This window comes from Nycticebus coucang, chromosome 9, assembly GCF_027406575.1.
Source record: "Nycticebus coucang isolate mNycCou1 chromosome 9, mNycCou1.pri, whole genome shotgun sequence".
In the NCBI taxonomy this organism is placed as follows: domain Eukaryota; kingdom Metazoa; phylum Chordata; class Mammalia; order Primates; family Lorisidae; genus Nycticebus; species Nycticebus coucang.
The window spans coordinates 123,980,342-124,235,490 of record NC_069788.1 but is presented as its reverse complement, the minus strand read 5'-3'; the positions used below and the strand labels follow the sequence as shown (position 1 = coordinate 124,235,490).

At 39.1% G+C, this 255,149-nt stretch overlaps 2 protein-coding genes, 2 non-coding genes and 2 pseudogenes across 19 annotated transcripts; 3 read left to right on the top strand and 3 right to left on the bottom strand.

Annotated features, from left to right (window-relative positions):
* Positions 1-1,887: 1,887 nt before the first annotated feature.
* LOC128594159 (glutathione S-transferase Mu 1-like) lies at positions 1,888-2,400 on the top strand (annotated as a pseudogene).
* Positions 2,401-12,172: 9,772 nt separating this feature from the next.
* LOC128594983 (U5 spliceosomal RNA) lies at positions 12,173-12,289 on the top strand. Its single transcript, XR_008382679.1, has one exon. It is a non-coding gene; the product is annotated as a U5 spliceosomal RNA (small nuclear RNA).
* Positions 12,290-34,539: 22,250 nt separating this feature from the next.
* Positions 34,540-163,436, bottom strand: KTN1 (kinectin 1). 14 transcript variants are annotated; one of them, XM_053603847.1, is made up of 46 exons: positions 163,316-163,436; positions 148,271-148,325; positions 146,442-146,542; positions 117,029-117,587; positions 113,613-113,750; positions 111,593-111,763; positions 108,795-108,925; positions 97,689-97,805; positions 95,804-95,944; positions 92,011-92,117; positions 90,733-90,865; positions 89,055-89,142; positions 88,297-88,463; positions 87,560-87,628; positions 86,043-86,080; positions 85,301-85,391; positions 84,873-84,941; positions 84,353-84,390; positions 84,141-84,222; positions 83,631-83,699; positions 78,655-78,689; positions 78,149-78,239; positions 77,381-77,449; positions 76,843-76,880; positions 76,012-76,102; positions 75,795-75,863; positions 74,624-74,661; positions 73,967-74,057; positions 73,819-73,908; positions 73,326-73,363; positions 70,247-70,337; positions 68,183-68,251; positions 66,936-66,973; positions 65,103-65,193; positions 62,502-62,588; positions 58,932-59,021; positions 53,896-53,976; positions 53,062-53,151; positions 52,842-52,934; positions 51,680-51,751; positions 51,005-51,088; positions 50,761-50,844; positions 48,118-48,201; positions 46,115-46,207; positions 45,190-45,310; positions 34,540-35,027 (listed from the first exon to the last, which is right to left on the bottom strand). In XM_053603847.1, exons 4-46 carry the CDS (start codon positions 117,549-117,551, stop codon positions 35,023-35,025), a joined length of 4,095 nt encoding a protein of 1,364 aa, XP_053459822.1. In that variant the 5' UTR covers positions 117,552-117,587; positions 146,442-146,542; positions 148,271-148,325; positions 163,316-163,436; the 3' UTR covers positions 34,540-35,022. The 14 variants fall into 14 exon arrangements, with proteins under 14 accessions (XP_053459822.1, XP_053459824.1, XP_053459826.1 ...); XM_053603849.1 differs by having other exon boundaries at positions 73,819-73,887; XM_053603851.1 differs by lacking the exon at positions 50,761-50,844.
* Positions 94,702-94,808, bottom strand: LOC128595023 (U6 spliceosomal RNA). Its single transcript, XR_008382718.1, has one exon. It is a non-coding gene; the product is annotated as a U6 spliceosomal RNA (small nuclear RNA).
* Positions 124,421-126,221, bottom strand: LOC128594936 (small integral membrane protein 15). Of its 2 annotated transcripts, XM_053603862.1 has the most exons (3): positions 126,038-126,221; positions 125,846-125,935; positions 124,421-125,809 (listed from the first exon to the last, which is right to left on the bottom strand). In XM_053603862.1, exon 3 carries the CDS (start codon positions 125,749-125,751, stop codon positions 125,521-125,523), a length of 231 nt encoding a protein of 76 aa, XP_053459837.1. In that variant the 5' UTR covers positions 125,752-125,809; positions 125,846-125,935; positions 126,038-126,221; the 3' UTR covers positions 124,421-125,520. The 2 variants fall into 2 exon arrangements, with proteins under 2 accessions (XP_053459837.1, XP_053459836.1); XM_053603861.1 differs by having other exon boundaries at positions 124,421-125,935.
* On the top strand, positions 127,023-127,685 carry LOC128594935 (ADP-ribosylation factor-like protein 2-binding protein; annotated as a pseudogene). Its single transcript, XR_008382660.1, has one exon. The product of XR_008382660.1 is annotated as an ADP-ribosylation factor-like protein 2-binding protein (transcript).
* Positions 163,437-255,149: the final 91,713 nt, after the last annotated feature.

Below are 255,149 nucleotides of genomic sequence, written 5' to 3'. Positions count from 1 at the left end.
GTCCTACTCTAGTGAATCAGTTACTCTGGGTTGAAGTCTCAGCTATGGAGAAATACCAGCAATTAAGTCACCACCACCACCACCCCCACACACACAGGCAACAACTGGAAAAGGAAAATCAAACTTTCCCAAAACCACACACCCAGGGTACCACTTTGGATAGTCCTCGGGTGATTAGTCCAGGCTAAGAGATCCAAATCAATTGTCCCAGTCAGTACCTGGTCTCAAGTGGGAGAGTTCAAAAGGTCTCCAGTGACTAGATAGCAGGGGTCTGCTGGCAGCTCGAGTATGACCTGTTCTTGTGCTCCGTGGAGTCAGAAGGACCCCCCTCCAGCAAATGAATTAGTCTGGGAAGGTTGATGCTTCCTTCCCCATCTGACACCTCTGTCACACACAGTCACTGGTAACCACTCAGGGCTGGGACCTAGTTCCCTCCAATGAGCAGATGCACCTCCTGGGTGCACCTGCCTGAGTCATAGGGAGATCTATGTCTCCTCAGCCAGGCCGCTGCACTCTGCCACCATCCAGCAGGGGGAGCTGAGGCCTGACAACCTTGGGTGGTTAATGGAAGCTGGAGCTGGGTTAATGGAAGTTCCAGCCCCACCCCTGATTGATGTTGCTGACACTTATATTTTTGCAGAATTTGTGATTCTGTCCTGGCTATATTCCACGGCAGACCAGGTGCTGTTTGAGTTCACAGAAACTGCAACTCAGCCCCGGTCTGTGCCGCTGCCCGGAGCTGGTGTGTCTGTCTCTGCTGCAGTCTGTGTGGGGGCAGTTGTAGTAAGAGCTCACACTTGGCTCTGAGTTCCAGCCTTTCTCTGCCTGCCTTTGTCTCAGCTATGATCTCTTGAGGGCTGTGTGCTTCTTAGGCTCACTAAAGCTGCCCACCCTAGGCTCAGCCCTGCCCTAGGAGTATGCTATCTCTGTGAGCGTGTCTTCTATTCTCCGTCCCCACCATGCCCCACCCAGGCAGGTACCACCTCAGGCATACCCTTTACTCACAGGGCCTGTGTTAGCATCCCAGATCTGTCCCACCAGTGTCTGCCACCAGAGAAGATGCCCGGCTTTCTCTGGTTGCCCAGAGAGGCAGGGAATGTCTCTCCAAAATATCCCCAGGGGTGTGAGCGCTATTGTTCCCACTGCTGCTGCTGCTTTGTGCCACGGGGCACCGCCTCTCTCTCTCCCATATGGTTCTTTCAGTCCACCATGTTCTCCTTACCCCTGTGCCACAGAATCAGCCCAGACCTGCAACAGCCCATGCCCTGTCCACACCTCTCAAGAAAATGCCCAAGAATCTGGACTCCATGGGGGGCTGGCTTCCAGATCTCAGGGTGAGAATAGAGGGGAGTGCTTGGAGTTCAGAATTACAGGTAGAGAATATGTACAGTTTTATATAGTTTTATGCCTGGCAGGAGAGTGCCAGGGCACTCTAGTAGGGGAAGGAGGTCCGGTTTTTAGAGAGTCTTTCCTGTGGGATAAAATGGGAGGATGTTTGAACTCTGCTCGCTTGTTTGTAGAAAGTATACTGTGAGCCATTCTGTTGGGGGAGGTGACTCCCATCCACTTGGTGATGGATTTTGTACTTATCGTTTGTATCCTTGGGGTTGCAGCTCACCTCAGCAGGGTTGATGTACATTCTTCAACCTTCTCTCTTGACTCAGCTCCAACCATCAACTTACTTGCTAAACTTCTATCTGTTTACTCTGCTTCTGGACAGGAGCCTCTTTGGACAGCTGGCTCCAGTGGGCCATCTTGCTTCTGCCACCACCACCACCCCCACCATGATTACTCTTTATATCTCTCTTTTCTGCGACAAGTAAGGGAAATTAAAAAGACAAAAAAAAAATAACAGTTATAATTATCATAATCATAATAGTTCATCATGAATCTCAAATTCAAAGCTCTGCTCCATGAAGGCCTGTCCACCGAGCCCACGGCACCCTGCTCCATGCTGATGATACTAGGTTACTGGGACATCCGTGGGCTGGCTCACATCATCTGCCTACTCCTGGAATACACAGACTCCAGCTATGAGGAGACAATATACACGATGGGGGACACTCCTGACTATGACAGAAGCCAGTGGCTGAAGGAAAAATTCAAGCTGAACCTGGATTTTCCCAATCTGCCATACTTAATTGACAGTGCTCACAAGATCACCCAGAGCCATGCCATCCTGCACTACATTGCCCTCAAGCACAAGCTGTGTGGAGAGACAGAAGAGGAGAAGATTCATGTGGACATTTTGGAAAACCAGACTATGGAAACTGCAAGCGGCTGGGCATGATCTGCTACAGCCCTGACTTTGGCCTGAAGAAGATCTCTGCCTACACAAAGTCCAGCCACTACTGCCCAAAGCCTCTGTACACAAATATGGCCGTCTGGGGCAACAAGTAGGGCCTTGTCAGACCAGGAATGGCAGTGAGGAGCCTGTCCTCAGCCTGCTGCCTGAGCCCTGGAGAACAGTGGACTCTGCACCCTGTTTCAGCCTTCTCCTTCCTCTGCCCCTCTCTTCATTCCTTTCTTATCTCCAAGGCCTCATTGGTGCTCTTCACTTCCCCCAAGTCCTGTCCCACCCAGGCTATTTCAAGCCACAGCTCCCCACTTTCCTCCAGCAGTGTCCCCTCCCACCTTTACCCTTCCCTGCACTAAAGCCCACCTCGTGTCCTTCCTGTCAGTGTTGTCCCTGTGGGGCATGAGGTCAGCAGTGCCTGGTGTGCAGGCCTTGCTTCCCAGCATGGTCCCAGGACTAAGCCTTCCTGATCCCCAGTAAAGCTTCAACCACCTTAAAAAATAATAATCATCATAATAATGGCTAATATTTACTGAGAATTTACCCTGTGTAAATTCTATCCAATTTTGTAAACTTTTTGATCATTGCCTCATTTAATCCTCAGAGTAACTCTTGGCCAGTTGATAACATTGTTATCCCATTTTGCAGGTGAGAGAACTGAGGCATCACAAGGTGAAGGACCTTGCCTGAAGCCTCCTATACAGTAAGCAGTAAATTCAAGGATTTAAGCCCAGCCTATTGCATTTACAGACTGCATTCTTAGCCTCCTTACTATGGCTCATATATGTAGTTATTATTTTGAAATTTCACCAGAATGAGGGAATAGTGGTTATTACAGTCACTCCATAGGTTAAAGGACTGTACAGGGAAAGGCAGGTCCATTCAGACGTCCTGTTCATCTCTATCCATGATCACACACGTTTCCCTAGCACAAGTCACCCAACAGGAAAGGCCTTGAACGTGTGGAGAAAGACTAAAACAACAGGGAAAACTGGGACACAGGGAACATGACCAGCTGATACTCACTGAGGAGTGAGTGCAAATCCATCATCACTAATTGCAGAGAATGCAAACCGGTAACGGTCAAAAATAGCCCTGTCATAAATGAAGTTCATGATTTCACCTTGGTCAGCACTTTAACACAAGATACACACACCAGATACTGCAGGCTGAACCTCATCATATTGCTGTCATTTTATAAACCAAAAAACATGGTTCATGAAAGAGAGGAGACCCGTGCTGGACACGTCAGGCCTGAGAGGTGCTATCTCAGTGTTATGGGACCAAGAAGTCAGGAAGAGAATTTAGTGCCCATTATTTTAATACCTACCTAAGAAAAAATTTAAAATTCAGGTAGGACCAAGTGGTTTTCACTAACCCAAGATCTCGCAGTTAATGCTCTGTCAAACAAAAAAAGGAAAACTGTCTCCAGATGAAGACAATAACATTTAAAGTAACTTGGTGTGTTTTGAAATGAATACCTAGTTAGCAATCATTCAGCCATGAACTAACAGAACTTACTAGATTCCTCCCTCCTGATTTCTGAGAAATGTTGGGAATTTAATGGGATGTGATTTATTAGACTAAGCCCATAAGCTATTTCCAAGTCCTTGTTCTTTTTTCTTTTATGTGACTAAATTGACACAAGTATCAATCTGTGGGGTGTTCAGAAAGGTCACTGTTGCTGGGTGGAGGCTGCACAGGAAGCAGCTGGCCAGGGCAGGGTCGGTCAGTCAGCACATTCAAACGGTGCCCTTCACCTGTCATCACATCCCCTTAGCTGGGCCCAGCATAGCTGAGTGGTGAGTGTTATCCACTAGCAGCGTGTGCCCAGAGAGCTTGCGGGGGACACGTCCAGTCCAAACTCTTAAGCCCTAGAACAGTCATCTGTCATTTGTCTGTCATCAAAGTTGTCCATTTGTACCCAAGTCCACTTGGACAGACCAGCTTCATTGTACCAACAGAGAATTAATGTAAACCCAAGGGAATCCCTTTAGCTTTTTGACTGTCAAGGAATCTTAACTCAGAAGCAATGGCAGAAACTATCCTATTTGGGCCCTGAGCAGCTTTATAGCTCTCACGAAGTCTTCCTCACCTCTTAGTGTTTTCAGGACTAGGTCATGGTGGTTGTGGTAGAGATGTGTCCCCTATCAGCATCACACGCACATCTATGTTATGGGGCCTAAGTTGTTATTTCCATCCAGGCAGGAATTGACTTGTATGGAGGCCATTGTGCCTGCACCATTGAGACACAAAAATGCTTTTGTCAAACAGTGAGATACATAGTCTTTAACAGTATAATGATTTCGTCGACAAGTGCCAAAATTTGCCAGCTCACACTTTCCACCAGCACAGTCTCTCACTGTTCTGCACCATGTGGGGTCACCAAGGGGCTAGTGGGCAGAGGGGAACAGTGGAGGCAAAATGGGTGGAGTCCTATCCCACTCTCAGCCAGGGCTGCCACCTTCTAATGAACGTGAGGATAGGTTTGATTCTTTAAAAAGTTTGAAGATCACTGTTCTTGGAGGTGGCCAGATTATCAGAAAGATAAAGTTGATTGTCTTTATCAGATAAAGATAAAGCCTGGTGGGGAACCAGGCTATTCAGTGTGCCTTAGCGGGGAGAGAAAGCTGTGTGTAGATGTTTCCTGGGTCCCAGAATTGGCTGACACTGAGCATTAGTTACCCCTCAACACTCCAGGAAGAACCAGCAGCCCCAGGTTTCTCAACAGTGAAAGAGAGAACCCTTCCTCTATTAACAAAAACAAAAACAAAAAAATGTAGGGGAGGAGAAGAGAGACAAGCCAAACAAGTGAAAAGCAGCAGATCTGAGCCACTACGGAAATTCTGGCCAGTGACCTTGCATCTTGGGAATTTACTCAACCTTCTGCGGACTAAAAGAAAGTTGAGAGACTAAGTGCGTGGTGCAGAGGCCATGCCTGCATTTGGAGGGCCTGTGCTGATGTCACCTCAGTCCTTCTGGGTCTACTGAGCAAGAAACTCAACCCTGGGCTAAGTGGTCTGTAGTCCCTGGCAGTGCTGGACAAACAGCAGGCAGACTCCCTGGCACAACAGACACAACCGAGAAATGCAGGGAACACACATCTGTTTACAGGACTATGTCCCAAAAGGACCATTTAGCAAAAATTCTTTGACGCCAAATGCATCGGTTTGCTCCCCTCCTGGTTGTTCCTGTAACACACAGCCACTTAGACATCCGAGGGGAGTGGCTCTGATGTTTGCCCAGTAAACAACCAACTGGTGCCTGAGGTGGGGAACGAGGAAACTCTTCCCAGAAGAGCCCATACTCCAGGATCTAAAGGGGACATAGTGATGCCACAAGCGCCTTGTGTGGATCCCTCTGTCCATGAGGCCCCCAAATCTATTCTGTTTTCTGGGGACCAGGCAAGGAGAAGGAGTAATCCAGAGAGGAAGTGGGGATTGGAGTTGACAAGGGATGGAGAAAGAGACGAGACCCAAGGCCCTTCTGTGTAGCAACTAATGCAGCATGTTTGGCCCTCCTGGGCCGGCTCCTGGCCCTACTGCTGCCTAAGTCATCTGCCTTTCATCTCTCCTAAAGCTTGTCCACTGATGAGCTCCTTTCAGAGTGGGGCTGGGGTGGCCACTGATTCTGAGGCCAAAGCCCCAGATAACATGGGCCCCAATGGTCTTTGAAGACCCCAGAGAGTATCCATTGAAGTGGCTTATCTCTACACACTGACTCCAGGGGAAGCTGCCTATCTGCCTTATAGTCTTTTATCAGAGAAACACATGTGATCAGTGGGTCAGTGCTTGTTAACATAAGCCAGCAGTATCAACCACCAACATTTTTTCACTCCTTTGATGAAGCTTGTTTGGGCTGTTAGCCTAACCAACAAACATTTTGGAAAAGAAGACGCCAAGAAAGAGAAAGGAAAGGAAAGAAAATAATTGCGTCCAAGAAAATAAAACGTTTAGAAGACTCAGTAAAAGACTATTAAAGAGTATAATTAGTACCCTCAGAGAGATATGGGATGCTGTTATGTCCCTGAAAGACACCGTGCACTGATATAAAAAGCCAGTTAGAGATCCGTGGGGTGAAAAACAGAGCTGCTGGAATACAAAAGATGCTGGTGGGTTGACTCACAGAAGGGACAGGACTGAGGAGCAAATCAGTGAAGTAGACGTGTGGGCAGAGTGAGCCCCAGAATATGGCAAGAGAGAGATGGACAGTGGGACAGATGGGTCACCTGGTGGAACACAGCTCTACCGAGAGGAGCAAACATTTGGATGAGAGCAAGGCCCAAAGAGAGAACAGCTAATGATTTCCCCGACTCCTGAGCAGAATCAAGCAATAACACATTATCTGGAAGTAGGAAGTAGGGTGAAGAGAAAATTCCAGAAGCTGCCTGAGAGATGAGGCCTAAAAGGAAAGCAGAGTTAGGCTGACAGTAGATGTCAGCAGTCGGCATCGCTGCATGTGGGAACACAATGGCACACATCCCCACGCCTTGGAGGGGAATTACTCTGAAATCTGTGGCCGAAGAAACATACCGGGAGAGGATGAGGCCACATGAAGGGAGGAAGGACCTGGACAGAAAGAGCCCAAAGTCACACAGGAGCAGAAGCACCAGCTCTCCCCACTGATCCTGCGTCGCTTGAACTCCTCGAGTTTTGAACACATTATGGTAGTATTTAAAATGAAAAAAAGAGATTGAGGGAAGTTCAGAGGGAAGTAAAACCATGAAGGATGGTATGAGAGGAGAGTTATGTGACAATGGAATTCTTTTAAACTAAAACGTGATCTTATCTTCAGTGACAGTGTTCCTTCACCCACCGCTGGGGTTCAGACCTGCTCAGGAGTCACAGGGACAGGCCTGACAACAGTCTGCATGCACAGAAGTCTCTGGGGAAGAACTAAGACCTCTGCCCTGAGAAGCTTTGCCCGGCCGACAGCACATTTGCAAAGGGTGTGGGGTTCTTCCTAAGGGAAGGTGCTGAGCACCTGATTGGTCTCTGGTTGTTGATGGGAGCAGAGGTTGTTGAGAGGAAGGCTGGGCTGCCATGAGAATCCACCCTCCACCTCCCGCCAGCCTGCAGGTGGGAGAGAGCTGAGTTCCATTGATGGGGGGGGCTCAGGCAGCACTGCCTTGGGACTCTTCCGGCAAGGGTGATACAAAGGTAAGAGAGCCACCTTTCCCTTTGGCAACAGACCTTGTAATGGGCTAAATGATTGTGTCCCCAAAATTCACGTGTTGAAGTCCCACCCCCCACAGTGATGATCTTAGTGGGTAGGGCCTTTGAGAGGTGATTAGGTCTCAAGGGTGGAGCTCTCACACATGGGGTCACGACTATTACAAAAGGGACCCAGAGAGCCCTGTCACTCTCTTCCCACCAGGTGAGGACCCCAGGAGAGGCCAGCTAACTGCTGCCTGCAGCAGGGCCCTTACCAGCATCCAGAATGTTGAAAATAAATGTATGGTTTAGAAGCCAGGTGGTCTGTAGTACTTTTTTTTACCAGCCCCAACAGACTGGACAGCTCCCCACACAGCTCTGGTTCCCCGGGAAGCCACAGCAGAAGCTGGGGGAGGAGGGTCCCCCTGCACTTGGTGGAATAGAGCAGGCACCACACACAAGGGCTCTTCACAAGAACCTTGGGGATGACACCAAGAATGTACTTAAAGTGTAAGAGACAAGGGGCTATTTGGACAACTGAACAGCCTTGGCAAGAGACGCATTAATTGAGCTACAAATAAATAGTCCTTTACCTGGGAGGCAGGCGAGCCATCATCATTACCCCATAAGCAAAGACTCAGCGGCTCTGTCACATCTCATGGCCAACTAGCTAGGAAGTGGGACACACAACAAATGGGGAATTCTACAAGAATGAAAAGAGCAGAACACAGCAGCAGCACAGGAAGAAGAGTGGGGATGAGAACACCTAGAAATAGTCATTGCTTGGTCTGCATGCAGCAGCTCAACAGCCCACCTAGGGAGCCCCAGGCTGAGGAACGTGCGCCCACAACAGCCCAGAGCTGCACACTCCAGGGTGGCAGGGATGGGGCCTTGTCGGCGGCTCTGCTTCAGACAACGGCAATCACGAGCAGAGAAAACGGCCCTGGAACTGCACCCAGGAAGGCTGAGATGCTCACGGAGAGAAGCACAGGAGGGGAGGCGAGCAGGCATCTTATGTTCTTCTGTTGGGCAAAAGCGACTATTGGAAAGTGGGTGTGACAGAAGAACACCATCACGCACAAAGCCCAGCAAAGTGCCACAGCCACCGTGCTGGGGACAACAGGCAGGCCCCAACGCAAACCTTTCTTATCTAGTTTAATGCCAAGCAGCATTTTAAAGACACAGGCACATTCCTTTGCGCATCGCTTAGTGCCTTGTCTGCTGCCTCCCCCTAGTGACTGGAGAGGTGACAGCCTCGAGATTGTCAGCCACCTCTTTCCACCAGGATCACAGGGCCTCAGGTTCATCGGCACAAGTGACCCCACGTGCCAGGACCACTCCCTGGAAAAAGTGGGACATGCTGTGCACTACAGCACCCACACCTCCCGAGACAGCAGGCAAGGGGTCTGGACTCAGACTGGCATTTAAGTCTGGACCCACCATGCACCCCTTTGTGATTCTGAGCCGGTGGCTTAAGCCACAAGCACCCTTTTCTACACTGACAGAGGGACCAAGGCCACCTGCCCCCACACAGCACAGTCCTGACTCAGTGACTTGCCTGGTACTGGCTCCGAGCACGGAGCCTGGTGTGAAGTCAGTAAGACCTTTCCAGATGCCAGGGTGGCATCGCTACTGCCATCATCAATGGCATCTTTGGGGAGGAGCTTCCGGCGCTTAGAACCTGACCCTGTTAGGAGGTCATTCTTCCTATGTCTAACTGAAAGAGGCTTGCTGCCGCACCCACTTGGGATCTACTTTCTCTTCTTCCATTTTTCTCATTTTCCAGTTATTGTTCCCTCCGTGGCCTGGCTATGGCCTGTCTCGCTGTTCATTTCTGAAGGGAAAGAATCTTTCCTGATGCACGCTCAGATCCTTTAAAAGTCTGTCTGTCTATCTCCAGGAACCCAGACAGCCAAGTACAGTCAGGAGGATATGTTTGGACCAGCTTTGCTTGGAACAATTCTCTTCCTCAGAGATTTTACCTCTGGTGACTAAAGAGCAACTACTGGTCATAATTAAGGGCCGAAACTTTCGGGTTCAAAGCAAAGCTGTTCCAAATGTACCCTCCTCCTGGATAAGCAGATGTCAGGATGAAAAGCACAGAGCTCTGGGTCAGCAGGTTTCAGGATAAAAAAGAACAGAGCTCGGGATCAGCAGGCGTCAGGATAAAGAGCACACAGCTCTGGATCCGCAGGTGTCAGGATGAAGAGAAGACAGCACTGGGTCAGCAGGCGTCAGGATGAAGAGCACACAGCCCGGATCAGCAGGCGTCAGGATGACGAGTACACAGCACTGGGTCCGCAGGCGTCAGGATGAAGAGCACACAGGACTGGGTCAGCAGGCGTCAGGACGAAGAGCACACAGCACTGGGTCCGCAGGCGTCAGGATGAAGAGCACACAGGACTGGGTCAGCAGGCGTCAGGACGAAGAGCACACAGCTCTGGATCAGCAGGCGTCAGGATGAAGAGCACACAGCTCTGGGTCATCAGGCGTCACGATGAAGAGCACACAGCACTGGGTCAGCAGGCGTCAGGATGAAGAGCACACAGCTCTGGGTCCACAGGCGTCAGGATGAAGAGCACACAGCTCTGGGTCATCAGGCGTCACGATGAAGAGCACACAGCACTGGGTCAGCAGGCATCAGGATGAAGAGCACACAGCTCTGGGTCCACAGGCGTCAGGATGAAGAGCACACAGCTCTGGGTCATCAGGTGTCATGATGAAGAGCACACAGCTCTGGGTCAGCAGGCATCAGGATGAAGAGCACACAGCTCTGGGTCCGCAGGCGTCAGGATGAAGAGCACACAGCTCTGGATCAGCAGGCATCAGGATGAAGAGCACACAGCTCTGGATCAGCAGGCATCAGGATGAAGAGCACACAGCTCTGGGTCAGCAGGCATCAGGATGAAGAGCACACAGCTCTGGGTCAGCAGGCATCAGGATGAAGAGCACACAGCTCTGCATCAGCAGGCGTCAGGATGAAGAGCACACAGTTCTGGGTCCGCAGGCGTCAGGATGAAGAGCACACAGCTCTGGATCAGCAGGCGTCAGGATGAAGAGCACACAGCTCTGGGTCATCAGGCGTCACGATGAAGAGCACACAGCACTGGGTCAGCAGGCGTCAGGATGAAGAGCACACAGCTCTGGGTCCACAGGCGTCAGGATGAAGAGCACACAGCTCTGGGTCATCAGGCGTCACGATGAAGAGCACACAGCACTGGGTCAGCAGGCATCAGGATGAAGAGCACACAGCTCTGGGTCCACAGGCGTCAGGATGAAGAGCACACAGCTCTGGGTCATCAGGTGTCATGATGAAGAGCACACAGCTCTGGGTCAGCAGGCATCAGGATGAAGAGCACACAGCTCTGGGTCCGCAGGCGTCAGGATGAAGAGCACACAGCTCTGGATCAGCAGGCATCAGGATGAAGAGCACACAGCTCTGGATCAGCAGGCATCAGGATGAAGAGCACACAGCTCTGGGTCAGCAGGCATCAGGATGAAGAGCACACAGCTCTGGGTCAGCAGGCATCAGGATGAAGAGCACACAGCTCTGCATCAGCAGGCGTCAGGATGAAGAGCACACAGTTCTGGGTCCGCAGGCGTCAGGATGAAGAGCACACAGCTCTGGATCAGCAGGCGTCAGGATGAAAAGCACACAGCTCTGGGTCATCAGGCGTCACGATGAAGAGCACACAGCTCTGGGTCAGCAGGCATCAGGATGAAGAGCACACAGCTCTGGATCAGCAGGCATCAGCATGAAGAGCACACAGCTCTGGATCAGCAGGCATCAGGATGAAGAGCACACAGCTCTGGGTCCACAGGAGTCAGGATGAAGAACACACAGCTCTGGGTCATCAGGCATCACGATGAAGAGCACACAGCACTGGATCAGCAGGCATCATGATGAAGAGCACACAGCTCTGGGTCAGCAGGCGTCAGGATGAAGAGCACACAGCTCTGGGTCTGCAGGCATCAGGATGAAGAGCACACAGATCTGGGTCCACAGGCGTCAGGATGAAGAGCACACAGATCTGGGTCAGCAGGCGTCAGGATGAAGAGCACACAGCTCTGGGTGAGCAGGCGTCAGGATGAAGAGCATACAGCTCTCTCTCAAGCAGACACCATTGATATAACCACAGGTCACAGCCTTTATGATAGGTGTTGGCCTCTGTCTTGCTTCATGGAGGAGTCAAGGGTTCACCATGTCCCTTTGGAGCCTTCTGCAGTAACAGTAGGAGAGAAAGTATAGAGGGCAATCAAGAACCACAGAAGCTCCCTCATCTGAGTGCTCCCACTGCTGGTCCTCACCACCTCCAGGGTATAGAAGTCCACAGCTCTTTCCACCACCTTCTCTGAAGGCCCATTTAAAAATTGGTCCTCTGGGATGTGAGACACCAGCTACAGGAGCTTGCGGGCACCTGCACTTCTGAGGTGGGATTAGAGATTCACACTCCAGGGCCCAAAGGGCACACAGCAGACCCCGGCAGAGTCTCAGCTCCTGCAAATCCTCCAGCCTGTCTTGCAAGCACACATCATGCCGGGCAGGACTGTAACAAATCAGGAACCCACCCTGCACAGCCCCCCAGGGGCTGGGGACACTTGGGGAAGCAGAGACCACCTTTACAGTGCTTGGTGTCCCATCTGCACCATCCTATTTGCACTCAACAAATGTCCATTGGATTGAGCAGAAAGTTCTATTCATGGATATTAAGAACCCCTGCAATACTCCACTTTCTCTGAAGATCAGATAAATCTTTTACCTTTTACTGAAGATTTTTGTGCAGAGGAATGACTCTGCACCCCTAAAGCCAATTTTTTGAGGCCTCGTTTCAGCAAGGCTACATTAGGAAAAAAAATTAAAAAAAAAAAAACATAATTCCTCCAAAACGATAAAAGCCACAGTGGCTGGAGGTGAGATTCACTGGGCACCTTCCACATACCAGGCTGTGCTCTAGGCTTGGCCCACACTTGGCCTGTGTCTGCACAGCGACCCCATGATGCAGGTGCTCTATTCTGGATAGAAACGAACACTGAGGCTTGAAAGTTTAGGTCACTCACCCATAGCTACCCAGCGGAGGGGCAGAACAAGGAGCAAAACCAAAGCCTGGTCACTGAGAGGTCATCTGATTACAGTTCTACTATCCCATGATGCAGCAGGTGTCACTGCTAACAGGAATCATTCCACTAAAGGGTCACACCCGGTGGGGGCAAGCTTGGCTAAAGCAGGTAGCATTTAATGAGCAAATGGGAGCCTGGGCACAAGTCTTTATGGCAAGTGTTAGGTAGGGGCTGCCTCGTTAGAGACCTGAAGATTCTGTGACTTTAGGGAGCCAAACAGAGCCAGCAGAGACTCACCGCCTTCAGGCTCTGAGCAGGTCATGGCCTCAAAGCCTCTCAGAGCCCTAACTGAGCAGCTGTGTGCTCCTGGGCATTTCAGTGAGTCTCACCAAGTCTGCGTGTCCTCATCTGACAGTGGGATAATGATGGAATTGGCTTCATTTAGTGGATGGGTAAAATGAGCTAATGAACTCAAAGTGCTTAGCATAGTGGCTGCAACATAACAATCAGTCAGCTCACATTAACCATTATTATTACTGCCATTGCAGTTATCGGTCATATTCAATGAAAGAGATAAAGTCTGTAGTGGGTAATTCTGACATTAATTTCCAAACTGTCCTTGCTGGGAATGGATGAGCAGTCTTAGCCAGAGGAGGCTAAAGGAAACAACTTCCTTTTCTTTGGTTCTGCACGTTATGCAGGTTCCGTTCTGTGGGATGCATAAACAGAATCTCCCTCCATTCCTCCTCCTTTCTCTCTTCACCCCAGTGCCAGGGGTGGCAGAGCTTCCAGCCTGCTCAGTGGACAGCAGTGTGACGAACAGAGCACTCACAGGGGCTATGACAGTGGTCTGGGGTGGTGACCTGGGGCCCAGGCAAGAGAGCTATCCACTGCCCTGCTCAGCAAAGCCGCACCCCTTTCCTTAGTCAGGTCCAGAGCCCTGAATGCCAAGGATAGCAGTTGCCTGCCTCAGGCCACGCACAGGTGTTGCTACAGACACAGGCTGTATCTACCACACCTTGAAGGGAAAGCACTTCTTGCCGTACGCCCTGTTGGCATGTGTGAACAGGGTAGTTTCATCAGGGTTCTCCAGAGAAATGGAACCAGGAGGTCACATGTGCAGAAAGAGATCTAGTGTAAAGAACTGGCTCACATGATCAGGAATGGCTGGCAGATCCCAAGATCTGCAGAGCGACTCAGCAACCTGGAGACCCAGGAGGAACCGGTGTTCCAGTTCAAGTCTTGAAGGCAGGAAAAAGACACTGCCCAGTTTGAAGGCAGGTGGGCAGGAGGAACTCCTTCTGATCCAGAAAGTCAGCCCATGAGTTACATTCAGGGACCTTACTGGGTGAGGCCGTTCATATTAGGGAAGGCAAGCTGCTTTGCCCAGCCAACCTATTTAAATGATAACCTTATCCCAAACCCTCTCACAGAAATACCCAGGATGTTTAACCAAATATCTAGACACCCACGTCCCAGTCAAGAGGACACATAAAATTAACCATCACATCCCAGGAGAGGCTTTTCCTCTCTGAGCTGTGGCTGTCTCTCTCCCAGCCCCTCCTCAGTCTTCACCTGTGATTCAGCCATGACAAAGGCTTACACTCTGCTCCTTCTGGTGGCAAGTAAACTTCCAGATTGAGCGTGAGCTGAAAAACACTTCCTGTAATACAAAGGCAAAGAATCCCGGGGTAAATCCCCTGGGCAGCACTGCCAGGAGCTGCAACAGCGAAAAGAAAACAGCAAATCTCAGTAGCCAGACCCAGTCTCTACCCCTTCCTGGGTGCATCTGGGACATTCTGCTTAATCTTTCAATCCTCAGTTTTCTCATTCTTAAAATGGGCATAATAATAGCACATTTTTGCAGAGAGTTCAGGAGATTACAGTAACAGGAGTAACACTTGCCTCTCAGCCATGCATTCACTCCCCTGTTACTGTAATGTCTTGATCTCTCCGCAGGAAGCTTTTGTCAGGGCTCCTATGTAGTTTGAGTGGGGTTCCTGCCCTGCCATTTCCTCCTACCTAATCACACAGGCGCCTGGGCAGCCTCAGGGCTAATGGCCCTGCTAATGGCCCTCACATGTCGGTCTTCAGTAACTGCTGCAGAAATTTGTTAGGTACAACTCTCCAGAGACTCCTGCTGTGCTCCAGAAGAGCTTACAATTCTTCCCATTAAAAATGAGCATTCCAGGCAGAGCCTGTGGCTCAAAGGAGTAGGGCGCTGGCCCCATATGCCCGGAGGTGACGGGTTCAAACGCAGCCCCAGCCAAAAACTTCAAAAAAAAAAAAAAAAAAAAAAATGAGCATTCCCAAGCCTCCCGAGAAATGTTTAAAATAATAATCAAACCAGCATAACCAGTTGACTGTGTTAATAATTGCAGGCTGTCCCTAATCCCACTCGTCTTGGGCTCATTAAGTGAGTTTCGGTCCCATATTTTAAAGAATCTTTCTTTTCAAGGGAACAGCCAGAAGGTCTTTAGCAGCCTGAAGCCACTCTGCTGGCAACCTGAACCCTGCTTCCTGTTCATTCTCATCCTCCTCTCTCATCAACCTCCCCACTTTCTTGCTCTCCTGCCCCAGTGATGACAACTGGAAACACATTTTACACTTATTGTGTGCCTGGTACTGTCAGGAGCAGTTCACACATACTGAGTCACTTACTTCCCACAAGAAACCTATGAAGTACGTATGGCCATTATCACCATTTTTCAGATGTGGCAACTAAGGCTCTAGCATGTTTGAATAGCTTACCTGAGATCCCAGAACTAGTGGAAGCCCAAACCCACCGCATGTTAAAAACCTTCCAGCTGTCTTTCCTGTCCTCCACTCTCTCACTGCGTACCTTACCAGGCTGTGTCTCTCTGCCTTCTACCTATCCCTGAGCCCACCTCTCACCTGAGATGGTTCTGCCTGACCATCTGGCTGCCTGTTGCCTAGATTCTCACTGCTGTGACCTCTGTGGCTGTCCCCACACCCTCCTCCAGACAAGCGCATTCAGTCTGCCGTCCACTCACTTATGCAACATCACCAAGTCTAACAAAGTACTAACCAGCTGGTATGTGCCAAACATGCAGGTAGATTTGGGGTCACCAGAATGGCTGAGATCATCCTTAGTTCCATGGAGCTCATAGTATTTGGCTTGGCAAACCAAAAATAATACTCAGTGACAAGGGAATGGAAAACTCCGCAACACGGGATATGGGAACTTAGAGGAAAGACGACCAGATTCTGTCTAGTTTGAGGTAATAGGACTGATTTGGACTGCAAATCACTGTACTGGTTTAAACAAAATTGATGGCATTTGTTTTCAGCTTGGGGATTTTTTTTATATATATATATACCCAGAAGCCTGGGGATCCCTGCTGAGATTTCTGGCACTCTTCCTCTAGAGCTCCTTTTGGGTATCCTGCCCAACAGATTGCAGCTGCTTTGGCTGCCCCAGACCCCGAATTCTCCCCTCCAGCTCAGGGACTTGGGTGGCTGCCCCTCCCTGCCCTCCACCACATCCTGGGAGGTGGGAGTGCCTTATGTCTGCCCCCTCTTCCGATCCACAGCCCAGTTGTGTGCTGTCCAGTGTCTGAAAACAAAGGCTCCTACACTTGGTTCCACCTCCAGTTACTGACTGAGAGAGGGTGGTTCTACTCCCTCGCAGCTGCATGTCTGTGAGTAGGTGTTTTTGTCACTGTTTTACAGTTGATTTATTGTTATCTTCTGATTAACCAAATAGTCTTTAGTATTATATTTTATTCCTTTTTTTATCTGTTAGCTATGCCCTCTATAGGATTATTTTTCGTTGTTGCTCTAGAAATTACAATATGCTTCCTTATCGCATGAATTAACATGGTGCTGCTGGTGTCACTTGCAGGAACATTGTGAGACCATCACTCCACTTGTCCTCACCCTTTGTGTTCCCTTTGCCATATATTTTCTACTTACATATGTCAGGAGTTTACTTTAAAATTTATTTACCTTTTTTGGACGAGAGAGCAAGACGGCAGCTGAGTAACAACTTCCTTGCATCTGGGCACTGTGAGTCAGGGGAGATAAGTCTCCAGGCATCTCTGGCTGGTGGGATCTGCCTATAATCATCCCTTTGAGGATACAGGGAGTCAGTGAGAGACTTCTGGATTCCAAGAGGAGGACAAAAACAGTGGAAAACTGGCAAGTAATCGCAAGTGTTCGATTGGTCGAATCCCGCCGACAGTTGTTAAGTGTAGTAGCAGCGAGAATTCAAACTGGAAAGGCCTTACCTGTGAACTGTTTTGGTGTTTTTGGACTTGGTACTCCATTGAACTGCCTTGGGGAGAGCTTGGGCAGGAGTGCGGAGAATTTTGGGCATTGTCTGGGGCCCCAGACTGAGCCGCTGAGCCAGACAGACAGAGCTAATAGTGTTTGGCTATGGGCCGCAGGGAGCCATTGTGAGAGAACTGCCCCAACAAGGTCTGCCCTCAGGGTTGCAGAGCAAGGACCGGGTGGGAGCTAGTAACCTAGTGACTGAGCAGCCTAAAGGTGAGGACTGAGCCACCTTACAGGCCCAACCCTCAGGGGCAGAGTGAGACCAGTTTTGGCACACTGGGCAAGTGGATAGCCACTTTAACAGTGATTCCAGCAACAAGCACTTTCCTGGGAAAGCTTCTGCTTAGCAAGTTTAGAAGCTTAAAGTGCCTTTTAAGAGGGCTGAAGAGTAACTTAGGGTGTCTACCCTGTGGGGTTTGAGAAATCAGTGGAGGACTCCAGTCGTATCAGCATTGTGATTAACATCTCATACCCCAGAAGACCACCGGTTGCCAAGACAATATTCAACAAGATATATATACTGCTTTGTTTTTGTTTGTTTTATTGTTTATTTTGATGCCGTTATTGTTGTTTTTTTTTTTTTTTTTTGGCCGGGGCTGGGCTTGAACCCGCCACCTCCGGCATATGGGACCGGCGCCCTACCCGTTGAGCCACAGGCGCCACCCTATTGTTGTTTTGTTTTTAATTTCAACCTTTTCCATACAGATTATTTCTTTTCTTTCTCCAGTATTCTAGTTCAAATACAATTTCCCATCGCTGCCTTTTTCAATAACTATAATTTCATTTTTGTTAGTGTTTTTACCCTTATTATTTGGTTTTTCACCCATTTTTATCCCATAAAGTTTCCTGTTTGCTTGTTTTGGTTTGATTTATAGCATTTTTGTCTTTCCTCTCTAGTTGGTAGAGGTGGGGTACTGTGTCTGATCAAGTTAGCAAAGAGCTGCTGACCTCAAGGGAACCACCAAACCGGGCACCCCCAAACATTGGGGGTTTTTAAGGTTGTGTCAAAGTACCCTACTGTACACCTATATTGCTCTGTCTCCCTCTTTCTGTGCCTCTCTTCTTTTTGTCTATATTCCTTTTACCCACCCCCTCTCCTTTCACTATTTTCATTTCGTTCTTTCCTTCATTCTTTCCTCCCTTCGTGCTTTTCAACCTTCTCATCCTTCTGGTCCTATACCAAAAGGACTCATCGAAACCTTAGTCCTCAGGCACGGCACCTTAAAGAGCAAGAGGAAGTGAAAGGAAAATTAGGTCAAGTAAACAGATAAAAGAAATCACACATGAGGAAGAATCAGCAGAAAACTCCAGGCAACATGAAGAACCAGTCCAGAACAAACCCACCAAGGGACCATGACGTAGCTACTGCAGAGGATTCCACGAATAAAGACATGTTAGGAATGACAGAAAGGGAATTTAGAATACATATGATGAAAACAATGAAGGAAATGATGTAAACAATGAAGGAAACTACTAATAAAGTGGAAAATAATAAAAAGGAAATCCAGAAACAGAATCAAATAAGAGATGAACAATATGAAGAATATACAAAGGATATAGAAGAGCTGAAGGAACTGAAGCAATTAGGGAACTTAAAGATGCAATGGAAAGTATCAGCAACAGGTTAGACCATGCAGAAGAAAGAATTTCAGAGGTAGAAGACAAAGTTCTTGAGATAACTCAGATAGTAAAAGAGGCAGAAAAGAAGAGAAAGAAAGCAGAACGTTGACTGTCAAGATTATGGGATCTTATGAACAGTTCCAACATACGAGTTATAGGAATCCCTGAAGGGGAAGAAGAATGCCCCAGAGGAATGAAAGTCATATTAGAGAATATTATAAAAGAAAATTTCCCAAACATCACCAAAGATTCTGACACACTGCTTTCAGAGCCATATCGGACCCCAGATTGCCTCAACTCTAACTGAGCTTCTCCAAGACACATTGTGATGAACCTGTCCAAAGTCAAGACAAAAGAAAAGATTCTGCAAGCTGCCAGGAGGAAGCACCAGTTGACCTACAGGGGCAAATCCATCAGAGTGACCGCAGACTTCTCTAATGAAACTTTCCAAGCAAGAAGACAATGGTCATCTACCTCTAATTTACTTAAACAGAATAATTTCCAGCCCAGAATTTTGTATTCTGCTAAGCTAAGCTTTAAATTTGATGGAGAAATCAAATTATTTACGGATATACAAACATTGAGGAAGTTTGCCACAACAGGACCAGCTCTACAGGAAATGCTTCAGCCTGTTCTACACACTGACCATCACAATGGATCAGCAGCAAAGTAAAACCTCAGAAATTACAGGACAGAACCTAACCTCCACACTGATGCAAAAGATAAAACTAAGCAATGCACTCTCACAAAATAAGATGAATAGAACACTACCACACTTATCAATTATCTCAATAAATGTTAATGGCTTGAATTCTCCACTGAAGAGAGATAGATTGGCTGACTGCATTAAAAAACACAAGCCATCCATTTGCTGGCTGCAAGAAACACACCTGGCTTCAAAAGACAAATTAAAACTCAGAGTCAAGGGTTGGAAGACAATTTTTCAGGCAAATGGAATTCAGAAGAAAAGAGCAGTTGCAATCTTATTTTCAGATACATGTGGATTTAAAGCAACTAAAGTCAAAAAAGACAAAGATGGTCACTTTATATTGGTCAAGGGAAAAATACAACAAGAAGACGTTTCAATTCTAAATATTTATGCACCAAATTTAAATGCTCCCAGATTTTTGAAACAGATCTTACTCAGTCTGAGCAATATGATAGCCAATAGTACCATAATGAAAGGGGACTTTAACACTCCTCTCACAGAGCTGGACAGATCCTCTAAACAAAAATTAAACAAAGATATAAGAAATTTAAATGAGACTCTAGAACAACTGTGCTTGATAGACGCATATAGAACACTCCATCCCAAAGATAAAGAATACACATTCTTCTCATCACCCCATGGAACATTCTCCAAAATTGATCATATCCTGGGACACAAAACAAATATCAACAGAATCAAAAGAATTGAAATTTTACCTTGTATCTTCTCAGACCATAAGGCACTAAGGGTGGAACTCAACTCTAACAAAAACGTTAGACCCCACACAAAGACATGGAAATTAAATAATCTTCTGTTGAATAACAGATGGGTGCAGGAAGCAACAGGAAATCATTAACTTCCTTGAGCATAACAACAATGAAGACACAAGCTACCAAAACCTGTGGGATACTGCAAAAGCAGTTTTGAGAGGAAAATTTCTCGCTTTAGATGCCTACATTTGAAAAACAGAAAGAGAGCACATCAACAAACTCACAAGCCATCTTATGGAGTTGGAAAAAGAAGAACAATCTAAGCCTTAATCCGGTAAAAGAAAAGAAATATCCAAAATCAAATCAGAGATTAAGGAAATCGAAAACAAAAGAATCATTCAGAAAATTAATGAAGCAAGGAGCTGGTTTTTTGAAAAAATAAATAAAATAGATAAACCATTGGCCAGACTAACGAGAAATAGAAAAGTAAAATCTCTAGTAACTTCAATCAGAAATGATAAAGGGGAAATATCAACTGATCCCACAGAGATACAAGAGATCATCTCTGAATACAACCAGAAACTCTATGCCCAGAAATATGACAATGTGAAGGAAATGGATCAATATTTGGAATCACACCCTCTCCCTAGACTTAGCCAGGAAGAAATAGAACTCCTGAACAGGCCAATTTCAAGCACCGACATTAAAGAAACAATAAAAAAATCTTCCAACCAAAAAATGCCCTGGTCCACATGGCTTCACACCAGAATTCTATCAAACCTTCAAGGAAGAGCTTATTCCTATACTGCAGAAACTATTCCAAAAAATTGAGGAAGAAGGAATCTTCCCCAACACATTCTATGAAGCAAACATCAACCTGATACCAAAACCAGGAAAAGACCCAACCAAAAAGAAGAATTTCAGACTAATCTCACTCATGAATATAGATGCAAAAATTCTCAACAAAATCCTAGCCAATAGGTTACAACTTATCGTCAAAAAAGTCAGACATCATGATCAAGTAGGTTTCATCCCAAGGATGCAAGGCTGGTTTAACATACGCAAGTCCATAAACGTTATCCACCATATTATCAGAGGCAAAGATAAAGATCATATGATCCTCTCAATAGATGCAGAAAAAGCATTTGATAAAATCCAGCATCCTTTTCTAATTAGAACACTGAAGAGTATAGGCATAGGTGGCACATTTCTAAAACTGATTGAAGCTATCTATGACAAACCCACAGCCAATATTTTACTGAATGGAGTAAAACTGAAAGCTTTTCCTCTTAGAACTGGAACCAGACAAGCTTGTCCTCTGTCACCTTTACTATTCAACATAGTGCTGGAAGTTCTAGCCAATACAATTAGGCAAGACAAGGAAATAAAGGGAATCCAAATGGGAGCAGAGGAGGTCAAACTCTCCCTCTTTGCTGACGACATGATCTTATACTTAGAGAATCCCAAAGCCTCAACCACAAGACTCCTAGAAGTCATCAGAAAAATACAGTAATGTTTCAGGATATAAAATCAATGTCCACAAGTCAGTAGCCTTTGTGTACACCAATAACAGTCAAGATGAGAAGCTAATTAAGGACACAACTCCCTTCACCATAGTTTCAAAGAAAATGAAATACCTAGGAATATACCTAACGAAGGAGGTGAAGAACCTCTATAAAGAAAATTATGAAATCCTAAAAAAGGAAATAACAGAGGATTTTAACAAATGGAAGAACACACCATGCTCATGGATGGGCAGAATCAACATTGTTAAAATGTCTATACTTCCCAAAGCAATCTACCTATCCAATGCCATTCCTATCAAAATACCAATATCATACTTTCAAGATTTGGAGAAACTGATTCCGCATTTTGTATGGAACCAGAAAGAAATCCATATGGCTAAGGCAGTTCTTAGTAATAAAAATGAGGCTGGGGGCATCAGCAGACCAGATTTTAGTCTGTACTACAAAGCCATAGTGGTCAAGCCAGCATGGTACTGGCACAAAAATAGAGACATAGACACTTGGAATCGAATTGAAAACCAAGAAATGAAACTAACATCTTACAACCACCTAATCTTCGATAAACCAAACAAGTACATACCTTGGGGGAAAGATTCCCTATTCAATAAATGGTGCTGGGAGAACTGCATATCCACATGTAAAAGACTGAAACTGGATCCACACCTTTCTCCACTCATAAAATTGATTCAAGGTGGATAAAGGACTTAAATTTAAGGCACGAAACAATAAAAATCCTTAAAGAAAGCATAGGAAAAACACTAGAAGATATTGGCCTGGGGAAAGACTTCATGAAGAAGACTGCCACGGCAATTGCAACAACAACAAATATAAACAAATGGGACTTCATTAAACTGAAAAGCTTGTGTACAGCTAAGGAGACAACAAAAGCAAAGAGACAACCTAAACAATGGGAAAGGATATTTGCATATTTTGAATCAGACATAAGCTTGATAACTAGGATCTATAGAGAACTCAAATTAATCCACGTGAAAAAAGCCAACAATCCAATATATCACTGGGCAAGAGACATGAATAGAACCCTCTCTAAAGATGACAGATGAATGGCTAACAAGCACATGAAAAAATGTTCATCATCCCTATATATTAGAGAAATGCAAATCAAAACAACCCTGAGATACCATCTAACCCTAGTGAGAATGGCCCACATCACAAAATCTCAAAACTGCAGATGCTGGCGTGGATGTGGAAAGAAGGGAACACTTTTACACTGCTGGTGGGACTGCAAACTAGTACCATCTTTCTGGAAGGAAGTATGGAGAAATCTCAAAGCACTCAAGCTAGACCTCCCACTTAATCCTGCAATCCCATTACTGGGCACCTACGAAGAAGGAAAAAATTCCTTTTATCATAAGGACACTTGTACTAGACTGTTTATTGCAGCTCAATTTACAATCGCCAAAATGTGGAAACAGCCTAAATGCCCACCAACCCGGGAATGGATTAACAAGCTGTGGTGTATGTATACCATGGAATACTATTCACCTATTTAAAAAAATGGAGACTTTACATCCTTTGTATTAACCTGGATGGAAGTGGATCCCAGCCTCCATTAAGCACCCAAGGTTGTCATGCCTCACCTCCCCCTGCCAGTTATTGGCAGAGAGTGTCGGCCTGGCTGAAGAGACATAGATCTCCCTGTGACTCAGGCAGGCACAAATCCCTTGAACATCTTCTCATGGGAGGGAACTGGGTCACAGCTCTGTGGGGTTACCAGTGACTGGGTGTGACACAGGTACAAGGTGGGGAAGCAGGCATCAATATTCCCAGACTAACTTATTTGCTGAGTGGGTCCTTCTGACCTCATGGAGCACCAAAGCTAGTCATACTTAAGCTGCCAGCAGACGCCTGCTATCTAGTTGCCAGATACCTTTTGTACTCTCCCACCTGAGACCAGTGCTGACTGAGACAATTGATTTGGACCTCTTGAACTGGGCCCATCACGCAAGGACTATCCAAGTGTTACCCCAGGTGTGGGAAGGTTTGATTTTCCTTTTCCAATTGTTGCCTGTGGGGGTATGGGGTGCCTTAATTGATGGTATTTCTCTATAGCTGAGACTTCAACCCAGGGTAACTGATTCACTAGGGTCAGACAGAGACCAGCTGAAAATAAGACAGAGCCACTTAGCCCCACCATACACAGCAGGTCCCCAATTTCTCAGGCCGTAACACTGTACGGGTCCTTGGCAAAGCTCTATGAAAAAAGGTAAACAAACCAGTCCCAACTTTTTGGCAAAGGGATGGTTAATCACTACTCCTAGAGCCACCAGCCCAACTACACTTTCCCTGCTCATCTAGCCAAACAGTGTAAAATAATCATGAGGCAGAATCAGCGGAAAAACTCTGGTAATGTGAATAACCAGAGTAGATCAACATCCCCAAGGAAAGATATGGTGGACACAACTGAAGATCCCATTCATAAACAGCTGGCCGAGATGTCACAAATCAAATTCAGAATTTGGATTGCAAACAAGATTAATAGAATAGAGGAAAAGTTTAAATTAGAAATTCAAGGAGCATTTCAAAAGTTGTCTCAAGAATTCAACAAATTTAAAGACCAAATCACCAAAGATTTTGACACTTGAGACAAGAATTTGCAGCCCTCAAAGATCTGAAAAATACAGTAGAATCCCTCAGTAACAGAATAGAGCGAACAGAAGAAAGGATTTCTGACATTGAAGACAAAGCTTTTCAACGCTCCCAAACTCTCAAAGAGGAACAGAAATAAACAGCAAAATGGATCATTCTCTCAGAGAGCTCTGGGATAATTTAAAGAAAACTAATATTCACCTCATAGAAATCCCTGAAGGCAACGAAGTGGTTTCACAAGGCACAGCGGCTCCTCTTCCTGAAATTATGAAAGAGAACTTTGCAGACATGCCAAGAAATTCTGAAAATCAGATAGCAGTTTCAGAACCACACCACAACTCAACCCGAATAAGACATTCCCCAGGCACATTATAATTAACTTCACAAAAGTTAATAGGAAGGAGAAAATTCTGAAAGCAGCCAGTCATAAGAAAACCATAACCTACAAGGGGAAGAATATTAGAAGGCCTGCAGATCTTTCTGCTGAAACCTTTCGAGATAGAAGAGGGTGGTCATTGACTTTTAATATCCTAAAGCAAAATAACTTTCAACCCGGGATCCTGTATCCAGCTAAACTGAGTTTCATTTATGATAGAGAAATTAAATACTTTAATGACATTCACATGTTGAAGAAATTTGCCATAACTAAACCAGCTCTCCAGGATATTCTCAGACCTATCCTCCATAATGACCAGCACAATGCTCCACAACAAAGTAAACTCACTCAGAAACTTTTGATCAAATTCCAACTTCCACAGTGGTGAAAGGATGAAAAATGTCCACTGGACTTTTGAAAAACTCAATACCCCAAATTCTACCAGGTTTATCAATATTCTCAATTAATGTGAATGGCTTAAATTGTCCTCTAAAGAAGCACAGGTTGACTGACCAGATACAAAAATACAGGCCAGATATCTGCTGCATACAGGAATCTCATCTTACCTTAAAAGATAAATATAGACTCAGAGTGAAAGGATGGTCATCCATATTTCAGGCAAATGGAAATCAGAAAAAAAGTAGAGTTGCAATTCTATTTGGAGATACAATAGGCTTTAAACCAACAAAAGTAACGAAGGATAAGGATGGTCTTTTCACATTTGTTAAGGGTAATACTCAATATGATGAAATTTCAATTATTAATATTTATGCACCCAACCAGAATGTGCTGCAATTTATAAGAGAAACTCTAACAGACATGAGCAACTCGATTTCCTCCAGCTCTATAACAGTCAGAGACTTTAACACTCCTTTGGCAGTGTTGGATAGATCCCCCAATAAGAAGCTGAGCAAAGAAATTTTAGATTTAAACTTAACCATTCAACATTTAGATTTAACAGACATCTAAAGAACATTTCATCCTAACAAAACTGAATACACATTCTTCTCATCACCCCATGAAATGTACTGCCAAATTGATCACATCATAGATTACAAGTCTAACCTCAGTAAATTTAAAAGAATAGAAATTATTCCTTGCATCTTCTTGGACCACCAGGGAATAAAAGTTGTACTCAGCAACAATAGGAATCTGCATACTCATAGAAAACCATGGAAGCTGTTATAACCTTACACTGAATGATAGCTGGGTCATAGACGAGATTAAGAAGGAAATTACCAAATTTTTGGAACAAAATGATAACGAAGACACAAATTATCAGAACCTCTGGGATACCACAAAGGCAGCTTAAGACGGAAATTTACAGCACTGCAAGCCTTCCTCAAGAGAACAAAATGAAAGGAAATTAACAACTTAACAGGACATTTCAAGCAACTGCAAAAGGAAGAACATTCCAACCCCAAAACCAGCAGAAAAAAGAAATAACAAAAATTAGAGCAGCGTTAAATAAAATTGAAAACAAAAGGATTATACAACAGATCAATAAACCAAAAAGTTGGTTTTTTCAAAAGGTCAATAAAATAAACCTTTGGCTAACCTAACCAGGAAAAAAAAAGAGTAAAATCTATAATCTCATCAATCAGAAATGACAAAGACGAAATAACAGACTCCTCAGAAATTCAAAAAATCCTTAATGAATATTACAAGAAACTTTATTCTCAGAAATATGAAAATCTGAAGGAAATTGACCAATACTTGGAAGCGTATCACCTTCTAAGACTTAGCCAGAATCAAGTGGAAATGTTGAACAGGCCTGTATCAAGTTCTGAAATAGCATCAACCAAACAAAATCTCCCTAAAAAGAAAAGCCCGGGACCAGATGGCTTCACGTCAGAATTCTATCAAACCTTTAAAGAGGAACTAGTACCTATATTACTCAACCTTTTCCAAAATATAGAAAAAGAAGGAATACTACCCAAAACATTCTATGAAGCAAACATCACCTTGATTCCCAAACCAGGAGAAGATCCAAAAAGAAAATAAAATTATAGACCAATATCACTAATGAATATTGATGCAAAAATATTTGACAAGATCCTAGCAAACAGAATCCAGCAACACATCAAACAAATTATTTACCATGACCAAGTTGGTATTATACCAGGGTCTCAAGGCTGGTTCAATATACATAAATCTATAAATATAATTTACCACATAAACAAATTAACAAAGAAAGACCACATGATTCTCTCAATTGATGCAGAAAAAGCTTTTGATAATATCCAGCATCCCTTCATCATCAGAACATTTAAGAAAATTGGTATAGAAGGGACATTTCTTAAACTGATAGAGGCCATCTACAGCAAACCCATCTATAGCCAATATCGTATTGAAGGGGTTTAAATTGAAATCATTTCCACTCAGATCAGGAACCAGGCAAGTTTGCCCATTGTGTCCACTGCTCTTTAACATTGTAATGGAAGTTTTAGCCACTGCACTTAGGAAAGAAAAGGCAATCAAGGGTATCCGTATAGGGTCAGAAGAGATCAAACTTCCACTCCTCGCAGATAATATGATTGTATATCTGGAAAACACCAGGGATTCTATTACAAAACTCTTATAAGTGATCAAGGAATACAGCAGCGTCTCAGGTTACAAAAAAACATTCATAAATCAGTAGCCTTTATATATACCACAAATAGTCAAGCTGAAAAAACAGTCAAGAACTCTATTCCGTTCACAGTAGTGCCAAAAAAGATGGAAATATTTGGGAGGTTATCTAACAAAGGACGTGAAAGATCTCTATAAAGAGAACTATGAAACTCTAAGAAAAGAAATAGCTGAAGATGTTAATAAGTGGAAAAATATACCACTTATGGCTTATGGCTGGGAAGAATCAACATTGTTAAAATGTCCATACTACCCAAACTAATATACAATTTCAATGCAACCCCTATTAAAGCTCCACTGTCATACTTTAAAGATCTTGTAAAAATAATACTTCATTTTATATGGAATCAGAAAAAACCCTCAAATAGCCAAGACATTACTCAGAAATAAAAACAAATCATGAGGATTTATGCTACCAGACTTCAGACTATATTATAAATCAATAGTGATCAAAACAGCATGGCACAAAAACAGAGAGGTAGATGTATGGAACAGAATAGAGAACCAAGAGATGAACCCAGCTACTTACCATTATTTGGTCTTTGACAAGCCAATTAAAAACATTCAGTGGGGAAAAGATTCCCTATTTAACAAATGGTGCTGGCAGAACTGGCTGGTGACCTATAGAAGACTGAAACTGGACCCACATCTCTCACCATTAACTAAGATAGACTCTCACTAGATTAAAGCTTTAAACTTAAGACATGAAACTATAAAAATACTAGAAGAGAGTTCAGAGAAAACTCTTGAAGGAATCAGCCTGGGTGAATATTTTATGAGGAGGACCCCTCAGGGCAATCAAGGCAGCATCAAAAATATACTACAGGGTCCTGATCAAACTAAAAAGCTTCTGCACAGCCAAGAATACAGTAAATAAAGCAAGCAGACAGTCCTCACAATGGGAGAAGGTATTTGCAGGTTATGTCTCTGACAAAGGTTTAATAACCAGAATCCACAGAGAACTCAAACATATTAGCAAGAAAAGAACAAGTGATCCCATCACAGGGTGGGCAAGGGACTTGAAGAGAAACTTCTCTGAAGACAGGTGCATGGCCTAAGACATATGAAAAAATGCTCATCATCCTTAATCATCAGAGAAATGCAAATCAAAACTACTTTGAGATATCATCTAACTCCAGTAAGATTAGCCCATGTTACAAAATCCCAAGACCAGAGATGTTGGTGTGGATGTGGAGAAAAGGGAACCCTTCTACCCCGCTGGTGGTAATGCAAACTAATACATTCCTTTTGGAAAGATGTTTGGAGAACATTTAGAGATTTAAAATAGACCTGCCATTTGATCCTACAATTCCTGTACTAGGTACACAGCCAGAAGACCAAAAATCAATTATAACAAAGATTTTTGTTCCAGAATGTTTATTGCGGCCCAATTCATAATTGCTAAATCATGGAAGAAGCCCAAGTGCCCATCGACCCATGAATGGATTAATAAATTGTGGTATATGTACACCATGAAATATTATGCAGCCTTAAAGAAGGATGGAGACTTTACCTCTTTCGTGTTTACATGGATGGAGCTGGAACATATTCTTGTAAGCAAAGTATCTCAAGAATGAATGAAAAAGTATCCAATGTACTCTATCTCTACTATGAAACTAATTTATAGCTTTCATATGAAAGCTATAAGCCAATTATAGCCTAAGAATATGGGGAAAGGGTAAATGGAGGGGCGGGGAGGGGGAGACTGGCTGGAGGGAGGGTAATTGGTGGGTCCACACCTACGGTGCATCTTACAAGGGTACATGTGAAGCTTACTAAATGTAGAATATAAATGTTTTAACACAATAACTAAGAAAAAGTTAGAAAGGTTATGTTAACCAGTGTGATGAAAATATTTGCAATTGTATATAAAACCAGTGCATGGTACTCCATAATTGCATTAATGTACACAGCTATAGTTTAATAAAATAATAATTATAAATCTTGGACTAATGCAAATGTTCAGATAAACCATTTGTGGTATGTACATACAATGCAATATACTTGGAAATAAAAAGGGACAGACTATTGATTTTTATTATCCTGAGCAAAAGAAGCTGGACATTTATGAAAAATTCTAGAAAATGCAAACTTACCATATACTGCTAGACTATCAGGAGTTGCCTGGGGACAAGAAGGTGGGGAGAAGATGGATTACCAAGGGACACAAGAACCCTTTTGTGGGCAATGCCTATGTCCATTACCTTGACTGTGGTTAAGGTTTCATAGTAGATACATTTTGAAAAATTTATTCCTATACACACATGTGCAACATCAATTATATCAATATTTTGTAGAAGTAGTTCACTCTTACTATATTGGCAAAAGAAAATAATTTGCAGGCTCAGCACCTGTGGTTCAAACAGCTAAGGCGCCAGCCACATACACTTGAACTGATGGGTTGGAATCCAGCCTGGGACCACCAAACAACAATATCGGCTACAACCAAAAAATAGCCGGGCATTGCGGCGGGCACCTGTAGTCCCAGCTACTTGGGAGGTAGAGGCAGGAGAATCACTTGAGCCCAGGTGTTGGAGGTTGCTGTGAGCTGTGATGCCATAGCACTCTACCTAGGGCGACAGCTTGAGGCTCTATCTCAAAAAAAAAAAAAAAAAAAAAAAAGAGAAAATAATTTGCTGAGTAATACCAAGTGTTGTGAAGTTATAGGACAATGAGAACTCCCACATATTTTTTATGGAATTGTAAATTAAAACTACACTCACAGAAAACAATCAAGTGGTTCCAAATTTCTATAAAACTTAACCATGTGCATACTCTATAAATCAAAAGTTCCATTCCTGAGTTGTACCAGGAAAACTCACATCCATATGCTCAAGGACACAGGAATGGAATGTTCATAGAAGCACTGTCAACTATATACAAACCTCGAAAGACCCTATTAGTTTGTTGAGAATAGTGGAAGATGAAGAATGGGGGAGTAAGAAGAGAGGAGGGGTCTCAGCTACATAGAACCACCCTATGACTCTCATAAAACCAAGTGAAGCAAAAAAGGCATATTATATGAGACATTCATATCATTCCATTTTTAGAAAGATAAAAAAAAAAAAAACATACAAATCTAGGCTCAGTGCCTGTACCACAATGGTTAAGGCACCAGGCACATAGACTGACGGGTTCAAAACCTGCCCGGGCCAGCTAAACAAAAATATGACAACTGCTACAACAACAAAAATAGCCAGGCACTGTGGTGGGCACCTGTAGTCCCAGCTGCTTGGGAGGCTGAGGCAAGAGAATCGCTTAAGCTCGAGAGTTTGAGGTTGCTGTGAGTTATGATGCCACTGCATTCTCCTGAGGGTGACAAAGTGAGACTCTGTCTCAAAAAAAAAAGTACAAATATAAAACAATGTATTATTGGATATGTAATCTATGCAGTAAGACTATGAAAAAAGCAAAGGAATAGTATACACACAATTTAAGATGGTGGCCATGTCTGTGGGCAGCTGGGGTTGGTGGGATTAGGGAAGGCACCCAGGGAAATGGGGTAATAGCAACAATCTTCTCTTGAACAGGTGCCCAGTGCTCTCGGTATTCTTGTTATAATGTTCATACCTCATGTACATTATTCCCAAATCAAATCGGTATTTAATAAAAATGATTAAAAGAATAGCTATTACCAAATATTCAATTTAGACACTGGAAAGCGCTAGGAAGACTGCAGAGGATCACCCAGGGCAACAGAGCTTCGCAGATGACATTCACAGGCAGACTCATTATAAGAATGAAACGTGCTTAAAACACTCGCCAGCATACCTGGATAATAATATGCACTAAATGTTTGCAATTATTATGATTGCCATCCTTTTGTTGCAATTATTATTAATAAAATGTTCTCTAGTAAATAATCACTTTTACTGGAACATTAACCATAGACCAGTTAAAAGTTGGGCAACATATTCTAAGTAAACGTGTTTTGTAACCTGTTGAAATAGTTCTTACCCAACTCCTAAGCCGTTCTGAGAGTGTGCAGAGTGCAGGGTCAGTTATCTATTAAGGCTGCTGCTGATATTAAAACTAGTGCTCAGTACATATAAAAAAGTTTCATATTCTCCATGCAATCATAAACCCTACCCCCGAGTTCCTGAATCACAAACGCAGCTTCGGAACTACAAATCTATGAATTAACAAATTTGCATTTAACAAGTAGAAAATATTTTCAATTGTATAGAACATTGTCATAAATATTGACAATATACTTGGCAACAAAGAAATTGTTAAGGAAATCTTATTCCTGCATGTGGGTTAGAATTTGCTGGATTCACATTTTTATTTTACATGTGCAGCTAGCAGGGGGAAAACGCAGATGCAGAGGTCCAAGAGCCCGTGTGGTTTAGGTGGAGACATGACTCATCAACACCATTCATTAGCCTGAGTCAGCAGTCTACAGGTTAATCCAATAATGCCATATTTCATATATTTTGCAATCAATGCTGCATTTGGCACATAAACAGGAACTTTGTACTTGGCATAGAACAAAATCCCAAGAACTTCATAAAGAACTCAAGATTGACTCATAAATTCACAACTGCTAGATTCTTCACAGCAAAGCAAGAGCCAGTGCAGATGTGGCTGCGACAGGCCACTCCACAAAGCAAGAGCCAGTGCAGAGATGTGGCTGAGACAGACCACTCCACACCTGCTCGCCCTCACGCCTGTGTTGCTGCAGTCCCTGGAGAATCAGTGTTCCCCCCACCTCCTTTCATTTTTCTGACTGAAGAAGGTAATAACTCGTCTGGTTATAGTGATTTGAAAATTCAGGCTAGTTTGGATAATTATATCATATCCAGGCAAAGCTTCACAGTCTTGTTGATACCACCCTTTATTCTAAACGAAGCCAAAGTAAGTTTTTCTTTTTGACCTATAATTTTTCTTCCTTCTGCGTCTCCACAAATTCAGAAAATTGGTGTGAAACAGTTTGTGTTCAGTGACTCAAATTCAATATTAGAAACAATCCTTTAAAATCCCATGCTGTGATACATACCATGGAAAACTATTCAGGCACAAAAAAGATGGTGACATCACACCTTTTGTATTAACTGGATGGAGTTGACACACATTCTTCTCAGTAAAGTGTCACAAGAATGGAAAAGTAAGTATCCAAAGTATTCAATACTAATACGAAGCCAGTAGATGATCTAATTCATTCCCACTTAGCAGAAAACTCATTTCAATTCAAGTTAAGGGGAGAAGAAACCAGGGAGGGGTTGTGCTCCCACCGAATGGGCACAACGCAGGGGTGCACGGCACCTTTTGAGTGAAGTACATAACTACCCCATGGATGAGTTTTCCAAGTTGTGACCTCTTATAAACACACTCAATGAGAGATCTGTGAAATTTTTTCCAAATGAAACACATTTCAGCTTTGATGAATGCAGAAAAGTTGAAGAACAGTATCAGTTTGTATTTGGTCATCACGGGTACAATTTATTAGAGAAAAGCCCATTCAGTGTGGCTGTAAGTTTTGGTGTGATGCAGCACATCTAGGCTACATTAGCTGGTTTCAGCCATATCAGGGTAAAACCCCAAACACTAGACATGAGTAACGTGGTGTCAGTGCATCACTCGACCTTCAGTTTAGTGAGGCACTTACAGAGGCACACCCTGGACAATACCACTTTGTATTCAATAACTTTTTGCCAGTATTGTACTTCTTGATAAGCTTAGTTCAATGGGACACCAGGCAACAGGTAGTGAGAAAAGATCGCACTGACAGAAGTCCACTGGAATCACACGTGGCTCTGAAGAAACAAGAACAAGGCACGTTCAATCACCGAATTGATGGCAAAGGCAAAGTTGCCTGCAGATGGTATTGGATCTCCTGTGTCTTAAAAAGACCAGAGTGTATAACCATTTCATGGGAGGCACAGACAGAACTCAAGACATTGCTAAGTATCAGGCATCAATCTGGAAGAGGAAAGGGAATTCAAGCCCTCTTTTGTTCTGTTTCATGTTGGTCTTACAAAATGTTTGGCAATTGCATAAAATAAATCATGAGAAACCAGTGCATTTTCTGAACTTTTGTTAACATGTGGTATGCCATTATCTGGAGACCCCCAGTCATCTCCCCAGGCTTAGCTGAAGAAGAAGACCTTCTCAGAAGTGTAACATTGACTCACGTTATGGTGCATGAATCACAGGATAGTATAATAGGGAAAGCAAACACTGTGTGCCGTTTTTCACCACTTCTCAATGTGAAAAATGTGACAATGCTTTACATGTGAAGTGTTCTGTTGAATATCACACTGAATAGCAGTTGTCACCACCTCCAGAGACAAGAATCTTAATTTTATACATTATGTACAACATAGCAGTGGTTTTGCCTAGTGTTTCATTTTTTGGACCATCACCTAATTCAACAATGACATGTAATAAAATTTTTTTCTCTTCAAATTCTTGTTGCTTGAATATTTGTGGGTGACATACATGAATTTCATGCAAAAAAAACACATAAATTTCAACCTCCAGCATAAATGGGTTAAGACTAAAACTTCAGTGGTATTCACCATTTAAAGCTAAGTTGGAAAGCTGCACTTCTGAAGGCGCCAACAAGTGACTGGGAGCAAGTGCTAACCCCCAGGAAAGGCCCGACTGGTGGAAACTGTGTGTGGTCCTTGAAGCTATCTGACAGCCATTTAAGAACCACTAAACTGTAACTGATATATTTGTTTAAATTCTTTGTATAATGTGAAAGACTCGTGTTTAATACATGGGTGATTTATACCTTGAAATATTTTTTTAAAGAATTATTTCCAAGCAAAATTTTATTATGGGGGATAGTACCTAATTTGTTCAGTGTTTAACATTCTCGGGCTTTGTAACACTTAAATGATCAGACAGAATAATTATTTTTTACTTACTATGTGTAAGATGAGTTGCTATTTTTCTGATGCCTATTCTGATACTACTTTTCATATCAATTATCTACATGCCCAAATATATTCAATCTAAATTATTACTATGTAACATAATTATTAAAAAAAAAAAAAAAAGTAACAGTAAACACAAAAGAGAGTACTCCTCTGCCTCAGGGGTGGGTGGTTAAGTCTGAAACTCTGAATCAGGCCATACCAAACAGTAGTGTTGCCTCACCTCCCATCTGTGAAAAAATTGTCTTCCCTAAAAGCAGTTCCTGGTGCCAAAAAGTTCTGTCTGTGGCCTATCAGAAACTTGGCAGCACAGCAAGAAGTGAGGGACAGCAAGCAAGTGAAGCTCTGTCTGTGCGTTAACTGCCCCCATCACTCGCATCACCACCCACCCGTCCTGTGCTCCTCCCCCTGCCTCCAGTTCATGGAAAAACTGTCTTCCATGAACCCATTCCATGGGCCCACTGCCCTCGATGTTTGCCCTGCCCTTTGTTTAACCCAGAGCGTTTACATAGCACAGAACCAGAGAAGACCAGGAGCTTCAGCTAGAAAGGTTACACAAGCAATACAACCTATCTTATTACATAGCTGCAATTAAAAACCATGTTCTAAATTATCATCTGTAGTGATAATGAAATCTATGAAAGCTCAATGAAAATTAGGGTAAGTCAAGTTCGAATAATAAGCATCCTTTTATTTGCTGACATCATTACAAAAACGGATTACATTAGCAACAAAAAGTGTTTTCTTGAGTTGAAGTCAGAGCAAATTACTCCCCAAAATGTTAAGTAAAACAGTGTACAACTTCAGTATTAAAATGTTAAATTTTACATTGTTGTTACCACTTTGATCTTCTGAACAATTTTATTGAGCAAAATAAGATAAAAGATTACATGTTTATTTTCAGGAATGTAAAGGTCTAATTATTCAAAGTTTTTATTATAAAACTAAACTCTGAAGATGTCTACAGAGTTGGCTTTTTTTTTTTTTTTTTAGTTTTTATCTCTTTAAATCAGTAGTCTAACAAGGATTAGAAAAGACAAAACTCTGTTCAGTGTTTCTGACAAAGTAGAAAGGGTGAAAACATAAATAAGGCTTTAATTTGGCAAAATATAATACAATGCCTTTTTCATCCTCGAATGAACATTTTCCAATTACTTCACTCTGTAAAAGATCAGAAAGAAAGAAACCCATTTTAAAACAAAGCAATAAAAGGCACCAGAAGACATGTGTCAAATGCTGCAGGTACATATTCCATTTGCTCTTGCGTGATGCTTTCACAACTAGGCTCAGAGCAGGTCATACAAACGGTAATCAAAACAAGAGAAAACACTCAGAATTCAGAAAAAAACAAGATTTTAGGTGGATACTGTAAAATGTGAGCCAAATCTTATTAGAAAACATTTAAGAGAATAACATTAGGTATTCATTTTTTATAAGTCCTACTCAAGAGAATTAAAGCTAAGGTGAGTGAGTAGCACTGGAAAGAGAAATTTATAACTCTCCACCCATGAATAAATGTCAGATACAGATTTTCTAAGGTCATATGAAGTTTTCCAAACCAGGTAAGATCACTAAAGAAATTATACTTCAAAAGTCATTAGACCCAAAGGAGTTAACCAAACATAGCATGTAAATTCTGATGTGGATCCTGCTTTGTCAAAAGTAGCTAAAAGCCTATATGGGTATAGCTATTAAATCTAAAAGTCTATTTTGGGTACTATTGGGGAATCTATGTATAGGTTTAATATTGGATATTGCAGAACCATTGTTTTAATATTTTGGATGTAATGATGGTGGTATGCATACAGTAAGATAACACCTTGTTCTCAAGAGAGGCATACTGACTGGAACTTACTGTTAAAAACCTTTAACATCAAGAAAATATGTAATGACATATAGAAAGCGATGAAGCAGGTGAGTTAAGTGTTATTTCAACTTAACATGTGAAATTTTTCAAAATAAAAAGGTGAGAGGAAAAGAAACAGTTAAAAAAGCAAAGTTATCACTAGCTATGGTTTTCTCTGGTTAAAACAAGATTAACAGTAGATCAGCAAGTCTGGATAGCCCACGGGTATGTTAAACTCAACCCATGACACAAAATGAAAACCTGATCCATATGAAAGTCAAGTGTTAGGTACGGAAATAAAACGATCTGGAACATTAGTGCACATGCATGCGCACACACACACACACACACACACCCTCATCTCAACTTTTTCAGGTAACACTGTCAGTCTCTACAATTCACTTCTGACAAACTAAGATTTAGGAAAAAGTCAGAATTGACTGAAGAAACTTGGAAGAGGCTATGAGCAAGGCATTACACAGAATGAGGAGAAAAGGAAACCATGACAAAGGAAATCAAGGTACAGAAGCCTGAAGTAAGGGAAAGAAAATCCCTGATGAACTTAAGGAAAGCACAAGCCCTGGACCCAGACACCCTCCCCCACTTTTTTTGGCTGCAGTTTGGCTGGGGCCGGGTTTGAGCCCACCACCATCGGTATATGGGGCTGGCACCCTACCCACTGAGGCACAGGCACTGCCCTAACCAGACCACCTTGATTTAAATCCCCACTCACCCAGCTACCACGAGCCACGTGACCTGGGCAAACAAAAGAACCTCTCGTTAAACAGGAGTAGTAACAGCATTAACACCTACCTACCATAATGCCCGGGACTACTGTGAGATTAAATAAGTGCCAGATTAAATGAACTTCAGAGGCACAGGCACACTTGCCTAGTGGCAGCTGATAAAATTGCCCTCCTCCCTCACTGGACTCCTCAAACTGGCTCTGAGGTAGGGAAATGCAGGAGAATGCAGTTTTCTGATAGGGTCAGAAATACACTTAGAAACAAAGCAAATGTGAAACATTAAAGAAAGCAGTTACCTAGGAACAGTGTCCTATAAAACACCAGTATTGCCAATCATGTCAATCAATCCCCCAAAGAAAGAGGAAGGATGGCAGCAGCCCACCCCACTTTCTGTGATGAAGAGGAAGGGGCAAATAAGAAAATGGCAAAGATTTCCAAAAGAATAAGAAAGGTTCAGGTTTCTACAAATTAAAAATATAAAAAGCTAAATAGGTCTACCCAGACAGCACTGAGAAATACTAATACTGCAGAGGAGACACCAGCTGGAGAGGCCCTGCAGGCACTGCCTGTTAGACCCCCTCACAAGAGTGGGAGGGGCGGAAGGAGGAAGTAAGGGGAGTCAGCAGCAGAGCAGGTGCCAGCTGGCCTGGCCAGGGAGGGGCCCTGGGACACCGACAAGCCAGGAGGGGCCTCCCTCTACTGCCGGGCTCACACAGTCTTCCTGAGACCAGTGGCCTGGGCCAGGCTGGGGCACCTCTCTCACAGGGCGAGGTGGTGGGAGGGGACTGGTGTGGGGTGTGTTCCAAAGTCAGGCCAGGGCACAGCTTCCCGCAGGCCCAAAGCCCTGGCCAGGCCACAGTGCAGCCTGGCCTCCGCCCACAGGACACTGCTTTGTAGTAGGCAGAATGGCCCCACCTCCAACCCCCCAGCACCATGGGTCCAGATCCAGTTTAGATCACTGAGCCCATCCCCGCTCCTGTGAAGGCACTAGCACGCCTACCTGCTAATGAAATCCCAACCACCCACAGGACAGGTCTGTAGCCAATGCCCAGCCTCAGCCTCTCCATGGAAGCTCAGGCCTGGGCCTGTCCCCAAACTCTCCATTCCCCACCCCCGAACGTCAAGCTGACAAGGTAATTCTCCTCCTCCACCAAAAAAACAAATTCAGCTTGTTATTTGTAATCCTAGAAGTACCACCTATGGACCCTTTTTATTATTTTATTATTTTTTCCCCTATTTTTCCATTCTATTTCATTCTTAAGACAAAGACAATTTTAATAATTATAGTCAATTTTAACCTTAATTTTTATTTTTAAAAATTTTATTGTTTCTTCTTCCACTTTTTACTTTTTCTTTTTCCTTGACAACAAAGAATTTACTAATTACAGTGGAAAATTTCCCAAGCACTGCCAGAGACTCCGGCACACAGATACTAGATGGCTACAGAACTCTAGAATGACTCAATTCAAACAAAGCAGCTTCTAGACACATTGTAATTAACTTGGTCAAAGACAAAATGAAAGAGAAAATTCTAAAAGCAGGTCAGGCCTTAAACAACAGCTGGGCTACAAGGGCAAAACTGACAGCAGACTTTTCAGCAGAAACTTTCAAACCAGAAGAGAGTGGGCTCCCACATTTGATCCTGTAAGAAAAAAGACAACTAGACAACTTCCAACCTAGGATTCTATACCCTGCTAAACTAAGTTTCATATTTGATGGAGAAATCAAATCTTTTACTGACAAAAAACACTGAGGAAATTTGCCAATACAAAACCAGCTCTGCAGCAAGTATTAAGACCAATACTTTACATGGACCAATACAATGGACTACCAACAAAATAAGACACCTAGCCAAAGCTTAGCTTTCACGATGGCCCAAGGCAACAGTCCACCATGCAACAAAATAAACAGAAATCCACCCTCGTTACCTATTTTCTCAAAAACCACGAATGGCCTGAATTTCACCAGAAGAGGCATAGGCTGGCTGACAGATAAAAAACATGAGCCACACATACGTTGTCTTCAAGAAACACATCTAACCTCCAAGAACAAAACAAGAATCAGAGTGAAGGGTTGGAAAACAATATTTCAGGCAAATGAAAATTAAAAGAAAGTGGGAGTCACAATACTATTTGGTGATACAATTGGCTTTAAAGCAATAAATGTAAAGAAAGACAAAGGAGGACACTATACACTGGTCAAGGGAATGATACAAGAAGACATTTCAATTCTAAATATTTATGCACCCAACTTAAAGCCTCCCAGATTTATAAAATGGAACCTATTTGGTCTAAACCATGTGATATCCTACGACACCATAATACTGGGGACTTCGGCTCGGCACCTATACCTCAAGTGGCTAGGGCACCGGCCACATACACTGGAGCTGGCAGGTTTGAATCCAGCCTAGGCCCGCCAAACAACAATGACAACTACAACCAAAAAATAGCCACGCGCTGTGGCAGGTGCCTATAGTCCCAGATACGTGGAAAGCTGAGGCAAGAGAACTGTTTGAGCCCAGGAGTTTGGAGGTTGCTGTGAGCTGTGACACCATAGCACCCTACTCAGTGCGACAGCTTGATACTCTGTCTCAAAAAAAAAAAAAAAAAAAAAAAACTGGGGACTTCACAACCCACCAACTGAACTGGACAGGCCTTCCAAGCAGAAACTAAACAAAGAAACAACAGACTTAAACATGACTATCGAACAAATGGGCTTAACAGATATATCCATGCAACATTTTACACCAATACTACGGAGTATACATTCTTCTCGACAGCTCATAGATCATTCTCCAAAACTGATCATTTCATACAACACAAACCAAAACTCAACAAATTTAAAAGAACATAAATTACACATTTTATCTTTATGGACCACAAATAAAACTGGAAATCAACCTCAAAGAGAAACCTTTAAAGTCATAGAAACTAAACCTTTTGCTGACAGAAGGAGATATAAGAAAAAATCATTATATTCCTTGAACAAAACAACAAGAAGCTACAAGCTATCAAAACCTTTGTGTGGGATATTGCAAAAGTAGTCTTAAGAGCAAAATATATCACTCCAAATGTCCACATCCAAAAACCAGAGTGCAAATCAGCAATCTAATGAATCATCTCAAGAAACTGGAAAAAGCAGAGCAAGCCAATCCCAAACCTAGAAGAAATAACCAAAAGTAGATCAGAATTAAATGAAATCAAGAACAAAAGAACTATTCAGAAGAAAAAGTTGGTTCTCTAAAAAGATAAATAAAATTGATAAGCCCTGAGCCAGACTAACTAGAAACAGAAAAGATCCCTAATAACCTCAAATCAGAAATGAAAAGGGGGAAATAACAGATAACATAGAGATACAAAAAATCATCAATAAATAATACAAAAAACTCTTATGCCCAGAAATTAGAAACCATGGAGGAAATGAACCAATATCTGAAATCACACAATATCCCTAGACTTAACCAAGAAGAAATAGAACTCTTGAATAGACCAGTATCAAGCACTGAAACTGCCAACAATAAAAAAGCTTCCAGTGAAAAATATCCTGGCCAGACTGTTTCACATCAGCATTCAAGCAAACCTTCAAAGAGACTGTGCCTATAGCGCAGAACCTATTCCAAAACACTGAGAAGGAAAGAAGCTTCCCAATTCCTTTTATGAAGCAAATATCACCCTGAATCCCAAACCAGGAAAAGACTCAACAAAAATAGAAAATTACAGACCAATTTAATTAGTGAATATTGGTACAAAAATATTCAGTAAAATTCCAACAGAATACAGCTACATTATTAAAAAAAAAAAACATCACAACCAGGTGGGATTTATCCCAGGAATTCAAGGCTAGCCCAAATTATGCAAATCCAGAAATGTAATTTACCACATAAACAGAAGCAAAAACAAATTAACATATGATCCTCTCAACAGATGCAGAAAAAGCATTTTACAATTCAGCATCCTTTTCTGATATGAACACTTAAGAAAACAGACATAGAACGTTTCTTGAACTGATTAAAGCTATCTATGACAAACCCATAAGCCAGTATCATACTGACTGGAGTAAAAATGACAGCATTTCTACTTGGAACTAGGACCAGACAAGGATGTCTACTATCACTACTACTAATCAACACAGCGCTGAAAGTCCTAGCCAATGCAATCAGGCAAGAGAAGGACATCAAGGGTATCCAAAAGGAGACAAAATAGGTCAAAGTCTCTCACTCTTCCCTGATGATATGATCTTATACTTAGAAAATCCCAGGACTCAACCACTCCTGGAAGCCATAAAAAAAATACAGTATCGTCTCAATATATAAAATCAATGTCCACAAACCAGTAGCCTTCATATATACCAACAGCAGGCAAGCTGAGAACTACATCAAAGTCACAATACCCTTCTCAATAGGCTTCAAAGAAAACACAATACCTTGGAATATACTTAACAAAAAATGTGAAAGACCTCTACAAAGAGAACTAATGAAATTCTGAGAAAAGAAATAACAGAAGACATTAACACAAGAATATACCATGCTCGTGTCTGGGAAGAATCGAAGTTAAAATGTCTATACTACCTAAGGTGATCTACAGATTTAATGCAATCCCCATGAAAACACAAAGGTCATGCTTTGAGGAACTAGAAAAAACCGTTCTTTGTTTTATATGGAACCAGAAAGACCCCAAATAACCAACGCAATTCTACAAAATAAAAACAAATCTGCAAATATCACATTACCAGACTTCAGGTTATCAGTCCACAGTTATAAAAATAGCATGGTACTAGCACAAAAACAGAGACACAGATCTCTGGAACAAAACAGAGAACCTAGAGATGAAATATCACCATCTGATCTTTGATAAAGCAAACAAAAACATACACTGGGGAAAAGAATCCCTATTCAATAAACAGTGCTGAGAGAACTGGTTGGCCACATGTAGAAGACTGAAACTGGACTCACACCTCTTACCACTAACAAAAATTGATTCATGCTGGATAAAACATTTAAATCTAAGATAAGAAACAATAAGAACCCTAGAGGAAAGTGTGGCAAAAACTCTTAATAGTATTAACCGTGGGCAAGAATTTATGAGGAAGACCCCACTGGCAACTGGAGCAACAACAAAAATAAATAAATGAGACCTGATCAAGTTAAAAAGCTTCTGCACAGCAAAGGATACAGTCAACAAAGTAAACAGACAACCTTCAGAATGGGAGAAGACACTAGAATGTTACAAATCAGACAAAGGGCTAGTGACAGAATATGAAGAGAACTGAAGCAAATCAACAAGAGCAAACAAACATGAATAAAATCTTATCCCAAGAAGACAGACAAATAGCCAACAAGCACATAAAAAATGCTCATTGTCTCTAGTCATCAGAGAAATGCCTAAGAACCACCTCAAGATGTCACCTAACCCCAGTGAGAATAGCCTACATCATAAAGTTTCAAAGCTGCAGATGCTGACACGGGTGAAGAGAGAAGGGGAACAGTTTTCACTGTTGCTGGGAGCACACTCTAGCAATCTTTTTGGAAAGAAAGTATGGAGAATCCTCAAAGAGGTAAAAGTAAACTTCTCATTTGATCCCACGATCCCATTACTAGGTATCTATCCAGAAGGGGAAAAAAATCCTTTTACCATAAGGACAGTGGCACTCAAATGTTTGTAACAACTCCATGCACAATTGCAAGGATGTGGGAACAACCCAAGTGCCCATCGACCCCTGAATGGACTAATAAACGGTGTGATATGTACAGCATGGAGCACCATTCAGCCACACAAAGACAGAGACTTTGCATCATTTATATTAACCTGCACGGAGTTGAAGAACATTCTCCTAAGTCATCTCAAGAATGAAAAAGCACGTACCCAGTACTAAGCTAAAACTAGGAGATCAACAACTACAGGCCCAAATGAGGAAAAACAAAATAGAATTAAAGAAGTGGGGTAGGAGAACAGTTCCCACCTAACGGGTATAATATAGGCGTATCTGGCAACTTTCTGGATGAAGGACTCAAATACAACTCTGACTTTACCTTACAAATGCAAACAGCATAATCCAATCATATGTACCCTCATTTTAATCCGAAATAAAAAATATATATACACACACACATATAAAGCAATATAAGCTCTGTGGCAAAACTTAAAAAGTAAATAAAATCAGCAATTAAAAATAATGTGTAATTTATATTTTCAATAATGCCAACACATGGAAAAGTATGGTTTTAGACATGGCTCACTAGTTCTTCAGTTCAGGCCTTAGCATACAGAGCTATGTATTCCGTGAACAGTTACATATTTACTCATATACATATAAATACATATATATGATACATAATTAGTTGATATTATTATATTCTTTATAAAATGTGGCATTTCCACTCAATATTATATTGTTTTATTAAAATTCTCTATAAATAAGCTGAAGTGCTGAAAATGGTTTAGTTCTAAAATAAAAACTACCTATTCTCCCATCACCCAGAAATAACTATTACCACTAACACTTTGATTTGGAGGCACATTTTTTTGCTGTATATTTGTAAAATTGAGACAAATGGAAGTAATGTTTTGAACTCTTGATACATTTTGCCAAATTGCTTTCAAGAAAGTTTGGTCTCATTTAAATTTACAGCATTAGTGAATGAGAATGTTTACCTTAAAATATCCTCAGCAAGTTTATATATTCTGTTTCTTTTAATTTTTGCTAATTTTATGATGAGAAATGATTGTGAATGTGATTTCAAAAAATATTTATTGTGAAAATTTAAAAATGTTAATACTGTGTATCAGGATTTAGAAAATTTTAGAAAATCCTGATACACAGTATTTAAATTATTTCTTTAATCATTTTTAAAAACAGCTTTCCCCTTATGCACATCCAGCAGTGCCTACATGTAGAAAACACAATGAGCAAAAACAATGCTAATACCAACATTGAGGGGTATAAAAGAACCGCGAGAAATGGATATACACATAAGAAGGCACTGTCAGTGTCAATAAGGACCATAAATGTTGGATGCTGGAGAGAGACAGGTCTAAAAGCAAAGGGTAATAGATAATCTTGTAATTATTTAAGCTCTCTAGAAATGAAGCTCTTTCCTTGTAACACAAAGGCCTATTGACTAACTTTAGTGTATTTATCATATTTCATAGCTACTTTTACTATTGTAGATGCCAAAGAAAAGCATGTATTATTAATAGATCTAGGAATTAGGCAATCATTAATGATTTTAGCAAAAATGATTTCACTAGAATGGCAGGAAGTGAAACCATTCTAGAGTGGATAAAGAAATAACAGCAAGAAAGTAGATACTTTCAAATAGTACACTAAAAAATTACAGTAACAACCTGAAGGACAAGCAAGGTTGAAATAAGACACATTTTCAAGACTGAACAGAAGAACCTCTATAAAGAGAGGAAGGCTGAAGTCATGGGAGGGAGAGATGGAGAAGTTTCCTCATGAAGCAGGAAGCAAGATTATTTCCTAAGTTGGGAAGTGGGAAAATGTGCCGAAGCTTGACACTAGGAAATTGGAAGAGATTAGCTTTCCAAAGGTAAATCATTACGATGACATGTAATTACTTTTGCTGTGCTATGTTTAAAAAAAGAGCTGGGTTTATTATCCCATGACATATAATTACTTTTGCTGTGCTATGTTTAAAAAAAGAGCTGGATTTATTATCCGACAGTCTTTTTAGAGGTTAACTAAGCTGAGTTAGCATTTTAAAGAGCAGAATAGGCAGACCAGAGGACAATTATTTTATGAAAGTGAATAATTCCTTCCACAAAAGGTCCCCGTAACATCAAACTGAAGTCTATCTCAACTTGGCCAGGACACCTACCCTATTCCTGAGGTCTTTGTATAGCCATCAGTCTTACCTGTGGGTTTTAAAAGGGACAATCCAATGATCAGTTGCCCCTTTGGGTCTCCAGGACACCATGATAATTTTAGAGCAAATAGCTCCAAATACATAAATAAATAATAAATCTATTTCCACGTATACCTGAATATTCCAATTACCACAGGCAGTATGACTTGAGTCATTCATATAATAAGCAAAACACAGGTTTAAAAAAAAAAAAATCACATTCACTGCTTGGAATACACATCATTTTAAAATGCTATCAAATCTGAGCTTTCCAAGGTAATACAGGCAATAAAAGCTCAAAATGACTTGGTTAAAGACGGGTTTATTTACCCTCAAGTAAAACTTTCCATTTCAAGAGTTAAAGAAGGAATTTGTTACATTTCCTACGATAAAAGCAAACTCAAATAAAACCCAGCTTCCAATTCAAAGAAATCATGATGATTCGACTTTCAATTCAGCAGTCTTACCTTACTAAAACATTTAGTCACTTTATTTTGGGAGGGAAGGAAGGAGGAAGAAAGGGAAAATTTTCTTTCAACTAAGATCAGAACTAACAGCCCAATTGCAGGGATTATGGCAATAAACAAAACCCGAGTAGCCAATTTACAAGACCGTCTGATTAAAAGATCAAATTAGGCAAAGGTAAAGGTTTTTCCCCCTCTAAGCTACAAGGCTTTTAAAATACACACAACACGGAAATAAAAATCCAAGAAAGCTAAAGTTTGTCATCTGGAAGTTCTGAGAGAGAGAGAAATAGGAAATACCTCCTATAGTGAAATCAAATATAATAAATACACCTTATATTCATATATAGACACACTATGTCAATTGCCCATGACTAGACAGCAATACTTCAGGTGCCCTTACCCAAGCTCTGGTAGTGTTCTTTCTCCTTCGTCAGCTGTTGGTTTACTGCCTGAAGCAACTGCTGTAGCTGTGTTACGGTCTGGTTTAGACTGACAGACATTGTCTCCTTCTCAGAAGACTCCTGCAAAGAAGAGGGAAGTGATGGAAAACTTTGTACGTAAGAAAAGGAATTTGCAACCAAAATCAGAAAATACAAACAAAAATAAATAGGAACAACATGAAAATTAACAATAGCAAAAACCACACAGACATACTGTTGGTTAACAAGCAGTATGAACCAGTTGGCACCAAAGAAAACTGTGTTGTAAATGTTGTCACTTGGCCACAGAGGAAAAAAAAAAAATCTATGAATATCAGAAATAAATTTTTCCTTTCAGATTAAAAAAAAAAAACTTGCCCAGAAAAGGAAAGCACATTCAAAAGTAAAAATAGTCATTAACATATATCAAGCTATTACTAAGTGTCAAGCACCCCTGCTACCCACTACTTTTTAATATAAGTATCTCATATATTAACTAATTTATTCCTTTCAATAGCCCTACAAGATAGACAGGTACAATTACCACCACCTTCTACAGATTATATTCAGGGCAACCAAAGCACAGAATGGCTCAGGAATCTGCCCAGCTGGATGGCTACTAAGCGGCAGGGCCATAGTTCAAACACAGGCAGTCCAGCTGGAAAACCCACACACTTAGCAGTACACCACAACTCTCTCCACACAACCTTAGTATTAGTATGATGCCTCACTAAGCTGAAGTGGAAATAAACATCAACGAAACACTGCCTTTTAGAGACGGGACATTTTGAAGAAAAGATTATCTTTAGTGCAGAGCGCAGCAGAACTGATGGAAGCACCATTTCCTAGTCAGAGGAGGATCTTACACACTGTTCTTCACAGTTTAGGGTTAAAGAAAATACATACTGTTTCTGAGGAAACATCACTATTCTCAATAACAGTCGTGTCTCCAGCAGCTTTTACTATTTTTGACTGGATAAGATCTAGTGACTGTTGGGCCTGGAAGGAAAGCAATATAACTACTAAATAATACAACCAAGAAATAAACACACACAAAAGGAGTGATTTTGTTACATGTTTTGTATAAGGTAAGTTCCTCCCGAAATACAATATAAAGTTATTTTCCAAAAATGATAATAGCTTCATCCCTCTAGATCAGCAGTTCTCAACCTGTGGGTTGCGACCCAATGAAAATACATCGCGGCATTAGGAAGGTTAAGAAGCACTGCTCCAGATGAAGATTATAAAATTACTTGCTGTCTTAAAAGTTCAAAACCATATAGAAGCCATATGAGGAAATTAATAACAGAGATAACAATAGCTGATATTTAGGTTAGTATTAAACTAGATTAGGAGTTAGCCAAATCTGGCCCACAGTCTGTTTTATATAGCTCACAGATAAGAACGGTTTTACTTTTTAAAATGGCAATGTTAAAGAAATAAAGAATAGTTGACAAAGACCACATGTGGCCACAAAGGTATTTTTGAGCCCTAGTTCAGCTCCCTCTCTATGCATAGTATGCACTTGGAAAAACTGGCCGAAAATTTTATGTAAGTGGGTTTTAGTGTACATGCTGTTTCATATCTGCCTGTTTTACAAAGTATTTTGTTAACTTTTTTTAGCCAATAAATATTCGTGTGCCCTTTCAATGGAGTGCTGCACAGTACTTCTGTCACACAGATATGGGGCAGTTATGTCACCTATCACTGCTATTTTAATGACCATAAATATCATGGCATATCTTTGAGCACCTGTTTAACATCTTTAAAATACTTTCTCAGAAACTACATTGCTAGGCTAAAACTGTATGTTTTATATTCTGATAAATATAGAAGTCAAAAATTAAAATCATGTATCAAAGTAAACTGACTGCTCAACCTTAAAGTGCCTTATCTTACTGAAGTTTGGGTTCAACAACAAACTTCCTAAGTTCATATTTTATCTATAAGAAAATATAGCAGTTCTGGATCCCTAGACTTCCATGTAACAATAATAGTAAGTTATAAACATGCAGAATCAATAAAAACATTTCTATTCATTTTTTAGAAAGAACCCTATTTTTAAAATGAGATACCACATACCTTTAAAAATCTATTAGAATGCCAATTATTAAAATGCTCAATAGTACTCAGTATTAGTGAGGGTACAGCAAATAGGTACTCTGATACCATGTTAAGAGAAATATAAATCACTATTGAATTTCTGGGATTCAATTTACAAAAACTATCAAAGTTTAAGATGTGCATATACCCCCAGTTCCCACAATCCCCTAAAAGTTACTGGTTTTGCTAATGGGCATATCTCCTATAAACACTACCACAGCTCTAACGCAGCTCTGATATAAGCATATGTGAATTTTACTAAAAATTTCAAGAGAGGAATTATATTTAATCTGTCAAACTAATGCAAAGAAGTAAGAAATGTAATCCTGAAAACCATCCATTTGCATATGAGATCAGGAAAATGTACTTGTACAAAGAAATAAATGAAGAGAAATGTCTGAAACCCAGAAATTTATACATCTATTAGATTTTAGTTTTATACAAAAGACCAATAAAAATGTACTTTGTAAATGACTACACAGTCAAATCCCAATTTAAAAACTGTATGGATATAACCAAATTTTAATGAGTAACTATGAGTAACTCTACTTAAATTTAAAAATCTTACTTTGTAATTTATAAAACAATAATATAAATGTGATGAAATAATAAAGTGAATTAAGAATCATGGAAAAACAAACCAAAAAATTTAGTTCCAAACTTTGAAACAAACACTTAAATTTATAAACAAGTTACTATAACAATTCAAAAGAATAAATCCAGAAATAGCAGTGCGTTTGCTTAAAAACCAAGGCACAACACAGCCTCTGTGATACTGCAGCTCTAGGGGCAAGCAATGTCGTTACCTTATGCAAATCACCAGCTACCTTCTGTCTTTCACTTTGTTCAGTTCTAAGTTTTGTGCGTGTTTCATTTAACTGTGTCTTCAACTATAAAAATAAAGGAACACCGTTATTAGCTCAATTTGCATTCTTCTTTCATTATGCTGCTACCTCTAGGACTAAAGAATAAACAACACCGCTAACAGTCAATGATGCACAGCAGGTCAGCCAACACACTGGTCCTGATGTACAGAAGAGCTGAGCAGTGGGGCTTCCCAAAAAGCCACAGAAAGGAACTAGAGTTCAGGGTGGAATACTACATGCACAAAAACAAAGCCATCAAATTCCAGTAAAGTGCCATTTAAAAGTATTCCTGTTTATATACAGTAGTTACTGAAATTATTCCAAATTTAAAGGCAAACAGATACTTTATCCACTTGTTTTTAAAGGCTTTCTTCATCTATACACGTCAATTAAAAAGAGTCAACTATGTAATATTTTGAAAGACATTAAATGAAAGATACAAATCCAGTAAAATAAAAACTCCAAAAACTTTATGTTCACCATTATTTAAAATTTCACTAAAGAGAGCAGTGCAAGACTACACTGGCCTAAAATACACCAATAAAAAATGTTTTAAGATATACTTCTCAATAAACAACTTGTTTAGAACAGTTATGAAATTCCATGAAACTCTAGTGCCAAAACACAAAGCCTCTTCTCTTGAAAACTGGTCAGATTAAGTGTGAACAAGGGAAATGAGGTGTATTGCCAAAAAAATAACTCTCTTATTATACATTCAACAAATTAGTTCTGCTTCCCACTCATAGGCATAACTCTCCAAACAGCTCTGCAGACCCAAAAGGGGAAAATATAAGACAGTAACATCTAAAATTGGAGGGAGAATTAATGGGGGACACTCCACTTGCAAAATTTATCAGGAGAATTCCATTTAAATATGCAAATCATTTTTGCTTCTCTTAACTGACTTTTAATACTCTATGTCAGAGAAATTAACCTTTTACTCAAGAACACCAAGTATAGATAAAGCAAACAAAATTATTCTATCTTAAAATGTGGCCAACAAGTTATCTTTCCTGAGCAAAAACTAAAATAAAGATTCCAAATTCAAGATCAAAATAAAAAAAGCAAACGCCATTCAAAATGGTCTCTTGACAGAAGCAGAAGGGCAAGAAATACAAAGAGCATCAGGCCGAATGGAGATGCAATCACAATCCTTAACGTCTGATGTTACTGTGGAGTTGGCGACTGAGCACAAAAGTTAAAAAGAAAAATCCACAACAACTAGTTCAAAATGATTTTTTAAAAACAAAGGGTAAGGGCTTGCAGCCAAGGCTTATAATCATCCTAATCTGTGTAATGTATAGCAACCACATGAATAAAACTAGTCTTACACTGCAGTGGAAATGAGTTCACTTAAAGTAAGACATTAATAAACCTGGTTTTAAAAGAAATAAAGAGAGGTGTAGGGGATGTGTGTGTGAATGTGTCTAGGGTTCTGTGTGCACAGATTAAACATCCCTAATGGGAAAATTGGAAATCCAAAAATCTAAAACTTTTTAAGTGCTGACATGATGCTCAAAGGAAATGTTCATTGGAGCATTTCTGACCTCAAATTTTCAGATAAAGAATGCTGAACCACTGAACATATAATGCAAATATTCCAAAATATAAAAAAATCTAAAACTTTTCTGGTTCTAAGCATTTTGGATGAGGAACACTGAACCTCTATTTCACAGAGCCCTACTCTGACAACGGATTCCCATAAAGCACTGCCATAGCATAGAAGATCAACCACAAAGGAATGAATTAAGAAGTTCTCTTTAGCACATACAGCAGTGCTAATGAGAAAATTCCAAGCTGAGCACAGTTAACTTTGGGTAAGGAGAAAATTTACTGTAATGTTAATCTTTTGAGAGCTTATTCTGGTATTTTTAAAAGATCTAATCCTGTGCTGTAGCAATTTTTAATTCACAGTTAGATATGATTGACACAGAGAAGATAGCATCCCTATCTAATAGCTAAGTTTGTCACACTGTACGTGTCTAAAAAATCTAAGAATTAAAACACAGGGTACTGCAAGTCTTAAGACATTTAGCTAACTTCAGTTATCTCAAAATCTGTGCTCTTAGTAACATGTTGATAATAAGGAATTTTACAAGTTTGATATTTTTAATTTATAGAAATACCCATTAAAAATTAGAAGCTTGATTAGATTATTATCCTTGAATGAAAGGAAGACTGTGTATCTTTAACCTTCAATAACTCCCAAGTTAGATACTAAGAGGCCCAGTTAACCCAGATAGTCTGTGAAGAGAATCGTCGTAACTCAGCCAATCTTTGTGTTGTTTCTTTACTCATTGAAAATAGTGCTGCTTGAGAAATTGGTTTTATAAAACATGAAAAATTTTGAAAAAGATTTGGAAGCCAAACATGCCATTGTTAGAAGCTAAGAAAAGAAGGATCATAGGCATCAGGAAAGAAGATCATCTTTGGAGTCATCAGAATATGAGGATTATCTGAAACTTACAAAAATGCCAAGCTAAAGATGTTAGCAAGGAAAAAAAAGTTTGGATGGTTTCTCCACATGTCAACACAAGTGCTTTCACAGCCTACTTGATACACAGTGGAGGACAAGCTTCTTACCAAATTTAGCTCTTCATTCTGTCTTACTGCTTCAGAATATGAATCATCAAGTTTTTTCTGCAATTCAGTCAACAGATCTTTCAGCTGCAATGAAGTTTAGAGTTTAAGATTGATCTCCTTAAGATATCCCATGTTTTGTATGCTACTTGGAAGCTCTGCCACAAACAACTTAAACTGAAATATCACTGTTATAAACTTAATTTGAATTGAGACGCCAAGTTTTAAAAAATTCTGTTGTAAGTACCTCTCTGACTTCCATAACATAGGTAGATCGTTCGATTTCTGCCTTCTCTAGTTCCATCTCCAAATGTTCTCGTTCTTTTCTTAGCTAGTAATACAAGAAGGAAAAGTTAACACATTTAAGACTTTCTTTTATGATGTTTCCCCACAGCAAGAAGTCATGACATTTAACAATATAAAACAAGACCAACTCAAACACCACTCAAGATATTAAAAGCCTAACTATTTTTGTTTTGTTTTGTCTTGATTCTGGTATTTTTAAAAGATCTAATCCTGTGCTGTAGCAATTTTTAATTGCTGGTATTTAGAGTAGAGTACTTGTGGTATCATAGCTCACAGTAACCTCAAACTCCTGGGTTCGAGTAATCCTCTTGCCCCAGCCTCCCAAAAAACTGGGACTACAGGTACCTGCCAGTTTTTCTATTTTTTCTTTCTTCTTCTTTTTTTTTTTTTTAAGTAGAGACAGGGTCTCACTCTTGCTCAGGCTGATCTTGAACTCCTGAGCTCAAGTGGTCCACCTGCCTTGGCCTCCTAAAGTGATAGGATTACAGGTGTGAGCCACCATGCCCAGCCTAAAAGCACAACTATTATCATTAGAAAAAATCTTAAAGATCTTCAGACAATTATTAAAGCTAAAGATGACTCCACAGGTTGCAAGTCAAATGATCAAATAACATACATTTTCAATATCTTTATTTTCTCTTCTTAATTGCTCTAGCTCTTGTTCTGAAGATATAAATGATGACTGCATCTGAAATGTGAAACAATTATATGACTAAGTAAATCACCAAGAAGATAGGTCTCTACCTTGTAGAATAATCAATTAAAAGACACTTCAGAAATTTTGAAATGCATCTTATTTAAAGCCACACTGAATTTTAAAAAGACCCTAAATAAGAGTCTCATTTAACATCACTTAAATTGTGGTGAAAACCTACTACAGTGGGCCCATCTAAAAGTGCTTAATTTTTTATTAGCAATGAACAGAAAATCTGTTGTATTTAACACCCAAATGCATTAACACAGAGTACCATTAGCATCTCTAAATTCTGCACATGTTGGCTCAAGAAAATAAGAGATGGCACTCTGTACCACACCCAAGAAACGGGAGAAAAATTAAGGTTGCACAGTAGCTCTCATGTGCCATGAACAGAAGAATGACTTAAAACGTTTTCTTAAATTCTATAGCTTGAGTTAAATACCAATATTTTATAACTAATTTTATTAAATTTCAAACTATTAAGGGGGTACAAATGTTTTAAGGTACATGAATCACTTTTGTAATGCTTGAGTCCCAGCTATGGGTGTGCCCGTCACCCAGTGTTCACTGCAACCATTAAGTAGGTTTCTGCCTCTCCTCTGTACACCCTCCCCCGCTGCATGATTTCCACTGAGTTTTACTTCCGTCTCTGCTCACCAGTCAGTTCCAATTTAATAGTCAGTACATGTGGTGTTTTTCTTCAAAGAATGGTCTCTAGTTCTATCCAGATTGTTGCAAAAGGTATTAATTAATTCATCTTTCTTATAGCTGAATAGTAAGTATTCATGGTATACATATTAATCCACTTATGAATTAAGGAGCATATAACTAATTTTGAACCCAGAATTCTTCACCAGATGTTATTACCTAGTAGTTCTATAACTAGCATTTTACATTCTATCTCATTACCCTTTAGTCATACTCTAAAAACCAGTTATTTTTCAAACTTGGGTGGGCGTCACCCAAGTGGGCCCTTAAAGGGCTCATTAAAACAAACATTGCTGCCTCTACACTCCCGCCATACTTCAGATTCCGTAGCTGGATTCTGAACCACTGCTCTAAGGTTTTCCTCAGTAAATACCTGTTTAATAGTCTTTTGTGATTCATCGACCTTAACTTTCCATTTATTTTCTTCTTGTTCCACACTTCTCTGTAGCTTCTGTAAAATTCCTTCCTACAGACAAAAGTATAGCTGCTTTGAAAAATTCACGTTCTAATGAGAATACAAACTATTTAGGCAAAGAAGGAATGTTAATGATTTAAAAATAAAATACAAATGTAGATTAAAAATCATTTCCTACTGTTTCTGCAAGGACAGATTTGTATTTTTCACACTCGAGCTGTAACAACGTGTGCATTTCATCAGCTTCTTTCAACTTGTGCTCTAGAACCTACAAAGAATGAAAGAGAAATTCTGTAATTTTATCAGACAGTTGTATGGTTCAAACTTGTTTCAGCAGTTAGTGCTGTACTATGATAAATGCTTTCTAACTATTTTATAATAAAACACTATCTTTCAACCTTTCTAAGTAGCAATGAAGTTCAGTAACCTTTTTGGTCATTTGTTTTTACTAGTAGAACAAGTCTGCTTACTACAAAACATATTAAACAATTTTATAATAAATGCTTGCTCCTCTTCAGCCAGGTGGTAAAAATCAGAGCAGATCCACATGTGGAGTTAAGGTCACAAGGCCTATGCTAAACACACAGGTATGGGGAATTTTATTCATGCCACATAAGATACAAGAAAACAGTAATAATAATACCCTCCAATTTTAGTGGCTAAGAATAAAAAACCAACCCAGTTTCTGAATACCTCTAAGGATGTATTTGGGGATGCCACAGTAAACCAGTGAGATTCTACCCACCTATCTCAAGTGATCTTTACTTTTTAAACCTAAGCTAAGAAGTAAAGGATAATTAAGTATTCAGTTTAAGAAACAAGTAAGACACACAGTTAAAGAAATGGCATTTTTGTACACAAATCAAATGCAAGAAGACTTACATTATTTCCACCAAAATTTACACAAAACGAAATCCCCTTAACACTTTCTCAAATAATCACTATTCCACTAATAATACATGCTTTGTCTTGCCCAGGTTTAAAATATAAACCATTCACTTCTTGAACTAACCTCAACCTCCTCTGAACCTGAAGTTCCAGCCACACATTCTCTTGCCTTCTTTTCAAATCCATGCAACCATTCACTGTAACTCTGTGGGGGTGAAAAGTCAAAATCAATTTTTAAAAAATATCTAAATGAAAAAAAAAATATCTAAATGAAATAAATTAAACATTTAAAATGACCAAATTAGACAATTATGAAAGAAAGAAACCTACATAAACACCACCCGACTACAAATTTTGAAGACTAACATAACTCTTACAAAAGTTGAATATAGCCCAGACTTGAAAATAAATACTAAAAATATACCTATTTTGTGCTACCATCAAAATAATATCCTGATCAAAAATATCTGCAAATCAATTTTGGAGTTTCAGGTAGAAAACTGGGCTTAAATATGCTTCTACAACTTACTAGCTTTAAGGCCAATGAACTCAATCCTTAAAACACAGAAAATCCAGAATGAGTAATCTTTCAAACATTTTTTTTCAGGCCATGTGCAGTAGCATATCTCTATGGTCCTAGTACTTCCAGAAGCTAATACAGGAGGATCTCCGGAGCCCAGGAACTTGAGACCAGCCTGAGTAATATAGCAAGACTCCCTCCTTACAAGAAACTGGAAAGTTAGTCAGCTATGATGGCAAGCACCTATAGGCCCAGCCACTTGGGATCAGAGGCAGGAGGACTGCTTGACCCAGGAGTTCAAGGTCGCCATAGCTATGATCATGCCACTGCACACACTAGCCCAAGCAAAAGCGCCTGTGTTTAAAAAAAAAAAAAGAAAGAAAGAAACAACTCCCCCCACTTTTCCAGCTAAAATAGTTCTCAAAAATGACATATTTTGAATTTATAAAATGAAATTTCAACTGAAGATGTTATATTTGAAGGATTTCAAGGTCGCTGAACATACTCCAGGGATTCTGAAAATATTTTGTTCAAATTAAGAAATATATATTATGAAGCACTTTTTAAAATCATGAAAAATGGTAAGTATACACAAATACTTGTTTCAATCCAAAAAATTTATGCTGACTAAAAATTTATGCTAGCTGATGTAAATAATGCATGTATTCCAGGTTTAGCAATTACTCAATTTTAGATTAAATATTCTAAATTATACATGTTTATCTAAACTTTAAACTCTGAGAATATTAGGTACTAATTAGTTAAAACCAAATTTCTTCTTATTCTTTGTAAGTCTTTGGTTTAGTACAATTTAGGGGAAAGTCACTTATAAAATTTCTAATAACTGCTATAATATAAAGTTTCATTTAAAGAGTGGAATCAGGGTTATCTATGATAAACTATCAAATAAGAACAAAAAAGTAGATGCTGAAATCACTCCATAGTATAATACCTTTAATACCAAATTAGTTTTTTAAAAAGTCTCCAATTAACATTCTGACATTACAAATCTAAACCAAGACTAAACATATCCTACTAAAATTCTGCGTAATAGCTCCAAATATGGGGACCCAACATAAATTAAAATCAGATAAAACAGTGATTGAGTTGCTTAAAGTTTGTAAGTCTCCCTCTACGTCATACAGTTTAGATCTGCTAAGCAATGGCAAACAGTAAAAAAAAATTCATTTCATGTATAAAACCTTTATATCCATTTGTCATGTTAATTTATCTTAACATTAATGAAGCTTCTTGCATTATTTATTATCCTCCATATCTTTAAAAACCTAAAATACTATACAAAGTTTAATGTATTTCTTAAATATAGACATGCAGAAATACTCAATTTTCAACAGTTACATGAATAAAGGGCAAATATTATCTACATCTTATGGATAATAAGCCATGAGTCACAGAGCATGTAATGTTCGTTACACATACAACAGAACCTGTGTATGGTTCTGTAACAAACTAGTCAATATGTGGAGGTGGCCAAGAAAAAAAAAACTAAGCCTACTGTACTGATACATACATCTGGTGCAAGTCCGGTCTATGAAAATTAAAAATTAGGTCAACTTAAGGAGGTAGTCAACTATGGAGGTTCTATTGTATTTATAGTGTCAGAAAGATTTGGTGAACTATGGAGGTTCGACTGTATTTACTGTGTCAGAAAGATTTGGTGACTGAGGGCAAGTAGTGTTACCACAAAGAATGAGTTTGTTCAATATGCTAACTACTCTGATCTGATCACTACACAGTACACTGAAATATCACAATGCATCTAATGTTTGCATCCCCAACCCTGTGCTGAGAGCCAGTACTGGTCTGTGGACTGTTAGGAAAACAGCCGAACAGCCAGAGGTTAAGGGGCCCAGTGAGTTGAATGAGGAAGCGATTGAAGCTTCTCCTGTACTTACAGCCACTTTCTGTTATTTGCATCACCTCCTGAGCTCAGCCTCCTATCAGATCAGAGGCATTAGATTCTCACAGGAGCAGGAACCCTACTGTATGTAAACTGTGCATGGGATCTAGGCTGTGTGCTAGTGCTAAACTTTAAACTCTGAAAAAAAAAAAAAATCACCCTGACGATACGAGGTAGAGCTGAGGTGGTGATGCCAGTGCTGGGCAGCAGCAGCAGAGAATCTGACTGCACAGAGACCAAAATAAATCAGCCGCTCGCAGGCTCATATCAAATCCACCCTTCCCCAACTGTGTGGAAAGATCGTCTTTCATGAAATCAATACCTGATGCAAAAAAGGTTGGGGATTGCTGCCTTGTATCTTATATATACAATTGTCAATTTGAAAAATAAAACTAAAATTTTTTTAAAGAATAAATTTGTTACATTAAAAAAATTTTACTGCTGGTAATCCCACACAATCTTTGAAGAAGGGAAATTATTAGTCATTAACTCATGGCTCAAAAAGTACTGCTAAATAAAAACATCCCCAAATCTTATTACCATTAATAAAATATAGAGTAGAAACAAAAATAGATTATGGCCACAAAGGAAAAAACATGAAATATTTTAACACAACCCCTTCTCTCAAGTTCAACAAAAGCAGTTTATGTTTACCCAGTGCAAGATATTTCATCAGTTCAACTCAAAGTGATAAAGACCTACTAAACAGATCAAACTTGAATGTATTCTCAATAATTATAATGGAAAACAAAACAACCGTCTCTCCTTCCTTAAATGTAGACTATATGTAGATATATATATATATAATCTAGGAGAGCAAGCCACTCACTACTACACATGGAACCAGCCATTAAGTTTATTCACACCACCCCCAGCACTCAAACCCAGAGGAGCTGGAGTTCCTTGGAGAGAGCTGATCCCAAGCAAGGAGCAGGAATTGTGCCTGATCAATGAGAACCATTCTGTCATACCACAAAACATAGACGCTCTCACAGGTTAGCCACACTGTATCCAAAGGACTTGGTAACCAGCCTGAATAAGCTCCAAGGGGCCAAAGTAAGACAAGCAGACATTACAGATCTCCTGACAAAGTGCACAGTACCTCCTCATGAAGTAAGCTTGCCCTCACTCTACCCCACCCTCAAAGTACCAAACCTGAATCTGATCAGGACTCTACTGACTAGGAATTTATGGGATACTCAAAAGATATAGGAGCATGCTGACACCACAAAGATGCAGTCAACTAAATCCAAATTGTGGTAAAGTGCACAGGAGACCACCAGATTTATTACATAATAAATGAAATAAAAATACCTCAGGGACAGCTTAGGTAAACCAGTCACATATTGACTTTATTTGGGTCCTGATTAAAAGCAACTAGAATAAGTTATTTTTTAATTAAAATATAAGACAAGTTATATTACAACTGGAAAAATGCAAGCAGACCAGATGTACAAAATTAAAGATGTAATATATAGTATTTAATGTAATAATAGTATTTCTTAAAGAGATGCTCATCCTTTAGAAATAAGTACCAACATAGTTACAGATGAAATGCTCAAACATCAGAGTTCCTTCAAAATAATATAGGTAAATGCAGGATAGGAAGTAAAACAAGCTTGTTTATATACTGATGTCAGCCATGTCCTGATATCTGATAAAGTTAAGATAGTGGGTACACTGGGCTTCATTGTGCTAATCTCTCTGCTTTTGAAGTGAAGTTTTTCATTAGAATAAAAAAAGAACTACACTTTATTTTAGGAAATTCACATGCACTCTCATCAACTTTCTCCACCCTTGAATACTTAATGTATTAATTCTCTGATCCAAAGTAAATTCTCTCTCCCACTTAGAACATGTATGACCTAAAGTAAAGCAAGATATTCAACATTAACTGCAAGACTCTGGCTTTAAGAAATGAGGAAATGGGGCGGCGCCTGTGGCTCAGTCAGTAAGGCGCCAGCCCCATATACTGAGGGTGGCGGGTTCAAACCCAGCCCCGGCCAAACTGCAACAAAAAAATAGCCAGGTGTTGTGGCGGGTACCTGTAGTCTCAGCTACTCGGGAGGCTGAGGCAAGAGAATCGCTTAAGCCCAGGAGCTGGAGGTTGCTGTGAGCTGTGTGAGGCCACGGCACTCTACCGAGGGCCATAAAGTGAGACTCTGTCTCTAAAAAAAAAAAAAGAAATGAGGAAATGGGCACACCTCTTGGGTGCGGCACCCAACTACCACAGGGACTTCACCTAACAAAAGCAAAAATTGTAATCTAATCATTTGTGCCCTCATATAAACTTGAAATAAAAACAAAAAAGAAATTAATATACGGTCAACACTGAGTTTTTAAATGTAAAAAGGCTAGTTCATAGCATCAAACACATTTTAAAAAATGTTGGTAAAACTAAGAAGTAATTTCTCAAAATTCAGTTCTATTTTGAAAAAGCCATTAAGAACATTATAGTACTGGTTTTATTAAACTTTAGAAATATTTCTTACACAAATATGATGCTTACAATCCTAAACAGTATATCTCATATGTAACTTTTATAGAATACAACAAAAGTATCAGATAAATAAATAGAAATGAGTCTTGAACTACGTTATTGGTCTTAACGTCTCAAAAGCACGCTAGGTTAATAACGAGAAAGATTATAATTAGCACACTATTAAAACCAAGCACATGGTGCAAATGCTGCTGTTAAAAAATAATAAATTAGTCTTACCAAATTAGAAGGGACAGACACTGTAGGAAATAACTTTTTGAGAACTTCTTTAGCCTCCAACTCAACAGCTTCCACATGTTGTTGTCTTTCCTACAGCAGAAGATGAATCAAATCAAACTTATGCAATTACAGAATTTTTAGAAAAGGATATGATCTTTTAAGTTCAAAGGGAAGAAAAGGTTTTAAAAATTATTTTAGTACTGAAAAATGTTAAAATCTCCCATTTTAAGATACCAAAATGCTTCCAGAAGAAAAAAAATCTGCAAAATCTCTAAAGCATCCTAAATAGCAAATCGTATCTCAGCAGTAACTGACAATGCAGACATTCTCCTTGGCACTGGAGATCAAGTGACTTGCTTCTCCAGGAATAATTCAAAACACACAGACACAAAAAAAACATTGCTCAGATGCATCCAACTGAGGTTTATTGGCTGGTAAATCTCTTAAAAAAAAAAAAAAAAAAACAGCATCATTCATGGACTAGGACTATATTGTCATGAGATTAATGACAATTTTCAATGCAAATTTCAATTCCAGCTTCAAGGTTAAGTGAAGCTATTTACTCTAAATGAAGTAAAAAAGGACAATCAAAATTTGATGAGTGACAGGAATGCAAAAAAAAGGAAAAGCTGATGTCTTATTACATCATTAATGCCAAGTATTAAGAAGACTAATTCTGACACTTGTACATGGACTCTGTAAGCTACAAATTTGAAGACATGTTATAAAAACGTAAGTTAAAATTTGCTAAGTTTTAAGTTCCAGTCTAATGTATCAGTCATAAGCTAAAAACCATGGTTTGTCAAAATTAGGGTAATGACTTGATCACATGCAAAACCCCCCAAATCTAATATTCAAACTATCTTCACAAAATAAAAAATGACACCTATGAAAAATTATATCTAAGCCAGGCCAAGAAAATCATCTGAAAACAACACTCAGAGTTCAACAAATGACAAGAAGGCAAGCAAGCTAGCAACATCTCAACCATATTTCCTCCAGAGTTATAGGTCTGACTTTTAAAATCTATTACTGATTCAAGGCAAATATATTTTAATTTAAGAAAATCTCATCACATGAAAATCTAAAATTTGCACAATTAAAAAACTAGAGATTTCAATGTTCTATGTATTAAAAAAATCTGTTAATTAAGGATTGGTGGCAGCAATTTTAAATTTTCAATAATTCAATAAAGTCTACTAATTTTCAGGAATACATTTCACTGCATAAAATAAGGTATATTCATTCAATGAAAATAATTAGATTTCAGAGACATTAAGAGGTGACTTCTATTGTTTGACCAAGGAAGTGCTAGAGTAATTTTTAAAGAAAATCAATTAGAAAAAGAGATACTATGAAACAAAAGCTTTTAAAAACTTCCCAAGGAAAAAAACAGTAACTAAAGGAAGTGTCTAACTCGTAATCAAGAACCACAAAGATGAAAAGTTACTTTCTTCCTGTACTAATAGTTTAGTTGCAACGTTTTCATTTGTTATAGTAGTTTGGCCACAGATACCAATTTCCATTCCACTTTAATACCTGAAAAAAATCTAACACTGAAAACCACATTACTGTAATTCCCTAACCACCTTTATCTAAGTGAAATGTACACGGTGGACATAAAGTCCATGTACAATTTAAATAGTCAACCATTTTAAACTGTGCACAAACTCTATGCCACCCTATATAAAGTGTCATGAAAGCAAACCTGTTATTTATAGGAGCTTAAAAGGGTATTTACTATTTAAAAAATAAAATAATTAAAAATAAGACTAGGAAGATAGTATATCATCATCCTCTATCACATTTTAGATGAGTTGACTTTTACTTATTTCTAGCATCTAAAGCACTAAGTGTTTTATATTGTTCCTTCTCCTTACAGCACAATTTGTGGCACTGGGTCAATGAGTAATCACTTTACACCTGTGCTATCTAAGGACTGTCTAAATTCCACTGAAATGTAGAAGACTGAATTCTATTCTCAGTAAATCTTTACCTATATGATAAGGCAGCAGACACATAAATTCTAATTTTCTTTAGGAATCATAATATGCAAGAATGAACTTCTTGCAGGAATGTCATGAATAAGCACTTCTTAGATACATGATCTCACTAACAAAAGCAAAAAGGTAGGTCTTAGGGAAAACCATACCAGAACCCTCACTGCCGGCATTAATGACAGCACAATTGCAATCACTAATTACTAAAAAAATAATTTTCTATCTAGCCTAGATTATTTCTCTGACCTAAATTTCTGTGGTCCCAATATCTACCAGCTATCTCAAATTTAATTATAAAGGAAAACATAAATAAATCCATTACACTAAAAGTAAAGCTACTAACATACTTGATAAAAAAAATTTATAGAACTATTTTGTAATTTTAAAGTTCTGCAGGCTTAACGCCTGTGGCTCAAGCGGCTAAGGCACCAGCCACATACACCTGAGCTGGCAGGTTCAAATCCAGCCCGGGCCTACCAAACAATGACAGCTGCAACCAAAAAATAGCTGGGCATTGTGGTGGGCACCTGTAGTCTCAGCTACTTGAGAGGTGGAGGTAGGAGAATCGCTTGAGCCCAGGAGTTGGAGGTTGCGGTGAGCTGTGATGCCATGGCACTCTACCCAGGGCAACAGCAAAGTCCTTCAAATGTCACTAAGATTTGTATTTAAAATTCATTAGATTACCTTGGCACACAAAATACTTTCAGAATGCTGAAATCAATCATATAGGTTCCTTTATTTACCCATCTGCAAAACTCAATGCCTCTGTTCCACATTTATTTATGGTGGTAGGAATTTTCAAATAGTTCACTGAACTGGCTGACATTCTATTCTCTCAATCTTTAAAAACAACATCTCCATTAAAATTCATTAGAAAAAATTCATACCCAACAGAACAACTTGAGCTCAAGGAGAATGTCCTTCATTGTTTTGAAAACAGAGATAGATATTATGTTTTAGGAGTGTTTCACATACTCTGATCAAGAAAATTGTCTTTTGATCCTAATAATTCATACTAAACAAAACACATGCATCATTATTATCCAGTAAGTCCACCACTCCCAAGGAACCATCCCCAGCAACAAACCCAAAATTGATCCCTTTCCTGTATTTCTTAAGACTTTCACCATTTTTCTATCTTATCTGAATCATCTTGGTGTGCCCACAAAAAAAAGCCTAGTTTACTGTGTATCTTAGGTACATCCTACATATTTGTTAATCCAGTTGTACTTTTTTTAGCTCAGGATTTCCATCAAAGTTCTTTTAGTCAACCCAGTCAGTGCACACCGTCTGACAAGTGCTTATCATAGGTCTTCTAAGGCTCTTCAGCTTAAGGTAGTCCTCAACAAGCCCAAACAATGGTGATTATCTAATCACCACAAATTAGTATGCCCAAAATTAAAGCTTCAAGGAGTAGATGAAAAAAGCAGGGATGATAGAGATGATAAATGTGGATGGTAAGGAGATTTTATATTTAAATTGCAGCAAAATTAAATGCTTCAGTCTGATTTTAATACAGGCTGCAGGTTTTCTCTGTTCAGCGGACTGTTCTAGGAGTGAGCATTACAACCTTGGAAGTCTTGTCCACTTTGTCCTGCAGCATTTTTTCAGTTGATGCCAAAGCTTCCATTGCTTCCCAGTTTTTCTCCCGAAGGTCCTAATCATTTTTAGAAAGAATGATTTCAGTTTTTCCATTATTGAAAGATTTTTGCTTTTTACTTCATCAGTATTTTTGCACTGCATTTAAATGCTGGTTACTGCAAAAGTATTTCAATGGGAAAATATGCACATTAGCAAAAAAATGAAAAGCAATGTTTAGAAGTTTGAATGAGAAAATAAAGATGCCCACTTTCCATGTTTTAGTATACACACCAAATATGCCAGCTTTTAAAATAATTAGTGTACACACGACAAAGAAGAAAGCATCAAAAGTAAACAAACTGAGATTACAAACATGATTTCAGATATATCAAACATTAGAGGATTCAAGGCAGAGCAAATACACAAGTTATTGCAAAAAGCTACACACATGACTTTTAAACAAGGCCCAGTATCACTCACAGGACTTTCCATCACAGCGTAAAAACTTATGCTGTACTTATGTTTTAATAAAATTAACGCATTTCAAATCTACCTAAGAATGCCACAGTTCCTCACTGTGTTCTCTACCTTTCATGGCATGGTCAAATGTGTATGCTGTGTAACAACCTGACATGCACTGTTTGAACTAGTTGATCAAGGCAAATAGGGAGGCTGGAAAGCCACAAAACACATTCTCTTGGAGGAGAACCAGAAGTCATTAAAAATGGAGCTCTGAAAGATCTAGATTTTAACATTTCATTAGTAAACAAAGACTGTTATATCTCAATCTTTCTTCCAAATTAGAAATCTAAACAGATAAAAACAAAGAAAAATAAAAAGGCAATAATTACCATTTATTAAATGTTTAATTATTTGCCAAACATGTACTTGATGTTTCACGAATCCTCATCAACCTTCACAACAACCCCATGAGGTATTTGCCCCCATTTTATAAACAGGGAAAGCACACCTAAGTAAGAAATTTTGTCACGTGACACATCAAGAGAAGCGGCAGAACAAATGGCAAAGATGGAATGCAGAGGTGCTGCCGCCTGCAGCCTCCAGCGTCCTGACTCTCTCCCCCAGCGCTTTTGCGGCTGCTGCTTTACTGGACTGGCATTACCATGCCCTCCTTACCTCAGAATCCCGATCATAAAGCAGTTAAGATGTTACCAGTGTTACCAGCAAGTTCACCTCAACTTTTGCATCTAAATAATACTATTAGTAATGTTGCACAAACATAAAAAGGGCAATTTACATACCTAATTTTGACAAACTCAGGAGTGCAAAAAAACGCCAACTTGTTAAATTAGCAATTTAACACAAACTTTGCAATAACTTAACTTACAATAAAAAACATTTATTGTCAGTACCCCCCTTACATTTCATTAGCCTTGCTCGAGTCTTAATATTTCATGTGCAAAAATTTCTTCTCTACTAAGAAAGCTTAGATTCTACTTATAAGTGTCACCTTCTGGTAAGAGAGAATTTAAGAAATTCACCACTTGTCTATTCAGTATAAATATTTATATTTCTGAAATAATAAGATTATATATATATATATATATATTTTTTTTTTTTTTTTGGGAGACAGAGTCTCACTGTGTTGCCCTCGATAGAGTGCTGCAGTGTCACAGCTCCCAGCGACCTCAAAGTCTTGGGCTTAAGCGATTCTCTTGCCTCAGCCTCCCAAGTAGCTGGGACTATAGGTGCCTGCCACAATGCCCAGCTATTTTTTGGTTGCAGTTGTCATTGGTGTTTAGCAGGCCTGGGCTAGGCCTGAACCCACCACCTTCAGTGTATGTGGCTGGCGCCCTACTCACTGACCTATGGGCACTGAGCCAAGATTTATATTTTTGGAAACACTATCTCATTCTGGTTTAGTATAAATGTATTCAAGTTCTAAGGCTTCTGGCACAGTTGTCAAAATTTGAACCACTTCTCAGAAAAGGAAAGTTCCAGAAAGCTTTGAAAAGACTTAATTACTAAGCATGTTGGGTTGGAATATTTGCATTACTTTTACTTTACAAAAAAGCTAAACAAGATTTTAAAATACTAAGCTGGAAGAATTATTTTCCCAAATAAACATCCAACAAAAAGTCAATCATATTTTAGTTATTTCTTAAAGACACAATAATTACCATTTCAACGTTTAAAATGGTATTTTAAGTTTAAGAATTTGGTCTTTTTTGCTTATTAAAAGAAAAATCTGCTCTCCAATAACAACTCCCAAAAGTTATACACAGAAAATAATAGTACTTTCTCAGGAAGATTAAGAACTCTAAAGTCAAAGTGTTTCTAAAGGGGGGAAAAAAATTCCTGAACCATTATTTCTTTTTTTTTTTTTTTATTGTTGGGGATTCATTGAGGGTACAATAAGCCAGGTTACACTGATTGCAATTGTTAGGTAAAGTCCCTCTTGCAATCATGTCTTGCCCCCATAAAGTGTCACACACACCAAGGCCCCACCCACCTCCCTCCGTCCCTCTTTCTGCTTCCCTCCCCCCCATAACCTTAATTGTCATTACAGAACCATTATTTCAAAGTTGAAGTAATAAAAAGGAACGCTTCACTTTAAAGATTTACTTACATTGTTTTTCTTCCTCTGGTGTTCAACTGCATCCTTCAAAGACTCTAACTCATTCCGGAGACCATTTACTTCTTTCTCTCTTTCTGAAATCCTAAACCAGAATATGAACAAATATGAACACATACAACAAGATTTTAGGAAAGTAATAATACAACTTAGATCTTTATCTTTCAACATTTGTCACCATAAAATAGAAATGCCAAGCAGTGATGCTTTGGAAAGTGTATTAACTTAGTATTTTAGCTACCGTTCATCAGAGAAAGCCCATCTTACAAATGATTACTTTCAGAAATGATTTTTAAAATAAGTGTTTGCACACAATATGGCATGCTGAAGTTTGTGCAAAAGAGAAATCTCATCCCCTAAGAGAGAGTTCATGAATATATGAACTGCTATAGTTGAAGTTATTTTTATTTTCACCTGATCCGGTATAGTAGCTATTTTCAGAGAAGTGAAACTAATAGAGCAGTCCATTGTATATATGTAAATATATGTATATTATGTATCTATTTATTTATTCAAAAGTCAATTTTGTCTTTAAGTGGCTAGGCCACAATAAAAGTTACCATATTAAATTAAGCTATGTGTTTTCTTGCCATTTTCATACCATACCAATCTCAGGATTCATGTTTCCTTCTGGTGCTGTCCAATGGACCAGGTTTCTCCAGTTACTTGGAGAAAGCAATGGCAAATATTCACAAATGGATTCTATCATACTTGAGAGTGGCTTAAATCACAAATAGCTTTTCCCAAGAATAAGACTCCACATAACAGGTTGACAAACTAGACTTGGAGCATACCTGACAGTCCATTTGGTATAGCCCTTGAACTAAGAGCTGTTTTTACACTTAGTAAGAGGTTGTTTTTTAAAATGTATACACAATGGACCTATTGTTCCACAAAATCTAAAATATTTACTATCAGGTCTCTTATAGAAATGTCTGCTGATCCTTGCTATATACAGACAAACTCAAAATTCAATTTTAAATAGTAAAAAATTCCAACCTAATAAATAACCTTGTAAGCATGCCAACATGGAGGAACATTTAGATGACCTATTAATGTCTTTAATGTGGTTGAAATGTTAACATGTTGAAACATGCTAACTTATCTGAAATTATCTTAAATGTAGCGTAGCATCTTAGAGAAATTACAGGCTAAAAAAGAAAAATGTCCCAGTAAGAAAAACAAATGATAGATTGTAACTTATCAAAATTCGTTATAAGGAGAGTTAAAAGGACAAGCTACAAGATGAGAGGTGATCATCAGGATATATCAAAAAAATAAGGACCTCACCTTTTATTATACCTGTATACTCAGATAAATATATATAAAACTATACCTATTCATACCTATGATGTAAATAAACTGCAGTTTTCTTTCAAAAAAAAAGAAAAATGTCCCAATAAAAAACGGTTTCCTTAAAAGTGACAACCATAAAGATTATAAGTTTTCTTTAAAAATGTAGACGCTAAATCAAAATTTGCATTATTTGATTCCACAATAATAGCCAGAAGATTTAGTAGGATAACAGAAATAATTAAAGAACATTTAGTAAAGCCTTCAAAATATAGTTTGATTCAATGTTTCCTGAATGCCTAAAAGAAACCAAACATCTCCCTCAACAAAATATTCAAAGAAATCTAAATACTATACAACAAAATATTCAAAGAAATCTAAATACTATAAAAAATGACTTGCAGTTCAAGATATCCAAATAAAACCATAAAAATTAGGTAGCTACTGCAATTGCTATATAGCAAATTGTTTATCTCAGAGCAGTTTAGCACATAAAAATAACTGCCACTTCCCAAACAGTCAATCAATACTTACACTTTTAATAATTCTTCATGAGGAGAAAAAGAAGATGCCTATTAAAAGAGTTAAATGTTATTTCAGAACAAAGCTTTCTGGATGATAAGAATTAAAGTTCTTCTAAGATATAAATTATTACCAAAGGTAAAAGTACCATATATTTCATGTCAGTCAATTTTATTAAAATCAATGAAAAAGTACATGCAATGAATGCTAAACCTAATTTCTATTATTACTACATACAGGTAAGTCCCCAAGTTATAAACATCCAACTTACAGCTCAGACTTATAAATTATGTCTATAATAGTTAAGTCCCTAAGTTATAAACATCTGACTGATACATGACTCACACAAACAGAGGCTATTACACATAATACGGAAATGTACCTACTCCAACTTACATTGTTCTTAATTCAACTTAAGAACAACCTATGTCATCATAACCTGGGGACCACCTGAACTTAAAACTCTTTATTGAACAAGTGTTTGCTAATTTCCTACTATGTGCAAAGCATTGTGATGATACCTTAAATTTTCATACTGCACAATTCATTTGACTACATAAAAACGTTAAGCTTTTGAAAGTAAAAAAAAAAAAAAAACCACAAATGAAATTTAAACTAGGAAATTTCTTCATACATGACAAAAAACTGATTATACATAATATGCAAAGAAACACAGCCTTCCAACATATGGTACTTTTTGCTTGATGATTACACTCTCCTAAACCTAATTACTATATGCTTCCTTTACAGAAAGACTAATTCTTTTGTCCCTCAAAATATATTTACTAGATTATCCACACATGTTGTTGATAAATTAATTTTAAAAAATATTTTGAGTAACCTGGCTTAAGAAAAAAATATCATTTTTATTTTATTTTTACCAAGCAGAATTATACCTTGAAAAGCTATAGTTGTAGACTATCTCTTATGACATTGTTAGCTTCTCTCCAATTATTGTTTACTTGGGGAGAGAAGAGATGGAGTACACATATATCTTTAATATTTTAACTGACTTGCTGAGAAAGGCATTCTAAAGGATCAGAAAACATAAATATAAACATAGCTGGAATTCCGATAGTAATATCATTTGTGTATGCTTTATAAATTGCAGATTATTTTACCTTAGAAAATTTAATGAACTTATAAATAAAACACATATTTTATTCTCAATGAAAATGCAAAAATGACAAAATATTTTCTGTCACTGGTTATATAATTTTTTACCACATAAAGTCAAGATATCTAATAATAGCACCTACCTGTTGGTAGTTCTGTTGCTTAAGTTGCTCAATTTGGGATTTAAACAATTTGTTTTCATCTTGTAGCTCCTATTTAAATAAAAATTAAAGATGAGTACTCAAACTAATTTAACTACTAATTTTAGTAACTAAAATTAAAGGTTCTTACTTTCCATATAAACTTTTTCTTTCTTTCTCACTCTGTCACCCTGGGTCATGGCATCATCATAGCTCATAGCAACATCAAACTCAAGAGGTCAAAAGGTCCTCTTGCCTCAGCCTCCTGAGAAGCTGGGACTACACCTGGCTAATTTTTTTCTATTTTTCAGAGACAGGGTCACACTCTTGCTCAGGCTGGTCTCCAACTCCTCAGCTCAAGCAATCTACCCCTTTAGGCCTCCCAGTGTGCTAGGACTACAGAAGCCACTCACTGCTCCCAGCCTTCCATATAAACTTTTGAAAAAAAAAAAAAAATCACACAAGCTGGAAAATTCTAATAATAATTTTAAAAGGGTGTAATAAGCCCTATATAAAAACCTATTATGAAATTAGGGTAATTATATTTAGTACTAGCCTGACAGTAGCCATGTCTCAATGGAACAAAACAGGAACCAGAACTAGACCCATATACCTGTAAGAATTTAGTGCAGGGAGAAACTTCAGATCAGTAATGCAAGGTTTCTCAACTTTGACTTTAGGGACTAGATAGTTCTTTATTGTGGGTACTGTCTTGTGCACTATAAAATCTTTAGTGGTACCCATGCCTCTATCTACTAAATCCAGCAGTACCTCTCCCCCAGTTGTCACAACCAAAAATATCTCCAGATACTGTTCCCCGGGGAAGGCCAATGCAGTAATGATGGGTTAAGTTTATAATGAGGCTAGCCTTCTCTTTTAAAAAAAGTAGAACGTTATCCTCACAGCTTACTGAAGTAAATTACATATAAATAAAAAATCTAAACAAAAAACATAAATTAGAAGAAAATATTTCTATGATCATAAAGTGAAAGATACTTTTCTTTCTAAGACTTAAAACTCAAGATATTACATATATGTGAGTATATAAAAGTTTTAAATTTTCAAAAAAGGGTAAAAAAGACAAAGTGAAAAAGCAAAACTGGGGAAACTAAATCACTCACATAATGATACAAGCCTAATTTCCCTTACTATATAAAAAAGGATCTTATAAATCAGTAAGAAGTCCATCTAGAGAAAAAAATGAGGAAAATTAAAGAACGATTCATATACAAATGGTTTAAATGTAAGAAAAATGCTTAACCTCTCTCATAATCAAATGCAAATTAAATACAATCCTACCATCTTTCAAGTATAGTATCAAGTCCTTGTCAGAACTGAGAAGGAAGAAGGGGAAAAGGCCCTCAGTTAACAAGAGTCTAAATCAGTACAAACACTTTTGAAGGGCAATTTATCAGCATTATCAAAGATAAAAATGAACCTACTTGGGAGGGGGAGGGAGAGGGACTGTGATGGAACCACGCCTTGAATATGGAATATGAATGAGACTAATCAGAGACAATGTAGGCACCTACAGATCTGCTATCACTTCAAATCAATGAGCTATAAGTACTTTAGATATTAACTGCGTGAGGGTGAAATGATACTGACTTTTCACTTAAACTATTTGTATCTTTGAAACAAACCAAAAAACCTGACATAAGCACTGACCCAGCTAGGTAGTTATAATACAAATATACTAGCAAAAAATATTCAAAATAGATGTGCAAGGATATTCTCTGTAGTATTGTTTGTAAGAGGAAAAACAATCAAATAATCTAGGTATCCAATCCATCAACTGGCATTGGTTATATACATGATGATACAATCATATAATACCATAAAGCGATTAAAAGTTAAAGACAGAAAAGTGCTCTCAAAAAACACTGTTAATTGGTGAGGAACAGGGAAGCAAAACACTAAAGTGTACAGTTAACAATAATATATTCTAAACAAGTATATACACATACATACATTTTATGCATGGGTAGTTTCTCCAAAGATATACCAACAATTTTAAAACATGCCACAACAATAATTCACACAATAATTTCAAGTAATCATATTTACCTGTAACAGCTTTGTTTTGCTAGAAAGATCATTCTCCCTCTCTTTTAGCATAACTTCTACTCTCTTCATTTCATTTTCCTTTTCTTTCAACCTAGAATTTTTAGAAAGACTTTATAATCACTAATGTACATTAAAAAAAGAAAACCAGACTCTAATGTCACTCCTAAGGAAAAAGATGGCAGCAACAATACCTGCCAGCTTTCTTCCCTTGGTACACCAAGTTATGTTTGTTTTAAAAATTATTTCCAGGATCATTTTAACTCAAAGTCAAGTGTACCTTAAAATTGTTATAGTTTATTTCTTTTTTTTTTTTTTTTTTTATTACTTTTTTTTTTTTTTGTAGAGACAGAGTCTCACTTTATGGCCCTCGGTAGAGTGCCGTGGCCTCACACAGCTCACAGCAACCTCCAGCTCTTGGGCTTAAGCGATTCTCCTGCCTCAGCCTCCAGAGCAGCTGGGACTACAGGCGCCCGCCACAACGCCCGGCTATTTTTTGGTTGCGGTTTTGGCCGAGGCCGGGTTTGAACCCTCTACCCTCGGTATATGGGGCTGGCGCCCTACTCACTGAGCCACAGGCGCCACCCTGTTATAGTTTATTTCATACTTAACAGTTCTTAAGCAAATATGGCTTTATCTAGAAACAAACTCTGAAAGGTTGAAAGTAAAAGTATATTTTATCAACTCATTATAGAAATTATCACTTAAAAAGAAATGAGTTTTGCTCCTAAGAAGCATAGCCATAATTTGCTGACCTTGGAAGTTATAATATAACTAACCCTTGCGCTAAAGAGATGCTATGTATAATTTAATCAGTTTCCCTATCCAGTGTAGATATAAATCTTACTTTATCTAGCCCTAGTGAATCCCAATTGCTCCTATCATCCTAAGCAAAAGACTTCTAGCATAACAGTTAACAAAACTAACGTGATCTGGGGTGGTGCCTGTGGCTCAGTGTGTAGGATGCCGGCCCCATATGCCGAGGGTGTCAGGTTCAAACCCAGCCCTGGCCAAACTGCAACAAAAAAATAGGCAGGTGTTGTGGCAGGTGCCTGTAGTCCCAGCTGCTTGCGAGGCTGAGACAAGAGAATCACGTAAGCCCAAGAGTTAGAGCTTGCTGTGAGCCGTGTGAAGTCATGGCACTCTACCAGAGGGCTGTACAGTGGGACTCTCTCTCTACAAAAAAGAAAACAAAACTAAGGTGATCTGTTTAACTGTTTCCTCAGGACAGAAACTCGCATTACCCATTTCAGCAATCCCAGCGCCAGAAGGTACGTAACACAGTTTCAAGTACTTGCTGATTTGAACACTATTTTTATCCACCTTACTACAGGAAGAATTTCCAGATGCTTATAGGTCTAGAAAAGTGACAAAATGGCACACTGCCATATTACTAAGTGAAACAAGCCAATCTAAAAGGGCTATATTCCACTGTGACATTGTAGAAAAAGCAAAACTATGAGGATAGTAAGATCAGTAGTTGCCAGGGATTGGGGCGGGAGTAGGGGTGTGGGGGGAAGAAGGCGGAAAAGAGGAGGGAGAAATGAATAGGTAGAGCACAGGAGATGTTTAGGGCAGTAAAACTATTCTGGATGATATGACACACACATCATATCCATCTGTTAAAACCTACAAGGGGACCACGAACTTTAGTTAGTAACAACATACTGCTATTGGCTCATAAGCTATAGCAAGTGTAACAACCTGATGGAAGATAATAGTAAAGGAGAAATAGGGGAGTGGATGGAACTCCTAGTAGATGGAAATAGGGGAGTAGATGGAAGTAGTATTTTTCTCTCATTTTTTTCTGTAAACCTAAAGCTGCTCCCACAAGCAGTATATTAATTTTAAAAAGAATAGAAAAGTCAAGGGAAACGTAAGGCAGAAACAAACCTAAACTTACATAAATTATCTATATACACCTACTATAAATTGGTCACAAATATGTCTGTAAGCTTTCTGAGCAAAGAGAGGTGAGCACCTGGACATGTGCACAGAATAAATAATTAGTCATGCAAATGAACAATCTTGGAGACAAGACAAAGACAGGAGTCACTGTCTTTTTTCTATGAAGAAAATAATCTCAAAAGTATTTCCCATATCTTAAAGACATTGTTTCCACGGGGCACTTCTTTAAAACAAGTATCAATAAAGATTAATGATATCACATCAAGGAAAAATCCAAAAAGATGAGGTATAGATAGCTTTCCTCCCCACTGTAGACTGAACTTAACAGATTTTATAGAATGAAAAATGTTCCAAGGTGAACATCTACAAAAACTGACATCTCAGGCAGCACGCGTAGCTCAGTGGGGAGGGCACCAGCCACATATACCAGGGTTGGCGGGTTCAAACCCAGCCCGGGCCGGCTAAAACAACAATGACAACTACAACAACAAACAGCCAGGTGTTATGATGGGCGCCTATAGCCCCAGCTACTCGGGAGGCTGAGGCAAGAGAATCACGTAAGCCCAAGAGTCTGAGGTTGCTGTGAGCTGTGACGCCACTGCACTCTACCCAGGGTGACAGCTTGAGACTGTGTCAAAAAAAAAAAAAAAACATACACAAAAAACCTGACATCTCCTATATGCTGATTAGAATGAATACTTTTACTGTTCAGCACAGGATAACTGATGGGACAAATTCTGTTTTCCCTGTAAATTAGTACTATAGAAAGATTGAACACTCATTATCAAAATTATGGCTAAAATTATCTTCTGGTTAATTTAGAGGTATTAATCTTTCAAATATAAAGTGATTTTAATTTGAAATAAATTTAACGTTTTTATAATAATTGCAAATTTAAAAAAAACTGAATTTAAAGCCAGTCTACATTTACAGAGAGAATATTCAAGAAAATAGATTTGAAAAGAATAAGGTCTCTGGCACATGAAAGCACTTTTTGAAGAGGTTCTATTTTATTATATTAAACAGAGACATAGCATATTTGCCTCTAGACTATAATTCCTACTTAACAATAAAGTTAATAATGATTTAGAAGAAACCCATCATAACATTCAACCACATTCTGGAAAAGAATGAGAAGTCCTTCTTCAAAATGCTGACTTAGAATTCTACTTACACGACCTCAAGTTCTTCCAGTCGAGACGCAGAACATGCCTAAGACACAGATTCACATTTTTAATGCTAATATAAAAAAAAACAGGTATTACAGCATGTATATAGAATCAACCACCAATAAGATGAAAACCTAATTATATGTGGTAAATTTGATAACCGGCCATTTATAAAACAAAAACAGAATGAATTTTCTTTATTGATTTTCATAATATTTATTTTCTAAAGGATTATAGATTAATATGTCAAACGGTTATGGGTGAGCTTAAGAGTTCATTGGAAAAAATAAGATAAGGAAATGCTTTTAGATTCAGGTTGACAAATCAAGCAGGTAAATAAAACTTCACAGGAATAAAAGTTAACTTATTTTAACAACAAAATTAAGCACAATGTTTTCTGACAAAAACTCAAACATATTATCCTCTTTAATTCTAGTACATTAAATAAAGACTTCCCATTCTTTCTGTAGTACATTGGTAAATTTGTTAATACTATACCTCATTCAAGTTATGTTGTGTTACCTCCTGAACATGAGCCTTCAAAGATTCATTTTCTTCTTGAAGATCCTTAAAAACAATAGGTGTGAACTGAATTGATATTGGAGCATAAAAAAGGTGTTCCTTACTTTTGTTTTTAACTTCTCACCTGTAACCATTTGCCTGCATTGGTTAACTCTTTTTCTTTCTCTTCTAAAACAGCCTTCATGGTATTCATCTGTTCTTCCTTCCCTTTTAATCTGACAATAAATTAATCAGAAATATAATTTACATGACTATTAAAAAAAAAAGAGTAGAAAAGAGTACTTTAGGCAGTACTCACAGGACAAACTGATCAAAAAGACACAGGAAGTTATTAAAGAAAACCATTCTATCAATGAAGAGTATGGGAAACCTGTGGCATATTCTCATTTTGAGGTTGTTCTTTTTTAAGCACCACAGGAGGCAAGAAAAGCTTTATCTTTCTCTGCTGTGCCCTATAATGACAAGATTTGTTAAGTAAAATTTGAACTCAGTTAAAAGGCTGCACCTAAGCACCAAAAAGACCACAGGTTCCCCAATCCTGATTGGGATTATAAATGATGAAAACTAAGACTTTCTCATTCTTATCTACTTTCCAAAAAAAAAACTTCTGTAGGTTTAAAGCCTAATGAAAAACTTAAGAACTCAAGGGCTTTAGAGATAATGTGCTATTCTCTAAAATATTACTTAACATCAAATAAAAAGAAGCTATGATTTTCATTATAGTTGCATTTAAGTTGTTAAAAAAGAGGTATTAAATGAAAATGAAAGAAATGGTACTTACAAGTTTTGAAGCTCCTGAACTTGAGAAGAAATAGATAACTGAAATACAACGGGCAGAAAAAAAGCAATTCATAACCCTTTCAATTTACCTTAAGCTGTATTATAAAACACTTCAAAATGTGTACACCTCAAATTACAATGACCCTAGCTGAATTCTTCATGCCATGATGAGCTGTGTTTTGATTTCACCTTCTTTTGACTCCAATAAGCAATACACAAAATATAAAGGGGAAGGGAGGAGACAGGGCAGACAGTTATGAGTAAGTCTAAATAATGTGATACTTCTCTAACTGTAAAAATGAGATTAACTAACTCCCCACATACCTCCCTAGGATATCAGTGCTCTTCTCCAACCCAATCTTCCAAGGCCAACCACTCAACGGTATTCCACACTGTCCTTCTTTAATCTCTGTCTCTTTCTTTTTGTAAAATCATACCCAGTAATACCTCTGATCCCCCTCTCTCTTCTCATTGCCCCTTCAGATCTTGGCTTAGATATCAGTTCATCAGGAGGAAACTTTCCTGAACTCTCAATCTATATTCGAAAAGTGTTCTCTTTCCATCATACCCACTCGTTCAACACATTCTCTCTAATCACTACCACGGTATTTTGACAAATGGTGCTTTGAGAATATATGTTATAGAATTAATCTGTTAGATGAATGAATCATCTCTTCCATGCAATCTCACCATTTTTTCAATAAAAACTTATCAAATTAAACTCACCAAAACCCATCTATTTTCAATAATTACTTCTACCTCTGTAATTTCCCAACAAAGCCTGTACTTTGTTCTATAGGCAGAGGCTGAGTGATTTGTGTTCTGTAAGAAGACATTTTAGTCATGCAGTTTTTTTTTTTTAAAGGAGGGAATGGGGGGGACTTAAAAATAATTTACCAAAGTGTTTTGTGTTTTAAGTTGGAAAATTAATACAAAACAATACAAAAAACTTTCTAGAAAGAACCATTAACAGTTAACATTTTTAAAAGATAAAGAGATTAAAATATCAAGAATATTTTCTAAAACTGGCCAAGAAAAAGCACATAACCCATTGATACTTACAGCACACTACTAACTAAAATATTTCTCTAGGTGGCAAGAGAAAAATCAAATAGCTCATAAATAACACATAAACTAATAAATCTGTCATGCTATGGCTCTGGGATTTTTACCTGTTGAGCCTTTTCAAGCTGGACATTTCCTATTTCTTCTTTTAGAGCCTCTATTTCCTGTTTCAAACCCTTGACAATGACAAAACAGACAAGATTGGACAATGGAAACATAGAAATTGACATAAAATGCAATGCACAGACAAACACATGAAATTAAATGATATTAACTAAAGTGGATAAACAAACATAAAATGCACAATTCTTTCTCTCCCAATACCTGAATAGTCTTCTCCTTATTAGCAACTTTGAGAAGTTCAGCTTCCAGAAGCTCTTCTACAGACCTGATCTTCCCATCTTTCTCATGGATCCTTAAGTAAAGAAATGCAGTGTTAACATGAATAGAAATTAGTGGCATCTACCAACTAAGATATAAAGACTGCAACAAATCATGAAAAGTCTGTCCAAATCAACCTCTTCCCATAAAGCTCTTCCTAAAGGAGAATTAACCAGCAATTACCAAATGGGTGAAGCCTATACACACAAGAAATTGCTGATGTGCTTCAAAAGTACACAGGGACTAAGATTTGCACCATGAAGAACACCAGAGATAATCAACAATTGCACTCCCTAAGCTCTGAAAGCTGTGGCAGAACTTATACACAGTTACTGCATCAAACTTTATAGACACCACAAAAGGAGGATACATACAAGGAATTGATCTATCCAATATAGCGTGTTCTTTAAAAGTTCCTACTGCAGGAAAAAAAAAAGTTCCTACTGCAGCAACAGAAAAGGAACAATTTGCTATTATAAGAAAATAAATGCAATCAGTTATGGAAACTGATTTTTTTAATATATACCTCATCTCGTTTACTTAATTACTGTTAAGACATTTATACTCTATACTAATAGATCCAACATGTGCCCTTGCATTATGCACCATAGGTTGGAAATTGATTTTTTTTAAATCACACTGAATTTGAGAAAGCACTGCTAAAGTCCCATATTCCATCAATGAAAAATTAAAGTTAACAATCAACTTGATTTATAAGCACTGAGGAAATGAATCAAAAGAGAAAGATCAGTTTACAGTAATATTATTACTCACACTTTCTTAAGTTCTTCAACTAAAGATGCAAAAGAAACCTGGAAACAATAAAAGTACACTAGTTAGTAATTTGCTCAAAATATAAATGAGTCCAAAATAGGAAAGTACATTATCAATTTTCCATTGCATTAAAATCCAAATGGGAAAAGCAAGCCCAGGAATTCTCTTGAGATTTTTTAAAATGTCGTAATAATGAAAATAAATAGCACTTTGAAAATGAGTGGCTTTAAGGCAACTTATAAAGTATAGGCCAAAGAAAAAATCATTAGATAAGTGTTTAGGTAGCCTCTTTTACTATTTAGAGTCTCACTTTATATTTGTACACTTTATATTTTTATCACTGTATTAAGAAGCAATGACATTCTATCTGCATAGCAACTGGCACAGTCTCTATCACTGATAACGAAGTCATAACTCACTAACTGATTGGAAGTATAACTGACAAATTCTCCACAAACAGGTTTGGCATGCTTTTAGGTAACAGGTTTATTTGTTCACTGTTTAAAAGAATGGTTGTTGGATTTACTATATATATTACCTGATCATTGTGCTTAGCCTTTAATTCTTGAACTTCTTTCGTCAGAGATGAATTTTCTGTTCTTATTGCCTTTTTCAAAGACACATAAGCACAACATGGTTTTTTTTTTTTTGAATATATACTTAGCTTTGAAATACACTGCTTCTCATTTTTCTTTACCTGCTACTTTCTCCCCTCTGGAAGGTCCCCAATCCCATTTTTTACATATCTCTATAATTCTATAACTTTTATAGCTATACAAATGGATTTTTAATTCATTTACACCCACAAATATTTCTGTTTATATTCACACACCCTCAAGACATACAGAGTAGCACTTGTCGATTAAGCAATGACTCTCCAAATTCAAATACATCTTTGAACTTGTTTTAGCAACCCTATCCTAATTAAGTTAGTTAAAGGTAATAACTATAAAACAGAACTTCAATCTCTTCTTTCTCTGGCCTCAAATACCACTTCATGAAATTACAAAGTCTGCTAGTTATCACTTGGATGTAACCGGGAAAGGGATGCAAGTGGGGAAGCATATAATTTAATACAAATGGTAACAACGGTATCTATCTCATGAAGGCAGTGAATACCATAATTATGCATTTTTATATTTAAAAAAAAAATCGTAATTTTAATAAAAATACATTATATAAACATATAAAATGTAAATAATATTAAAGTTAAAAGCTATAGGAAAAATCTTCCACAAATTACAGTGAAAACCCTTCATACTTATTGAATAACCACAAGGAAAACAAAACTATAAAAATGCTTTACATTCAATTCCTCCTCTTTAGTGGCCACCTGAATAAGTCCAGTTTCAAGTAATTCTTCTACAGTCTTTAACTTCTCGTCTTTTTCTTGAATGCTGAAATTACAAACATAACAGTATACATTAAATAATATGAACTATTTTTCAAGGTAAATGATACCATTCCTTAATATTAAACACTAACTCCTTTCGCCAATGTTTCTTACAAACTTTTAATTCTGAAAGTATCTGAGGATTTTTTTCCACAGCCTAAGGATGCTTGCTACCAACGTGAACCGTGTTCCAGTGAGACGTGCGCAGATGCAGCCTGCACAAGTAATGGGCACACTTGAAGCCCACGAACTGCAAATAATGTGACCCAAATACTCAGCAGCATGCCACATTCCTTTCCAGTACGAAGTGCACAAAGAATTTTAAGGAACTACACACATAGTTAATTCTTCTACTTCAAATTTGGTAAAAATGAGACATCAAAATGTAAAACAAAAAAAAAAAAAAAATTAACTCTTACCATTTTTCCATTTGTTCCACAACATCTTTATTAGGCTAAAATAAAAGTCACCAAAAAAAAGTTTAATTTTACCAGGTTTGCATGAAGTACAACTAATTTAGAAATAAAATTTTGTGAAAACTGTCTAGGGTTTTACATAGATACAAAATTTAGGAAAATGACCCTTATTTGACGGTTGCCAATAATAAAGAATTCTTTAATTCAAAAAACACAATACAAAAAGGAAGCATCTACACAAAAGATACAGAAAAAATAATAGTATAAAATAGTCTGGAAAAAAGAATTAATATCTTACAAGTAAATTTTCAATCACTACAAAACCTTAACTTAGGATAAGAGAATTTGTCTCATTTCTTTTGTATTAATTCTGTTCTTCAAGTGTAAGAAAGCTCAGGCTCTTAGCAGGGATGGCTAACCTGTGGCCCATAGGCCACATGCAGATTACACGAGGACTTTTTTGCTTATTTCTGGTGGCAGATATCACTGTTTTCATTCTTTTTTTTTTTTTTTCCTCATTAGCTTTCATTAGCATTTATAGCCCAAGACAAATCTTCTTCCAATGTGGCACAGAGAAGCCACAAGGTTGGACACCCCTGTAAGGCCTTGCAAATCAAGAAAAAAGGCTTTTTCTTTTTAAAAACTAAGTGTTTTTCCTATATTAAAGTATAACATTTACCTAGGCAAGGACACAAATCCTTCTTATGGTGCAATGAATATTTAATATGTAGATATTATGTAACCCTCACCCAGACCAAGATATAGAATGTTTTAAAATTGATTTTAAATACAGAAGCAATATGAACATATTCTCTTTAAAAGCACTGAAACATGACACATAAACTGATCCCCCTTGACCCTTCTCTTAACATCCCCACCCCAAACACACACACAAATCCCCACTGTTATAATTTGTTGTGTGTCTGAACGTGGAGCTTCGTCCTCGGTATCCCCTGACCTTCAGACAGCTTAGCACCCTGACTAGACGGGTTGGGGTCTTTTTCCTTCAACATTTCTTTTTTGTCTACTTCTTTCCCTCATCCTGTCCCCAAGTTTAATTTTTTCTCATTCCTATTATAAACATTTTCCACAATATTTTTTCATTGTCAAATCAAACTATTAATTTTCTACTTCATATATTTTTGTAAAATTAACCACTTCTCTTCAAAGCCTATGTTTCGGCCCCACAATACCTTGTTTTTTGTCCCTGCCTCTAGTTCACAAGGACTGTTTTATGAGGGGCACAGGAAGAATTTCCCAAGAGGAAAAAAACTGTCCAATGATCAGAAAGGAAATAGTTATCAAAAGTACATTAAATCAGATTTACGCTGTGAAAAACGAATCCTGCAGTAAGTTTACAAATCTCTCATGAAGATAGTTTTGTCCATCATCATTTTCAGTAAGGCCATCCCATAAAAATACACTATTAAGTACAAGTTATGTGCACCTTAGTCATTTAATTGTATTATGTCTGTAGTCAGGCCTACGAACTTCACCACCACAAGAAGTGAAACACCCACTATTACCAAAGTTCTTTCTAAAGTATTAGTTGAACACTTGTTCCTTCTTACAACACCCTTTAGTAGCTTAGCCACATACATGCTAGATCGGGTTCATGATCCTTGAACAGCATACAAAGTCCCTCATAATTAGACCCCAGCAAATCTTTCCCAATTCCTCAGACCCTGTACTTTGCACTTCTGCATATGCCATTATGCTGTGACTATGCCGATTTTTCCACAGATTGCCATAACTATGAATGCTGTATTGCCTAAGGCTGGACCGACGCTTAGCTCTTTGGCAAATTCATGGCCATTTTTCAACATTATTGTAAATCTATCCTGAGTTGACTCTCCATCATCTCTTCCTCTGAACCTGTACACATATTTGGGGAATTCTATTCATCACACTTTTTTGTTCTAAACATCTGTCTCCGCACTAAGGAATCAAGCCTCAGTCATCTATGTAGCCTCATCATAGTACCTCGCACATTCAACTAGTGAATATTTGATGGATTTAATTTCCTTTAATGAAATTAAACAAGTACTCTTGGCATTCAGCTTATCAAATATTCAACTGTACAAAACTGAACCAGCCTAGCCTCCATCCAACACTTTATTTCACTTTCTGTTTTACTGGTCTAGTTCCATCTGATCGTCTCCTCCCTAGATAACTTCTAATTACACTCCACACAATAATGAATTCTTCTCAATACATTACAGCCAGGCAGCAGGGCAAAGAGAAGAAACTTCCTACAGCTTTATTTAATAATCTTGACCATTAAATCTTAAAAATCTACTAGAATAAGAAAAGTCATGCTGCTCCTTCCCTAAAAGTCAAGATGCCCCTCCCCCGAAGGTGTATTTTATTCTGAGCAAATAAGATCTTAGTAACTGACTTACTTGCATTATCTGATCATCCGCAAGCCTATAACCAAGGGGACCTTCCCTTCTTTAGTGTATAAACAGGTTACCTTACCTGGTACCTGTTGTCTTTCTGCTTCCTGCACCTGAAGAAACAACAACTTGGCACCATTATTGGTTTCTGTTTTAATAAGCTCAATCTGTTCCTCCAACATAAAAATCCACGTAGTAAAAAGACTGAAATTTTCACAGAACTAAACTGTTCATCTCTCAACTGTCACTTAGAATTCTGACGGCTGGGTAGGAAGGGGTTAAAAAGGATAGAAATTAATTAAATTAAAATTATGCTAATTTTTACCTCTTCTTTCACTAGTACTACCAATAAAAATGACTAGAGAACAATCTGCAAAGATGGCTCTTTGGTCTGCCAAAAGGAAGAGGTTAAGTCACAACTACAGCCAAAGTCGACACATCACAGGCACGTGCTTTCTAGACTTGAAGCTGTCAGAACTGGAATAATTCTAGGAATTGACCAACAGCACATCTTAAAATGAAATACCATGAAATGGGTTTACCCTCTTACCAAATTTTTTTTTTTAAATAAATCCAAAAATATGACTAGAAAATTTTGTTCTAACAAAACAAAGTAGTTAGTGGGCTAACTACTCTTCATAACACAAACCCACTGCATACGAAAAATTGTCATTTTAACAGAATATCTAAAAGAGCACAGATGGAAGTCTGACTCAGTAAGATAACAATGGGGGGAATTTGTTAAAAAAAAAAAAAAAGTTAACTTCCACAAATGTGATTTTATGTAGTGGAACTTCTCAAGGCATCATAGGATCTTAAAGGAAAAGAAAAGTTTAAGGCTGGTTGGTGTTTTTGGTCTCGTCTGTTAATGGAGAACATCATTTCTAGTTAAAAAAAAAGGTTTTTTTTTAAGAATTTTGGGTTTCTGTTTATACTCAGGTGCGAGCTATCTAGCACCTAGATACTATTAGAATACTAGAATTCTAGGACAGTCGGAAGTCTCTAGGCATTTGTTTCACTGCCACAAAGTTAATTTTAGAAGGTTTAAAACTTCGTATACTGAAACAGATGTTTCAAAATTCTCAAGGAAGCTAACACACAAAAACTATGTTCTACTTTTCCAGATAAGCACACAATAAAAAAAAGTCATATTTTATCCAACCCAGATCATCAAAGTTGCATCTCACAAGTGATACTTAACACTGAAAATTAAAAATGCTGCCAACCAAGCAGCAGAGACTACATCATGTGTCCCTGTTTCAGAGATGATGAATGAGGGGAAAGAGAGGGAACATTGATTGATGAAATATCACTTGTTTTATAAGCTATTACAGAAAGGAAAATAAGAATAAGATAAAAGTAACACAAATACTATTTACACTAAATATCATCCCTTCAACATTTTCTGCTCTATTCCTTTCAGTTTACAAGGATAAACCATATGCAAATAAAGATTATACAACAAATGCAAACAGTGTAACCTAATTCTATTGACTCTCATATTAATCCAGGAAGGGGCTATAATATTAAAACAAAAAAAAAAGATTATATAAAACACTTAATATTATATGGGGGAGAGACTAAGTGGATTACTTCTTTTTTTTTTTTTTCAGTTTTTGGCCAGGGTTGGGTTTGAACCTGCCACCTCCGGCATATGGGGCCGGCGCCACAGGTGCCGCCCATAAGTGGATTACTTCTTGACATATTAAGTGTTGTTAACAAAATATTTGCAGAGAAAACTGTGTACACCACTTCCATACCTGCATAAGCATGACTTTTAAAATAAAGAAGAATGCATGCATCTGCTAAAGGAAGTGCTATCCTTTACAACCTACATTTCCAGCTTATAATCAAAGTACACCCCCAAAACTTAACATTAGGAAAACAAGCAAACTTTCTATTCCAATGTATCATCTAATATCAAGAGTTTCTAGAGTATTTTTTTAAAACTATAATTTGTAGAACTGTGTAGGAGAAAAGTATGAAGGTAATAATTATGAACCACCAGATAATAGTACCACTAAGCTCTAGTTTATGGAACCATGCCTCAAAGCTGCTTTTGGTGCCTTGCTATAAATATAGAAAGAAGAGTAATGGTGGTAGGGGTGGAGATGAAATGGAAAAATAAATATGCTACGAGAAAGGAATTAAGGTTTAGACTCCTGGTGTATGCAAAGCACTAGGATAAGCACCACACAAAAGCTTCTCCCTTTAAATACAACAGTATGATATAGGTATGATCTCAACATGAAAGACTTGGAATGAGAGGTATCAGAAATGTCAAGCTACCTGATTAAGTCTAAGACGGGACTTTTATCCTGAGAGGCAAATGCATCAAAATTTTCTTTTATGCATTCATTACACTTTTTATCCCCCAAAAGTGCTTATGAGCAGATTACCATTAGCTTGATCTCAGGAGACAAAAAATTTCCTTAATTAAGATACAAGATGAATAGAAATGCAATTAACAGATATACCTAAGCTTCAATAAAACGTCTCAGTTAGTGACCTGGCTCTTACTAAGAAGAATGACACCTTGTGGTATGTGGGTACTTCTACCTTATGGCCAATAAAAAGCCTTACCTGTTCAGAAACAAGAGTTTGTAGCTTCTGAACTTCTAATTTTAATGCTTTGTTTTGGTCAGTTAGAATCTAAGAAGAAAGAATCTCAATTTACTATTTCATTAAGAAAAGAAGGCAAAAAAATAATCATTTGAATTAATTTGTGAACAGATGCCTATTATTGCTTTAATAGTCATAAAGTGACTGACATAAAAATTCAAATCTCCTTGGACACAGAGATGTACCCTGTCAACTGGCTGGCACTACAGCCAACAACTGAGACAAATATAACAATCATAAATAACAACTACCAGCTGAAAACTGCTGAGAAAAGGCTGGCAAAATGAAATCTCTAAAATCTAATATAAGAACAGATAAGATAATCTAGGCAAAAAGTCTATTATAAAATTGTTTGTATAAGTCCCCAAATAAACGACAGAAACACTGTTTCAGAGTGACTTCATACAAGAATACTTCTAGATTCAAATGAAAATTATACAAGAAAGCTGAGTTTAAAAACTAATTACACACCTTAAATTCTTCCATTTTGTTTGAAATTTCACTTTGCAGCTGCTCTTCAAGCAATCTTATCTTATCATCTTTAACGTGAATACTGAGAAAAAAACACCAATTAAAACACTTGACATAAATCATGAGCACAACTTCTATTTATAAGCAACAATATTTTCTGCAACAACTACACTGCACACAAATCTATAAATGCACAGCAACACTTTAGTCACCTTTTTTGCACCTTCTCCAATTCATGTGCAGCAGCAGCCTGTGTTTGGAATGAGATGAGAATTATATATCATTTCTCAGAAAGTGCTGAAAACCATTCTTTTATTTACTTTTATATATTAAAGTTATATTTTCATATATCCGTACTAAAGTTACAGCAAAATCATACATTTCTGTAATATGTTTTTCTGTCCAGTATTTTTTACTTCTCATTGATCAACTTTTATCTTAATAAAAGATATATCCTTTCTGGATGAAATGGCAGAAGGCAAAATAAGTCAGCACATTAAGATTATTTTAACTGATCCCTCTGATTAAACATTTTAACGCAATAATAGTAACATCTAGGTAGTTTCTGACAGTCATGGTAAAAAAAAAAAAAAAAAGTGGTTTTCCACAACACATCATAAAGCCAAATACATATAAACACAAATAAAATTGGGACCCACAGTATCAACGAAAATCAGAACAGACAAACTAAAATTCCAAGGTAAATGCTCAAAAGCAACAAAGAGCTACTACCTGCTCATTTGCCAGAACCTGTAATTTCTGTATTTCGGCTTTTAATAAGAAATTCATGTTCTGTATGTCCTAGAAGAAAAAGTAAGTATTAGACAGTTGACTTTAAACTTTGTAAAGCATTTGTCTACCTAACAATTAAGCGAAGGTCTCAAACTACAAATTTCCTACATTACAAAGAAAAACAACCCATTCCTTTTCTATTTGGCACATTTCCCATCAAACTATTGTGAATTACATCATGCCAGAAAAGCCCTTTCAAATTTTCCTCTTAGAGAACTAAAGAATTTTCTAGTTTAGAAAAGAGGCATGTTTCAAATGAGTTCTACAGTATTTTCCATTCTTCACATATATTCATACTGACTATAAGAATCAGGGTTATTCAACCTCAAGTTCTATAAAACTGCAGACATTTATACAAATTACTATACCTTAAGTTCCTCCTCTTTGCTTGTTAAATGATCATGTTCATTTGCTAAAGAATCTTCGGTCTGTTTTATCTGCTTATCCTTTTCTGCAATCCTTCAAAAGGAAAGACACTCACTTGTGCATTCAATAAACATTAAGAAGTCACAAATTAAAGGATTAAATAAGGCCATCCTTACTTAAGTTGTTTCTCATAACTATACCTTTTGTTTCTACAGCTGTCAGTTTACTAATATCTGTCATGTGCCTACTCTAACTCCTTAAAATACATAACCCAATCTAAAACTCAATAGCAAAGAAGTTAATTCGTTTAAGCTCACAAGGCTGGCAATGTCAAAACCACATTTCAGATCTTCAATGTTTACACAAAATTATTTAACACAAAAAACATAAAACTTTGTTTTGGGTATACTACCATGTGGCTAGACAGAGTAGTTACAACTACTTATTATATAAAGAAACTAATTTACTTCCCTTACTCTTAAAACACAATTACCTCTTCCACATAATTATTAACACTCAAATGAAAGTTTTCCCAACTCTTTTTATGATAAAGACAAATAAAAACAGAATGTATAATGTTCAGGGACCCAACTCACTATGGAGAAGGGGGAAAAATAGCTGCTCCAAATCTAGTTCACAGAATTTTCTAAACAGGTCAGAGTATGATCGTAAGTGTTGCATCTAACAAGCATCAGTTAGTGGTGACTACACAATTATACAAGAAGTGTGGAAAGGCAGGCTTACACTTTATGTAATTCTTCTGCTAGAACTGAAGCGGAGGTCTAAGAAAGAAAAACAGTGTCATATAAAAGCATTTAATCATTAAAATAGAGCTTTAAAAATTAAGAAATTAATGTATATAAAGCTGTTAAGAAAGTATCTGGCGCATGGCGAGTGTTCAATAAGAATAGCTATGATTCTAAAAGCAAGTTTGATCACCAATAGCCAGTATTAGGGAATTACACATCACAAGATATAGAATAAAACAAGTTGACAGGCCTGGAAACTACATAACTGTCAACAAACACACAGAAAAAATAGCCATGGTGGCCCTGTGTTTCTTTTCCTTAGAAACAATTTAATGATTAAGATAATTAAGTAACTTGGTAGTATCCATATTCATCTTTACTTTTTAAAAGGTACTTTTGTCATTCTCTAAGTATTTAATTCCTGATAAATTTTCCAGAGCTGCTTCTAGGCTGATAAACTTCAATCCAATCTGAGTTTATACACCCATACTAACATCCTTTCCTATATTAAATAATTCTTTCCTAAATTAATTTTGGACCAGAAAGCAATTAAGGAAAAAATGCTTACATGCTCAAACCTTTGGGAGTTTTAACCTTAAAAACAAGTTTTTAATGCTAAAATCACTTTTTACATAGAAAAGTCAAACTAGAAAGCTAGTAGTTTTTGCTACAAATAAATAACTTTCAGAATATTAAAGCTGAAGAACTAAAAGTAAAATACTATGTATATTATGGAAACAAGTACTTGGAAGATTTCACTCTTTTTTCTTAATGTCTTATTATTTATACTCTGAAGGTACACATGTCCATATATACATACATACACATACCTATCCATATGTATATGTCGGCACACACACTGTGCCACAGAATAATGCTGCCAAAGAATAACAAAGAAAACAAGTCTTATAATACCATTGCAAAACTTTGCAAGGTGGCCAGGCTCAGGCCCACGTCTGTAATCCTAGCACTCTGGGAAGCCATGGTGGGTGGACTGCCTGAGCCAGAGCAAGACCCTATCTCTAAAAATAGCTGGGCATTGTGGCAGGTGCCTGTAGTCTCAGCTACTCAGGAGGCTGAGACAATGAGAACTGCCTGAGCCCAAGAGTTGGGCTGTGAGCTGTGACACCAGAGAGCTCTACTAAAGGTGACAAAGTGAGACTCTGTCTCAAAAAAACAAATAACAAAACTTTACAAGGTTTACCACTAACTCCACTGAAGTGTACTATGAAGTTTACTGTGGTAGTCAATATTTACATATACTTTTAACCCACAAGTCACTACACTAGACACCACTTAGCCAATTCCCCATCTCGTGACAGGATTTTTTCCTTTCCAATCACTTGAATTTGGATTTCTTAGTGTTTCCCACAGCACTCAGAATCATCATTTCTTTATTCACTGACAAGTCTTCCAACTATTACCCCAGAGCTTGGCACTCAACAAAAACTCAAGCTATTTAAATGGCTGGGACGTTATTACTAATGATAAGCAATAAGAAAGCACCATTACCTGGGCTGCAATCTGGGAATGGAATTGTTGAATCTGAGCTTTCAAAGCCTCATTCTGCTCCAGAATATCCTTTCATAATCAGCAACCAAAAAGAGAGGGAAAGTGTGCTAATAAATATCTCAATGTAAAGAACACAGTGAGTTACAAATAACACCTATTTATCTTTTTAAAAGCATTCTTAGATTCTGAAAGGCAGCATTTTAAATAATTGGACATTCTGAGTTAATTTATAAGGCAGAAATTAAGGCTATGTTATTCTATTCCTAATATAAGGAGCACAGACATCTAATATAAGGAGACAGCACAACTTCAAACATATCCTATTGTGACAAGCTCTCAGAGATGAAGTTATAAAATATTATTCATCACCACACCTTCATTAGGATAAGGTAAGCTTTGTTCTCTCTTCTAAATACACAGATCTAATCATTTCCCATCTTTCCTTTTTTTTTTTGTAGAGACAGAGTCTCACTTTATCACCCTCGGTAGAGTGCCGAAGCATCACACAGCTCACAGCAACCTCCAGCTCCTGGGCTTAGGCGATTCTCTTGCCTCAGCCTCCTGAGTAGCTGGGACTACAGGTGCCAGCCACAATGCCCAGCTATTTTTTTGTTGCGGTTTGCCTGGGGCCAGGTTTGAACCCGCCACCCTCGGTATATGGGGCTGGTACCCTACCCACTGACCCACAGGCGCAGCCCCCCATTTTTCCTTTTTTTAAAACAAGGAAAAATAGATACCTGAATTTGCATTTGTAAAGACTCTTCTTTGTTCACCCTTTTCTGCTCTGATTCCATTAACTGCATTAGTCTTTGCTCCAACTGTTGTTTTGACACCAAGGTATCTGTAAGCTTACTATGCAGACTCTGTACTTCATTTTCTTTGGCCACAAATTTACTCTGCAAATCTGAAACAAAACTTTACATTTTACAAAAGTCTCTTCCTTTGCCTAGATACTGACACGCATCGTAGGGTAGGCATTCTCCTCTAGAAACCCTCGGACTCTCTCCCACTTCTCCTGCATGCTCCTGCAACAGCCTGTGCTCACCTTCCATGAGAGAAAAGGGAATGGTGAAGACACAGACAATACACACTGTGTGCAGCCAGTATCTCCCAGATGAAGCCATCAAAAAAGAATCAGTGAGTAGTGAAAGACAGCACTGATTAAGTGGGCGGTTTTAAGTAAACTACTTGGGAAGGTAATGTTCTTGTCATTTTTCTCTTCAGAGCATAGGAAGTGAGTCTTTGCCTAGAAAAATAAGACTGAATCAAAGAACCCAAGTAAATAACTACAGAGAAGGACCACATACAGTGAGGTTCCCATTACTCTATTATGTACCATAATTTTGCCTGCAACTTAATGCTTCAAGCAATACTGGTTGCTAGCTTAACCCTGACAAATATCATTATCAATATAATTCTCAAATTATAAAACTATGTTTTTCTTTCCAGAGGGAGGCAAAGTTCACCCATAGCCAAGTTTACCTAGTGCCCCTACCTTGCTGGGCCGCCTCGTGCTCTGCTGCTCTCTTCCTGAGGTAGCTCTGAACTTCCTCCCATCTTCTCTCAGCTTCTTGTAGTTGAACCTTGATATTTGAAAAGGGAGAAAGGATGAATTAGCACAAACAAGGAATTTGGACTTTGAAAAAAAAAATCCTCTGCCTCTTCTACTACATCATAAAAACTACTTATTGCTAGGCCGGTATGCAGAGTCAAAAAGTCATTTGTTTACCAACCACAGCCATCGTACCCTGCAATACTCAAGACTTACAGATTAGAGATTATTTCAGAAACGTATCTGTGCTATGTTTGGATCAAGATAGCTATACAATGTACGTATCTGATACACTTAGCTAAGACCTGTTTCCTACTAATCTTCCTTCACCTGATAAGCTTCTAAAAGACAGGATGGTATCTTTATTGGTTAAATATGAGTACCTAAAATTCATATTTTGAGGTATGAATATTTATAGTGCAAATTCCAATTATGACTATAATCTTCAATGTCACTTATGTATTTACTCACATCCAGAGAGAACAAACTTTCATATCTGTCTGTAATGCCTGCAGTAAATCCACCAGCAAGACAATATTAAATAAAAGACAGGACACTCTATCTCCCACAAGACCCAAGACAGCTTAAAAAAAAAGTTACCAATTGTTCTCAAAGGCTGTTTAACTCAATGGTATCAAGGTATGACTACATCAATGTAGGTAGCAATCTGTCTCATACAGTAACGTTGCATTTAACTTACACAAATTAAACCGTACTTTGAACAAATCTCCTCCTCAATAAAAAGAGACAACACACAATTGTACTCATCACTTCAATGTCAATGCACATAAGAGAAATCAATCTGTTCCTCCCTCGGTCAGCCTAAGCACCCCACGCACCTCTTCACAGAATGAACACTTCATTGCACCAATGTCACTCTGGTGTCTAAACATACAGCATGTGACTTCTATACACCATGGCACAAGTACAAGCCATGGGATCATCAACTTGGCCTTATGCTCAAGCAAAGGAAAACTACCTATTCCAATGCTGGGGGAAAAAAAAAAAAAAACTCCAGGGTGGCGCCTGTGGCTCAGTGAGTAGGGCGCCGGTCCCATATACCGAGGGTGGTGGGTTCAAACCCAGCCCCGGCTAAACACAAAAAAATAGCCAGGCATTGTGGCAGGCGCCTGTAGTCCCAGCTGCTCAGGAGGCTGAGGCAAGAGAATCGCCTAAACCCAGGAGTTGGAGGTTGCTGTGAGCTGTGATGCCACAGTACTCTACTGAAGGCGATAAAGTGAGACTCTGTCTCTAAAAAGAAAAAAGGCTCACTGGACTTACTGAGAAACCCAAGTTATAGATAATATAAGTAACAATAAAGGTCATTTTAATCATATGATTTTTGCCTTCTACATGTAAGACCCAAATGCCTGTAAGACAAAACTCTACTATTTATACTTGTCGATCAGCTAATTCCATTTTTCATACTTTCAGACAATCTTTAACTTCAAATGAAAGCCTATATTCAATTCTTTCATTAGAGAACATGCCTTTTTTCATGAGGGCAAAGCAATTAGACTACAAGTTCCATTAAGCCCAAACTGTATTTCTCAAACCTATATGCACATGAAGGTCATCAGACTCAATCCCTCCCCACAGCATCCATGAAGCGACTGGTCACCTTCAGCTGAGTGGCCGCCTGCTCAGCGCTCTTCTTCTGGACTTCCTCTTGCTGCAGCTTCCCTGTCTTCTCGGTTAGCTCATTCACCAACCTGGCATAATCCTGGCGCAGTTTATTTAGTTCTGCAGACTGCCTGAAAATAGTAACTGGATTAGGATTCCATTATTACAAACATACGTTAAGGAACAGGTTTTTACTGACCCAGCGATTTCATTTACAGCCAACTGAAAAGGAACTCAAGTGACTAGAATACTAGGGTTTAGCTAACTGTAATTACTACATAATTCTAACAGCATTTACATAAATTCTAAAATCACTGTAAAGTACCAACCAAAAGGGACAACCACAAACTGATGAGCAAAAACAATGACATCATCCAAGTGGTCTGACAACCTATTAAAGTCAAGCAGCCAGGCTGCTCACGCTGCATAGTCACACTGCTGGTCTCTCTGTGGGACTAATTCTCAAAGTATGGCTCTGACACCACTACCACAAGGAGTCTGTCTTTTTTTTTTTTGTAAAGACAAAGTCTCACTTTGTCTCCCTGGGTAGAGTGCTGTCGTGTCACAGCTCACAGGAACCTCAAACTCCTAAACTCAATCAATCCTTGTACCTCGGCCTCCAATGTAGTTGAGACTATAGGCACCCACCAGGCTAGTTTTTCTATTTTTAGTAGAGATGGGGCCTCGCTCTTGCCCAGGCTGGTCTTGAACTCCTGAACTCAAGCAATCCACCTGCCTCGGCCTCCCAGTGCTGGGATTATAGATGTTGAGACCCCGCATGCAACAAGGAATATGTCTTAATATGCAGATCCCTAGGACCCACTTCAGAGTCACTAAATCATAATCTTTTAGGAGTAGGATTCAAGAATATGGTTTTAAACTGGTAAACCAATTATTCTTCAGAATAGTAAAGTTTGGGAACTACCATGGAAGGGGACAGATGGTTTAAATCTTACTAGATTCAGCTTCATAAATTTGTCAACTATCCCAGTAGTGACACTAATATTTACTACATAGTTTATATAATATGTGAATAAGTGTATATGCAAGATACATAATACGCACTAATATTATTTATATAAATACAATATATACTTTGATATGTAAATGCATGTATATAAAGTTTTTATATAGCTGAAGTTCATCACACCACAAAAGAGAATTATAAAAAGTAACTCATTTTAGAAACAAAAGTCTAATTACTACCAAATACCATTTTAATTAATCAAGAAAATACTCTGCCATTCAATTAAAAATAAAGCATGTGGAAACATACTTGCTTTCCAGTTGGTTTGTAGTGTTGCTGACAGCATCTCTCAGTATACCATTTTCCTGCTTCAAGTGGGCAATCTCCGCCTCCATCTGCTCACGGACTTGCTGAAACTGAAGTTATTTATACAAGTAAGAAAGATTTAGGAAACAAAGGTTGCCAAAGCTTCTTTTAAAAAAGAATGCCTAGGGGCGACAGCTTGAGGCTCTGTCTCAAAAAAAAAAAAAAGAATGCCCAGGCTCAGCGTCTGTGGCTCAAGCAGCTAAGGCACCAGCCACATACACCTGAGCTGGCACGTTCGAATCCAGCCCAGGCCCACCAAACAACAATCACCGCTGCAACCAAAAAATGGCCGGATGTTGTGGCGGGCACCTGAAGTTCCAGCTACTTGGGAGGCAGAGGCAGGAGAATGCTTGAGCCCAGGAGTTTGAGGTTGCTGTGAGCTGTGATGCCATAGCACTCTATCCAGGGCGATAGCTTAAGGCTTTGTCTCAAAAACAAAAAAAGAATGCCCAGAGCATCAACAAAGTTCAAATCATTCTTCTCAAATAAATATAAACAAACTTAAAGGAAAAATTACATTTTGTTAGTGTTAAATGCAAAGTAAATATAAGTTGCCACCACATTCAAGAGTACAAGTAGATGCCAGCTTACATACAAGATAAGCATGCATAGAAATGCTTCAGAACTAAAAGATAATTTAAGACTTTTTTCCTACCCAACAGATTCATAGAATTAAGCCTGTCTTGGTCCTAAACTATGAAAATTTTATGTTAACAATATTTTTAAATGAAAGTCTTTAATATATAATATATATAATCCAACGTTTAAAAATGTAAAGTATTTTTATATATTTATATTAAGTTATAAATCAAGCCATAATCAAACAGATAGCATGCAATTCTACTTACTAAAATATTCTGACCTACCTTTTTTCCAGTTTTTTACATTGTGGTAAAATACACATTAACATAAAATGTACCACCTTAACCATTCTCTTTTTTTTTTTTTTTTCTGTAGAGACAGAGTCTCACTTTATGGCCCTCGGTAGAGTGCCATGGCATCACACAGCTCACAGCAACCTCCAACTCCTGGGCTTAAGCGATTCTCTTGCCTCAGCCTCCCGAGTAGCTGGGACTACAGGCGCCCGCCACAATGCCCAGCTATTTTTTGGTTGCAGTTCAGCCGGGGCTGAGTTTGAACCTGCCACCCTCGGTATATGGGGCTGGCGCCTTACCGACTGAGCCACAGGCGCCACCCCACCTTAACCATTCTTAAGTATACAGTTAAACGGTGTTAAATATACCCATAATGTTGTACAACCATGACCACCATTCATCTCTGTAACTCTTTTTAATCTTGTAAAACAAAACTCCATACCCATTAACCAATAACTTCCCATTCCCCCTTTTCCCAAGCCCTACCTGGAAACCACCATTCTTACTTTTTTTCCAGGGGTCAGGGGAGAGAAGGTCTCATTCTGTTACGTAGAGTACAGTGGCTTCATCATAGCTCAGCCTCCTGAATAACTGGGACTATAGGCAGGTACAACCACACCTGGCTAACTTTTCTTTTCAGAGAAATTGGCCTCACTCTTGCTCAAGCTGGTCTCAACTCCTGGCCTCAAGTGATATACTCCCAAAGTGCTAGGATTACAGGTGTAAGCGACCTCACTCAGTCCTGACTTTTGATCGCTAATTTTTTAACTTCAGATTACAGTATCAGAAGATAAAATACACTGAATCTTATATTCACATTAACAATATGTATGAAATAATCTTATCAATAATTCTTTCAAAACAAATTTCTATTTGCCACAGAACTTTTCTCTTTTTTTTGAGATAGGGTTTTCTGTTGCCCAGGCTAGAGTGCAGTAGTGTCTTCATAGCTCATTGCAAGCTCAAACTCCTAGGCTTGAGCAATCCTCCCAGTTCAGCTCCCAAAGCAGTAGTATTAGAGGCATTAGCCCTGATACCCAGCCTCATAGAATTTACACAGAATCTACATCCTGGCCTCTATAACCAATCCAGTGCAAAAAAAAAGAAAAAAAAGATGAATCACTTAAATACCTTTCATTTTTAATAAAAGATTACTACAAGAATTAGACTACTTTTCAAATGAACAGTAAGTAGGAATTAAGAAGAAAACATTAGTTGAGATTAGGAAAGTCAGTTCTTCAGTAACCTGACAGACGGAAGGAAAATATTTCAAATGACTAGGGGAATGGCAAGAGAGATAAATAAAAACTAGAGGCAGTGGACAGAGTAACAACACAAAAACAGCATCACTCCTTTCCATCCTTCCATTAGTGGCATTTCAATGGAAAACACTGGGACTTTGATAGCAGTAAAGAATAATTTAAGATTTTTTAGTAGACTAGCAATAGGATCAAAGAAATATTTTACAAAAAATAACCTGGTACAAATTTCAGGTTAAAACAGAAATGAGAAACCTATTAATATAGGTGCTCTGTATACAATTATCCTAGTATATAATAATAAACTAAGGACATTTCTAAGAATTGAATGCAAGAGTAGCTAGGAATAAATATTTTTTAAAAATTTCAGACTAAATTGTAGACTGGGCAAAGGAAACAAAAGTCTAAAGATTCAAGTATAAAGATAATAATGCCTCAAAGAATTGAAAATAAAAACAACCCCGATCAATAAACAAGAGTTTGACTTTAGACATTTTTTTTTAAATATGGAACGCTTCACAAATTTGCGTGTCATCCTTGTGCAAGGGCCATGCTAATCTTCTCTGTATCGTTCCAATTTTAGTATATATGCTGCCAAAGCAAGCACGACTTTAGACATATTTTAAATCTGAGGTAATGACAGACTTTCCAGATTGAAGCATCAGCCAATAGGCGAAAATAACAATTTGAAAAAGTCACAAGTGGGCTGGGTACAGTGGCTCATGCCTACAGTCCTAGCCCTCTGGGAGGCCGAGGCAGGTGGACTGCTTGAGCTCATGAGTTCAAGACCAGCCTGAAGAAGAGCAAGACTCTTTTTCTAAAGTCAGGCATTGTGGCAGGTGCCTGTAGTCCCAGCTACTCAAAAGGCTAAGGCAAGAGGATTGCTTAAGCCCAAGAATGTGAGGTTGCTGTGAGCTATGATGCCAGAGTACTCTACGTAGAATGACAAAGTGAGACTCTGTCTTAAGAAAAAAAAAAGTACACCTTTCACTGGAGTTTAAAACAATACTCTTCAGGTATCCTAGCCCCATGAAGACAGGTCCCCATCTACTTCTCTAAATCTTCTCTTCTTGTGTTGAAGAAAACACTATTTTTCAGTGTTTACAACAGGCAACCAGCACTGGTAACCCTGGTGTGTGCTCAGTAAGAAGCTCAAACGTGGATCCCAAAATAGACCCATGGAGCCACACCTGCAGAGATGGGACTGAGGAATGACAGCAGCCACGCTTGTGCTCAGTGCCCATCTCGTCATTCTCTTACCTGACAATGCCTAATTGTTCCAAATGGTGCAATGTTGTCCGGGTATCACTTCTAAGAAGTCTTCTTATTAATCCTTCTTCTTCCTTTCCCACCTCTCATCTCCACTGCTCCAAAGTACCCAAAACCTACCTCTACTGTCCTGGTGGATTTACTTGCCTGCATCCAGTCTCCTACCTCATCCCCACCTAGAAAAGTTATTTCCTTAAAGGCAGGGCATGAATGAGACTAGCCACTGTATATCAAAGGCCCAGCACAAAGTCTTGCACATACTAAGCACTTCAAAGTTTGCTAATTAAATGAATGTATAACATTTCATTTTGTCTTCAAAGAATGAGAATATACCTTCATTTGCATCTGTTGAGTCTCTTGATAACTGACATGCATTTTGTTTTGAAATACATTATGTTCCTTTTCTAACGTTCCAATCCGATCTTTCATTCTTGCTATAACCACATTGCTTCTTTCTTTTTCTGTCATCATTTCCTAGAAGAGTAAGAAAGGAAATTATAAAAAACTTGGCATTAAAATTTGCCCCAAAACTTGGCATTATAAGCCTGTAATAGTAATAAGAAAATACTTCTAATAGCACATAAAATAATTGTTAATGCTGAAACAATAAGTACACGCTTTAAAAGCAAAGTCACAGGTTAAAAAAAAACAATAGTGCTCTGTGTCTCGCCTGTTCTTCACACAAATTCCTTTCATAAACACTTTGCTAATGTTTGTTTACTCTTTTTTTTTTTTTTTTTTTTTGTAGAGACAGTTTCACTTTATTGCCCTCGGTAGAGTGCCGTGGCGTCACACAGCTCACAGCAACCTCCAACTCCTGGGCTTAAGGCGATTCTCCTGCGTCAGCCTCCCGAGTAGCTGAGACTACAGGTACCCGCCACAACGCCTGGCTACTTTTTTGTTGCAGTTTGGCCGGGGCTGGGTTTGAACCCGCCACCCTCGGTATATGGGGCCGGCACCCTGCTCACTGAGCCACAGGCGCCGTTTACTCTTATTTAAAATGCACCTTCTGGTTTAAAGAGTTAAAAACGATAGTTCATAAACCCACAATTATTTTAACTCAATTATAAAAAAGACTAGCTTAAAGCCAAACAATTAATTCTCTATTATTCCTGGGTGCCAGTTCTTTTTCAGGGAACACAAAAAGGCCTAGAAAAAAGTCTAGAAGGCAAAAAAATAAGTCTCTGTTCTACGGGAGAAGACAGGGTAAGATGCAGAGAGGAAGTTTAGAACAAAGGAAAGAAAAAATCAAAATACAAAATATTATCACCTCCTTAGGTCAAACCTTCAAAGGGTAGTTTCACTTTGTTTTGCAACTATCATAAATTCCTAGAACAAATATTAACTACCAAAGTATGTGAAAGTCAAGCAATTTTAAAATTACCTGAAGGTATTAGTTCACGTCCCTGCTCTCAGAAAGTCACAAAATTTAAGATTTTTACAAAACTTATAATTGCCTTTAAGAGTTAGTTCATTCATATTTATACATTTTTATACTGTCTTAAGTATAGAATGAAATATCACAAAGAAGAATTTATTTTTTTAAATAGTCAAAACTACATTCAACTTTCTAACTAGAAAAGAAGCACACTTATTTTAGTAACAATTTTAATTGACTTTAACTTTTTCTATGGACGACTTTATTCAAGGATTTACACTCTCATGATGTCGTCAGGTAGCTAGGTAGATGACTCAGTATTTCATTTACTGTACTGTATGCAATCTCTGAAGCATGTCGGGAAGAGTGAGACCACATGTTCTATATCGTGTTTTAATTTTGTTCTCTGAGCCTATACAATTTCTCTCAAACTAAAATTTCTGGGGTTTAAAGAACTTGATTAAAAGTTACAAATATTTATCACAAGAACCTCCATAAATTACCAATGTAAGAGCTTCAGTTATTCCACAAACTGAATTTAAATAAAATCACACCAAGTTTTGTGCTTCTACAGAGAACAATCAAAGTTAGATCCAATTAAAACAAATTACTGTACTCCTGAATGGAATGCTTCTGCTACTCTGAAATTAGATTATCTATAAGTACTACTATTTTGAATACATAATTGAACTCTAGGTTATAGTATCATGAAAGCATGAGACAGTTTCCCCTCTCAAAACTCTAAAAGAAAATTACTTTAATTGGGTATTAATTTTTTTAACAAATAACTAAGTCTGGAATTATGAATAATTTTGCTTCTGACTCAGGAAATGCCTTCACCTGGGTTAGCTGCTTACACCGATCCTTTGTAGCAACAGCGTCCTCCTTCATAGCAGCAAGTAACTTCTCCTTTTCTTGAAGCTGATGTATAAGTGCAGTCAATTCTCCTTTACTTGACTACAATTGAGAAATCAATATAGAATTATTAACAGTTAACATGTGCTAAGGAAAATTATAAAAATGAAGTATCTAATATCAAGTTTTCTTGGACCAATGCAGGATTCTATACTATAAAGTAAAATGACTATCAAATACAGGTCAGTAAAATATTATTCAGAGAAGTCCCTGTAACACAGTATATCCTGAAATCGCCAACAGAATATATACCAATCAAGGAACAGATTTTATAAAATATTATAGGGTTTCCAGGTTTAAACCCAGAGTCAAAATAGCAATTTCCCTCTCTTTCTTCTAGAACAGCAGTTCTCAACCTGTGGGTCACGACCCATTTGTAACAATGAAAATACATCCTGCATATCGGATATTTACATTACAATTCAAATAGTAGCAAAATTACAATTATGAAGTGGCAACGAAAATAATTTTATGATTGGGGTCACCACAACATAAGGAACTGTATTAAAGGGTTGTGACATTAGGAACATTGAGAACCACTGTTCTAGAAGCTCAAGAGAATGTAAGACCCAAAAGTCATGTCAACAGAAGCAAAAACAAAGACCATATGATCCTCTCAATAGATGCAGAAAAAGCAATCAATAAACTTCAGCATCATTTTCTAATTAGAATACTTAAGAATTTAGGCACAGGTAGCACATTTCTGAATCTGATCCAAGCCATCTACAACAAACCCACAGCTAATATTATACTGAATGGAATAAAACTGAAAGCTTTTCTACTTAGAACTGGAACCAGACAAGGTTTTCCTCTATCGCCACTACTATTCAACATAGTGCAGGAGTTCTAGCCAATATAATCAGGCAAGAGAAGGAAATAAAGGACATCAAAATGGGGGCAGAGGAGGTCAAACTCTCACTCTTGGCCAACAATATGATCTTAGAGAACCCCAAAGACTCAACCACAAGACTCCTGAAAGTGAACAAAAAATACAGCAATGGTTCAGGATATAAAATCAATGTCCAGAGAGGGGGAGACAAGATGGCGGACTGAAGCCAGCTTTCAACAAAGGCTCCCGTCCAGAAGGAGAGTTAAGGGACAGGAATTTAGTAAGTATCCTGGTGGACTTGAGCCTCACCAAGAGAGAAGGCTGAAGAACGCACATCAACACCGCTGAGGCAAGTTGTGATCACAAGGACGCAAACAAAAGGTACAAAATCCACCACCAAGTGGACGGGAGTCCCCCTCCCCCATGAGACTGGCTCTAGAGCCCCATAATTGAACAAGCGGGCAGAAATTGAACAAGCGGGCAGAAATTAGAGCCCTTTAATTTCCACGGTCTCTCCACGGGAGAGACCTTCTAAAAACTGAACCTACCTCCCCTACTGGGGTGCCGTGGCGTTCTCCTGCCGGACATAGGGCTGAATAAAACTTTGGGAATCCTCCGCCGGCAACCCTGAATCCCCGGCGCTCCCCTCCCGCCCACTGAGGTCTGGAGGCCTGTCCCCCAGGACTTCGGATCCTTAGGTGATTTCTCAAGGGGAGTGGACAGTCCCCTTGAGTGCGACTGGTCAGCATTGACTCTGAGGCGCGCCGAGTGAGGAGAGGGCACCGGGCTGAGGGGGAGTCACGCCTCGCGGCACTTCCCTGCGGTGCAGTGCAGCAACCCTCCCCGGGCATACGGGGCCCAACACTGAATCAGACTCTGGCCTCCCCGCTGAGAGCTGAGAACCCCTACTCTCACTCGGGGTCTGAGGGCCTATCCCCCAGGGGTTCGGATCCTTGGGTGATTTCTCAAGGGGAGTGGACAGTCCCCGAGTTGCGACTGGTCAGCATTGACTCTGAGGCGCGCAAGTGAGGAGAGGGCACCGGGCTCAGTCACGACTCGCGGCACTTCCCTGCGGTGCAGTGCAGCAACCCTCCCCAGGCATACGGGGCCCAAGACTGAATCAGACTCTGGCCTCCCCGCTGAGAGCTGAGAACCCCTACTCTCACTCGGGGTCTGAGGGCCTATCCCCCAGGAGTTCGGCTCCTTGGGTGATTTCTCGAGGGGAGTGCACAGTGCCTGAGCTGCGTCAGGTCAGCGCTGACTCTGGGACACGTGAGCGAGGAGAGGGCACTCTGCTGAGGGGAAATCAAGCCTTGGCGGCACTTCCCTGCGGTGCAGTGCAGGAGCCCTCCCCGGACCGTAGTATTGCGTGAAACTGAATGAAACTCTAGCTTCCCCCCGCCCCACTCCCAATCGGGGTCTGGGGGCCCATCCCCCAAGAGTTCTGATTCTTGGGGGATCTCTTAAGGGGTGTGGACCCAGCACAAACTGCGGCCGCTCAGTGCTGACTCTGGGGCGTGGGACAGAGGAGAAAAGGGTCGCCTGAGTGCCCACACCAGAGCAGCAGTTCCCTGGAGGTAGATCAACAGCCGTTTTTTCTTTAACGGCAGAACGCTCACTTCTGGATATTCTGAGGCCACACCCCCTGTCTCCCTGGGCAACCAGAGGAGGCCACCGGTGACACGGCTCACAAACCCGGAAGCCTCCAGGGCGGGGCCGACCCAGAGAGGTGTTCAGACGCAATTCTCCAGCAGCAAAGACGTTTGAACTCAAAACAGCCCGTCTCCTGTAGGCGACGACAGGAACAGAGACAGAACCTCACAAAGTTGTCTGTTCTGTTCTGTTCTGTTAGCAGCATCCATCAGGGACGGGGCTAAGCCTGAGTGAACACCTCCTTCCCATCACCTGCATCAAACACTCAAAGATGTCAGGCCCCATCTCCTCCTGCTAGATAGCGGCAGTCTGCGGGGGCCTGGCAGACTTCCTTGCGATTCAGGCAGGTGCAAACCCCTGGAGTGTCTGTTCACTGCAGGTAACTGGGTTAGCCATCTGCAGAGATACCAGTGACTGGGTCCGACGGAGGGGCAAAGTGGGGAAGGAGACGTCAACCTTCCCAGACTGCTCTGTTTGCTGGGTGGCTCCTCCTGACTCCACGCTGCACTGGGGTGAGCCGTGTCAGAGGAGTCACCAGGCCCCTGTGATCCAGTTCCCGGAGACCTCTTGAACCCTTCCACCCGAGACAAGTGCCGATTGAGACAGTTGATTCGGACCTTTTGAACTGGGCTTATAGACTGAGGACTCTTCAGGCGGTGCCCTGGGTGTGCGATTGTAGGAAGGTTTGATTCTCCTTTTCCAACTGGGGCCAGAGGTGGGCAGGCGGGGTGACTTAATTGCTGATTTTTCCACACAGCTGAGACTTCAAGCCAGAGTAGAAGTTGCAATAGGATCGAACAGAAACCAGCTGAAAACAAGACAGAACCACTTTGCTCCACCACACCAGACAGGGCCCCAGTTTCTCAGGCCACAACACTGTACGGGCCCTCGATAAAACCCCAGGGGAAAAACCAAAGGGAGTAAACCATGGGGCGGAATCAGCGGAAAAACTCTGGTAACATGAATAACCAGAATAGATCAACCCCCCCAAGAAAAGATACGGCAGATGTGATTGAAGATCCCATTCATAAACAACTGGCTGAGATGTCAGAAGTCGAATTCAGAATTTGGTTTGCAGACAAGATTAATAAAATGGAATTAGGAATTCGAGGAGAAATTCAAAAATTGTCTCAAGAATTTAACGAATTTAAAGACAAAACCACCAAAGACTTAGACACACTGAAACAAGAACTTACAGCCCTCAAAGATATGAAAAATACAGTAGAATCCCTCAGTAACAGAATGGAGCAAGCAGAAGAAAGGATTTCTGACATTGAAGATAAAGTCTTCGAACGCTCCCAATCTCTCAAAGAGGAAGAGAAATGGAGAGCAAAAACGGATCACTCACTCAGAGAACTCTCAGATAATTCGAAAAAAAACAACATAAGGGTTATAGGAATTTCGGAGACTGATGAAGTAGCTGCCAAGGACACAGAGGCCCTTCTACATGAAATTATGAAAGAAAATTTTCCAGACATGCCTAGAGAATCTGAAATTCAGATAGAAGACAGCTTCAGAACCCCAGCACGATTCAACCCCAATAAGCCATCTCCCAGACATATCATAATTAGCTTCACTAAAGTTAACATGAAAGAGAAGATTCTCAAAGCAGCCCGGCAAAAGAAAACTATAACGTACAAAGGTAAGAATATTAGAATAACTGCAGATCTCTCTGCTGAAACTTTTCAAGCAAGAAGAGGCTGGTCATCAACTTTTAATCTCCTAAAGCAAAAAAACTTTCAACCCAGGATCTTGTATCCAGCTAAACTGAGTTTCATCTATGATGGAGAAATTAAATACTTCAATGACATTCATATGTTGAAAAAATTTGCCATAAGTAAACCAGCTCTTCAGGATGTTCTCAGACCTATCCTCCACAATGACCAACCCAATCCTATACCACAAAAGTAAACTCACTCAGAATCTTCGGATCAAACTCCAACTTCCACACTGGCGAAAGGATTAAAAATGTCCACTGGACCTTTGAAAAACTCGATACCCAAAATTCCACCAGACTTATCAATACTCTCCATCAATGTGAATGGCTTAAACTGTCCTCTAAAGAGGCATAGGTTAGCTGACTGGATACAAAAACTCAAGCCAGATATTTGTTGCATACAAGAGTCACATCTCAACTTAAAAGACAAATACAGACTCAGGGTGAAAGGATGGTCATCCATATTTCAGGCAAATGGTAATCAGAAAAAAGCAGGTGTTGCAATTTTATTTGCAGATACAGTAGGCTTTAAACCATCAAAAGTAAGGAAGGACAAGAATGGTCACTTCATATTTGTTAAGGGTAATACTCAATATGACGAGATCTCAATTATTAATATCTATGCACCCAACCAGAATGCACCTCAATTTATAAGAGAAACTCTAACAGACATGAGTAACTTGATTTCCTCCAGCTCCATAATCGTTGGAGATTTCAACACTCCCTTGGCAGTGTTGGATCGATCCTCCAGAAAGAAGCTGAGCAAAGAAATCTTAGATTTAAACCTAACCATCCAATATTTAGATTTAGCAGACATCTACAGAACATTTCATCCCAACAAAACTGAATACACATACTTCTCATCAGCCCACGGAACTTACTCCAAAATTGATCACATTTTAGGTCACAAGTCTAACCTCAGTAAATTTAAAGGAATAGAAATTATTCCATGCATCTTCTCGGACCATCATGGAATAAAACTTGAATTGAGTAACAACAGGAATCTGCATACCCATACAAAAACATGGAAGTTAAATAACCTTATGCTGAATGATAGCTGGGTCAGAGATGAGATTAAGAAAGAAATCACCAATTTTTTGGAACAAAATGACAATGAAGACACAAACTATCAGAACCTCTGGGATACTGCAAAGGCAGTTCTAAGAGGGAAATTTATAGCACTGCAAGCCTTCCTCAAGAGAACGGAAAGAGAGGAAGTTAACAACTTAATGGGACATCTCACGCAACTGGAAAAGGAAGAACATTCCAACCCCAAACCCAGTAGAAGAAAAGAAATAACCAAAATTAGAGCAGAATTAAATGAAATTGAAAACAAAAGAATAATACAACAGATCAATAAATCAAAAAGCTGGTTTTTTGAAAAGGTCAATAAAACAGATAAACCTCTGGCCAACCTAATCAGGAAAAAAAGAGTAAAATCTCTAATATCATCAATCAGAAACAACAAAGACGAAATAACCACAGACTCATCAGAAATCCAAAAAATCCTTAATGAATATTACAAGAAACTTTATTCTCAGAAATATGAAAATGTGAAGGAAATAGACCAATACTTGGAAGCACGCCACCTTCCAAGACTTAACCAGAATCAAGTGGAAATGTTGAACAGACCCATATCAAGTTCAGAAATAGCATCAACTATACAAAACCTCCCTAAAAAGAAAAGCCCGGGACCAGATGGTTTCACGTCAGAATTCTACCAAACCTTTAAAGAGGAATTAGTACCTATATTACTCAACCTGTTCCAAAATGTAGAAAAAGAAGGAAGACTACCCAACACGTTCTATGAAGCAAACATCACCCTGATCCCCAAACCAGGAAAAGACCCAACAAGAAAAGAAAATTATAGACCAATATCACTAATGAATATAGATGCAAAAATATTCAACAAGATCCTAACAAACAGAATCCAGCAACACATCAAACAAATTATACATCATGACCAAGTTGGTTTTATCCCAGGGTCTCAAGGCTGGTTCAATATACGTAAATCTATAAATGTAATTCAGCACATAAACAAATTAAAAAACAAAGACCATATGATTCTCTCAATTGATGCAGAAAAAGCTTTTGATAATATCCAGCATCCCTTCATGATCAGAACACTCAAGAAAATTGGTCTAGAAGGGACTTTTCTTAAACTGATAGAGGCTATCTACAGCAAACCCACAGCCAGTATCATATTGAATGGAGTTAAATTGGAATCATTTCCACTCTGGATCAGGAACCAGACAAGGCTGCCCATTGTCTCCATTGCTTTTCAACATTGTAATGGAAGTTTTAGCCACCGCAATTAGGGAAGAAAAGGCGATCAAGGGTATCCATATAGGGTCAGAAGAGATCAAACTCTCGCTCTTCGCAGATGATATGATTGTGTATCTGGAAAACACTAGGGACTCTACTACAAAACTCCTAGAAGTGATCAAGGAATACAGCAGCGTCTCAGGTTACAAAATCAACATTCATAAATCGGTAGCCTTTATATACACCAACAACAGTCAAATTGAAAAAGCAGTTAAGGACTCTATCCCATTCACAGTAGTGCCAAAGAAGATGAAATATTTGGGAATTTACCTAACAAAGACGTGAAAGATCTCTATAAAGAGAACTATGAAACTCTAAGAAAAGAAATAGCTGAAAATGTTAACAAATGGAAAAACATACCATGCTCATGGCTAGGAAGAATCAACATTATCAAAATGTCCATACTACCCAAAGCAATATATTATTTCAACGCACTCCCTATTAAAGCTCCACTGTCATATTTTAAAGATCTTGAAAAAACATTACTTCGTTTTATATGGAATCAGAAAAAACCTCGAATAGCCAAGACATTACTCAGAAATAAAAACAAAACAGGAGGAATCACACTACCAGACCTCAGACTTTACTACAAATCGATAGTGATCAAAACAGCATGGTATTGGCACAAAAACAGAGAAGTAGATATCTGGAACAGAATAGAGAACCAAGAGATGAATCCAGCTACTTACCGCTATTTGATTTTTGACAAGCCAATTAAAAACATTCAGTGGGGAAAAGATTCCCTATTTAACAAATGGTGCTGGGTGAACTGGCTGGCAACCTGCAGAAGACTGAAATTGGACCCACACCTTTCACCATTAACTAAGATAGACTCTCATTGGATTAAAGATTTAAACTTAAGACATGAAACTATAAAAATACTAGAGGAGAATGCAGGGAAAACCCTTGAAGAAATTGGTCTGGGTGAGTATTTCATGAGGAGAACCCCCCGGGCAATTGAAGCAGCTTCAAAAATACACTACTGGGACTTGATCAAACTAAAAAGCTTCTGCACAGCTAAGAACACAGTAAGCAGAGCAAGCAGACAGCCCTCAGAATGGGAGAAGATATTTGCAGGGTATAACTCTGACAAAGGTTTAATAACCAGAATCCACAGAGAACTCAAACGCATCAGCAAGAAAAAAACAAGGGATCCCATCGCAGGCTGGGCAAGGGATTTGAAGAGAAACTTCTCTGAAGAAGACAGGCGCAAGGCCTTCAGACATATGAAAAAATGCTCATCATCTTTAATCATCAGAGAAATGCAAATCAAAACTACTTTGAGATTATCATCTAACTCCAATGAGACTAGCCTATATCACAAAATCTCAAGACCAGAGATGCTGGCGTGGATGCGGAGAAAAGGGAACACTTCTGCACTGCTGGTGGGAATGCAAATTAATACATTCCTTTTGGAAAGATATATGGAGAACACTCAGAGATCTAAAAATAGATCTGCCATTCAATCCTGTAATTCCTCTGCTGGGCATATACCCAGAAGACCAAAAATCACAACATAACAAAGATATTTGTACCAGAATGTTTATTACAGCCCAATTCATAATAGCTAAGTCATGGAAAAAGCCCAAGTGTCCATCGATCCACGAATGGATTAATAAATTGTGGTATATGTATACCATGGAATACTATGCAGCCTTAAAGAAAGATGGAGACTTTACCTCTTTCATGTTTACATGGATGGAGCTGGAACATATTCTTCTTAGTAAAGTATCCCAAGAATGGAAGAAAAAATACCCAATGTACACAGCCCTACTATGAAACTAATTTGGGACTCTCACATGAAAGCTATAACCCAGCTACAACTTAACAATAAGGGGAAGTGGGAAGGGGGGGGTGGGTAGAGGGAGGGGAATCGGTGGGATCACACCTGTGGTGCATATTATAGGGGTATTTGCGAAACTTGGTAAATGTAGAATGTAAATGTTTTGACACAGTAACTGAGATAACGCCGGAAAGGCTATGTTAACCACTGTGATAAAAATGTGTCAAATGGTTTATGAAGTGAGTGTATGATGCCCCATAATCATATCATTGTATACAGTTATGATTTAATAAAAAAAATTAAAAAAAAAATAAAAAATAAAAAAAAAAATAAAAAATAAAATCAATGTCCACAAATCAGTAGCCTTTGTATATGCCAGTAACAGCCAAGATGAGAAGCTAATCAAGGACACAATTCCCTTCACAGTAGCTTAAAAAAAAAAAGAAAGAAAGAAATACCTAGAACATACATAACAAAAGACGTAAAGGACTTCTATAAAGAAAATTATGAAATCATAAGAAAAGAAATAGTAGAGGATATTAACAAACGGAAGAACATACTATGCTCATGGCTGCAAAGAATCAACACTGTCAAAATGTCTATACTTCCCAAAGCAATCTACAGATTCAATTCAATCCCCAATAAAATACCATCATCATACTTTCACGATTTTGACAAACAATTCTTCATTTTTGTATGTAACCAGAAAAAAAACCCATATAGCCAAGGCAATTCTTAGTAATAAAAACAAAGACGGGGGTATCACCCTACCATACTTTCAACTATACTACAAGGCCAAAGTGATCAAAACAGCATAGCACTGGCACAAAAATAGAGACACTGACATTTGGAAAGGAATAGAAAACCATGAGATGAAACTAACATCTTGTAACCACCCGATCTTTCATAAACCAAACAAGAACATACACTGGGGAAAAGAATCACTATTCAATAAATGGTGCTAAGAGAACTGGATAACCACATGTAAAAGACTGAAACTGGACCCGCATCTCTCATCACTTACAAAAATTGATTCAAAATCTAAGGCAGGGAAAAAAAAAAAATCTAAGGCAGGAAACAATAAAAATCCTCGAGGAAAGTGTGGGGAAATCACTTGAAGATACCAGCTCTGGGAAAGACTTTATGAAGATGACTTCCATGGCAATTGCAACATCAACAAAAATTTGTACTAACTGGCTTTTCAGTTAACAACCAAAGCAAACAGACAACCTTCAGAATGGGAAAAGACGTTTGCAAATTATGAATTGGACAAAAGCTTGACTTATAGGATCTATAGAGAACCCAAATAATTAATCAACAAAAAGACACAACAATCCCATACATCACTGGGCACGAGACATAAATAGAACCTTCTCTAAGGAAGACATACAAATGACTAATAAACATAAGAAAAAATGCTGATCGTCCCTACTCATGAGAGATATGCAAATCAAAACCACTTTTAGTTATCACCTAACCCCAGTGGGAGAATGGCCCACATCACAAAGTCTCAAAACTGTAGATGCTGGCACGGATGTGGCAAGAAGGGAACACTTTTACACTGTTGGTGAGACTGCAAACTAATACGACCTTTTTTGGAAGAATGGAGAATCCTCCAAGAACTCAAACAAGACCTCCCATTTGATCCTGCAATCCCATTACTAGGCATCTACCCAAAAGAAAAAAAATATTTTTAATCATAAGAACATCTGCACTAGACTGTTTATCTCAGCTCAATTTACAATCGTCAAAATGTGGAAACAACCTAAAAGCCCACCAACCCAGGAATGAATTAACAAACTGTGGCATATGTGTACCATAGAATACTATTTAGCCATTAAAGAGAGACTTCACATCTTTTGTATTTAACCTGGATGGAGGTGGAACACATTCTTCTTAGTAAAGCATCACAAGAATGGAACAGCAGGAATCCAGGGTACTCTGTTCTAATATGAAGACAATAGATGATCTAATACAAGATGGGGGGTAAGGGAATGAGCAAGTGGGGAGAGAGGAGGAGGGAGGGGGAACCGAGGGTCACAGCATATGGCACATCTATTGGGAGGGGGACACAATTATAAGACGGACTTTATCTAACAAATGCAATCAGTGTAAACTAAGTCTTTGTACTCCCAATGAATCGCAAACAATAAAAATAATAATTACAGAAAAAAAAAAAAAAGAAAGAAAGAATACAGATGTTAATTCATGGGACTTCTATTGTATTTTCTTTGGGGGGGGGGTTATTTTACAAACTTTTATACTAGCCATAATATTTATTTTGCCATCCAAATAATAATAGGGTATTATTATACACACACACACACACACACACACACACACAGTCTTCAGTCACAAAAACAGTCCATATAAGTAATACAGAAATCACCTGCCCTTGACGTCAACGATTCTAGTCAGAGTAAAGCATAGTACAGCCTAGCCAAGCACCAAATGACATTAAAGTCACATAAACTGTCTTATATTAAACAAGTGGCTTTTGTCAAAGCATTAGATGACAACAGATCAATGACTAAACTAAGTAAACACACTGATTAGTATGAATATATAAAATAATTTCTGAATACATTCCAGAACTTCTGGAATGTGATTATGTGTTTTGGTGTGTTAAGGAGTAGGTAATAATTAATTGCTCTGTCTGAAGTCTTATTTGGTGAACTTCTAATGACTGCTCACAAACCTGTCCGTAATAAGAAATATGCTTACTTTCTTTAAAGCGTCTTGTACCACACCAGACTTCTCCTTTAGCAGGTTTACAACACAAAGAGCTTCATCTTCAGAAAACATCATTGTCTTCAAGGACAGAAGAAAATCTTTAAATTTTACTTCAGCATTTTCTTAATTAGAAAAAAAAAAAAAAGAGATGACATTTAAAAAGACACAAGGAAAGGTAACCATCAAGAATTCCTGGCCCAAAAAGTCAATAGCCAAAATAAAATAGATTTATACTTCAGGTTGAACAATAAATGTTCCAGTTAGGAGGGGGAAAAAGTGTTTATCATCTATAATATGGAATAACTGCATTAACTAAAAGGTTGCTTAAACTGCAGAATACTAAAATACCAGCATACCTTGACGACTTTTTAAAAAATTTATTAATTTATTTAAGTGTCTCATATATGCTAGCACCTGCACTAAATGTGTTCATAATATTCTCATTTAACTTTAATAATCCTTGACAATCCTTTAACAATCAAAACCAACTTTAGGGAGGAGAATTTTATTAATCTTGAATGATATATAAGCCAAATGCCACAGGTGAGAAAACAAGCTCTAAGACAGTTATAAAAATGAAATCTGAAAAAAGAAAAAAATGAAAGCTGATTCTTCAAAGAATAAATACAAGCAATATAAATACAAGCAATCCTGACATTTAAAAACCCACTGGGTGCAGTGGCTCATGCCTATAAATCCCAGCACTTTGGAAGACCACAGTAGGAGGATCACTTGAGACCAAGAGTTTGAGGTCAGCCTGAGCAACACAGCAAGACCCCATCCTTACAAGAAATAGAAAAATCATCCATGTGTAGTGGCAGGTGCCTGCAGTCTCAGCTATTCAGGAAGCTGAGGCAGGAGGATTGTTTGAGTACAGGAGTTGGAGACTTCAGTGAGGTACAATGACACCACAACACACAAGTCTGGGTGACAGGGCAAGACTGTCACAAATAATAATTCATCAGTAAATAAATAAAATCCGTGCATCAAGCCCCTCCTGACCCACCCAACCCAATTTTCCCAAGGCTCTCATATTAGGTATCAATTTTGTCTTCTTAAAATGCCACCCATCAGACCCTAAAAAGCTTAGGGCTTTCAATATTTCAGCTACATTGTACTTTTTTTTTTTTTTTTGAGACAAGAGTCTCACTATGTCACCCTCAGTAGAGTGCCATGGCATCACAGCAACCTCAAATTCTTGGGCTTAAGCGATTCTCTTGCCTCAGCTTCCCAAATAGCTGGGATTACAGGCGACCGCCACAACACCCGGCTATTTTGTTGTTGTTTCAGTTGTCATTGTTGTTTAGCTGGCCCAGGTCGGATTCGAACCCTCCAGCCTCAGTGCATGTGGCCAGTGCCATAACCAGTGTGCTATGGACACCAAGCCTACCTTGTAAATTTTTAAAGGTTCATTTTTAAGCCATCTGTGAATAAGTGAGGGCAAGGGGCACATGGGAATTCTATACTTGCCACTCAATTTTGTTATGAACCTAAAACCACAAAAGAGGAGTCTATTTTTTTATAAGGTAGTCACAAATTAGCCTAGAAACTTCGTTAAGATATAACAGCATCTGGAAAAAGATCACCAGATAGCTGTAAGGGTATGTGGAAGTGTTTAAGGGAAGAGTCATATTTTGATGTGTTTATATTGTAGTAATAATGATTTTATAAGTTTAAAATCAATGATTGTAGAGGATAGGCAAAGGAAAAACAGAAATAGGAAGAGAAGGAGATTTAAAAGAATTTTGAGTCTAGTGTAACGTGTTGTTGGAGGCCTGGCATCTTTAAAACTTAAGTGGCCAGTTGAAATTTCACCCCTCCCCCAGCACAACTCCAGGGCAGTGGAGGTCTCTAAACAGGCAAGAATCGCCTGTCCAGGCAGGGCTTTTTGCCCTGAGAGAGGAAGTGCATTTGTAAAGTTAGACATATAGAATGTTTAAATTTTGTTAAAGAAGACAAGATTTGCTCTGGACCAGACAAGGAGATAAAATATCTCTTTCTTTTGCTTCTGTCACCTTGATATGACCAGAAACGTCTGTCTAAACAAAAAATTCCTTGAGTATGAGTTGTCACTGCTGTGATTTGTGGCTTCCCTGGGGTCCTTTCTGACGCCTGCTCTCAGACTGGTTTTCACTGTCCATAGTCCGTTCGTGTTAAAGATCATAAATACCTTACAGCAATAAAAGTAAAAAGTAAATCCATCCAATTAATGCAGTTAAAGCAACAGTTTAGTTAAAAAAAAAAAATAACGCAAACATAGCAAGAACTGTATCAGAATTGTTTGCCTTTCCCTCATAAGATTTATGATTAAAACAATAGTGTATGAAATAAAAATGGAGCTAGCCTGGGGCAAGACACTACATGTGATGAACCTCACACAGACAGACAGTCTCCTGACCCAGCTTAACTCTTAAAACTTTTCCTTTGTCTCTCATTTCTTCATCCTCTCATTAGATCAAGCCACTAAAAAAAATAAAATAAAATAAAAAAATAAAAAATAAACTCATAATGTTATTGAGACTAATACTGGAGAGATAGCAAAACAGCTGTGGGACCTTTAGTAAGTCAAATTGGAGAGTCCAGACCTAGAAAACTGAGATTAGCCTAGAAGACTACCAATAAGTCTTTTACCACATGGCTCCCACTGGTCTTTCGTGATGCACTGTTTCTAGGAGAAAATATACTTGACTCCACCACAGCTCAAAAATGTGATTATAACATTTACATATAATTTTTTATACACACACATATATATAAACACACACAAGATTATAACAGCTATCCATTACCTTTGTCAGTTTCAGTCTTCAGTTTTTTAGCCCCAGATTTCTGGATCCCTTCTACTTGATCAGGTTTAATCAAATCAATAACCTCTCTCTTATCCACCACAGGATTTGAGTCAGCATTATCCATCAAAGGGATATAAGTGGTTGCATGAATAAGGGGTTCATCCACCAAGACTGCAATTTAAGTTCAACACAATCATAATTACTAGGTGTTTTTAAATCGGACTAACAACATGCAAGGACACTCAAATTTAATGGTAAGTGCAGTTGTTTTCAAATCTCTAATACTAACTCAAATTGGTTTTAATCTTCTCATTTCATCATTTAACAAGTCTAGTCTCTTGAGCAGTTCCAGTTCAATATCATTGTATAATAAATCATTTAGTCATCTAAAAATGTATACCGTATCTCTTTATAACAGTGTGTGAAAACTTCTTACATATCCTTAGTTCTTATTTTTTTATTTTACCATAAGAATCCATTCCTATTTAATTGTGCTCAAGGAAAATAATTTATTTTTATTTATTTATTTATTTATTTATTTTCTTTTTTTTGAGATAGAATCTCACTTTGTCACCCTCGGTAGAGTGCCGTGGCCTCACACAGCTCACAGCAACCTCCAACTCCTGGGCTTAGGCGATTCTCTTGCCTCAGCTTACCAAGTAGCTGGGACTAGAGGTGCCCGCCACAACGCCTGGCTATTTGTTGTTGTCGTTGTTGTTGCGGTTTGGTGGGGGCTGGGTTTCAACCCGCCACCCTCGGTATATGGGGCCAGTGCCCTACCTACTGACCCACAGGTGCCGCCCCAAGGAAAATAATTTTTATATATATATGGGTATTCTACTAAATTCTAATTTAAGTTCCTTGTACTCGCTGAGCCATTGTTCTCATTTCTACTAATTATGCCCCTCATTTCCATCACACATCTACATTTACCAAAACTTCCAGAATAACATTAAAAGTAGAGGAAAGTCTCCCTGCTTTGTTCCTAATTTTAATGGAAAGAACTAAAAGCTTTTGAAGAGTAAGCCTGATGTCTGTTGGTTAGAAATACAAACATCCATGCCCAAATGGAAATTTCTCTAAATTCCTGCCTTTTCAAATAGCTTTATGCCTATATTACTTTTAATTAAAAATGATATTTAATTTTACCAAATATATTCAGATAGCAATTTCTCTTATACTTGATTAATATGGCATAATTTTAATGCCAATAATAGAATTTCCTCTTTTTTTACCATTTTCTATTACCAATTGGTAATTACTGTTGTTTAATTTATACAAATTTCATAGCCACGCTTCCTCTGGAAAACTCTGAACACATGAGACTGCTCCATCACTTTTAATTGGATGCTTGGTTTATACAAACGCAAACTGTTTAGAAAATAATTGGAAATGTAGGATAATGTTAGATCTAGTTAATGTCCTCAAGCATAATCTTTAATATTAAAAAGTACAAACACTTCATGAATATTTTTCTTCTATAGTTTGTATGCTTTTACATTATCTCCTTCAAAACAGAGTTAAGAATGAGAATATTCATATATGCTCTGCACCTGTAGCACAGTGGTTACAGCGCCAGCCACATACACTGAGGGTAGTGGGTTCAATCCCGGTCCGGGCCAGCTAATCAACTGCAACAAAAAAATAGCCGGGCACTGTGGCGGGCACCGATAGTCCCAGCTACTTGGGAGGCTGAGGCAAGAGAATCGCTTAAGCCCAGGAGTTGGAGGTTGCTGTGAGCTCTGATGCCACAGCACTCTACCGAGGGTGACACAGAGAGACTCTGTCTTGAAAAAAATCAATCATTCAATAAATAAAATTTCAGATAGTTTTTTACCTCAAAGTTATCACCAGCTGTCACAGTGCTACAAAGCCGTAAGGCTAAAGACAATGTGAGACTCAGTTATCAAGAGTGCACACTGACACCAGCAATGGAAGAGCACATGAGGTCTCCAGAATCCCTGACCTGCTCTCCTTCTCCAGAAGGAGCATTTATAAAATACATATCTACAGAGCTTACCATTTTCTGTCTTTTGTTTTTTTGATGACGTTTTCTTCTTTCCTGATCCACTTTCTTGTTTAGTCTCTTGATGAAGGGATAATGCTTCTTGCTTTTTTGAAGGTCCTGTGAGAGTTTCCACCTTTTTATCCTGGTCATCTTTAGTAAACATAAACGAAAAAAAAAATTACAACAATTAACACATAAGAAAGGATTCAATTACTAGTGAATAACTCCAGATTGCTTTACCACTAAAATTTTAAAATCTGATATATTACTCTCTCACCAGTAACTCATCCTTCTACGTTTCCTACTCCACTACACCAGCTCTTCAATGTTCTTGCTCCTTCTGGCACACCCCATTCCATTTCCAAATCTACTGAGCCTATAAGGCAAGGTAAAGTCTCTATTACAGTGATTTTCAACTAGTGTGCCACGAGAGGATCTGAGGCATGCCATGAAAATCTTTAAAGATCATTAATTTATTTTTGAAAGAAATTCAAAGCACAGAAACTATATTTTTTCTTCTTTTTTATGAACAACATAAGTGTGTTGCAGAAATTTAACTATTAAGTGTTATCGTGAGATAAAAGAAAGGTTGAAAAGCACTGCTCTATCATTGTAAAAAATAAAACCCTTCTCCACTACTGTAATTCCCAGGATCTCACAGTCATTTCCTTCTACAGTGACAAAGTTCTTTGTAGTTCCTTTTATATCAATCATTCCCCAACCTGACTTTTTTTTTCTTTTCCAGTCCTCGAAAGGATTAACGCAGGTCGCTGATGTTTGTTATCGTGTATATTGTATTTGTATCTCTTATAATTGAAGTCAAACATAACTTGAATATTACAATTTTTGTAGTCTTTTCCTTTCTTAAAATGTATATACATTTTTTTGAGCACCCTCTGTATACTACTGGTCCATCTTTCTTAAAGTTTTCTTTTCTCCATTATACTCAGTGAAATATGCTAGTCACAAAAAGACAAATATTATGATTCCACTCACAGGAGGTTCCTACAATAGCCAAATTCATAAAGACAGAAAGCAGAATAGTGGGTCGCAGGGGCTGGGAGAGGGGAAAATGGGCAATTAGTGTTTAATGGGTAGAGTTTCAGTTGGGGAAGATGAAAGGATTCTGGAGACAGTTGGTGGTGATGACTACAAAGAATGTCAATGTACTTAATACCACAGAACTGTACGCTTAGTGGTTACAATGGTAAATTTCATGCTATATACATTTTACCACAATAAAAGAATAAAATATGTTCTATCAGCTCTGATGATAATTCTCTTCTTACACTTGGACTATTCCTTTGCATTCTGCTTTATGAACTGCTTCTACTAAGTACTCGTACTTCTCAGGGCTATGTCTTCAATTTAAATACTTTCCTTAACCCATGGCTTCAGCTACTACCTTTATACTCAAGGTTTCCAAGTCTGCACTCTGACCCTGCTCCTCTGCACTTACACAATCCACTGCTCTGTAGACAACCCCGTAGGTGCCTGAAATACAGACTTGCAAGTGTTCTCTCCATTAAGGAGAAGAAACCCCAGCTCTCTCCACTATTTCCTACCTTAGGACTACCGCTTAGCTACCAATTAGAGGTTGGCAAACTTTTTCTGTAAAGGGCCAGTCAGTAAAATCCTTAGGTTTTACAGGCCATGTGGACTCCGGCACAATGGTTCAATTCTGCCAATGCAGCATAAAAGCCAATCACATAAGTACATAAATGAACAAACGTGGCTGCATTCAGAAACTCTTAACAGACACTGAGATGTGACATAATTTCCACATTTCTCAAAATACTCTTCTCATTTTTTTCCCCAACCACTTAAAATGTAAAAACTATTTTTGGCTCATGGGCATAAAAAAGTAAGTGGGCAGAATGTGCCCATAGGCTGCAGTGTGCCAACCCTGACCTGAGACCTTAAGAGGTAAGGTTGGATTCTACCCTATCCTTTACCTGTTGCACCCTATATAATGACATCAGTCATGTCGTTCTTACTTTGTAGACCTCTCTACTTTCTATATCTTCTGTCAAGGACCATCATGTAGACCTACATCTTAACTTTGGAAAACTGTAACAGCCTCTTAACTAGTCTGCCTACATCAAACACTGCCCCGTGAGACCCCACTCTCTGCTTGGCGAAGGTACTGCGTCCTCTGTAAAGCCTTTCATCCCCAGGCCCCATAAGTTCTACCCCATTTCCCCGAAAATAAGACATCATCCGAAAATAAGACCTACTTACAGGAAATATAAGGCATCCCCTGAAAATAAGACCTAGTGCACCTTTGGGAACGCACCTTAAAATAAGACACTGTCTTATTTTCGAGAAAACAGGGTAGGTGCTCTGGCCTCTGTGTTTCTTCTATACTCTATACATCTACATAAATTACATTTTGTTACTGGCTTACTTGTCCATGTCCTTCTCCATGAAAACATGCAGTGCTTACTCTTACTTCTCTGGTACCGTGCCTTAATCGTAGCTGGCAGGCTAGTATTTAACACCAATATAACCAACATAACCCTCAGCAAGTTAAGATACACACATGACTTAACAGTACACACAAGTCCCTTCATACATCACCATACCCTTTCTCAGGTCCCTCCTACTGTACTATTAACTCCTCTCCCTTTATTAGCCTACCTCACACCCCTCTCCATCCACTCAAAAGCTCAGCTAGTACCATTCAAACGTTAGAATTAATTTTTCGCATTACATGCTCTAAGTGGCCTACCCTAGAATTCCTAGTTTAGACACAGCTAGATCATTATATGAAACATTTTATAATGACCTATTTATGTTTGTGTCTATAAGATAGCATGTGACTATCCTGAAAATGAACTATTCATCTCAGTAACTCTAGTACCTAATACAATGCCTAGCATAAAAGAGACGTAAGATAAATGTTTGTAAAACAAATCAAGGGTAAGAAATATATCTGACTTTATCTTTTCATCTTTAATTCTTATCACATTGATTAGAAAGTGTCAGTTAAGGGCGGCGCCTGTGGCTCAAAAGAGTAGGGCGCCAGCCCCATATGCCGGAGGTGGCGGGTTCAAGCCCAGCCCCGGCCAGAAACTGCAAAAAAAAAAACAAAAGTGTTAGTTGAAATAAAAGTAAAAGTTCCTACCTGCTGACATTTGTAAGTCCTTAGTCATTTTAATAAAACAGCCAAAGTTAGATTTTATGTCTATCAAAGATCTTTTCCATATTTATAATACGAAGTTTAGTTTTAAAAGTGCTATTTTATGCTCAATACTAATTCCTACCAAAAATTAATGAAAGCAAACATACAGGGAAAAAAGTAATCTTGGTTACAGAATTAGTATTCAGCATTTCGTGTGCACATCTAACAAAACATCTGAATTTCAAAGCTCTAAAGTTATTAAAACAAACGCAGTCAGGCAGTAAAGTTAAATGGATGACAATACCGCTTCCATTTCTAGACTTCTTCTGCCCTGGTTTCTTCTTTGAGGCACCTGCTTCAGAGGGCGGTGTGGGCTGTTTAGTAACTGGGACGGGTTCTACTTTCTTGTTAGGAGCCTTTGATATATCACTTTCTTTGATGACTGGCTCTTCAACCACAGGTTTTTGTTTCTTTTCCTTCTTCTTTCTTTCCCTAACACTACTTGAGGTTTCAACCACATTCAGTGGAACAGGTATAACTTTCTCATCTTCTACAGCCAAAGCATCAGATAATTTGAAGTCTCGAAGTATGCTCTCAGAATCAGATTCAGGGAGGTTCCCATTCTGGATTTCTTTCTTTTTATTCTTTTTCTTCTCTGCCTTCTTTTTATCTGTTTTGGTAGGAATAAGCTTTTGCTCTCTTTTCTGTTTTTCAAGAACTTCATCATATAATGTTTCTTTCATGAAAAGCCAGAAGAAGAGGAAAATTACTGTAATAACTACCGAAGGAATAAGGACAATAAAATACGTTGACTCATAAAACTCCATGGCGTTTGTTTTTGTGTTAATGTGATCCTATGAAACCTAAATGGGGAGGGGGAAACAAAAAAAAATCTGTCAGTTATAAAATAAAAACTCCTACTCTTTCACATGGCATTTTAGATCTAATCTAACGTGATGTATAAATGTGAACAGGTTAGATGTTTAAATCACACATTTCAATACTTTGTGAACTAAAATTCAAATATACTACAAAAGAAAAAGGAATAGTAATCAGAAAGAGCGATTGTGATACATCCTTCTATTCAATCATGTAGACTCCAAAGGGAGGGAAAAACTTAAATGTTCATTCTTTTTTGCCCTACATATGCACTTTTGAAAACTTTGTTAAACTAGAGGTTGTGGCGTCTGCCACTTCAAGGCCTTTGGAGCTCCAGCCAGGATGATGGAGGTTGTCTGCCATGACCGTCTGGGGAAGAAGGTCTAAGTTAAAAACAACACTAATGACATCATTAGGGACCTTACGAAGCTGATTGCAGCTCAAACTAGCACCTGTTGGAACAAGATTGTCCTTAAGAAGTTGTGCACGATTTTTAAGGACCACGTGTATCTAGAGGACTATGAAATCCAATGATGAGATGAACCTGGAGCTTTATTACCAATAGAGCAGAATTCTTTCCCTGGCCCTTGTTCTCCTTTCCTCCCACACTAGGATGGATGCTTGTTCTTAAAAATTCACATTAATTAAAATTTATACATTACAAAAAAAAAATTTCATTAACAGTTAGCTTTTCTACTTTTATTGTATAAATGTAATGATGAATATTAACATATGTGAAAATTAAGATGTATTAACTATCAGCAATTCATTGCTTTACTCGGTATTGATTAAAAGTCCCACACTCTTAATAGTTAAAAAAAAAAAAAAAAAAAGAGAGAAGGCAGTTCATTCCTTCATTGAGAGATGTGAGACCACTCTTAGATTGCTAGCATCTTCACTGCAGTGACCGACAGTCTCATGATGGGGTAGTATACACCAAGGACATGCATTCCTTCATTCAGAGATCTGAGACCACTCCTAGACTGCTACCATCTTCACTGCAGTGACCGACCGTCTCATGATGTGCTAGTATACACCAAGGACATGCATTCCTTCATTCAGAGATCTGAGACCACTCCTAGACTGCTACCATCTTCACTGCAGTGACCGACAGTCTCATGATGTGGTAGTATACATCAAGGACACATCAATCAAAATCAAAACATGAGTGTGTGGCATTAAAATGAGTTTTACATGCTTTTCTCATTTCTTTTCCTAAGACAGTCTATATCAGAGGTTCTCAACCTGTGGGTCGCAACCCCTTTGTAACAATGAAAATACAACCTGCATATCAGATATTTACATTATGATTCATAACAGTAGCAAAATTACAGTTATGAAATAGCAACGAAAATAATAATTTTATGGTTGGAGGTCACCACAACATGAGGAACTGTATTAAAGGGTCGAGGCATTAGGAGGCATTAGAAAGGTTGAGAACCACTGGTCTATATACATTGCATGAAACAAGTTATACTACAAAGCAAGGTTGGCCATCCTTGCCCTAATGCTTAAAAAAAAAAAAAAAAAGAAAAAGTGGCTTGGCACCCGTGGCTCAGTGGTTAAGAGCACCAGCCACATACACAGGGCTGGTGGGTTTAAACCTGGCCCAGGTTTGCTAAAAAACAATGACAACTACAACAAAAAAACAGCTGGGCATTGTGGTGGGCGCCTGTAGTCCCAGGTACTTGGGAGGCTGAGACAAAAGAATCGCTTAAAACCAAGAGTTTGAGGTTGCCGTGAGCTGTGACACCATAGCATTCTACTGAGGGTGACATAGTGACTGTCTGAAAAAAAATAAAAAGTCTTTGTCTCATCAGCAGAAACATCACATCGGCCCTACTTTTAAATTAAACCAGTAAGTACGGGGCACGGGGGGAGGAATCTGTCTCCCAGATCTGCCTAGACAGTGGTTCTCAACCTTCCTAATGCCTCGATCCTATAATACAGTTCCCCATGTTGTGGTGACCCCCAACCATAACATTATTTTCGTTGCTACTTCATAACTCTAATTTTGCTACTGTTATAATTGTAATGTAAATATATGATATGCAGGATGTATTTTCATTGTTACAAAGGGGTTGCGACCCACAGGTTGAGAACCTCCAGCCTAGAATACATGCATTATATCCTTCACCTGAAAGGTAGTTTCCACCAAAATTAAATCTCAAAGTGAAACTCTTACGTCTGATGTTTAGATTCTAAAAATTGATGCTCTTATCAGCGAGCATAAGCCACATAAAAGTAGCTTGTATTTTATGTTATCTCAAATCCGTTGTGGAAAAAGGTAGTGTGTAATGCAGATGTAATTAAACACCAGGACAATCTTTAGCATAAAGCAAATTAAAGTGAACTTTTTTACCTTCAGAATATAAATTTGAGAATTTTTAAGTTTTCAAATTATTGTCTTGAAGAGTCTTAAAGATAGATAATGATTAGATAAAGAAATCAAATTCCACCTATACACCATCATTCTAATGATTTCAGACCTGGAAAAACATCTGATTTTAAGCTGGACAAATCTGAGTTTGTTGAATATAAGACTTCACCAGAATATAACTCACAAATTTTACAAAACAAAATAAACTTATTCACACTTGCCTCTGTCAACTGCCAAGACACAGTATGGGAATCTTATGTTGTTAACATAATCAACTTGAGCTTATTAAATTTAACTCTTTCAATTAATTTATATCCCAGTTTAAAATGCATAGCATACTTGCTTCAAGTTATACCAGCAATGACCCAAGTCCGAAAATAGCCAGAAATGGAACCTGAGAACAAAGTATGTACAACTAACCCTTGAACAACACAAGCATAAACTGCCATGGTCCAGTCACACACAGATTTTTTTCAATCAAACGCTACTGAAAATACAGTAATTGTTGGGTGTGAAACCTGCTTATGTGAGAACCTACACTACATACACTCAAGTACTGCTGGCCAAGGGTGGAGCTTGAGTATATACATGGAGATTTGGGTACACAGGGTCTTAGTATCAATCCCCCCACCTACAAAAGATGACTAGGTCAACAGGCATATCATTTAATATTAATCTTTGTAACTCAACAATTCAGACTTCCACAAGCATATTTTAAAACAGCACTGACACAATTCTGGACTTACAAGGACAGGTTTTAACAAATTGAAGGGGAAAAGGAATCGTGCTAACCAAATACTAGAAAAAAACTTCGTAGAGAACTGTTTCCCTGATAATTCATGTTAACATGAACTATCCAGGTTTTAAATTGATTAAGATATATTTTACTGTAGCATTTGATCTTCAGTAGTGTTGTCAACCTACACTGCTTTTAAAAAGCAGAGAATTGTTTTAAAACAGCATCCCTAAGATAAACATCCTATTCAACCTAACTAGGTAGTTGTGGGAAGAAAAAAGACAAAACAATGATTTGGAATGCTTTAAATTTTTGCTTTGAGGAAAAGCAGCTGAGGTACTTAGCAGCAGCCACAGAAGCTAAAAAAAAAAAAAAAAAAAGGCAAGACAAGGTCAAAAAGGACTGATAACAGCAAGCTGCAGCCCTGTGCAAGGATAGGTCTTGGAAAGCAGAATCTATAATCAAGCAGAGCAGGTTCGTTCACCTGTATAAAAAGGGGGAAAAGGCAAATGTTCAGGAGAACAGAGCAAGGAAACCACAAGAACTCTCAAAAGTGATTCCGAGTGTTCTGATTTTCTAGTCTCGTTTTCCAGGTCCCTTATCAGGCCTCAAGGAATCATGCTGTCTTTGGATTTTCATCCAACTCAATTCCTCTTCATCTGGGCTCATCGAATCTCTCTCTCGTGTTTCATGTATTTTTAGCTAGCTGGTTCTATCAGGGTCTCCAACCTTTTTTCTTTTTGGTAGCACACTGAAAAATTTAAGAGTTGTCTTAAATCACACATTCAATACACAAACACTAAGAAAAGCTGATGAGCAAAACAGAGAAAGTCCATGCATACATTTCACCATATACAACACAGAGATAAGCAAAACAGACCTCAAATAATCAGCCAACACCCCTGAATGTTCCTAACGCAAAGAAATGATAAATGCTTAAGGTTGTGTATACCCCAATTACCCTGATTTGATCATTACATATTGTATGCCTGTATCAAAACATCACATGTATCCCATAAATAGCATATACACCTATTAAGTACCTATAATAATTTTTTTAAAAAAGAAAAAACTGAGCTACATGATTGAGTTAACTTTTGTAAACTTCTCAGAAGGCACAATAACTTGCTCGTATTAATGTAGAAGATATATGATACCTCAAATTTTAAGTGGTTCAAAAATCCAGGGCCAATTACTGGAATTTCAAAAGAACTGCTTAAATATGGAGGTTAAAGTAGAATACAAAGATAGACCACACTACACATACAGTGGTAAAACAGTGCAACTATCTCAGTGTGGGACAACTACAGAAACACTGCACAACCATTTAAAATAATTAAAAAAACTGCAATGCAACAAAATACATAACAAAAGGCTAAAAGTTATTTGTTGAGCACAAAAAATTAGATACACATACAGTCTGAGATCATAGAAAAATAAGAATCATTACATTTTTGAAAAGAACAGGATTATAAATATTTTTAATGTATAGTTAATTGCTCAACTCTTTAAATTTCTTTCATATGAAAATAACAACCAACCTGGATATACAATATTACATTTTTACAAGTTTACATAAAAAAAATTTTAAATTATTTTATGTATTACAAGAAGAAACTGAGGCAGTCTGATAAGTATACATATTATTAAATATCAAGTAAATGTTAAGAATTTGGAATTCTGTATTCTTATTAGTAGGTGTTTCCGTTGCTCATTTCTGCAATCCTTTTTCCCCCAAACTGCAATCCTTTTCCCCCCAAAAGAGCATTTAAAACTAATGACAAAAACTAATTTTGTAAACTTTTTTGTTCTTCAACTGAGGAAACTATATCAGTTGGGGTGACTCAAAAGAACCATTAGGAAAAAACAAATCAAAATTCAAGACTGAAATCTAAACAAATTGAAAATCCTTTTATAAGTGATGTAAATATATCAATAAAACAATATACAAGCAAGCAGACACATTAAAAAAAAATGAAAGAAAGGTAATTTTCAACCTAAGAACATATAATTTCAAAGACATTCCTGCACAAATCAATAATGTCTGTACAACTAAATGAATATGCCTTCAAAAAATATATAAGCTCTCAGAGTAGCCTACAGGAGCCTTATTCAATGTATAACATAGTTAAAATATTTCTAAGATTAGCTGTGAGCGCTAACTTAAAAGGCATTATTAAAGCTTCATTCTAAAATTAATGTTCATGAATTAAGAAAAAAAACTATCTTTAATTTGATCAGTGACTCTAAATACTTTACATTCCAAACTTGCCACTCTTAATACAATGTTTCCATTCCTTTAAACACACAGTAACATCTTAAGTTATTTTTAAACAGATAAGTTGTTCTTTAAAAAAAATAATTTTATTTGTGGTAAGTACTCTACATTGACAAAAAGTTTATCACTGGTGGCCAAGTATCATTATTAAATTAAGAGAGGATACCCCAGAAGGATGAGGTCTAGGAGAACAGGTCTTCTCAAGGACACCACAAGGATACACCTGCAGGGTGTTCTCCATGGTGACCCAGCTCTCGGGAATTTGTAAACTTAACTTCCTGGAACTTGGAAATTTCCACTTCTCTGAAATCCTATAGTTCTGTAGGGGCTGGAATATGAATTTCAATGAATTCCACTTAATTCAAACTGGCCAAGAAAAATGGTACCTATGGGTTGGAACTTTTTGACTGTAGATAAAAGGGGAAAGACCAAGGCAGTTGGTGAGCACAGCCATTTGGAATTCTTCTATGCTGCAAGCTCCCGGCCAGTGAATAAAGCTTCCTCTGATAAACCTGGTGTTTGGGTGCTCTATCTCTCTGTTGGGCCTCGTCTTCCTGCAACAAAATCAGAGTCCATTCCACAAAAGAAATACCTACAATATTTTATGAACTGCAAAATTAAAGATTAGTTGCTAATCTTCGAATAAACTATGCATGTTACATTCCAGACATATCCTGAGCAAAAGTAAATTATCTTTTTTTTTTTTTTTTTTTTTTTTTTTTTTTTTTTTTGCTTCAAATACTTTTATTCTAAAATGTGGCCAGTAAGACATATATATGTAAATTCTTTCCATGAACAGCCTGGTAACAGAAAACCAAAAAATATTTTAGATATATCTTAACCCTTTTTTAACAAGGTTCTATGCTGGTAGTTGTAAAGAAGAATTTCTTTTAAGTTTTAATTTCAATGATAATATAAACATCTCCTAAATCACCTGAATAACCAACTCATAACTAAACACTACATTATTTCATCACCTAAAGTTTTGATATGTCACTCACACTGGCACCAAGTAGGAACTAATAACCTACAATAACAGCATTATGTGTTATTCAAACTGGTCCATAAATATTCTCAGAGCTTCTTAAGTTTTGACAAGCACTTTCCTAACCTTTTACAAATATGCTTACCAATAATCCAAAGAGGCTAACTTGCCTAACATATCTAATTTAAACTGTTACCCTCTCTCCAAACAAACAAACTCAGGACCTCATTACCAAAAAGTATCAAATTTATTTTGAGATATAGTTTCATTTTTAAATTAGAGCTGTTAAAATTTTTTATAACTGAAAATTATCAGAGTTGTAAAGATGTTAATAAGCTATTAGATACTGAGTCAGTGAATACAATTACTGGACCAGGCATTTATAAAAGCCATGTTTAGTAGAGAAATGGTCCAGTTATACTACTTAACAGACAGAAACATACTTTAGCTTTTTATTTCTAATTATAGAACATTCTCACTTTGACATAATTTATCCTTTTCACCAGATTACAATGCCAACAAAATGTTTTCCAAATTTTAAGCCTTTAATAGTTATAAAGTATAACTTAACTGTTAACAGTTTTTTGTTTTTTTTAATGTGAAATTTTAGTTTTTGCTTTGAACCTGTTTGACCAAAAAGTACTGGACAACACTACCATATAAATCAAAATAAAGAGTGGAATAAAAAACAAAAATGGTGTCTGTACACTCAGAAAATTATATGTTAAGACATAATTATACAGATCTACTTTCAAGGTACTGGTTCCAAGGTACTACAGTGTTTGGCATTTTTATTGAAAGCTATAAATCATAGTATTACTCTTCTTAAGTTGTCCATAAAAAAATGGCAGCATTCACTAAGTACAAAAATTGTTATATCCAGTAGGTGGTATTCTACATAGTTAAGACAATTCTTGACAAAAAAAGGTTTAAAAAATGCAGAATGTCTTGCTAAGTACCAGTTTTCTCAAAAAATATCAGAAAAATGCAGAAAATAGAAAGTAATTATTATTTTGCTTTAAGCCAGGAATTATTCTAAGAAATAAGCAATAATGAGAAAAGATGTGATTAAAATACTGTATCTCTCTCTTTAGACAATGCACACCTTTCACCTCATAAAGTTCAATTTTGACTTCCTTTGAATCAAGTTCATTCTTGACTTCCTCTGTCTAGAAAAGGGCCCCATTTTAAATAGCTAATTTGAGAGTTCATAATCTAAAATCATTTTCTCCACAGGATTTTTTTTTCAGTATGTAAACTATTAAAATGGCAAATGATTAAGTCAGTTATAAAGAATTTATACCATAGTAAAAGCTAATTTACAGTAACTGTCAATAGATACCAACATACTTATATACCCAAACCTAAAAGTTACTACAGTATTGAGGTTAGAATTAGCATGATTCTTCCATTTGGTCGAATTTCCTTTGCTAAGTAATACTGTTGAGAAATCCAAAAAAGAAACCTTAGTGGGTCCTTCCAAAGCTGCGTAATTTTCCAAATGATTTTCCCTCTGGTCATGGAGCCTGTTCATTCCTTCAATCCTTCTTTAGTCGTTTAGCTTTTGCAATATTTTCTTGACGTTTTTGTTTCTTCTTTTGCTCCTTCTCCCTGGCCTCAATCATCTTGGCCAACTTCCAAGACAGTACAGCACTTGCTAGGAACAGTGGAGTAAGGGCCAAAATAACTGTTGTAAGGAAGCCATATGGGTCCTTTGCAGCCCATTCCACAACATACTCAGCCCAAGCCTTAATATCAAACATCTTCATAGCAGTCGTATGCTTGAGTTGCGATCTCTTAACTTTGTCCTGGTATTATTAGTGAGCAGATCTCTCAACTTTGTCCTGTTACTATTAGTGAGCACAATTCTAGACTACCTTTAGTTGTTCATCGTCGTCTTTAGTTTTACCACACACTTCAGAGAGAAGGTTTAAATTCTATACTGTGGGTGATCTGCGTGGTGCCTGAAGCCGCAACTGGTGGCGCTTAACGGCCATGGGCGCTTCCCTTTGTCCTCCTCTCCTTCATGTTGCCCCCCTGCTGGCTCACCCTTACCTAACGCGGCCGCTGGCCCTCGGGAAGCATGTTCACTCGTGCCCCCCGGCCTTGGCAAGCGCGGGCCGCTCCGCAAAACCAAAAGTCCCGGGGAACCGGCGTCGGCGCCACCACACCTAGCGCCGCTACCGCCTGCGCTGGGAACTGGGACAAAAACTAAGCAACAGCCGCCCCTATGTAGCGGCGGGGCCGCGGATCCCGCTCCCACTCTAAATTATCTTAAGATTGGTGAACAGCAACATAATGAAGCACTAAAATAAAAGACAATTGGCTTTACTTTTGGTCTTGATTCTGCCTTTACTCACAGTCTTGCCTAAAAATTGTTATCTATGTGTTTCTTCTTAAACAGGCCAAACTGCTTATATGATCTTGCATCTGCCAAAAAAAATACATGTGGTCTCAAATTGGTGGTTCCGAGAGTCCAGATGTCAGAAGTAGATGCATGTCCTTTTGTGGAATTCTCTCCCAAGCCAGTTTATTTAAGATTCTCAAAACTTGTTACCCAGATGTAAGCCCAGAACCCCAAATTAAAGAACATGATAAGTCACCATTAGCAAAAGGCATCAGAAATAAGCAAAAGAATAAAAATCACTGAAGACTAAAGATACTGTATTTAACAGGTATAGATTATAACAAACATTAAAAAGAGGGAATTTGGAAAATGAGCAAAGAACATAAACTATCAAAAGTGGGCAGATTTGAATTAGGATTAGCACAAAGAAAAATAAAAATCTACAACCTAATGGATAGGTTAAAAAAAAGTGCAAGGAGAAAACGTAAAATGACTTTAGTATGTGAGAGTGACCTGAGTCACTGCACACAGAAATACTTAAATGGGGGCTGCGGTGGCGGCGATAGCGGCGCGCGCAGAGCAGCCTGGCGGGGTGTAGAGGCCCGGCCGGCGCGTGGCTGCAGCCGGGCAGCCTGAGGTCGAGCCTCGCGTGCAGGCTTTGACCTGACTGGGCAGTGAGCGGCCCGCGGCCGTGGCGGTGGGGTCCCTCCCAGCGGGCCGTCTGCAGTGCCCTCGATGCGGGCGGGGACCTTGCGGAGCAGAGTGAAGGCTGGGCAGGGCCCCGGGCCCTGGGCTGGGTAGAAGGCCACCTGGCTCGCCCGCCCACACGGGTGGGTGAGGCAGCCGCGACGATGGACGCCTTGGAAGAAGAGAGCTTCGCGCTGTCCTTTTCCTCCACCTCTGATGCCGAATTTGATGCTGTGGTTGGATATTTAGAAGACATCATCATGGATGACGAGTTCCAGTTGTTACAGAGAAATTTCATGGACAAGTATTACCAGGAATTTGAAGACACAGAAGAGAATAAACTCACCTACACACCTATTTTTAATGAATATATTTTTCTGGTAGAAAAGTACATTGAAGAACAGCTGCTAGAGCGGATCCCTGGATTTAACATGGCAGCTTTCACAACGACGTTCCAGCACCATAAAGATGAAGTGGCTGGTGACATATTTGACATGCTGCTCACATTTACAGATTTTCTGGCTTTTAAAGAAATGTTCCTGGACTATAGAGCAGAAAAAGAAGGCCGGGGCCTGGACTTAAGCAGTGGTTTAGTGGTGACTTCATTGTGCAAATCATCTTGTGCCAACTTCCCAGAACAATCTGCGGCATTAGGTCCTACATCCCCCCCCCAATGAATGGGATCATTCTGGATGTCACCAGCCCAAGAGGCCAATAGGCTCAACTAATGATAACAGAATACCTCTGGGAAAGACTGACTCCGTCCCGCGTTCATGTTAAGTATTGATGGGTCAAAAACAAAATGACCTAACTCTCCAGCACCTAGTTCTCTTGTAACACCTTCCCCTTTCTCTTATTCATTAAATTTAGTACTTTGTCTCTTCTTCCCTCCCACCCTCCCCCAGTAAGATCCTTACTCAGGTGCCTCTGAGTCAGTCTCCACTTGGGGGCCCCTTCCCCAACATACGTGTTGGTGTCAACAGTGTGGAATACCCCCCCATCACAAGCCCTATTTGTCCCAGCAGGCTTTGCATGAATTTTTTTGTGCACTCAGTTCTTTTTCACATGGGTCAGTTTCAGAATCAATGGAGTTTTTGAGTATTTGGGTGTTACTCAAGCTAGTTGCCCATTTTGAGATTTCCGAATCTCCTTTGACCACAACTTATCCTGGCTATAAGAATTAACTAAAAGAGGTGTCCTTTACTAAAAGCTATCTGTGAAAATCAACTCCCTAGTCTTGATATTTGCATCCTCGCATCACTATGTCTTCTGCTGATCCTAATGTAGTCCCACTGTTTTTAGAAGTCTCTTCAGCATGATTTTTGAAAAAATATTTTTACAGATAAACTCAGGCTAACCTAGTGGACATGATCTTGGAACTTTCATGATTACCAGCTTAAAGATCAAAGTATTATATGCTGTGTGCTTAGCTGCTTGTGCTATGTAGGCGAAAGTGCTTTCCATTTCGGCATTCTTTCTTATTTTACTGGGCACAGATGAATATATGTGCTAGAAATCTATAAAAGGTATCTTGTTTTTTATCATGTTAAATGTGTTCATGCATGTTTGTTAAAAATCCTTCTGTATAAACCAGTTTGTTAGGTTTCCTGTTGGCTGGGTAGAGACTCAAATTTCTGTCTGTCCAAATCTCTCCTACCAAGCTGGTGTTCCACTGGTCCAGTTCAGCATGGGTAGGGGGTGGTAAACAACTTTTCTGGTCCTCTGTCTGCTCTGGTTTAACACAATGCTTGCTACAATATTACTTATCAGAAAGCATGTGTCACATCTCTAGAAAGAGGAAAAAACATAGTAATTCAATTCCAGTGAGTACCTTGATTTTTTTTTATAAGTAAAAATAAGTCTGTATTCTAGTTTGAAAGGATGCGCTGTGTAAGCTATGTGTTTTTCTGCACTGATGTGTTACTTATTAAATACTTTTGTATCATGAGCAAAATTGAAGTGTTTCATACAAACAAACAAAAAAAAAAAGAAATACTTAAATGGGACCTACAGCAAGGAAAGGTAACTCTGTGAAAGTGACTGAAGAGTGTAAGGGAACTCTTACATGTTTAGCTTGGAAAATTCCATAAATTATCAAATCACTTACCAAGAAAATGTACGAATAGGTTTAGATGTGATTTTGAAAAATATAAAAGACAATCAGCTAGAGAAGACCAGCAGTCAACTAACTAGGCAAAAGTAGCAGTAAGAAACGACTACAGCTTCTAAATCAGGCAAAGGAGCCACTTTATGAAGTTCAATTTAAAGCACTGCCTTCTCACTGTCAAATCTAAAAACCTTTGCCTTGTCCTTCTTCACCTACCATCCAAAATCCAGCTCAAACTATCACTATGTCATTTCAACAACTGTCTTCCACAATAGTCCTTATTATTCATTCATTCAGCACTGTTCTAGCACATTCTCAATAGAGAGCAGTGAAAGGGCCACAAACTCCGCACTTACACAGTTAACATTCTACTAACTCAGGGAAAGCCAGACCAACAATTAATACATAGTATATAAAAGGGTAATAAGAAGGAAGAAGAGTGATGATCAGGAAAGAGAAAGAGAGCATAGGAAGAAGGGAAGTGGACAGTAGTTACAATCTATAATAGAATGGTTGGGAAGATTTCATTGAAAAAAACTAACATTTGAATAAAGACATGAAATAAGCAAGAGATAGAATATGTTGCTGTGTCTAACTGAAGAGCAGAATGGAGTGAATGAGGGAACAGTAAGCACAAAGATCATGAGACAGGTGCGTATCTAATAATTCTGAGCAAAGACAGTAAGGACAACATGGCTGAAGTGGAATAAATATGATGAAAAGTTTTAATAATTGATGTTAAAGAGAATTTCAAAGGACGGGGACAGGAGTGTGGTTAAATAGTTTCTTACAGGCTATGGAAGGACTATGGCTGGTATTCTCAGTAATATGGGAAACCAGTGAAGGGTTCTGAGTAGGGAAGAGTATAGGGAGAAAGAGAAAGCAAGGATAATTGGGAAATAACTGGAATAATCTAGAGATGAGGAGATCAAGTTGGTAGCAGGTGAGGTGGTCAAACTGTGGATACATTATGAAGGTAGAACCAAGATTATTTGCTAAGAGAATGGATGTGGGGTATGAGGGAACAAGTGAAGCCAAAGATAATCCCAAGCCTTCCAGACTAAGCCAAAAAAAAAAAAAAAAAAAAAAAAAAAAAAAAAAGAAGGAAAAAGCAGAAGAAGGGGAAGAAGTCGCCCTTACTGAGATGGGGGAAATGTGGAAAGGACATGGTTGGGTTGAAGATAAGGAGTTTGGCTTTAGCGAGATAGAAGTGTCCAGCAGACAGCTAAATAAAAAGAATGCTTAATCAGCTGTGAAGTGCAGGCTGGAGGTATAAATTTGGAAGTATTTGGCACAAGGACTATATTTAAAGCCATAAGCTCGGATACAATCATCAAAGGATGAATCTAAGGGTAGGGAAGAGTATCAAGGCACAACGAGGAGGATACGGTCAGAAGTGGTGAAAATTCTCTTTCTAATGCTATTTTCTGAACGAAATGGGAAATAAAGTCAGTAGCTCAGAGTAAAAAAAGGTGGTGTTGGAGTTCCAGTAAAAAACATTACAATTATTAAATTTTCCATTCTTTATATATTCTCCACTTAAATTTAAAAATCTGAACACCAAGACGTTTATCAGTGCTCACTTCACAAATAGATTCACTGGGGGTGGCACCTGTAGCTCAGTGAGTAGGGCGCCAGCCCCATATACCGAGGGTGGCGGGTTCAAACCCGGCCCTGGCCAAACTGCAACAAAAAATAGCCGAGCACTGTGGTGGGCACCTGTAGTCCCAGCTACTCGGGAGGCTGAGGCAAGAGAATCGCCTAGGCACGGGAGTTGGAAGTTGCTGTGAGCTGAGACACTACGGCACTCTACCCAGGGCGACAAAGTGAGGCTCTGTCTCTACAAAAAAAATAAATAAAATAAAATAAAATAAAGATTTGCTGACTTTCAATGAATTTATGAACTGAGCAGGGAAAGACAAAGTATTAATAAACCAGAACAAAAACACCTTAGTGAGCCTTAATGTGGCCTTATTCTTTCAGCTCAAGTACCCTGTTTAGTTCTCCTCCTAAAATCCCAGAGCACTCACTCTCTACATACATATGCATAGATTCTATGAGACAGTAGACAGTTTTAACAAACATAGGAAAGCAGCAACATACCACAGTGTGATTTAAAAGTAAAGAACAGAACATAGTGGAGCTCAAAATCTAAAATCCCAACAGGCACAAAGGTTTAATTTAAGTTATTTCAAATGAGAAGAAAGGCTGTTATAAGTCAGATGAAATAAAAATATTTAGATAAAATTTTTTTGTTGTTTTGGTTTTATTGAGACAGAGTCTCACTTTGTTGCCCCCAGTAGAGTGCCCTGGTATCATACTCTTGGGCTCAAGTGACTGTCTTGCCTCAGCCTCCCAAGTAGCTGGGACTACCAGTGCTCACCAGAATGCCCAGATATTTTTAGAGACAGGGTCTTGCTCTTGCTCAAGCTGCTCTAGAACCCAGGAGCTCAGGCAACCCACTTGCCTTAGCCTCCCAGAGTGCTAGGATTACAGGCGTGAGCCACCACGCCCTGTCATAACATAAACTTTTAAACATAAGCAAAAAGTATAACATACTTGAAATCACAAGAAAATAGACTCATTTTATACAGTTCTGAATGGTTAAATGTTTATATTACATCTGCAATAAAAATTTCTAAAAACAAAGTTCATCTTACAAATCAACAGGAAAAAGACAACATAAGAAAAACAGACAAAGCATTTCCTGAAATGGCTGTCAAAATATAAAAACTCACCTATGTCCTAGTCAGTCATTGCACAGAAAGTATAAAGGCCCCAGAGTGCACAATAAAATTATAAAATGATCTTGTAAAATAAGAAAGATTCAAAGTAACCAAAAGACAAAATAATCTAGTAAACATTGAGTTCCCCTACGTGGGAACTCCATTTACAATTTTTCTTTTTTTTGCACTTTCTGGCCAGAGCTGGGTCTGAACCCACCACCTACGGCACACGGGGCAGTGCCCTACTCTTTTGAGCCACATACTCTTTTGAGCCACAGGCGCCACCCCATTTACAATATCTTTTCTAAAATTAACTTTACAGACTACATTGAACTCTCAAAGCTGTTGTGCAATTACTCCTTTTAAACTGTAACACATAGTTATTTCTATGACTCACATCTTAACACACCACTTAAGTTATTTCAGCAATATCCATTCTAAAGTACTGCTACCGCAGTTTGAAATGAATCCAATTATTACCATAAATGAGCAATGAAATTTAATTTCCCCATTAGGTACCATTTACAACAACACAACACTACTATTTCATTTTTTACTCGAACTTTCTACCTTTAATATGAGAAGGAATAAATCAGTTTAAACAGCTTCTCTGAGAAACTGGACAGGAAAGGCACAGCTGGTAGCTGCTGGAAGTTAGTTACATCCATACCATGTGAGCTTCTGCTTACTCAACAAGCCCAAACTAGCCCATTTTCTCAGGAAAAGGCATTGGTCATTTAAAAATACTCCCATAGGAGATAATCTGGTTAAAACAGTATTTCATAAAGAAATCTATCTACGATAATTTGGCAAATTGCAAGTTTTTAATACCAAAGAAATTTATAACTTTTTTAATATTCAGCCTGTCAAATCAAATATACAAAAATCAGTATTTTCTTTTTTGTTTGTTGGAATATCCTTTCCTTTATTTAAAAAAAAAAGAATTACCCCAATTTCTTGGTTATCTCAATTTTTTTTTTTTCCCCAAACAAATGCCTTGAGGGAGTATAGGCCAGGGACAGAAATGGAGGAGGAGACAGAGAGGAATGGAGAGGAGAGGGAGAGCAGAAAGGTATGGAGAGGGCAGAGAGAGGGAAAGAGAAAAATGAAAGAGATTGGGCAAAGCCTACCTACTAGCCCTAGAGTGCCACTTTCTACAACCTGCTTTTAAAACTAGTATTTTCAAAGACAAAAGAACATACATCATCAAAACTGTTCAAAAATTATCAGAACATGAAATTGTACCAATAATATATTTATAAAACAGCTATACCATGTACATGAAGTTTTCACCCCAAAATCTACAATCTTGACCTACCTTTCCTTTTCACAAGATTTCTGGGTTAGAGGGCCGGGGGCGGTCGCTCACACCCATCATCCTAGCACGCTGGGAGGCCGAAGAGGGTGGAATGCCTGAGCTCACAGGTTCGAGACCACCCTGAGCAAGAGCGAGACCCCCATCTCTAAAAATAGCAGGGGTTTGTGGCAGGCGCCTGTAGTCCAAGCTAATCCAGAGGCTGAGACAAGAGAATTGCTTGAGCCCAAGAGCTGCTATGACCTATGATGCCAGGGCACTCTACCAAGGCTGACGAAGTGAAGTCTCCAAAACAAAACAAAACAAAAAATTCTGCTTTAGGAAGGGCCATCCAATCCAACTTAAAGATAAGACCCAGCTAAATGGTTAGTCAGCCTATGCCGGAAAAACAGGGATGAATACCTCCAAAAATCCCCTTTTATTTCCTTAAAAACATGTGAGACAAGTTCTTAGTAGTTTTGACCCAACATCTTATCTCCCTATAACTTTTCCCTGTGGTCCTATCTTTACCCTAACCTTATCAACTAGGTCCAATCCCACTACCACAAGGTAGTCCTAATAACTGATGCTGTTCTCCATTAAATTTACCAGCAAACCAAACACCTATTTCAAAACTTGTCATTTACAAAAAATTATTATCCCTGAGGGAAGCTCAGCTACGGCATTAAAGTTGAATGTATAGGCTAATAAAATAATTCTTAGATGCATCACTTGAGGTCACTCAACAATGGGAGTACTAAAATGATCAAATGTTGTATTTATTCTTACTGATCCTTAGAAAAGACATACTTAAAACATTATTTCACAAACTAAACATGAAATAAAAGTAAAAATATCAAACACTATCCAAAATGACCATAAGAGAACCACTGAAAAAGCTTTGTTTATAAAACAACCATTTTTTTTTTTTTTTTTTTTTTTAGGAGCTAGTGTCTTGCCATGTTGCCCAGGCTGGCCTTGAATTCTGGAGCTCATATGATCCTCCCACCTCAGCCTCATAAGTAGTTGAGACTACAGGTAAGTGTCAATTTTGCTCAAGAGCAGTCAAATAAATGTAAGAAAAATAGCCCAACTGCATACAAAAAAGTTATTATACAATTATCAACCAGATACACATACACAAAATTTTATTATCAAAGTATCATTTCAAATAAGTTAAAAAGTAGATTTAATAAGTAGTATTGGCACAAATAGCCATTTAAAGGATAAATTAAGCCCCTACCTCGACTATCTATGGATCAGTTTTAAAGATTAAAAATTCGGGTGGCACCAACCCCACATACAGAGGGTGGCAGGTTGCACCCGGCCCCAGCCAAACTAACAAAAAACACCCGGGCATTGTGGCAGGCATCTGTAGTCCCAAATACTCAAGAGGCTGAGGCAAGAGAATCGCCTAAGTCCAAGAGTTGGAGGTTGCTGTGAGCACAGCACTCTACAGAGGGTGATAAAGTAAAACTCTGTCTCTAAAATAAATAAATAAATAAATATAAAGATTAAAAATTCAACCATGAAAGAACTAGAGGAAAAACTACTCATGACTATATTTTTTGCATTTTAAAACTTGTTTTGTAAAAGGGTTTTCTTTTCTACGACTCATGTAAACCCACTACCAGAAAGAAATGGTATAAAGATTTTATGGCAAAAATAAGTGGCTAAACTCAAAAAGAAGATAAAATAAAAATAATTTTTAAAAAAATTACATGTAAAAGGGACTTTACCTAACAAATGCAATCAGTGTAACCTGGTTTCTTGTACCCTCAATGAATCCCTAACAATAAAAAGAAAGAAAAGAAAAACAATTACAAAAGCTTGGTAACCTTAACAAGTATCTCTAAAGATCTCAGAGAGATGATCCATAGAGGAATGTTTTGAAGTGGCAGGGATGCAACCTCAGTAACATTAAAGAAATGCAAATTATAACATTAAGTGATCTATTTTTGCTTAGGTTTTTGAGCAAAAGATGTGGGAAGGAGAGATTACCAAGAACAGCAGCAAATTTTGCAGATGAAGGTTAAGTTCAATGCCTTGATGGTGGTTTTTGTTTCACCAGTGTACATAGAATATTTGTCATACTGTACATGTTAAATACACACAGTTCATTATACACAAATGCCAGTTATACCTCAATTAAACTGTCTAAAAAAAGTGTATATATTTTGAATATTGTCTAGCAATATTCAAAAGCATAAACCAAAGAGTATGAAAACCAATACTACTATAGTGTTAGTTTAAGTATAATTAGTGTAAGTCAGTAAGAATTTTGAAAAACCCTTGATCAAAGTACAAAAGTACTGCATATCCTTCAACCAAAATTCCTTTTCTGACAGTTTATTCTACAGATATAATTACACAAATACAAACATATACTTGAAGATTGTTTGTGGTTAGCAATGTAACTTTATAAAACTGTAATAACTGTATGCCCTACAGTAGGAAAGTAAGTAAACAAGCTTGCAACAGACCTTCACATGGGACACAGGAAGACATCCAAAATACATTGTAAGTAAACCAGAACATATATAAAAAGGAGACTGCAGAACTGTGTACAGAGAAAATGTGCTTTTTTATCTGACAGTTATACGCACTTATACATAGAAAACTCCTATGCCACATCAGAAACCATTAGCTCTGTGGTGACTTCTGGGTACTTTTCCTGGTAACTTTTCACCTAATGTCCTTGAGAATGTTAAGATTTTCCTACTATGACTTCACATTACTTTTTTTTTTTTCTTATTGTTGGGAATTCATTGAGGGTACAATAAGCCAGGTTACACTGATTGCAATTGTTAGGTAAAGTCCCGCTTGCAATCATGTCTTGCCCCCATAAAGTGTGACACACACCAAGGCCCCACCCCCCTCCCTCCTTCCCTCTTTCTGTTTCCCCCCCATAACCATAATTGTCATTAATTGTCCTCATATCAAAATTGAGTACATAGGATTCATGCTTCTCCATTCTTGTGATGCTTTACTAAGAATAATGTCTTCCACGTCCATCCAGGTTAATACGAAGGATGTAAAGTCTCCATTTTTTTTAATGGCTGAATAGTATTCCATGGTATACATATACCACAGCTTGTTAATCCATTCCTGGGTTGGTGGGCATTTAGGCTGTTTCCACATTTTGGCGATTGTAAATTCAGCTGCAATAAACAGTCTAGTACAAGTGTCCTTATGATAAAAGGATTTCTTTCCTTCTGGGTAGATGCCCAGTAATGGGATTGCAGGATCAAATGGGAGGTCTAGCTTGAGTGCTTTGAGGTTTCTCCATACTTCCTTCCAGAAACGTTGTACTAGTTTGCAGTCCCACCAGCAGTGTAAAAGTGTTCCCTTCTCTCCACATCCACGCCAGCATCTGCAGTTTTGAGATTTTGTGATGTGGGCCATTCTCGCTGGGGTTAGATGATTATCTCAGGGTTGTTTTGATTTGCATTTCTCTAATATATAGAGATGATGAGCATTTTTTCATGTGTTTGTTAGCCATTCGTCTGTCGTCTTTAGAGAAAGTTCCATTCATGTCTCTTGCCCATTGATACATGGGATTGTTGGCTTTTTTCATGTGGATTAATTTGAGTTCTCTATAGATCCTAGTTATCAAGCTTTTGTCTGATTGAAAATATGCAAATATCCTTTCCCATAGTGTAGGTTGTCTCTTTGCTTTGGTTATCGTCTCCTTAGCTGTACAGAAACTTTTCAGTTTAATGAAGTCCCATTTGTTTATTTTTGTTGTTGTTGCAATTGCCATGGCAGTCTTCTTCATGAAGTCTTTCCCGAGCCCAATATCTTCCAGTGTTTTTCCTATGCTTTCTTGGAGGATTTTTATTCTTTCATGCCTTAAATTTAAGTCCTTTATCCATCTTGAATCAATTTTTGGGTCCAGTTTCAGTCTTTTACATGTAGACATCCAGTTCTCCCAACACCGTTTATTGAATAGGGAGTCTTTTCCCCAAGGTATGTTCTTGTTTGGTTTATCAAAGATTAGGTGGTTGTAAGATGTTAGTTTCATTTCTTGGTTTTCAATTCGATTCCAAGTGTCTATGTCTCTGTTTTTGTGCCAGTACCATGCTGTCTTGAGCACTATGGCTTTGTAGTACAGACTAAAATCTGGTATGCTGATGCCCCCAGCTTTATTTTTGTTACAGAGAACTGCCTTAGCTATACGGGGTTTTTTCCGGTTCCATACAAAATGCAGAATCATGTTTTCCAAATCTTGAAACTACGATGTTGGTATTTTGATAGGAATGGCATTGAATAGGTAGATTACTTTGGGAAGTATAGACATTTTAACAATGTTGATTCTTCCATCCATAAGCATGCTATGTTCTTCCATTTGTTAATATCCTCTGCTATTTCCTTTCTGAGGATTTCATAGTTTTCTTTATAGAGGTCCTTCACCTCCTTCGTTAGGTATACGCCTAGGTATTTCATTTTCTTTGAAACTATGGTGAAGGGAGTTTTGTCCTTAATTAGCCTCTCATCTTCACTGTTATTGGCGTATACAAAGGCTACTGACTTGTGGACATTGATTTTATATCCTGAAACATTACTGTATTTTTTGATGACTTGTAGGAGTCTTGTGGTTGAGTCTTTGGGGTTCTCTAAGTATAAGATCATGTCATCAGCAAAGAGGGAGAGTTTGACCTCCTCTGCTCCCATTTGGATTCCCTTTATTTCCTTGTCTTGCCTAATTGTATTGGCTAGAACTTCCAGCACTACGTTGAATAGTAAAGGTGACAGAGGACAACCTTGTCTGGTTCTAGTTCTAAGAGGAAAAGCTTTCAGTTTTACTCCATTCAGTAAAATATTGGCTGTGGGTTTGTCATAGATAGTTTCAATCAGTTTTAGAAATGTGCCACCTATGCCTATACTACTCTTCACTGTTCTAATTAGAAAAAGATGCTGGATTTTATCAAATGCTTTTTCTGCATCATTGAGAGGATCATGTGATCTTTATTTTTGCCTCTGTTAATATGGTGGATAATGTTTATGGACTTGCGTATGTTAAACCAGCCTTGCATCCCTGGGATGAAGCCTACTTGATCATGATGAATGACATTTTTGATGATAAGCTGCAATCTATGGCTAGGATTTTGTTGAGAATTTTTGCGTCTATATTCATGAGTGAGATTAGTCTGAAATTCTCCTTTTTGTTTGGGTCTTTTCCTGGTTTTGGTATCAGGGTGATGTTTGCTTCATAGAATGTGTTGGGGAAGATCCCTTCTTCCCTCAATTTTTTGGAATAATTTCTGCAATACAGGAATAAGCTCTTCCTTGAAGGTTTGATAGAATTCTGGAGTGAAGCCATCTGGACCAGGGCATTTTTTGGTTGGAAGATTTTTTATTGTTTCTTTGGATCTCAGTGCTTGAAATTGGTCTGTTCAGGAACTCTATTTCTTCCTGGCTGAGTCTAGGGAGAAGGTGTGATTCCAAATATTGATCCATTTCTTTCACATTGTCAAATTTCTGGGCATAGAGTTTCTGGTAGTATTCAGAGATGATCTCTTGTATCTCTGTGGGATCAGTGTTATTTCCCCTTTATCATTTCTGATTGAGGTTACTAGAGATTTTACTTTTCTATTCCTCGTTAGTCTGGCCAATGGTTTATCTATTTTATTTATTTTTTCAAAAAACCAACTCCTTGTTTCATTAATTTTCTGAATGATTCTTTTGTTTTCAATTTCATTGATCTCTGATTTGATTTTGGATATTTCTTTTCTTCTACTGAGTTTAGGCTTAGATTGTTCTTCTTTCTCCAATTCCATAAGATCTCTTGTGAGATTGTTGATGTGCTCTCTTTCTGTTTTTCGAATGTAGGCATCTAAAGCGATGAATTTTCCTCTCAAAACTGCTTTTGCAGTATCCCACAGGTTTTGGTAGCTTGTGTCTTCATTGTTGTTATGCTCAAGGAAGTTAATGATTTCCTGTTTTATTTCTTCCTGCACCCATCTGTTATTCAACAGAAGATTGTTTAATTTCCATGCTTTTGGGTGGGGTGGAGCATTTTTCTTAGAGTTGAGTTCCACCTTTAGTGCCTTATGGTCTGAGAAGATACAAGGTAAAATTTCAATTCTTTTGATTCTGTTGATATTTCTTTTGTGTCCCAGGATATGATCAATTTTGGAGAATGTTCCATGGGGTGATGAGAAGAATGTATATTCTTTATCTTTGGGATGGAGTGTCCTATATACGTCTATCAAGCACAGTTGTTCTAGGGTCTCATTTAAATCTCTTATATCTTTGTTTAATTTCTGTTTAGAGGATCTGTCCAGCTCTGTAAGAGGAGGGTTAGGTCCCCTGTTATTATGGTATTATCAGATATCACATTGCTCAGACTGAGTAAGGTCTGTTTCAAGAATCTGGGAGCATTTAAATTGGGTGCATAGATATTTAGAATTGAAATGTCTTCTTGTTGTATTTTTCCCTTGGTCCAGCTCTGTAAGAGGAGTGTTAGGTCCCCTGTTATTATGGTATTATCAGATATCACATTGCTCAGACTGAGTAAGGTCTGTTTCAAGAATCTGGGAGCATTTAAATTGGGTGCATAGATATTTAGAATTGAAATGTCTTCTTGTTGTATTTTTCCCTTGACCAATATAAAGTGACCATCTTTGTCTTTTCTGAATTTAGTTGCTTTAAATCCACATGTATCTGAAAATAAGATTGCAACTCCTCTTTTCTTCTGTATTCCATTTGCCTGAAAAATTGTCTTCCAACCCTTGACTCAGAGCTTTAATTTGTCTTTTGAAGCCAGGTGTGTTTCTTGCAGACAGAAAATGGATGGCTTGTGTTTTTTAATCCAGTCAACCAATCTATGTCTCTTCAGTGGGGAATTCAAGCCATTAACATTTATTGAGATAATTGCCAAGTGTGGTAGTATTCTATTCATCTTATTTTGTGAGAGTCCATTGCTTAGTTTTATCTTTTGCATCAGCGTGGAGGTTAGGTTCTGTCCTTTAATTTCTGAGTTCTTACTTTGCTGCTGATCCATTGTGGTGGTCAGTGTGCAGAACAGGTTGAAGTGTTTCCTGTAGAGCTGGTCTTGTTGTGGCAAATTTTCTCAATGTTTGTATATCCGTAAATGATTTGATTTCTCCGTCAATTTTGAAGCTTAGCTTTGCAGGGTACAGAATTCTGGGTTAGAAATTGTTCTGTTTAAGTAGATTAAAGGTAGATGACCATTGTCTTCTTGCTTGGAAAGTTTCATTAGAGAAGTCTGCGGTCACTCTGATGGATTTGCCCCTGTAGGTCAACTGGCGCTTACTCCTGGCAGCTTACAGAATCTTTTCTTTTGTCTTGACTTTGGACAGGTTCATCACAATGTGTCTTGGAGAAGCTCAGTTAGAGTTGAGGCGACCCGGGGTCCGATAGCCCTCTGAAAGCAGAGTGTCAGAATCTTTGGTGATATTTGGGAAATTTTCTTTTATAATATTCTCTAGTATGGCTTCCATTCCTCTGGGGCATTCTTCTTCCCCTTCTGGAATTCCTATAACTCGTATGTTGGAACGCTTCATAAAGTCCCATAATTCTGACAGTGAACGTTCTGCTTTCTCTCTCTTCTTTTCTGCCTCTTTTACTATCTGAGTTATCTCAAAAACTTTGTCTTCTACCTCTGAAATTCTTTCTTCTGCATGGTCTAACCTGTTCCTGATACTTTCCATTGCATCTTTAAGTTCCCTGATTGACTGTTTCATTTCCTTCAGCTCTGCTATATCCTTTTTATATTCTTCATATCGTTCATCTCTTACTTGATTCTGTTTTTTAATTTCCTTTTGGTTATTTTCCACTTTATTAGCAGTTTCCTTCATTGTTTCCATCATTTCTTTCATTGTTTTCAACATGTGTATTCTAAATTCCCTTTCTGTCATTCCTAACATTTCTGTATAGGTGGAATCCTCTGCAGTAGCTACCTCATGGTCCCTTGGCGGGGTTGTTCTGGACTGGTTCTTCATGTTGCCTGGAGTTTTCTGCTGATTCTTCCTCATGAGTGATTTCTTTTATCTGTTTCCTTGCCCTAATTTTCCTTTCACTTCCTCTTGCTCTTTAAGTTCTCGTGCCTGTGGAAGTTGCGGGCGGGTTTAGACGGATTGAACACACGCGACCACTTGCTGGTTTTCCACTGTTTTAGTCCTCCTCTTGGGGTCCAGAAGTCTCTCACTGACTCCCTGTATCCTCTCAGGGGTGATGATAGTCAGATCCCACCAGCCAGAGATGCCTGGAGTCCTATCTCCCCAGACTCACGGTGCCCAGATGCAAGGAAGCTGTTACTCGGCTGCCATCTTGCTCCGCCTCCCGACTTCACATTACTTTTATAATACAAAGTTAAATTTATTACACTGTATTTTTTAATTACAAATTGAATCATGCCTTACAAAAAATAATTTGGGGAATCCATCTCTAGTAATAAGAGCTAAAATTTTCAATTTAAAAATAAATCATTTTGCTTTCTGGAAGCAAAATTGGTGAGCTTTTGCTAAACTGCTGAAATAGTGAGCTTTTTGGAAATTAAGGAAAATTCTGTAATGGGGGAAGAAGAAATGAGAACTGAAAGAATAATGCCCATTTAAGATTAAGATAAGAGTTCTTGAGCTGCAGATAACACTCTCAAAGGAGTACCTAATCGGTAAAGTGGAGACTAAGAGAAAACCAGCACCATATTAACACAAGAAAAAGACACAGAAAGAGAAAGCTTTTCTCCATTATGAATTTATAACTATGGATGATGATATTTGCATCTATCGTCTCTGCCACCCTGCACCCTCCCTACCAAAAATATTAATGTCAAAATGGTTCAAAGGCCATGGAAGCTCTTAGGAAGAAAACAAAACCCCTTTGGAAAAAAAAAAAAGCGTTTATATACAATCTAGTCTGCACAGTACAATACTCAACTTTGTAAGTTCGCCTTTGCCAGGAGTGTATCTATAATCAAAAATGGACAAGGCTAGTGGATACAAAAGGTAGTGCCATCACAAAGAACTCCAGATAACACAATGTGAGACCATAAAAAAATTCTGTCAGCCATTAGAGCTATAAATCAGATACACAGAAAATACTCACAGAAAACCAGAAAGACGAGAAAGACTTGAAAAACATTTTGCAAATTGTGTGTATATACAATATGTATGCACAAACACCTAGAAATTAAAAACTCAACAGACTGATAATTATATAAAGTTTAAGAATTATTAAATAAGGCAAGTTGTGGTGGCTCACATCTATAATCCTAGCACTCTGAGAGGCTGAAGCAGGAGGATCACTTGAGCCCAGGAGTCTGAGATTGCTGTGCTGACACCATGGCACTCTAGCTTGGGCAACAGAGTGAGACTGTACCTCAAATAAATAAATATTAAATAAGAAGACAGACCTGATAAAAACAAAAAAGAACTAGGGGAAAATGTGAAAGAAGAACTGACAAGACATGAAAGATACTAGGACTCCAGTTTGTCAAATGAGAATTCAAGGAGAGAAAAGAATAAAGAAAAGTAGTATTTGACGAAGGCCGAGAATTTTCAGAAAGTGCTGAAGATGTGAAAGTTCCAAATCAAGAAAGGCAGCAAAATCTGGACAGAATAAAGATATGGAAACATATTTCTATTAACACTGTACAATCCAAATTATATAAAGTGTAGAAAACACTGAAAAGATTACCTATAAAATAATTTAGACTTACATATTAATGAGTAACAGAAGCTAAAGGATAATGTAAACATACATCCACAGAAACAATAAACAATAACAGAATTCTAGACTCAGCTAAACACAGGAATATTAGCTTTCAGAAGCAGAAAGTCTTATGTAACAAGCGAAACTGATTGCCAATGTTAGCAAACAATTAAAAATATTTTACATGGGATCGGCACCTGTAGCTCAAGCAGCTAAGGTACCAGTCACATACACCAGAGCTGGCGGGTTCGAATCCAGCCCAGGCCTGCCAAACAACGATAACTACAACCAAAAAATGGCCGAGTGTTGTGGCGGGCACCTGTGGTCCCAGCTACTTGGGAGGCTGAGGCAAAAGAATCACGTAAGCCCAGGAGTTGAAGGTTGCTGTGAGCTGTGATGCCACAGCACTCTACCCAAGGAGACAGCTTGAAGCTCTGTTTCAAAAAAAATATAATAATTTTTACATGAAATATGCTAATCCAGAATTTAGGTTTTTTTTAAATGAACAATACTCTTCCAACCAGAATATGATTGAGAATCCAATATTCTCTCATTGAGGATTACCCCCGAAAAAAAATAAATAAATAAATAAATACTTTTCAGGAACACAGAAGAGATGTAGCAAAAAAATTTTTTTCTCTGGTTCCTCAATTACAAGCTTCTAAGTATAAAACCATATAAAATTAGGAAAATACTTTACAGCATTTAATAGTCAAATGCACCAATAGACAAAGTCTGATTTTTTTCCTCAAACCTTTCAATTTATTCCATAGTCTACATTTCAATTCTCATTTTGTCATTCTACAAGCAAATTTCTATCACTGATATTTTTTTTTCTATCACTGATATTTAAGAGAAAGCAGAGATACAAAGTCGACATGAACGGCAAAAGTGGGAGTAACAAAATCTTACACATTTTCTAACTACAAGTACGTATGAATGAATCTAAAATAAGGAAGGTACTTACGTATTTTCATTTGCAGATTATTCTGAAATATTACTTCTGTTAATAAATTGATTAATCTATGATGAAGTTAAATAAAAGGAATCTCAAAAAAAAATTATGACATTTCCCAAGTCTCTCTCACCTCTTCTCATTCGTGAGAGGGACCCGCTTCTAAACTCTCTTGGGAAGACTCTAAGCGTTCTTTTTATTCCTATATAACATTTCTCTTTGTCAGACAGAAACTTGTGCAGGTCACTTTTGCTTCCTATTTTCCCTGCCTGTGCTGCTGCAGTTTTACCGTCGGTTTCCACCCACTTCTGCTTTTGATTCTCACTGTGCCTTAGTTGAACTTTCTAGTTCAGGCGAGTAATTGAACCAGGTCAACTGGGTTCAGGGAACTGGGACCCGCGACTCCGAACATATTTTCTGGTGCCATGAAATCCCACCTGGGAAGAAAAATCTCAACATTTTCCCTGGTGTTGAGGTCTCAGGGAAAAAGAGTCTCAGAAAAACAGAAAAAAGAAGTTCCCCCATTCTGATTCACTGAAATGAAAAGGCATTTGTTTTTACATTCATATATGGTCCTCATTCTCTGAAATTATACCTTACAAACTACGGCTTAAGAAAACATTCACTAAAAGATTTTTACTCAATGATTACACATTTAGTTTATACTACTCAAAGTTCAACATTCCAAATGAGTGATTCCTATTCAAATGTACATTTTCTCTCACCTACTATCTCAGGGTGACAGTACCCAATACATCAACATTGTCAAATATTTGTTGATTCTGGGGAGAATCTGAAAACACATAACTTTATATGTAGTCCTTGTCACTCCAACCCTTTGCATTTTCCTTCAACACAAACCTCATAAACACGCAATACATAGTTTCAATCCTATTTGTGCCCGTTAGTACTCTAAAACAAAATCAAGGCTATTTCATCACAATATGGGCTTTATTATTAATATAATGTTCCTAAAACTACAAAAGGAATATATACTTATTCCTTAATATATTAGTACAAATTAAAATTATCATGAAGTGGAAGTGTAACTTTTACACATTAACAAATGTTTAAGTCAACAACACTTTCCCCCAAAAATTACCAAAAAACGGCTCTATATTTTTGTCACCACCCCCAATACTAAGAGATCTAAGTAAAAACTAAAGAACTGATCTTGATGAGAAGCTAGCTTATTAGGGAACTAACCCCGAGAAAGGTAGTCTTTGTAATTTCACCAACTGAATTTCTATGGTCTTAAAGTTGACTTAAGCACATAAATTATCTCCTTAACATGAATGAACACTGCATACTGGAAATCTTCAACATTTGTGGTTGCAAAGACCACCCCCCCCCAGTCAACCAAAATATGAGGTTAAAATTTGAAAGGTCATCAGTTACTAGAACCTAAAATAGCCACAGTAGAGTCCTGATGCTATGGCTACCCTACCGTGGGGTTTGTTCTGAGAAACCATGTCTATACAACTACCCCAACATCCATGCAAAGACAGATACTGCCTTTGACAGACAGGTCACAGATGCCATGATCCTACTCTTCAAGTTCCACAACAGCTTTCCCCACTGTTAGATGATACCTTAAAACTTAGGGAAAAGAAAAGTAAAAGCTACTAAAATGTAAAAGTAAGCTACTTTTAGCTAAAAGCACTAAAAATAGCAGAAAGTAGTGAAATGAACATTGATGGATTCATTTTAGGTGAATCTAGACCAGTGGTTCTCAACCTTCCTAATGTGGCGATGTATTTTCATTGTTACACATGGGGTGGTGACCCACAGGTTGAGAACAGCTGATCTAGACAATGCTGCTAACCTAAAAAATGTGAGGGCGTAGCCAGGCGAGGTGGCTCACACCTATAATCCCAGCACTCTGGGAGGCCGAGGCAGGTGGATTGCCTGAGCTTACAGGTTCCAGACCAGCCTGAGCAAGAGCGAGACGGAGACCGAGACTCCTCCCGGCCCCCCTTCCCGTCTCTAAAACTAGCTGAGCATTGTGGTGGGTGCCTGTAATCTCAGCTACTTGGGAGACTGAGACCAGAGACCAGGAGTTTGAGGTTGCTATGAGCTATGACGCTATGGCACGCTACCGAGGGCGACAAAGTAAAACTCATTCTCAAAAAAAAGTGAGGCCATCGAAAGCTATCCACTATGAAACAGTCACTATTTTTTAAAGACAGTCCAATGACTCTTTTTTTAACAGAAGGGTTAGTACATCAGGAAAACACAATACATATTGTAGAATGCCTGATTATGGCTGAACACGTGATTAAGTAAACAAGCTATCCTTGAAGATGAGATAGTTAAGTCCCGAACAAACATGACTGAAAAATACCCTCAACTGCGGAATACTTAAAAGGTTAAACAATCATAGCCCAAAGTTGCCAATTAATGACTTAGAAAGTATCCTAATCATATTATCAAAGATTTCTATTCTCAGCCTAACCTTACTATAATTTTAATCAAATACTTACAGACAAGCTTGCCAGTTTCTAAAAGATGGGTTGAATACAAGGATGGAAATAAAAACTAAACCAACTAAACTCTGTTTCACTATTTTATCATTTGTTACTATTTCAGTTACTTGGTTGGAAGAGCAGGAATTTCAATAGTTCAGATAAGCAGAGAGACCATGTTATTAAGTCTACAGACTTACCTCACAAAATGAATTGTTCTGTTAACTGGTGTTCATCAAAATGAATCTTGAAAATTACCGCTTTTCAAGCAATGACTTTTTTGGTATTAGTGACTGTTTACCTAAACGCACACAAAATAAATTATTTTATAAAGAGTGAAATTTTAACAGTGTATGATTTCAGGCAAAGACACATTCAACATCTTATTCAACATAATAGTTTCTAGTCAGAGTACATATGTAACAAATGTATACTATGCATGTTTGAATAAAATGCAGACTGTTTTGCTCTGTGCACACACGCCAGTAAAATGAAGATCTATCACCTCCTACAACTCCATCTCTCCTGCACGTGCTCTGCTTCTCATGGTTTCAAAACTTGTTTAGACTTTATTGCCCTAAAGTTGATTTTCTAAGCCACAGTACGATCTTTAAGTGTAGAGTGACTGCAAGATAACACTGAGCTCCAAAAAGTTTGAAACTAGGAAGTACACAAAGAACAGACTTTCCAAAGAATGATACTCCACTAATCACCACCAGCCACTACCAAGTTTTATCTTCCTCCTTTGGCAAATACAGTAAGTCTTCATTATATTACATTACATTTTGTGCATAAAATGTATTCACTTTCAAATGGTCTATACTTAAACTCATCTTCACTGTTGAATTAATATTTACCTACATGTGGAGAATGGAATGGAACAAAACACAATTTCCCACTAAAATTAATGGAAATTATGTTTTCATTTAATAGCTTTAAGTTAGCAGCAGGGTTTTCGAAAATGAATTCAACTCATTAGATAACTTAAGTTTCAAGTTGAAGACAACAAGCAATAGGATAGCAAGGAATACCAGGAGTGAGGAAAATAGCAAGAGAGACCAGCTCCCGAGTAATGGCAGGGAAGGAGTGAGGAAGATGGCCAGAGAGACCAGCTCCCGAGTAATGGCAGGGAAGGAGTGAGGAAGATGGCCAGAGAGACCAGCTCCTGAGTAATGGCAACAAAACCAAGTTCACGCTTGACACCAAGGGATGGGAGTAGGAAGTATGATTTGCAAAGCTTGTGAAAGGTTTATTTTTATTTTGTTTTGTTTTGTTTTTTAAAAGGAAGGAAGGAGGAGGAGAGGGGAAGGGAAAGAAGAGCCATGAAAACCAATCAGGCTATCAACAGAAGCTTTGTGCTAGAGAGAAAAAGATAACAAAACATCCAGTCTCAATAATTCCTGAACATCCAACATCAAACCAGCATTCACACATCCCCAACTGCTTGTCAATATTTTTGTTATTCCCTGACTGGTTTATTTTTTGTCTCCTCCAATCTACCATATATATATTTTTTTTAGAGATAGAATCTCACTTTGTCACCCTCAGTAGAGTGTCGTGGCATCAGAGCTCACAGCAACCTCCAACTCCTGGGCTTAGGCAATTCTCTTGCCTCAGCATCCCAAGTAGCTGGGACTACAGGCGCCCACCAAAAAACCCAGCTATTTTTTCTTGTTGCCGTTTGGCCAGGGTCAGGTTCAAACCCGCCACCGTCAGTATATGGGGCCAGCATACTACTCACTGAGCCACAGGTGCCGCCCCCAATCTACCATATCTTTATCTCTACTATTCAGTTTCTTGACATTCTTAGAATTTGGGGTTAGAAAAAAAACAAACCAGGTGGCTGGCCCTATAGAGTTTCCTACCTCTGTCTTTTCCATTTTTTATCAATCGGTAGTTAAATTTAAAGACTGGTTGAATTTCAGGGTTTTGATTTTAGTGTAAGTGTAACCCAGTCAATGTGGCACACTTCCATGAGAAATTCAAGCTACAAATCATAAAAGAAAAATGCTTATTTATTTTTACTTACTAGTTCTCAAAATAATGAGTTGATCCAATAGCAACTAATTCAGTCTGGTTTTAATCTGAAACATAGGAAGATATTTCATGAGGAAAAAAATCAATAAAAACATGAATTCACATCAGATAGTATTAGTTTTATGAACGGTTTGACAGATTTTTTAATTTGAACATGTTGAAGAAACAAAGAGATACGGAGAATTTCTAAGTAGCAATAAAGTTATAATACAAAAAAATTGAAACTGATACATATGAATAAATAATCTGAAATTTAAGAAATGAAAATTGTAGAAACTGGCTTAGACTCAACAGATGGGATAAACTCTAGACTGAACAGACTATAGAATTGGTAAAGTGCTGGAGAGTCATGAGTTCACCTTCAACAAGACAGGACAAAAGAGGACAAAGAATAACATGATTAGCAGACACCAAGGGTAAACTAAGAGACTCCGACACAGGTCTACTGAAAATGGAGAAAAGTGAAAGTAACAGAAGCAATGTTTAAAGAGATGAGAATTTCCCAATATTAAAGAAAGATCTGACTGATTCCTCAGAGTTTAAGTGTACTCTTGAATACCAGCCAGATATAGGGAAGTTTGTCCACACTTACGAGAGCACTGTGCTAAAACTGCCAAACACCAAAAACACAGAGCTGCTTCACAAAAAATGTCCCTAACAAATTAAATTAGTAAAACCACCTGCAAATACTGGCATCACTGAAATGTTCACAAAGTTCTTACAATGTCCTATTAGGATTATAGGAGATGAGGGATTTTAAAGTTTACTGAATAACTCTATCCAAACTTTACACATTCCGACGCACAGTAGTCCCTCAGTGTACCTGGACTGCTCCCACCTCACCCCCACCCCAGTACAGTTCACCAGAATCCCCAACGCACTCACGGCCCACAGCCTGCATGTGCATGCTCCCATCTCGCTCAGGGTACAAGTGGGCTGAGTGGCCCAAACCCCACGTTGTTCAAGAGTCACCCTGAATTATTTTCTCTTATGACTCTAAAAGCAAAGTTTAGATGCAACCTTCAAAGCAACTCCATATTCTAGCGAAACATTAACTCATATTATTTCAAAGTATCTAGTAAATAAACACATTTGAGCCCTTAAAAAAGGGAAAATACTAGAAAATTTATTAAGTTTAGCCTAAAGCTGTCTCCTTAAATATTTTAAGAGAGACCTAAAAGTTCCTTTGTACATAGTGAACTGTAAACTAACTACATTTGTAAACAGACTGTAACCTTATCTTGTAACAAACACCCCAGTCTCAGCCAATCAGAAAAGCCATATTTCAACACTTGGCTCCAAGGCAGCAGAAGTGTTCAAGTAATCCAGCTGTTAAATTTGTCTAAAGTCTTTCTTTCAACAAACACAGCTAAATTAAAACTGTAAACGTTTTAATAGAGACACCATTTAAAGTGAAAAGACAAGCCAAAGTGGAAGAAGGCATTTGGGACACATAACTGGCAAAGAATTAATATTCAGAATATATGAAGACCTACTACCAACCAAAAAGACAAATAATAGAAAAATGAACAGCTATTTCAGAGAAAAGGAAATTAAAATGTCCAGCAAATGCTGACAATATGTCAGGAATAAACCCTACGAGGTGACAATCGACACACAATGGGCTCTCTAGCTTTTGCCAACAACAAGCACAGGCAAGAGTGTGGAGCCCTCACACACACACTGCAAACAGCTGAGAGCTGCCTCACTAAGCTGAAAATGTTCATCTCCTATGGTCCAGCATTCCCACTCGTAACTAGCTTCAAGCCTCAATGCGATTTATCAGACTGTCAGTCTGAACTCCTCAGGAGGCAGCAAAAAACGTAGGTCTTGACCAGCGCTTTTATCTCTAATAAAACAAAAATAGAAAAAAAATAGCAAAATACTGCACTGGTTTTCTTTTTAGGAAACTTTTTTGTCATATATGTGCACACCATGTAATGTGTGTCATAAAATGTTTCTAATTGTAAATAGCAACAAAAAAGTTAGAAAAAAACTCTCCTGGAAGCAGTGAAGTGCAACCAACACACCTATGCAAGGTGTTCATAGCAACACTGTTTACAGTAACCAAAAAGAAAAAACCCATGTGAAAACCCACATGTCCCACAACAGAAATAGACGAACTGTAAAACATTCATCTGATGAGTTTCCACGCAGTACAGCGAGCGAGCGTGAGCTGCAGACTACATGGTAAAAGAATTATCAGGACCACAAAGTTGAAGGAAAATGGCAAGTTGCAAATAAACTCATCAGAAGGAACCTGTCTTTAGAATGCAAAAAGGAAACAAGTTTAAGGATACAAGAGACAGTATGAAAGTTTAGAGATACACAAAAATTAAGAAACAGAATCATTTTACTAAATTTTCTCAAAATAAATTACCACTGCATTTTATACCACTTTTGCATTCTTGTAAACCATTTTTGAAAATGCTCTTTCCACTCATTTTCTTCAAGTGCTGTAAGCTCTCTTTTGTAGGCATGAACAGGTTCATGACTATGAAAGGTTCAGGGCTTTAAAGCACCTTGTTTCCTGCATGGGATATTTTACTGTAGAAACAGGAAATGATCACATGGGGCCAGGTCAGGACTGCAGGGTGGATGACTCCTAAGTTAAACTAGCTTCTGTGGGCTATAGGAACTGAACGGGTGGATGCACTGTCACAATACAGGATCATACCTCCCCCCACACACACACACAGTCCTGTCCTTGGTTACCTTTTTTTTTTTTTATTCTGACACAGAGTCTTACGCTGTGCCCTGGGATTGAGTACTGTGGTGCCACAGCTCACAGCAACCTCAAATTCGGGGCTCAAGTGATCCTCTTGCCTCAGCCTCCACCACATCCAACTTATTTTTCTATTTTTAGTAGAGACGGAGTCTTGCTCTTGCTCCAGCAGATTTCAAACTCTTGAGTTCGGGCAATCCTCCTGCCTCAGCCTCCCAGAGTGCTGGGATTATAGGTGTGAACCACCACACCTGGCACTGGCCACCATTCATGAAGCTTCTGGAAAACTTTTGGTAGGCACACATTCTGTACCACTGAGCAGTGACAGTCCTCTGTTCCTCCAGAGGAACAGGTACAACATAACCACTTTGGGAAAAGAAAGTTGCCACCATTTTCTTTTTGACACTTCCAGGCTGCTTCACTTTTGTTGGATTTTCATTGAGGGGGTGGGGGGATCCACTGTTGACTGATGCTTTACTTTTTGGAAAAAACTGGTAAATCCGGGTTTCATTACCAGTAACAATGTCAGAAACATTTGTACAAAAATCATTTCAAAGGAGCTCACAGATGAACAAAAACAAAGGAGAGTCAAAATTTGCTAAGACCTTTTGGACAGGAAAGACAATGTTTGGGGCCATATTATCACCAGGGATGAAACACAGGTTTACCAATATAATCCTGAAACAAAGTGTCAAAGTACACAATGGAAGTCAGCTAATTCGCTAATTCATCAATCTAAATCAACAGTCCAAACGATGTTGCCCACCTTTTTCAATATCACAGGATTGTTCAAGATGAATTTATACCAACTGGGCAAATAGTTAACCAAGTTTACTAGTTGGGGAAGTGCTGAAAAGACTGTGTGAAAAAGACAGAAATGACCTGAACTTTTCACCAACTCATAGCTCTTGCATCACAACAACGTACCAGCTCACATGGCACCGTCTACGAAGGAGTGTTTAGCCAATAAACAAGTAACTGTATTGGAACACCCTTCCTACTCACTTGAACTTGTCCCCAATAACTTTTTTCTTTACCTGGAGATAAAGGAAATACAGGAAGGAAGACATTTTGATGACATTCAGGATATCAAGGGTAATACGATGATGGTTCTAATGGCCATTTCAGAGACAAGAGTTCCAAAATTGCTTTGAAGGGTGGACTAGCATAGCTTCCCCAAGGGAGTACTTTGAAGATGAACATAGTAATATTCAGCAATGAGGTACATAGCATTTTTGCTAGATGGGTCTGCCAACCTATTAATTGTGAGATTTCATACACATTCTGTATTCTTATATGTCTGAATCATTTCATATTTAAACTTTCAACAAAACAAAGGACAAGTGGGAAGAGATAAATGTAAATTAAAACAGACAAGCCAACAAGCATAAACTTCCATGCTTCTTTATTTATGCGATAACAATGACAATGCTGAGTAACTGCAGAAAGTTATTCATACTTTGGAAAAAAATTTTCCCAAAAAAGAAAATACTATAGGATAAGGAATCTAAAAAAATTTTACATACACTACCTAGAGTTTTCTTGACTTAGTACAAAGATGCCTTAAGAAATCAGGTGGACACAATAACTAATAATAACTAAAGCTTCTCATTATACTAACAGTATATTATTTTAAATATTGCTGGAATTTTTTGCTTGAATGAAGACTATGTAACACTGAAAGGGTATGAAATATAAGTACCAAACTTATGCCAAGTAATTAATGCTAGAAGAGTGGATAAAATTTCTACTTTGCTCATTTTACAACTATTTTATATTTATGAAGTTTCTTTTCTTCCCATAACTGCAGACAAGGTGAATGCATGAGCTGCATTTTATACATAATCTCAAAGCTAATCTTAAATGCACAGATGACTGATAAACAATACAAGTTTGACCTGTGCAGGTCTACTTGTGGATTTTTTTAAATAAGCATACTGAAAAATTTTTTAAAGAGCTGTAATAATTTGAAAGAAAAAAAAAAACACAAACCACACAGCCTAGAAATTAAAAAAAAAAATCTAAGAAATATCATTAATGCATAAAATATATGTAGATACTAGTCTATTTTATCAATTACAACCACAAAATATACACAAATTATGAAAAGTATTTAAAATATATTTTTTAAAGAGACAGGACTCACTCTGGGCCAGACTGCAATGAAATGGCAGCATGACAGCTCATTGCAGCCTTGGACCAATCAGGCCCAAGTAACCCTCCCACCTCAGCCTCGCAAGTAGCTAGAAATAAAGGGGCAAAACCTTAACACCCAGCTAATTCTTTCGCATTCTATATAAACAGGGTTTCCCTATGCTTCCCAGGCTGGCCTCAATCCTCCCACCTTGGTCTCCCAAAGTGCTGGGATTGCAGGTGTGAGCTATTGCACCCAGCCAAAAAGTTAAAATTTCTCTAACACCCATGCATTTATAAGATGCCAACTATCCTCAATCCAGTCACAAGAAATGTTAAACAAACGTAAAGATGCAACAGTAAATCAGAACTGCCTAAAATTATTACAATAATACACTATGTATGTAGGTGGCTATGTAATAATTTCATAGCCACCTTCTCTTGCTATTGGAGTAAGTGCAAGTGTTTTGAGTACTTGCTTAAAACACTATGTGAAGCTAATCATCTCCACGTGAGCAGTTTTTCTCCTCAGCAAACTGAGTATCACAAAAAGTAATCTGTCACAGTTTTCTCATATTTTTCATTGTGTTGATAATTCAATACCATAAACCTTCAATAACATCACGGGACCCCTAGGAAGTACGAGTAGTGATGCTAGAAGTGCTCATAAGAAGCAGAGAGAGTCATGACATTACAAGAAAAAGCTGAATTGCTCAGTGTGTACCACAGATGAGGTCTGTAGCTGCAGTTGCTAGCCATTTTGGACAGATGATTCATCTTGTAGATGACAAAGTATGAATACAGTACTGTAAATGTATTTTCCTTATGATTTTCTTAAAAACATTTTCTTTTCCCTAGCTTACTTGACTGTAAGAATACAGTACATTGGGGGTATTATAATTATAAGAGACACTTTACCTGCCAAATGCAATCAGTGTAACCTAATTCTTTGTGCCTTCAATGAATCCCAAACAATGTTAAAAAAAGAATACAGTACATAATACAAAGCAATGCTGAATGTCATGAGTAAGGCTTCCAGTCAACAGTAGGTATGAATAGTTAAGTTTCGGGGAGTCAAAAATTCTCAGATTCAGCACCACTAATCCCATGTTGTTCAAAGGTTTACTGCGTAATTTACTTGAAAAGCACTCCAAAAACTTCAAGCTCAGGAATACTTTCTTCAAGTAAAATCCAATTTTTCAGATCAAAAAAAGAAAAAGAACTAAGTCTTTTTTAGAAAGCATTCAAGTTAAATTTTAGTTACAGTAAACATCTGAGTCAAAGTGGACGTTATTTAAGAAATGATTCCCCACTCATCAGCTATGGAATATCAACCACAAAGATGATATAGCACAGTAGGGGACACTGTACTCAGAAATAAGGGCACTAAATAATGATAAGCTTCAGAAATTAACTTCACAGAAATGATGCCAACCTTAGACATCTAGGTTACGAAAATTATGTAAAATATAAAACACATTTCAAATGAACATGTGTCAGCAGCACACAAATGAAGTCGACCTGTGTGTGGATTCAAAGATTAACTGAATGTTTAGCAACATAGCATTCAGGACAATGGGAGCTTTCCAAAAGCATGGCTTAGCTTGTCCAAATTTATTTCAAAAGATAACTAGACCTAAACACATGCAATCACTAAATTATCTATGTACAGATTCCACTCAGAACACTTACATTACTGACCAACAAGATTAACTGGTACTAAGCACAAGTATTTTGCTGAAATTTGTGTTTTAAGTTTTTCCCATTGCACTTTCCTAAGAGTAAACCTGAAACCCTTATTTCTGGAGTCTCACTTTATGTGACATTCCATGTATCACTCAATTAGCCATGCCAATAACGAAAAAGAATGGCACTTGGCATCTGACAAGTGAAGCAGAAGGCTCAGCGAGCCCCAATCATTTTCACACACCAGACAACCCATTCACACTAACTGAGCACTACACATAAGTGCCATAAACACAGTTCACAGTGAGGAATGAGACAAAGTCCCTGCCTCATTTTGCCTACAGTCTTGCAGGTAAGTCAGAGACCAGGAACATAAACAAATAAGCATATATTACTTTGGGTAACAAATGGTAATGCAACGAAGAAAAATAAGGATGGGACAAAAAATATAAAGTATATGCATTTGGGGTAAGGTGGTTTCAGGTGGCCTTTCAGAGATAACCACTGAGCTAAGGACTTTACCAGATCACATGAGAGTCTCATAATGCATGTACACAAGAATTGGGACGGAAAAAATTGTCTTTGAAACTAAAAGTCTGACTGTCTATCCACTTATGCTTTCCATATAATTGGAACATTTTATAACATTTGGTTTTGAGTAGCCTTTATTATTTTCTCTACTTGAAAAACTTCAAGTCTTCAAATTTAAAATACTAGTTTTAAGAGTTTATCTGCAGGCCAGGTCCCATGGCTCACGCCTATAATCCCAGCACTCTAGAAGGCTGAGAGACAGGTGGATCACTCGAGCTCAGGAGTTTGAGACCAGCATAACCAAGAGTGAAACCCCATCTCTACTAAAAATAGGAAAATTAGCTAGGTGTGGTGGTGGGCGCCTTTAAAAATCCCAGCTACTAGGGAGGCTAAGGCAAGAGGATCAATTGAGCCCGAGTTTGAGGTTCCTGTGAGCTATTACACCATGGCACTCTACCCAGGGTGACACAGTGAGACTTTGTCTCCAAAAAAAAAAAGTTAATCCTCTAATAATTTCAGGGGTAAATAAACCTTTTTTTTTTTTTTTTTTTTTTATTGTTGGGGATTCATTGAGGGTACAATAAGCCAGGAAATAAACCTTTATAACCTTAAATTAGCTTTCAAAGACTTAACAGTAGACAACTGCACGTGGACAGTGTTTATTTCTTTCAGAAAGCATTCTTATAAAACATCTCTATGAGTAAGAATGGGCTGGTCAGTCAGAATTCTTCAGTTAAAAGTCAGGCTGCTGCTCCTCTTATTTGCTGTCTTTGAACAAATTATTTAACCTGTCTTCCTACTTTCTACTACCTATCTCATAAGATCACTGAGAGGATCAAATATGATACTGCACATCAAGTATTTGCAGAGTCCAACAGGAAAGCAGCACTCTGCTGTTAGCTAGCACTTATGTAGCAACTACTAAAATAATAAGTTAATTCCTTAATGAGCCTCAGGCAGGTCAAACTAGATAAGCTCAAGCACCAGCAGTAAGTGGTACTAAATAGCAAAACCAAATTCAAACCCAAGTTCTTCAGACTCCTTCACCCGCCAATCTTTCCACTACACCACACGATGTTATGTGGCTATTAAAGCACTGGGCAATAAAGAACTTGCATAAAACCTTACAGTTAATAAGGTCAAAGACCTGTAGGTCTCCTAATAACTGACCTCCAGCTTATTACACCAGACCAGACTGTTTCCTTGGCAACTCAAATGACTCATGTATAAGAATAATAATTGTCCTACATTTTCCACTGAGAATGTAGCAAACATCAAGCCTGTTTTTAGACAATATACTTAATGAAACTCACCATAAACTCTGATAACTGTAGATATTACTCAAAGACGTCTGGGTAAATGACATTCTCCTCGAGCATGGTAGGCTGCTACAATCCTACGGTCCCTGTGAAATCTGTGCAAAGTGAAAGCTGTCTTTTTTTTTTTTTATGACAGAGTCTCACTCTTGGCCTGGGTAGAGTGCTGTAGCATCATAGCTCACAGCAACCTCATACTCCTGGGCTTAAGCAGTCCTCTTGTCTCGGCCTCCCAACTTGCTGGGACCACAGGTAGTTTTTCTATTTTTAGGAGAGATGGGGTATCACTCTCGCTCAGGCTGGTCTTGAACTCCAGAGCTCAGGCATTCCACCTGCTGTGGCCTCCCAGAGTGCTAGGATTACAGGCAAGAGCCACTGTGCCAGGCCCAAAGCAAAAACTGTCTTAAAGGACTTGTCACCGGATTAGCTGTCATCCCCCCATTTGTAAAAATATGAGGGCTGGTGTTTACAGAAAGTTAAATGCTTCTGGCTAGTAGTGTACTCTCCTACCTGCTTATTTTCATAAACCCATTAAATGAGAATAAAGTCCAAAAGTGTTATTTCCATGAAAACAAAGTTTTTTGGAAGGCATTGATGAAAAACTGGAAAAAGCTAGAAAAGATCCGATACTGGGAGTATGTCCTAGTGCCTACATTTTCATTCCACTTTAAAGAAAATGATACTAGCGGCGCCTGTGGCTCAGTGGGTAGGGCGCCAGCCCCATATACCAAAGATGGTGGGTTCAAACCTGGCCCCGGCCAAATTGCAACAAAAAAATAGCTGGGCATTGTAGTGGGCACCTGTGGTCCCAGCTACTCGGGAGGCTGAGGCAAGAGAATCACCTAAGCCCAGGACTTGGAGGTTGCTGTGAGCTGTGTGACGCCACAACACTCTACCGAGGGTGATAAAGTGAGACTCTGTCTCTACAAAAAAAAAAAAAAAGAGAGAGAGAAGGAGAATGATACTAGAAATCATTTTTTAGAGTACAATTTATGAAAAGATCAAGATACCCTCTACTCTAAGAGATTGGTCCAATTAAAAAGATAGGAAAATAAAGGTAAAATTAAATGTTTTAAGGGAAAACATTTTGTTGTTGTTTTGTTTGGTTGGTTGGTTTTCTGTTATTTTGAGACAGAGTCTCACTCTGTCTCCCCTGGGTAGAATGCCATGGCAACATCATATAGCTCATAGCAACCTCAAACTCCTGGGCTCAAGTGATCCTCCTGCCTCAGCCTCTGTAGCTGGAACTACAGGTGCCCACTACAATACCTGGCTAATTTTTCTATTTTTAGTAGAGCCAGGGTCTCTCTCTTGCTCAGGCTGGTCTCAAACTCCTAAGCTCAAAAGATCTACCCACTTCGGCCTCCCAGAGTGCTAGGATTACAGGCGTGAGCCACCGTGCCTAGCCAAGTGAAAACATTTAAATATACATGTGTATTTTGAGTCCTTGCTTTAACCACCTTTTTAAATTAATTACCCAATGGTCTTAATCACGTGTGGCTGCAGGCCTGTAGTCTTAATACTTTGGGAGGAGGCAGGTAGATTGCTTGAGCTCAGGAGTTGGAGACCTGCCTGAACAAGAGTGAGACGCAGTCTCTAAAAATAGCTGGGCATTGTGATGGGCGCCTATAGTCCAGCTACTTGGGAGGTTGAGGGAAGAGAATCACATGAGCCCAAGAGTTTGAGGTTGCTATGAGCTGTGACATCAGGGCAGGCTACCTGGGGCAACAAAGTGAGATGCTGTCTCAAAAAAAAAAAAAAAAAATCATGTGGGGCAGATAAGACATTCTCACCACATTCTAACATCACTCTCTCCACCAAGGGGCTCCTGATTGCTCCCTGCCAAGTTCTTTTACTCTGATACTTCCCAAAAGAGACAAGGAGTATGCATCCAAGAATGAGATATTCATCAAAGGAAGGATTGCAGGATAAAGATTTAATTCATTTGGGCAGCACCGTGGCTCAGTGGGTAGAGCACCAGCCCCATATACGGAGGGTGGCAGGTTTGAACCCAGCCCTGACTAAACTGCAACAAAAAAAAAAAGTCAGGCGTTGTGACAGGCACCTGTGGTCCCAGCTACTAGAGAGGCTGAGGCAAGAGAATCACCTAAGCCCAGGAGTTGGAGGTTGCCGTGAGCTGTAACGCCACAGCACTCTACCAACGTCAATAAAGTGAGACTCTGTCTCAAAAAAAAAAAAAATTTTTAATTCATTTGTTCAACAACTACTATCATGCAACTGCTACACACCAAAACACTGCCCTACACCTACAGTCTCCAACGTTTTTGGCATCAGGGACTGGTTTCATGAAAGACAATTTTTCCATTTTTCTATGGACTGATGGAGGGTGGAGGAAGGGTGTGCATGGGGAATGATTTAAGTCTGCAAGCAATTTATTACGGTCTATATTTGCAACCACTCCCCAGCATTCACATCACCGCCTCAGATCACCAAGGCACTAGATTCTCATAAGGAGCACACAGCCTAGATCCCAAACATGCACAGTTTACACTTGGATTTGTGCTCCTTTGAGAATCTAATTCCTCCGCTGATGTAACAGGAGACAGCTCTAAGGCCCAGAGAGACTGTAAATAGGGATGAAGCTTCACTGGTTTGCCACTGCTCACCTTCTGCTGTGCAACCCTATTTCTAACAGGCCATGGCCCAGGGGTTGGAGACCCCAGCCCTAAACTCTAAGTATCCATCAATAAACAAAACTGACAAGGAAGTCCTGCCCTCACAGAGGTTATGTTATAGTGTGTGTCTGGGGGGAGGGGAAAGACAATAAACACACTCAACATGGAAATTATATAGCATGACAGAAGGTGACAAGTGCCATGGATTTGGAGCAGGGTACATGGAGCAGAGTGGTGGGGGTGGTGCATATCGCTCTTGGCCTTTTGGCTAAGATCGAGTGTAGAAGTAGACGAGAGTAGTTTTAAAACAGGCAGACTTTTTTGAGAAAGTGACCTTTAAGGAGCAAAGACTTGAAGGAGAGAAGGGAATAAGCCACGCAAGTATCACTTTTAATCCAAGAAGGGGCAACAGCCAGTGTAGTAGTCCTAAAATGGCCAGTGAAACTGGAAAGAAAGAAGCTGGAAGAAGAACAGCAGCTGACCTGAGAGGTAAGGGGGAGTAGGGAGAGTGAAGAGTGGTCAGATTCTATAAGGCCTCATATGCCATAAGAACTTGAGCTTGAACTCTGCCTACAGGAAGTGATCGCAGCATTTTGAACAGACAAGTGATGAGGTCTGGTTGCTATGCTAAAAGACTATAGGGAGCTGGTGTAGAAGCAGGGAGACCAGTTAGGAGGCTAATTGCAGAAATCCAGATAAAAGAGAAAGGGTTGGACCAGGCTGATAAAAGCAGAGGAAGTAGTAAAAAGTGACTGGATTCTGGATATATTTTCAAAATACAGTAGAGCACAGAATATCAAGTGTGAAAAAGGTAAGTTAGAAATGACTTCAACATTTTTTGCCACCAGAAAAGATGGGCCAGGCTGTGCCTTAGGTAGGTTTAAAAAGGAATATGGAAGTTTAGTTTGAGTTGACCACTGCACAGCCAAGTGGATAGGCCCAATGGGTTGTCGGGAGTGCAAGAAGTCAGTCCAGACTCAATATAAATATGAGAGCCATCAGCATATGGGTATTTAAAGCCATGACACAGGCTGAGATCACCGGAGGAATATAAAAAGAAAAGTGAGCCGAAGACTAAGCATGTCAATTTTAAGAGGATGACCCATAAATACTGAATAAGTGAAGCAATTAGTGATGAGATTGCCAGAAGAATATAAAAAGAAAACTGAACCAAAGAATAACCACATCAACTTTAAGAGTACAAGATGACCAATTAAGATGGAATGAGCAAAGCAATTATTCAAGAGAGAAAAGCAAATGGTCCTGTAAGAAGACAAGTATAAACTAAGTTACATTTAGTGTACAAATCATTTTGCTGAAACCAGATGTTAAAAGTTCTTAGCCTGTAGTAGCAAAGATAATATGCAAGATAGTAAGTAACTTTTTTAAAGAGTTGAGCATTTCTTATTTCCTAGGAATATTATATTTCCTATTGGAGTCTCTATTAAACCTTTCTTAGTATTAAAAATATTAACATACTGCCTATTTTCTTTTTACATAAAACCATTTAAAAGCCTATACCATTTTTAAGAGGAAAATAGCCTCAATAGTTTCTGTCACCATTCTCAAAGACCAAAAATACATTTAAGCACAATAGCCTGGCATACACAGTTATAAAGTGTGATTTCTTTTCTTTTTCTAGATCTCAAGTATATAGAAGATTAAGGTAATCAAACTCCTTAGTTCATGACACTTAAGGTTTGTCCCCTTACTCTTTAATTTCCTATGTATAGGAAAAAATAGCTTATATTCATATTTAAACCAATTTTCCCAGTGATCTGCATATAAATTACATTTTTCTCATGGAGACACTCAAAGTCATGTCCACAAGAACTGAAAGAGGAAGCAATGAAATGCATTATTTGCATATGAGTGATCAGCAATTATCACTTCTAGACTTCACTTGTTTCTACCTTCTATACTTGGATTTACCTTCAAAGTATCTATTAATAAAAACACAGAGCAAAACAGTTCATAAGTTAAAACTTCCTCTAATACTGATATATGATTTCTCTGCTTTACATATGCTCTTCTAGTACATATTAAGTCAGATACCCAAGAAACCCAAAACCTTTCTCAAACCGTTAAGTTTATTAACTTCAAATTTTTAGAAAATACTAGAGATCTTTTAGATCAAAATTGTGTTGGCTATAAAAAATAAGCATACAGTTAAAAATACATCTTCCATATATCTCAAGTAAAAGTCAAGTTAAGAATTTACTGAATGACAATCTTCACATCCATTCTTACAAAACCTCAAGTCTTTACTTTTTAGGCCTTTAGAAAAGTCTACTGACTGATACTTAAAAGATAATTATTAAAACGATCTCCCTTTCAAAAACAGATTAAAGTTTACAAACTAAAGGTGGCCTGAGATGAAAAATTATTAGGGAAAAACCAACAGAAGAGATTGATATAAAAGGATATAGAAATATCTAAATTGGAAACAAAATCATAAACTAATGGCTCTTCATACTACTGACCCTGAATCATCAAGTGTTAAATCTTGATAATCTTTTTAATTTTTAAATGTTTAATACATTTAAGAAAATTCTTCAACAGATCTTACCACATTTTAAGTTTCAGTGTTAGTCTCATAAGGTAAATTAGAACATCTTATTCTCTAAATTCATCTGGTTGGATACTGTTTTGTCTGCTGAAGGCTATAAAATGAGAAGATAACATTTCTAACTCAATGTTGAGTGAGAGGGGAATGTTGGTAGAACCTACCAACAATAAACCCAGCTGTTTCGTGTTAGATCCTCCAATCAAAGAGAAGGGAAAAAGAGCCTTGTTTGAAAGGCAACACATCCAACAGAAAAGTCTAATGCCAGTTACGTCTACCCAAAATATAGATCAACTCAAGAGTATTCCTGTGTTGTTCTAGGAAGATTATCCCAAATCTCATCCGCAGCTTCTTTTAGCCAAACTGGGGATACTGCTGCCTAAGTACTCGCACTTAATACAGCCAAATTCAAACTCCAAGACAACTCCCACACAGTTCCGATCTTTAGCTGCCTATAGGTGTTTTAATTTCTCACAGCTTTCCACAAAGCATCTCCAGAAAAAAAAAAAAAAAAAAAACTACAACTTTGAACAGTTAACTTCAACTGCAGCTTCTTGAGCCGACCTCACTCACATGGCTGCTAAGGCCCCACGAGGCCAAGTGAGACCCGCCGTCCTCCCGAGAGGAGGCCGCCACCGAGCGGTCCACGTCCCCGACCACAGGGGCGCCGCCGGACCGCGCTCACCCCGGGTGCTCGCCGCCCCGCCGCTCCTCGGACCGCCGCCCTGGTTTCCCGACCAGGTCCCCAAGGCCAAAATTCCCATTGTTGGACCTCGACACGGAGAAGAGACTCGCTACGAAGACACACCCCTCAAAGAGCAAGGACAACTTCGCCCTCCCAGAGGGCGGCCCGCAGATTTGTCTTAAAGTCCCCTACACGCTGGCCTCCAGTCCCCAACCGTCCCCCACCTCCAGGAGCGGGGACGCGGCGGGCGGCGGGGCGGCGGGGCGGGGAGGAGCCCGGGGTGCCGAGCAGCCGCAGAGCCCGCCCGGAGGGGCCGGGACCGGAACCCGGCACGGCGCAAGCGTGGCGCGGCCGAGGACGCGCTCCCTCCGCGCACCGGCGGAGCAGAGGTAATCCGCCTTCCCTGTTCTGCCCGCAGGCCTGGCTAAAAATAGGCTCTGCGGTCACCCCGGAACCCGCTTGGCCGACCTTGTCGTCCGGAGACATCCCCGGGCGTCCTCGCCTAGCCCGAACTGGGATAAGACCTGGGTGCCAGGCAAGGCCGAAACGGCGTCCCGGCCTGAGCCGCAGCCGGGAGGCGGCGACTGGACGCCCGAGGCCTACCCAGCGGGCGGCGACGGACAGCATCCGGGACCCGCGGCCGCGCCCCCCCACCCGGCGCGTACCCCCGCCCGCCTGGACACAGCGGTCGGCGCCACCATCCTCCCCGCAGGCTCTGCGGCCGGCGCCCGGGCCCGTGCGCGACCTGCCTGCCCTCACCCTGCGCGGCTGGGAAAGGAGAACGGGAAGACGCGGCGGCGGCGGCGGCGGCGGCGGCAGCGCCGGCACTACAGCCCGGGCTGCCCGCTCCGAGGCGCCGCCGCAGTAGCTTAGGTGCCGTCGCACCGCCCGGCCGGAAACGGGGGGGCGGGGAGGCGGGGCGGGGCCCAGAGACGGCCCCTTAAAGGCACAGGCACCTGGAGTTGGCTTCTTAAAAGCACAGGCGCCCCAGAGTTGGCCGGCTTCGGGTTCTAGGACTTTCACCCAGACGGAGTCCACTTCCCTGTGAGGCCTCGCTCGCCCATGGAAGCAGCCTCTCCGCCTTCTCTCCGGCCCCGCGCCAGGCCTGCTCCTCCACCTGTGTCGCCATGGGTCTCAGGAAAGCTCCTGGAAGCGAGAACCTCCTACTCCCTCCTTGCGGAACGTCTCTGAAGTCTCCTTGGAGCAGCCCTAGCTACACACGCAGAGGGAAGCTAGAAACGACCCAGGTTGACGTGTGTGCAAGTGTGAGGAGACTGTCGCAGGCGGCCACCCCGGCCAGGCAGCCGTTGAGACCGGCCGGCCGCCCCTCCGCTGGTGGAGGGCTTTGCGGTTGTGTGAACGGTCATGCTTTGTCGCTTTTCTATCTCTCACTGATTGCCTGGCGCTGCCCAGGACACATACCCTCCAAGCGCTCTGCAAATGTTAGGAGAGTTCAGCATTATTCAAAAATTTCTTGTATGAGAGCAGAGATGCATGAAATTAGACCTCGCCACCATCACCCCCTGTATCCTGACCAAGTGGGAACAGGAGCAGTCTCTAAAGGAGTGGATGGCGGAACAGCTTCCACGCAGAATTCCGGTAATATAGGCTGATTAGAAGTACCCTATACTGTACGTTTACATTGTAAATATTTTGTCTGAGCTTTCTAAAGCACCTTCAAAGTTCAGGTGAAAAGTGAACATTATATAAAGAACTCGTCTTCGTCATTGTGTTCTCCAAAGATGCATTCTGTCTTAATTTAACAAAAGAGGCGTCCTCTTTTTCTTTTCTCATTAGAATTTCTCAGCTCCTCAGCAGCTCCAGTGCCCTCAAAGCAATCTCTGAAGCACTGGCTCTCTTCTGAGCATGTTCCAGAACATCCAGCTTTGCTGAAAAGGAAAGCCATTGGTCTCTTAATACAAAAGGGTCTCTTAATACAAAATATATTTATCGTTTTTGTAATGACGTTGAAAAGACCTCTTGATTACTTTACAAACAGCCTTGTAAATTCCTCAGGTTTTAGGTTATAATAAAATTTTCTGTCATTTTCCTAATTTTAATAAAACCACAGTCATTTTAGGGACAGTGATATTTAAGTACACTTGTAAATGGGATAGTATGTGGCATTTAGCTACATGTTTTCTGTAAATATACTACTGCTTGCAGTCAAGGATCACTTCTATGTGGCATAGTTTGAAACAAAGAAGCACAAATGTATCCGCTAGTTCCCCTTTTCTGAGCTTTTGAAAGGGAAGTGCTGGAATGCTTTATTCTTCATAATGTTTCTATTTATTCACACCATCACAAAAAGATTTACTAGAAATGTTATGAATGGCAAGCCCAAATGGCATTAAGATCAACCTCTAAGTTTTGAAGTATTATAATTAACTATAATTAATATATATAATTAAACTAAGATGTAATTAACTTTGGTTCTGCTTACTACAGTGCCACTGAAACCAACCAACTTGTTAAAAAGGACTAGCGTGCCCAGCATTTGAGGTACCTCTAGTTGCAACAACTAAAAAATTAGATTTTATTGAAAACTATAAACTGTGCTGTAACCTAAAGAGGACCCATCTCTCTCTCTCTCTCCCTCTTTTTTTTTTTTTTTTTTTTGTAGATACAGTCTCGCTTTCTTGCTCTTGGTGGAGTGCTATGGCATTACAGCAACCCCCAACTCCTGGGCTTAGGTGATTCTCTTGCCTCAGCCTCCAGAGTAGCTGGGACTACAGGTGCCTACCACAAGGCCCGGCTATTTTTTTGTTGCAGTTTGGCCAGGGCTGGGTCTGAACCCGCCACCCTCAGTATATAGGGCCAGCACCCCACCCACTGAGCCACAGAGGACCCTTCTCTTTTTTTTTTAAAGAAAACTGAAATTTACTAACATAAGTCTTCTGACTTTTAATGTATAACAATTCTCTTTTTCCTCAGTTTTGAGAAAGTTTTAAACATTCATGGTACACTGCTCTACTGCAGATGGAAAGCAAGCGGGCTATTCCTATTTTGTCTAGGGCAGACTTCCCAAAGTGGTGAGTTATACAAAGATATGAGCAATGCTTGAATAACAGATTATATCTTCTTAGTCCATCACATTAGGGATGGCAGAGATGAAAGCACAGTGGAAGCAATTCACAGAACTTAAAATAAAGGGTGGTTCCAGATCTATATCCACCTAGATAATGGCGTGGGGGAGGGTCATAGAAACATCCCCCGCTGCAGAGGTAGAAGTAACCAGCTGTGCTAGCAAAGCATCTGACACCTAACAGTGCTTAACAGAGAGGTCTGCATTGTTCAAGCATGTGTTTTCATGACAGATTAAAGATGACCACAAATCAGCTCCGTGCCTGTGGCTCATGGGGTTAAGGCGCTAGCCACATGCACCTGAGCTGGCAGGTTCTAATCCAGCCTGGGCCCGCCAAACAACAATGACAGCTGCAACCAAAAAAAATAGCCGGGCATTGTGGTGGGCACCGGTAGTTCCAGCTACTTGGGAGGCAGAGGCAGGAGAATCGCTCGAGCCCAGTAGTTGAAGGTTGCTGTGAGCTGTGATGCTACAGCACTCTACCCAGGGCTAAGGCTCTGTCTCGAAAAAGAAAAAAAGACCACAAATTATTTGCCATTCTTTGTATGTTCCCTCCTCTTGAAACTGGAAGGCTCTGTGACTGTTGTGACCAGAACATGGCAGAAGTAATGTTTTGGCAAGTTGTGGGCCCCAGCTATACGAGATAGGCAGCTCCACACTCTCTTGGAACTATTGATTTCAGAGCCCTGAGATGCCTGCCATGTAAGAAGTCGAACTTCCTTGCTGAAGAGGCCATCTGGAAAGACCCTGAAGACTAACTACATCAGGAAAGAGATGAGCCCAGCTGGACCCAGCCTTCCAAGTAATTGGCCCCTTTGAGATGCCAGGTAGATATATACATACAGCCTTCTTGAACCGCAGACCCTTCACACCACAAGCTCAGTAGAATATGACCCCAGCTAACACTACATGAAGCAGAAGAATCATCCCACCACCTTCTGCCTGAATATCTGACCCCACAGAAGTAAAATAATTTTTGTGATTTGGTGATGATTTTTCATGCAGTAGGTAAATGGAACAGCTTTCTTCCACTTTTCTAAACAGCAGAAAGATATCTTGTTTAAGCAAGGTTGTTCATACAATCCCAAACATCACTGGAGCCTTTTTCAAGGGAAATTTAGGCAGGAATGAGTGGGAAGGTAAAGCTAGTATATAGCACAATTTAATGTGATTGAAATCAGTTTAATGTCTCCCATTTTCAAAGGCATCCCAATGAATTGGAAGCTGGTGGATTAAATGAACACAGAGGAACTAGTATTTATTGTGCATATATGTTACTGTATGCACTGTACCAGTATGTACATTTGCTCACAAAGTCTTCGTAACAGCCCTAGATTGCAGTAACATAGAATAACCGCTAATACAAGGACACAAGCCTCAAAAACTAATACTTGAGCCTAGATTTGTTACATTCCAATGTCCACGTACGTGTCATTGTATTATGTTGACCCCCAAATGTAAACCTTTAGATATATAAACAACTAAAATGTGAATTTTCATTTATATATATATGTTTTACTTATTCATGATCTTTTGTCATTAACATAAATAATAACATGTATAACATTAAATTATACATGTTATAATTACACTGGTTGCAGTCAGCATCATGTAAACTCTTCTGAGAGAACATAACGTTGATGTACATATTTCTGTCCAAGCACACCTCATAGCTGGAAGAATCAACCTTCAAAGGCTCTATAATTCTTGACACCATGATTTTTATACACTTCCTGATAAAGATTTGTTTTTTAAATAATGAATTTCCAGTCACAAACCTTGTTTCACTCCCTGGCTCTGTTCCTTTTTAGTTGTGTGACTTTGGACAAGTCGCTCCCTTCTCAGAGCTTTATCTCACTAATTAAGGCCAAGAGTACTTAGTCTAAGGGTGACTGTGAGATAGAAAGAGATAATGTATTTCAAAGTATGTTTAAACTATTAAAATGGCACATAACTAGAAAATAGACTAACCACCTTATTATAAATTCTTAACATGAATATTACATAAGGCATCATTTAACCTGTATGATATCTGAATAACTACCATCTTAGCTACTTTTCATGTAACGTGTATAATTGCTAATTCTGACAACTGCATGAGATGTGATTATGCTCATTTTACAGAAAAGAAAGCAAGCTCAGACAATGAAATGACTTGCTAAGGAAGGTCAAAGGACTAGGAAGTGGCAGAGTGGGAGCTGAAATCCAAAGTCCAGCCTCCTTTCACTGCATCAGACACCCTTCCAGACGCCAGTGGGCTGGTTTACTTGCTTATACAGCATAAAAAGGGAAGGATTAACATCTTTCTTCTCACTTTCAGGCCAAACCACTCTTAGTCTCACTAGAAAGATGGGAGTCATTAAAAACTTTACATATAGGGCGGCGCCTGTGGCTCAGTCCGTAAGGCGCCGGCCCCATATACCGAGGGTGGTGGGTTCAAACCCAGCCCCGGCCAAACTGCAACCAAAAAAATAGCCGGGCATTGTGGCAGGCGCCTGTAGTCCCAGCTACTCAGGAGGCTGAGGCAAGAGAATCACTTAAGCCCAGGAGTTGGAGGTTGCTGTGAGCTGTGTGAGGCCACGGCCCTCTACTGAGGGCCATAGTGTGAGACTCTATCTCTACAAAAAAAAAAAAACTTTACATATGATTCAACATCTTTCCTCAGTAGAGACTTCAGTTTAAAGTCCCTCACTGATATACAATTCTTCTAACACTCTAAACTCAATCAAGGACATGCTTTTAATTGCATGGGTATTGTGAAAAATAAAAAGTAAAAAAGGAAGTAGAAGGAAGTTTGTTAAAATCACCTATACATAGTCTCACATCTAAACAACAGCAAAAAACATTTTTTCATTTCTTCTATTTTTAAAAATCTGTGCATGTGTTTATTATGTTATAATTGTGATTATAAATACTAAATGAAGTAGCACATTAAAAAGTTTTAGATAATTCCCTGCTTTTTAACATCCATTTTTTTTTTTCTAACTTTAAGATTAACTCATCAAGTTGACAGCACTGTTGTTACATATTTTAAAAGACCAAAGAGACAGAACAAAGAAGCATGATGAGTTGTCCTTGACAGGATCCTCTTGCAAAAAAAAAGAAATATATATATATATATATATAAAATGAAATATATTTTTGGTACAAATCAGAGCTATTTGAATACTAGATGACTACTATTTTCTTGTGTGTGATTATATATGTGTTTATAATATAGAGTTAGGTAGATTATCCTTATTTCTCAGAAACACCCACTGAAGTATTTGTAATAAAATCTCATTAAGTCTGTAATTTATTTTCAAATGACTCAGAAAAATATATATAGATAAAAATAATATAGAAAAAATGTCAATAATTACTGAGTCTAAGTGGTATATGTACAACTGTACGTTGTGCTATTTTTCAACCTCTCTGTAAATTTCAATTTTTTCATGATAAAATACTGAGGGAATGGGGTGGCACCTGTGGCTCAAAGGAGCAGGGCACCAGCCCCATATGCTGGGGGTGGCGGGTTCAAACCCAGCCCCGGCTAAAATACTGAGGGAAAAATCAAAAAAGAAGCATATATGTCTGTCACAGAAAATTTGCAGGGAAAAAAAACGTAGACAGGGGCCAGGGTGGTTCTCAAACTTTCTTTTGTTTGTGATGGTCACCTTTCTTTAGAAATATTTTAAAGAGTTTATTAGAATCAACCTTCTAGTCTTCCCCTTCATTTTACCCATCACTCACAGGTCTTATCTCCCAGTTCTTTCCAACTCTTTGAGTGTCCTCTCATAAAATCTTCATGGCTCTCCTTAATGGTGGACGCTACACTTTCACTAGTAAGACCCACGAATGATGTTCAGGGTAATAGAAGATCACTTTGTAGTTCTTTAGTCTTCACTTGACAACTTTTCTTTGCTTGGTAGATTGGATCAATTTTGGTTGATTAGAATTAACTCTTCAATAAAGCCTAAATAAATAATTTGGTCGACATGCAGCCTGTCCTTATATAAGGTCTGACAATTAAGTTTGCAGACTTGCCGTTGTGCACTTAACGTTGGCCGCACTGCATAAACAACTTGGTGAGGTTTCATGATCTTCGTGTGTCACTGTCTCAGAGCTGTACTCATGTGCTGATATGCGGCCTTGTCTTCCTGAATGGCATTCATATTGTTACATATTTTTGTGAACTATACAATGACAGCTCTCATGGCCATTCCAGAAGAAGAGTTCCAAAATTGCTTTGAAAGGTGGACTAGGCATTGGCATCAGTGCACAACTTCCCAAGGGGAGCACTTCAGAGTGACCACAGTGATAATTCAACAATGAAGTATGTGGCACTTTTTCTAGGACAAACTTAATTGTCAGACCAAAGAAACAAAAAACCCAAAAACAACAACAAAAAAAATACCTCTCTTTCATCACCACTGCCCACACAAACATCGCCCAGGTGAGCCATGTTACAGGGATGAGGAATCAGACAAGAGAATGTGGATATTTCAACATAAACCATCATCACTGCTCCCCAATAACCTTTAAGAACATGGGTAGGTGAGAGCAGATCAGTAGCAGCAAATCAAATCAAGTCAGCATGTACAGTATTTGCTGCTGCACAGCATCTTATGAGGTGTTTGAATACAAAAGTAAACTTAAAAAAATGTGTCCTGCAGAATGGTCTCACTTCTTACACCACACTTCGGTTTACTGACTCCTATTCAGCTCCTACATGATTGCTCTTAGGTTCCAGCCAGTCTTACCCTGTGTTTTTCCTCCCAGAAGTACAACCCTGTAATTGACCTTTGTGGGCTTTGTTCCATTTATTTTTTATGTCTCCAATCTACCAATTTGTTTTTATCCAGGTCAATAATTTTTTTTTTTTTGAGACAGAGCCTCAAGCCGTCACACTCGGTAGAGTGCAATGGCATCACAGCTCACAGCAACCACCAACTCCTGGGCTCAAGTGAGTCTCCTGCCTCTGCCTCCCAAGTAGCTGGGACTACAGGCACCCACCACAACCCCTGGCTATTTTTTGGTTGCAGCCATCATTGTTGTTTGGCAGGCCCGGGCTGGATTCAAACCTGCCAGCTCAGGTGTATGTGGCTGATGCCTTAGCTGTTTGAGCCACAGCCACCAAGCCAGGTCAGTAATTTTTTAAAAGCCACCTTTTGGTACTTCCATATGTTGTTTTAGAAATTTTATACTTACCAGAAAAAGTAAATAGATGCCATGCCTCATTAAAAACTATTATTTCTTGGGCGGCGCCTGTGGCTCAGTCAGTAAGGCGCCGGCCCCATATACCGAGGGTGGTGGGTTCAAACCCAGCCCCGGCTGAACTGCAACCAAAAAAAAAAAAATAGCTGGGCGTTGCGGTGGGCGCCTGTAGTCCCAGCTACTCGGGAGGCTGAGGCAAGAGAATCGCTTAAGCCCAGGAGTTGGAGGTTGCTGTGAGCTGTGTGATGCCACGGCACTCTACCGAGGGCCATAAAGTGAGACTCTGTCTCTACAAAAAAAAAAAAAAAAAATGCTTATAATGGTAAATGTTATATTCCATTATTTTGCCCCAATAAAAAGATTTCTAAATAAAAACCACTGTGCCAAGTACAAGAAGCCAGAAACAAAAGTCTTCATATTGTAGAATTCTATTTACATGACATTCTGGAAAAGGTAAAACTACAGGGATAGAAATAAGATCAATGATTGCCAGGGGCTATGGATGGGGGATGGGGTTATTTACAAAAGGGCATGAGAAAAAATGTTCTGTATTTTTTATATTGATGTTTACATAATTGTATACATTTATTAAAACTCATCAACTTATACACCTAAAAAGGATGAATTTTATTGTATATAAAGTACACCTTATATTAGCGTTCTCCATATATGCGGCTTTACAGAAAGTATCCATCATATGTGTCTCTAATTTTCATACTACATGGCTTGATATTTTCCAGACATCCCCACACACATAAAAAGATATCATGTATATCTCACTTATATCATATATTTTTAAACACATACATAAAGAGGTTTATTCTAATGAAGTGTCTCATGCAATTGTGGGAGGTGGAAAGTCCAACACTAGTTGAGCCCACTAGCAGACCAGACATTCGGGCAGAAGTTGCTGCTATAGCCTTGAGGCAGAATTTTTTCTTCTCTGGAACATCACAGTTTTGTCTAAGGATTTTCAACTGGCTCAGTGAGGCCCACTCATATTATTAAAGGGTAATCTGCTTTCCTTAAAGTCAGCTGAATGATGATGTTAACCACATCTACAAAATACTTCTGCAGCAACACTTTGGTTAGTATTTGATTAAACAATTAAATGATAATTTGGTTAAATAATAGAGTACTATAACCATAAAAAGTTGACACATAAACTTAGCCATCACATAACTCAAGAAACTGGACTTTAGGCTGGGCACGATGGCTCATGCCTATAATCCTAGCACTCTAGGAGGCTGAGGCAGGTAGATGGCTGGAGCTCACAAGTTCAAGACCAGCCTGAGCAAGAGCGAGACCTCACTCATCTCCAAAACAGCCGGACATTATGGCGGGTGCCTATAGTCTCAGCTATGTGAGGCTGAGGCAAGAGAATTGCTTCAGCGCAAGAGTTGAAGTTGCTGTGAGCTATGATACCACCGCACTCTACCAAGGGCGACAAAGGGAGACTGTCTCAAAAAAAAAAAAAAATTTAAAAAACTTAGTTCTCTGTCCATGACATCATGAACTTACATAATAAATGTATGTGTCTGATGAAAATAAATAAAAATGAAACACAAGGGGCGGCGCCTGTGGCTCAGTGAGTAGGGCGCCAGCCCCATATGCCGAGGGTGGTGGGTTCAAACCCAGCCCCGGCCAAACTGCAACAAAAAAATAGCCGGGTGTTGTGGCGGGCACCTGTAGTCCCAGCTACTCGGGAGGCTGAGGCAGGAGAATCGCTTAAGCCCAGGAGCTGGAGGTTGCTGTGAGCTGTGTGATGCCACGGCCACTCTACCAAGGGCCATAAAGTGAGACTCTGTCTCTACAAAAAAAAAAGAAACACAAAAGAACAGTTATTACCAGTATACCACCACCAGAATGGCTAAAAGACAACACTAAATGTCAAGCCCCTGAAAGAACTACCTGCATGAAAACTATAGAGAATTTGCAGTAATTTAAAGCTAAGTGTATCAATATGTATTCTCTAAGACCCAGAAGTTCCACCCGGGGATATAACCCACAGAAACCAGTATGCCTGCCCACCAAATGCCATGCACAGAAAGAGTTAACGCTAAAAACTGAAACCAACCTGTAGGTTTGTCAACAGAGTGGATTAAAAAATAATACTGTGCATTCATGTAATGAAATATTAGACTGCAATAAGAACTAATTACTGTCGCATGAAACAACATGGATGAACCTCGCAGACGGGACATTGAGTGAAAGAATCTGTACACAGACTGTCATTCCAGTCACATGAAGTTCAACGACAGATGAACTAATTTATGGTGACACAGGTCAGCACTGTGGTTACCTTTTGGAGTAGGTGACGTTGACTAGAGGGGGACCTACCGGAATCTCCTAGTAAGCTGGGGATCTTGATGTAGGTGTCTGTGTACTAGTACATACACACTTCAAAGTTCCCTGATACAGCTAAGAGCAGTGGTAAAAGTACACGTGGTATAGGCACGTGTAAAAGTTCACTGGTATAGGCTAAGAGCAGTGTATTTTGCTGTAACTAAACTATAGTTTAATTTGGAAAGAAAAGTAAAAAATAAAAACAAAACTAAAAAACAAAACAGAAAAAAACTGTACTCATCTTTCTGAGGGGCAGGATGGGGGGGAAATAGATAATGGGTATACATGTGTTAATAAATGTTGAATCTGGGTGACAGGTACGTGGAGGCTCATTGTATTGTCTCATTAAAAAATTTGTCCCATTTAAAAAAAAACAACAACAAAAGGCCCACAGCACAGTGGTTATGGCACTAGCCACATACACCAAGGCTGGTGGGTTTGAACCCAGCCCAGGCCAGCTAAACAACAATGATAACTGCAACAAAAGAAAAATAGCCAGGCAAAAACAACAAAAAATATATACACACACAAAAAAAAAAGAAAGAAAAATAGCCGGGCATTGTGCTGGATGCCTGTAGTCCCAGCTACTCAGGAGACTGAGGTAAGAGAATTGCTTAAGCCCAATAGTTAGAAGTTGCTGTGAACTGTGACATCATGGTACTCTACCAAGGGTAACATTGTGAGACTATCTTAAAAAAAAAGAAAAACCCAAACCCTTTTATCCATTCTTATAGCCCCCCCCCTTTTTTTTTTAGACAGAGCCTCAAGCTGTCACCCTGGGTAGAGTGCCTTGGCATCACAGCTCACAGCAACCTCCAACACCTGGGCTTAAGAGATTCTCTTGTCTCAGCCTCCCAAGTAGCTGCGACTGCATGTGCCTGCCACAACACCCAGCTTTTTTTTGCTGTAGTTGTCATTGTTATTTGGCAGGCCTGGGCTGGATTTGAACCTGCCAGCTCTGCCAGGTGTATGTGGTTGGTGCCTTAGCTGCTTGAGCTACAGGCGCCGAGCCCTCATAGGCCCATTTAAAAGTTACCTCTTCAATAAAGCTGTAAGATTTTCTCTCTTTTTCCTTTCAATTTCCAAAGCATTTTGTTTGGTCGGGAGAAACTTTCTTAATAAGCCTCCACTTAACTAATTCTTTCCCTATATTCTCTGACTCCGTGGATGAAATACAAAACATTTATACCTCTAGGCTATCTTCTAGTATACCCGAGCACTTCTATGCCCACAAATGAGTAGACATACCAAAGATCAGTTATCTTTCTCACAAACTTGCTCATGTCAGATATCTGTTATTATATTTACATAATTTAATCAAGCATTGAACACAAAAAAGCTGTTAAAACTATGTGCTTAAAGAGCTGGTAAATAGCTAGAAACTTTAATGTCAAATTAGGTGTGCATGTATCTCCAAATATATGAAAATCACTCAATTGTACAGTCTACAGGGGTGAATTTGATGGTATTGTGAATTATATCTTAAAAAAGCAGTTATAAAAATTAGGTATAGGTGAGATAACTGCAAAAGACTGCAAGTACTTTAAAAAAAATACAGATAACTTTTGTAATTTTATTATTATTATTATTATTTTGGCATGGAGTCTCAAGCAATTGCCCTGGGTAGAGTGCTGTGGCATCATAGCTTAAGCAACCTCCAACTCTTGGGCTCAAGAGATCCTCTAGCCTTAGTTTTTCTATGACTGGGTATTGCTTTTGCTCAGGCTGGTCTTAAACCCATGAGCTCAAGCAATCCACCTGCCTCAGCCTCCCAGAATGCTAGGATTACAGGCATGAGCCACTGCACTCAGCCAACCTTTGTGATTATTTTGCAAGTATCTTTAATTTCTCATTCCTCTCTTAAGAACATATAAATAAAATCATATTGATTTTTTTTTTCTGTTCTCTGTAGACTGGAAAAAACTGCTTCAATTTTGTTTTGTTTTGTTTTTGTTTTGTCTGAGATCAGGGTCTTGCTATGTTGCCCAGGCTGAACTCAAACTCATTAGCTCAAGCAATCAATCGTCTTGCCTGAGCTTCCCGAATAGAGATGATGTTTTATGATTATGATTTATACCAGAAAGACAATGTAGAACTCCAACCAGCATAACTATACCCAAAGAAATTTTTACCCTATATCAAACTATTGAAGAATGAATGAACACTGGTATGTTTTTGCATAAAAAAACATTTTTCTAAGATGAATATATTTTTATTATTTCTTTCTTGATGATTGCATATACAATAGTCCCCCACTTGTAGTTTTACTTCAGTTACATGTGGTACAAAAATATTAAATGGCAAATTCCAGAAATAATTCATAAGTCTGAAATTACATACCATTCTGAGAAGTATGCTAAAATTTTGAGATATTTGTCTCAGATCTACTCCAGACATGAATCGTTCCTTTGTCCAGCATATCCATGCTGCACATGCTGCCCACTAGTCATTTCGTGGCTATCTTGGTTAACAGATTGAAAAACAGATGGGGTGTGGTGGCAGTTTGGAAGGTTGTCGGGGGAAGATCACTTGAGCCCAAGAAAGAGAGAGATGAGGAAAGAGAGGATAGGGGGAGGAAGAGAGAGAAAAGAGAGAACAGAGAAGAAAAGCCTTAGCACACTTGCCCCTCGAATGGCAGAGATTTGAACTTTGGGTCCACTTGTATGCAGATTTTCTTCCTCCACTGTCACCCCTACGACAGCAAGACCAATCCCATCTCTTCTTCCTCCTTCCCAGCCTAGTCAGCATACAGATAAAGAGGATGAAGACCTTAATAATTATCAGATTTCACTTAATAAATGGTTAATATTTTACTCTTTCTTATGATTTTCTTAATAACACTTTCTTTTCTCTAGCTTACTTTATTGTGAGAACACAGTATATAATATATATAACATACAAATATGTGTTAATTGACAGTTTATGTTATCAGTGAGGCTTCTCCTTAATTGGAGCCAGCTGCTGCAGTGTAAATTCATGGGCATCTGGGCTCAGTGACCTACCCATGCCCAAACATGGCTAGGATTTTTATTCTACCCATGACCTAGTGTTGCTTATTGAACATAGAAAATGTTCAGTAAATACTATCATTTTAATTGAGCAAAATTTACTCCCCCAGGCAAAAAAAATTTTCAACCCACATTTTTAGATTACTTTAAAAAGGAGACATTACGTAATGTACTCTTGACCAATACAGCAAAGAGAATAAAGCTTATAGGGAATAATTATGCCGCTTAATATTAGTCAAATGTCTCAGCAGTGGCAGAAACTGAGCTCAACTCTCTCCAGCACAGAAGGGAATAATGTACTGTTTTGTGTCACTAAAAAGTCCAAGGAGAGTTAGCTCAGGCACGGTGAGATCCAGAGACACAGAATCCCGTTCCTCTGGCTCTGCCTTCCTCTATCAGCTGTCTTCTCTGAAAGCCTCTTTGGGGACTTTTGCCAGAAGATTTGGGCTTTTACCTTATGAGTTTAGCAACCCCAAAAGCTACTGTGAAAGTTCAGAATTAATTTGAATGCAGTTCGGGCTACGTTGCAGGCTGACCTCTGAATCAACCACTGTGGGGAGGAAGGCCTGTGATGGTTTCCAAGGCCTGAGTTACATGCTGCCCCTGAGGCTGGAAGTGGGGTCAGCCCACTTCTGAATCGGACCGTGTAGACTAAAACTGGGTAGAGGTGATTGCCCAAAGGAAAATTGGAGTAATCCCACCAGAGGAAGCGAGAATGGGTGCCAGGCCACCACAAGGGCAGACAGCGCTCAAGCAAGAAACACAGGAGGGCATCCCTGACCCCACAACAGAGCTGGGCAGGAGGGCACCCCTGACCCTGCACCCCAGCCCGGAAGTGCCTGATGCAGGGCACATCCTGACACTTCTGACCTACCATGCCTCATGTCCTGGCTCCAAGCCCAGATATTGTACAACCTTGGCCTACCAGGTCCCTGATGTCTCTGAAACTCAAGCTCCCCATATGTAAGAAGGAGGTGGGGGAATCAGGACCCTCAGGGCTGCCTGGGAGGGTAAAGGAAGTCAGACCAGGAGGAGACACAGCCAGCACTGTCATGTGGGCGATGGGCACCTTACTGCCACTTCTTTATTCTCTACCATGAAGCAAGTTGTGAGAACTATCATTGTAAAGGTCTCCAGAAGTAGGCTTGTTCCCCTCAGTAAGCAGATTGAAACCACCTGTGCACTTGGTTTGTGGGACACAGAAAATCCCGCTCACACTGATGGGGCCTGACGGCCACTGCAGTGCTCCTCTGGAAAGGTCAGGAGCAAGAAATTAAAGACATTACAGCAGAAGGAGGACTGGCAATGAAAGGACTCCGTCAGGTGGACCCCACTAATAGGTTCCATACAATTTGAGAAATAAAAGAAATATGAAGTATGTAGAGACCAAAATATCACTTTCAGGACTAATGAAGATGAAGTGGAATTCCAGGTAGAGTAGGTGGGTATTGTCCTTAGAGGCAGAGACCATGGAGGGAAAGGGGAAAGAGACAGAGCTAAGCAGGCCAACCGAAACCTGTCCCTCTACCTCCCCATGGACAGATGTGGACCAGGACTGCTGAAGTGAAGCCAGGAAGAGGGGAGAGATTTTCCTTTTAATGCCGGGTTTTGCCCTCCCCAGATGCATGGTGTTGGTCAAAGTCAATTAGCCCACTTCTCACATTATCCTCCAAAGGGCTTTCCTAGGTCATTCTGAAATTTCTTCTAGGGCTAGAATCGTATGATTATACAAATTACTAGGTCCATAGTAAGAACCGATAGGACCTTATTTAGAAAGGAAATTGCAAATCTTTTACACTTAGATCTGCAATTACTTTTGTAAATGTGAAGCTACTATGACTTGAGTTAGTTTTGTTTCAGAGGTTGGCTTTATCAATATCCTTAGGAAGTTTTAAAATTAAATCATATTCTTTTTATTGATTTTAATCATCCATTTTAAGTCTCATTTGAAGCCTGGAATAAAAAGTCATAGGCCCACTAAATGTCTTCCTCTTCCAGGCTGGACAAGCTTTACTAAGACTAGTCTTGTGTCAAACTAACACAAGACTAGTATTACACTAACTGTTAAGGATCTAACTCCTTCTGCTGGCCTGAGTTTTCTGGTGAGCATGGGGCCCAGAGCTCTAACCAGGGCTAAGACACAAGGGCTATAACCCCAATGGAGAGAGAGGAAAACAACAGAAGGAGCTATTGATGTGAAACAAAGGAGAACCAACAATACCCTGCTCCCCCTCCTGTGAGCACCTTGGTACATCCCCAAACTGCCATTTAAGAAAAAAATTAAATTTAAATCTAAGGCATGGAACAATAAAAATCCTTGAAGAAAGTGTGGGGAAAACATTTGAAGATATGAGCCCGGAGAAAGATTTTATGAAGAAGACTTCCGTGGCAATTGCAACAACAAAAATAAATAAATGGGACTTAGTTAAACTGAATGGCTTCTGTACAGCTAAGGAGACAACAACCGAAGTAAACATAACTTTCAGAATGTGAAAAGATATTTGCATATTATGAATTGGACGAAAGCTTGATAACTAGGATCTACAGAGAACCGAAATTAATCAACAAAAAAAGAGCCGACAATCCCATATATCACTGGGCAAGGGCCATGAATAGAATGTACTCTAAAGAAGACAGAGGAATGGCTAACAAACATGAAAAAATGCTCATCATCCCTAATCATCAGAGAAGTGTAAATCAAAACCACCCTGAGATATCACCTAACCCCAGTGAGAATGGCCCACATCACAAAGTCTCAAAGCTGCACTTGCTTGCATGGATGTGAAGAGAATGGAACACTTTTACACTGCTGGTGGTACTGCAAATTAATAAAACCTTTTTGGAAATAAATGTCCTCAAAGAACTCACATGAGACCTCTCATTTATAGTAATGCCATTACTAAGCATCTACCCAGAAGAAAAAAAATTGTTTTATCGTAAAGGCATTTGCACTAGACTGTTTATCACAGTTCAATTTACAATCGCCAAAATGTGAAAACAACATAAATGCTCACCAACCCAGAAATGGAAGTGGTGTATGTATACCATGGAATACTATTCAGCCACTAAAAAAGACCGAGACTTTATATCTTTTGTATTAACCTGGATGGAGGTGAAACACATTCTTCTTAGCAAAGCATCACAAGAATGGAGAAGCAAGAATCCAATGTACTCAATTCCAGTATGAAGGCAATAGATGATCTAATACAATGTGGAGGTAAAAGGACTTTACCTAGCAAATGTAATCAGTGTAAACTAATTCTTGGTACCCTCAATGGATCCCAAACAATAAAACAATAAAAATAAATACAGACACCCGTCTGGACCTCTGGAAGAGCTGCACTGTGACATGCGATTGGAGCCCGCCTGCACCTCCATAAGAGCTGTGCCGTGACACACAATCAGCCTCCGCTGGAACTCCAGAAGAGCTGTGCCGACCGCAACGAGTGCCTGGCCAGACTTCCATACCAGTGGCACTCTGGGAACTGCGCAAACCCGCATCCTCCCTTATATACCCTCCCTGCCTCCACACCGGCCCAATCATCTGGACAGGGACTCTGGTAGCATGTGCCCTCTGGAGCCTTCCCTGCCTCTGTGCAGAGCCCTTCTCCTGGCCAGAGATGACTGGAGCCTTGGGCCCTCTGTGTCAAAGACACTGGGCACCAGGCAGTCCCAGAACTGTGTGCACCAACCCGCCCTATTGCTGGATCCAGATGTGTCACACTCCGGAGCTGCTCCCACAATCAGAACTCTCTGGCTGGGGCAGCCCCAGAGGAGCTACACAGGGTCACTCCCTACAAAGGTCCAGCAACATTAGAGTGATCTCGCTGTGGTCTAATAGTGGAGAGACACCTCCCCAACTCTGAGGACGGCCAGAGGCAACAGTGAAAAACAATCATGAGGAAAAATCAATGGAAATACTCTGGCAATATGAATAATCAGAGTAGATCAACTCACCCAAGGAACAATGGCACAGACACAGCACAAGATCCCACACACAAACAAATAGCTGAGATGTCAGAAATTGAATTCAGAATCTTGATAGCAAATAAGATCGAATTCAAATTCCAAGCAGTGACCCAAAAGATATCTCAAGAATTCAATGAATTCAAAGACCAAATGACCAAAGATTTTGACACATTGAGACAAGAAGTTGCATCCCTCAAAGATCTGAGAAACATGGTAGAATCCCTCAGTAACAGAATGGAAGAAGCAGAAGAAAGGACTTCTGACATTGAAGACAAAGCTTTCAAACGCTCCCAAACTCTCAAAGAGGAAGAAAAATGGAGGGCAAAAACAGATCACTCTCTCAGAGAGCTCTGGGATAATTTGAAGAAAACTAATATTTGTCTTATAGGGATCCCTGAAAGCAACGAAGTGGCTTCACAAGGCCCAGAGTCTCTTTTCCATGAGATTATGAAAGAGAACTTTCCAGACATGCCAAGAGATTCTGAAATTCAGATAGCAGACAGTTTCAGAACTCCAGCATGACTCAACCCAAATAAGACATCCCCCAGACACATCATAATCAATTTCACTAAGGTTAATATGAAGGAGAAAATTCTGAAAGCTGCACACGAAAGAAAACCATCATATACAAGGGCAAGAATATTAGAATAACTGCAGATCTCTTTGCTGAAACCTTTCAAGCTAGAAGAGTATGGTCATCGACTTTTAATCTCCTAAAACAAAATAACTGCCAACCCAGGATCCCGTACCCAGCTAAACTGAGTTTCATTTATGATGGAGAAATTAAATACTTCAATGACATTCACATGTTGAAGAAATTTGCCATAACTATCCAGCTCTCCAGGATATTCTCAGACCTATCCTCCATAAAGACTAGCATAATCCTCCACCACAAAAGTAAACTCACCCAGAAAATTTTGATCAAATTCCAACTTCCACAGTCACAAAAGGATTAAAAATGTCCACTGGACTCTTGAAAGCCTTATCGATATTCTCAATTAATGTGAATGGTTTAAATTGTCCTCTAAAGAGGCACAGATTGGCTGACTGGATACAAAAACTCAAGCCAGATACCTGCTGCATACAAGAATTGCATCTTACATTAAAAAACAAATACAGACTCAAGGTGAAGGGATGGTCCTCTATACTCCAGGAAAATGGAAAGCAGAAAAAAGCAGGCATTGCTATCCTATTCGCAGATGAAATACACTTTAAACCAACAGAAATAAGGAAGAATAAGGATGGACACTTCATATTTGTTAAAGGTAATACTCAATGTGATGAGATCTCAATTATTAATATTTATGCACCCAACCAGAACGCACCTCAATTTATAAGAGAAACGCTAAAAGACATGAGCAACTTGATTTTCTCCAGTTCCATAGTAGTTGGAGATTTTAACACCCCTTTAGCAGTACTGGATAGATCCTCCAAAAAGAAGCTTAGCAAAGAAATTTTAGATTTAAACTTAACCATTCAACATCTGGACTTAACAGACATCTACAGAACATTTCATCCCAACAAACTGAATACACATTCTTCTCTGCAGCCCACGGAACATACTCCAAAATCGACCACATCCTAGGCCACAAATCTAACCTCAGCAAATTTAAAAAATAGAAAGTATTCCTTGCATCTTCTCAGACCATCATGAAATAAAAGTTGAACTCAATAGCAACAGGAACCTGCATACCCGTACACAAACATGGAAGCTAAACAACCTTATGCTGAAGGATACATGGGTTATAGACAAGATTAAGAATGAAATCACCAAATTTTTGGAACAAAAAAACAATCAAGACATGAATTATCAGAACCTCTGGGATACTGCAAAAGCAGTCCTAAGAGGGAAATTTATAGCACTCCAAGCCTTCCTCAAGAAAAAGGAAAGAGACGAATGGGACATCTCAAGCAACTGGAGAAGGAAGAACATTCCAACCCCAAACCCAGCAGAAGAAAAGACATAACAAAAATCGCAGCAAGGGCAGCAATCGCCTGTGGCTCAAAGTGATAGGGCACTGGTCCCATATGCCAAAGGTGGCAGGTTCAAACCCAGCCCCGGCCAAAAAACCCACAAAAAAAAAAAAAATCAGAGCAGAATTAAATGAAATTGAAAACAAAAGAATTATACAACAGATCAATAAATCCAAAAGTTGGTTTTTTGAAAAGATCAATAAAATAGATAAACCTTTGGCCAACCTAACCAGGAAAAAAAGAGTAAACTCTCTAATTTCATCAATCAGAAATGGTAATGATGAAATAACAACAGACCCCTCAGAAATTCAAAAAATCTTTAGTGAATACTACAAGAAACTCTACTCTCAGAAATATGAAAATCTGAAAGAAATCGACCAATACCTGGAAGTATACTACCTACCAAGACTTAGCCAGAACAAAGTGGAAATGTTGAACAGGCCTATATCAAGTTCTGAAATAGCATCAGGTATACAAAATCTCCCTAAAATGAAAAGCCCAGGACAAGATGGCTTTACGTCAGCCCAGGACGTTTTGTTTGGAGAATTTGGTATATAGAAAGGCTACAGATTTATTTATTTAACCAAACCGTTAAAGAAGAACTACTACGTATATTACTAAACCTCTTCCAAAATATAGAAAAAGAAGGAATATTACCCAACACATTCTACGAAGCAAACATCACCTTGATCCCCATACCAGGGAAAGACCCAACAAGAAAAGAAAATTATACACCAATATCACTAATGAGTATTGATGCTAAAATACTCAATAAGATCCTAACAAACAGAATCCAACAACACATCAAAAAAATTATACACGATGACCAAGTGGGATTTATCCCAGGGTCTCAAGGCTGGTTCAATATACGTAAATCTATAAATATGATTCACCAAATAAACAAACTAAACAATAAAGACCATATGATTCTCTCAATTGACACAGAAAAAGCTTTTGATAATATGCAGCACCCCTTCATGATCAGAGCACTTAAGAAAATTGGTATGGAAGGGACATTTCTTAAACTAATAGAGGCCATCTATAGCAAACCCACAGCCAATATCATACTGAATGGAGTTAAATTGAAATAATTTCCACTTAGATCAGGAACCAAGCAAGGTTGCCCATTGTCTCCATTGCTCTTTAACATTGTAATGGAAGTTTTAGCCATCGCAATTAGGGAAGAAAAGGTATCAATGCTATCCACATAGGGTCAGAAGAGATCACACTTTCAGTCTTCGCAGATGACATGATCATATATCTGGACAACACTAGGGATTCTACTACAAAACTTTTAGAAGTTATCAAGGAATACAGCATTGACTCAGGCTACAAAATCAACACCCATAAATCTGTAGCCTTTCTATATACCAAGAATAGCCAAGCCGAAAAAACAGTCAAGGACTCTATTCCATTCATAGTAGTGCCAAAGAAGATGAAATATTTGGGAGTTTACCTAACAAAGGATGTCAAAGATCTCTATAAAGAGAACTATGAAACTTTAAGAAAAGTAATAGCTGAAGATGTTAACAAATGGAAAAACATACCATGCTCATGGCTGGAAAAATCCACATTGTTAAAATGTCTATAATACCCAAAGCAATATATAATTTTTTTTCTAGGTTATATGTATTATACACTGTATTCTTATAGTAAAGCTAGAGAAAAGAAAATGATACTAAGAAAATCATAAGAAAAATATATTTGCAATCAGTGTAACCTGGCTTATTGTACCCTCAATGAATCCCCAACAACAACAACAACAAAAAAAGTAAAATATATTTACTACTTATTAAGTGTAGGCATGAATCACCATAAAGATCTTCATCCTTATTATCTTTATGTGAATAAGTTGAGGAGGAGGAGGAGGAAGGGGAAGGCTTGGTCTTGCTGTCTCATGGTGGTGGCAGAGGTAGAAGAAAAATCTGTGTACATGTGGACCCGTGTAGTTCAAACCCATGTTGTTCTGGGTCAACTATATAGAGATATAGGTATAGTTTATTTTATTTTTTTATAGGTATAGTTTATTAGTAAGGAATTGATTCATGCAGTTTGGGGGCTACTTAGGCAAGTTGGAAATAAATAGGGAGGGATGTCAGGAGGAGCAGGCTGGAAACCTTTTGGCAAGAGCTGATGATGTAGCCCACAGGTCAAATTTCTTCTTCCTCAGAGAAACTTCAGTTCTATTCTTTTTTGTTGTTGTTGGGGATTCATTGAGGGTACAATAAGCCAGATTACACTGATTGCAATTGTTAGGTAAAGTCCCTCTTGCAACCTTGGTGTGTGTCACACTTTATGGGGGCAAGACATGATAGCAATATATAATTTTACTGCAATTCCTATTAAAGCCCCATTGTCATATTTTAAAGATTTTTAAAAAATGATACTTCATTTTATATGGACTCAGAAAAAACTTCAAATAGCCAAAACATTACTCATAAATAAAAACAAAGCAGGAGGAATCATGCTACCAGACCTGAGACTGTGCTATAAATCGATGGTACTGGCACAAAAACAGAGAAGTAGATGTCTGGAACCCAATAGAGAACCAAGAGATGAATCCAGCTACTTACTGTTATTTGATCTTTGACAAGCCAGTTAAAAACATTCAGTGGAGAAAAGATTCCCTATTTAACAAATGGTGCCAGGTGAACTGGCTGGTGATCTGTAAAAGACTGAAACTGAACTCACACCTTTCACCATTAACTAAGGTAGACCCTCACTGGATAAAAGATTTAAACTTAAGACATGAAACTATAAAAAAAAAAAAAGACATGAAACTATAAAAATACGTGAAGAAAGTGCAGGGAAAACTCTTGAAGTCTGGTCTGGTCTTTCTCACTGGAAAGCAAACAGCTTCTGGCTTCCCAGAGCCAGCCTTATACACTTGTCTGAACTTAAAAGAGCCAGCCAGACCTCTTTTAAGTTCAGACAAGTGGGCCACTTGGCTTCTGCTGGCAACAGATTCAGCAAAATAGAATGCAATGTTTACAGTTACCTTATTTACTGGGAAGTTTTAGATAACATTTAATACTGCACAAGTTTTCCAGTGTAGCCAACAGGTGACTTTTGTTGAATCTTAAGGTTTCAGAGTAAATATAATTATTATATATAATTCTATATATTTTTGGCCAGTCTCTTAGTCTCATTTAATAGATCAATTTAGTAAAACAGTTACGTCTCATTTTATGAGTACAGACAAAGCTGGGATCTAAATACAGGTGGACCACAGCCTCTTTTTCCTCCTTTTAAACTATTTCTCTCTTTACTAAAGGCAAATTATAGTAGAACTTACTTATTTGCCAAAATAAACTGTACCTTTAATATGTGGGGTCTGATTATTTACATAAAATGCAGTAAGAATAATTAATTATTAGCCATTTAGGCTCTTCTTTCTTTTAAAATTGGCTTTGCTGGAACCTTTTATAAGGAATCTCAGGCTGGACTTTTTGAAAGCCTTTCAGAGCCCAGGTTTCATCTGTGCTGTTAGATACCTGTATTCATTGGGTAAATCCCTCTTCTCTTGAGGTCCCCAAGCACATTTTGATTCCTGTACCCATCAGCAAGCGACCTTCGTTAGTTACCACAGATCAGGAAATGTTACTGATGGGTATCTGGCCAGTTTTCCAAAGGGCTTTTTTTTCTTTTTATTGGTCTTATAAAGTCAACCTGAGTTCTTTAATGCAGTCTGGACACCTCTGGAATTGCTGTTCCAGCCATAGTCTTGGTAAAATAACCAGTGCCATCATCATGTTCTATAAAACAAAACAGATTCTTATTGAACTTATGCAAATAACTGTATTGTCAGAAATTAAGAATACTTACAAATGGCTTTCACATTTCAGAGAAATCAAGGAGAGAGAAAAAAATACATGTTTCAAACTCTGCTCATAAGTACACACATTGCTCAAAAAGCTACAAATAGCTGAAAAGACAGAAAATTATTTCTTGACTTCTGGAAAAGAGAACACAGAAATAATCAACAATATTTAGAACAAAAAGCCATTACAAACTAGCCCAGTTTCACGTATTTCTGTTCTTTTTGAAGTTAAGTTAGCAATACCCATAGAAATGTTATCTGTTTAATGAAAGTTCTAAAAATTTGCTTTTAGTCTGAAGGTACTCAATTTTTAAAGACATCAGTAATTTGAATTCAAGAGAACTCATCAGCCTCTCTTAATATTTCTTTTTCTTTTTAGGATAAACTTTGGACTCAGACAGTTGTATAAAACATAACTTTTTTTTTAGATGAATTAAAATTATTACCGACGATATATGTTAGGACATATCAATGTCTTATATGTTAGGACAGACCAATGCTTTATAATATTGGAACATATATAACCATAATCCACATAAAATTAATCATTATTTCTTATTTGACAATGTTTCTTATATATTTTTAACAAATTAAACAAGTTTAATTTGTTTTCCCATGACTTTCAGTGATCTTAATATTTCAAGAAGATTAAATTTAAAGTTGTGTTTTTTGTTGTTGGCCTGGGCCAAGTTTGAACTCACCACTTTCAGTGCATGTGGCCAGCATTGCAACCACTGCCCTATGGGCACCAAGTCCCAGATTTTGAGATTTTATTTTGGAAGGTTTGTCAAATATCAAAGGCTTAAAACATTTGTTTAAAGAAAACAAGTAGAGGGCGGCGCCTGTGGCTCAGCAGGTAGGGTGCCGGTCCCATATGCCAGAGGTGGCGGGTTCAAACCCAGCCCTGGCCAAAAAAAAAAAAAAAGAAAACAAGTAGACAACAACAAAGAAAACAACTTTTACAAGTCAAAAGATTTTAAAGGAAATACATAGTCAACTGGATCACATGTAAATTCTTTCACAAATTCTCTTTTATAAGCTTCATTTAACCTGCACAGACCATCTACAAACATTCTAAATTTTCTTTAACTTTTTCCCTGCCTTTTACTTTCTTACACAACCATTCTGTTTCAGGACAAAATTTATCACACGAGATTCTTTCTTTACACAATGCTATTCTCCTTTCTGTTCAATTTCTCTTACTCTCAAAAACTCACTTTCCACAAAACAGGATCCCAACCATTCTGTTTCAGGACAAAATTTATCACACGAGATTCTTTCTTTACACAATGCTATTCTCTTTTCTGTTTAATTTCTCTTACTCTCAAAAACTCACTTTCCACAAAACAGGATCCCAGTTTACCATGAAGTCACCTATTCACTCAGCCAAACTGATAATTAGAAGGTTTAAAAGGCAAGAATCTTATCCTTTGACAAAGATTCAATTTGTAAAAATATTTTTCTATTTATACAAATTACTAGTGGCAAAGGGCCAATAATAAAGGTTCTGAACCTCACCCTCGGGATTCCACCAGTGCTTCTGCCTGGAGGCTGTGACACTTGGGAGGTGGCCCGCCCCACGTAGGGCAGGGGGCCCCCAGCTACCTTCCCCTCTTGTCCTTCTCAGCCATCCTGGAGCCGGTGGAAATGTGCCCAGCAACGGCTGGTCTCCAGCTGGGGGGCGGTCCCCCACTGTGGCTTTCCTGAGAGTCCCTGACTCACGCACGTGTTAGACTTCTTGGTCCATGTTTCAAGATGGGTCTGGTGGATAGTGACATTGCCACCCACCCCGTGTGCTCACTTGGCTTTTATCTCGTGTGGTCCCTGGAGAGAAAAAAAATAGTCCCCCGGCCAGAAGGCGTGACCCACCCACTGCACACTGGGGACAGCCGTCCCACCCTCATTGCATCCCACCCATCATTGCTGGTACAGAGGGCTAATGCGAAGGGGGTGGGGAGCAGTCCCACCATGGGAGGGACAGCCCGGCCCCCAGGAGAGCACCAGCACAACCCCCATGGTGGGGGTCAGCGAGGGGTGATACGAAGGAGGGCAAAGTAGATCTTGGTCTACACTATCCTGCAAAATGGAGTAAAGCAGCGCAGGTTTGTGGGGTTTCTTGTTAGGGGACTTAGGAGATTCTCGTGCACTGCAAGAACCAAACTGCTCAGGAAGTGCTTTCAGCCAGGGAGGGGGAGATGAAAAGTTCCTTCTGGAGGCTAGCCAATATTGAAAGTTGTCCACTCGGTCCTGCAAAAAGTAATCAGTTTAGCTCTTTTTTTTTTTTTTTTTCCCACCACAAGTCCTTAATTTTGAGCTCTGAGTTCAGCCACACTAAGATACCAATTAACACAAAACACATAACACACTGAGGACATACAAAATCCATGGTCAGCAGAAACAATGGGACGACAGTCTCTGACCGTGCTGTGGGAGCGACCCGCTTTGTCCACCCAGAAAAACTACAAGAGGGGCTGTGTGCACCCCACGCCCTGAGGTTTCCACTTCTCAGTCGAGGGGGGGGCAAGGTCCCTTCCAGAAGGGGTCGGGACGTCTCCTCGGCACCCCTGGCCAGCAGCCTCCAGCACGTCTGCTTTGACTTTATGCCAACCACTTTTACAGATTCCAGATTTCCAAAAACAACCAAGGCAAACAAGACAGACAGACACTTACCACATAGCAGCCCTTCGGGTCGGAGTCCTCAAGAGGTCTTGGGGGACTTCCCAGCCAACACACCAAATGTTGTGCCCAGATCTCGAAATCCCCCACAAAGACCATCAGTGAGCTGAGTCTGATGCAAAAGCAAAAGGGCCATTTATTGCAAGTTTGAACTTGGGCTCCCGGGGACTCCATTGCAACGGATCCGAGCCAGGAGCCCCAAGCTCTGGAGCAGGGGGTTCTTATGGTCCCATGCAGCGGGTGGGCGTGCACAGCTTGAAACACAGGGGGCGTTTCAGGATTAGTTAGGTGGGGGGTCCCTGATTGGTGGGCAGTTGTCTCATGATTTCGGGGAATTGCCTGGGCTTGCCTGGGCTTGTCTGGAAAGTAAACTTACTGAATGAAATGGCAACAGGGGGGAGAGAAACTTAACTCTTAAGATGGCGCTGGTCTGGTTCTTTCACTATCTCCTGTAGCCATTGTGAGGACTGAATGAACTAATGCCGGTGATGCATTTAGAATGATGCCTGCCACATTAAGAGCGCTATACGTATTTGCTGTTGCTGTTTTTTTCTTCACTCTGTTTACTATGTTTGGGTTGACTACTTTAGACCTTTATTTATTCCCCCAACCAATGTTTACTCAGTGCCTATGATATTCCTGGCACTGTGTACAGTGGTCTGTTTCCTTTTTGGTAAACCTTGGCAGGGTCACCTGAAAACCCTTCTGCACTCATGACTATACTTGTTATGGAAGTGCTAAGACCCCAGAGAAGACATGCTGACCAGCACACTTAGGCAGGCACATCCCCAGGTATCCTCTTCTGATCCCTATTTTCCCAGAACAGAATAGGAAGAACAGAGGTAGACAGGGCACATGGGAACACAGCACCAACTCGACTGATATTCACTTCCCCCTATACTCCTTCTCCCTAGAACTGCGACATAAGGGAAGACAGGGTTAGATGAAGGGGAAGGTGTAGAGAAATCCTGCAAATGACTAACTTTATAGCCAATGTGGGAAGACTCAGGTTAAAAATAGAATTAAATTTATTTAGAGAAAGTCTCTAGGGTAAAGTATATGAAATTGATGATGTTGATAATTTTTGACATGAAAACACATCAAATTTAAATGGTTCAATCTATAAAATGTACAATATTTCTTGCACTCCCTGTTTTTACAGAAAACATTCACAGCTGACATTTTTCATCCTTAGAAAAGCTCAGTTATAAGAAATCTTTATCAAGAGAGTCTGGCCTTAAATTGAAAAGTGAAGACAAATATGGGGACTTGGCTTCCTGTGTTAGGAATTTGATGAATGATAGACATCTCAGAAGCCCAGATAACATGCTGCCATCCTTGTTAGTATAGTGGTAAGTATCCCTATTTGTTAGAAGCCCAGATAACAACTGACATGTGGTGGTCTTACTTATTCTACTCCATAAACCTACATCAGCTGATTGGATTTTTTTTCTTTTCTTTTTTATTTCTTTTCTTGTCTTTTTGGAGACAGAGTCTCACTATGTTGCCCTCCGTAGAGTGCTGTAGTGTCATAGCTCCCAGCAACCTCAAACTCTTGGGCTCAAGTGATTCTCTTGTCTCAACCTACCAAGTAGCTGGGACTATAGGTGCCTCCACAACACCTGGCTATTTTTTTGTTGCAGTTGTCATTGTTGTTTAGCAGGCCCTGGCTGGGTTTAAACCCACCAGCCTTGGTGTATGTGGCTGGCACCATAACCAGGATTTCTTTTCTTTTGTCTACTTTCTAACTGAATCCTAGTAATATTCCTTTTACAAAACAGGATTATAAAAAACCTCAGAAACTTCTAGGGTCTCCAAAACTTTTCAAGGATTGAAGTAAATGCTGGTTCATATTCCTCATCAATTTCTTTATCATTATTAAATATTTAGGTATCTCCTTACCTGGTTGAATCCAGACTATTGATTACACATTTTTTTTTTTTTTTTTGAGACAGAGTCTCACTATGTCACCTTCGGTAGAGGGCCATGGCATCACAGCTCACAACAACCTCAAAATCTTGGGCTCAAGCAATTATCTTGCTTCAGCCAAGATACAGGCAGTGAGCCAGATTACACATTTTTTAAAAAGAGTGACTCTCTATAGCACTGAGATTATAGACCATCCACCTAAAATGAATGCCAAAGCATGGATTACATATCTGGAAAAAAATATACTTGATGTCCTAGTAAATTCTCCATCTAGGAATTTACTTGAAGAAGATAATTAAAGATATACGTAAGCAGCCTTTATGTACAAAGGTTACATTAGTCAGAGAATAACTGGCACACTCAAACTCAGGTAATTTTAGAAAAGTTAATTAGCAAAATGTGGAGGAGTTGTAGAGAAACCATAGAGACGGTCAGGTACTGGGTCTGTCAGGGTCCCATCTTGAGAGCAGCATCCCCTGAGACCTGTGGAAACTGGCTGTGATAGACTGAAGAAATATAGAGTTAGGAACGATGGTAAAGAAAGACAAGAGACATAAATCAGAATTAAAAGTGGGAGCTCAGGGGTCCATTGCCCATCGTGGGATTCTGGCAACGGCCCCAAGAGTTTGCTCCACTCTGCTTTTATTGGAGCCTATTTGCCCAGAGGGTAAGATGGGGGGGGGACAAAGACCCAGCAGTTTCTCAGACTGATTTTATCAACTTCTATTGTTATTATAATTAACCTTAAGGGTGGCCTTCAGTAGTCTGAAATCTGAGCCTTGTATTCGGAGAGCGGCCTGCTTGAGGTCACACACACAGATTTCTAGGGAGGTGTTAAGCTCCACTAGTTCTCTGTGGAATAAAACGCCATCTGTGTTAATCTCTTCTGAGGGATCAGTGGGAGGGAGGCATTTTCCTCCCATCACCACCACAGACAATTTTTCTCTGCTATAAGGGATATAAGCTCATCTTGCGCATATCTCAGAGCTCCAGCTACTCCCTTGGTTTCTGCCCCCAGGCAAATGCAAATCTCCACAATGGGTATCTACTTTGCCTGTTCAATGATCAGGAAATGCCCTAGAAGATGTATCTTTTCTAGGACATTGTCATGGCCTCTTCTATGGCCATTATTCTGCTCAGAGTGCTCACAGAGCCAGCAGGGTGTTTGTAAGCTGTATCCCCAACAGGCTAGAATTTCAGAAAAGGCAAGAAGCTTCCTAGCAATGGCTAGCTTAAATGTAAACTAGCTGATTTTTCTTTGTTCCAACTCACTCAACTTACTTTTTAGTTTTCCTCTTTTTCTGGGAGTGTTTTCCTTTGTCAAGAATGGGGTCTACAGTTCCCATTCTCCCAGCAGAGTCTAGCAGCAGCAGCAACAGAGCTGTCACCACCCATGGGCCCAAAAGAAAATGTCAAAGGAGGGACTGGTTCTGAGAACTGGGAAGAGAGGATTGTGTAGAGTTGGCCATCTTAAAAATAATGCCTTTTAGCTAAGAGCCTTCACAAGGAGCCGGAGCTCATCCTCATCCTCCCTGCATACTCTGGCTGGGGAGATGGTGGCTGAAGCTTACTAGAAGCCAGAGGGTAAAAGGAGCAGCTAATGTAATCCCTAAGGAGGAATAGAGCCAATAGAAAGATGGAGAAGAGAAGATATTATGTCCGAAGGAATAAATAAATGATATCTGACATAAAGACATTCATTGCAGCACTGTTTATAATAATACAACAGGAAATAATCTAAATGTCCCAAACCAGAAGGAAATTTTAACAATTTAAGGCATATGTAACAGGTAAAATGTTATGCAACCATTTCAAAAAATGATGCAAAAAAACCCCATACAAAACAATCTGTATAATGTGATTTTTTTTTTTTTTTTTAAAGAAAAGTATAGACTTCTCTTGAGAGAGGACACCTGAGAGGGGTGAGGTCTAGGAGAACAAGTCTTCTCAAATAGACCACAAGGATACATCTGCAGGGTCCTCTCCATCGTGACTCAGCTCTTGGGAATTTGTAAACTTAACTCAGAAATTTCCACTTCTGTGAAATTCTGCCGTCTTGTGGGGGCTGGAATAGCATCTCCCGCTTGATTCAAACTGGCCAATGAGAAAGGTACCTGTGGGTTAGAACTTTTTGACTATAGATGAAAAGGGAAAGACCATGCTCCCCAAGACCTTGTGGGGAGCATGGCCATTTGAAATTCTATGCCAAAGCTCTCGGCCAGTGAATAAAGTCCATCCTCTTATAAACATGATATTTGGGTGCTCTTTCTCTCTGTTGGGCCTTGTCTTTCTGCAACATTTTTGGTTTCCTGACCAGGAAGCAAGATCACCCTTGGAGAGAACACACACCTGGTAGTTGCCGCCAATCCTCTGGACACCCACGTGGGGGCCCCTGATCAGCCTGGGCAACGTGAACCACTGAGTGCTCCAGGGAGGCAGTTTGGCCTCCCTGTGTGGACACCTCAACTAGGTGGAGAAAGGACCCCCTCAGCGGGTCTTCAAGGAGTCAAACACCAGGAGGAACTGCATACAGGAACAGGTCCTATACAGGGAGGCATCTCATATGCACACAATTGAGCTGTATGATCGATCTGGGGGTCCTACTACAGTTTTAGTGGAAGAAGGAACCTGATCAACTCCTTGGGCATTAGATTACTGGCAGGTCTGTTGAGAGATGTATGAGACTGTGTGGATGTGGTGTGACTGAGAGAACTCTGAGGGTGGAGTTGGACCTCACTTTACTCCCTAGCAGGAGTGTTGGTTTGCCTCCCATGGCTCAGTAGCAGCTCGAGTGGGAAACTGAGGCTGCCCAGGTTAAGAAGTGAGTTGGAATTGTGTGCATGTGAGTGCTTGGAGCCTGACTGAGATGGGTAACAATAGGTGGGGTATCGCCACCCCCCCCTTCTTCACAGGGTGAAACAAATGTGAATGTTCCCATCTTCCCTGCTCCAAACTTGCCCCCTGGCTATTCTGAGAGAAACTGGAAGTTCCAGGTTTTCCACTTTTTGTCTAGTCTTTGCTGGCCACACGGCCATGCCGGACTAGGGGGAAAGTGGAAAGAATAACTGTGTTGTGGTTTTGTTAACGGAATTTCTTCAGTGAGTCCTTGGTCTCAGGAATTTGAGGATTGAGCCCATGGGCCACAGAGCTCAGTGATAAAAGTGGGATTTTGTTGGACTGAGGGGCATGCAGAGGGAGTGGAGAGAGCCAGAGCTATTGGCAGAGGGAAGATGCCTTGGAAAATGTTGTGGTTTGGGCAGTCTGGTGAGCTCTGTAGGGCCCTTGAAAATCTGGAGAAGAGAGTGTAAATCTTGTGCCAGGTAGGGCTGTACTCATATCCACAGCAGGTCTCCAAGATGAACAGCGTCTGGAAGGAGGGAGGAGGCCCAAGTCAGAGGTCTCCTGCATGGGTCCTTTGTCTAGGAGTAAATAATTGGCTCTGAGAGGTATTTTGATGGAAAAATACCTTTACAAACTGATGAGTGTTCTAGCAAATGCATGAATGCAGCCCTTCCCCTTGGGCAAGGTTATTAGGTCTTTGCTGAAGTTTTTGTCTGGGAAGGGGATTAGGGTGTGTGCTCTCTACTCAGGGTGGAGCCATCCAAAACGTTTTGAGCTGCTTTGTTCATGACCTTGCTAGGACTCATAGGGCATGGCCTGCAACATGTTTGCGCCTGGAGATGGGAGTCTGATGTCTGAGCTCACCTGAGCCTGAAGACTGGGGGTTCCCTGTCCAGCCCTGAATGGGAAAATCCTGTATCAATGTTACATCTCATAAAATGTCTCTCATTTGTAAATTGTAATAATTTGGTTGTTTAAATTGTTGGGGAAACTGAGTCTCTGTCAAAGAATAAGATTCTTGCCTTTTAAACCTTCTAATTATCAGTTGGCTAAGTGAATGGTTAATTTCATAGTGAACTGAGATCCTGTTTTGTGGGAAGCAGGTTTGTGAGAGTAAGAGAAATTAGACAGAAAGAAAAATGGCATTGTGTGAGGAAAGAATCTTGTGTGATAAATTTTGTCCTGAAACAAAATGGTTGTTTAAGAAAGTGAAAGGCAGGGCAAAAGTTATAGACAGTTTAGAATGTTTGTAGATTGTCCGTACAGGTTAAATGAAGCTCATAAAAGGGAATTTGTGAAGGATTTTACATGTGATCCAGTTGACTATGTATTTCCTGTAAAATCTTCTGGCTTGTAATCTTATTTGAACCAATGTTTTAAGCCTTTGACATTTGACAAATCTTCCAAAATCAAAACTCTAAATTTGGGGCTCAGCGCCTGTAGCACAGTAGTTGTGGCACTGGCTACATACACCAAGGCTGGAGGGCTCAAACTCAGCCCAGGCCAACTAAACAACAAAAAACACATCCCTAAATTTTATCTTTTTGAAATATTAAGACCACTGAAAACCTGAGAAACACAAATTAGACTTATTTGATTTATTTATTTATTTATTTTTGCCTAAAAACAACACAGATTTATTCTTTGCAGTTCTGGGGTCCGAAGTCCAAAATGGGTCTTAAGGAGCAAACATCAGAGTGTGGGTGGGGCCACATCACTCGGAGCATTCTCCATCACCACGTCATCTTGTCCTGTCTGACTTCTCACCTCCCTTCTATAAGGAACCTGTGAGGACACCAGGCCCACCTGGATAACCCAGGGTCGCCTCCCCATGTGACGTTTTAAACTTAATCACTCGGCAAAGTCCCCATTGCTGAATACATTAGCTTCTGGTGGCTGCTGCTGTAAGCACCACAAACTGGGATGGCATAAAACAACAGACATTTCTCAGTTCTGGAGGCCAAGAGTCCAAAATCAAGGTGTCGGCAGGGCCATGCTCCCTCCAAAGGCTGTAGAGAAGGATCCTTCCTGCTTCTTCCAGTTTCTGATGGTTGCCAACCATTCCTGGGTTCGTCTGCTCCTGGAAGTGGCACTCCAGTCCCTCCCTCCCATGTGGCTTCTTCCCTCTATGTGTGTCTATGCGTCGCCTTCTGATAAGGACATCAGTCAAATTGGGGTTAGTGCCCATCCACTATGACCTCATCTTAACTAATTACATCTGCAAAGACCCTATTTCCAAATAAGGTCACATTTTGAGGTTCCAAGTAGACATGAACTCTGGAAAAACACCGTACAACCCAGGACACTGACAGGTAGCACACTCACAGTTCAGGTCCTGAGGACTTGAACATCTTTGGGGGCCGTTATTCTGCCTCCCAAATAAATCGTCACACAGTAGGTGAAACAGGTACAGCTGAATTTACTTAATAGCCCAGGAAACAAAGGCACAGAGAGGGGCGTCGACTTGTCTGCGTTTCCATGGCTGGTCACTACCAGCAAAGCTAGGCCTGAACCCAGGTTCAGCAAAGCTGCATCCTGACCTGTTTTGTTTTTTTTATTGTTGGGGATTCATTGAGGGTACAATAATCCAGGTTACACTGACTGCAATTGTTAGGCAAGGTCCCTCTTGCAATCATGTCCGTCCCTCTTTCTGCTTTTCCTCCCCCCCATAACATTAATTGTCATTAATTGTCCTCATATCAAAATGAGTACATAGGATTCATGCTTCTCCATTCTTGTGATGCTTTGCTAAGAATACTGTCTTCCACTTCCATCCAGGTTAATACAAAGGACGTAAAGTCTCCATTTTTTTTAATAGCTGAATAGTATTCCATGGTATACACATACCAAAGCTAGTTAATCCATTCCTGGGTTGGTGGGCATTTAGGCTGTTTCCACATTTTGGTGATTGTAAATTGAGCTGCAATAAACAGTCTAGTACAAGTGTCCTTATGATAAAAGGATTTCTTTCCTTCTGGGTAGATGCCCAGTAATGGGATTGCAGGATCAAACGGGAGGTCTAGCTTGAGTGCTTTGAGGTTTCTCCATACTTCCTTCCAGAAAGGTTGTATTAGTTTGCAGTCCCACCAGCAGTGTAAAAGTGTTCCCTTCTCTCCACATCCACGCCAGCATCTGCAGTTTTGAGATTTTGTGATGTGGGCCATTCTCACTGGGGTTAGATGATATCTCAGGGTTGTTTTGATTTGCATTTCTCTAACATATAAAGATGATGAACATTTTTTCATATGTTTGTTAACCATTTGTCTTTCATCTTTAGAGAAGGTAATATTCATGTCTCTTGCCTATTGATATATGGGATTGTTGGCTTTTTTCATGTGGATTAATTTGAGTTCTCTATAGATCCTAGTTATCAAGCTTTTGTCTGATTGAAAATATGCCAATATCCTTTCCCATTGTGTAGGTTGTCTCTTTGCTTTGGTTGTTGTCTCCATAGCTGTACAGAAGCTTTTCAGTTTAATGAAGTCCCATTTGTTTATTTTTGTTGTTGTTGCAATTGCCATGGCAGTCTTCTTCATGAAGTCTTTCCCCAGGCCAATATCTTCCAGTGTTTTTCCTATGCTTTCTTGGAGGATTTTTATTGTTTCATGCCTTAAATTTAAGTCCTTTATCCATCTTGAATCAATTTTTGTGAGTGGGGAAAAGTGTGGGTCCAGTTTCAGTCTTTTACATGTAGACATCCAGTTCTCCCAACACCATTTCTTGAATAGGGAGTTTTTCCCCCAAGCTATGTTCTTGTTTCCCCCTAATCGAAGATTAGGTGGTTGTAAGATGTCAGCTTCATTTCTTGGTTTTCAATTCAATTAAAAGTGTCTATGTCTCTATTTTTGTGCCAGTACCATGCTGTCTTGGCGACTATGGCTTTGTAGTACAGACTAAAATCTGGTATGCTGATGCCCCCAGCTTTATTTTATTTTATTTTATTTTTTTATTGGTTATAGAAATGATAATATTTTGGACACATTGAGTTAAACTAAATATATAATTAAAATTAATTTTATCTTTTTTTAAATATGTGGCTACTGAAATTTTAAAAAAACAAACGTGGCTTGTTTCTTCTCTTTCTGATGGACAGTGCTGGTCACCACCCTAAGAAGAGCATTTTCATCTCTGAGCATACCTCCCCTGCCCCCAATTCTTAGACTGTGAAGACTTTGAGGCCAGAAGCCTCCTCATTTCTGGGTCTGCCACAGCATCTGCTCACAGGTCTTTCCCCTGCTTGGGTGCCCAGGAACTGAGAGATGAATGGAAACAGAGATCCAGGCTTGTTCACACATCATAAAGGACATTGAAAGCTGCCATCCAAGCGCAGTACCAGTTCCGGAGCTCACATCTCGCTCCGGGCCCCGGGGAGGAGGCGCGCCGGGGCGACCTGCCAGGACACTGCGCTGCTGGCGCCCGGAGCTGCCCCATTGCCTCGGTTTCTGGGGCGGGCGCCGCTGCTCGGACCTCAGACGCGCCGAGCCGGAAGAACCGGCCGTTCCCTGAGGGGCTGCAGAGCTCTGCGCTCCGGGCTCCCGGAGCACCCGACTGGCCGCCGCCCCCAGCTTTATTTTTATTAGTAAGAACTGCCTTAGCTATACAGGGTGTTTTCTGGTTCCATACAAAATGCAGGATCATTTTTTCGAAATCTTGAAAGTACGAGGTAGGTATTTTGATAGGAATGGCATTGAATAGGTAGATTGCTTTGGGAAGTATACACATTTTAACAATGTTGATTCTTCCCATCCATGAGCATGGTATGTTCTTCCATTTGTTAATATCCTCTGCTATTTCCTTTCTGATGATTTCATAATTTTCTTTATAGAGGGCCTTCACCTCCTTCGTTAGGTATACTCCTAGGTATTTCACTTTCTTTGAAACTATGGTGAAGGGAGTTGTGTCCTTAATTAGCTTCTCATCTTCACTGTTATTGGTGTATACAAAGGTTACTGACTTGTGGGCATTGATTTTATATCCTGAAACATTACTGTATTTTTTGATGACTTCTAGGAATCTTGTGGTTGAGTCCTTGGGGTTCTCTAAGTATAAGATCATGTCGTCAGCAAAGAGGGAGAGTTTGACCTCCTCTGCTCCCATTTGGATTCCCTTTATTTCCTTGTCTTGCCTAATTGTATTGGCTAGAACTTCCAGCACTATGTTGAATAGTAATGGTCACAGAAGACAACCTTGTCTGGTTCCAGTTCTAAGAGGAAAAGCTTTCAGTTTCACTCCATTTAGTAAAATATTAGCTGTGGGTTTGTCATAGATAGCTTCAATCAGTTTTAGAAATGTGCCACCTATGCCTATACTCTTCAGTGTTCTAATTAAAAAAGGATGCTGTATTTTATCAAATGCTTTTTCTGCATCTTTTGAGAGGATCATATGATCTTTATTTTTGCTTCTCTTAATATGGTGGATAACGTTTATGGACTTGCGTATGTTAAACCAGCCTTGCATCCCTGGGATGAAACCTACTTGATTAGGATGTGTGACTTTTTTGATGATAAGCTGTAATCTATTGGCTGGGATTTTGTTGAGAATTTTTGCATCTATATTCATGAGTGAGATTGGTCTGAAATTCTCCTTTTTGTTTGGGTATTTTCCTGGACTTGGTATCAGGGTGATATTTGCTTCATGGAATGTGTTGGGGAAGATTCCTTCTTCCTCAATTTTTTGGAATAATTTCTGCAGTACAGGAATAAGCTCTTCCTTGAAGGTTTGATAGAATTCTGGTGTGAAGCCATCTGGACCAGGGCATTTTTTGGTTGGAAAATTTTTTATTGTTTCTTTAATCTCAGTGCTTGAAATTGGTCTGTTGAAGAGCTCTATTTCTTCCTGGCGAAGTCTAGGGAGAGGGTGTGATTCCAAATATTGATCCATTTCCTTCACATTGTTAAATTTCTGGGCATAGAGTTTCTGGTACCATTCAGAGATTATCTCTTGATTCTCTGTGGGATCAGTTGTTATTTCCCCTTTATCATTTCTGATTGAGGTTACTAGAGATTTTACTTTTCTATTTCTCGTTAGTCTGGTCAATGGTTTATCTATTTTATTTATTTTTTCAAAAAACCAACTCCTTGTTTCATTGATTTTCTGAATGATTCTTTTGTTTTCAATTTCATTGATCTCTGATTTGATTTTGGATATTTCTTTTCTTCTACTGAGTTTAGGCTTAGATTGTTCTTCTTTATCCAATTCCATAAAGTGGCTTGTGAGATTGTTGATGCGCTGTCTTTCTGTTTTTCAAATGTATCATCTAAAGCAATAAATTTTCCTCTCAAAACTGCTTTTGCAGTATCTCACAGGTTTTGGTAGCTTGTGTCTTCATTGTTGTTATGCTCAAGGAAGTTAATAATTTCCTGTTTTATTTCTTCCTGCACCCACTGTTATTCAACAGAAGATTGTTTAATTTCCAAGCCTTTGGGTGGGGTCGAGCATTTTTGTTAGAGTTGAGTTCCACCTTTAGTGCCTTATGGTCTGAGAAGATGAAATGTAAAATTTCAATTCTTTTGATTCTGTTGATATTTCTTTTGTGTCCCAGGATATGATCAATTTTGGAGAATGTTCCATGGGGTGATGAGAAGAATGTATATTCTTTATCTTTGGGATGGAGTGTTCTATATGCATCTATCAAGCACAGTTGTTCTAGGGTCTCATTTAAATCTCTTATATCTTTGTTTAATTTCTGTTTAGAGGATCTGTCATTCTCTGTAAGAGGAGTGTTAAAGTCCCCTGTTATTATGGTATTATCAGATATCATATTGCTCAGACTGAGTAAGGTCTTTTTCAAGAATCTGGGAGCATTTAAATTTGGTGCATAAATATTTAGAAATGAAACGTCTTCTTGTTGTATTTTTCCCTTGACTAATATAAAGTGACCATCTTTGTCTTTTTTTGACTTTAGTTGCTTTAAATCCACATGTATCTGAAAATAAGATCACAACTCCTCTTTTCTTCTGAATTCCATTTGCCTGAAAAATGTTCTGTTCTATTTAAGTAGAGCCAACCCTTGACTCGGAGTTTTAATTTGTCTTTTGAAGCCAGAGGGATAGACAGCAAATGGATGGCTTGTGTTCTTTAATCCAGTCAGCCAATCTATGTCTCTTCAGTGGGAAATTCAAGCCATTAACATTTATTGAGATAATTGATAAGTGTGGCAGTATTCTACTCGTCTTATTTTGTGAGAGTCCATTGCTCAGTTTTATCTTTTGCATCAGTGTGGAGGTTAGGTTCTGTCCTTAAATTTCTGAGTTCTCATTTTCCTGCTTCTCCATTGTGATGGTAAGTGTGTAGAACAGGTTGAAATATTTCCTGTAGGGCGGCGCCTGTGGCTCGGTGACTGGGGCACCAGCCCCATATGCCGATGGTGGCGGGTTCAAACCCAGCCCCAGCCAAACAGCAACAACAACAAAAAAAAGAAATATTTCCTGTAGACCTGGTCTTGTTGTGGTGAATTTCTTCAATGTTTCTATATCTGTAAATGATTTGATTTCTCCCTCAATTTTTAAGCTTAGCTTGGCAGGGTACAGAATTCTGGGCTAGAAATTGTTCTGTTTAAGTAGATTAAAGGTAGATGACCATTGTCTTCTTGCTTGAGAAGTTTCATTAGAGAAGTCTGTGGTCACTCTGATGGATTTGCCCCTGTAGGTTAACTGGCACTTACTCCTGGCAGCTTGCAGAATCTTTTCTTTTGTCTTGACTTTGGACAGGTTCATCACAATGTGTCTTGGAGAAGCGCGGTTAGAGTTGAGGCAACCTGGGGTCCGAAATCCCTCTGAAAGGAGTGTGTCACAATCTTTGGTGATTTTTGGGAAATTTTCTTTTATAATATTCCCTAGTATGGCTTCCATTCCTCTGTGGCATTCTTCTTCCCCTTCTGGGATACCTATATCTCGTATGTTGGAATGCTTCATAAAATCCCATAATTATGACAGTGAACGTTCTGTTTTCTCTCTCTTCTTTTCTGCCTATTTTACTAGTTGAGTTATCTCAAGAACTTTGTCTTCTACCTCTGAAATTCTGTCTTCTGTGTGGTCTAACCTGTTGCTGATACTTTCCATTGCATCTTTAAGTTCCCTAATTGACTGTTTCAGTTCCTTCACCTCTGCTATATCCTTTCTATATTCTTCATATCGTTCATCTCTTATTTGATTCTATTTTTAGATTTCTTTTTGGTTATTTTCCACTTTATTAGCAGTTTCTTTCATTGTTTCTATCATTTCTTTCATTGTTTTCATCGTGTGTATTCTAAATTCCCTTTCTGTCATTCATAACATTTCTTTACAGGTGGAATCCTCTGTAGTAGCTACCTCGTGGTCCCTTGGCGGGGTTGTTCTGGACTGGTTATTCATGTTGTCTGGAGTTTTCTGCTGATTCTTCCTCATGGGTTATTTCTTTTATCTGTTTCCTTGCCCTAATTTTCCTTTCACTTCCTCTTGCTCTTTAGGTTCTCATGCCTGTGGACTAAGGTTTTCATGAGTCTTTTGGTACAGGACCAGAAGGATGAGAAGGTTGAAGAGCAAGAAAGAAATGAAAGAAAGGAGGAACGAGTGAAAAGAAAAACAAATAGAGAAAGGAGAGGAGATGGGTAAAAGGAATATTGACAGAAAGAAGAGAGGCACAGAAAGAGGGAGGCAGAGCAATATAGGTGTACAGTAGGGTACTTTGACACAACTTTAAAAAACCCCACCTTCTGGGGGTCCCCAGTTGGGTGGTTCCCTCGAGGTCAGCAGCTCTTTGCTAACCTGATCAGACACAGTACCCCACCTCCATCAAGTAGAGAGGAAAGACAGAAATGCTATAAAGCAAACCAAAACAAGCAAACAGAAAACTTTACAGGATAAAATTGGGTGAAAAAACAAATAATAGCACTAGTGAAAATGAAGTTCTAGTTATTGAAAAAGGCAGCAATGGGAAATAATAATTAAACTAGAAGAATTGAGAAAGAAAATCAATCTGTATGGTAAAGGTTGAAATTAAAAAAGAAAACAACATCAAAATAAACAAAAAAAACAACCAAACCAAGAAAAAAAAAAAAAACAAAGCAGTATGTATATTTTGTTGAATATTGTCTGGGCAATACGTGGTCTTCTGGGCTATGAGATGTTAATCACAGTGCTGATACAACTGGAGGCTGCTGATTTCTCAAACCCCAGCAGGTAGACACCCTAAATCTCTCTTAAGCCCTCTTGAAAGGCACTTTGAACTTGTAAACTTGCTGAGCAGAAGCTTTCCCAGGAAAGTGCTTGTCACTGGAATCATTGCTGAAGTGGCTATCCACTTACCCAGTATGCCAAAACCGGTCTCACTCTGCCCCTGGGGGTTAAGGCAACTCAGACCCTGCCCTTAGGCTACTCAGTCACTAGGTTACCAGCTTCTGCCTGATTCTTGCTCTGTGACCCTGAGAGCGGAGCTTGCCAGGGCAGATCACTCACAATGGCTCACTGTGGCCCACAGCCAAACACTATTAGCTTCGTCTGGCTCAGCGGCTCAGAATGGGGCCCTAGACAATGGCCAAAGTTCTACACACTCCCGCTCAGGCTCTCCCCAAGGCAGTTCAACTGAGTGCCAAGTCCAAAGACACCAAAACAGTTCACAGGTAAGGCCTTTCCGGTTTGCAGTTTCACTGCTACTGTACTTACAGTTGCCGGTGGGTTTAGACCGATTGAACACATGTGATCACTTGCCAGTTTTCCACTGTTTTAGTCCTCCTCTTGGGGTCCAGAAGTCTCTCGCTGACTCCCTGTATCCTCACAGGTATGGTTATAGTCAGATCCCACCATCCAGAGATGCCTGGAGTCCTATCTCCCCAGACTCACAGTGCCCAGATGCAAAGAAGCTGTTACTCGGCCGCCATCTTGCTCTCTCCTACTTATTTGATTTATTAAAAATGTATAGGAAACAATGTCAAATATGAAAAGGTAATTAATTTTGTGTGAGTTATGATTATATGTATATTCCAATATTATCAGGCATTGATCTGTCCTCACATATAAAGCATTGGTCTATCCTACCATATAAGACATTGGTCTGTCCTAACACACATTGTCAGTAATAATTTTATCATCTAAAAAAAATTTTTTTTTGTAACTGAGGCCAAAGTTTTTATCCTAAAAAAAAAAAAATAGAGAAAGAAAAGTATTAAGAGAGGCTAATGAATTCTCTTGAGTTTAAATTCCTGATGTCTTTGGAAATTGAGTACCTTCAGACTGAAAGCAGACTTTTAGAACTTTCATTGGAAAGTTAACATGTCTATGAGTATTGCTAACCTAACTTGAAACAGAACAGAAATCAGTTACATGGAACTGGGCTAGTTTGTGATGGCTTTTGGTTTGAAATATTGTTGATTGTGTCTCTGTTCTGATTTCCAGAAGTCAAGAAAACCATTTTCTATCTTTTAAGCTATTTGTAGCTTTTCAAGCAATGTATTTACTTATAGGCATAATTTGAAACATGTATTTTTTTACCCTGTCCTTGATTTCTCTGGAATTTGAAATCCATTTGTAAGTATTCTTAATTTCTGACAATACAGTTATTTGCATAAGTTCAATAAGAATCTGTTTTGTTCTAAAGGACATGATGAAAGCACTGGTTATTTTACCAAGACTTCGGCTGGACTAGCATTTCCAGAGGTGTCCAGACTATGTTAAGGAATTAAGGTTGACTTTATAAGGCCAATTTAAAAAAGCCCTTTGAAAAACTGGCCAGATACCCATCAATAATGTTTCCTGATCTGTGGTAAGTAACAAAGGTCACTTTCCAACAGTTCCATGAATTGAAATGTGCTTGGGGACCTCAGGAGAATAGGAATTTATCCAATGCATACAGGTATCTAGTGGCAAAGATGAAACCTGAGCTTGTAAAAGGCTTTCAAGTCTAGCCTGAGATTCCTTATAAAAGGTTTCAGCAACGTTAATTTTAAAGGGAAGAAGAGCCTAGATGGCTAATAATTTAGTATTCTTGCTGCACTTTATGCAAATAATCAGACCCACTATACTAAAGGTACAGGTTATTTTGGCAACTGAGTTAGTTCTACTGTAATTTGTCCTTAGTGGAAAGAGAAATTGGAGAGAGAAAAATGGTATAAAAGAAGAAAAGAGCCTGTTGCCTACCTGTAGTAAATCCCAGCCTTATCTGTAATGTCAACTCATAAAATGAGGCATAACTGTTTAACTAAACTTATCTGTTAAATGATACTAAAAGACTGGCCAGAGTACAGAATTATATACAGTTGTTGCGATTTTTATTTTTAATTTCAGACGTAGTTGTGGGAAGAGATTTTTAATTCTGAATGCAAGAAAAGTTTTGAAAGTGTTTGGCCTACTGAATTAGAATTATATACAGTTGTTATATTTGCTCTGAAACCTTAAGACTCAACAAAGGCCACCTGTTGGCTACACTTGAAAAATTAGTGCAGTATTAAATGTTATCCACCATGCCTATATAGAAACGTCAGGAAATATTAGAACCTAAATGAAATGAAAAATGAATCTACTGTGCCTAATCTGTATACTCTGCTGAGTCTGCTGTTAGTAGAAGTGAAGTGGTTCACTTGCCTGAACTTAAAAGATGCCTTTTTCAGGATAAGGCTGGCTCCAGAAAGCCAGAGGCTGTTTGCTTTCCATTGAGAGACCAGACCTGGAAACTGAAATCCAGTACAATGGACCAGGTTGGCACAGGAGTTCAAAAACTCACCCATGATTTTTGGAGAAGCACTGGCCCATGACTTCCAAAAATTTCTGGCTAAAGATTTTTACGGTGTGTACTGCTCCAGTATGTTGGTGACCTCCTCTGAGGTCACCCTACCCTAGAGAGCTGCGCCCAAAGCATGAACTGTCTTTTATGACATCTAGAGGTATGTGACTATAAAGTAATTGAATGGAAGACCCAGATTTGCCAGCAGCAAGTACATTATCTAGGATTTACTATCCAGCAGGGGAAGGGGAATCTAGGCATGGAATGAAGGCAAGTCATTAATTGCCACCCTAACCCCACAAGCCAAAAGAAAGTTGGGGAATTCTTAGGAGTCATGAACTTCTGCCACATTTGGATTCCCAACTTTGCCGTTTTGGCCAAACCCTTGTATGAGACAACTAAAGGAGAGGAAAGAGAACCTTTAGAATGTGGAGAAGAACAAGAATGTGACTTCTCCCAGATGATTGCACCTGCATTAGGGCTACCAGATTGGCCAAGCCCTTCACTCTGTGTCTCAGAGAGAAGAAAGATGGCTGTGAGTGTGTTAACTCAGCTGTTTGAGTCCTGGCCAAGACCTGTAGCTTACCTCTCTAAGCATTCAGATGGAGTTTCAAAAGGATGGCCACCATGTCTATGGTCTCTAGCCACTACTGCTCTCCTTGTGCAAGAAACTGATAAGTTAACATTAGGGCAGAATCTCAGAGTGAAATTATCCCACTCTGTGGTCACTTTAATGAACACAAAGTGACATTTCTGGCTGTCTAATGCAAGATTAACAAAGTACCAAAGCTTAATGTGTGGCAATCCACACATAACAGTAGATGTATGTAACACCCTGAACCCAGCCACGCTCCTTCCAATTTAGGGGACCTCAAATTATGGCCTGTACGCCACATGTGGCCCACTGAGGACATTTATCCAGCCTGCTGGGTGTTTTTGCCACCGCTGCCTGTCTTGCTTAGCAGCCGACTCGTCAGACCCGCAGTGCTCATGTATGGAATATGCGCCACACTCTCCGACTCCCCTCCTTCTGTCTCTTGACTCCTCCTCTCAGTCTCGGGTGTGATCGATCAGTGGAGTCATGAGCTTGCCTATGCACAGTCTGCTATTGCCTGAGGACCAAGGTAAGAACAAGTTAGGATTTATTTTCCTTTTTTGTTAGGAGGTCTATTTTTTTTTTAATTTTGCAGTTAGTAGGGCCTTTTTTGTGGTTAAGGGGGGACTTTTTTATGAAGTTAGGAGGTCTTTTTTTTTTCAGATAGGGAGTGCTCTTTTTTTGAAGTTAGGAGAGCCTTTTTTTTTAAAGTTGGTTAGTTGGTTGGGGGTGGTTTCTACGGGGTTGCATCACAGTGATAATGCAAGTAGTCAACGCTCAGTGCTAATGCAAATTGTCAGTGCTCAGAGGTAATGCAAATGGTCAGTGCTCAGAGGTAATACAAATAGTCAGTGCTCGGGAGGAGGCAGAGCAAGATGGCGGCCGAGTAACAGCTTCCTTGCATCTGGGCACCATGAATCTGGGGAGATAGGACTCCAGCCATCTCTGGCTGGTGGGATCTGCCTATCATCACCCCTGTGAGGATACAGGGAGTCAGGGAGAGACTTCTGGACCCCAAGAGGAGGACTAAAACAGTGGAAAAACGGCAAGTGGTCACGTGTGTTCAATCCGTCTAAACTTGCCCGCAACTGTAAGTTCAGTAGCAGCGAGACTGCAAACCAGAAAGACCTTACCTGTGAACTGTTTTGGTGTCTTTGGACTTGGCACTCAGTTGAACTGCCTTGGGGAGAGCCTGAACGGGAGTGTGGAGAACTTTGGCCATTGTCTAGGGCCCAAGTCTGACCCGCTGAGCCAGACGGAGCTAATAGTGTTTGGCTGTGGGTCACAGGGTGCCATTGTGAGCGATCTGCCCTGACAAGATCCGCCCTCAGTGTCACAGAGCTAGAATCGGGTGGGAGCTGGTAACCCAGTGACCCAGTAGCCTAAGGGCAGGTTCTGAGCCGCCTTGCAGCCCTAACCCTCAGGGGCAGAGTGAGACCGCTTTTGGCACACTGGGTAAGTGGATAGCCACTTCAGCAGTGATTCCAGTGACAAGCACTTTCCTGGGAAGGCTTCTGCTCAGCAAGTTTACAAGTTCAAAGTGCCTTTTAAGTGGGCTGAAGACAGATTTAGGGTGTCTACCTGCTGGGGTTTGAGAAATCAGCAGCCTCCAGTCGCATCAGCACTGTGATTAAGATCTCATAGCCCAGAAGACCACGTGTTGCCCAGACAATATTCAATAACATATACATACTGCTTTGGTTTTGGTTGTGTTTTTTTGTGTTTTTTTTTTTTGTTGTTGTTGTTTGGTTGTTTTTTTGTTGATTTTGATGTTGTTGATGTTGTTTTGTTTTTTAATTTTAACCTTTTCCATACAGATCCTTTGTCTTTCTCAATTTTTCTAGTTTAATTATAATTTCCCATTTCTTCCTTTTTCAATAACTAGAACTTCATTTTTGCTAGTGTTTCTACTGCTATTATTTGTTTTTTCACCCAATTTTATCCCGTAAAGTTTTCTGTTTGCTTGTTTTGGTTTGATTTATACCAATTTTGTCTTTCCTCTCTACTTGGTGGAGGTTGGGTACTGTGTCTGATCACATTAGCAAAGAGCTAGTGACCTCAAGGGAACCACCCAACTGGGCACCCCCAGAGGGTGGGGTTTTTTTAAGGTTGCGTAAAGTACCCTACTGTACACCTATATTGCTCTGTCTCCCTCTTTCTGTTCCTCTCTTCTTTTTGTCAATATTCCTTTTACCCACCCCCTCTCTTTTCTCTATTTTTCTTTTTTTTTCTTATCACTCAGTCTTCCTTTCTTTCATCCCTTTTTTGCTCTTCAACCTTCTCACCCTTCTGGTCCTGTAACCCTTAGTCCACAGGCACAAGAACTTAAAGAGCAAGAGGAAGTGAAAGGAAAGTTAGGGCAAGGAAACAGATAAAAGAAATCACTCATGAGGAAGAATCAGCAGAAAACTCCAGGCAACATGAAGAACCAGTCCAGAACAACCCCGCCAAGGGACCATGAGGTAGCTACTGAAGATGATTCCACCTATAAAGAAATGTTAGGAATGACAGAAAGGGAATTTAGAATACACATGTTGAAAACAATGAAACAAATGATGGAAACAATGAAGGAAACTGCTAATAAAGTGGAAAATAACAAAAAGGAAATCCAAAAACACAATCAAATAAGAGATGAACGATATGAAGAATATAGAAAGGATATAGCAGAGCTGAAGGAACTGAAACAGTCAATTAGGGAACTTAAAGATGCAATAAAAAGTATCAGCAACAGGTTAGACCATGCAGAAGAAAGAATTTCAGAGGTAGAACACAAACTTCTTGAGATAACTCAGTAAAAGAGGCAGAAAAGAAGAGAGAGAAAGCAGAAAGTTCACTGTCAGCATTATGGGACTTTATGAAACGTTCCAACATACGAGTTATAGGAATTCCAGAAGGGGAAGAAGAATGCCCCAGAGGAATGGAAGCCATACTAGAGAATATTATAAAAGAAAATTTCCCAAATATCACCAAAGATTCTGACACACTGCTTTCAGAGGGCTATCGGACCCCAGGTCGCCTCAACTCTAACCGAGCTTCTCCAAGACACATTGTCATGAACCTCTCCAAAGTCAAGACAAAAGAAAAGATTCTGCAAGCTCCCAGGAGTAAGCGCCAGTTGAACTACAGGGGCAAATCCATCAGAGTGACTGCAGAATTCTCTAACGAAACTTTCCAAGTAAGAAGACAATGGTCATCTACCTTTAATCTACTTAAACAGAACAATTTCTAGCCCAGAATTCTGTACCCTGCTAAGCTAAGCCTAAAGATTGATGGACAAATCAAATCACTTATGGATATATAAACATTGAGGAAATTTCCCACAACAAGACCAGCTCTACAGGAAACACTTCAACCTGTTCTGCACAATGACCACCACAATGGATCAGCAGCAAAGTAAGAACTCAGAAATTAAAGGGCAGAACCTAACCTCCACACTGATGCAAAAGATAAAATTGAGCAATGGATTCTCACAAAATAAGACAAATAGAATACTTTTACACTTATCAATTATCTCAATAAATGTTAATGGCTTGAATTCCCCACTGAAGAGACATAGATTGGCTGACTGGATTAAAAAACACAAGCCATCCATTTGCTGTCTGCAAGAAACACACCTGGCTTCAAAAGACAAATTAAAACTCCGAGTCAAGGGTTGGAAGACAATTTTTCAGGCAAATGGAATTCAGAAGAAAAGAGGAGTTGCAATCTTATTTTCAGATACATGTGGATTTAAAGCAACTAAAGTCAAAAAAGACAAATATGGTCACTTTATATTGGTCAAGGGAAAAATACAACAAGAAGACATTTCCATTCTAAATATTTATGCACTCAATTTAAATGCTCCCAGATTCTTGAAACAGATCTTACTCAGTCTGAGCAATATGATATCTGATAATACCATAATAACAGGGGACTTTAACACTCCTCTTACAGAGAATGACAGATCCTCTAAACAGAAATTAAACAAAGATATAAGAGATTTAAATGAGACCCTAGAACAACTGTGCTTGATAGATGCATATAGAACACTCCATCCCAAAGATGAAGAATATACATTCTTCTCATCACCCCATGGAACATTCTCCAAAATTGATCATATCCTGGGACACAAAAGAAATATCAACAGAATCAAAAGAATTGAAATTTTACCTTTCATCTTCTCAGACCATAAGGCACTAAAGGTGGAACTCAACTCTAATAAAAATGCTCGACCCCACCCAAAGGCATGGAAATTAAACAATCTTCTTTTGAATAACAGATGGGTGCAGGAAGAAATAAAACAGGAAATCATTAACTTCCTTGAGCATAACAACAATGAAGACACAAGCTACCAAAACCTGTGGGATACTGCAAAAGCAGTTTTGAGAAAAAAAGTCATCGCTTTAGATGCCTACATTTGAAAAACAGAAAGAGAGCACATCAACAATATCACAAGCCACTTTATTGAATTGGAAAAAGAAGAACAATCTAAGCCTAAACCCAGTAGAAGAAAAGAAATATCCAAAATCAAATCAGAGATTAATGAAATTGAAAACAAAAGAATCATTCAGAAAATTAATGAAACAAGGAGTTGCTTTTTGAAAAAATAAATAAAATAGATAAACTATTGGCCAGACTAACGAGGAATAGAAAAGTAAAATCTCTAGTAACCTCAATCAGAAATGATAAAGGGGAAATAACAACTGATCCCACTGAGATACAAGAGATCATCTCTGAATACTACCAGAAACTCTATGCCCAGAAATTTGACAATGTGAAAGAAATGAATCAATATTTGGAATCACACCCTCTCCCGAGACTCAGCCAGGAAGAAATAGAGCTCCTGAACAGACCAATTTCAAGCACTGAGATCAAAGAAACAATAAAAAATCTTCCAACCAAAAAATGCCCTGGTCCAGATGGCTTCACTCCAGAATTCTATCAAACCTTCAAGGAAGAGCTTATTCCTGTACTGCAGAAATTATTCCAAAGAATTAAGGAAGAAGGAATCTTCCCCAACACATTCTATGAAGCAAACATCAACCTGATACCAAAACCAGGAAAAGACCCAAACAAAAAGGAGAATTTCAGACCAATCTCACTCATGAATATAGATGCTAAAATTCTCAACAAAATCCTAGCCAATAGATTACAGCTTATCATCAAAAAGGTCATTCATCATGATCAAGTAGGCTTCATCCCAGGGATGCAAGGCTGGTTTAACATACGCAAGTCCATAAACGTTATCCACCATATTACAGAGGCAAAAATAAAGATCACATGATCCTCTCAATAGATGCAGAAAAAGCATTAGATAAAATCCAGCATCCTTTTCTAATTAGAATACTGAAGAGTATAGGCATAGGTGGCACATTTCTAAAACTGATTGAAGCTATCTATGACAAACCCACAGCCAATATTTTACTGAATGGAGTAAAACTGAAAGCTTTTCCTCTTAGAACTGGAACCAGACAAGGTTGTCCTCTGTCACCTTTACTATTCAACGTAGTGCTGGAAGTTCTAGCCAATACAATTAGGCAAGACAAGGAAATAAAGGGAATCCAAATGGGAGCAGAGGAGGTCAAACTCTCCCTCTTTGCTGATGACATGATCTTATACTTAGAGAACCCCAAAGACTCAACCACAAAACTCCTAGAAGTCATAAAAAGATACAGTAAGATTTTAGGATATAAAATCAATGTCCACAAGTCAGTAGCCTTTGTACACACCAATAACGGTGAAGATGAGAAGCTAATTAAGGGCACAACTCCCTTCACCATAGTTTCAAAGAATATGAAATACTTTGGAATATACCTAACGAAGGAGGTGAAGGACCTCTATAAAGAAAACTATGAAATCCTCAGAAAGCTAATAGCAGAGGATATTAACAAATGGAAGAACATACCATGCTCATGGATGGGAAGAATCAACATTGTTAAAATGTCTATACTTCCCAAAGCAATCTACCTATTCAATGCCATTCCTATCAAAATACCAACATCGTACTTTCAAGATTTGGAAAAAATGATTCTGCGTTTTGTATGGAACCGGAAAAAACCCTGTATAGCTAAGGCACTTCTTAGTAATAAAAATAAAGCTGGGGGCATCAGCATACCCGATTTTAGTCTGTACTACAAAGCCATAGTGGTCAAGACAGCATGGTACTGGCACAAAAATAGAGACATAGACACTTGGAATCAAATTGAAAACCAAGAAATGAAACTAACATCTTACAACCACCTAATCTTCGATGAACCAAACAGAACATACCTTGGGAGAAAGACTCCCTATTCAATAAATGGTGTTGGGAGAACTGGATATTGACATGTAAAAGACTGAAACTGGACCCACACCTTTCCCCATTCACAAAAATTGATTCCAAATGGATAAAGGACTTGAATTAAGGCATGAAACAATAAAAATCCTCCAAGAAAGCATAGGAAAAACACTGGAAGATATTGGCCTGGGGAAAGACTTTATGAAGAAGACTGCAATTGCAACAACAACAAAAATAAACAAATGGGACTTCATTAAACTGAAAAGCTTCTGTACAGCTAAGGAGACAATAACCAAAGCAAAGAGACAACCTACACAATGAGAAAGGATCTTTGCATATTTTCAATCAGACAAAAGCTTGATAACTAGGATCTATAGAGAACTCAAATTAATCCACATGAAAAAAGCCAACAATCCCTTATATCAATGGGCAAGAGACATGAATAGAACTTTCTCTAAAGATGACAGATGAATGGCTAACAAACACATGAAAAAATGTTCATCATCTCTATATATTAGAGAAATGCAAATCAAAACAACCCTGAGATATCATCTAACCCCAGTGAGAATGGCCGACATCACAAAATCTCAAAACTGCAGATGCTGGCGTGGATGTGGAGAGAAGGGAACACTTTTACACTGCTGGTGGGACTGCAAACTAGTACAACCTTTCTGGAAGGAAGTATGGAGAAACCTCAAAGCACTCAAGCTAGACCTCCCGTTTGATCCTGCAATCCCATTACTGGGCATCTACCCAGAAGGAAAAAATCCTTTTATCGTAAGGACACTTGTACTAGACTGTTTATTGCAGCTCAATTTACAATCGCCAAAATGTGGAAACAGCCTAAATGCCCACCAACCCAGGAATGGATTAACAAGCTGTGGTATATGTATACCATGGAATACTATTCAGCCATTTAAAAAAATGGAGACTTTACGTCCTTCGTATTAACCTGGATGGAAGTGGAAGACATTATTCTTAGTAAAGCATCACAAGAATGGAGAAGCATGAATCCTATGTACTCAATTTTGATATTAGGACAATTAATGACAATTAAGGTTATGGGGGGGAAGCAGAAAGAGGGACAGAGGGAGGGGAGTGGGGCCTTGGTGTGTGTCACACTTTATGGGGGCAAGACATGACTGCAAGAGGGACTTTACCTAACAATTGTAATCAGTGTAACCTGGCTTATTGTACCCTCAATGAATCCCCAACCATAAAAAATAAATAAATAAATAAAATAAAATAAAACTGGAAATTCATCCAAAAAAAATAGTCAGTGCTCAATGGTAATAATAATTGTACGTGCTCAGTGTTAATGCAAATGGTCAGCACTCAGTATTAATACAAATTGTCAGTGGTCATTGTTAATGCAAATGGTCAGTGCTCAGTGTTATCGCATGGGGGCTCCAAACTGGTAATCTGCCTACGGCCTCATGGGAACTTAACCCGTTTCTGCAAACAGTTGAGGAGTAGGAAACCCAATTCAATTGACAGTAAGTGCATTTATATTCTGATTGCTATTCAGCAGTGTATGATGTTGTATGTTGTGTGCTGTGTAAGCCCCAGTTCACACTGTTGCCATCTCTGAGCAGTGTGAGTTCAGCCATATGCTTGTATGGCTGAACTCGCATTAGATTTGGAAGAAAAAAGGCATACATGCCTTCTTTTTTCCTGCAGTGGAATCTGATTGCATGGGTCTTCTCACTCATGCGATCAGATTCCTGTGCAAGTTCACAGACCACAGTGTGGTTTGCACAGGGTAGTGTGAACTGGAAAAATGGTGGAGGAACCATCTCTGTAATCATGTTGGTTCCTGCACCGCACCAGTGTGAGCCTGAGGTAAAAGCGGACTTCCACCAATACGGGCACTGATGAGGCTGAAATGATGTGGGCTGGCAAGGATGCATTAATGGACACTGACCAGATTGCATTGATGGGCAGTGCAGTCAGTATGTCTCTGTGTGGGCAAAGTTATTGCTGGTATATTGTTTTTGTAGTGCTGTATATGTATATTGGTATTTTACTAATAGTAATTTGGAATACCTAGGAAACAATGATATCAAGAAAGAGAAAAATTGAGTAGGAGTGTAGGATATTCAAAGAACAGTGGACTTATGATTACTTTTTTATGCAGTACAAGGAAAGAGCCATGTGTTTGATATGCCAGAATATAGTGTCTGTGTTCAAAGAATATAATTTGTGTCAACACTATCAAACTCAACATAAAGATAAATGTGGTTGTTTGGTCAGAGAAGTGAGAAAAGATCAAATGTTAGAACTGAAAAATACATTGACAACTCAGCAAAATACTTTTGTGAAGCAGAAGCAGCTAAATATTTCATCTCTGTGAGCAAGTTGCCAAGCTAATAGCGTGCACTGGCAGACCATTCGTGGAGGGAGAATTTGTTAAAGAATGCCTTCTTTCTGTTGCCAAAGAGATGTGTCCAGAGAAGGCCAATTTATTTAGTACAGTGAGTCTTTTAGGACCTACAATCACATGAAGGATTGAAGAAATGGGAGAGAATTTGCATCAGCATTTGCAAAACTCCACAGAAAAAAACTTTCTATTTTCCCTTGGCACTCGATGAAAGTAATGATGCTCATGATTCTGCACAATTTCTAATTTTTATTCTTGGGACGAATGACTATTTCGAAGTCACAGAAGAGCTTGCTGCAGTGCAAAGCATCAAATGAACAACTACAGAAGAGGATATCTATGAAAAGTTTTGCCAAACTGTGAATGGTTTGGAGCTGGACTGGGCTAAAGTAGCCAGTGTGACAACTGATGGTGTTCCTAGCATGGTGGGGTCTAAGAAAGGAGTAATTGCTCGCATTAATCAAGAGATGTACAAACATAACCATTCTCATCCAATAGTCATACACTGCCTCAGCCACCAACAAGCGCTGTGTAGTAAGTCACTGAAGTAGGACTCTGTTATGAAAATTGTGGTATCTTGTGTTAACTTCATGAGAGCTAATGCATTAAACCACAGACAATTTCAGGAATTTCTGTCTGAGCTAAATATTGCCTATGAAGATGTTCTGTACCACACAGAAGTCCCTTGGCTGAGTTGAGGGAGAGTTTTGAAACATTTCTATGACTTACTTCCACAGATTACAGCTTTTCTGCTTTCAAAAAACAAAGAAGTACCAGAGCTCAATGATGCAGAATGGAAATGGCACCTTGCCTTTCTGACAGATGTAACAGAGCTACTCAACAGTTTCGATGTACAACTTCAAGGAAAGGGGAAGCTAATCTGTGTTATGCAATCACATGTGAAAGCATTTGAAGTAAAATTAGGCCTCCTCATCAAACAAGTGAAGGAGGAAAATTTCTGCCATCTCCCCACAACTCAAAATCTGTTAGCGGAAAAAACCATTGGTTGAATTCCCAAACAAAACATGTGTGGATTCAGTGGGAAAGTTGCAAAAGGAGTTCCAATTTAGATTTAAAGAGCTTCATCTCCATGAACAGGACATACAGCTTTTCCGCAACCCATTTTCTATTGACATTGAAAATGTGGATACAATTTACCAAATCGAACTGGCTGAACTGCGGAACTGTGACTCTCTGAAAGATGCATCCAAGTCAAGCAGCCTTCCTACCCTGTTTTCCCGAAAATAAGACATCCTCCAAAAATAAGACCTACTCACAGGAAAGATAAGACGTCTCCTGAAAATAAGACCTAGCGCATCTTTGGGAGCACACCTTAATATAAGACACTGTCTTATTTTCAGGGAAATAGGGTAATTTCTATGCATCTCTCCCCTCTGAGACATATCTTAATCTCAGGAACCATGCACTCAAAATGGCAACCATCTTTGCAGCACTTATGTCTGTGAACAGACTTTTTCCAGAATGAAACATCTGAAATCTCCAACCAGATCTAGACTAACTGATACACACTTGCATCACTTGTTACAACTAGTGACAAATATGGAACTGGACATTGACCATTTCATCAGCCAAAAACAGGCCTGTAGTTCTCGAAATACTGGTAAGTTTGTTGATTTAACGTTACTTGTTCTTCATTTTAAATATTGTCTTTTTTCCCATTTTGTTTTTTTATTTCAAAATAAGATATATGCAGTGTGCATAGGAATTTGTTCATAGTTGTTTTTTTTTTTAAACTATAGTCTGGCCCTCCAATGGTCTGAGGGACAGTGAACTGGCCCCCTGTTTAACAAGTTTGAGGACCCCTATTCAAGTCAGTGGAAGAGAGACTGAGCATGACTGTGTGGAAGTTATAGATAATGTGTACTCTAGCAGACCTGATTTGCATGACCAGCCTTGAACAGAAGTAGACTTGGACTTGTATGTAGATGGAAGCAGTTACATGACAGTGCAAGGTGAGCAGCGAGCTGGGTATGCAGTGGTCACCTTAAAGAAGACGGTAGAGGCTAACCCCCTACTGCAAGGAACATTGGCTCCAAAGGCTGGGTTAATTGCCTTGACTGGAGCCTTAGAATTAGGTCAAAGGAAAAGTGTGAATATCTACACAGATGCCAAGTATACTTTTCTGACTCTCCAAGTACACAGGGCATTTTACAAGGAGAAAGGACAATTAAATTCTGGAACAAAGGACAGTAAGTATCAGCAGGAGATACTTCAGTTGCTAGAGGCAGTATGGAAACCCTGGAAGATGGCAGTGATGCACTGTCATGGACATCAATGAGATGCTTCCACCATCACTAAGGAACACTGAGGCAAAAAAGGGCTGCATCCAAATCATACCACGTGTCATGAGTGGCTCCCCTCATCCCATGGATTCCGAAGCTCTCACCTATGTACTTCCAGGAAGAGAAGGAATGGTTGGCAGCAGAGGGGAACCAGGAAATAGAGGGAGGATGGATAAAGATGCCAGATGCACGAGTAGCAGGAGCCACCATGGTGACAGGAGTCTTTAGTGAAGTTTCTGGGCCGGTACCTCTACATCTCCCACCTGGCAGCCCTGGCCAAAACTGTCACTCTACAATGTCACCTGCAACCTGTTCAACATGGGCCAAGGACTGATGGTACCCCCAGGAATCCAGTTGTATGGTGCAATGCCCTTTGAGGACTTCCAGGTAGACTTTACTAAAATGCCCAGATGTAGAGGGAAAAAGTACTTGCTGGTGATGGTCTGCCCATACTTGGAATAGGTAAAAGCCTTCCCCACTGGGATAAAAAGGACTCCTAAAGTAATAAAAATTTTGCCCAGAGAAATCATCCCATGGTTTAGGTTGCCACTCTGGTCTAAACTTGACAATGGGCTAGTCTTCACAACAAAAATAGTGCAAATAATAGCTAAAGCTTTGGGTATCACCTGGAAACCATATGTAACTTATAGGCCTCAAAGATTAGGCAGGGTAAAGTGCATGAACAGGACCATAAAAACAGGAATTGGCAAGCTCTGACAGGAAGCAAAGCTTAATTGGATACAGGCCCTACCACTGTTATTCAAAGAGGCCTCCATCAATCCTCTGCAATTTAACAGGGACTCCTAAAAGAACTGGGAGAGACTGAATTGAATAGACAATAACTCTAGAAAGAGTAGCAAGGAATATCTCCACTTGGATAATTAACCGTGTTCTGTTTAGTCTTTTGTGTCTGTACATCCTTTCGCTCTGGAGGATCAAGGGGACCAAGTCTAGGTCTAGGATCAGAACCCAGTTCCACTGAAACCAAAGTAGAAAGGACTTTACACCATCATCCTGACCACACACATAGCAGTGAAGATGGAAGGAATCCTCACCTGGATTCATCACAGCTGGCTGAATAGCACTTCACTGCCCCTTGAGAAGTAAAGGTAACTTAAGATGGTCAGCATGCCCTGCTGCAGCCACATACTGGGAGATGGCTGGTCAAAAAATGGCTGAAGTATGAGGAAACTCCTTGAGGGACTTGTCTTAATTGGACTTTGGGAAGAGGCGGGGAAGGATGTTACACAGGGAAAAGTAAAAACTCATATGTGTATTAGCCCACCACCTCGGTACTATTAAGGTCTGAGTAGAGAACCCAAGAGGAGTGAGTCACAGTTCCTGAAATCTAAGTGCTGAAAAGTAATTACAATCACCACCTGCAGAAGCAAGCTAATATTGAGACCCCTATATATTGGAGTCTCAAAAGCGGGGAATGAGAGAGGATACCCAAGAAGGGTGAGGTCTAGGAGAACAGGTCTTCTCAAGTAGACCACAAGGATAGACCTGCATGGTCCTCTCCATAGTGACTCGGCTCTTGGGAATTTGTAAACTTAACTTGGAAATTTCTACTTCTGTGAAATCCTGTAATCCTATGGGGACTGGAATAGCATCTCTCGCTTGATTCAAACTGGCCAATGAAAAAGGTACCTGTGGATTAGAACTTTTTGACTGTAAATGAAAAGGGAAAGACCAAGCCATTTGGGGAGCACTGCCATTTGGAATTGTTCTATGCTGTAAGCTCCGGGCCAGTGAATAAAGCCCTTCCTCTTATAAACATGGTGTTTGGGTGCTCTTTCTCTCTGTTGGGCCTTGTCTTCCTGCAACACTCTGCCTTCATGCTGAATGACTCAGGGAGTTCATGGGCCTGCAAATGCTGTGGAAATGCTCCCTCAGCAACTGCATTATTGGTGCCGAAGATCACGTGTCCATCCAGATGAACATGGCTGAGGTTGACAAGGTTACTGGCAAAATTAATGGCCTGTTTAAAACCTACATTATCCAATATGGCAGCCGAGTAACAGCTTCCTTGCAACTGGGCATGGTGAGTCTGGGAAGACAAAACTCCAAGCATCTCTGGCTGGTGGGATCTGCCCATAAACATCCTATTGAAGACACAGGGAGACAGTGAGAGACTTCTGGACTCCATGAGGAGGACAAAAGGAGTGGAAAACTGGCAAGTGGTTGCGTGTGTTCCTTTGGTCTAATCCCACCTGCAGCTGTAAGTACAGCAGCAATGAGATTGTAAACTGGAAAGGCCTTACCTGTGAGCTGTTTTGCTTTTTCTGGACTGGGCACTCAGTTGAACTACCTTGGGAGAACTTGGGCAAGAGTGCAGAGGACTTAAGCATTGTCTAGGGCCCCAGACTGAGCCACTGAGGCAGATGGAGCTAATAGTGTTCAGCTGTGGGACACATGGGGCCATTGTGGGAGATCTGCCCCAGCAAGTTTTGCCCTCAAGGTTGCAGAGCAAGTATTGGGCAGGAGCAAGTAATCTATTCACTGAGCAGCCTAAAGGTGGGGACTGAGATGCCTTGCAGTCTTATCCCTCAGGGGCATAGAGTAAGACCTGTTTGCCACACTGGAACTCATCAAAACCTTAGCCCAGAAGCACAGCAACTTAAAGACCAAGAGGAAGTGAAAGGAAAATTAGGGCAAGGAAACAGACAAAAGAAATCACTCATAAGGAAAAAACAGCAGAAAAATCCTGGCAACATGAAAAACCAGTCCAGACGATGAGGTAGCTTCTGCAGAGGATTCCACGTATAAAAAAATGTTAGAAATGACAGAAAGGGAATTTAGAATATAGATGATGAAAACAATGAAGGACATGATGGAAACAATGAAGGAAACTGCTAAAAAGGTGGAAAATAAACGAAAGGAAATCCAAAAACAGAATCAAATAAGAGATGAACGATATGAAGAATATAGAAAGGATATAGCAGAGCTGAAGGAAGTGAAGCAGTCAATTAGGGAACTTAAAGATGCAATAAAAAGTATCAACAACAGATTAGACCATGCAGAAGAAAGAATATCAGAGGTAGAGGACAAACCTCTTGAGCTAACTCAGATAGTTAAAGAGGCAGAATAAAAGAGAGAGAAAGCAGAACATTCACTGACAGAATTCTGGGACTTTATGAAGCATTCAAACATACGAGTTATAAGTATCCAAGAAGGGGAAGAAGAATGCCCCAGGGGAATGGAAGCCATACTAGAGAATATTATAAATGAAAATTTCCCAAATATCATCAAAGATTCTGACACTCTCCTTTCAGAGGGATATCGAACCCCAGTTGCCTCAACTCTAACCAAGCTTCTCCAAAACACATTGTGATGAACCTGCCCAAGTCAAGACAAAAGAAAAGATTCTTCAAGCTGCCAGGAGTAAGCGCCAGTTGACCTACAGGGGCAAATTCATCAGGGTGACTGCAGACTTCTCTAATGAAACTTTCCAAGCAAGGAGAAAATGGTCATCTACCTTTAAACTACTTAAACAGAACAATTTCCAGTCCAGAATTCTATATCCTGCTAAACTAAGCTTTAAAATTGATGGAGAAATCAAATCATTTACTGATATACAAACATTGAGGAAATTCGCCACAACAAGACCAGCTCTACAGGAAATACTTCAACCTGTACTACACACTGAATATCACAATTGATCAACAGCAAAGTAAGAACTCAGCAATTAAAGGACAGAACCTAACTTCCACACTGATGGAAAAGATAAAACTAAGCAGTGGACTCTTACAAAATAAGACAAATTGAACACTACCACACTTATCGATCAATAATCGCAATAAATGTTAATGACTTGAATTCCCCACTGAAGAGGCATACATTGGCTGACTGGATTAAAAAACACAAGGCATCCATTTGCTGTCTGCAGGAAACAAACCTAGCTTAAAAAGACAAATTAAAACTCCGAGTTAAGGGTTGGAAGACAATTTTTCAGGCAAATGGAATTCAGAAGAAAAGAGGAGTTGCAATCTTATTTTCAGATACATGTGGATTTAAAGCAACTAAAGTCAAAAAAGACAAAGATGGTCACTTTATATTGGTCAAGGGAAAAATACAACAAGAAGACATTTCAATTCTAAATATTTATGCACCCAATTTAAATGCTCCCAGATTCTTGAAACAGACCTTACTCAGTCTGAGCAATATGATATCTGATAATACCATAATAATAGGGGACTTTAACACTCCTCTTACAGAGCTGGACAGATCCTCTAAACAGAAATTAAACAAAGATATAAGAGATTTAAATGAGACCCTAGAACAACTGTGCTTGATAGACACATATAGAACACTCCATCCCAAAGATAAAGAATATACATTCTTCTCATCACCCCATGGAACATTCTCCAAAATTGATCATATCCTGGGACACAAAAGAAATATCAACAGAATCAAAAGAATTGAAATTTTACCTTGTATCTTCTCAGACCATAAGGCACTAAAGGTGAAACTCAACTCTAACAAAAAATGCTCAACCCCACACAAAGGCATGGAAATTAAATAATCTTCTGTTGAATAACAGATGGGTGCAGGAAGAAATAAAACAGGAAATCATTAACTTCCTTGAGCATAACAACAATGAAGACACAAGCTACCAAAACCTGTGGGATACTGCAAAAGCCGTTTTGAGAGGAAATGTATCGCTTTAGATGCCTACATTTGAAAAACAGAAAGAGAGTGCATCAACAAACTCACAAGCCATCTTATGGAATTGGAAAAAGAAGAAAAATCTAAGCCTAAACCCAGTAGAAGGAAAGAAATATCCAAAATCAAATCAGAGATCAATGAAATTGAAAACAAAAGAATCATTCAGAAAATTAATGAAACAAGTAGTTGGTTTTTTGAAAAAATTAATAAAATAGATTAACCTTTGGCCAGATTAACTAGAAATAGAAAGTAAAATCTCTAGTAACCTCAATTAGGAATGATATAGGGAAATAACAACTGATGCTACAGATGTAAAAGAGAACATCTCTGACTACTACCAGAAACTCTATGCCCTGAAAATTGACAATGTGAAGAAAATGGATCAATATTTTGAATCACACCCTCTCCCTAGACTTAGCCAGGAAGAAATAGAGCTCCTGAACAGACCAATTTCAAGCACTGAGATTAAAGAAACAATAAAAAAGCTTCCAGCCAAAAAATGCCCAGGTCCAGATGGCTTCACACCAGAATTTTATCAAACCTTCAAGGAAGAGCTTATTCCCATACTGCAGAAATTATTCCAAAAAATTGAGGAGGAAGGAATCTTCCCCAACACGTTCTATGAAGTAAACATCACCCTGATACCAAAAGGAAAATACTCAACCAAAAATGAAAATTTCAGACCAATTACACTCATGAATATAGATGCAAAAATTCTCAACAAAATCCTAGCCAATAGATTACAGCTTATCATCAAAAAAGTCATTCATCATGATCAAGTAGGTTTCATCCCAGGGATGCAAGGCTGATTTAACATATGCAAGTCCATAAACATTATCCACCATATTAACAGAAGCAAAAATAAAGACCATGTGATCCTCTCAATAGCTGCAGAAAAAGCATTTGATAAACTACAGCATCCTTTTCTAATTAGAACACTGAAGAATATACACATAGGTGGCACATTGCTGAAACTGATTGAAGCTATCTCTGAAAAACCCATAGCTAATATTTTACTGAATAGAGTAAAACTGAAAGCTTTTCCTCTTAGAATTGGAACCAGGCAAGGTTGTCCTCTGTCACCATTACTGTTCAATGTAGTGCTGGAAGTTCTAACCAATACAATTAGGCAAGACAAGGAAATAAAGGGAATCCAAATGGGAGCAGAGGAGGTCAAACTCTCCATCTTTGCTGACGACATGATCTTATACTTAGAGAACCCCAAAGACTCAACCACAAGACTCCTGGAAGTAATCAGAAAAAATGTCTCAACATATAAAATCAATGTCCACAAGTCAGTTGCCTTTGTATATGCCAATAACAGTGAAGATGAGAAGCTAATTAAGGACACAACCCCCTTCACCATAACTTCAAAGAAAATGACATACCTAGCAATATACCTAACAAAAGAGGGAAGGATCTCTATAAAGAAAATTATGAAATCCTAAGAAAGGAAATAGCAGAGGATACTAACAAATGGAAGAACATACCATGCTCATGGCTGAGAAGAATCAACATTGTTAAAATGTTTATACTTCCCAAAGCAATCTACCTATTCAATGCCAGTCTTATTAAAATACCAACATCGTACTTACAAGATTTTGAAAAAATGATTCTGCATTTTGTATGGAACCAGAAAAAAACCTGTATAGCTAAGGCAGTTCTTAGTAATAAAAATAAAGCTGGGGGCATCACCATACCAGATTTTAGGCTGTACTACAAAGCCATAGTGGTCAAGACAGCATGGGACTGGCACAAAAATAGACAGTAGATGTCTGGAACAGAATAGAGAACCAAGAGATGAACCCAGCTACTTACCATTATTTGATCTTTGACAAGCCAATTAAAAACATTCAGTGGGGAAAAGATTCCCTATTTAACAAATGGTGCTGGGTGAACTGGCTGGCAACCTGTAGAAGACTGAAACTGGATCCACACCTTTCACCATTAACTAAGACAGACTCTCACTGAATGAAAGATTTAAACTTAAGACATGAAACTATAAAAATACTAGAAGAAAGTGCAGGGAAAACTCTTTGAAGGAATTGGCCTGGGTGAATATTTTATGAGGAGGACTCCCCAGGCAATTGAAGCAGTATCAAAAATACACTACTGGGACCTGATCAAACCAAAACGCTTCTGCACAGCCAAGAACATAATAAGTATAGCAAGCAGACAGCCCTCAGAATGGGAGAAAATATTTGCAGGCTATACCTCCGACAAAGGTTTAATAACCAGAATCCACAGAAAACTCAAACTTATTAGCAAGAAAGGAACAAGTAATCCTATCTCAGGGTGGGCAAAGGACTTGAAGAGAAACTTCAGTAAAGAAGACAGGCACACAGCCTCAGACACATAAAAAAATGCTCATCATCCTTAATCATCAGAGAAATGCAAATCAAAACTACTTTGAGATATCACCTAACTCCAGTAAGATTAGCCCACATAACAAAATCCCAAAACCAGAGATGTTGGTGTGGATGTGGAGAAAAGGGAACACTTCTACACTATTGGTGGGAATGCAAACTAATACGTTCCTTTTGGAAGGCTGTTTGGAGAATACTCAGAGATCTAAAAATAGACCCGCCATTTGATCCTATAATTCCTTCACTAGGTATATACCCAGAAGACCAAAAATTACATTATAAAAAAGATATTTGTACCAGAATGTTTATTGCAGCCCAATTCATAATTGCTAAGTCATGTAAGAAGCCAAGTGCCCATCGACCCATGAATGGATTAATAAATTGTGGTACATGTATACCATGGAATATTATGCAGCCTTAAAGAAAGATGGAGACTTTACCTCTTTCATGTTTACATGCATGGAGCTGGAACATATTCTTCTCAGCAAAGTATCTCAAGAATGGAAGAAAAAGTATCCAGTGTTCTCAGCTCTACTATGGAACTAATTTATAGTTTTTATATGAAGGCTATAACCCAACTATAGCACAAGAATATGGGGACAGGGCCACGGGAGGGGAGGGGGAAAGTTGGGGTGGAAAGAGGGTAATTGGTGGGGCCACACCTGCAGTGCATCTGAAAATGGGTCCAGGCAAAACTTACTAAATGCAGAATATAAATGTCTTCATACAATAACTAAGAAAAGGCCATGAAGGCTATGTTAAACAGTTTGATGAAAATATTTCAGATTGTATATGAAACCAGCACATTGTACCCCTTGACTGCACTAATGTACACAGCTATGATTTAATAATTTTAAAAAAGGAAAAAAAAAGACTAGAATAAAGAAAGAAAAAAAAGAAAAGATGAATACAAATTGAGCATCTCTTGTAATTGCAAAAGTCAAACATGACTTGAACTTTACAATTTTAATACAGTTTGTTTTTCTTTCTTAAAAAAAATACCAAAATCATAGTTCCAAGATTTGGAAAAAATGATTCTGCATTTTGTGTGGAACCAGAAAAAAAAAAACATATAGCTAAGGCAGTTCTTAGTAATAAAAATAAAGCTGGGGGGCATCACCATAACAGATTTTAGGCTATACTACAGAGCCATAGTGGCCAAGACAGCATAGTACTGGCACAAAAACAGAGACATAGACATTTGGAATCAAATAGGAAATGAAACTAACATCTTACAACCAACTAATCTTCCATCAACAAAATAAGAACATACCTTGGGAGAAAGACACCCTATTCAATAAATGGTGCTGGGAGAACTGGATATCCACATGTAAAAGACTGAAACTGGACCCACACATTTCTCCACTCACAAAAATTGATTCAAGATGGATAAAGGACTTAAATTTAAGGTATGAAACAATAAAAATCCTCAAAGAAAGCATAGGAAAAACACTGGAAGATATTGGCCTGGGGAAAGACTTCATGAAGAAGACTGCCACGGCAATTGCAACAACCACAAAAATAAACAAATGAGACTTAATGAAACTGAAAAGCTTCTGTACAGCCAAGGAGACAACAACCAAAGCAAAGAGACAACCTACACAATGGGAAAGGATATTTGCATATTTTCAATCAGACAAAAGCTTGATAACTAGGATCTATAGAGAACTCAAATTAATCCACATGAAAAAAGCCACCAATCCCATATATCAATGGGCAAAAGATATGAATAGAACCTTCTCTAAAGAAGACAGATGAATGGCTAACAAACATGAAAAAATGCTTATCATTCCTGAGAAATGCAAATCAAAACTACCCTGAGATACCACCTAACCCCAGAGAGAATGGCCCACATCATAAAATCCAAAACTGCAGATGCTGGCGTGGATGTGGAGAAAAGGGAACACTTTTACACTGCTGGTGGGACTGCAAACTAATACAACCTTTTTGGAAGGAAGTATGGAGAACCCTCAAAGAACTCAAGATAGACCTCCCATTTGATCCTGTAATCCCATTACTGGGCATCTACCCAGAAGGAAAAAAATCCTTTTATCATAAGGACACTTGCACTAGACTACAAGTTTAGTGCAGCTCAATTTACAATCACCAAAAATATGGAAACAGCCTAAATGCCCACCAACCCAGGAATGGATTAACAAGCTGTGGTATATGTACACCATGGAATACTATTCAGCCATTAAAAAAATGGAGACTTTACATCCTTTGTATTAACCTGGATGGAAGTGGAACACATTATTCTTAGTAAAGCATCACAAGAATGGAGAAGCATGAATCCTATATACTCGATTTTGATATGAGGACAATTAATGACAATTAAGGGCACAGTGGATGGGGAAAGGAAGAGCAGAGAGAGGGAAGGAGGGAGGGCATGGGTAGCTGATGTGTGCCACACCTATTGGGGGCAAGACATGATTGTAAGACGGACTTTACCTAACAAATGCAATCAGTGTTACCTGGTTTCTTGTATCCTCAATGAATCCTCAACAACAACAAAAAAACCCTACACTATCTGGGGGGCATTTGCAGGATGGGCGAATCAAATGATTCCATTTTCCAACTGGCCAATGCTGATGGCATCGTTTCAAAGAATTTCTGTCTGGAGAGAATCAGGGATGTGGAATGTGTGTAATAAATAGTGAACCCCTCAAAAAAATAAAATAAGAAAGAAAAGTATATATGTGTATAGATATGTGTTTTTATATGCACACACATACACACCCAATAAATGTACACACATTCTTACAGAAAAGGCTTAAAATAGATACACTAAGATTAAAATAGATTATCATATCAGGAGTAAGATTATAGGTAATTTTATCTATAATAGAGAAACAGAGAAACATGGATCAGTTAGCAAAAAGTAAAGAGAATTCTTAAAGATTCTGAGAAGGGTGTATAGAAAGAGCACCCAGGGAAAACAGCTCTCAGGGCTCAGATCCAGATCTTGTTGAAAAGGGTATGGCCAATGTTTACTGGTTGGGAGAGAAGTTGCTGTGCCGCCAAGACTTGCTTAGAATCTACTCTCTGGGATGCTAGAGAAAGGTGTCCGCTGGAAAGTAACTCATATAGGCACTCTGCCACAAAGCCAACTGATAGGTTAGGGTGTTAAGGAGACTTCTGGCCATTGGAACCTGTCATGGCCAAACCCCAGATGCAGGAAGGAAAAGTCCTTCCTTCTGTATGGTTCTCCAGACACCTGTGCTAACAAATTTTAATATACATGTCAGCTGGCAAAAGGAAAACATACAAAGGGCTCAGCTCCATTTTTGCAGGCAGGTACTGAATATAAATTTGGAGTAAGAGGCAATAAATTGATAATTGGCACACTGGATCCTACCACCAAATGAACACACACAAATATGTATGAGGGACATTATGAAAGTTTGAGATACACAAAAATTAAGAAATGTGCGATCATTTTGATCACTGTATTTTCTCAAAATAATTGCCATGGCATTCTACACACTTTTTCATTTTTGTACACAATTTTTGAAAACACTCTTCCCACTCATTTTCTTCAAGCGCTGTGAGTTCACTTTAATAGGCATAAACAACTTCTTCAAGACTAGAGAACCTTCTTTAGCCCATGTGAATTTTTACTGTAGGGAAAAGGAAATAATCACAAGGGGCCAGGTCAGAACTGTGGGGTGGATATCTCCTCAGTGTAACTAACTTTTGTGGACTCCAGGAACTGAACAGCGATGTCGGCTGTGTAAGCAGATGCCTCATTATGATGCAGGATGGTCCCCCTCAGTCCTGTCCTTGGTCATCATTCTTGAAGCTTCTGGAAAACTTTTGGTGAGTGGCTATGTGTGCTGCTGAGCACTAACAGCCCTCTGTTCCTCCAGAGAAACAGGTGTGACATGACCACCCTGGGAGAGAAACTCGCCATCATTTTCTTTTTTTTTTTCTTTTTTCTCTTTTACCTCTATTTATTATGAATTGCACAGATTTCCATTTACAGCGATTCATCTGCATACTTTTTATCCACATCAAAAAACAAGATCAAATAATAGTGTTCACTTTATCTTCTACTGAATACTTCCCCAATCACATTCTCCTTCAGCTTTCCCAAGGGTAAACACTATTCCAAATTGTGTTTTTTAATCATTCTCTTGCTTATTTTCATTGTATATAAAGATATTATGCTACATGTATTAGTTTGAAACTATTTGGCTCAGTTTTATTTTGTGACATCCCTTCAGATTACAGAAAGAGAAAAATTGCTTATTTGTATTGCTTTCTAGAATTAATAAACAAATGTATAAAAAGCACTGGTTTATTATTTTGTCTACTGAGAATTTGGACTCTTTCAATATTTTTAACAAAAGTAGAATAAATGCTGCATGAATAATCTTGATGTATATGTAAAAGAGCTTCCCTGGAATTTTTAACTATAGGTATAATTATCAGCTCAATTTTTAATCCATTTATTTAATATTCATGATGATATATTTTTCTCAAATATTACATGTTAATTTTAATTTGAATCAATATTTTCTTACCATTCCTATCATTTGATATCTTTATCAACCCGAGGACTTTTCAAAAATCAAAATTTATTTTTTATTTCAAAATTTTAAAAGGATACAAATTTTTTTTATAATGCTTAAGTCAGGGCTTTTAGTGTGCCAGTCACCAAAACAGTTTTTATTACATCAAATAGATAAGTTTTTTTTTTAATTAAATCATAGCTGTGTACATTAATGCGATCATGGGGCACCATACATAACCCAAGAATAGGGGGAAGGGGGAAAGGGAGGGGAGGGAGGGGGAAGTGGGCGGAGGGAGGGCGATTGGTGGGATTACACCTGTGGTGCATCTTACAAGGGTATATGTGAAACTTAGTAAATGTAGAATGTAAATGTCTTAACACAATAGCTAAGAAAATGCCAGGAAGGCCATGTTAACCAGTGTGATGAAAATGTGTCAAACGGTCTATAAAACCAGTGTATGGTGCCATCATTTTCTTTCCACCACTTCTAGGCAGCTTCAGTTTCTTTCGTGGATTTTCATCAGGAAAAGTCCACATTGTTGACTGATGGTTACTCTCGGGGTCAAACTGGTAATCCAGGTGTCATTGCCAGTAGCCTGTCAGAAATCCATCAAGATTTGCCTCTGTAGGATCTGATCAGCAGTCCTTCACACCATTCTGCGCTTCTGCTCATCTGTCAGTGTGAGGCTCCATCAGGACAAGACTTTCCTGACTCAAAGATAATTGTGCAGGATTTTGGTCACTGCTGGTGATCCAACCTTTAGTGACAATTTAGTAGCTGTAAATGTAACTCGATTGTTTTCACAAACCATTTTTCCACAGCAGCAATGTTTTCCTCAGTCACTGTGGTCGCTGGAGCCCACTCCTCTTCTCGTCTTTCAGTAAAGAAAAACTCTTCTTGTCTTGCAAATCCTTTTTTTTTTTAACACTTGGATCAAGTCATAACCAGTTTTATTGCAAAAGGACCCTGTACACATTTATCAATTCTAGTACCTTAATAGCTACCCAACAAGTCATTAATATACAGAAACATGCATCATGAGAAGCAAGAAATATCACCCATCCCTTCTGCATATTAGCAACTTGTCACTCCTGAGCAACAATGCTCACTTCGCTGAGGTCTGTCAACAGTCACTATTCGCATTCATCCTGAGTGAAAGATGGAATGACTTAAGTACAAATGCAACATATTATAAACAATTTCTTAAAAAAAAAAGTCACAAATTAAACCAAAGTATTTTACAGAATTTACTACAAAACACCATAAAAACGGCCTTCACTTAAGCTCCCCTCCCGGTATCCAGTGAGCCAACTGGATGTCTTTGGCATGATGGTGACTCTCTTAGCATGGATGGCACACAGATTAGCATCTTCAAACAAACCCACCAGGTGCGCTTCACTAGCCTCCTGAAGCGCACCAATGACCGCACTCTGAAACCTCAAGTCGATTTTGAAATCCGGGCGATCTCCCTCACCAACCTCTGGAAAGGCAGCTTCCGAATGAGCAGCTCAGTCGATTCTGATAACCACCAATCTCTCTGAGTGCCAAGGTGCCCGGCCTGCAGCGATGAGGTTTCTTCACCCCGCCGGTAGAGGGAGCGCTTTTCCGGGCAGCTTTCATGGCCAGCTGTTTGCGGGGGTGGGGTGGGGTGGGGGTTTCCCGCCACTGGATTTAGGAGCGGTCTGCTTGGTTCGAGCCATTTTCTTTTACCCAACTCCGAAGTTTTAGGCCACTTCTCAGAGCGCCGCGCCGCTTCTGGTGCCCAAATGAAGAGCCGCAGTCGCCGAGCAAAGAAACGATGCTTTCCGTACAACCGACCAAACCGCTCTGCCGCAAATTCTTGAAACCACCAAAAAATTGTCATATGGGAAGGAGCAAGGATCCTGAAAGCCTGTTACAAATGCTCAAAGCTTTGAGACTCATTTAAAAAGTGGGCTCACTTTTAAAATTATAGAAAATCATCACGGAAACACACTGACTGAGTGCCACAGACAGAAACAAATGAGCCTCCCAGCAGCACAATGAGCCCAGCAGGTTGAAACTTTGACGGGTGAATCAGAAAGGATGCTGCGTTAACTTTTATTTCTTGGAAGTGAAATGATGGACCATACCAGTTCATTTACCACAGTTCATTTACCCATTCATCTCAAAAGTGTCTCAAAACTTTTGTAATGACCTCTTCATGCTTCATACTATAAACTGTTAATTTTAGAATCATGACGTGGATAAGGTTATTCATCAATATGTATATGATCTGCATCAACAAAGTTCATTGTTGAATTCTATATATGTGATATAGTAACTTTGCTTTATATAACTGATACCCTACTGGTTAATATTTAAATTGTTTCCTGTGTTTTACTACTATTATGAACAATGCTGTGCTGAACATTTTTAAATGTTTATTTTCTCATGGTAAATCACTACCAGATGAATTGTTGGATCAACAATTCTATGTTAAATTGATAAGGATGCCTGTTGGGTACACTGCTTTAGCAAAATATATATATATATATTTTTTTTTTCACTTTGTGCACTTCTCAGTAAAGCATGAAAAAGATGCTACCTTAAACATCTGATCTGGCATCCAGGTCAAATAAAGTTAAGTAGCAACATGGTTTCAGGAGGAATTTCTCTGAGGAATTTCTCTGAGAGCCATGTAGCCTGGCCAGGGAAGCCACATTGGCAAAGATGGCACCTATCTACTCAGGCTTTTCACTAAAACAGCATAAAAGATCTAAAAAACAAACGATTTTTCAGGGAAGTTTTAGAGTTACAGCAAAATTGAGCAAAGTGCAGAGTTCCCATATATTCCCTTCCCCCCAAAATACAACCTCCTCCCTTTAACATTCTGTAGCAGAGTGGGGTATTTGTTAACATCAGTGAACCTACACTGATAATTATTACCTGAAGTCCATAGCTTCCATTAGGGTTCATTCTTGGTGGTGTTCATTCTATGAGTTTTGACAAATGTATGGTGACATGTGTTTACTGTTGTGTGTCTTACAGAATAGTTTCCCTGCCCTACAAACCTTCTGTGCTCTGCCTATTCATCACGTCTTTCCCTCCTATCCCTTGGAAACCACTGATCTTTTACTGCCTGAATGGCTTTGTCTCATAGTCTTGATGTTCTTTTGCCATATAGTTGGAATCACGTATTACACAGCTTCATCAGATTGGCTCCTATCACTCAGTAATGTGCATTCACGCTTCCTCCATGCCTTTACATGGCTTAAGAGTGCCTTTATTTTTAGCACCAAATAATATTCCATTGCCTGGACATACCACAGTTCATTTACCCATTCATCAGCTGAAAAACATTTCAATTGATCTCAAATTTGGCAATTTAAATGAAGCTGCTATAAAGATCTATGTGCAGGTTTTTGGGTAGACTTAAGTCTTTTATTCATTTGACCAAATGCCAAAGAGTATGTTCTTTGTATTTTATGGTAACACTGTGCTTGCTTTTGTAACGAAGTATAAAACTGCCTTCTGAAACTGTACTATTTTACATCCCCACCAAGGAATGAGAGTTCCAGTTGCTCCATATCCTTAGCAATGCTGTTGTCAGGGTTTTCAATTTCCACCATTCTAACAGAAGGAAGTGGTAGGTTATCATCATTTTAATTTGTGTTTCCCTCATGATATATGTTGTAAAGCATCTTTTTTTCCTCTTCTTTCTTTTCTAAAGAAAACATTATAGAAGAATGGAATACCTTTTTATATGTTTACTTTCTGTCAGTAATATCTTCTTTGGTAAGGTGTCTGTTAAGATCTTTTGTTCATTTCTTAATAGAGTTATTAATTTTCTCATTGTTGAGTTTTAAGAGTTCTTTGTATATTTTGGATGACAGGGTTTTTTAGCCAGATGTATATTTTGCAGATATTTTCTCCTAGCCTGTGGCTTGTCTTCTCTCTCTCTCTTTTTTTTTTTCTTCACCTAACCCCTGTTAGAATGGTTTGTGTTCTCTTAATGGCAATTCCTGGAAGAAAAAGTTTAATTTTAATGAAGTTCAGCCTATCAATTATTTCTTTAATGGATCACTTTTTTTTTTTTAGAGACAGAGTCTCATTTTGTTGCCCTTGGTAGAGTGAATCTAAAAAACCATTTTCTTTTTTATTAATTTATTTTTTTCACCATACACTAGTTTTATATACCATTTAACAAATTTTCATCACACTGGTTAACATAGCCTTCCTGACTTTTTCTTAGTTATTGTCTTATGACACTGATATTCTACATTTAGTAAGTTTCACTGTACCCTTGTAAGATGCACCATAAATGTGGTCCCACCAATTACCCTCCCTCCACCCATCCTCCCCTCTCCCCTCCCCTCCCTTTCCGCTTTCCCCATATAGTTGGTTATAGTTATAGTTGGGTTATACTAGGGCTGAGTACATTGGATACTTTTTATTCCATTCTTGAGATACTTTACTAAGAAGAAAAGTATCTGTTCCAGCTCCATCCATGTAAACATGAAAGAGGTGAAGTCTCCATTTATCTTTAAGGCTGCATAATATTCCATGGTGTACATATACCACAATTTATTAATCCAATTGTGGATCGATGGGCACTTGGGCTTTTTCCATAACTTAGCAATTATGAATTGGGCTGCAATAAACATTCTGGTACAAATATCTTTGTTATAATGTGATTTTTGGTCTTCTGGGTATATATCTAGTAGAGGAATTGTAGGATCGAATGGCAGGTCTATTTTTAGATCTCTAAGTATTCTCCAAACATCTTTCCAAAAGGAATGTATTAGTTTGCATTCCCACCAGTAGTGTAGAAGTGTTCCCTTTTCCCCACATCCACACCAACATCTCTGGTCTTGGGATTTTATGATATGGGCTAATCTTACTGGAGTTAGATGATATCTCAAAGTAGTTTTGATTCGCATTTCTCTGATGATTAAGGATGATGAGCATTTTTTATATGTCTGTAGGCTGTGTGCCTGTCTTCTTCAGAGAAGTTTCCTTGCCCACCCTGAGATGGGATCACTTGTTCTTTTCTTGCTAATGCATTTGAGTTGTCTGTGGATTCTAGTTACTAAAACTTTGTCGGAGACATAACCTGCAAATATCTTCTGTCATTCATTCTGAAGGCTGTCTGCTTGCTTTACTTACTGTGTTCTTGGCTGTGCAGAAGCTTTTTAGTTTGATCAGGTCCCAGTAGTGTATTTTTAATGCTGCTTCAATTGCCCGGGGTGGTGAGGGGGTCCTCCTCATAAAATATTCACCCAGGCTGATTTCTTCAAGAGTTTCCCCTGCACTCTCTTCTAGTATTTTTATAGTTTCATGTCTTAATTTTAAATCTTTAATCCAGTGAGAGTCTATCTTAGTTAATGGTGAAAGGTGTGGGTCCAGTTTCAGTCTTCTACAGGTTGCCAGCCAGTTCACCCAGCACCATTTGTTAAGCAGGGAATCTTTTCCCCACTGAATGTTTTTAATTGGCTTGTCAAAGATCAAATAATGGTAAGTAGTTGGGTTCATCTCTTGGTTCTCTATTCTGTTCCATATATCCACCTCTCTATTTTTGTGCCAGTACCATGCTGTTTTGATCACTATCGACTTATAGCATAGTCTGAGGTCTGGTAGCATGATTCCTCCTGCTTTGTTTTTATTTCTGAGTAATGGCTGTTTGAGGTTTTTTCTGATTCCATATAAAATGAAGTATTATTTCTTCAAGATCTTTCAAGTATGACAGTGGAGCTTTAATAGGGATTGCATTAAAATTGTATATTGCTTTGGGTAGTACGGACATTTTAACAACGTTGATTCTTCCCAGCCAGGAGCGTGGTATGTTTTTCCATTTGTTAACATTTTAAGCTATTTATTTTCTTAGAGTTTCATAGTTCTCTTCATACAGATCCTTCATGTCCTTTGTTAGATAAACTCCCAAATATTTTATCTTCTTTGGCACCACTGTGAACAGAATAGAGTCCTTGACTGTTTTTTCAGCTTCACTATTGTTAGTATGTATAAAGGCTACTGATTTATGAATGTTGATTTTGTAAACTGAGACGCTGCTGTATTCCTTGATCACTTCTAAGAGTTTTGTAGTAGAATCCCTGGTGTTTTCCAGATATATAATCATATCATCTGTGAAGAGTGAAAGTTTGATCTCTTCTGACCCTATATGGATACCCTTGATCGCCTTTTTTCCCTAATTGCAATGGCTAAAACTTACATTACAATGTTAAAGAGCAGTGGAGACAATAGGCAACCTTGCCTGGTTCCTGATCTGAGTGGAAATGATTTCAATTTAACTCCGCTCAATACAATATTGGCTGTGGGTTTGCTGTAGATGGCCTCTATCAGTTTAAGAAATGTCCCTTCCATACCAATTTTCTTAAGTGTTCTGATCAGGAAGAGATGCTGGATATTATGAAAAGCTTTTTTGCATTAATTGAGAGAATCATATGGTCTTTGTTTTTTAATTTGTTTACGTGCTGAATTATATTTAAAGATTTACATATATTGAACCAGTCTTGAGACCGTGGGATAAAACTGACTTGGTCATGATGTATAATTTGTTTGGTGTGTTGCTGTATTCTGTTTGTTAGGATCTTGTTAAATATGTTTGCATCAATATTCATTAGTGATATTGGTCCATAATGTTCTTTTCTTGATGGGTCTTTCCTGGTTTGGGGATCAGGGTGATATTTGCTTCATAGAACATGTTGGGTAGTATTGCTTCTTTTTCTATATCTTGGAAAAGGTTCAGTAATACAGGTACTAGTTCCTCTTTAAAGATTTTGTAGAATTCTGACGTGAAGCCACCTGTTCCCGGGCTTTTCTTTTAGGGAGATTTTGTATGGTTGAGGGGCCTGCTGGCCAGCACGGCCGAGCAGGGAAGAATCTCTACAACAGAGTCTGTGATTTTAAATTACCCCTCATATATAGCAAACCGCCAGTTCACTGGGCATCTCCAGCTGTCTGTCCACTCCAATAATCCACACACAGGGAAGGTCCAGACCGCCTTTCCTCTCACCTGGTGGCTTGGGAGAGGTGGGCTACATGTCTGTCCTGATCCACGGAGGTCAGCAGCTTGTAAATGCTGACAAAATCCAATTGACAAGTAATTAATCCTGAACTGAGGGAGGCATCTGAAAGGAGAGCCACTCAAAACCACAGGGAGCTGGGCAAACTGTTGGACAATTGAAGGGAAGGGATCCTGCCCGGGAAACAGACATTTTGAACTACCCAAAAGGGCGGGCACCTTTCCCCCAGGTGTTGGAGGGGGCTGGCGGTTCAGGCTGCGCAGCAAACTGGCGGACGCCCATCCAAAACTCTGGACCATAAAACTCAGAATAAATCCCCCAAGCACTCCAACCACGGGAACCGGGTTGAAGCCTAGGACCCAGCTTTGGCTTCTGGAGCCATGAAGCTACTGAAGCTGCGGACCAGCTTTGGCTGCTGAAGCCCTGGGAACCAGCTACAGGAGATACCGCGCGAACTCAACACCACTCCCCTTATGGCAGATTGCAGTCGCCAGTTTGCGGGGGAACCTGGGAACAGAGTGGAGGGACTTAGGAAGCATGGACACCTGCACTGAGTGGGAAGGTCGGTCGCAAGTGCTATCCGGAAAAGAACAGCTGAGGTTGCACAATTCTTAGGAGACAAACTTTTACGGAAACTCCAAAATGGCGATCTGCCATGGAAGGTGGTTACCATGGTAACGGTATAAACTGTAAACCAGGTATAAGTCTCGAAACCACTCACAGCTCCACCTGGTGTCCAGAAAGTATATTGCAGTATGAATACATTCCTATGAAAGTTGATCCCTGCAGCAGACATGTACATATTTATAGGTATATTTCTACCACAAGAATATTTTTGCAGTTGGTGCCTTTTGTTTTGTTTTGTTTTGTTTTGTTTTTCTTGGTTTTCATGGGGGTTTTTGTTTTTTGTTTTTGCTGTTGTTTTCTTTTTGTCTGATTTTTCCTCACCATTTTCTTAGAGGAGATTTCGATAATTTTTTATTATTACATTTTATATAGATATATTTTTTTTATTTCTATGTCTTCTAATTTTAATTTCTTCTTTCTTCTCACTTAACATTCCTTCTAACACCACTTTTTTCTCTCTTTTTTTTCCTTCTATTATTTTACAATTATCACTATTTTTATTGCAGTTGTTCTTATATTGCTGTTGTCGTGGCTATTGCTTGTATGTTTATGTGTTTCCATCTGTCTCTGTATCTATGGGCCCATGTGCCTGGTAACCTTTGTATCTGTTTATTTGTTCATTTGGTCTCAATGAGCTTGGTGTTATGACCTGCAACCCTGAGCTCCTAACAACACCCTCCACTCTCACTCCGTGATGTGGAGACCTGCCCCCTCAGGAGTCCAGATTCTTGGGTGAACTCTCAAGAGGTGTAGACAGGACCTGGACTGCAGCTGGCCAGTGCTGACTCTGTAGCAAAGGAGCGAGAAGACAACGGTCGGCTGAGAGGGAACTACACTGGAGCGGTGGTGCCCCGAGGTGCAGAGCAACAGCCGTCTTCAGCAATAACAAGGCCCACCCCCATATATCCCATAGCCTCTCCTCCTGTCTTCCTGGGCAACCAGATGAGGCCAAGCATCTTCTCAGATGGCAAACACCATGGAACAGACCTGGGACTCAAAGACAGGCCCCGTGAGTAAAGGGTTTTACTGAGACGGTACTGACCTGGGGGGAACACGGGGACTAGAAAACACACCCGCAAAGCCGGGAAACTCCTAGGGTGGGGATGATCCAAAGAACCACTCTACTGAGCCTAAGACGCACCTGGCCCTTAGGGGATCACCAGCCTACAGACAAAGGAGGCCAAGAGGCTATAGCCAACAACTGATCGTGCTGCAAATACAAACCCGCAGGAGTAAAGACAGGGCCTGAGACACAGGTTCTGGGAACTCAAATCAGCCTCTCCTCTGCAGAGGAATCTGGCAAGGTCAGAAACAAACTCCCACAGGTTGTTCCCTTCACCCAGTAACATAAACTAAGGGTGGGGCTGGAACTGAGTGAACACTTCCAGCCTCCATCAAGTGCCCCAGGTTGACAGGCCACACCACCCCCTGCTGGATAAAGACAGAGAATAGCGGCCTAGTCGAGCAGACATAGACTACCCTGTGACTTAGGCAGGTGCAAACCCCTGGAGTATCTGCTTACTGCAGACAACTGACTGGGTCACAGCCCTGTGGGGCTAGCAGCAACTGGGTATGACAGAGCTGCAAGGTGGGGAAGGAGGCATCAATCTTCCCAGACTGATCTATTTACTGGTGGCTCTTCCTGACTCCACGCAGCACTGGAGCAAGCCATTTTAGAGCAGTCACCAGACCCCTGTGATCCAGTTCCCAGGGACCTCTTGAACTCTCCCACCCAAGGCAGCTGCTGACTGAGACAATTGACTTGGACCTTTTGAACTGAGTCACTCACCTGGCGACTATCCAAGTGGTGCCCTGGGTGTGCGGTTGTAGGAAGGTTTGATTTTCCTTTTCCATTTGTTGCCTGTGGTGGGTGGGGTGACTTAATTGCTGGTATTTCTCCACAGCTGAGACTTCAACCCAGAGTAACTGTTTCACTAGGGTCACATAGAAACCAGCTGAAAACAAAACAGAACCACTTAGCCCCTCTACACAAAACAGGGCCACAGTTTCTCAGGCCACAGCACTGTATGGGTCCTCGACAAAACACCAGAGGAAAATCAAAGGGAGTAAAACAATCATGGGGCGGAATCAGCGGAAAAACTCTGGTAACATGAATAACCAGAATAGATCAACCCTCTCCAAGGAAAGATATGGAAGATGTAATTGAAGATCCCATTCACAAACAACTGGCTGAGATGTCAGAAATCGAATTCAGAATTTGGATGGCAAACAAGATTAAGAAAATGGAATTAGAAATTCCTGGAGAAATTCAAAAGCTGTCTCAAGAATTTAAAGAATTTAAAGACAAAACCATGAAAGACTTAGACACACTGAAACAAGAATTTGCAGCCCTCAAAGATATGAAAAATACAGTAGAATCCCTTAGCAACAGAATGGACCAAGCAGAAGAAAGGATCTCCGACATCGAAGATAAAGCCTTTGAACACTCCCAAACTCTCAAAGAGGAAGAGAAATGGAGAGCAAAAATGGATCACTCACTCAGAGAGCTCTGGGATAACTCAAAGAAGGCAAATATCCATCTCAGAGGAATTCCTGAAACAGATGAAGTGGCCTCACTGGGCACAGAGGCCCTTCAGCATGAAATTATGAAAGAGAATTTTCCAGACATGCCTAGAGAACCTGAAATTCAGATAGCAGATAGCTTCAGAACCCCAGCACGACTCAACCCCAATAAGACATCCCCAAGGCATATCATAATTAACTTCACTAAAGTTAATATGAAGGAGAAAATTCTCAAAGCCGCCAGGTGAAAGAAATCTATTACCTTTGAAGGGAAGAACATTAGAATGACTGCAGATCTCTCTGCTGAAACTTTTCAAGGCAGAAGAGGGTGGTCATCAACGTTTAATCTCCTCAAGCAAAATAACTTTCAACCCCGTATCCTGTACCCAGCTAACCTGAGTTTCATTTATGATGGAGAAATTAAATACTTTAATGACATACATATGCTAAAGAAATTTGCCATAACCAAACCAGCTCTTCAGGATATTCTCAGACCTATCCTCCATAATAACCAACCCAATCCTCTACTACAAAACTAAACTCACTCAGAAACTTCTAATCAAACTCCAACTTTCACAATGGCAAAAGGATTAAAAATGCCCACTGGACTTTCAAAAAACTCAATACCGCAAATTTCACCAAACTTATCAATACTCTCCATTAATGTGAATGGCTTAAACTGCCCTCTGAAGAGACATATGTTAGCTGACTGGATACAAAAACTCAGGCCAGACATTTGTTGCATACAACAGTCACATCTTAACTTAAAAGACAAATACAGACTCAGGGTGAAAGGATGGTCATCCATATTTCAGGCAAATAGTAAACAGAAAAAAGCAGGAGTTGCAATTTTATTTGCAGTCACAATAGGCTTTAAACCAATAAAAGTAAGGAAGGACAAAAATGGTCACTTCATATTTGTTAAGGGTAAGACTCAATATGAAGAGATTTCAATTATTAATATCTATGCACCCAACCAGAATTCACCTCAATTTATAAGAGAAACTCTAACAGACATGAGCAACTTGATTTCCTCCAACTCTATAATAGTCAGAGATTTTAACACCCCTTTGGCAGTGATGGATCGATCCTCCAACAAAAAGCTGAGTAAAGAAATTCTAGATTTAAATCTAACCATCCAGCATTTAGATTTAGCTGACATCTACAGAACATTTCATTCCAACAAAACTGAATACACATACTTCTCATCAGCCCACGGAACTTACTCCAGAATCGATCACATCTTAGGTCACAAGTCTAACCTCAGCAAATTTAAAGGAATAGAAATTATTCCATGCATCTTCTCGGACCATCATAGAATAAAACTTGAGATGAGTAACAACAGGAATCTGCATACACATACAAAAACATGGAAGTTAAATAACCTTATGCTGAATGATAGCTGGGTCAGAGATGAGTTCAAGAAGGAAATTGCCAAATTTCTGGAACAAAACGACAATGAAGACACGAACTATCAGAACCTCTGGGACACCGCAAAGGCAGTTCTAAGAGGGAAATTTATAGCACTGCAAGCCTCCCTCAGGAGATCGGAAAGAGAGGAAGTAAGCAACTTAATGGGACATCTCAAGAGACTGGAAATGGAAGAACACTCCAACCCCAAATCCAGTAGAAGAAAAGAAATAACCAAAATCAGAGCAGAACTAAATGAAATTGAAAACAAAAGAATAATACAACAGATCAATAAATCAAAAAGCTGGTTTTTTGAAAAGGTCAACAAAATAGATAAACCTTTGGCCAACCTAATCAGGAAAAAAAGAGTAAAATCTCTAATCTCATCAATCAGAAATGACAAAGACGAAATAACAACAGACTCCTCAGAAATCCAAAAAATCCTTAATGAATATTACAAGAAACTTTACTCTCAGAAATACGAAAATCTGAAGGAAATCGACTGTTACTTGGAAACACATCACTTTCCAAGACTTAATCAAAAACAAGTGGAAATGTGAACAGGCCCATATCAAGTTCAGAAATATCATTAACCATACAAAATCTCCCCAAAAAGAAAAGCCTAGGACCAGATGGTTTCACGTCAGAATTCTACCAAACCTTTAAAGAGGAATTAGTACCTATACTACTCAACCTGTTCCAAAAGGTAGAAAAAGAAGGAAGACTACCCAACACATTCTATGAAGCAAACATCACCCTGATCCCCAAACCAGAAAAAGACCCAACAAGAAAAGAAAATTATAGAACAATATCACTAATGAATATAGATGCAAAAATATTCAACAAGATTCTAACAAACAGAATCCAGCAACATATCAAACAAATCATACATCATGACCAAGTCGGTTTTATCCCAGGGTCTCAAGGCTGGTTCAATATACATAAATCTATAAATGTAATACAGCACATAAACAAATTAAAAAACAAAGACCATATGATTCCCTCAATCGATGCAGAAAAAGCTTTTGATAACATCCAACATCCATTCATGATCAGAACACTTAAGAAAATTGGTATAGAAGGGACATTTCTTAAACTGATAGAGGCCATCTACAGCAAACCCACAGCCAATATTATATTGAATGGAGTTAAATTGGAATCATTTCCACTTAGATCTGGAACCAGACAAGGCTGCCCATTGTCTCCATTGCTCTTTAACATTGTAATGGAAGTTTTAGCCACCGCAATTAGGGAAGAAAAGGCGATCAAGGGTATCCATGTAGGGTTAGAAGAGATCAAACGTTCGCTCTTCACGGATGATATGGTTGTATATACGGAAAATACTAGGGACTCTACTACAAAACTCTTAGAAGTGATCAAGGAATACAGCAGTGTCTCAGGTTACAAAATCAACATTCATAAATCGGTAGCCTTTATATATACCAACAATAGTCAAGTTGAAAAAACAATTAAGGACTCTAGCCCATTCACAGTAGTGCCAAAGAAGATGAAATACTTGGGAGTTTATCTAACAACGGACATGAAAGATCTATCTAAAGAGAAGTATGAAACTCTAAGAAAAGAGATAGCTGAGAATGTTAACAAATGGAAAAATATACCATGCTCATGGTTGGGAAGAATCAACATTGTTAAAATGTCCATACTACCCAAAGCAATATATAATTTCAACGCAATCCCCATTAAAGCTCCACTGTCATACTTTAAAGATCTTGAAAAAATAATACTTCATTTTATATGGAATCAGAAAAAACCTCGAATAGCCAAGACACTACTCAAAAATAAAAACAAAGCAGGAGGAATCACGCTACCAGACCTCAGGCTATACTACAAATCGATAGTGATCAAAACAGCATGGTACTGGCATAAAAACAGAGAGGTAGATGTCTGGAACAGAATAGAGAACCAAGAGATGAATTCAGCTACTTTCCGTTATTTAATCTTTGACAAGCCAATTAAAAACATTCAGTGGGGATAAGATTCCCTATTTAACAAATGGTACTGGGCGAACTGGCTGGCAACCTGTAGAAGACTGAAACTGGACCCACACCTCTCACCATTAACCATGATAGACTCTCACTGGATTAAAGATTTAAACCTAAGACATGAAACTATAAAAATACTAGAAGAGAGTGTAGGGAAAACCCTTGAAGAAATTGGGTTGGGCGAGTTTTTTATGAGAAGGACACCCCGGGCAATTGAAGCTGCTTCAAAAATACACTATTGGTACTTGATCAAACTAAAAAGCTGCACAGTCAAGAACACAGTAAGTAAAGCAAACAAACAGCCCTCAGAATGGGAGAAGACATTTGCAGGTTATGTCTCCGACAAAGGTTTGATAACCAGAATCCACAGAGAACTCAAACGCATTAGCAAGAAAAGAACAAGGGATCCCTTCGCAGGCTGGGCCAGGGACTTGAAGAGAAACTTCTCTGAAGAAGACAGGCGCACGGCCTTCAGACATATGAAAAAATGCTCATCATCTTTAATCATCAGAGAAATGCAAATCAAAACTACTTTGAGATATCATCTAACTCCCGTGAGACTAGCCTACATCACAAAATCCCAAGACCAGAGATGTTGGCGTGGATGTGGAGAAAAGTGAACACTTTTGCACTGCTGGTGGGAATGCAAATTAATACATTCCTTTTGGAAAGAGATGTGGAGAACACTTAGAGATCTAAAAATAGATCTGCCATTCAATCCTGTAATCCCCCTACTGGGCATATACCCAGAAGACCAAAAATCACACCATAACAAAGATATTTGTATCAGAATATTTATTGCAGCCCTATTCATAATTGCTAAGTCATGGAAAAAGCCCAAGTGCCCATTGATCCACGAATGGATTAATAAATTGTGGTATATGTACACCATGGAATATTATGCAGCCTTAAAAAAAGATGGAGACTTTACCTCTTTCATGTTTACATGGATTCAGCTGGAACATATTCTTCTTAGTAAAGTGTCTCAAGAATGGAAGAAAAAGTACCCAATGTACTCACCCTTATTATGAAACTAATGTAGGACCTGCACATGAAAGCTATAACCCAGTTACAACCTAAGAATAGGGAGAATGGGGAAAGGGAGGGGAGGGAGGGGGAAGGAGGGGGATTAATAGGATTACACCTGCGGTGCATCTTACAAGGGTATATGTGAATCCTAGTAAATGTGGAATGTAAAGGTCTTAGCAAAATAACTAAGAAAATGCTACAAAAGCTATGTTAACTAATGTGATGAAAATGTGTCAAACGATCTATGAACCAAGCGTATGGTGCCCCATGATCATACTAATATACACAGCTATGGTTTAATAAAAATAAATAAATATAAAAAAAAATAAATTCATTGAATTCTTGAGACAACTTTTGAATTGCTCCTGGAATTCTAATTCCAACTTTTTCTGCATTCTATTAATCTTGTTTGTAATCCAAATTCTGAATTCAATTTCTGACATTTTGGCCATCTGTTTATGAATGGAATCTTCAGTTACATCTGCCATATCTTTCCTTGTGGGTTTGATTTACTCTGGTTATTCATGTTACCAGAGTTTTTCTGCTGATTTTTCCCCATGATTATTTTACACTGTTTCAATAGATGAGTGGATAAAGAAACGTTGGGTTCAGGGCTCCAGGGGTAGTGATTAACCAGTCCTTTGCCCAAAAGCTGGGACTGATGTCTGTACCTTTTCTCCTGGAGCTTTGCCAAAGACCCATACAGTGCTACGGCCTGAGAAACTGGGGACCTGCTTAGTGTGGTGGGGCTAACTGACTCTGTCTTGTTTTCAGCTGGTCTCTGTCTGACCCTAGTGAATCAGTTACTCTGGTTTGAAGTCTCAACTATAGGGAAATACCAGCAATTAAGCCACCCCACCTCCCACAGTTAACAATTGGAAAAGGAAAATAAAACCTTCCTATAACCACAGACCCAGGGTACCACTTGGATAGTCCTCGGGCGATTGGCCCAGTACAAGAGGTCCAAATCAATTGTCTCAGTCAGCACCTGTCTCACGTGGGAGAGTTTAAAAGGTCTCTGGCAACTAGATTGCAGGGGTCTGCTGACAACTCAAATATGACTTGCTCTAGTGCTCCATGAGGTCAGAAGGACCCACCTAGCAAATAGATTAGTCTGGGAAGGTTGATGCCTCCTTCCCCACCTTGCATGTCTGTCACATCCAGTCACTGACAGTCCCGCAGGACTGTGACCCAGTTCCCTCCAATGAGCAGATACTCCAGGAGTTTGCACCTGCCTGAATCACAAGGAGATCTATGTCTCCTCAGCCAGGCCGCTGCTCTCTGCCACTATCCAGCAGGGGGAGGTGAGACCTGACAATCTCTGGCGTTTATTGGAGCCTGGGGCTGTTCACTCAGTTCCAGCCCTGCCCCTGATTGATGTTACTGACAGAGCAGAACAATTTTGTGGAATTTGTTTCTGTCCCAGCTAAATTCCCCTGCAGAACAGAAGCTGTTTGGACTTCACAGAACCTGCATCTCAGTCCCTGTCTGTGCTGCTGCCAGGTCTCGGCTGTAGTTTGTATTTGCAGCATGGTTAGCTGTCAGTTCCAGCCTCTGCCTGCCCTTCTTTGTCTGGGCTAATGATCCCCTGGGGGCTGGATGCATCCCAGGCTCAGTAAAGCAGTCCTCTGGGTCAGCCCAGCCCTGGGAATCTGCTGGCTCTGCTCGTGTTATTCTAGTCCCTGCACTCCGCCCAGGCTGGTACTGCCTCAGGCAAACACTTTACTCACAGGGCCTGCGTTTCCATCCCAGATCTGTTCCACCAGTGGCTGCCACTGGAGAAGATGTCCAGCCTCCTCTGGTTGCCAAGATAGACAGAGGGTGTGACTCTGGGATATCCAGGCATGAGCTGTATTGTTGCTGAAGTGGCTGCTGCACTGTGCCTTGGGGCACCGCCACTCCTGTGTGGTTCCCTCTCAGCTGACCATCCTCTCCCCTTTCTCCTGCTGCTGAATTAGCACTGACCAGCAGCAGTCCATGCCCTGTCCACACCTCTAAAGAAAATACCAAAGAATCTGGACTCCTGGGGGACAGGCTTCCAGATCTCAGAGTGAAAGTGGAGGGGAGTGCTGGGAGTTCAAAAATTGGAATATGTACAGTTTTATACCATTTTATGCAGGAGAGCGCCATGGCACCCTGGTAGGGGAAGTAGGTCCAGTTTTTAGAGGGTCTCTTCTGTGGGATATAATGATAGAACTTTTGTTTGTATAGAGCATTCCAAGCTGTTCTCATGGGGGAGGGGACTCCCATCTGCTTGGCAATGGATTTTGTACTTTTTGTTTGTATCCTTGGGGTTGCAGCTCGCCTCAGCAGGGTTAATATGCGTTCTTCAACCTTCTCTCTTGGCACAGCTCTAATCCACCAGGTTACTTGCTAAATTTCTGTCCTTTAACTCTCCTTCTGGATGGGAGCCTCTGTGGAAAGCTGGCTTCAGTCAGCATCTTTACTCAGCTTTGTCTAAAAAACTACTTTCATACCCAAAGCCATCTAAGTTTTTCCTATGTATCTTCTAGGATACTTATTTACTTATCTTTTTTTTTTTTTTTTTGAGACAGAGCCTCAAGCTGTGGTTCTAGGTAGAGTGCTGTGGCATCACAGCTCACAGAAGCCTCCAGTTCCTGGGCTTAAGAAATTCTCTTGCCTCAGCCTCCCAAGTACAGGTGACCACCAAAGCTCCTGGTTGTTATTATTATTATTATTATTATTATTATTATTATTATTATTTGGTTGTAGTTGTCATTGCTGTTTGGCATGCCCAGGCTGGATTCAAACCCACCAGCTCTGGTGTATGTGGCTGGTTCCTTAGCTGCTTGAGCTACAGGCATCAAGCCCTGGGAGACTGTTTGTTTTATATTTTACATTAAAGTAAATTACCCATCTAGAATTAATTTTTGTAAAGGATACAGAGTTTCAGTCTAGATCAATGTTTTTTCATGTGGATGTCCAGTTGTTCTAGATTATCTTTTGCTGTAAGGACCATCTTCACTCCATTGTGTCACCTTTGTTCCTTTTCTAAACATCACTTGACTATGTTTATATGGGTCTATTTCTGGGCTCTTTACCCTTTTCTATGATCTATTTGTTTATTCCTTTTTTTTTTTTTTTTTTGCTATTTCTGATCTTTTTAAAAAATTGTATCACAGTTTTCTTAATTTTTTTTAATTGAGATTCATTGAGGGTACAAAGAATTAGGTTACACTGTTTGCATTTGTTAGATAAAGTCCATCTTATAATTGTGTACCACCCCCAAGAGGTTGTCAAACACCATAAGCCCCCATCTTCCTCCCTCCTCCCTCTCCCCATGCCATCAAACCCCTAACCCCCAACTTGTATTAGCTCATCTATGGCCTTCACATTAATATTGAGTTCATTGGATTCTTGCTTCTCCATTCTTGTGATGTTTTTCTAAGAAGAGTGTGTTTCAACTCCATCCAGGTTAATACAAAAGATGTAAAGTCTCCATTTTTTTTAATGGCTGAATAGTATTCAGTGGTATACATAGACCACAGCTTGTTAATCTATTCTTGGGTTGGTGGGCATTTAGGTTTTTTCCACATTTTGGAGATTGTAAAATGAGCTTCAGTAAACAATATAGTGCAAATGTCTTTATGATAGAATTATTTTTTTCCTTCTGGGTTTATGCCTGGTAATGGGATTGCAGGATCAAATGGGAGGTATAATTTGAGTTCTTTGAAGATTCTCTGTACTTCTTTCCAAAAAGGTTGTATTAGTTTGTAGTCTCACCAGGAGTGTAAAAGTGTTCCCTTCTCTCCATATCCATGCAAACATCTACAGCTTTGAGACTTTGTGAAGTGGGCTATTATCACAGGGGTTAGATGATATCTCGGGGGTTGCATTTCTCTGACAATTAGGGATGATGAGCATTTTTTTCATGTTTGTAAGCCATTCATCTGTCTTCTTTAGAGAAGGTTCTATTCATGTCTCTTGCACAGCAATATATGGGGGTTTGGGGACTTTTTTGTTGATTAATTTCATTTCTCTGTAAATCCTAGTTAGCAAGCTTTTGTCTGATTCATAATATCTTTTCCCATTCTGAAAGTTCCGTTTTCTTTGGTTGTTGTTTCCTTAGCTGTAAAGATCTTTTCAGTTTAATTAAGTCCCATTTATTTATTTTTGTTGTTGCAATTGCCATAGAAGTTTTCTTCATAAAATCTTTCCCCAGGCTGATATCTTCAAATTTTTCCCCCATATTTTTCTCAAGTATTTTTATTGTTTCCTACCTTAGATTTAAATATTTTATCCATCTTGAATCAATTTTTGTATGTGGTGAGAGGTGCAAGTCTAGTTTCAGTCTTTTGCATGTGGTTATCAAGTTCTCCTAGCACCATTTATTGAATTGGGATTTTTTTACCCAATGTATGTTCTTGCTTGGTTTATGAAAGATCAGGTGGCTGTAAGATGTTACTTTCATCTTTTGGTTTTCTATTCAGTTCCAAATGTCAATGTCTCTGTTTTTGTGCCAATACCATGCTGTTTTGTTAACTATGGCCTTGTAGAATAGCTGAAAGTCTGATAGGGTGCTACTCTCGGCTTTGTTTTTATTACAAAGAATTGCCTTTGCTGGGTGGTGCCTGTGGCTCAGTGAGTAGGACGCTAGCCCCATATACCAAGGGTGGCAGGTTTGAACCCAGCCTGGCCAAACTGAAACAAAAATAATACCTGGGCATTGTGGCAAGTACCTGTACTCCTAGCTACTCGGGAGGCTGAGGCAAGAGAATCGCCTAAGCCCAAGAGCTGGAGGTTGCTTTGAGCCGTGATGCCCCGCACTCTGCCAAGGGCAACAAAGCAAGACTGTCTCTAAAAAAAAAAGAATTGCCTTCACTGTATGGAGTTTCTTCTGGTTCCATACAAAACAAAGAATTATTTTTTTAAAATAGTGAAAATATGATGATAGCATTTTAACAGGGATTGAATTGGATCTGTAGATTGCTATGGGTAGTACAGACATTTCACAATGTTAATTCTTAACAGACATGAGCATAATGCATTCTTCCATTTGTTAATATCTTCTGCTATTTCTTTTCTTATAGTTTCATAATTTTCTTTGTAGAAGTCCTTCACCTCTTTTATCATGTATATTCCTAGGTATTTTATTTTTGTAAAGCTACTGTGAAGGGAATTCTGTCCTTGATTAGTTTCTCATGTTGGCTGTTATTAGCATATAAAAAGGCTACTGATTTGTGGACATTGATTTTATATCCTGAACCATTGCTGTATTTTTTGTTCACTTTAAGGAGTCTTGTGGTTGAGTCTTTGGGGTTCTCTAAGTATAAGATCATATTGTTGCAAAAGAGCAAGAGCTTGACCTTGTCTGCCCCCATTTGGATGCCCTTTATTTCTTTCTCTTGCCTAATTGCATAGCCTAGAACTTCCAGCACTATGTTGAACAGTAGTGGTGATAGAGGACACATTTGTCTGGTTCTAGTTCTGAGTAGAAAAGCTTTCAGTTTTACTCAATTCAATATAAATAATATTAGCTATGGGTTTGTCATAGATGTCTAAGATCAGATTCAGAAATGTGCCACCTATCCTAAATTCTTAAGTGTTCTTATTAGAAAATGATGCTGAATTTTCTGAAATGCTTTTTCTGCATCTATTGAGAGGATTATTTGGTCTTTATTTTTGCTTTCATTGATATGGTAAATTATGTTTATGGACTTCATATGTTAAAGCAGCCTTGCATCTCTGGGATGAAACCTACTTGATTGTGATGATTTTTTTAATGTGTAGCTGTAATCTACTGAATAGGATTTTATTGAGTATTTTTGCATCTATATTCATTAGAGAAATTGGTCTGAAATTCTCCTTTTTTTTTTTTTTTGAAACAGAACCTCAAGCTGTCACCCTGGGTAGAGTGCTGTGGCTTTATAGCTCACAGCAACCTCCAACTCCTGGGCTCAAGTGATTCTCCTGCCTCATCCTCCCAAGTAGCTGGGACTACAGGTGCCTGCCACAATGCCCAGTTATTTTTTGTTTGTAGACATCATTGTTTGGTGGCCAGCCTAGATTCGAACCTGCCAGCTCACGTGTATGTGACTGGTGCTTTAGCCGCTTGAGCCACAGGCGCCAAGTCTCAGGGTGATGTTTGCTTTGTAGAATGTGAGGGGAAGATCCCTTCCTCCTTAATATTTTGAAATAATTTCTGCAATGTGGGTATAAGCTCTTCTTTGAAGGTTTGATAGAATTCTGGTGTGAAGCCATCTGGACCACTTATTTTTCTTTTTGTCTTGGGAGATTTTTTATTGGTTTTTGATCTCAGTTATTAAAATTGGTCTATTCAAGAAATATATTTCTTCTTGATTAAGTCTAGGGAGAAGGTATGTTTCTATGTATTGATCCATTTCCTCCACATTGTCAAATTTCTGTCATAGAGTTTCTTGTAGTACTCAGAGATGATCTCTTGTATCTGTGTGTCATCTGTTATTTCCCCTTTATCATTTTACTTTTCTATTTCTAGTTAATCTGGCCAAAGGTTTGTTGATTTTATTTATTTTTTTGAAAAAACAATTTTTTTGTTTCATTATTTTTCTGAATGATTCTTTTGTTTTCAATTTCATTAATCTCTGATTTAATTTTGGTTATTTCTTTTCTTCTGCTGGGTTTGGGATTAGATTGTTCTTCGTTTTCCAATTTTATGAGATGGTTCATGAGTTTGTTCATTATTCTCTTTCTGTTTTTCAAATTTAGGCATCTAGTGCAATAAATTTCCTCTTCAGACTGTTTTGCTGTATCCCACAGGTTTTGGTAATTTGTGTCTTCATTGATGTTTTGTTTGAGGAATTTAATGATTTCCTTTTTTACCTCTTCCTGAACCCAACTATCATTCAGCATAAGGTTGTTTAATTTCCAAGTCTTTGTGTGGGGATGAACATTTTTGTTGGAGTTGAGTTCCACCTTTATTGCCTTGTGGTCAGAGAAGATATAAGCTATAATTCCTATTCTTTTAATTTTGCTGAGGTTTGATTTGTATCCTAAGATGTATGTACTCAATTTTGGAGAACATACTATGGGCTGATGAGAAAAATGTGTATTATTTAGCTTTGGAATGGTATGTTCTGTATGTTGGAATGGTATGTTCCCGGGTCACATTTAAGTCCTTTGTATCTTTGTTTATTTTCTATGTAGACTATCTGTTCAGTTCTGTCAGAAGAATGTTAAAGTCTCCAACTATTATGGTTTTATGGGACAGCATATTTCTCACACCCATCAAGGTCTGTTTCATAAATGTGGGAGAATTTAAGTTAGATGCATAAATATTTAAAATGGAAATGTCTTCTTGCTGTATTGTTCCTTTGACCTCTATAAAGTGTCTATCTTTGTTTTTCTTAACTTTACTTGCTTCAAATCCACTTATATCTAAAAATAAGATTGTGACCCCTTCTTTCTTCTGATTTCCATTTGCCTGAAATACTGTTTTGTCTTTTTTTTCTTCAGAGTCAGAGTCTCACTTTGTCACCCTCAGTAGAGCGCTGTGACATCACAGCTCACAGCAACCTCCAGCTCTTGGGCTTAAGTGATTCTCTTGCCTCAGCTTCCTGAGTAGATGAGACTATAGGCGCCTGCCACAAGGCCTGGCTATTTTTTGGTGCAGTTTGGCTGGGGCTGGGTTTGAACCTGCCACCTTCAGTATGTGGGGCCAGCACCCTACCCACTGAGCCACAGGTGCCACCCTACCTGAAATACTGTTTTCCATTTCTTCACTCTGAGTCTTGATTTGCCCTCAAGGTTAGGTGTGTATCCTGGAGACAGCATATGGATGGCTTGTGCGTTTTTATCCTATCAGCCAGCCTATGCCTCTTCAGTGGTGAATTCAGTCCATTGACATTTATTGAGAGAATTGATAAGTGTGGTGGAGTTCTATTCATCTTTTTTTGTGAAAGTCCATTGTGTAGTTTTATCCTTTGCACCATTGTGGAAGCTAAGTTTTGACCTTTAGCTTCTTGGTGTTTACTTTGCTGGTGGTCCATTGTGGTGGCCAGTGTTGAGAATAAGTCTAAGTATTTCCTGTGGAGCTGGTCTTGTTTTGGTTAATTTCCTCAGTGCCTATATTTCCACAAAAGATTTCATTTCTCCATCAGTTTTGAAGCTTAGTTTAGTAGGATACAGAATTCTGGGCTGAATATTATTTTGTTTAAGAATGTTGAAGGTGCATAATCATGTTCTTCTGGCTTGGAAAGTTTCATCTGAAAAGTCTGCTGTCATCCTAATGGCTCTGCCTTTGTAGGTCATTTGGTGCTTACTCCTGGCTGCTTACTGAATTTTTTCTTTCATCTTGACTTTGGACAGATTCATTACAATGTGTCTTGGGAAGGCTGTTTGAGTTGAGATGATCAGGGTTTGACATTCATCTGAAAGAAGTGTGTCAGGGTCTTTAGTAAATCTTGAGAAGTTTTCATTTATGATAGTCTTCAGTAAGATTTCCATTCCTTTGAGAAAATCTTCTTCCCCTTCCAGAATCCCTATTATTTGTATGTTTGAATGCTTCATGGAGTCTCATAGTCTCTAAGCGCCTGTTGTCTTTTCTCTCTCTTCTTTTCTGCCTCTTCAACTACCTTGGTTAACTCAAAAACTTTACCCTCTAGCTCTGAGGTTCTTTCTTCTCCATGGTCTAACCTATTTTTGTTACTTTCTACTGCATATTTACACTCCCTGAGTGTCTCCTTCATTTCCTTAAGCTCTGACATGTCATTTCTATATTCTACATGTCTCTCATCAAACTTTCGGTTGTCTTTCCATTTTCTTGTCCATTCCTTTTATTATCATTATCATCCATATTTTAAATTCCCTTTCTGTCAAGTCCATTAATTATTTATAGATGGAGCTTAATCATAACTTAATCAATAAACACATGACTTAAACCTTGGCCCCAGGCCTTTTACTGACTGGTACTTAGGGGCCTATGGATAAATCAGATTAACTGATAGCCATTTTACTAACATTCTCTAAAGCTATCCTTAAGGGCTAAGATTTAACCAGTTTAACTGATAACTACTTCACTAAAGTTATTCTTACACTAAGTAATCAAAAACAAAACCACAAAACAAGATTCTGGGGAAATAAGCTGTCTGAATGCTTGACTATCTAGAGGCTGTTAATCATCTTTAGGGAGTAGTCTAGAAAATCTTGAGATATACAGGTGACTGTCTGCAGCCCTAACTCCATGAAGCTCCGCCCTAAATCACTTTTACTTGATTAGGTTCTAAGCCTCATATGGAGTTCTATCCAGTGTTTTTTCCTTTCTAACTCACAAAAGACTTTAAACTTGCCTTCACAAAATGGAATCATTTAAAGGTTTGCTTATAGGCTTTTCACCTATAATACTCCACCAGCATTCAAATCTGGTTGCTGTATACAGTTTCAGTCCACTCACTCTTCCAAGCTTTCCACTCAATAGGCAGCTTTCTAACAACTGAAAACTTTGGAAAGGTTTCCTCCTGTCCTGGACCTCTGTGGGTGACCAGCCAGTCTCAGCCTGTTCCAGTCATGTGCCTAATTCATCAGATTTGCATACACATATCCAGCTCACCACCTCCTTCTTGTGCTCCTTGAGCTACTCCTCTGGGTAAGGTCCCTGCACCAGGTATGGCTAGGTTCTCTCAGTTCCCCCAGTCATTCTAGGAGAGCTCAGCTGAACAATCCTTCTGGTCTGCCATCTTGGTCCACCCCCCTATTATTTATTCTTTTGCCAATACCACACTATCTAATTACTATAACTTTATTGTAAGTCTTAAACTCAGGTAGTGTCATCCTCTGACTTTGGTCTATTCCTTCAATATTGAGTAAAAAGGGGAAAAGCAGGGGTTCCTTCTCCCTGATGTTAGCAGGAAAGCTTTGAGTTTCTCACCATTAAGTACATTGTTAGTTATAAGTTTTTATAAATGTTCTTTGTCAAATTGTAGAAGTTTACCTTTGTTTCTAATTCTGGGAGTTTCTTTTTTAACCATGAATTGATGTTATATTTTGCCAGATGATATGATCTGTCACTTTTCTTCTTTCACCTGTTGATGGGGTGGGTTACATGAATTGATTTTTAAATGTTGAACCAACTTTGCATACCTGAGATAAATCTCACTTTGTCATGGCATATAAATTCTTTTATATATTGTTATACTCTATTTGCTAACTTTTTTTTTTTGATGGAAAAGTTTTCTTTTTTGACAAAGTTTTTTCAGAAAACTTTTAAAATGTGATTGAAAGAACTGAATCTGTCATTCTAGTACTATACATTCTAATACAATTTTCTGATTTTGAATTTGCAAAAAATCTGTCACATTCTTGTTTGAATAGATAGAAAGAAGGCAAAATTTTTTTTCAAGTTAATATATAGGGCTGATAATAAGAATCTGTAAAGAGCTCAAGCAAATCAGCAAATTATCTTTTTTAAAAAAGCAATCCAGTGAAGGAAAGGACAAAAAAATTTGGTTCACTTATGTATTTATGAATAAAAAAGTTTATAATGCAAATTTCTTACTTTCTTTTTTTCTTTTTTTGTTTTTTTCAGCTTTTGGCTGGGGCCAGGTTTGAACCCACCACCTCTGGTATATGGGGCTGGTGCCCTACTAACTGAGCCACAGGAGCCCCCTATAATGCAAATTTCTTACTTTAAAAAACTTGGACCAAATTACAACATTATAGATAATTGTCTTTTGTTTCACATGGAGACTGTGAAGACTTGCATTTTAAAAGAGGATGAGTCCTCCAAGAAAATATTACACAAACTGGAAGTATTTTGGAATTTTTAAATATATTTCAACACATACATTTTTTATGTATGCTTTAAACAAACAGCTTTTTTTTTAAAAACTGAATAATCTAGACAAAAGTATGACATGAATTAGCATTTAAGTTTCTTGACATAGTGTTAGCAAACTTGCTGGACTGAAACATAATGGTGCAATTTGAATCATGATTTGTAAAATATTATATCCCACTTTCCAGAGAATATTTAGGCTGGTCCTAAAACAAAAAAAAATGTGTAAGAAAGTACATAAGCATAATCAGTTATGGACAGCCGCTGTTATAAAATGGTATTTAGCTTCACAAATTTATGCTTACAGGTAGACATTCAATTATACAAGACAGCATTCTTGAAAATATGAGCACATTTTAAAACATTCTAATACAATCTTTTAAGCATAATAGTCCCACAGTATGACAGAGTAATGATAAGAACCTACTTTAAAAGCAAACAAAAATTAATCAGTATAGAGCTTGATTTAATCAACATAGTTCACAGGGAACAGACCAGTCAATTGATTGCAGAATCCTTTATACCACATATTATCACTCTCCTTTATAACATAAATGATTGTACTCACCATAAATGACAGCTCAATACCTTGTCTTTTGTATAACCTGCAGAAACTTTCTCAGTATAATTCTCGGGGACCCATCTGCATGTGGAGCATTGCACTGATCTACTTCCTCCACTACAGCTACTGTGTGTCTTTGGTCTCTGATTTAAAGATGCTATCCTGCCTGGACTATGGCAGGACTCATGCACTGTTGGGAGTTTAACAGGTTCCAGGGTTTTATAAAGAATATTCTTTCTCAGCAATCCTGGCCTGATATGGGAGAACTTGGTGTTTCTAAGCAAGAGGATTGGTTCTTGACAGCATGCCAGTTCTTGCAGGCTGGTTATTTCCATGCTAGCCACCATGATCTGTGTCATTCAGAACTGTTTAGTCAATGGATTTCCACATATACCTTACAGGATGCTCTATATCTGCAGATACTGTTACATTTTTTTCTTGCTTGCTGTCAAAATAACCAATATCTGTTTGAACCACTTTCTCTTTTTGAATATCTATGGCCTGTGAGAAGTGATTGATGAAAGACACCATTCTCCAAAGTTGAGAGCCTTGGATGGTCAGCAAATGGAGTTGCTCTTGGCCAATGGGTTTATTTGATAAATAATGCTGGCTAGAGATTGGGTTTTGTAGGCTTTGTTCTCTGTCAAAGTTATTCTCTTGTCTGTAGCCTAAATGTGGTTGTTTTCACAGCAGTCTACCACCTGTGACAAGGTGTGGTAACTCTCTGTCTGCACCCTCTTACTAGAAAGGATGTCCTCCTCTTGTGACATCTGCAGCTCTGCCATTTCCACCCCTCTACATGGCTTTCTCTCAAGTTAGAAATAGCAAGGTCTGCCCAGACTCCAAGCATGAATACAAACCACTTCCTGTCCTACTACATGGTATTGTCTATTTTCTAACATTTTCTTGAGGATTTTTCTAGATACATAAGAGATATTGGTCTGTAGTGTTTTTTTGGTAATGTTTTTGTCTGGTATTGATATTAAGATAATGCTGGCCTCATCGAATGAATTAAGAAGTACTTCCTCTGCTATAATCTTC

What these genes read in the sequence shown, in the direction of transcription:
- KTN1 (XM_053603847.1), bottom strand. Translation starts at nt 117,551, where the DNA reads ATGGAGTTTTATGAGTCAACGTATTTTATTGTCCTTATTCCTTCGGTA. An exon ending in GCAGAAGAATTACATAAAGT is followed by an intron (nt 85,392 to 86,042) that starts GTAAGCCTGCCT and finishes TTCCTTTTGAAG; the next exon opens with GATTGCAGAAAAGGATAAGC. An exon ending in ATGTTATGGAAGTCAGAGAG is followed by an intron (nt 50,845 to 51,004) that starts GTACTTACAACA and finishes ACTTCATTGCAG; the next exon opens with CTGAAAGATCTGTTGACTGA.
- LOC128594936 (XM_053603861.1), bottom strand. Translation starts at nt 125,751, where the DNA reads ATGAAGATGTTTGATATTAAGGCTTGGGCTGAGTATGTTGTGGAATGG.